Source organism: Prunus mume, linkage group LG5, assembly GCF_029339155.1.
Source record: "Prunus mume cultivar Tortuosa linkage group LG5, ASM2933915v1, whole genome shotgun sequence".
In the NCBI taxonomy this organism is placed as follows: Eukaryota; Viridiplantae; Streptophyta; class Magnoliopsida; order Rosales; family Rosaceae; genus Prunus; species Prunus mume.
In genome coordinates, this window is record NC_142702.1 from 5569624 (window position 1) to 5829604 (window position 259981).

The following is a 259981-nucleotide window of genomic DNA, read 5'->3' on the forward strand; positions in this document are numbered from 1 at the left end:
CAGACTTCCTCCCACTTCTCCTATCTTGGGCACATCCGACGTGGTGGTGGCACCTCTCCGCCACTTCCAGAAGCCGCCTCACGCTGAAACTATTGATGACAAACCACAAGGATGGTGATGCTTTTATCGCAGTACCTCCGGGGGGCATTTATCCGACAAAAGCATGTCTTGGTAGGATTGGGAGAATTCTTATACGACATTCAAAGCCCTTTTTGACGACAGTGCCACGATTCTTCGATCCATCGACGAGCTTCTTCCACTTTGCCACAAATTCAATGATTATGTGGCATTCCAAGGCGCACTTGTGTATCCAGAGACGGTTGCAATCTTGAGAAAATTCATTGACAAATACGGGAGTTTTATGGAAGCTTCCGACATCACCTCCTCTTTCTCAAGGTGTGCTGCCTTTTGAGCCCTTGGCTTAGTGCTTCACGAGATAGACACCATGCAGCTTCTTGATATCACTGATCACAGGCTATTTTGCTGGTGGGATGCGATATGTGAGGCCATGACTTTGGGCTTTCATGTGGATTTCCTTCTTAATCTCGTGAAGGACCTAGCACGTGCCGTCTTCGGGGCGCTGGCCATTCACAACATGGCATTATCACATGGTTCTGATGAGATAAGGGCTGCTGCCAACCCCTTGAATATTAAACAACGAGAATTACATGCCCTTCTTATTGCTAAAGGCGTTTCACGACAAGGTCGAATGTGTGGAGGCAAGAACAGAGTGTCTCCTATGGCTTCCTCCATCTTCTTCGGGCATTCCCCATAGCTTCAAGGTATTTAACTCATTCCTTATTTATTTATTATTATTATTTTTTTATCATGCTACCTCTTTCAGCATCAGCTATCTTTAATATATACCTCCCTTCTTTAACATGCGTAGTTTTATTTCTTCCTGTCGCGACTGTGTATTTTCTTTTGAACATTCTAGCAACTATGACTTTGTGATGTAATATTGAACCGTTAGAATTTGTATTATTTTCTAGATGCTTTGAGACACATTGCAATCTGCGTTTCTTATATATATATATATATATATATATGTTGCTTGGTTGGATATAAGTCTGTTTCTGTGAATTGCTTGAGATTCTCTGATAGGTTGGGTATCTTTGAAAACAAGGTACATGCTGTCGAAATTTCGACAGGAGCAGAATTTCTAAAGTTTCTTTTGCATGGTTTATCTAACATCTGAATTGAAAAACAGCCGTGTTTTTCTTGAAAAAGGGCAAGCTGGTACGTGCATGATTCTTACCAAGGTTTTTATAAAACTCCTAGGTGTTATGCGTATCATGTTGTTCCAACACCAAAAGGTTGCATGTTTTTTTTTTTGTTTTTTTTTTTTGGTAATAGCTTGACTTTGCATTCTTTATATTATTTTGCTTGGGCCTGGTATTTTTCGCCCGTTCGGGACCCCATTGAAGTAGCTTTGCTTGGCATGCCCTACTGCTAAGTGCATGCTCTTTTTTTTGTTTTTGCTTTTTGTTTTTAGTTTTTTGGTTTTTTTAAAGGATATTTGGAAACATGTAAGTAACAGTAAAACTTCAAGAACATGACACCCCTTTTTTTTTTTTTTTTTTTTTCAAAATATTCGTTCATTTTCACTACAAAGCCCTTGCTACCATGACGGTGCATCATACAAAAGTGTCTTTTTTTCAAAATATGAAGGTAAGACAGAAGGAATTCATATTTAAACAAAGGGAAATACGATAATAAAAGGTGCTGGGCATAAAATTAACTTAGCAGTAGTAAGACTTGAGCCACTTCCCGTTGATAGGATTCGTCAGATGCCTTCTTTGACAGAGACCAAGCGATAATAACCGCTGCTGTAGACTTCTTTGACTGCAAATGGGCCTTCCCATTGCGGAGCAAACTTGGAAGGTCCCGACACTTGTCTTCTCACATGCTCCACGACTTTTAGCATGAGGTCTCCTTGTTTGAAGGCTCGGGGCTTGACTGTCTTGTTATAGGCTTGGGCTACAGCTTTGTGGTATAGCACTGTCCTTCTTTTGGCTTCCGCTCTTTTTTCATCTAATGCTTCGAGATCCAGCAGGCACCACTCCAAGCACGACTTTGTATCCCATTCGAGGTTGTTAATAGCTGCTACTCTGGCAGTGGGGATGGTAATCTCTACCGGTGAAATGGCATCGGACCCATACACAAGTGAATAAGACGAGAACCTGTGGCTCTTCTTGGAGAGGTGCGGTAAGCCCATAAAGCATCCGGCAGGTGAACACTCCAACCTCCTTCATACTCATAGACCACTTTGCTTAGGATCCTCAATAAAATTTTGTTTGTGGCCTCTGCTGGACCATTTTCTTGTGGGTAATAGGGCGTGGAGCGACGATGCTTGACATCATAGCCACTAAGCGTCGAGCTCACTTGCTTATTGACAAACAGGGTGCCATTGTCGGTGACAATCTTATACGGGATCCCAAATCTGCATACGATATATTCACGGATGAAATTTGCGACGGCAGCCCCCGTGGCCTTTCGAAGAGGAATCGCCTCCACCCACTTTGTGAAGTACTCAGTGGCTGTGAGGATCCATATGTAGCCGTCAGATGGTGGATGGATAGTCCCAATCAAGTCAAGCCCCCAAGTGTGGAAGGGCCAAGGAGTGCTCATGTCCTACAGCAGCGTGGGGGGTTTGTGACTTAAATTGGCGTGGACTTGGCATGTGTGGCACTTCTTCACAAAGTTGTATGCGTCATTCTTCATTTTAGGCCAATAATACCTAACACTCAGCAGCTGCCGGTGAAGCCTCTTCATTACTTGGTGCTCACCACATTCTCCAGCATGAATTTCTTGCATGGCTCACCATTAAACCCTTTGTGGTAGAGAGTTGACCCATCTATGAAGTACCTTTTCATTGTCCTTTTGAGCTTGCGTGCATCCTTGGGATTGGTTGGCAGGACTCCGTTGATGAAGGATGCCAAGTACGGAGCCCTCCAATCCTCCGTAAATAAGATGGTGAATGATTCTTCGGTGGAGGGTATCATTGCACACTTGGGACAATTGGCTTGAATTTTAGCTGCTTGTTTCCTCATTTCTGGCCAGTAATAACCCTTACATTACAAACGCAGATACAAGCTGATCATTGGCTCCAAATTGCAAGTGACCTCATGTACCTCTTGGAGCTTCACTCGTGCTTCTGTTGTCCCTATGCAGCGGGTCAAAATACCTCATGGAAGGCGTCTGTATAGTTCCCCAAAGATGATCGCATAATCTTTCAATTCTTTGATGTCGCTTCCTTTACCTATTTTTTCTTTCACAGGCTTCCTCCAGTCATCCTCTTCCAGCTACTCCTCTTGAGCCATTGCTTCGATCAATGACATGTCTTTCTTGATCACGGCAATATTGGGTTGTTCTTCAACAAATGAGAGCTTCGATCCCAAAGTGGCCAACGCATCAGCATATCTATTAGTAACCCCAGGAATATGTTCTAACACTTCTTGTTTGAAAGAACGAACAAGCCTTTCAGCAACGATATGGCGTCAATGTTGGCTCTTTCATAGCGAAATTCCCTTGTAATTGACTCAGCACTAGGTTTGAGTCTCCAATAATTTTAATTCTTTCGACACCCATCTCCCTTGCTGTGGACATCCCTGTGATGAAAGCCTCGTACTCTGCCATATTGTTTGTACATGGGAAATTTAGCTTGAATGAGAGAGATGTGGCCTGCCCCTCGGGATTAACAAGCACCGCACCTGCTCCTCCACCTTTCGATGTAGAAGACCCATCAAAGTAGAGGGTCCACGGTTCCTCTTCGGTAACAACATCAACTATTTTCGACAGCTCCCCCAGACTTCTTTAGAAAGCATTGATTCTTCTACTTCGGGAAATAGAGCCAGCATGTCAATCACAGCTTGTCCCTTGATGGCTTTTAGGGTGGTGCATGTTTTATCAAATTCGGATAGCTGTAGCAACCAACGGGCAAGACGTCTAGATAACACCGGCCTTATGAGCAAGTATCTTACGGGGTCAGACTTCACTATGAGTTGCAACTTGTGAGCAAGGAAATAATGTCGCAAGCGCTGCGCGGCATAAATAAGAGCAAGACACAAGAGTTCGGTTTTCGGGTGCTCTCATAGTGGGCAGCTTGGTGATCATTTGTTGCACTTGCTGATAGGCCTCTTGGCATTCCTTACTTCATTTGTACGGCTTGCCCTTCTTGAGTAAGGGGGTAAAAACACTCATAGTGGCAGCAAGACCTTGGATGAAGCGTCGAATATACGACAATCTTCCCATGAAGCTTTTCAGTTCCTTTAGGTTTCTAGGCGGTGCGAGAGAATTTATGGCTCTAGTCTTTTCGGGGTCCACATCTATGCCATGCTGGTGTACTTGAAACCCCAAGAATTTATCGGATGAAACCCCGAACGCACATTTCTTTGGATTCATCTTTAATCCATACAGCCGACACCTTTCTAGCACCCGCCTCAAAACTTCCTGATGGCTTTCTCTGGTTTTGGACTTCACCACAAGGTCATCCACATAGTGCTCGACTTCTTTTCCCATCATGTCGTGAAACACCGCTGTCATGGCTCTTTGGTAGGTAGCGCCAGCATTCTTGAGACCGAATGGCATGACCGTGTAATAAAAATTCCCATATGGTGTTCGAAAGGTTGTCTTCTTAGCATTCTTGGGTGACATCTTGATCTGATTGTAGCCACTAAACCCATCCATGAATGACAGCAAGCCTTGACCCGAGGTTGAATCAATCAGGATATCCATGTTGGGCAGTGGGAATTCATTCTTTGGGCAAGCTCGGTTGAGGTCTCGATAGTCCGTGCATACTCTAATTACTCCGTTCTTCTTCTTCACAGGAACAATATTTGCTAACCATGTTGGATGCTTGATTGGCTTAATGAACCCAGCGGCCAGCAGCTTTTCGATCTCCACTTTGATATGCTTTTCAATTTCGGGATGAAAATTCCTCCTTGGCTGCACAATGGGCTTTGTACCGAGCTCAATATTCAAAGTGTGACTTACTAAGTTTGGGTTTAAGCCAGGCATTTCCTCGTAGCTCCAAGCGAACACATCTTGGAATTCCTTTAGCAAAGATACCATGGCCTCCTTCTCTTCATTTGTCAAATGAACGCTGATGGAGATGGGCCTTGGGGCAGAGGGATCCTCACTCAAATCAATTGTTTCTAGCTGCTCAGCTACCGCTGTCGATCCATCTTGAATGTGTCTAGGTGCTGTCATCGGCTCTTGGAAAACACAAGGCATGGGTGCCTTGTCATCGGGACCGTTACGGCTGTTTGCTTGCACTACTTATCCTCCATACTCGGGGCTTTCCCATAAGACACGGTCAAGCCCCCAACCCCGTCATAAGCGGTACACGGTACGCCCATCGGGCAGCGTCACTTTCGAGCATTGGGGATGATCATAGGCATGGTTGTTGACCTTCGAGTGCCTCTTCCTCTCTCGATTGACAATGGTGATGAGCTCCTCATTGCTTAGATCACGAATTTCAATCCATGAAGGAAGGTAGGTCCCGAAATCCTTGGATGGGTTGCTTCCAAAGACTGTGCATTCATGCAGAATTCTGCCTCGAGTTGTGAGCTTCATCTTTGTTGAACAGTGCTTGATTTCCAGGTATGCGTAATGGCCTCAGCCCAATCCTTCCCTTCACACATTGATGATAAGTAGAGACCACAAGTTTATGCAAAGCATGGTAAGCCACATCCACATCTATGACATAGAACTTGGTATGTGACCGAATCGGCCCAACCTTCAAATTTACTTGCACGTGTCCGACTGTGACTTCACTCTTATTCCCGAAACCGCTGATGCGTGTTTGTGATTGGACAATTTTGGATAATGGGATACCAGCTGCCGTAAGCACAGACAGAGGTAATATGTTGATAGAGGAACTCAAGTCTACCAAAGCTCTTCTTATAAACACATCGTTGATTTGTCCCTCACTACTACATTTTACTATTTGCGCAACAAACCAAATTTCGTCGCACAAGAGACATTTGCGCGACGAAAAATGTATACGGTAGGGCAAAATCTTATAATGTTTGCGCGACGAAACATTTCACACGCAAAATCAATTTGCACGACAAAAAAATAAATCATCGCGCAAACCAGGCAGAAAAAACGCGGGCCAAGTTTTATTGGTGCGAAACAATTGCGCGACGAGAACTATTGTCGCGAAACAAACTTTGTGAGACGAAAAACAGATACGTCGCGCAATGTAAAAAGGCAATTTTGTGGGGCCAAAATCTTGCGCGACGAAACTATTCTTGCACAACACAAGAGTTTTTCCGTCGCGCAAAAAGCGGAAGTAGTTTTTGGCTCCAAAATCGTGTGACCAGGCACCATTCGTCGCGTAGAAATTAGATGTCGGCTGCTTGTTGCGGGATGAGATTGTGATTTTGCACGACGCATTTTGTCGCTTTGCGCGACGCAAACTTATGCGACGAAAAAGTTGTCGCAGTGGCGCTAAAATTGATGTCGGATCGCACTTGCGCGACGAAAATTTGAATTTGCGCGATTTAATCTGAAGTTTTGCGTGAGGAAATATGATCTTTGCACGACGAATTCTTGCGTGACGAATAATGCTTTCGCGCAGAAAGGTTAGTCTTCTTCAAATTTGAGTTTTGCCATGGCAGAGGCGAGTCGAGAATTTCTGCCATCATGCCGCTTCCTCTGCTTCCTCTGCTGCTCCTTCTCCTAGGAATTCACTACAATTAGTAGGTGAGTATATTTTGTTGTTAGTTTGAGTGTATTCATGTGAAATCAAACTAATGCTATTAATTTCGTTCTCTGTAGAGATATTTGGTGTGATTAGCAATTGGTGGAGAACAATTGAGAAGGTATTTTATTTGTTTAATATTTGAATAATTTAAATTAATTACATTGTGTTAAACTTAGGTTGTTATGTTATTTTTTGTGGTTACATTGTGTGTGATGGAACATGATATATTCATATTTTGCATATATAATCTGTCTTTATTTGCATTGTTTTCATGTGAAATTGGTTAGTTTAATGTGCTTGGTGAAGATTTTGTAGGAAATCATACCTAGCAAGGCTTTGGAGCAAAAACTATAATTTTGGAAGCTTAAGGGATCAAAATGGGTGGAGTTATCATCTCAACAAAATCTCAAGAAGTCACTCTGTCATTTCATCAAACACCTGGGGTGCATCTGTGCAAGTGTCAATTTATATCCTCAACTGGTCTCAGTGACCAGCGCCAGAGAGATTGAGTTAGAGAAGCTTACCATCACATTAATGCCTCTCTCATGAAGAAGAACCCAACGTAAATTGCTGATACTGTAGGAATGGTGGGTTGCATCATCTGAGCAATTGCAAGAGATGCTAGATGACAAAATAATGAGATGGTCAATATGAATGAATTGCACTATTGTCATCATTAAAAGCTGATTGGCTTAACAATTGTTCACAATTGTTGGTTACCTTTTTGATTGAGCCACCATGGTCACTACTTTTGGAGCAAAGCGTGGGTATCACTGGACCCTTGAGCATACTTTCCTATTTTTCCTTTAAAACCCCAAAGCCAATTCCCTCTTTGACTTGAAGCCGCATGTAACTTCCTTTTGAGAATAGGTATTGGTTTTTCTCATACATTCCTGTTTTTCCTTTCCTTCCTAAATAAATATTATCTTCCTTATTTTTGGAGGAGTCCCTTGGCCTATAAATACAAAGCTTTAACCTAATAGCCAAAGAATCTTTTTCCACCATCGTTTTCTCTACCATATTTTTCCACCAACTTTCATACAACCAGAGAAATATCAGAGGAAGCCAAGAATTTGCTGCTGCATTATTTGAGGAGCTTTTGAAGGTGTTCCTGTGAAGATTCTGAAGATCAAGTCCATTGGCCAAATTGGCTTTATGACAATAATTCTCTTGTTTATATTTTCTTCTGTCATGAACTAATTTCCCTTGCTAGGGCTACGATGTAGCCTAACCATGAATACTCAATTTTTATAGTTATATTAATTCCTTATTATTATCCCATGTTGATTATTTGTTACTGTTTTAATGATTTAAATATCTAGCTAATATTTAATTGATGATCCAAGCGGAGACCGAGAGGAGATGTTTGGTGTTTGCTTCTTGTAACAAATACCATGACTTGAATGAGTACCCGAGAGGGACTAACATGACTCATGCAGTTTTCTTGTAGGTTCTCATAAAACTTAATGGGTTCTTAGTTTTCTAAATCCGTTGCTCGAGAGAGAATGGGTTGTTAATTGAGAATACTTTTGGTTGAGCCCGAGAGGGGATATCGAATGAATTAGGAGAAACCAACTGTCAACAGGGATAGTAATTAGGGTTAATTGGCTATAAGAATTAAGTAGAATTGGTTATGGTGAAATCGGATGCTCTAGTGTCTCATCATCTTAATTTTCTATCGTTAATTAAATTGTTATTTTCATAATTGTTTTAGTTTTCTTGAATCAATCAATCTTCTTAATTAACTGTTCAAATAAACTTCTAAATTAATCATAGTTGGTAGTTAATAGGAAATTACAGTCTTCGTGGGAACGACACTTTACTTATTTCTATATTACTTGTACGAATTGTGCGCTTGCAATAATTTCACAACAAGTTTTTGGCGCCGCTGCCGGGGACTGTTTTATTTTCTATTAATATCAATATATTTTAATTCTGAGTTTGATTTGAATTTCTTCTTTTTGTTTCAGGTACTTTGATCCGTGTATGCACCGTTCTCGTACCCTAGAACTCATACCACTTGACCTAGAAATCGAACGTACGTTTCATAAGCGGAACAAAGGAAACGAAAAGCACACTTTGGTGGAACCACCATCCACACCTATGGCGGAGGAAGCAGAAAGAGCCGTGGGGGAATTTGGCCCCCAGTGGCAACTCCTTCAGCGATCCGACGTCCTGCTATTGCAACCAACAATTTTGAGATCAAACCAGCCATGATCACCATGCTGCAGAATTCATCTGTATTTTGTGGTCTACCGAATGAAGATCCCAACATCCATCTTGCGATATTTTTGGAGATTTGTGATACGTCCAAGTTCAATGGAGTAATTGACGATGCGATCCGTTTAAGGCTATTCCCCTTTTCCTTGAAAGATAAAGCCAAGCTTTGGTTACTGTCACAGCCACAAGACTCCATCCGTACTTGGGATGATTTATCTAAGAAATTCCTTGCTAAATTTTTCCCACCAGCCAAAACTGCAAAATTCCGACAAGATATCATGTCATTCGCTCAATATGATAAGGAACCTCTATATGAAGCCTGGGAATGATTCAAAGACTTATTGCGCAAGTGTCCTCACCATGAGCTCCCAACCTGGATTCAAGTTCAGACTTTCTACAATGGGTTGAGTCAAACAAGCAGGACACTAGTTGATGCAGCTGCTGGAGGGGCTTTAATGGCAAAAACGACTATCGAAGCATTTGAATTATTGGAGACCATGGCATCCAACAACTACCAATGGCCAAGTGAGAGAATGAATCTGAAGCCAGCTGGGGTCTTGGAAGTCGATGCTATGGCTTTGCTAACAGCACAAATTTCTAACCTTACTAAAAAAGTTGATTCTTTAAGTGTTAATTCTATAAACACTAGTACTAATTTTGGTTGTGAACTTTGTGCAGGCCCTCATCCAAGTTCAGAGTGTACCACAGGGAACCCATTTGCGTCTGCTGAGCAAGTCAATCAGGTTGGAGAATTGAATCGACAAAGGAATAATCCTTATTCCAATACATACAACCCCGGTTGGCGAAACCATCCAAATTTTTCATGGAGCAATACTCAGAATGTGCAAAGACCACCACCTGGCTTTCCGGCTCAAGAGAAGAAAATAAATTTGGAAGATGCTATTACTCAGTTGACTATGTCTACCACCCAATTCATGACTGAAACAAAAACTCAATTTCAGAATCAGCAAGCTTCTATTCAGAATTTGGAGGTGCAAGTTGGCCAATTAGCGAATGTCATAAGTGGAAGAAACCAAGGAGTATTTCCAAGCCAACCTGAAGTTAACCCGAAAAATCAAGAACAAGCAAAGGCAATCACTCTTCGCAAATGGAAGCAAGTAAATACAGCGATCGACTTGGAAAAAGAAGCATTAGAGTAAGAAAAAGAAGCTAAGAAGTCTGCGGCAGAAATGGGGCATGCATTTTCACCACCAATCACCACCACAGAAAAATCCCAAGAAGAAGAAAATTCTATACCAATTCCTTCTCTTCAATTGAAGCCATATGTCCCACAAATCCCTTTTCCACAGAGGTTGAGAAAAAATAAAGTTGATGGGCAGTTTGCAAAATTCTTGGAGATGTTCAGAAAGTTACAGATCAACATTCCTTTTGCTGAAGCTTTGAAACAAATGCCAAGTTATGCAAAATTCATGAAAGACATTCTCTCCAAGAAGAGGAAATTTGGAGAGCACGAGAAAATCCAACTAACAGAAGAGTGCAGTGCCATCTTACAACGGAAGCTTCCACCAAAACAAAAAGATAGAGGGAGTTTTAAAATTCCATGTACTATTGGAAATAATTTCTTTGAAAGAGCTTTATGTGATTTGGGTTCTAGCATTAACTTACTACCTTTATCTGTTGCTAAAAAGATTGGTATTGGTGAAATTAAACCCACTACTATTTCTTTGCAGATGGCGGACAGGTCAATCACATACCCAGATGGAATTATAGAAGATGTTCTAGTAAAGGTTGATACACTCATATTTCCGGCGGATTTTCTAGTTTTGGATATGGAAGAAGATTCTGACACGCAGCTAATTTTGGGCCGCCCATTCCTGATTACTTCACGACTCTGATTGACGTGGAAGAAGGCTTACTAACTTTGAGAGTTGGGAATGAACAAGCGACATTCAAAGTTTTTGAAGCAATTAAATTTCCAAGAGAAGCGGAGGATTGTTTTCACATGGAATTAATAGATGAAATTGCTTCAGACACATTTAAAAAGGAGAATCCGAGCCATCCATTGGAATCTACATTGGTCCATGCTGCTACCTCCCAAGATGACAACCCCATGGTTGCTGAATATGCCTTATATTTGGATGCATCACAACCATACCATCCAAGGCAAAGGAATCAGTTTGAACCACTAGGAGCAGCACCTCCTAAGGCTGCACCTTCTGTGATTGCTGCACCTACACTCACTCTGAAGCCATTGCCAACACATTTGAGGTATGCTTATTTGGGAACTTCTGAAACTTTACCAGTTATTATTGCTGCAAATTTGAGTGAAACTGAAGAAGAAAAAGTATTACGGGTTTTGAGAAAACATAAAACTGCAATTGGGTGGACAATCGCTGACATCAAGGGTATTAGCCCTTCTATGTGTATGCACCGAATACTAATGGAAGAGGAGCATAAGCCATCCGTGGAGCATCAACGCCGATTGAACCCCAACATGAAAGAAGTGGTTCGTGCAGAGGTATTAAAATTGCTTGATGCAGGTATTATTTACCCTATATCTGATAGTAGTTGGGTAAGTCCTACACAGGTTGTGCCAAAGAAAGGAGGGATGACTGTTGTAAAAAATGAAAATAATGAGTTAGTCCCAACAAGAACTGTTACAGGATGGAGAGTCTGCATAGATTACAGGAAATTGATTTCTGCAACCAGAAAAGATCACTTCCCACTGCCTTTTATTGATTAGATGCTAGAAAGACTTGCTGGGCATGCCTATTACTATTTCCTAGACGGATACTCAGGATATAATCAAATCCCTATCGCGCCTGAAGACCAAGAAAAAACGACCTTCACATGTCCATTTGGCACTTTTGCCTATCGTCGTATGCCTTTTGGGTTATGTAACGCTCGTGCCACTTTTCAGCGTTGCATGATAAGCATTTTCTCTGACATGGTGGAGCGATTTATTGAGGTATTTATAGATGACTTCTCTGATTTCGGTTCATCTTTTGATTCTTGTTTGGATAATTTGGCATTGGTGTTGGCAAGATGTGAAGAAACCAATTTAGTTCTCAATTGGGAAAAATGCCATTTTATGGTACAAGAAGGAATTGTGTTGGGGCATAAAATTTCAGCAAGAGGTATTGAGGTTGACCGTGCAAAAATTGAGACCATAGAAAAGCTACCACCCCCTTCTACAGTGAAAGTAATTCGAAGCTTCTTGGGACATGCTAGGTTTTATCGTCGATTTATTAAGGATTTCTCAAAAATTACAAAGCCTCTTTGCAAGTTGTTATTGAAGGATTCTGAATTCAACTTCGATTCAGACTGTTTGGAGGCATTTAATTTATTGAAGAAAAAGCTCACCACAGCACCACTCATTATGGCACCTGATTGGGAATTACCATTCGAGATTATGTGTGATGCCAGTGATTATGCTATTGGAGCTGTCTTGGGTCAAAGGAAGAATAAATTACTACATGTAATTCACTATGCAAGTCGTACATAAATGATGCTCAACTGAACTACGCCACTACGGAAAAGGAATTGTTAGCAGTGGTATTTGCATTCGATAAATTTCGTTCTTACCTATTGGGTGCGAAGGTAATTGTGTATACGGATCATGCAGCTTTAAAATTTTTGCTCGCCAAGAAGGAAGCAAAACCAAGACTAATTCGATGGGTTTTATTACTTCAAGAGTTTGATATTGAAATTCGAGATAAAAAAGGGTCTGAGAATGTGGTGGCCGACCACCTCTCTCGGCTAGTCCGTGAGGATGAAGTTATAGAAGATGTTGGGCCTATCCTAGAGACATTCCCGGATGAGCAATTATTTTCCATCAACTCTGAGAAAGAATTCATCACTCCCTGGTATGCAGATTTTGTAAATTACCTAGCTTGTGGTATTCTTCCCCCTCATATGTCTTTTTATCAGAAAAAGAAATTCCTATCATTTATTAAACATTATTATTGGGATGATCCATATTTGTGGAAGCACGGTCCTGACCAAATTATACAAAGATGTGTACCTGAGACAGATGGCTGGCATATTATTGCATTGTCATACTTTGGCATGTGGAGGCCATTATGGTGCTTCCAAGACTACGGCCAAGGTTCTACAATCTGGATTTTTCTGGCCTACTTTGTTTAAAGATGCTCAAGACTTTGTTGCAAGGTGTGATCCTTGCCAACGTACAGGAAATATCTCTAGTCGAAACCAAATGCCCTTGAATAATATTTTGGAGGTGGAATTGTTTGATGTTTGGGGTATTGACTTCATGGGTCCGTTTCCGGCATCATATGGGAATTTGTATATTTTGGTTGCAGTGGATTATGTATCCAAATGGGTCGAAGCAACTGCCCTACCCACGAATGACGCCAAGGTTGTGGTCAGATTTCTACGAAAGAATATTTTTACAAGATTTGGGGTCCCTCGTGCAATTATTAGTGATGGAGGTACGCATTTTTGCAATCGTCAATTTAATTCCCTTCTTGCAAAATATGGCATCACCTATAAAGTGTCTACTCCCTACCATCCGCAAACTAGTGGGCAAGTTGAAGTTTCGAATAGGGAATTGAAGAAAATCTTGGAAAAGACGGTGAGTGCCTCTAGGAAAGATTGGTCATTAAAATTGGATGATGCACTATGGGCTTATAGAACGGCGTTCAAAGCGCCAATTGGGATGTCACCATATAGACTTGTTTTTGGGAAAGCATGCCACCTTCCGGTGGAATTGGAGCATAAAGCGTTTTGGGCTATTAAAACACTCAATTTTGACATGAGTTCAGCAGGGGAGAAGAGGAAGTTACAATTGAATGAGCTAGAGGAACTTCGAAATGAATCGTATGAGAATGCGAAAATTTACAAGGACCGTACAAAGAAGTGGCATGACAAGCACATCTTGAAGAAGGAATTTTATGTGGGTCAAAGCGTTCTCCTCTACAACTCACGGTTGAAACTTTTTCCTGGGAAACTTCGCTCTCGTTGGTCTGGGCCATTCACGGTGTTAACAGTGTATCCTTATGGGACAATTGAAATCAAGAACGATCGTGACAGTACAACTTTCAAAGTTAATGGCCATCAACTCAAACCTTATGTGACAGCCGCATTTCTTGAGGAGGAGAGCACCGTCCTACTCGATGATCCCAAGTAAACGCATCCAAAAGTCGGGCTATTGACTCTAAACTAAGCGCTTGTTGGAAGGCAACCCAACTAGGTACCTTCGTTCCTTATCTTTTTAATTTTTATTTGTGTGTTTCCCTCGTTCATTTATTTTACTATTCTTTGTCCTTGCTCTTATTTTCTATTTAAACATTGAGGACAATGTTTCATTTAGGTTTGAGGTGGGTAACATTCATTTTAATTTTTAATTTTTTCGTTTTTAGTCTTTTTCGAGTCATGCAAAGCATTGGTGTTTATGTTTCGATAATACTGTTTTAATCTGTGGTAGAATTGAAGATTTGGCCCCGTTGCCTTCTTCAGTTTTTCGTGCTGAATCCAGCCATATAAGGCTCGTAATTTTCTGACTTTTCGTTTGGAAGTTATAGCTGTTTTTCTGAACAGGGGTCTGGAACTGGAATATTTCTGCGATTCTGTACTGTGTTCTGTATTTAAGATCAGTTTTCATGCAGTTCTAGTCTATTTTCTGGTATTTGGTCTAAAGAAAATTTATGCGTTTCTTTGTCTATTTTGTGAGCATATAAGGCTTGTCAAAATCCATGCAGTACTTTAAGAGATAATTGTTGAAAACTGATCTGAGGTCAAAATTGAAAAGAAGCAGTTTTTGTGAAACATAAATTCTAGTTAAAGTTGTCACTTTTCCTTGCTAATAGAGATGTATATGCCATGTTTTGATCATGAATGCTTTACTAACGTGTTGCCATGAAGGGTGATTGCATTATAATCTTTGCACTTCACAATACCATACTCGTAATGTTTTGGTGGACAAGGTTGCTATGCTCGAATGACTATGGAATATTAGTGGAGACTACCTTTGTGAGATAATTGAGCCAAAAGCCATTCTTTGAGAGGGGTTTCATTGTTTCTACTCTTAAACACTCTTCGATTTTATTCTTAATTAGATTGCTCTCATTAGGTTTGTATTGGATACTAAAGAATTTTCTTATTTTTGTAGGTATGTTGCTTCCAAGTTGGATGGACCATAAGAGATGATGTTAGGCTATGCATGTTTTCACCCTCTAAAAGACTTTTCATCCTACCCCTTTGTGTGCGTCATTAACCCCTTTGCAACCAAACACTTAGCCCTTCCTTCATCACCCCTACTATCTTTTAACCTATATAACCCGTTTCTAAGCCATACCTTATAGCTTAGGATGTGCCAAAGTGATGAAAATAAGAAGATTGAGCTCTACACCAAAGAATTGGCGTGTACCGAGGTGTTTGTGCAAAAATTGCAAGAAAAGAAATATAAGAAAAGAAAAGAAAATATTTTGCAAATCAAAAGAATAAAAGTTCAAAATCACTCCAAACGGAGTAGAAAATATGCACAATCCCTGGATGCTGAGTGGTACAAAAAGTCAAAAGGAGCTGGCCGTATATGTGATTGTGAATAATGCTTTGGTATGTCCTAAGTTTTTTTTATTCCTTTCCTTTCTTTCTTAACCCGAACCTAGCCTTTCATTACAACCAAAGTAAAAGACCTAACTGATCTTTTGGGAAATCTTGCTTGGAGGAGAGGTATGTACTCTAGTTCTTAGTATTCAATTCTTTTCATGAGACATTATTTTCAGAAATTGCTATTCTTCAAGCTAAGCATATGTGTTAATATTTGATTTCCATTACATATCTTCATACACATATGTGACATTTGAGTGTAAGCCTAGGATTCTGAGAGAAAAATTATAGAGTGATATCCGGTGAGGATTAGAGTCAAGGCGAAATAATTCCATGGTATTCGAGTGTGGTTGTCTTTAAGCTTTGATGTTATGAGTTTTGGTATTACACATTACACTATGATGCCATTTACTCAAAGTGGCATATCTTTAGTGATGCAAATGTGATTGGCATGCATTGATTTTTATTAGCCTGTTAAAGTGGTGTCTTTAACGACTTTGTTTTGTAGTAAACGTTTGTGGGTATCGTGACTGGTAAACCCTCGGAGACACAACTCCTCCTACTGGGGACACCTAGAGGTTTAACTCGCTTGTGGCACACGCTAAGTGCCATCGAGTTTACCTGCGAAAGTGGTTTAGTTAGTTTTTCGTTTTGTTTTGTTTTTGTTTTTATTTCTAATTTTGCTCGAGGACTAGCAAAAGATAGGTTTGAGGTAGTTTGATATATTCATATTTTGCATATATAATCTGTCTTTATTTGCATTGTTTTCATGTGAAATTGGTTAGTTTAATGTGCTTGGTGAAGATTTTGTAGGAAATCATACCTAGCAAGGCTTTGGAGCAAAAACTATAATTTTGGAAGCTTAAGGGATCAAAATGGGTGGAATTATCATCTCAACAAAATCTCAAGAAGTCACTCTGTCATTTCATCAAACACCTGGGGTGCATCTGTGCAAGTGTCAATTTATATCCACAACTGGTCTCAGTGACCAGCGCCAGAGAGATTGAGTTAGAGAAGCTTACCATCACATTAATGCCTCTCTCATGAAGAAGAACCCAACGTAAATTGCTGATATTGTAGAAATGGTGGGTTGCATCATCTGAGCAATTGCAAGAGATGCTAGATGACAAAATAATGAGATGGTCAATATGAATGAATTGCACTATTGTCATCATTAAAAGCTGATTGGCTTAACAATTGTTCACAATTGTTGGTTACCTTTTTGATTGAGCCACCATGGTCAGCTACTTTTGGAGCAAAGCGTGGGTATCGGCTGGACCCTTGAGCATACTTTCCTATTTTTCCTTTAAAACCCCAAAGCCAATTCCCTCTTTGACTTGAAGCCGCATGTAACTTCCTTTTGAGAATAGGTATTGGTTTTTCTCATACATTCCTGTTTTTCCTTTCCTTCCTAAATAAATATTATCTTCCTTATTTTTGGAGGAGTCCCTTGGCCTATAAATACAAAGCTTTAACCTAATAGCCAAAGAATCTTTTTCCACCATCGTTTTCTCTACCATATTTTTCCACCAACTTTCATACAACCAGAGAAATATCAGAGGAAGCCAAGAATTTGCTGCTGCATTATTTGAGGAGCTTTTGAAGGTGTTCCTGTGAAGATTCTGAAGATCAAGTCCATCGGCCAAATTGGTTTTATGACAATAATTCTCTTGTTTATATTTTCTTCTGTCATGAACTAATTTCCCTTGCTAGGGCTACGATGTAGCCTAACCATGAATACTCAATTTTTATAGTTATATTAATTCCTTATTATTATCCCATGTTGAGTATTTGTTACTGTTCTTAATGATTTAAATATCTAGCTAATATTTAATTGATGATCCAAGCGGAGACCGAGAGGAGATGTTTGGTGTTTGCTTCTTGTAACAAATATCATGACTTGAATGAGTGCCCGAGAGGGACTAACATGACTCATGCAGTTTTCTTGTAGGTTCTCATAGAACTTAATGGGTTCTTAGTTTTCTAAATCCGTTGCTCGAGAGAGAATGGGTTGTTAATTGAGAATACTTTTGGTTGAGCCCGAGAGGGGATATCGAATGAATTAGGAGAAACCAACTGTCAACAGGGATAGTAATTAGGGTTAATTGGCTATAAGAATTAAGTAGAATTGGTTATGGTGAAATCGGATGCTCTAGTGTCTCATCATCTTAATTTTCTATCGTTAATTAAATTGTTATTTTTCATAATTGTTTTAGTTTTCTTGAATCAATCAATCTTCTTAATTAACTGTTCAAATAAACTTCTAAATTAATCATAATTGGTAGTTAATAGGAAATTACAGTCTTCGTGGGAACGACACTCTACTTATTTCTATATTACTTGTACGAATTGTGCGCTTGCAATAATTTCACAACAGAACACAATGTGTTGTAATGTACGAAGTTAATTGAAATTAACTTCGTACATATTTTTTTAATTTTTAATTAAACTTAGTTCCCGTTTGAGGGTAGTTGGATTTCGTGCATGGATGCGTAATGCATGATTGCGGTCCAATTATTTCTTGAATTGTCCCATTATTTAGACAGTTTGGGAATGCATAGGCATGTCACGTAATTTACGGCTATAGGATTAGGTTTCGGTTGTGGTGATTTCGGTGTCATCTCTATACGTTTTTCGGGTGGTACGTAGGTATTTTGTACTTACGGTGTCATCTCTATAAGAACTGTATTGAGATGCTACCGGAATTTATCCACATCGAAATCTAATCTCATGTAGCTATAAATTACGTGACATGACTATGCATTCCCGAATAGGATAGAACCCTTACCAGAGACATAAGGAGAGGCATTATGATTGCGTATGAAGTGGTTGTGATTGTTGTATTTTGATTGTGCTTCCAGGAATTATGAACAAGAGGTGGATACAGAATCCGAATAGATGCGCAGAGGAATACTTGGATGGCATCGATGATTTTATTGACTTTGCACGTACACATAACCCGAGTGTAGCTAGAATTCGATGTCCGTGTAGGAGGTGTAACAACACATTGTGGGAGACAATTGAAAATGTCCGATTTCATTTAGTAAGAAGTGGAATGATCGAGACATATAACACTTGGAACCATCACAGGGAACAATTAGACAAAGCTTCCTCTTCAAGGGCCACAATGTTGAACCTGTTTTGGATCCTAATAAAGAAGTCATGGATATTATAAACGATGCTTTTCCATTTGCATAGACCAACATCAATCAAGAAGAGGAAGATGACATGCCTACACCAATAGACAATGCGGAGTTCGAACAGTATGAAAAACTGTTAAAAAATGCCAACCAAGAGTTATACCCGGGGGCCGATAGTTTTTCCGTTCTTACGGCCATTGTGGAGCTAATGCAGGGAAAAATAAAGTATCGTATGTCGAATCAGTGTTTCGATTACTTTTTGGGCCTTTTCAAGAGAATGCTTCCGACGGACAATTGTTTGCCGAAAGACCATAGACACGCGCAGAAGGTCTTGAATGGCCTTGGATTGGGTTATGAAAAAATTCACGCATCCAAAAACAATTGCATGTTATTCTACAAAGAGTACGAAACATTGGATACATGCCCTCTATGCAATGAGTCAAGGTTCAAAATGACTTCTCAGAATAGAATGACTAAGATCCCACAAAAACTTATGCGTTATTTGCCCCTGAAACCTAGGCTGCAGCGATTGTATATGTCGACGCATACTGCCACAGACATGAGATGACTATTTTGATAATTGAGGATCCTGGCAGGTCAATCGATGTGTACTTAAGGCCGTTGGTTGATGAGCTGAAGGATTTATGGACAAACGGTGTGTGCACGTTCGATAAATCGACTGGGAAGATGTTCACTTTGCGGGCATCTGTTATGTGGACTGTGAATGATTTTCCCGCATATGCAATGGTTTCTGGATTGAGCACAAAGGGTTATATGGCATGCCCTGTATGCAAGGAATATGTAACTTCTGGTTGGCATGCTGGAAAAGTTTGTTATCTTGGTCATCGGAGACGGTTGTCATGGGACTATGAGTGGCGGACAAAGGATAAAGAGTTCGACGGGAACACAGAGCGTCGCCTCAGACCGAGGGAATGGTCCGGTGATGAGATCTTGGAACAACTTAACCGTTTGGATTTTGCTCCATACGAAAAAACAGTTAGTCGGCTCAGACCTTCTACACATTCAGACGTTATGCATGTTGAGAAAAATGTGTTTGACACATTGATGGGCACGATTCTAGATATCAAGGGCAAGACAAAGGACACGATCAAAGCGCGTCTTGATTTGGAAAGAATGGGCATACGAAGGGGTTTATGGATGAACAGGGACAACGATCAAGCTACAAGGGATTTTGCATTTTTTCCATCAAACCGAGTGAAAAAAAAGATTTTCTAAAGTTTGTATCGTCTGTAAAGTTTCCTGATGGGTATGCTTCTAATATTGTGTGTTGCATAAATGTTGACGGGGGTAAATTTACTGGACTAAAGTGCCATGACTGTCATGTGTTTATGCAATGCCTACTTCCTGTGGGTATTCGACACTTATTGCCAGAAGATGTAGTGAAACCAATGATGTTGTTGTCAAGATTTTTTTCACAGCTGACGGCAAAAACATTGCGAAAGGTAGACATTATTCAGTTCCGGCATGACATTGTCCAAGTCCTATGCAAGTTTAAGATGATATTCCCTCCAGCTTTCTTTACAAGTATGATCCACGTGATAGTTCACTTGCCAGATGAGGCATTGCTTGCTGGTTCTGTCAACTATCGTTGGATGTATCCAATAGAAAGGTACGCTTGTTCCTCATCATTTGTTTATGTATCATTATCCCACGCTTGCTAATTTGAATCGAATCGTTTTGTTTTTGCAGGTTTCTCGGCGAGCTGAAAAAAACTGTACGCAACAGGGTGAAGCCCGAATGATCAATTATAGAGGCATGGGTTCAATATGAGTTGCTTACTTTTTGTGGAATGTATTAAAAAGATATCGAGACGGATTTCAATCGTTCTCAGCGCACTAATGACGGAGGTGTGAGAAATGAGAAACTTTCTGTTTTTGCCCAAAGCACACGACCCTTTGGAGATCCTGCACGAGGAGAGTCGTTTTCCAGAAATGACATGGAGGTAGTGCATTGGTTCGTACTCAACAATTGTGATGAGATAATGGCATACTTAGATGAGCATGAGGAGATGATAAAGCGAGAACATCCATCACATTTGTATGCCAAGAAACACCGTGAATTGTTTCCACAATGGTTTTTAAACTATGTAAGTTATAATTGTTTTTCACATATATATTCTACTATTTAGTATTCTCAAACTAAAAAACTCTGTTTTTTACAATATTAGGTGAATAAGTTGAAATCATCGAATTCCCCTACTTACAGTGAAGAGTTATATAACTTGGCGTTCGGGCCCATTCGGGCAGAATTATTCTCAGGTTGTCATGTTAATGGCATTAAGTTTTTGGGAACTGCACGAGATGACAAGTTGTGTATGCAAAACAGCGGTGTTCATGTCCCAGGGGGAGGCAAAAGTACGGACATTGATATCTATGGCAAACTCACAACTGTTGTGCAATTGCTTTACAAAGACCGATACCAAGTGATCATGTTTAAGTGTCGATGGTTTGATACAAACCCAAGTAGGTAGGGAAGTGTTAAAATTGATCATGGCTTACTATCTGTGAACATTAATAGAACTTGGTATGATGATGACCCTTACATTTTGGCAAACATGGCTACACAGATTGTGTATCTAGATGACCCTAAAGCAGGGAGCGGTTAGAAAGTTGTTCAGAAGATGGATCAGAGGAACGTGTATGCTATACCAGAAATAGACCCAACCGACAACGTCGCTGCCCAACCCGCAGAATCTTCAATGGAAAATGACGTAGAAGTGTTATACAAGAACCGTTTCAGATACAAGGAGTCTCTTCAATTGAAATACCGATTGAGTCAATTAGAATTGACCTCGGTGATCTTCCACGCTACGATGTTGCAGTGGGGAACCACATTTTCGATGATGTAGTTATAAAGGAGGAGGATTGGGAGACCACAAGTGAAGATAGCGACGATAACAAAAGTTATTATACTTCTGATGATGATTAGTATAATTTATTTGCGACTTCCCATGTAAAACATAATCAATGCAATTTTTTGTAAGTTAATTATGTTTATGTAAAGCTTTTGCCAAATATGAGTATTTCAATATATATGTACTGCAGAACCTTGAAAAGAAAATGAGAAATTAAAATAAATTGGGCTACAAAAGAAATTGAGAAATTTAAACAAACTTTAACATTTCCTTAGCAAAATAGAAGAACCAAAATATGAAAATGAGAAACATGTAAAACATAGTCAATGTAATTATTCTCCATTATAATTGAAACAAAAATAAACAAATCTAATGCCATATTTTAAATTGTATAATCACTATTTTTCCAAGTTCAACTTCAAAAAATTTCTAAATGTATGAATTGGATTATTTGTTTATTTTTAAGCCAAAAAAATAAGTTATTTATTATAACTTTTTTCATAAAAAAATAAAAAAAATATTTTTTGCAAAATAAAATTAAAATAATAATAAATTAATATATTTGCGCGACGAAAGAAGCGAACTATCGCGCATTTTTTGCGCGACAAATAACCACCATTGACCACCATTCGTCGCGCAAGGGATCTTTACGCGACCAATGACCACCATTCGTCGCGCAAGATGTTCTACGCGACCACTGAATTTGCACTGTCGCTCAAGGAACCTTCGCGCGACAAACAATACCATTCGTTGCGCAAGAGATGTTTACGCGACGAATATCTCCGTCGTCACGCAAAGATATATACATAAATATATGAATATAGACAATGTATAAAATACATTATACTAAGTTATAATATACAATGTATATCTATATATATATATATATTTTTTCGTGTGTATACCAATAATGACATATTTAAGGGAATTTATTAATATGATTTTATAAATTTATATGTTGTACAATAATATAAATATATAATGTATATATAAATATGAAGGTTTTTTTATATATAAATATACATCTATGTGCATGCCATCTATATAATGTATGTGTGTACAAGGAGGAAATATATGTATATGTATGTATATAAACATTATGCCTCATTGACATTGTGGTGAGTTTGTACAAGTCAATGTATTCTAACTTCGATGAGTAATTACGTATTTGTTAAATCGAAATTGGTCAATCCTAATTCAAATCAGACCTTATGATCCACATTGTAATCATTTTTTCAAAATAATGGCAAGGAACATCCACTTTTTTTTTTCCATTTAAAGGGGAATTTAGAAACATGATTTTAAACAATTTTCCGCGACGAAACGAGCAAACTGTCCGCAAATTTTTGTGGTACGGAGGTAGCTGTCGCGCATATAACCTTTGCGCGACGAAAATAATGATGCGTCGTGCATAGTATCTTGTGTGACGCAGGATGCATCGTCGCATTATGGTATGCTATGGCTTTAGGGTTAGGGTTTAGGGTTCACGGAGGGTTTCGGTTTTGCACGACGGATACCTTGTCGTCGCGCAAGAGTCAGAAATGTGGAACGTTTTTCGTCCGTGCTTGCTGAACTGTCGCGCAAGGGGCTGCTTGCATTTTTGGCGGCTTGACATTTTTGCGCGATGGTTTTTGGATTTTCGTCGCGCAAGGGTCTGAAATTTTTAGGGTTTAGTGTCCTTGCACGACGGTTTTTATTTTTTGTTGCACAAGAGGCTGAAAATATGGGCGGGGTTACGTTTTTGCGCAACGGATTCAGAATTACCGTCGCACAAGGGGCCGAAATTTTCATCCTCGTGATGTTTTTGCGCGACGGTTGTTAGTTTATCGTCACGCAAAAGTCAAATTATATTTTGCGCAACGGTTTTGTCCATTCGTCGCGCAAAGACTCAAAATTTCTGAAAAACACGATGCACTCGGTTTGGTCTATCTCCTCCTCGTCTCCCTCTCTCCCGATATCCCTGCCGCCAGTAACCCACCTCCTGCCACTTAAAAACCCACACCTAGCCATTCCGCTTAGTTCCGTCGAAGCCTCCTTCCGCCGCGCAACACTGCGGAATTGGCCCGATTTTCGCCGGTTGATTTCTCTCTCCTCCGGCCACGAAACCCGACGATTGAGGTATGCATTCCCAACTAAATTTCATGCTCTAGCTGATGGTTGGATAGGATTGTATGAATTTATTAGTTTTGGTATGTGAATTTGTAGAAAATAAATCGGCCGGTTATTGATTTCAATTTCCGGCCACTTCCGGCCATTTTTTGGGGTAGGCCCAAGAACCAAAGTGGCTCCAATTGTTGTTTTGAACCTAGGGTAGGAAGCTTGGCCATAAATGTTGTGAATTGTCTGGCGATCTTTATCGCCTTGGACTCCATGCCCTGACGGCGCGTGGGTACTGTAGTAGAGAGACATTGTGTCCCACTGTGATCCTCTAGTTGTCACAAGCACGTCGGTCTTTTTGGATTTGAAATTGGTTACCGTTTCAATGTCGAACGGATTTCGCCTATTGTGCGATTTTCGAGTTTAATGTGTTCAGACCGTTGGATCAAATTGAAAATCACATATGTTGTTCCGTGTATTTCTAGGATTGTATAGGATTCGATTGATTTTCGATCAGAGTCCCGGATACTCTGGAATCGCTATGTTAATAATTCTGATATGTTTTATTTTATTTTATTAATTGTTGAAATTATTATTTTTATTTCATTACACATTAACCCAATTACATTAACTATGTTACATGCTTTACCAAAAAAAATTATTAAATGTTACATGTTTTTCCTTGGCCAAGATGTCGGACCTTATTCGGCCGTATACGGTGAGCACGATGAGTTCGCCTCCTCCGGCCTCTGCTATCATCGCCCAGATGATGGAGCAGGTTGTCTCGTGATCCCCGACCACATGCCCCGGCGTCATCAGCGTCATCTGTGGCGCAACCTCTTAGTGCCGACGTCACCGCCCCAAAGATAAGTGACACTACTTCGAACGATGGTACTGGTGCGTCGGGATCACAGCTAGGTAAAGATTGCCTTGATCTCCATCTGTTGTTGTCCAACATTTTTGTATGATTACTATTAACAATATAATTTCTATTTCTTTACAGCCAAGAAGAACACTCGGGGACCTTGTCGGCAATTGAAGAAGGTGAAGGTCACCCGAGTGACCAACAGTCGTATTAGCATTGGATACGACACGCGGCATCGGGCTGCACCAACGGCTGAATTGCATAGCTCTTTGGCCCACGACGTTGGTCACGTCGTTCTGACCTATTGCCTTATGCAATGGAAGTCTTGGAAGGTCATGCCTGAGGAGATGCGGACGGAGGTGCTTGGACAGCTGTCGGTATGTATCCTACCATTTAAATGTTTTTCTTTCAAACTTTCAATATTTCTATTACTTAATGTATGTAATTAATAAATTGCAGACGAACTACAATTTAGAGGACCTCGATGACGAGTTAGTGGCGTACATCAACAGACTCTTTGCTGAGAGGTACAAGCAATGGAAGAGCGACCTGCACCACCATTTCCAATCATTTGATGATCTGCAGGTCGCTCTTCAGGAGGGTTGCCCAAAGGAGCTGGAGGGGCGGGAAGATAGCTAGGCATGGCTCTGCGATCATTTCCAGGAGTCTGATTATGTGGTAAATTTTTTTTTTAAAATTCATTTCAATATTATTACACGTTTTTTTAATCATATTTATTTATTTATTTATTTATATTTCATTTCAATTTCAACTAACACGTTTATTTTTTGTATAACAGAAGGTGGCGAAAGCAAATAAGGGCAATAGGAATAAGAAGATGCTTCTCCACCATTCGGGTTCCAGGCCATTCTCATATAGGATGGAGGCACGGCTGCGGGTAATAAAGTTGTTTATATTAAATTTTTAATGTCATTAATATATATTTTTTTTCGTACTAACACTTTTCTTCTCTTGTTCAATTTAGGGGGGATCCAAATTCTAGGAAATCGACGTCTTTGGCGACGTTTATGTTCGAGCTGGCAATGAGTTAGTAGAGTCTCTTCATGTAAGTATTATTATATTTTAATTTTTATCTTATGCATTCAAGTTTCATAATTACTATATGAATGTTGTAATTATATTTTATATTATGTCAAAAAGGCGACGATGGTGGAGAGGAGCCAGATGGTTCTTCATGAGTCCGCCTCTTAGCTTCCTCCTGAGACTCCACTCGAGTCCGTGGATCCTCCACAGGATGCGGGGTTTCAGATCCTGACCGAGACCTTGGATCAAACTCTCAGGAGGAGGCCAGGGACATATTGCCACGGGATGGAGAATGCCAGCAGCGGGAACTCAGAGGCCCTTCATCGTCGCAGATCAAACCAAGTGACTGCTTTGATCGCAGAGGTGGCCGAGCCAAGACCTAACTCGCCTCGTATAGTACCCACGATGGCACAGATGTCACGAGTTCTAGCGTCAATCGCTCGTCCGCGCCCAGCTCCGATCGTTGGTTCCTCGTCCCACCTCCGACTCTATCCACCCGAGCATGGCCACCAAACCTCTGCCTATCGACCATGTCCGACTTGGACCCGCATTTCCAAAACGACAACATAGATTTTGGAACATTATTTTGATTATTTTGTACTTTTTTAATTATATTTGAAACATTTTTATTGTATTCTATACGTTTATATATTTTTTTTTCATGACATTTGGTTTTCTATATATATATATTTTTATTGCAATTTAATTTTATTAAAAAAAATCTTACCAACAAACTATTAAAAAATATATATTTAATTAAATAATATATATCATTTTGCACGACGAAAAGGTGTCGTCGCGCAAATTGCAACACGAAAATTTGTTTTGCGCGACGAATGCAATCTTCGTCGCGCATTCGTCGTCCCAAATGTTTGCGCACAGAGATGTCTCCGTCCCTACAAAACGCGAGACAAAACATCTGTTGTCACACAAAGCTTCGTGCGATCACAAAATCTTCGTCGCGCAGACATTTGCCACACGAAGGATTCTGTCGTCCCGAAATTTTTGCGTGACAATTTTGTCCATCGCGCAAGGATTTACGCAACGAAAAATTTATTGTCGCGCAAGAGTTTGCAAGACGTAAGTTATGTGCGACAAATATTTCTTTCGTCGCGCAATGGTTGGCGCGACGAAAATATTATTGTCGCGCAAGGATTGGCGAGACGTACGGTATGTGCGACAAATGTTTCCTATCTTTATTTTTGCGCGACCAATAAACAGTATTTGTTGCGCAAACCCTTTCTTCACGACCTTTGCGCAACGAATGCGCGGCAAGATTTTTGTCGCTCAGCTTTTTGTGCGGCCAGATTGCTTTTTGCGACACAAAAAATATTTCGTCGCGCAATCTGTAAAATGTAGTAGTGCCTCCAAATAAAGTGGCCTTCTATGGTTCGGGTATGGAACTTCCATGTCCTCATCCGTGAAGACAATAGCATTGTCATTTCCCAAAAATGACCTTTGTGGTTAAGCGGTAAAGCAATGAGGGTTAGACTCCGCAGAGATATTCATAAGAGCTACGGTAGTTGCTTATCTTGCTTGAGGCCTGAAGCCAAGTTAGTCAAAGAGCGATTTGAACTTCGAGTTTCTTTGAAGGACTGCAAGCCAGTGGGCCCTCGCTTTCAGACTTAAATAACGCTCCATCACACTTGTTTCTCGCTTCTGTAAGATTATAAAATGTTACAGAGATATTTCCTACGCCCGATGAAGCCCCGAGTAGCATTCATCCGGCATGTCTAAAACAAAAACTTCGTTGCGAGTCGTTAACCCATCCATCAGTGAGCGGCCATGGCGTGTTGTAACTTGAAGGCCTCGAATATTTACACCAATATGCCTTCTCCATGTTTCCGCAAGGTTCCCACATAGCTTCCGACGGCTTTGGGTCATTCCTCCATGGGTGGCACAATTCATCATCATCGAGCAAATCATCAGAACATGTAATGACAGCAGCTACCTCTTTTCCCCTTCGTTTTGACAAGGGATCTTCATCAATTGTTTGCTTCCTAGAGGGAAGTTCAAGGACTCCCTCATGTATTTTGGCATGTAAATTCCTCCTCAGACTCTGACAGGCAGTAGTTGGATGCCCTATAAATTGATGGTAACGGCAGTATCTAGGATCATTCTTCTTATCTCTAGTAGGAATTCTTCATCTTTGCACGGTAGTGGTGGATATGTCTCCCTATCCTTCTGTTTGTGCGAATTGTAGTCGTTGGATGGCTTGTCATCTATAGCTAATGACAAAAAGCTAATGACAAAAAATCTACAATATTGGGCTTTAGAAAAACTCGATTTGGGCTTAAAAAAATATTGGGCCTAAGCCATAACTGACAAAAAATCCAGAACCAAACCAAATATGTTAGGGTCTTCTCAACTTCAGGTTTCATTTCTGAACCAACCCGATCCGAGAACCGTTGACTTGGTCGGTTTGATCCGCGAATCATCCAAATTTAGACCCGACCCGAACCATGCCCAGGCCTAGTATCAATGCCAGGAAACTACAACAAAGAAATGAAATGCGGCAGACCAAAAGCAACAGTGAAGAAATAACAATATATAAAAGTGGGAGACATTCGCATGCTCCTGTCTCCACCATGGCATGAGTGCTGTTTGTGCAAATAATCTCACGGGAGAATATTCGCCTTGTGATTCTTCAACCTTCGATCTTCCTTCTTTCTCTTCCTCGATTCCTGTAAAAAATACTGGAGTAAATACACCATACCCGGGGGGTGTTGGCCAAAGGCCCTCCGATTCCTAAGTTAGTTCGAGTGTTTGTAGGAAAACAATAGCTAAGCAAAGGGTACGGAGTTTATGTATTTATGGTGTGAACCGAGCTACTGGAGCCGTGTGTGGTGGCCGGAGCCGTGTCGAGAAAATATGGAGTGGAAAGGGAGAGAGAGCTTTGGGTATTTTTCTTGGGTTCTGGAGAAGGTTTAGATGTACCTTGAATGAGAATGAAGTAGTCTATTTATATGAGCCTCGGGACTAGGGTTTCGTAGAGAATATGTTGAGTTTATTCTCTACCCAAATTCGTAAGGATCAAGTCAAACTTAGATAATATCTGATTTAATGATATTATCTTCTCTTTATTGAAGATAATATCTGAATTAAATGATATTATCCCTTTTTATGAAGATAATATCTGAATTTAATGATATTATCTTCTTTTTATTAGGATAATATCTTAATTAATGGTATTATCTCATTAAATAAAGATAATATCCCATTAATTAAGATATTTATCCCAATTAATTAATTGGCCAGATAAACTAGTTCAATTAATTAATTTAAGAGATAATCTTCTTTTCCACGTGGCGTACCCTGATTGAAGACGAAAATATATGCTCCCACAAATGCCCCCCAGCTTCTTCATGGCGCTTGTGTGGCATGTAGGAGATGAAATTATTATTATTATTATTTTCGAGCTCTCCAATTGTATCTGGGCTTTATTCTGTTAGTTGGACTCCTTTGCAGATCAGATTTTCGATTGGTGTAGGCTTCTGACTGTTGTTGGAGTTGGATTCCCAGTAGGAATGAGCTTGTGATTCCTCCTTGATTCGGGATGTCCAACCTGTATAAATACAGGGCTTCACCTCACTCTTTCTCACATCGCAAACTTAACTTCTCTACTTTCTAGCTTGAGAAAGATCTTGGAGAATTTGTACTGCTTGTTAAAGAGAGGAGTTGCTGTGCATCCAAAGTAAGTCAAGCTCGTAAAAATATATATGCACATATATATTTTTTTTTCCAATTTTTGGCAGCACAGAGGTGGTCCAGGCATGGGTTGCAAGTTTGTGGATATGGTGACAAAAGGAGAATTCGTGCTTTGGAATCAAATGGAGCATGAGGCGCATCTTTGGTCTTTGGAGCTGCCTGGCCTAGGCTGGAGTAGACAAGCACTGGGCCTAAGGGAGATCATGGAAGAGCCAAGCCCAAGGCAAAAGGAGGTCTTGGGCTTGAGCCGAGGCAAAAGGCGTTGGGCCTTGCGCGTCGTGGGCTTGCGCTGCACAAGCAGTGTCGTCTTTGGGCTGGAGTCGCGTCGAGCTTGGACCTAGGCTGGATCTTGTATTTGGCGAGATGGGCTCGAGTGGAGGATGCGCTGTCTGCTCGTGTTGGGCTGCTATGAGTGGGCCACCCTTTTTTTTTCTTTTTGTTTGCTGCCAGCTTTTGTTTTCTTTTTATACAAATTTATAAATAAACCCAGTCCTAGACATGTATTTATAAAAAAACCCAAGCACTATTTAAACATAGAAACACACCCAAAATCAACCCCAAAGTCAACTTTTTGGGTGTGTTTATAAATGGGTTTTGAGTGTGTGTAATGATGGGTTTTGGGTGTGTTTATATGTTTAAATAGTGCTTGGGTTTTTTTAATAATTTCAACCTCCATTTTGGGTGTTTTAGTGAAACTCCCTTCTTTTTATGCTAGCCCCTTTTTTCTGTTTTTTTTTTGTTTTTTGTTGTTATTGCCTCTTTTTTTTTCTTTTAGGATTCTAACTTGTGGAATTTTCTTCTTTTCTTGCAGTTATTCGTTGACTAACCATGTCTTCCAGAGACAGTAGCAAGGCTCCACGCTCTCATGTGCCTTTGTACTTGTGGGGAGGTTCCGAAGTGTACAAGAAGAGGTTTGTGGCCAACCTGCACCGTGTTATGAATGAAGGTCAATTCCAAAGGTGGCGGGCTGCTTATGCTTCTGCGATTCCTGACGACATGCATATTAAGTTTGCAAAGCCTTTGACCGACGCCGTGCCCTATGTGGATGCGAATGATCCAAATGCCAGAATCATCACTTTTCGTCCCTTTTACTTCTCATTGGGCTTCAAATTCCCGATGTCAAAGCTCTATAAGGAGGTGTTTTGTGCCATGGGGTGTGCTCCGACTCGGTGTACTTGAACGCCCACCGGGCGATCATGTGCTTTGAACACCGAGCCGTTTCTTTACTGTTAGGAACCGATGGTGCGATAGTTCTTCTATTTTTCGAAGTGAGGCACTTCGAAGAGTATGCCCAAGTTCGCATCTACAAGGTCAAGCTGTTTGACATTCTTAGTCAAGGAGATCACGCTTGGCATGACGATGTGTTGGAAGTCAGCGGACGGTGGGAGGGCGACTTTGGTGACGGCCCACTCGTTCCCATCAACTACTGCGACGGTATGTCTTTTTGCGGTTTTTTTTTTATCTGCTCCGTTTTATTTGAACTTTTTAAGGTGTGGTTGACTAACTTTTGTCTTCTGCTTGTAGTGAACGACATCAGCAAGCAATTGGAGCTTGGGCCTGACATGGTTAAGGTCCACCATGCTTTAAACATCCTGAAAGTTTCGTGAGTGGCGCTGGCTGTTGAGTGAGTATCGGGAGGAAGGCGGTGGTCTGCCCCCTGTCGAGGATGTCGAGAGATGGAAGCAGAATGGTCCGGACCTTGATGATCTATCTGCCGAACAAGAGGAGTGCTCTATTGAACCCCCATAAAAAAAGAAGGCTGATGTCAAGTCTTCAAGAACTTAAGCTACTTCTTCACGGGCGAGGAATGTGTCTTCATTAAGAAAGAAGCCAAAGTTCCCTTCTGCTGAGAAGACCCAAGTAGGAGTCGTTCCCGCATCATCTACCAGGGTCAAGCATCTTATTGGTGTAGATAGCAAGAAAATTGGCGGTATACGCAACATAAGGGATGTTCCCTTTAAGCCTCTTGCTGATGAGTTTGAAGATCATGATTTGCTTCGCGAAATGGTCCGTGCGTGGTCTAGCTCACCTGTTGAGAGGCAAAGAGATGCAGATTTTCCTCTCCGAGGTCGATGTGGGAGGTCTGCTCACTCAACCAACCACCATGATCCAATTGTTGAGTCACGTGCAGTCAAGCATGGAGTTGATTCGTCGCCGCAAATGCCTTTGGAAGTGAGGTTGGCAAAGGCTACGAAAGCAAGAGAGTTATCTGCCCGAGTGAAAGGTTCTTTTGCAACGTCAACGGCTGATCCAAATGTGGACAAGTCTAGCCCTGTAAGGGATGCGGGCGTGTCTGATTTGCTCAAGACACACTTTCTATCAAGTTCATCCTCTTGTGCTGAGCTGGTTGATCAAATCCGTCAGTCTGGCGATCTTGGTACTTTTTCAAGTCTTTCCCTAGAAAAACAAAGGGAAGCAACACTTCATCTGCTTCAAAAAGGAGTAGTTTTTGCTCTTTGAGACCATTCGAAACTCGTCTATTGTTGCCCCCTCTTTTGCTCGACTTAGTGAGTCGTAGAAGAAGAATGTCGAGCTAGTTAGCAAACCTTCGCCGAGCAGACCCGTTATGAGAATAAGGCGTCTAATTTACGGGAGATGATATTTGAGTGAAGTGCTCCCTTCTTTGAGAAGGATTCTAAGCTTAACTCTTCTGTTGCTGACTTGGCAAGTCAAAAAGATGCTTACTTCTACCTTGTGCGCAAGAATGCTGACATCTCTCATAGGTATGACAAGTTTAGCTAGATTTCATGCCTATCATGAGTCTGCTGAGGAATCCAAGTTTGAAGTTGCCATGGACACGTACAAGTTGGGCTACTTGGATTGCACAAATGGACATGATCCCTTCTATGCCATTGGAGATGAAGACGTCAAGATGTTCTACCCTGACTTGCCCCCAGTGCAAAGTGAGGAGGCTAATCTGTGAACTCCGAAGGAGAAGAGTAGATGGTGAAAAGGCGGTGGTGAAGAGGATGGAGCGAGAGGAGGATGTAGGAGATGGTGGCGGACATCATAGATCGAGCATCGGAGCTGTTGAGGCGCAATTGACCGGTGGGCCAAGAGGCTGCATATCGGGGATCTCCTACAGTGCTTGGAGTAGATGAAGACTCATTTATTTATTTTTTAGCTTTTGTAGTATGCTTCTGTTTAGAATAATTGGTCTTGTTTGACCATCTTCTTTTTGTTTGAACTTGGCCGGTTGGTCACTTCACTTCAACTTGCATATTGATTTGTGAATTGCTTGAGTAACCAGCCTGTGTCTTGATTGCACATCTCCCTTTGGAGATTCGTGAGTGCCAGGGTCCCTCTTGAAGGACTCCGGGCGTGTTTTACATATCCCTTAGGATGACTTGGTCGTCGCCTGTGTCTCCAAAAGGACGCCGCTTATGGACAAGCTGTGTGACTATCTTGCCTCCCTTAGGAAACGAATAGAAACTTAGATACTTCCCGCAGAAGGCATGAAGACCTCCTTTTAAGAAATTCTGGCGCACCTGCGTCTCCCTTAGGACGCTTTCGGGCTGCATCTCCCGAATGACGCTTTGGTCGTGCCTTGCGTCTCCTTAGGGCGCTATTTATGGGCAAGCTGTATGACTATCCTGCCTCCCTTAGGAAATGGATAGGAACACGGATATTTCCGCATGGAGCATGGAGACCCCTTTTAAGAAACTCTGGCACACCTGCATCTCCTTAGGATGCTTTTTAGCAAGTGCGTCTCTAAGCGGGCGCTTTTAGTCGCCGCCTGCGTCTCCCTTAGGGCGCTCCTTATGGACGCATGTATGACTATCCTGCCCCTTAGTTAACGGATAGGAACACGGATACCTCCCTTAGGAAATTCCTAGCACACCTGCATCTCACTTAGGGCGCTTTTTGTGGGTTGCGTCTCGGAGGACGCTTAACGCGTTGCCTGCGTCTCGAAGACGCTGCTTATGGGCAACAATTGTGTTTTGTGGATAGATGAGACGTTTTGAATTGAGAAACTGAACTTATATTGATATTCATAAGATTACAGTCCGTTATTCGAAAATGGAAATAACTGAGTACAAAAACTTGGAACTTCTTGCAGTCAAGAGGAAGTATTATGGATAATACTTTCGGAGATGGTGAGCATTCCATTGCCGTGGTATTTCCTTCCCATCCATGGTGTTCAGCGTGTAGCTTCCTCTGCCCTCGGACCGGCTAATCACATAAGGGCCCTCCCAGTTAGGATTCATCTTTTTTGACCCTTGTCTTGGTGCAGTAATGAAAGCCTTTCTTAGCACGAGGTCGCCTAGTTGACATTCTCTGACCTTGGCTCTTTTGTTGTAGTAAGACTTCAACTGCTGCTGGTAAGAGGTGATCCGAATAATGGCCTTCTGGCGTTTGGCATCAAGTAAGTCAAGGTTGAGCCCATAGTACTCTAGGGAGTTCGTCCACCCATTTCCCTTCGACGCCTTCTAGTCTTTTCTTCAAGCAGTCTAATATGACTTTGTTGGATGCCTTGGCCTATCCATTTCCTTGTGGATACCTCGGAGTGGACAGGTGTTGCTTGATCTTGTATTTCGCAAAGAAGGAAGTGATCTGTTTGCCAATGAACTGTGAGCCATTGTCGTGACCAGCGATTGTGGGCAGCCAAACCGGCAAATGATATTTCTCTAGATGAATTGCTCCACATCGGCTTCTTTAATAGAGGATAGAGCTTCGGCCTCGATCCATTTAGTAAAGTAGTCGGTGGCGACGATCATCATTTCTTTCTTGGCGAGCGCCGGTGGCAAGGGACCCATTAAGTCGATGGCCCATTGCATGAATGGCCATGGACTGTTTTGCGGATGGTAAACTTCGACAGGCAAATTAGGGATAGGCTTGTATCGTTGGCAACGATCACACCTTTGACATATTCAGCCGAGTCGTGGCGCATGGCAGGCCGAGTAGCCTATGTTTAGAGCCTTCTGGGCGAGTGATTTGCCCCTAGAGTGGTTGCCACACTTGCCGTCGTGAATTTTGCAGAGGACCTCAAGTGTTGAGGGTATTTTATGCAAGTGAGATGAGAGCCGGAGTATGATCTGCGAATGAGCTTGTCGCCTTGCATGTAATATCTCGTAACTTTCTGTTGGACCTTCCTAGCTTCGGACTTATCCGTTGGTAGATTTCCATTCACTAAGTAGTCGATGATGGCGTCTTGCTAGTTGGGGTCCTCATCAATCCACATTGAGTCGATTGGCTCTACTTCTTCGATGCTTGGCCGGTCAAAGTGTTCAACTGGAATGGAGCGTTTGAACTGGGTGTTCAGTGCTGATCCTAGGCTCGCCAACGCATCTGCATGAGTGTTCTCTGCCCGTGGAACTTGTTGGATGGTGAAAGTAGGGAATTCTTGCAAAAGTCCTTGGACTTGGTCGAGGTACTGGACCATTCTTCGATGCTCTGCCATGTACTCGCCTCAGGTTTGATTCGTGATTAGCTGGGAGTCTGAGTAGATGGCCAATTTCTTGATCGACAGTTCTTTCGCTAGGCGCAGTCCTGCAAGCAATGCCTCATATTCTACCTCGTTGTTTGAAGCAAAAAAGCCTAGTGTGATAACTTGTTTCAACAAGGTTCCGTCTGGGGTGATTATGACGACTCCTACTTCTACTCCTTTGTGATTTGATGCTCCGTCTACATGCAACTGCCACATGTAGGTTCAAATCGGTGGGGGAGGTGTCGTCCTCTTTTTCCTTGACTAAGTTTGATAGCCCTTTTCATGAGTCACTGCGAAGCGTCGGGGCTGTGAAGGATCGATCTCAAAGGAAATTCTGTTATGACAATAATCCGGTGAGCTTGATAGTAGGGCCTTAGCTTTCTCGCAAAAACCACAAGCGACAAAATGAGCTTCTCTATTTTCGGATAGCGAGTCTCTGCATCGAGGAGAGCTTTGAAGTGTAGAATACCGGATGTTGTGCCCCTAGCTTTTCTCGAATGAGTGAGCACAATGAGTCGACACCGCCAGGTAGGTGTGCAAGTCTTCGCCTGGTATCGGTTTTGAGAGTAATAGAGGTGAAGTGAGGTAAGTTTTCAAGTTTTGAAAAGCTACTTCACACTCTCCACAAGCCTTTATCTTTCTTCGCTACTAGAACAACGTACGCAAGCCATTCTGCGTAGGAGACTTCTTCAATATAACCGCAGCTAGAAGCTTGTCGATCTCGGCTTCAATGATGGCAAACTGCTCGGGGATGAAGTTGCGTCTCTTCTATGCTACAGTGCTTGATAGCTAGGTTGATGTGTAGGGGATGACAGATGATCCGGGATCAATGCCGGACATATTGGATGGTGACCATGCAAATACGTGTTTGTTATTTCGGAGGAAGGCTACAAGCTCTCCCTTTTCCTCTGGCTTAGGCGCGAGCCGATCCGCGCTATTCTCTCGGCTTGTCGGGATCAAGGGGTACTAGCTCAACGTCCTCCTCGGGCTTACATCCTTCTTCGGATAAACCTCTAGACGGATTCCCTCGACTTAGTCCTGATTCTTTGATTGTTATTGGGGAGTAGTTATTCCCTTTCCTTTCTGGTCTGCTCGGCCGTCAGGAATGAGATCTGCTTTTCTCCTCTACTTGTTCTACTCCCTTTAGATCTGCTTGATTCATAGGGAGGAACTGTGTTTGCTTGCCTTTCTTCAGCCCTTGAGCCGAGCATTTCCTCACCATCGCCGATCATTGTTGATTTGACCGATACCGCCCGTGATTAGGTGCAAATCTTCGATGTGTGGCGGAGGTGACGGCGTTGATCTTGATCCATGGTCGCCTGAATGTCATGGTATGGTGAGGCTTCATCAACGACCGTGAATGTTTGCAAGCTAATTACTGGTCGGGAGTAGATGTCTAGATCTATTGTGCCCACGGTAACCGTTGTTGCGCCATTGAAGCCCGTTAGCGACTTGGCTGATTTATTGACCTTTGTCTCTAAGCCCATTTGTTGGATGACCACCAATTGTAGGATGTTGGCTGCACTGCCCTCGTCTGTATGGATTCAATCGACCATGGCACTGAGCAATTTGAATGCCGATGACAAGGCGTCGTTATGTGCACGCGTCGAGGTCGATCGATCTTTCTTTTGGAAGCCGATTACAGGATCGTCTTCTGCTAGCGGAAGGTCAATCGAGACTTGGGAGATCATAGTGGCCTGTTTTATCTTCCTCTTCTTCTCCTTGCTAGTCAGACAAATTCCTCGAGTCGACTAGGATTCTGTTAATTCTTATGACCTTTTGGGGTGGCTCCTTGGCGATGTCACGATCTTTAATCCGGATGGCTCGCTTCGCAATGAATTATGTGCAGTGACCTTCTCTCACGAGTTCTTCAAGGTGTGCTTTCCAAGCGAAGCAGTTATTCGTAGTGTGTCCATCCGTCCCATGAAAGGCACAATATTTTCTAGTATCCCTTTTATCCGAATCTCCTTTCAAGGATGGCGGTCTTCTTGCCCAATGTTTGTTCTTCACTTGGGCTACGATTTGATGTATAGGGATGGTGAACTTGGTGTAGTTCTCTCCTGCCTTAGCGTCCCCTTGTGGGTGTGACCTGCGCTTGTCCTTATTCTTGTTGCTAAATCCATCTCTTCTTTGGCCTGCCAGTTTAGTCAACTGATCTTCCTGCTTTGTAGACTTTTTTGCGGCAATTCGATCATCATCCCAGAGCACGACCTCGCCAGTCCGGCCGGGAGTGATAGTCAACTCACGGTACAAGTCGTGTTCAGCTGGAAAACCTTTCTTGAAGGTAGATGATGCGATCCGGTCATCACATCCTACAATGTTGTCCTTTTCTGCTTTGAATCTCTTGATGTAATCTCGAGGGATTCGTTGGACTTCTTGTACAAGTTATACAAGTGGTCAGGGTTCTTATTGATCGTCCGGTAAGAGGTGTACTCTTTGGTGAAGACATAAGCCAACTCCTTGAAGCTGCTGATCGACCCGGATGGTAGGGTGTGGAACCAGTCTTGAGCATCTCCTCGCAAGGTCATTGCAAACACCTTGCACATCAGTGCATCGTCGGCCTTGTGGAGGATCATGACACTTTTGAAGTGTTTTAGGTGGCTCTCAGGATCGGAATCCCCTTTGAAATGTGTAAATGAATGTGTTAAGAATCGCTTTGGGGCGAGCAGCTTGCTCAATTTCAGGGGTGAAAGGAGTAGAGATCGCCTGGTCCATCTCCTTACGTAGTGCATCCTCGAGGTTCCCACCAGTCTTCAAGTCTTGAAGTCGGTCATTCACAAGCTTCTCAACGTCTTCCGCATACATTGCTAGTCGATCACATTGGCGACCTTCGCTATTCGAGTGACACTGATTGACTGCTTGACCTCCTCATTAGTCTGCGAGGGTCGACCCTCTCGTCTACGCTGCCTAGGAGGCGTGTTGGTGGATGCGCTGCGAGGGATTTTCTGTAGCTTGGCGACGAGAATTGGTTCTTCGAGAGCAGGCAGTGAAGTGCCTTTCTTCACGGTCCTCATTGTGAGGGTTACCAGGTTGACCTCCCTAGGGGCCTAACCTTTTGTGAATATTTCTCTGTGAGCGGTAGCAGAGCGCCTCTCTTCACGATCCTCATTGCGGTGATTGTCGGTTTGACCTCCCTAGGAGCCTAGCCTTTCATGAACATTTCCCTGCGGGCCCAGCCGAGCGCGGATGTCAAGTTGTAAGCAAGCCTTTCTCGCACGTTGCTTTGTGTGTAGCTTGCAAATGCTTGTGACACGCCGGCAAGCTGATCACGTTGTTGTCCATCTCCTTGTCGCTTACTCTACCTCGACCTGCTTGGTACCCATCGAGCCGCCGATCGGCCTGTTCATCCATCCTTCTCTCTTCGCTCGGCTGTCCAAGGCCAAGGTTTTGAACCAAGTTTATTTGGTTGAGGAGCTGCCTCGTCAGATTGGTTTGGTCGTCCATCCTCTAAGCTAGCTGGTCAACTCTCAATTTAAGATCTACTTGACTTCATGGATCGGAAGGAGAGAAGTGTGTGGAGCCCAATTGCACACGGGCTAGGGTTTCATTGGAGGTGTATGCAGGAGCATGCTTCGAGCGTGGAGGCAATGGAGGGAATGCATGAAGTTGCTCCAAGACCGGGCCTAAGTCAGTGGTGGTAACGAGCCCACCTTGATGGGAGGTTCCACCGTGCTCGGTGGCGGTGCCACGGAGGTTGCTAGATCCGGCCGTGGGTCCGGTAGGTGGCACGGTGGTGAGAGGTGGTGGTGCCACCATGTCGATCGCGTGATCGTCGGTGGAGTGGCTTTGGGCCGTCACAGATTGATCAATCATGGCAGTTTTGCTCCTAAGGCATTTGCTTCCAAACATGGTTGTTTGGAAGGCTTCGGTGGATTGGAAAATAGGAGAGCACACGTTGAGTATAACTCGTGCTCTCAATGAAAGCACCAAATGTTTGTGCAAATAATCTCGCGGGAGAATATTCGCCTTGTGATTCTTCAACCTTCAATCTTCCTTCCCTCTCTTTCTCGATTCCTGTAAAAAAGATTAGAGTAAATAGACCACACTCGTGGGGTGTTGGCCAAAGGCCCTCTGATGCCTAAGTTAGTTCAAGTGTTTGTAGGAAAACAATAGCTAAGCAAAGGGTACGGAGTTTATGTATTTATGGTGTGAACCGAGCTGCTAGAGTCGTGTGGAGAAAATATGGAGAGTGGAGAGGGAGAGAGAGCTTTGGGTATTTTTCTCGGGTTCTGGAGAAGATGTACCTTGAATGATGAATGAAGTAGTATTTATAGGAGTCTCGGGGCTAAGGTTTCGTAGAGAATGTGCTGAGTTTACTTTCTACCCAAATTCGTAGGGATCAAGTCGGACTTAAATAATATATGATTTAATGATATTATCTTCTCTTTATTGAAGATAATATCTTAATTAAGTGATATTATCCCTTTTTATGAAGATAATATATGAATTTAATGATATTATCTTCTTTTTATTATGATAATATCTTAATTAATGGTATTATCTCATTAAATAAAGATAATATCCCATTAATTAAGATTTTTATCCCAATTAATTAATTGGCCAGATAAACTGGTTCAATTAATTAATTTAAGAGATAATCTTCTTTTCCACGTGGCTTGCCCTGATTGAAGACGAAAATATATGCTTCCACAAGTGCTAATAATGGAAGCGATGCAAAAGATAAGATAAGATATTTCTTCCTTTAATGATTTCATTGCAAAATATTATATGTTGTCATGCCAAATATGCAATTAGGTCAGAAAGTTTATCAAGTGGTGTTTTTGATAGTATCCATCACGTGAAGTGATAATTACACCAAACTGTATTGGGGCCAACGAGCGATCGGTCTGCCCATGGCACTCCTCGTCTCCGGTGGCCAAACCACTTGTCCCAATAGACTCGGGGACGTTTGAAAAGCACAACAACGAATTGTTTTGATGAGACCAACTTGACCGGCTGGTTCTCGGTTGAGATATAAAAACAAGAAGGAAGGTCACCCCATGTGAAGGGGAGAAGCAACGGCTACAATTACAAAGCAAGCCATCAATGAAAAAGTAAAAAAGCAAAAGGAAGCATCCAATGCAAATAAAAAATAAATAAAAAACCATGCGAATGTCAGACTTCATAAGAGGCCAAGCAGCAAAATAAATAAATAATATGCCAAGCAAAAGGGTTAATGACCTAAATGGTCCCTCAACTATCCCGCGATTATCATTTTGGTCCACCAACTAAAATTTTCAATTCAAACGTCCTTAAACTTTTTTTAATGTACCAAAATCATCCTTTCGTCAAAGTCTGTGTATTATTCCTTTAAATCAAGGGACAAAACCGTATTTTTAGGTGACTATCCTCTTCTAAAACTACTTGGACACTGTAGCATCCCAATCCCTCCCATTTCTATTAGAAGGCTCGATGTTTGTCCCCAAATTAAATGTCGAAGATTTCAACGTCAGAGATGTCAACGACATCAAGTGGGACGAGTCGATCTGCACCTGTGAGACGAAGATAATTCGTCGGACTTCGTGGACAAATTTGAACCCAGGAAGAAGGTTCGATGCTTGTGATAAAAATTGGGTAAGTTATTATTTGGGTTGCAAAAGTTGTTCTTTTCCATTTGTAATTGGTTGATAAGGTCTGAAATTGGGTAATATTTGATTTGCCAGAATAGTTGAAGAGGTATGCATTATTTCGAGTGGGTGGATAATAAAACTTGTCCAAGAGGAAAACAAGTGGTCCCTGGTTTGCTTAGAAGACTTAGAGCAATGGAGGAGGAAGGTAGAGCAAAGGAAGAACAATTGAGAGCTGTGGAAGCAAAAAAGAAAGAAATGCAGCATAAATTGAAAGAAATGGTTCAGGAAAAAAAAGGTTTTAGAATGGGGTCATAGGCAAAGACAATTGATAATATGGGTCTCCTTGATTTTGTCTTGGGGTTTGTTTATAACATTTCTGATGAGTGGGAAGTTGTAATTGTTATGGGGTTTGTTTCTTTTGAATGTATGGGTTATGAAATGTGCATTAGTGTCCATTGAATGTGCATTAGTGTTCTGAAATGTTCTTGAATTGAGGTTATTTGAATATCTGGGAGATGCTATTCCATTGAGTACAACAAAGTAAAAGCCATTCTATTGTTGACCACATAGGCAATTTACAAAATGGACATCCATATAAACATTCAAATTCCAATTACAGAGTTTGAGCACATGAAACTGAAGACCAGTTAGACCAATTACAGAATTCCAAATACAAAATTCACTTGCCTAGCAAAGTACATAAGCCAAAACAGACAACCAATTACGCAGTTTGAGCAGTTCTAGCTCAAAACCAATTACACAAACTTCACAAAATCCTCATGCCCAAAAAAGTAGCTAACCTAAAATAGCCAAGCAATTACAGAGTTTTAGCCCTTCAAACAAGAAACCAATTACACAGTCAAAAGTCAGAATTAGTCCCTTTTGTCACAAAAGCCCTCCGGCCAGAAAATTACATATCCCAAAATACACAAAATAGGACAACCTTAGCAATAATTTCCCCTATATTGAGGCCATGTTATTATCATGGGAAATGTTGTTCAAAGGTGGTCCTCCTTGTCCCCTTCCTCTTGCCACCTAAACAATGTAGTAATGTCAGGTGTATAACAGTTGAAAAACTGGCAATTAGTGAAATGAGTAAGAAATGAACCAAATGACAAAAACCTACAGTTGATCGTGAAGATAGTAAGCCTCTTCTTAAACCTCTTCCAGCCCCCATGCCTCTTCCTAAGCCTCTACCTCTAATTGCACTTAGCTTTGAAGATGGTAAATCTCTTCCTAAGCCAATATGTGAAGATGGTAAGACTCCTTGTCCATTACCTCCAGTCACCTGGAAAAGTTACTGATGTTTATTGTTTTCCAATGACATAAGCAATAAAAATTTGAAAAAAATGAGAAAATAAAGCTTACACTTTCTTGTGAATTTGGGTAAACAGGGGCTTGAGCAACATTGCCTCTTCCTCTACTTATGCCTCTGCCTCCTTCTCTATTACCTCTTGCCATCTAAAAAAAAAAAATGATTTCAGCTTCATAATGACTTTTGTAATTTAAAACCACAACAACAACCAAAGCTTACACTTTGTAGAGAATTAGGGTCAGCAGTAGCTTGAGCAACATAGCCTCTTCCTCTACTTATGCCTCTACCTCCTTCTCTATTACCTCTTGCCATCTAAAAAAAAATTTGATTTCAGCTTCATAATGACTTTTGCAATTTAAAACCACAACAACAACCAAAGCTTACACTTTGTAGAGAATTAGGGTCAGCAGTAGCTTGAGCAACATTTCCTCTTCCTCTACTTATGCCTCTCCCTCTGCTTATGCCTCTCCCTCTTACTGTGTTAGAAGAAGAACCTTGCTCCATTTGGGTTGAAGATGCATGAACCTGCAAATGTATAACAAAATTATTAATGTTCCAACAAATCATCAACTTGAACTAAACAAGGTGTCTAACAGTCATACCTGTTGGGTTTCTTTGTTTTGTCTGTCACATGTTGCCCTATTATGGCCTTTTTGACCGCATCCATGACATCTTATTTCAATGAAAACCTTTCTAAGCTTGGCCGGTGGGGCAATATAATTTGGAGGCATAAGGTTTGGTGGGATGGGGGCTGGTATTTCAACCTCACCAGGCTCTTTCGTCCTAACTCTTTTAGGCCTACCCGGTTGTTGCTTAAAAAGTGGAGGTTTAATTGGAGGAAGGCCACATTTACTCCATTGGTCCATTGAAGGGATTGGGTGAATCACTGGTTCATAAGCCTTCATATAAGTCTCCAGCTTATAACAAGTATCCACATAGGCAATTGGGTTTTCACATCTTTGAAATATTGCTGAGATTGCATGGGGACATGGTATTCCACATAAATTCCACCTCCTACAAGAGCATGTCTTTGCTCTAAGGTCTACAACAAATACTCCACCATAAATGTGGCTCACTTGATACAAATTGCTCACCAGCCAATCTAGGAATGCATTGTGATGAACCTAGCTTGTTCTTCTCAATTATCTTGAAGATCCTAGGCCCAACAGAGTGTCTCCAATTCTGACATGCAGACCTCCTACTAGCCATCCTAAGCATCACATACACCCTTATCCTCTCCAAGCAACTAAAAATTGTCTTATCCATTGCATCTAGTATGGCTGCATTGAAACTTTCACATAGATTATTCAACAAAAGATCACATTTAAAATGTGATCCGAAGTGAGGTCTGCTCCAATTTCTTGCAGGTCTCTTCTTCAACCACTTCCATGCTTCCTCATCCTCATTTTTCATCTTCTCCATTTCTGCCTCCTACCAAGGCACAGTTGTAGCTCTTGCTGCAGCCCATAATATATGTTTCAGAGCAAGACCAATATGTGATGCCCTAAAGTTAATGTACAAGTGTCTCACACACATCCTGTGCTCTTCAGTTGGAAGTACTCTCTCGATGGCAGGTACAAGTCCCTTTTGTTTGTCACTAATCACTACCCAAGCTTGTCCATTTGTAATCCCAAAATCTTCAATAAGAGGATTGAAAAACCAAATCCAAGAGTCTTTACTCTCAATATCAACCACTGCATAAGCTACTGGGAAATAATCATTATTCCCATCCACCCCAACAGCCATCAAGATCTGTCCAGGATAAGGCCCTTTCAAATGGCAGCCATCAACACCAATAACAGGTCTGCAACCTTGTAAAAATCTCTTCTTACAGGCAGCCAAGCACACATATATTCTTTGAAACACTGTCTCACCCTTCACAATCTGAGTTTTAATCTTTACTGCACTACCCTGGTTTGCAGTTTTCAATTCTTCTGCATAATCCCACAATCTAGCATATTGTTCTTTGGAAGTACCTTCATTTAAATCTCTGGCTAGCCTCATTGCCCTATAAACTTGAAGTTTGGTGACATTTATTTTGTAATCTGCCAACACATCTTGTTGAAATGATTTCATATCAAAGTCTGAGTTACGCCTCAGCATGTTTGCATATCTATCACAAAGCCATTTTGATGTAGTATGCCTAAGCTTGTCCACTCTTCTACACTGATGTTCTAGGCTCAAAGTTTTTATAGCAAATGTCCCTTCCTCTCTATTAATCCTTGATCCATATACCTGGAAAGAACACCCTTTCACACATTTAGCCTGAACTCGTTTGTTGTCGTTTTTTTTCAATTTCACTTCCCTACCCTCTATAATTGCAAGCTCCTTGATAGCCTCTATCAGAAGTTTTTTGTTTGCAAACTTCATTCCTAATCTAAACTCAGGATTTTTCAAATCCACATCTCTTCTATACTGCTTAAATTTTGGCAGTTTTATCTTTTTTCTACCATTACTCTCAGAATCAGTCTCACTTCCACTATCAAATTCTGACGTGTCAGCACCATCTGATGACACCTCTCCTTGACCATCATGACTAGTCCCCTCATCTGCTACATTCTTTCCAACAGTTGGCCTATCCTCTGCCTCATTGTCACTGAACTCATAATCACTGTCTTTAATTTCTGAATCTGCATCTTCATCTTCATCTTCATTTGGCAATTCTGCCCCTTCATTATCAATTGTCACATGTGCCCCTATATCTTCATTTGGCAATTTTGCTCCTTCGTTATCAATAGTGAAATGTGCCCCTATATCTTCATTTGGTAATTCTGCCCCTGCATCTTCATTTGGTAATTCTGCCCCTACATCTTCATTTGCCACTTTTGTCCCAACATTCTCAAAAGTCTCCTCAGCTTCAACTTCAATATAATCCACCCTATTCACTTGGTAATTCTGAGTCAAATCCCCATCACAATTCTCTGCATCTGCATCATACTCATAGTCTTCAATCTCACTATAGTACAACACAATAACCTTATTGGATGGTATGTGACCAACCATTTCAACCACTGTAGCATCCGATGTAACAAGCTCTAGTCCACCCTCAGGATTTTTACACCTAATTTCCAAACGTTGCTCAACTTGAGAAATGTCAACCTCATACCCAAGACCTCTCCTAATTTTCAGTAAATCTAATAAGGACAGAAAATCCTCTATAATATTGTCCAAATAACAGACCATACCCATCTTATAAACCCCATTTTCAAACCAGCCCCCATGATGTAATTCTAGAGTGCACATTCCATTGTCAGCTGCAAAATTGAAACAACAATATGTTATTCTAAAATTATAGTTTTGTTGTTAATGCTAACGACAACAAGGCAACAATTACTAAGTTGGGTGTGAACCAGACAACCAAGGGACCACAGCCTTTGAAAAAAAACACCATAAACCCTAAACATGCAGGAACCACAACCAAGGGACCACAGACATAAAGCTTACACTCTACAGTCAATGTAGCAAAAGCCAAATCCACATCCACATACAAGAAAACGATTCCTTTACCCTTACTTTAAACATAAAACAAACAAAAAGCCAAACACAAACACAGAAAAAGGAATCTTTATAAAGAAACCACAGTTCCAGACAAGGACAACTCATCCATTTCATCCATTTCCAAATAAAAACAACATAAAATGCATTATAGAAGCCCTTACCGTATTTGGGAGTCTGTCCACCCGAACGGAATTCGAACTCCATTATCAGCAACAAGTGAATTTCCCAAAATCTCCAAAAATCCCCAAAATCAAACCCTAACCCAAACTCCCAAATTCGAACTCCAAAACTAACACTGAATTTACACACTAACTTCACCAATTCAACGACTCGCACACTACTACAGCATCGACCAATTCAGCAACTCGCGTTAGAATCCCTTTCACTCGATGGTTTTCGCGGGAAATGAGAGGCCTTCTCAAAATGTTGACGTATTTTTGAGGGATGTTCGTTCTGAGTGATAGGGCTTCTCTAAAAGTCGCACATACCCTTCAAAACTCAGTCACGTGGCCATCACGTGATCGAAAGTGACGGACTCTGTCACGGAAGGACGATTTTGGTACATTAAAAAAATTTAAGGACGTTTGAATTGAAAATTTTAGTTGGTGGACCAAAATAATAATTGCAGGATAGTTGGGGGACCATTTAGATCATTAACCCCAAGCAAAATTATTTCTTTATCTCATCTGACAACTTTCAAATGCATTTACTAAACTAATATGACAATACTTCAAGCTTTTCAACTTTAAGCATCTTTTGATTGGTTATTATATATTAAAGGTTATATTTTCACCCCCTGCGTCATGTTTATTACTCTATTCCTATATTATCATACACTAGGCACTGCATCATATCTGATTTAATACCCGTTCATCATTATTTTATGCTATTCACTAGAAGAAGAAAAAAAAGGCTGTAGACGACGGTGGTCTATGGTCGACTGCTATCTATTGTGACATTATAGACGACGATGATTTATCGTTATTTATTGACCATTTAGACGACAATTTTACAAAATTACTATTGTCTATTTATCAATTCAAACAATAGTGGATCACCGTCCTCTATTTGTTATGTTTTGTCGTCCTAATGGTAATTAGACGACAATATAATTTCGTTACCGTTGTCTAAGTGGTGATATTTTGTAATGGTATTGTAGGTTTATATCCTCTTTTTTTAGGTTGTTTCATTTGCAAAGACTTTTTCAATTCTCAAAACATGTTTCAAAATATTTCAATTAAAAAATGTAATCAAATGTGATCTCATACGCTCCAAAATATAAAAGAATTCATCACAAGCATCTGTTGAGCATAAATTTTTGTCCTCAAGTTAACCAAAATACAAAAGAATTCTTCTAAGTTACCCATAAAACTCACCCCAAGGTCTATGTATAACCCCCTAGAAATTCTGCTCCTTCACCACACACTTCATCAATCTCCTTTTACGGATAACTTTGATCAATTATCTTCTCCCACTAAAACATAATAAATAAAAAAGGAAAACTAGTCAATAAGTTCAACATCATGGTAACATATTTCTCAAGTCCTTCATATGACTCATATTAAAAACTTAACAATAGCAACCCCTATTTTTGTCCGCAAGTTTGACACCATTGAGCTCTCTCACATTTACTGGGAAAAGAATGTTGCTACAGACTCTTTAACTAATTGGAGCCATAATCTGGATCTAGGGGTCTGGTTCTTTGTTGATGCTTCTGAATGGTTTAGTTCATGTCTTGCTGATGATTTGCTAGTGGTTGTTAAGCCTCAGATGATCTTTGCTCCTTCACCAAAAAGAAAAAAGCACAACACTTACTTTGATAAAAAAATAAAAAAAAAAATGACAACACTTACCTCTTTAACCACAAGGAGGAACTCCTCATTACCTTCTATTGTGGCTCAACCACAAAGTGACATGTGTGATCTATTTTTTAATTGTCAAAACATCTTTTTTTTTTTTTTTTACTTTTACTGAACCCCTAGCTTTTTACCAAAATAGAAAGAAAAAAACAACACAAAACAAAATTCCCATTGTTTTTCACTTTGATTTTCTCAACCTTTTAAAAATTAATAATTTTCCTTGCTCAATGAAGACTTTAAGTCTTGGTGGCCCTTTCCAACTGTAACTTTAATAATTTCTACAACCAAAGTTGCCACTTTTCTTCATGGTAGTACTTCAAACAGAATCATAACCAAGTGAAAAAAAAAACAATGAGATTTTTTATTTTTTTATTTTATGTTTTGATAAAAAGTTAGAAGTTCAGGAAAAGTGAAAAGAAAAAAAAATTGTTTTGACAATCCAAAAAGAGAGGACACATCTCACTTTATGATTAAGCCACAATAGAAGATGCAGGGGACTTTTTCCTCCATGCAAATGGGCTCTGTAAAAGAGAAGACTGATGAAATTGTCCCCTTTGCCTGAATTCGAAAATTAAGCCCCAAAATACCTCGAAAGGGCAGTAGAGCCTTAGGAAGTATTTTGGTTACCTTCACCAACCAAAATAATGGCAGCTTACAGATAATTTCTTCATGCTTACAGATAAACTCTCAAGCTCAGCGTGAGTGGCCTGTGGCATGGGAGTAAAATCAATATGAGTTTAGCACTAAGAGAAAATTTAGGCTTGCTTTGAGGGAAAAGGAAGTGTTAGAGTAAGGAATGAGAAGTTTTGTAAGAGATTTGGCTAGGAAAGGGAAAATGAAGAGCAGAGTTCTTCCGGCAGCTGCCAGAAGAGCAAAATAGAGAAGAAGATGAACAGTGCACGAGATTGCTGGGTTTTTCTAAGTTAGAGAGAAAGCTTGCTCTCTGGGTCTGAGTTGTGGCTAATAGTGAAATATTTGGTTGTTTGGGTAAGTTTCCAGCAGCCTGACAAAAGCTATGTCAGACTCTAGAATGGCATGGCAGAATGAGAAATGGGAGGAGATGGAGGAATATGGCATGAAATTGCAGAGATTTCATGGTAAGAGATGAAGCTTACTCTCTAGATATGGGTTGCCTCCGTTGGGTAGAAAAGGCCTCAATTTATAGCCGTTGGAAGCTGACATTTTCCAAGAAACCCTAATGGTTTCCATCCCATTTTGTCAAGTATTTCCCTTCCTTTCTCCCTTCACCCTTCAATCATCCTTTTTTGGTGAAATCTTCTCTGCCCATTTGCACAAAATCAGGGATTTTTTTTGGAGCTCAAGGCCCCCTTTCCCACGGCTATTTTAGACTCTTATTTTCAGCCATCTTTCTTCCTTCTTTTCTCTCCTCTTCCAAGGCTAGGTCTGATGAGGGAAGGAATTGAATATACATGCTGGTTCAAAGGGTGCTTCTAGCAGCTCGCAGGCTAATATTCTTTGGTACTTTGAATGTTTCTTGCTTGGAATCTGCTCCCTCCATGTGTTGGAACCTCCAACAACATTGTTTAATGAACCTCCAGACCTCCCCTTCGTGGCTTTTGTTCCTCCAACTAGGTGCTGGTGCCTTTGTAGCTTATTATGGTAGTTGTATGGGCTAAAATGGTTTATCAAGCAAGTGGGCTATCTAAAACGTTTGGGCTTTTTGGTTGAGTCAATAGGCTATTTTGATTGGGCTTATTTTTGGTTGGGTTATTTTTGGTTAGGTTATTTTGCTTGGGCTATTGGGCTACTTTTCTCTCTTGTGCTCACCCACATGTTTGGGCCTAAGAAATGAGCTTGAGTCTCGAGGCTCCCAAGCAACCGAGACTTTCCATTTCTCGGCCCATCAATGGGCCTCATGTTGATTTATTACCATTCATACCACAACCCACTCAAGTAAGCCCCGGGCATTCGAGTGGCTTGGGCCCACTTATGCTTGTAACGTGGTTGGGTGTGTAATAATGATTTCCTACTTGGCATGGCATGTCGCTTGACATGGCATATCGCTTCCAGCCGCTGGGAAAACATCGCCTCCGCCGGAAAAAGAGCCCAAGTCGATTTCGACCCCTTCACCCTTCACCAAGCCCTTCGCCGTTGCTGGAAGGGACCTTTTTGTGCGGGTTTTCCTCTATGATTCTCAATTTCGCTCCCTTCTTGGTATATTCAAAGTCACCCGTTGGGATTTTAGCAAGGTATGTCCCTTCTCTAGCTTTCTCTTGGATTTATTGAGGAATTTGCTGGGTTCCTTTCATCCATGAATATTGCCCTTTGTTTTGGTAGTCAAGCACCAAACCCTCTTTTGACCTATTTTGTTATTGCAGCAACGTGAGTGCTTACAATGTGGGTGCTAGCAAGGAAGGGCTCACACTAATCTTCTGGGATTCCCTTTTCTTTGATTTGCTCGAGTTGCTGGAAGGGTGCCAATTCCTGTGAGAACAAAACTGTTGGTATGGGTTTCTCCCTTTTCCTCTTCTTACTTTTATCTTGCTCTGACCTCTTTTTTGATATATGAAAAGGCTGAACTTGGCTTGATGTGCTTTATTTTCTGATTTTCTCTCATTCTCTTCTTTCTTCTTCTTCTTCAAGACCCAAACCCGTAGGTATTGTGCATCAGTACATAAGTCATATTTCAGAAGCTCGGATCAGAAAACTTCCTTGATCAAAGTTGTTCATCTGCTCGAGTACTATAGCCAGTAAAATTTGCAGAATTTTTTGAATTTTTCTGATACCTCAAAGCTGGTTTGCAACTTCTGCATTCATCCATGACTGGTGAGTTTTTGCAGATTTTTCTTCTGCATGTGTCTTTAACTTATGATGCTCGTATGATTGTGCTTGCTTCACAAAATTTGCTTGAAATTATGTTGTTTATAACATATCCAAAATTGAGGATCATCCACCCATTCTAGTGCTCTCTGCCTCCATTTTTCTAAAGCATGTTCATGAGTTGATGTTGATGCCTTTGTTGTATGCTTCTATGCTTGAATGCTTGAGTTCCTCTGTATTTCCCAGAATTTGTGAACTAGAAATCGAATTCTAAGGTTGAGCTTTTGATTTAGGATTCTATCTTGGTGATAAACAAGAGTTATACAAGCTCACTTGGGTATGCATGCCAAGTGTTTGTCAAAATATCTCAAAGTAGCTTGCTGGCTGTTTTTTGAACTTTTGAAATGTTTCTTTTCAAATATGAGTTGGAGCTTTTGAGACATAAAAATGGACTTCTCAATGGTTATGTTGGAATTGGTCTTGCATCACTTGAAGAAAAAATGAATTTTCGGTGGAATTTCAAAGTAAGGGTTAAGGTGCTGGAGCTGTACAGTTTCTGCTGCATGGACTGTTTTAGAAATCTGTTTGACATGCTTCCCTAGCTCGAAATGCAACGAAATTTTGGGAAAGTAAAGCTTGATATGTCTAGTTCTAATCTGGAAAGTCTGGGATTTGTTGGTTGTAAGCTTGATTTATAGTGATTTTCTAAAGGTGGGATATTCTAGCTAGGATGGTTGGAAAGCTTGTGTATAAGTTTTGCTTGGCATGTTGCTTTTGCTTGGGAATTTAGCATGTCCTTTCTGTTGGCATTGAGTGCTGATCTGAGTATTGCTAGAGCATGTTCTTGAGCAATATTGTCATGAAGTGGAATGGTATTGTCGTAAGAGCATGAGTTCTTCAATTTGCTTGAAATGCCCAAATTGCTTGGAATGCTTGAATGAAATGAAATTTCTTGGTATGTGGATTGGTATCACACCCTGTGAATTTTTTCTAATGCTTGATAGATGAGTTTGCTTGCACTTTGAGAAATTTATGCTTCCAGCGCCTTCCTTTGTGTATAAGTACCTTTCCGGCGTATGATTTTGGCTAACGTAGTCTCTTGTTTAGAAGCTCCAAAGCATGATAAAGCATGAGAAGTCTAATTTTCTAGGATTTTGATAACATAAAATTGAGTCTTGGCTGCTTGCAACTTGTCTTTGGAAAAATTAATGCTTCAATAGTGATTATGCTTCCGGCACCCCCTTTTCATTTACGAGTTCCCTTCCAAAGTGCCTAATCTGGTCAACGTACTCCCTTATTTCTTTTTCAGGCTTGATTGAGAGGTTCCAAAGCATGAGGAATGTCATTTTCTTACTGATTTGCTGGGAACTTGATAGAATAAAGGTGAGTTTTTGGTTACTTTCACGGATGTAATGAGTTTGTTGAATTGTTGCAAGGATAAATTGAGCTTTGGGGGTTAATGAGCATATACACTAGCATGATGTTTGAAATAGGACAGGGGCTAAGAAGATTTGAAATAAGGCAAGTGCCAGAAATTCTTTGCTTGTAGAGTAGGAGCTGGAAGAATGGAAGAAAATATGCTTCTGGCACCTCTGTTTGTGTGTGTGTGTGTGTGTGTGTGTGTGTGTGTGTGTGTGCACACGTCTCAGGCATAGGTGGGGCAAGTGCTAGAAACCTTGACGTTTCTGCTGCTGGAACCTTCAAATCCTCCAGCCTTCTAACTTGGATATTTGGGGCTTCTGCTTTAATCTTTTGGTAAGTAACTCCGCCAATTTGAATATTCCAGGAATAAGCATAGACTGGTGCATGGCCTAGGCTTACTCCCCTTGTGAACATATGCTTGATTAATTGTAGACTTTGTTCTCGGTTGCGAGAAGTAGGAATGCATGTCTTGCAATGCTTGATTTTTGTTCCGAAAGAGAATTTGCTTGTCATGCTTATTGACTCACAGGATGAGAACATTGTTTGTCACGAACTTAGGTCAGAAATTGCATATTCGTTTTAACTCCTTCTTTTCTTTTAGATCAAGAGCATCTCACAAGGGGCGAAGGGTACGCTTCCTTCCTCCCCTTGGGACACTGATCTGATTGCCGACACCTTTTCACGGCTTCCCACAGCTACCTCCAACTTCTCCTTGCACAGGCACACCGACATAGCTGCCGGCATCTCCCCTTTCCAACAGTGCCTCTAACTTCTCCTTACAGGCACACGACACACTGCTGCACCTCTTCACACTTCCCCTCGTGGTGAGATTATTGATGACATCCATAAGGACGGTGATGCTTCCACCTCTGTGGGGCATTTATCGGAGAGAAACATGTCTTGGCAAGATTGGGAGAATTCCTTCGTGGCGTTCAAAGCCTTCTTTGATGACGGTGTTACTCATAGCATGAAATCATCGCATGGTCCTGTTTCCTTTGAGACTATAGGATGCATGGATCTTTAGCATGTATAGTTTTATCGTGCTTTGACTGTAGTTTTTTTTTTCTTTTGACATTCTAACGACTACGTTGTTATGACTTTGTAATTTGGCATTGAACCACTGAAGCTTGTATTAATTTTTTGAATGTTGAAGGCAGGTTGTAATTCGCATGTCTCATATATATATATATATATAGCTTGGTTGGCAAAATTCGTCTTTGTGAACTGCTTGAGATTTTCTGACAGGTTGGATATCCTTAAAAACAAGGTATATGCTGCCAAAATTTCGACAGGAGCGAAATTTCTCAAGTTTCTTTTGCATGGTTTATCTAGCCTCTGGGTTTGAAAAGCAGCTTCTTGCCTTCCTTAAAAAGGGCCAAACTAGCGCGTGCATGATTCTTACCAAGGTTTTATAAAACTCCCAGATGTTGTTCCAGCACCTCAAGATTGCGTGCTTCTTTGGAATAGATCAGTTTCTCGTGCCTTATGCTATTTTTTGCTTAAGCGTGATGCTTGTTGATGGTTCGGGATCCGATTCAAGTGACTTTGCTTGGCATGGTTACTGCTGAGAGGCTTAGCTTTTTAAAAGGAAGTTTGTTTGTCTATTTTCTATTTTCTTTTCAAAGAACATGTTTTGCAAAACAGAAGAAGATAAAAGTAAGTAAAGAATTCTAGAGGTTTTTTCTTTTTCTTTTTCCAAAATATTCCATTCTCATTGCAAATATCATTTTACACCTTAGCATGCAATAATGGTGGTGCATTCTACCAAAGTTGTGAAAGCATATGGTGAAAACACAAAAGGAGTTCATCTTTGAAATAAATTTGAAAAGTCAAAAACAAAAGGATAGGTGCAAAAGCAACTCAGTAGTAAGGCTTTGAGCCATTTTGCATTGATAAATACCCCCATCAAATTAAGCCCCCAAGTATGAAAGGGCCAAGGAGCGTGCATGACTTGCAATAGCATGAAAGCTTGTGGCTTATGTTGGCATGTATTTGGCATGTGTTGTACTAGGCTGCCATGCTCTGTAGAATTATTTAACAGAGCCACATCTGCTGATCTACTTGCATGCGACTCATGACCCCACTAATCAAAGAGTGATTTGCGGCTCTTAGGAGAGGTTACGGCAGCAGTCTCTCGATAATATTGCTAATCAAATGAAGCCCCCGAGTGGCGTTCTTCCTCTTCACCCTTCCAAGCTTTCTGCCCATTTAGTTTAACTGAAATGCTTGTTTTCCTCGTGCTTTCAGCAGAGAAAATTGGGTTATGCCAATATTTTCCGAATAAACCTGTAATCGCCACGATGTTGCTGATGCAAATTTTGACGAGCGCTTCTTCATCCTTTTCATCATAGCAATCCAGAGACAGGTCCTGGAACCTACGCACGAAGTCCACAGGATCTTCCCCCTGTTTTTGGCGAATGTTGTTGAGTTGAATGGTAGTAACTCTTTCTTCATATTGGAAATATTTCTTAGAGAACATGCTTGCCAAATCTTCCCAAGAACAAATAGAGCCTGGTGCCAACCTCATGTACCACGTACAAGCATGATCGGTAAGGCTTTTCAAAAAATTTCGAAGCCGAAGATTATAATCACCAACATGTGGTCCCAAGGCATCAATGAAATGGTTGAAGTGCTCATTCGGGCTCCCTTTCCTTTTGTCGAAAAGGACAAAGCTTGGTGTTTCATAGCCATTAGGATATGGCTGCTGGAATAGGCATGATGGATATGGCGGCTGAGGGACATACTTCCAATCTTCCTGATTATGGCTTAGTTTATTTTCCAGCATGGCGATGACATCTTCATGGGCGACAAAAGATGGCCTATTTTGTTCAGACCCCCTTCCGGCAGCAGCAGATTCCTCTTGGAGTGGTCTTTCGTTTTCTTTGCTTGGCTTGGAGACTGAACTTTTAGCTCTTTGATTGTGTCCACCATCCCCCTCTAGGTTTCCCCATGGCATGGATGGCTGCAACAAGGTCTATGAGGGTGAAAGCTCCCTCACTTGCATGTTCTTCTTTTCTATGTGAGACATTTTGCCTTGACTCCTAGTCACCGTGGTCCAGCTCGTCTTGGGAAGTCATGTTGTCGCTTCTGGTCTTCTTTGAAGGCATCGATGAAGATAATGGCCTAATCCACAACAGAGTTGCCAATTTATGTAAGGGACTTTTTCCTCCAGCAGCTGCAAATGGTGGGCTGCTATAAAAGGGTAGACTGATGAATTGTCCCCTTTGCCTGAGTTCGAAAATTAAGCCCCAAAATACCTCGAAAGGGCAGTAGAGCCTTAGGAAGTATTTTGGTTACCTTCACCAACCAAAATAATGGCAGCTTACATGTAATTTCTTCAAGCTTACAAATAAACTCTCAAGCTCAGCGTGAGTGGCCTGTGGCATGGGAGTAAAATCAATATGAGTTTAGCACTAAGAGAAAATTTAGGCTTGCTTTGAGGGAAAAGGAAGTGTTAGGGTAAGGAAGGAGAAGTTTTGTAAGAGATTTGGCTAGGAAATGGAAAATGAAGAGCAGAGTTCTTCCGGCAGCTGCTAGAAGAGCAAAATAGAGAAGAAGATGAACAGTGCACGAGATTGCTGGGTTTTTGTAAGTTAGAGAGAAAGCTTGCTCTCTGGGTGCGAGTTGTGGCTAATGGTGAAATATTTGGTGGTTTGGGTAAGTTTCCAGCAGCCTGACAAAAGCTATGTCAGACTCTAGAATGGCATGGTAGAATGGGAAGTGGGAGGAGATGGAGGAATAGGGCACGAAATTGCAGGGATTTCATGGTGAGAGATGAAGCTTGCTCTCTAGATATGGGTTGCTTCCGTTGGGTAGAAAATGCCTCAATTTATAGCCGCTGGAAGTTGACATTTTCCAAGAAACCCTAATGGTTTCCATCCCATTTTGTCAAGTCTTTCCCTTCCTTTCTCCCTTCATCCCTTCAATCATCCTTTTTTGATGAAATCTTCTCTGCCCATTTGCACAAAATCAGGGATTTTTTGGAGCTCAAGGCCCCCTTTCATGGCTATTTCAGACTCCTATTTTCAGCCATCTTTCTTCCTTCTTTTCTCTCCTCTTCCAAGGCTAGGTCTGATGAGGGAAGGAATTGAATATACATGCTGGTTCAAAGGGTGCTTCTGGCAGCTCGCAGGCTAATATTCTTTGGTACTTTGAATGTTTCTTGCTTGGAATCTGCTCCCTCCATGTGCTGGAACCTCCAGCAGCATTGTTTAATGAACCTCTAGACCTCCCCTTCGTGGCTTTTGTGCCTCTAGCTAGGTGCTGGTGCCTTTGTAGCTTATTATGGTAGTTGTATGGGCTAAAATGGTTTATCAAGCAAGTGGGCTATGTAACACCCCGACTCCAAAGTTATCCCCTGTTTTAATTTATTTGAGTGGAATTATGAATTTACCTTGGGGATAGGGGTAATTCGGTTATTTCTTATTCGAAAGGAATTTGAGAATTCGGCTGTAACGCTATGAGAGAGCCGTGAGATGAGTCCGTAGACGCGTAGTGGGCTTGAATCGGAGCTGTAACGAGAGAGATACGATCCAAATACCCTCAGTGGCAAAATCGTAAATATTTTGAAAAGGAGTTTTGGTTAAAAGACAGAATTGCCTCATTTCTCTCTCTCCTCCGCATCTCTCTCTCTCAAACACCGCCACGCTTTTGCCCGGCCGTTCGCTCATCCGCCACCAAAGTTAACGGGCCGGTACCAAAATGACCGGCCGCCATCCTCTTCCTACCCCAACTAGGTCCCGCCGCGATCGCCGTGATTTCGCCGGAAAACGAGGAGAAAAGCTCGGTTTTGATGAAACCGTCGGCCGTTCTCCGTCATCCGGCCACCGATTCCGGCAAGTGAGGTATGGTTTCTCACCTATTTTCCGAGCTCTAGCTGCCTGTTGGGTAGGAATTGATCAATTTGTAGCGTAAGTAGCTCGATCTACGAATTGAAATTTGGCCATTGTTGGATCGCATTTCGCCACTTCCGCCATTTTTGGGGTATGTCCAGAACAAAAGTGGCTCAGAATAGGGTTTTACATCTAGGATAGGAAGCTTGGCGGCGGTTTGGAGTTTTTCGCCGCGAAATTACTCAAGGCACCCATGCGGCCGGCATGTGTGGCGGCGTGGGCTAGGAAAATGGACCGCTCAAGGTTCTAAAATGATCTCCTGGTTCTCACGAGCGTGCGAACAGATATCGCATAGGATTCGACAGATAAGCTTGAGCCGGTCCTGAGTTTGTAATATGTTAATCTAGACATCCTTAGGATCGTGTAGGATTCGACAGATAGTAAAACGGAGTCCTGGATACTCCGGAAATGCCAACCCTAGGGCGAGGGTTTTAATAACCGTCCGATAGTGCGATCGTGAGCGATCCGACCTTCTGATATGGACCAAACTTGCATGACATATGTCCTAAACCATGTAGCACTCATTGAAATTGTCAAATCAGAATTTGGAGGTCGTGGGCCTCCTGGGCCCGTTTGACCAAGGGTGAGTAGTTGGACCCCGGGATTGACCGTGAGACTTCCTAGGTAGTGTTACCTTCTCAGGAAGATTAAAATGACCGTAGTGACGGGTTTTGTTTGTATATTGGTTATGTGGGATTAGGATATTAGTTACGGTTCAAAATTGGGGGATTATTGGATGCTATTCCAAGGTTGAGGTTTATGAAATAGAGGTTTATATTTATATATGATCATGTGTGTATACAAAGGTATAAAAGAGTTTAGATGTCAGTTTGAAGTGCTATACACACCACCCTATGTACCTCCCCCGGATTTTGATTACACTGTAAGTATCGTCCTGTGATTGTGTTGAGGCCTTTAAACCCGTGCGGGCTGGTGAGAATGTAGCCAGCCCAAAGCGAATCAGATGATGGTGGTGAGAATGTAGCCAGGCCCAAAGCGAACGGTATGATGGCTAGTGAGAATGTAGTCAGCCCAAAGCGAACGGTATGATGGCTGGTGAGAATGTAGCCAGCCCAAAGCGAACGATATGATGGTGGTGAAAATGTAACCAAGCCCAAAGCGAACAATTAGATGGCTGGTGAGAATGTAGCCAGGCCCAATGCGGACAGTGAGATATGCTTGTGAGGTCGCACGTGTCGTAGGAGTAGCCGGCGTGTTGACAGACCCCATACGAGGCCGGGTGCATCTCGTCGTATGAGGGGAGCTATGTGATTGTGTTTGGTGTGTTGTGATGGATAAATCCTAGAATGTATGAATTTGTATGGCTGTAATAGTTTATTTGATATTATGAGCCAGGATTGATACGAAAGAACTACGTGTGGCTTGATCCCTTAGTAGGGTACGTAGGCAGCCTGGAGTTACTAGGTGCAGCCACAGATTAGACTCCACTTAGGTGGTCTTATTGAATTGAGGCTTGTCCTGTGGACTAAGTGAGTGAAGGTGTGCATAAATAAATTTTAAATCTGTTATATGCATGTTTGATGCATTAAGTTATTTTAAAAACAGTGTGGGCAGTTCTGCTAGAATCATTTGAAGGCCGGAGGCCATTTATGTAAATTGCATGAGATTATATTGTGCGTATTGCCTGTTGGGTTATAAAATGTGTTTTATGCAGGTGAAAATTTTGGGAAATGTTCAATTTACAAGGGAGACTCACAAATTTTGGCAGAAAGTCTCGTGCCCTTAACCCTTTTTGGTAAAAAAGGACATAGTTTTAAGGAGTGAACCCGGCATGGGTGTGATGCCGAGGTCTCCGCAGGATTCGTCTCGGGTTCCGGGAAATTCGGGTCGGGTCTTGTCAGGCTATCTAAAACGTTTGGGCTTTTTGGTTGAGTCAATAAGCTATTTTGATTAGGCTTACTTTTGGTTGGGTTATTTTTGGTTAGGTTATTTTGTTTGGGCTATTGGGCTACTTTTCTCTCTTGTGCTCACCCACATGTTTGGGCCTAAGAAATGGGCTTGAATCTCGAGGCTCCCAAGCAACCCGAGACTTTCCATTTCTCGGCCCATCAATGGGCCTCATGTTGATTTATTACCATCCATACCACAACCCACTCAAGCAAGCCCCCGGCATTCTAATGGCTTGGGTCCACTTAGGCTTGTAGCGTGGTTGGGTGTGTAATAATGATTTCCTACTTGGCATGGCATGTCGCTTGACATGGCATATCGCTTGACATGCTTTCAATTATTATGCCTGACGAGATAATTAGCATGGATTTGCAAAGATAATGCATTTTATAATCTTAATCTCGATTCCTAACATGACGAATTATTTATTTGGCATGGCGCGTGTGGTGTGACTCGCATATGACGAGCCTTTGTGTATTCAGATATGTGACTTTTCTTAATATAGTAGCGTATTGGACAGAAAACTTATTTGGGCCCAATCGTGGACTCTTTTGGGCCTCAACAGAAGATAAGAATGAGATCTTTTGGGTAAGGAGGAGAAATTATAGAATAGTAGTGTGCTAATACCTTAGCTTGTGATGCTTCCATGCCGGTGATTTGCCCCCTAAATTGACCCCTTATATTTTTTATAAAAAAAAAAGAAAAAAAGAAAATTAAGGACCCGATCTTTTTTTTGCCAATGTGCCCTCGACGTGACCGCACTTTCCATCAATTCTGCCGTCAAGATAGATGTTACTTTTGTCATTTCGCGTGTCCACGCAAGTCAACCCAGTGTAAGTCGAAGGAGGTTAGGTAAGGACCTTCTCATCTTGTAATATTGGGTTTCTCCTTAGCCCTAGATCCCCTTTCGGTTTTGGATACGAAAATGGAGGTTGCAAGAGTGGGGGAAATTCATTTGGGGAAAAAACGAGCCAAAAAGAAAGAACTAATAGCTGAAGCATGGGTTCAGTTCAGTGGAGACGAGAAATGACAAAATTAACCTCCAACTTCACGGCAGAATGGATGGGAAGTGCCAGATTTTGACGTCGGGGGGCACATTTGTAAAAAAAAATAATTTGGTTCCTTAATTTTCTAAAAAGAAAAAAATAGAGAACTAATTGAAAGTTAGGTACAAGTTCAGAGGGCAATCACTAGTATACCCTTAAAAATATGTCATGTGTCATAGTTTTATAAAAATTTGAACTTTTTTTACAGCTGGATTTAAAAAATTTATACCATTTAGAATAAACTTAAAAAGAAAAAAAAAACTAAAAGAAAAAAAAAGAAGACAGAATCCACCTCCCACCCTAACCCAATCTCCTAAGCCGCCACCGCACTGCCTCCCCTTTCTGCCCCTCCCTATCTTCTTCTTCCTCATCCTCCTCTCTCTCTCTCTCTCTCTCTCTCTCTCTCTCTCTCTCTCTCTCTCTAAAACTGCAAGATCTCTTGAACCCGTGAATGAACCTGCAATATCTCATTAGCATTGAAAAGGGTCCAATATCATTCAATTGCTACTAACAGACACCTCCCACCCCAAATTTCTTCACATCTGATGTCAATTTGAAAATTAGAAATTAACAAATTAGTGAGAAAAAGGAGAACGAAAAAAGCTAGTCTTAGCCTTAGGGTAGCCACCGAAAGGGTAAAGAGGGAAGTATAGTTGATTTCCAAATCCGTTAAGAGCCGTAGATTTACAAAGAGGTCAATGGCACTGGAGTGCATCGTTACTACCACTTACGGCCAGTAGAATTGTTGTCGTTGTCTTGTCATCCTCCAACAGTCCGAACCAGGCCGATTGGGTCCCACCCATTGACACAAGTTGAAGTCTCTCATTGATGGCCAACTTTGCATGTACAGATTGGTGATGAGGACCCCATCCCCCATGTGACGCCACAGAAAAGTTTGAAAACTTTGTACCCAAAAGAGAATAGTCCTTCAGACCAAAAAAAAAAAAAGAGAATAGTCCTTGAAAGTGAGGGAGATTTTTAAAAAGTTAATATTACAGGCTAATTAGAAGTTAATTATGATCACTTAGGCTAATTAGAAGTTAATTATGTTTACAGGCTATTGTGTAAACATTATTGAAGTTGAAGGAACAAGTGCTTTCCTTCCAATTGTTGGAAGTATATGATACTCTATTTTTTAATTTTATTTTTATTTTATCTTGTTTCTCGAACTTCAAATATGAATCGATTTCTTTATAAATTAGTGAATTTCTTATCTGAATTTTTCTATTTTTGTTTTTACTTTTTCGAAGAAGAAAATGAGACATCACTGCTTTTCACATTTGAAAGCATCAGTCATTATCCACGTCGATGGCCAACTTTGCATGTACAGATTGGTGGTGACGAGGACGACCCCATCCCCATGTGAGGCCACAGAAAAGTTTTAAAAGTTTGTCCCCCCAGAGAATAAAGTGAGAGATTTTTTAAAAGTTAATATTACACGCTAATTAGAAGTTAATTATGATCACTTAGGCTAACAAACTCACTCACTCACTCACAGCCACCGAACGGAACTTAGATAAATACATAAAAAGCTTTCATACTGCCTTACCTGTATTTCCAAGTTACTTTCATCCAATTCCCTTGCAAAGAAAAGAAGAGAAAAATGGCTGGAGCTTTGATCGGAGAGGCCTTCATTTCTGCTTCCATCCAGGTGATTTGTGACAGAATTGTCTCACCCGAGTTCATCGACTTATTTCGGCACAAGAAACTGGATCAACCTCTCCTCATGAAACTGAAGAGGACGCTGTTGACCTTGAACGCAGTGCTTGATGATGCAGAGGAGAAGCAAATTGAGAAACCAGCTGTGAGAGAGTGGCTTGACGACCTCAAACATGCAGTCTTTGATGCGGAGGACTTGCTGGATGAGATCAACTATGAAGCTTTGCGATGCAAGCTGGAAGGTGAATCTCAAACAGCCGACAAATTTACCAACAAGGTGTGGAACTTCCTCCCTACTTCTCGTAATAAGTTTTATCAAAGCATGAATGTTAAGATACAGGAGTTGTTACGAAAACTAGAAGACTTTGTACAACTGAAAGGTGCTCTTGGTTTGACAGAAGTTGTTGGGAGGAAGGTTTCACAAAGAACTCCAACAACTTCCTTGGTTCATGAACCCTTTGTATATGGTAGAGATGAAGTCAAAGAAAATTTATCAAAAGTGTTGTTCTCCGAAGATGCAAGCGAGGAAAATGTGTCTGTCATCCCCATTGTTGGAATGGGTGGGGTTGGCAAGACAACCCTTGCTCGAATGCTTTACAATGACGATAAGGTGAAAGAGCATTTTACATTTAAAGCTTGGGCTTGTGTTTCAGAAGACTACGATGCTGTCAGGGTAACTAAAACGCTTCTTGAGTCAGTCACTTCAAAAACTTGCAATACAACAGATCTGAATTTGCTTCAAGTTGAACTAAGAGAACAACTTAGGGGGAAGAAATTTTTATTTGTGTTGGATGACCTTTGGAATGAGAAATATACTGATTGGACCTGCCTCCAAACTCCTTTTACTTCAGGGGCAAGGGGAAGTAAAGTCATCATAACAACACGGAACAAAAATGTAGCATCTTTCATGCAAAATGTTCCCACTCAACCCTTGGAACCATTATCGCATGAAGATTGTTGGTCATTACTTGCAAAACATGCGTATGGAAATGTAAGTTGTAGTGCATATCCAAGCTTGGAAGAAATCGGAAAGAAAATTGCAAGAAAGTGCAATGGGTTGCCTTTAGCTGCACAAACACTTGGCGGTTTGTTACGTTCCAGGCTAGACTCTGAGGTATGGAACAGAGTACTAAACAACAACATTTGGGAGTTACCTTCCGAGAAAAGTGACATTCTTCCTGCTCTAGGATTGAGTTATCATTATCTTCCAGCTAAGTTAAAGCGATGCTTTATTTATTGTTCAATTTTTCCAAAAGACTATGAATTCAAGGTAGAAGACGTTGTTTTTCTTTGGATGGCAGAAGGTTTAATTTTGCAAGCGGAGAATGGGGACAACATAGAAAAAGTGGCTAAGGAATATTTTGATGAACTGTTATCTCGATCATTGTTTCAAATGTCGGGGAAATCAAGTTTTATTATGCATGATCTCATAAATGACTTGGCTGTGTTCATGTCTAAAGGATTTTGTTCAAGGTTGGAAGGTTGTAGGGAATCACATGAAGTAGAAAGAGTTCGCCATTTGTCATATGCTAGGGAAGATTTTGATGGTGCTCTGAAATTTGAGCCATTTAAGGGGGCTAAGTGTTTGCGTACCTTTCTACCTACCTCTTTAAATACTTATCAAGAGTATTATCTAAGTAAAAAGGTTGTACAAGATTTGATGTTGTCACACAGATGTTTACGGGTGTTATCATTGTCACGTTATATGAATGTCACTCAGCTACCTGATTCTATTAAAAATCTTATTCACTTGCGCTATTTGGATCTCTCTGGTACTGCAATTGAAAGGTTACCTGGTGTACTTTGCAGTTTGTACAATTTGCAGACGTTACTATTGTCAAATTGTTTCTCTCTCGTTGAATTACCTGCAGACTTGAGAAAATTGATAAATTTACAGAAATTAATGCTGGGAGGTTGTTGGTCTCTTGCTAAATTGCCTGTAGACCTGTGGGAATTAAGTAGTTTGCATCATCTTGATGTGCGTGGAACTAAAATTGCAGAGATGCCAGCACAAATGAGTAGACTAAAAAGTTTGAGAACGTTGACTGCTTTTGTTGTGGGGAAATCTACTGGGTCGACCATTGGGGAATTGGGGGAGCTTCCACATCTTCGAGGAAAACTTTCAATTCTAAAACTGCAAAATGTAGTTGATGCTAAGGATGCCGTGCAAGCCAATTTGAAGAATAAGAAGGATCTGAAGGAGTTAGAGTTGGCATGGGGCGATGAAGACTCGAATGATTCCGAAAAAGTGAGAGATGTACTTGACAAGCTCCAGCCTTCAATTAGTTTGGAGAAACTGACCATCGAATTTTACGGTGGAACCAACTTCCCTAATTGGTTAGGAAACTCATGCTTCTCAAACATACAAGTCATGCGTCTCAGCAATTGTAAATATTGTTGGTCGCTGCCACCAGTTGGGGGGCTACCTGCTCTCAAAGAGCTCTATATAGAAAAGATGGAATTTGTTAAGACAATTGGTGTTGAGTTCTATGGCAGAAATGGAGCGTATCTAATTCAGCCATTTCAATCACTGGAGAAGCTGGAGTTTAAGGAGATGGCAGAGTGGGAGGAATGGGTACCAAGTGGAAGTGGAGGTCCAGACTTTCCTCGTCTCCAGGAGCTGATTCTATATAAGTGTCCGAAGCTAAGAGGAAGCTTGCCTTGTGATCTGCCTTGCTTGAAGATGCTTAGGGTGAATGAGTGTGGGGTTTTGCATGATCAAAGGGCCACTGCTACTACTAGTAGTAGTACTAGTCTCACCTACAATTCTCTTGAAGAATTGAAAATAGAAGATGGATGCCAAACAGGTCTGTTATCATTACTAGAGACAAAGCTCCTATCCCGACTTTACATTCGAGAATTTAATGACATACAGTGCTTGCCCAACATCAATCGTCTTCAAAGATTGACTCTCTGGAATTGTCCAACGCTGACGTCGTTCCCTGAAGATGGCCTACCCACTTCGTTGACAGCACTTACAATATTCTATTGTAGGAGATTAGAATTCCTACCTCAAGAGATGTTGGCCAAATTAACATCACTCGACTATTTGTTGATACATAATAGCTGTGATTCAATGAGGTCCTTGGGCATTTTTCCCAAATTGACGACACTTGGAATTAGTCATTGTGACAATCTGGAATCGCTTTGCTTGATTGAAGAAGGAGTGGTTCTCAGTCATCTAAATAGCCTGCGTGTCTATAATTGTCCAAATCTGGTGTGTTTTCCCCAGGGAGGATTGCCCATTCCCAACCTGACTGAATTGGAATTCTTAAAATGCGAGAAGTTGAAGTCATTACCTGAACGCATTCACACCCTCACAGCCCTTCGATATTTGGAAATAAGGAATCTTCCAAATCTGGAGTCAATTGCAGAAGATGGGGGTTTGCCTCCCAACCTCCGAGATTTTAGCATTGATAATTGTGAGAGACTGAGGGCTGCATCTTCATCAGTGGGAGACTACTGTAACTGGGGTTTGCAAGCACTTGTCTCCCTCGAACAATTTACAATTTGTGGCAGGGGAAGTGATGAAATCTTGGAGACGTTGCTCAAGCAACAGCTGCTCCCTACCACTCTTCGCACTCTCTACATCAACGAACTTTCAACTCTGGAATTCCTGCCAGGAGAGGCACTTCAACACCTCACTTCTCTTCAAGAGCTATATATTTATGACTGTCCGAGTCTCCAAGTCCTGCCAGAAGAGGGTCTGCCGCCATCTCTTTCTAATCTGAGCATCCACAATTGTTCTGCCCTGGAGAAAAGGTATCAGAATAAGACGGGACAAGATCATTGGGCCAGCATATCTCACATTCCATGCATCCAGATAAATGATGAAGTCATCTTAAGAGAATAAAACAAACAAGGTATGTACTTCAAAAACTGAAATTCACTGTCCAAATAATCGAAACATTTCAAGCTCAATTTCTAATTTTACTCTCAGCTTTTTGTGAATTACATTGTCACTGCTTCTTACTGGTCTCATGCTACTTTCTTATCAAAATCATTTTCCAGAAAAACACACAAAAACTCAATCTGATTTCTATTATTATTTTGCCCCTTCGAAACTTATATCCTATAGTAAGTCTCAAATGCTGAATAATTAATACTCTTTTTGCAGGACAGCACCTTCTCTTGGAAAACTATTGTCACAACGAGGGGAGACGGAAAGGTTCACCTGGAAACATTCCTACAGACAGGCATCAAATGTCCCACACTTTTAGGTACACTTTCATAATAAAAGCGGCAGTATATTATTGTTTTCATCTTTTTGAAGATGTGAGCATGATATTTACCATTAATATTGTTCCAGTGCCTGAGGGGCACATTCATTGGGAATTTTAATAGGTTCATGCCATTAATCTTGTGTCATTTGCAGAAGGGGTTTTTTTCCCAACGCATTCACACCCTCACAGCACTGGAGATGACTGAACTTCCAAATCTAGTGCCATTTGCAGAAGGCTGTTTGCCTCCTAACTCCGATATTTCTGCATTCTTAATTGTGACAGACTGAGGGCTTCAGTGGGAGAGTACTGGGGTTTGCAAGGCCTCATCTCCCTTGAACACTTTTCAATTGGTGGCAGGGGAAGTGACGATATCTTGGAGACATTGCTCAAGGAACAGCTGCTTCCTTCCACTCTCCACACTCTTCGCATCTGGGGACTTTCAAGTCTGAAATCTTTGGACGGAAAGGGACTTGGACACCTCACTTCTCTTCCAAGAGCTATATATTAGTGAGTGTGACAGTATCTATTATTATTTTGCACAGTAAATTCTCTCCTTCTATTTACCCAATTTCTTTCGAAACTTATATCCTATAGTAAGTATCAAATACTGAATAATTAATACTCGGTTTGCAGGACAGCACCTTCTCTTGAAAAACTTTTCATTTGCAAGGTTTCTGAACGTGTCATTTCCGGGCCATTGTTTATAGACTTTTGTTTTTCTACAAAAAACTATTGTCACAACGAGGGGAGACGGAAAGGTTCACCTGGAAACATTCCTACAGACAGGCATCAAATGTCCCACACTTTTAGGTACTCTTTCATAATAAAAGTGGCAGTATATTATTGTTTTCATCTTTTTGAAGATGTGAGTATGATATTTACCATTCATATTGTTCCAGTACCCGAGGGGCACATTCATTGGTACTGCATGTACGTATAAACGCTGTGTCCTTACTAATGTATATTGTCTTAGTATCAACCGGTGGTCTTTGGTTGAGGAGAGAGATCATTCAGCAATTACAAAATTTTCTTAGAGAATTAACCTTGTTTAAGCTTTGTTCTTTTCTTTGTTATTTCTTGGTTTTTCAAAGTTATGCCTTATCCTTATCCCCCACATCACCCATATTTTTTCGCAGGAACTGACAATTTTTTTTAATGACTTTAGAGTCAGGGGATACAAGAATTTGAAGTCATTACCACAACGTATGCACATCCTCACTGCCCTTCAACGTTTGCGGATACTTGGTCTTCCAAATCTTGTGTCATTTGCAGCAAAGGTTTGCCTCCCAACCTCCAATATCTTCACATTCATAATTGCCAGAGACTGAGACCTTCAGTGGGGTTTGTCTCCCTTCAAAAATTTACAATTGGTGGGCAGGGAAAGTGGCGATATCTTGGAGGCGTTGAGGAACAGTATCTGGGAACTTTCAAGTCTGAATTCTTTGGACGAAAAGGGACTCGGACACCTCACTTCTCTTCAAGTGCTGAATATTCTCCAGTGTGACAGTTTGGAATGCCTGCAAGGAGAGGGACTCGGACACCACACTTCTCTTCAAGTGCTGCATATTCTCCAGTGTAGCAGTTTGGAATGCCTGCAAGGAGAGGGACTTCGACACCTCACTTCTCTTCAACAGATGCATATTTATGGCTGTCTGAGTCTCCAATTCCTGCCAGAAGACTCTTTCTTTTCTGAGATATCTCCATTTGTTTGCCTTGGAGTAAAGGTATGAAAATAAGATGGGAGAAGATTGGGCCAAGATATCTCACCTTCCTTTCGTCCAGATAAATGATGAAGTCATCATATGATATGAGTTCTCTCTCACACCAAATTTTTGCTTTTCGGCATTTCACTCTGTCTGAAAATTTGAAGTCATTGTCCGAACGCATTCACACCCTCGCAGCCCTTCAACATTTGTCAATATGTGATCTTCCAAATCTGGAGTCATTTGCGGAAGATGGGGGTTTGCCTCCCAACCTCCTATATTTTACCATTGAAAATTGCAATAGACTGAGGGCTTCAGTGGGAGAGCACTGGGATTTGCAAGGACTTGTCTCCCTTGAAGAATTTACAATTGGTGGCAGGGGAAGTGATGATATCTTGGAGATGTTGCTCCCTTCCACTCTTTACATTCTCCACATCAATAGACTATCAAGTCTGAAATCTCTGGACAGAAAGGGGCTTAAAAACATCACTTCTCTTTCTTTTCTGAGTATCTCCAAGTGTTTTTCCCAGGAGAAAAGGTATAAGAGAAGACAGGAAAAGATTGGGCCAACATATCTCACATTCCTTGTATCAAGATAGGCCATGAAGTGACCATATGAGATGAGCTCTCTCTCTCTCTTTCTCTCTCTCACATTCCTTGAAGTCATCATATGGTATGTACATCAAGATAGGCCAAATTTTATTTTATTTTATTTTTCCAACAATGGGATGTTTGAAGAATACATGCATTATTTTTGTCATGTTTTGGACGTTTGTAAGACTATTTGTTGGTACTTTCTAAATATAAAACTCAGTAGTAACAAAGCAAATTTCTTACCAAGAGGTTTTGTTCAACTGAAAAGATTGACATAGGAAATTTATTCACATGGTATAAGGAACAGATTCATGAATGGAAAATGCGATCCAAAGCATATTGGTTACTTTTATGACTCTTTAGATTAATAGTACTTGGGCATATCAGCTGAGGCTTTATGACTCTATTATTAATTGCTTAATCTCTTCTTCTTTTTTTCTACTAAAAGGAGTCAGCCTCTCAGAATAAAAAACTACATATTTCAAAAGTGTATCTCCCTGGTCCAGCTGACCTAGTAGCTTTATCTATATAGTTGCAGCTAGTAAGGAGGTAAGATTGAGCTGAGTTAACCCTGCTTCATGTAATGCATTGTTGTGTAAAGCTTAAATTTTTTGGTGGAAAGAAGAGGGCTGGTTTTGGGGATCTGTGATGAATGACAACTGGGCTGTTTGGTTGGATAGGGATAGGAGGTTCTTTGATGATTTGAAGGGTGAGGGGATGTGGATCACTTGTGGGAGAGGGTTCATTTCTTCGGCACCTCATTGGACTCTAGGGATTTTTCTTTCTTCGTCGTCTATTCAAATAGGCAAGCTGCTGTAGTTTAGATCTTCTTTATGCGATGTTTCTGTTTTGTTCATTTGGTGTTTGAGTTGTTCTGTAATTGTTTTTGTTTTGACCTGCTAAGGGTGTATACCTTGCTGGCTGTTGCTATACTCCTTTATTTTTCATGAAAGTTGGATTTCGTAATTGAAAAAAAAGAAGAAGAATTTTTGTACATGTAAAACGATACAGAAATAGGACTTTATAAGTTGAAGGCATATTACATAACTAGAAGGAAAATATCATTTAAGAATCAGTTAACATATTTTTATTGCCTAATTCTTGATATCCGGGAGTATTGACTTCCAACATGATTGAGGTCTTATGCTAATTGGCATATTTATTGCATTTATAATATCTTATGTGCAAATGATTTTCTTTTTTGTTTTTACCGTCCCACAAATCATTCCTTCAGCTGCAAAGTTCTATTTGATGACACTTGAAATGTTGTATGTATACTTGCAGACTTGAGAAACTTTCCCATGTTTGGAGGTCAAAGCAACTTGTGTAGGCAACCATGCATGATTTCAGAGTCGAAGCTGCTTCACTGGCCTTTCTGTGCTCGCTTCTGTAAGGGTATATCAGATTAGTTTCTCAGCAAGATTTAATATGGTTCACTTTTTTGTTGCTTTCCTATTACCATCAATTTTCTTATTCCAAATTGGATTGGTAGGATCAAACCAAGCAGGTTCATACATTAAATGTATCACGTCATCAGCATTTCAGACAGAAAATGGGCCTCGAATTGTGTTCTGAGCCAATGGATTTTTCTAGAATCTAAAAGTGCAATGGAAAATTACTGAAGTGATCTACACAAAGAGTAAACATTTTTTCTGTTGGATCCTGGAGGTGCCTCTTATAAGTGGCTAAGTTGCAATATGTGGTGTCATCAAATGCTCTGCAAAAAGGTAAGTCATCAAGTAACTACCCTTTTAATTATTTGATGGGTATATCATCTCAGTTCTTGTAATATGGAGTCGTCACCAACAGGTCCGCCACATTACATTAGTCATATATGGGATTTGAATCATACACTTTGTGCTATTGAACACTCAAATGGAGATAGATTTTTTTGTCTGTGGATGCCACTGGTTAATATTGTCATATCACTGGTTATTTATTGTATTTGAACAGTCAATTGAGATAGATTGTTTTGTCTGTGTTATTTGTTGTCATGTCCTTTGCTTCATTTCTGATGGTTGCTTACTTAAATATGTTCTTCCGCAGTTCAAGTTGAGACCGGAGATGAACAAGGATTAGGTCAGCTGTATATTTCGTGGTAAACACCTCTTTCTATACACATTTCCTACTGTCTACATAGATTAATTTATCAGCATGATTCTATAGTGCATTTAGAACCTAAACATAAAGAATAAATTCCTGTTGTCATTAATTTGTTGATTCGAATTTGGACTTCTAGGAACAGACCCAGCATGTTCATACATGGCTTGGCTCACTTCATCATCTTTTGAGACAGAAAATCAGCCTTCACCGTCTGCTGATTCAATAGACTTTTCTATATATCTCAAGTGCAATGGAAAATTGAAGACTTACATAAAGATTCGCAAAGATTTCTGTTTGAAATTTTCTACTGGAGGCTGGAAATGCTTCTTATAAGTGGCTAAGTTGCAAAAATTTGTAGGATTGAAGGCTCTGCAGACTGCACAGAGGTAAGAAAGTCATCGTCAAGTAACTCCTAAATGGCTGCATCTTAGAAGAATGACACTGAATCTGTATAGCTAATCTTCAATCTAATGATTAGAAGTCACATGAAAAAGTGTTGTATTCTTTTGTCCTCTATTGTTGTTTATTTGGTGCTCTTTTGACTTTCAGAGGTGTTTTCAAATTTGAGAATCCAGTAAATGCATGCGTACATATATTGAAAGTATTCGACATGATTTCTTCTCGAAGAATTTTCGCAATAATATTTTCTTTTCAAATTTGCTGATGATTGCAAAACCTTCTATTTCTTTTTCTTAGCATTTAGAAGTATCTTGCTGAGCTGAGGTATGGAAACGGAAAGCACTTTGGTTAACATCCACATTGAATAGCGGTGAAAAGAAACAGGATTTCACAATCGGATGCTGAACCTGAACACCAGGTTTTGAATAACTGGTGTCTTTTTCCCACCGCATTCACACCCTCACAGCACTTCGACATTTGGAGATGACTGAACTTCCAAATTTAGTGTCATTTGCAGAAGGCTGTTGTCTCCAAACACTACAATTGGTGGCAGGGGAAGTGACGATATCTTGGAGACATTGCTCAAGGAACAGCTGCTCCCTTCTGCTCTTCACACTCTTCGCATCTGGGGACTTTCAAGTCTGAAATCTTTGGACGGAAAGGGACTTGGACACCTCACTTCAGGACAACATGCCTTTTCGTCGAGTGCTTTTCATTTGCAAGGCTTCTTTGTGTGTCGTTTCCAGAGGAGGGTTTACCATCGAGAGCTTTTCATTTGCAAGGACCAACATATCTCACATTCCTTGCCTCGACATAAATGATCGAGTCATCATATGATATGACTCATGAGAGACAAACAAAGTATTGCCTTTCAATAGTTCACTCTCACTCTCAACCTATTTAAGTTGAAAATGCCGAATAATTAGTGGCCTTTTTTCAGGACAACATGCCTTTTCGTCGAGAGCTTTTCATTTGCAAGGCTTGTTTGTGTGTCGTTTCCAGAGGAGGGTTTACCTTGTCCCCTGTTTCTACAAAAACAATCGACACATTCCTACATACAGGCACGAAGTGTACAGCATTTTTGGTCTAGCTTAACTTGTCCCCTGTTTTGTGAAATGTAATGTTTTTTATTTCCTAATTACTTGATCCAAATTAGTCGATGATGGTTGATGGAGAGACCAATCCACAGTAGCTTACGGAGCACACAATATGCACGTGTTGACCAATTGTCTTAATTAGGAATGTCAATGGCCAAATCACATTTATTAATTTGGTGATTTTTTTTTTTTTTTTTGTTCGAAATTAATTTTGTGATTAAGCTAAGGATGATATTCCTCCTCATCATATTACAATGACGCTACAAGCACCAACTTGTTTACCAATCTTTGGATACCAACACATGTGTGACACATGACATGGCAACCCAGGTCTTCTGTCATCGTGGCTGTGTAGAATGGTGTGATGAGAGCTTCAATTCTTCAATGGAAGGACTGCTGAATTTCTAGGATTTTTCAGAGAGGAAGAAGGAGGTTTAACGGTAAACCACAAAGGCTCGGTGCTTTGAGCTGACAAACATAGAATTGGATAGAGAAATACCATGGTTGCGAAGTTGAGCTGACGACTAGAGGAAGAGACGGCGGCAAACAAAGAAGGTCGAGGTCTCTCTCGCACTAGAGGAAGAAAATAAAAGAGAGAAACTCGTTATCTTCCAATACAGAAGATCCACATCCAATAGATGCAAGTTTTGAGCCGAAAAAAGCTTCGGAAAATCCATGAGAATATAAACAACAATGAAGGCAAATATTATACAAAAAACAGTAAAGGCAATTCTTTTACCTGTGTTAGAGAACCCTAAACAATGAATATAACATGTTGAACCACAGAGAACAAATGCAAATAGAATTTAAATACGGAAAAAACTGAAAAACTAGAAAGAAGGAACATCAAATAGCAAATGGAGAGGGCATCAACAATTATCAAAATGGAAATATATAAAATTTTACCTTACTTTTACCCACAAACCAAATAAACAACAATGAGTCGAGATAAGAAGAGAAAGATGAGAAAAAATTATGACTCAGATACAGACGAAAGATGAGATATACCTGATACTGTGATGAGAGAGCAAAGCAAGTACCGAAAAACACAACAATGAGTCGAGATAAGAAGAGAAGACGATAGAACAGTGAGGAGGAGGCGGCTGGAAAGAAGAAGAGCTCAATTAGGTTTTACGAAGTTATCGGGCCGGGCTTAGGGCCTTTTCAGCCTTAAAGAGTTATCGGGCCGGGTCGGGGCAGTCCTATGAAATGGGCCATTATTTCGGCTTTATTAAACTCCATTCGTTTTTTCCGTTTAAAAACTCAATTCCTTCAAATTTTGAAATAATGTTGAAACAAAATTGAAGTAGACTACAAAACAATCAAAAAAGAAAATATTTATTCTGCATCTTGGACAAACCACTCTGGCCATTCTTGTTCATCTTGTACACTCATTTTCTTCTTGTTTAATCTAATTACTTCCACAAATACACGCTTCAACACTATTTGGAGTCAAACTTGCTCGATGGTCACTTATAACACGCCTACCTTTGCTAAAAGCTGATTCATAAGCAACCGAAGACACTGGAATGGTTAGTATATCACGGACCATGGTGGAAAGCATAGGGTAATTTTTTTGCTGTGATTTCCACCATGCCAAAATATTTAAAGGATTATTTTCATCATGATCCATTTCTGTGTGTGAATCAAGATAGCATGATAGTTCATTAGATGAAAAATTGCTTGTGTTTAACCTTTTAGAATCACAAAGGTCATCCACACGACTTCCTTTTTAACTAAATGTTGAAGTGCAAGATGTAGATGATGTGGGTACTGCTTGTTCATGTTGTGATCTATCATGCAAAGACAAATATAATTTATACTCTTCATATAACTCTTTTAATGTTGTGAGCACTTTTTCCAAAATTGTATTTGAATTTTCTTCATAAAGAATTTCACAAAACACTTCTTAAATTTTTTGTTTTGTTTTATTCCTTGGATCTAAAATTACACCCAAACCACAAATCAAGGGCAAATCCCCAAAGTACTTTGCAAATTTTGACTTCATATCACATACATTAAGCTGTTTGTAAAGATCATTGTTTTCAATTTCAAGACAAATGTCTTTTATTTTAGTTATTTCTTTTAGTACTAAAGGAATAGTTGGATAGTTAGAGCCAGAAATTATTTCAGTGGATTCATAAAATTGAACTAAATTTTCTCTCCAAAGTGACGCAATATCCCTTGGTTATTTCTCCGAAGGGTGCTTCTCTTCCTAGCAGCTTGCACGTTAATATCCCTTGGTTCTTTGGGTGTTTTGTGCTTGGAAATTGTTCCTTCCCATGTGCTGGAGCCTTCCAGCAGCTCTGCATATGTGGACATCTTGCTCCCTACGTGGCTTCTATGTTTTCAGCAAGGAGCTGATGCTTTGGCTTCTTCTCTTTTCTAATTGTATGGGCCTTGTCAAAATAAATGGGCTAACCTCAACAAGTGTTGGACTATTTTTGTTGAGGTGTTGGGCTAATTTGGTTAAGCTAATGGGCTATTTCCTCCTTTGTGCCACCCCATGTTTGGGCCTAAAAATGGGCCAGCCTCGAGCCCAAGAACCCGAGACTTCCATTTCTCGCCCATCAATGGGCCTCATGTCGATTTATTACCATCCATACCACAACCCACTCAAGCAAGCCCCGGGCATTTGAGTGGCTTGGGCCCACTTAGGCTTGAAGCGTGGTTGGGTGTGAAATAATGATTTCATTGGCATGGCATGTCGCTTGACATGTTTTTCAATTATGATGCTTGATGGGATAACTAGCATGGGCTTGCAAAGTTGGTGCCTTTTATAGGCCAATTTCAATTCTTAGTGTGCCAAATGACATATTTATTTGGTGTGGCATGTGGTCGTGGCAAGCGTGTATGACAAACTTTACGTGCCCAAATTGGGTTTCTTATTGGTCATGTATCGCATTGGGCCAAGAATATATTTGGGCCTCAACAATATTATATCAATATAAAAAAGAAAAAAAAAAGAAAATGGAGGGCTTTGAATAGAAAGCACTCCAGCCACATATTTGCTGGGACTCCTAGGCTTCGGCCGCATGTGTGATATTTACTCACATATATATATATATTATATATAACAATTAGATTTTTGACCTGTGAATCCTTCAACCAATTCGCAGACCACCAAAAAGGCCCTAGCCGCATTTGGTCCTTTCATCCACCTATTATATATATATATATATATATATGCATATACATATAATAAAACAAAGACTTTTCAGCCTAATTTGCAAAGGGTTCCCAAGCTTCGACCGCACACTAAAATAATCCAAAGACCTCCAGCCGCAATGTCCCAATAGCTTCCGTCTGCAATATTCCAACAACTCCAAATCTCAGTCGTGACACTCCTTCAAACCGTGCTTTCGGCCGCCAAGCTCCTTCGAAATCGGGCTCCAAATCTTGGCCGCCATATTTTGTCAATTAGTGCCCAGCCGTATTTCTCTACCCATTTTTCCTAGCTCTATCCGATCGTAGTACTCTAGCTTCTGGCAGCAATCTCTAGCCAAAGCCCGGTCACAATCACTTCTACCACATTCGAACTTGTCTGGATGTATCCTCCAGCAGATTCAGCCGGACCATCTCAGCAGCCCAGCCAATTCTTGTGCCTGGATTAGGTGGATTTCTACCACCCCTAAACACGTTCTTATCGTTCTTATCACTTTTATTTCGTTCTTGCTTTATTTATCGCTTTGATTTATTTTATCGCACCTCAACTCTTGTCTTTACGTTTATACGCATATTTAGTTTAATTGCATTATTATTACTTAAAACCCTAAAAAATAAAATCACAAAAAACATCCGTACGAAACCTAACCATCCTCGAGCCCGAGGAAGTGAAAGAATCTAGGCCAATAGGAGGTTCCTTGCTTGGCCGATCAATCGTTTGGTCAGAAGTTAGAAGCGCAACACATCCATCTATTCACATTTCATTCAAGCCCAAATTCAAGGCTTGGTGGTGGCACGCCCCGTACTCAAAAAAAGGAGGACCAAAAATTCCTTCCGTCGGCCGCCTCGGCCGAAAAGAGGGAAACATCTTGTCGGGCCACTAAGTGGACCACCCATGCCACTGAGGTGCCGGAGACACCAAAGCAAACTCCACAATCATCCCTAAATTCAAATGACTTGGGGGGATTCATGCCAAGCAAATCTAAATCTAAATCAAAGATAACAAAAAATTAAGCACATAAGAAGATTGAGCTCAACATCCATTATTCACCGATAAACTGACTGCTGGCTTCAGCCAACATGCAAAGCCGTTGACCACCGCCATCAACTGTTGAGGCTAGCTCTGCCGTTCACCTCCATCTCCACTATGAAACACCATTAGCAAGCCTAGTCATCATCATAAATCACCTTCGTAGCAACCCTAACCTCTCTATAGTTATCGAGATGTGGTGGGAGATGTGGAAGCATATATTTCACCAGCCAATAAGAAGACAACACGTGGAAAAGGAATACTCCTTAGATCAAACTAATTACCCTAATTAATTTCTTTTTAATTCGGGAAATTATCTTTGATTTAAGATAGGAATATCTCCATAAATCAAGGAACCAATCTCCACCAAATCTCTTGGAGTAATTCCTATTTTTTTTTTTTTTTGGAAGAATAATCCTAACCAAATAAGGATTATTCTCCCAAAACCCTTGCACACAAGGAAGCTATAAATACATATACATGACATTCAAGGTAATCCTAAACCTAGTTCTAAAACCTGAGAGAAACACCTCTCTCTCTCTCTCTCTCTCTCTCTCTCTCTTGCCGCTCCTCTCTCCCTCTCCTCATAATGCTAAGCACCACCACCACACACGGCTCTGGCCACCTGACTCTCCTCGTGAGAGAAAACTCCATCCTTTTTATTTATTGCCGCATCTTTTCTAAAAGACCGAATTGAACTAACTTAGGTATCGGAGGGTCTTTAGACAACATCCTCCGAGTGTGGTCTTTTACTCCTATTTATTTCGCAAGAACTTAAAAAAGAGAAAGAAGAAAACTCAAAGGATGAAGAATCTACACGTGAATATTCTCCCGTAAGAAATTTTCACAATCAAAACGGAACACTTGCTCATCCCCGTATCTCTTAAATGACTTCACCATAAGTATCAATGTCAGGAAACTACAACAAAGAAATGGACCGCGGCAGACCAAAGGCAACAGTGGAGAAATAAAAAAATATATATTAAAAAAAAAGTGGGAGACGTGCGCATGCTCCTGTCTCCACCATGGCATGAGTGCCAATAATGGAAGTGATGCAAAAGATAAGATAAGATATTTCTTCCTTTAATGATTTCATTATAAAATATTATATGTTGTCATGCCAAATATGCAATCAGGTCAAAAAGTTTATCAAGTGGTGTTTTTGATAGTATCCATCATCACGTGAAGTGATAATTACACCAAACTGTACTGGGGCCAACGAGCTATCGGTCTGCCTATGGCGCTCCTCGATCTCCTGTGGCCAAACCACTTGTCCCAATAGACTCGGGGACGTTTGAAAAGCACAACGACGAATTGTTTTGACGAGACCAGCTTGACCGGCTGGTTCTCGGTTGAGATATAAAAACAAGAAGGAAGATCACCCCATGTGGAAGGGAGAAGCAACGGCTACAATTACAAAGCAAGCCATCAATAAAAAAGGAAAAAAGCAAAAAGAAGCATCCAACGCAAATATAAAAAAGAGATTTTCTATTTAAACCCCGCACTTCTCTTTGTTCACCCCAATACTTAAATAATTAAGCTGTAAGTTTTATTATTGTATAAAAAGACAAAAAAGGTCATCCAACTTAATAATTAACCCTAGTACATCTATACACACACCCCCACACACCCCACCACTCTTTATATTAAGTTTTAAAAACCTCCTTCCAACTTCATGTTTACAAACTCTCTCTCTCTCTCTCTCTCTCAACTCAAAAATACCAAAGTATTAGAATTCCAGTTACAGTTCTTGGAGAGAGGTAAAGTTGTTCTCTTTCTCTAGAAAATATTAAATTTCTGATTTGTGGTTTCATTTGTTTGTGTTTTTTTTTTGCTGAGAACAAAGAAAATTGTGGGATTTAAATAAAAAATCTCTTTTAGTTTTTATTTTTTTAGTTTGGGGTGTATTTAAGGGTAGTTTGGGAAGATAGTGGGGTTTTCTTAGAAATTGTGAAAATTTAAATTAAAAGTTGGGGTGAACTTAGAACATGGGGTGAACTAAGAGAAGTGTGGGGTTTAAATAGAAAATCTCTATAAAAAATATAAAAAAACCATGCGAATGTCAGACTTCATAACAGCAAAATAAATAAATAACATGCCAAGCAAAATTCGAAAATTCTGTGGTACATCGGCTGTACCGGTGCAGCCAGTTATCCAAGGGCCAGTATTGCATTTTAAAAATGAAGGGCTAAGATTAAATGACCTGAAGACTTGTTGTGCCCTTTGTTATTAAATATCACGTGACATACGTGACTAAGAAAACAAGTAAAAAGCTTCAACGAAAGCGCGGAAGCCCTCGCGTGCACTGGAGCTGCTTATCTCTGCGATCGATCTCTCTCTCTTGGAAATCCAATCCTCATCTATGTCCCCAAATCAGAATCTGGGAGTCTCACCTCTGCCGACGCCGAGATGCAACAGTCATCGGACATCCACGCAAGGTTTGCCTGCTTAGTTGTCTTCTTTTTCCATCGGTTCAATTCAGAAGATTACTCGGTTTTTGTCTTTGAAGAATCTTTATCAAGAAGCTTGGAAGCAATTGGGTTTTGGGGTTGATACATCTGGCAGATCACCACATGCTCTCCATTTGTTTGCTGAAATGTCACACTCATGTTGGGTATGCAATGGCGGTACTGCACTTCTTGATTTTGATCTTGGCTGCCATATGGGCATTCGAGCCAATGGTGGTGGTGAGTTTCTCACGAGTTGCTTCATTGGAGAGTTGATGACAGAGAGCTTCGCCAGGACTTGTACTTGCTTCGTTTTGTTCCTGTTCAAGAAGCCTCTACGCCAACTCTAAAATTGCTCAAGGTTATGGTGATACAGGGCTTTATCAAGAATTGTTCAGTTGTCATTTTCCTTGATTCTGGTAGTTCACGAAATTTCATTGGTTTGGCACTATTCAAGTGGTTAGGGTCCAGGATTATGATTGTGTCCACACTGTTTTTACTCTTCCGTTGGGTAATTGCATTCTTGATTTTGACCTTGGCTACCGTCTGGGCATACGTGACCAAGGTGGTGGATTGGAAGTTGATAATGGGCATACTGGAAAAGAAGAAAATTTCTGCAAGGTTTATGGCTATGAGCTTGAGTCGCTGAGAGCTTTACTTCTTTCTCCCAGGGCTCATTCCAAAGGACTTGGAGCCATTGATGTGTTAGTGAGCTTTCCAATAATTGGGGAGTTTTATGTGGGTGGGCTGCCAATCCAGCAGCAGTGAGACCATGAGTATTGTTTGGTTCAGCATCTTTGTAATTGCATGCTCTGATGGTGGCCTTGTTCAAGCCAACCAGTTGATATATTGCTACAACAATATGAGTTCAATGGCACACATCCATCACTGAAATGGCAGCAACTTGTTGGTTCGAATTCCAGAATTTCATCCTTGAGGACAAGGATTGTTTTTGTGGGGAGGGTAGATAGGAATCTCTATATAAGCTGGAACTAGGGTTAGTTGTTAACCATTAGTTAGGCTATGTTTAGTTGACAGTTGGTTAGGTTAACTCTATATTAACTAAGTGAGTCTGTATTTGAGGGAGTTAGTTGAGAAATTGTATCTTGTTCTTTGTGAAAGAAATAATATCATTGTTCTTGAGATATTGAGTTAAGGTAGAAGGCAGGTACTATCAATTTATACAAGAACTGCTAAAACTCTAAACCTAAGATCGAAGTGGAGGATAACGCAGAGCCCAACGCACAACGATGGCTTCCTGCACACTAGGCTTCACTTTCTCACCTGCTTCCCGTGTAATCTCTCTCTCTCTCTGAAATAATTGGGCAAAAATAAAACTAAATGCATACGAAACTCCAATTCTCAATTTGTGCATTGATCCTTCTTATCTTTTTGGCTGCAGAGGGTGCAACTTGAGAGTGGAAAATTCACTGTTTTCCAACTCCTCCTTTAGGCCACAGGTTACAAATTGTTGTCATTTCTCAGTGTGTTTTTTTAGCTTTCTTCCCAATTTGGTTTTAATTATAAACATTTTGCAGGTAACTTCCGGAATACAAAAAATGGCAGTAGTTGGCGAATGTAGTGCCGAAGGAAATTGGTATGAAAGAGAAAACTCCAATTGACTGCTTGCGTAATCTTTCTTGTTAATAGTGTGAATTATATGACAAAACAAAGAAATTTAATTTGGGAACCCAATGTTAAAGTTTTCACATGTCTAAATTGAAGTGTTTTTGTAAGTGAAAGCTCATCATGAAAAAGGTATAGAGTTATGTAAGTTATCGTAAACTCATGTTTTCATACTCTCTCTCCCTAAACCCAGCCTTTGGATGCACAGTTCTGTTTCTAATTGAAGCTTAATATGCTTTGGAAATTAGATTCTTTAAAGTGGGTTTTTCTTCAGGGTATTCTGAAAGCAAAACCCAACGATCTCAGCTACATTTTTTTGAAAGAATTACATAAATTGGTGTTATGTTTCTGCTATTGAGTCAAATTTTGTTTTTGGTTTTTCCTAGTAGGTAGTAGTTTCTATGACGTGGCTCTTTTGCTATGCAATCATCACGCTTCTGGTTTGTAATCTTGAATACTCCATGATTTTAATTAACATTGGCAATTGGAAAAACTGGCTATGGTTTTCTTGTGCAATCGTTTTTAGGAAGGTGAATTCCCAATGTGGTTTTTTCAAGGGCTTTCAAGAGACCAACTCAATCACTTGAAAAGCTAATGGATGTTATGAGGGAAGAGCTTCCTAACACAATGGCTGCTGTTCGTATATCCGGGATGGAGCTGAGTGTCTTGGGTTGACATTACCATTTCAAAGATTGTATTGCTAAATCTGTAAGTGTATGGTTCAAATGTGATTGGTATTGGTTGCTATGATTGCCATAACTGCTATATATTGGTTGCTCTGGCTAAGGATTCAGGAAAAGAGCAATTAAGAAAAGTGCATTTTTGTTACACTGAAATATGTGTTTTGAGATACTATCACAGTGTTTAAATAATCTCTCTCTACCTCCCTTGCATTTGCAGGAAGGGGTATGCTCACTTGTACTTTTCATGCATACTTGGTGAGATTCTCACCTTCTTCTGAGAGCCTAATATTTAGGGGCTAACATTTGTGTACTCCACAAGTTAAAATTGAGCTAAACGTATTACAAAATATTTTAGGTAAAGTGTTTTCTTTGCTTATGTTTCTTTTTTGAGATATTATTTCTTATTTATGTGACATGTAGTCTTGGTTAGAGAAAATAGATGATATGACATTTAATTTTCTATAGCTTTTAGGTACTAGTAGATTATCAGTATTGTCATGCAAATGAACACACACACAAAAGAGGCCCTCTAGCCAAAAAGAGGAAATTTGGTGATCTTTGCATACATTATAAGAGTGTGAGCCAATGAGCCTTCTAGTAAAAACAACAAAGTTAAAAACCAAAAGAAGGACGGAATGCAATTGCATATTGTAAACTAAGAATTGCAAACAGACATTACGAAATTGCATACATATATATGCAATTGCATATTGTAAAATGAGAATTGCACATAGATACTACAAAATTGCATACAAGTATATGCATATGCATATTATAAACTGAGAATTGCACACATGTGCTATCAAATATGCGATATATGCCCAAAAACCATTAAACATGGCTAAATTGTTGATTTAGTCCTTGAACTTGTACCCAATTTTCAATTTATCTCATGACATTTTTTTATAAAATTAAGGATATGAATTTGTCTTTATCGCCAATATCTTCCCTGCCGTTTAATTACCTAATATTTTGTCCAATCTGTCATTAAATATGATGGCAAATTGGTCATTTCATACGTTAAACATAATTGAATTATGTAAAATAAAATAATATGAAAGGATGTTAAATATATGCCCTAAAGCCAAACATGTGATGTTGCTTTCTTTTCTGGATATTTCACCATCATTTATGGGTAAAATCGTTGTTTTCAACTATGATATTTAGTCTAAAATCATAATAGCACAACAATCATTGGAATATGGTTCGTATTAGGGCTATGCAATGAGACTCGATATAAGAAGACTTCTCATACTTCCACTTCATGTCATAAACATTCATGATCATATATTATCAATTAGGCATTGATCATAATCGAAAAAGTCCAATTTTCTTTTTCGTCAATTCAATGTGGCTTAATCAATCGACCATTAAGTAATAATTTTTGTTGAAATTTTTTAAATTTATATTTGTATCAACAATCATATGTTTGATATTATTGATTTTTTTTCAATTAACAATATAGTAATAATTGGAGACAATCAACGAAGTTCAATTTTATTCCCAATAGTTCATTGGGTTAAATTAGTAGTAAATCACGAAAGTTATATTGAGTAATTTATGCCAACAAACCTACCTAACGAAAGCTAAGCAACTCGTTCGTTGGGTAAATGATGTTGCCCGTTGACCACATTACCCGACGAACTCCATGGTTTACTCAACAAACATGGTATTTTACTTTGAGGAAGTAAGGGTGCGTTCGTTGAATAAAATTGGCCATTCCTCATGAAATTGGACCCAACTAACTTACTTTTTCAAACAAATGGGCTATTTGTTCACACGAACGCAAGGGTTGCGTTCATTGAGTAAAGTTGACCGTTCTCTAGAAAAATGAGTCTAACTAACTTACTTTTTAAACAAACGGGCTATTTGTTCTTGTGTTTGTTGACTAAAGTTGCCCGTTCTTCGAAAAAATGGGCCCCACTAACTTACTTTTTCAAACAAACGGGCTATATGTTCACGCAAACGCAGAGATTGTGTTCGTTGAGTAAAGTTGCTCGTTCCCTGAAAAAATAGGCCAAACTAACTTACTTTTTCAAACAAACGGGCTATTTGTTTACGTGAATGCAATGGGCTTCGTTTGTTGAGTAAAGTTGCCTATTCTCCGGAAAAATGGGCCCAACTAACTTACTTTTTCAAACAAACGGGCTATTTGTTCATACAAACGCATGAGTTGTGTTTGTTGAGTAAAGTTGCCCGTTCTTTGGAAAAAAGAGCCCAACTAACTTACTTTTTCAAACAAACGGACTATTTATTCATGCCAACGCAGAGGTTATGTTCGTTGAGTAAAGTTGCATGTTCCCTGAAAAAATAGTCCCAACTAACTTACTTTTTCAAACAAACGGGCAATTTGTTCACGCGAATGCAAGGATTGCGTTCGTTGAGTAAAATTTCCTGTTCTTCAGAAAAATGGGCCCAACTAACTTACTTTTTCAAACAAACGAGCTATTTGTTCATGCAAATGCAGAGACTGCGTTCGTTGAGTAAAGTTGCCCGTTCCACGGAAAAATAGACCCAACTAACTTACTTTTTCAAACAAACGGGCTATTTGTTCACGCGAATGCACAGGTTGCGTCCATTGAGTAAAGTTGTCCGTTTCCCTAAAAACGGGCCAACTAACTTACTTTTTCAAACAAACGGGCTATTTGTTCACGTGAACGCAATAGGTTTCGCTTATTAAGTAAAGTTGCCTATTCCCCGGAAAAATGGGCCCAACTAACTTACTTTTTCAAACAAACGAGCTATTTGTTCATGCAAATGCGGAGACTGCGTTCATTGAGTAAAGTTGCCTGTTCCATGGAAAAATAGACCCAACTAACTTACTTTTTCCAACAAACGGGCTATTTGTTCACGCGAATGCACAGGTTGCGTTCGTTGAGTAAAGTTGTTTATTTCCCTAAAAAAGGGGCCAACTAACATTCTTTTTCAAATAAACGGGCTATTTGTTAACGTGAACGTAATGAGTTTTGTTCGTTGAGTAAAGTTGCCTCTTCCCCTGAAAAATGGGCCCAATTAACTTACTTTTTTTCAAACGAACGAGGTATTTGTTCACACAAACGCAGGGGTTACGTTTGTTGAGTAAAGTCACCTGGTCCTCGGAAAAATGGACCCAACTAACTTACTTTTTCAAAAAAAATGACTATTTGTTCAGGCAAACGCAGGGGTTGCGTTTGTTGAGTAAAGTTGGCCGTTCCCAGGAAAATAGACCAAACTAACTTACTTTTTCAAACAAATGGGATATTTATTCACGCGAACGTAAGGGGTGTGTTCGTTGAGTAAAGTTGCCCATTCCCTGAGAAAATGGACCTCCCTAACTTACTTTTTCAAACAAACGGGCTATTTTTTCTGGCGAATGCAAGGAGTGCGTTCATTGAGTAAAGTTTGCCGTTCCTCAAGAAATTGGACCAAGTAAAATACTTTATCAAACAAACGCACTATTTTTTCACACGAACGCAGGGGTTGCTTTCGTTGTGTATGTTGTGTTCATTTGATAAATTTAAATGTTTGTATTGACAGGACCTGCCCCGAATTTCCCCTTAAACCGGGGCGGACCCGTCTTGGTGCCGACATCACACCGATGCCGGGCCCACTTACTAAAAACCCAAGACATCCTACCAAAATTTTGGCAGAGTCTCCCCTGTAAAATGCTCAAGCCCAACAACATTCAGCCTGCATAATTTACATAACATAAATCCCAACTGCCAGCATGCTTTCAACATACAACAATTCAAAATAAAGTAGCCTCCGGCCTCAAGTAACAACCTAACATGGGCGATAACAGAGCATCTAACAGAATTTGTTTACAACAACAGTAGAGTAGAAGGAATTTACACGAATCCTATCTACAGATGAAATGTTTGGAGCTCGCAACTTGCTTGAGCGCTTCCAAAGCCACTACTGCACAGGCGCAAAACAGAAATATGTGAGTGGACAAAAATAAAGTTTGCATTTAAAACAACATAGTAACCCCACCGTGTAAAAATAATGCTCAAGCATGCAGTTTCCACATCCATAAATCAAATACTCAAACATAAAATCTCAAAGTCCAATAACTCTCAAAAATCTCAAACCACAACTCCATTCCCACAAGTATGCAACTCTCACCAACCCATACATATGTATACATATATAAGTATATATATATATATCTATAATATAACGTATACTTCTCTCCATACTAATGTACCGGGGAAGACAATCCAACCGGGGGATTGTTGGGTGACGCAGGATTTTCGAACATGAACCCGCGTCCGGGATGAGTAGTCCAACCGGGGGACGGAACTCCATAGCTCACATGCCGGCACTGCCAACGACACGTGTAGCTCACAAATCTCATATCAAGTCCTACGCGCGCAGACAGTATCATCACCCCACCGGCACTGCCAACGCCATGTGTGATGATACTAAGCAATATACATACTCTTCCCATACACCGCACTGCCAACGCCATGTATGAGACCAGCAATCTCATGGCTTCCCACCCCACCGGCACTGCCAACGCCATGTGTGGGAAGCCTAGTAACCAGGGAATGGTACTCACCTAACATACTCATACATCTCACAACCATCCCTCAAACTCATATCTTTCCACAATCTCATAACAACAACTCCTCATACTCCATACATAGGCAATATAGATAGACATCCCACAATCCATATAAACATATCCATAATGCTCAAACATAGCCATACTCAAAATATATTGCCAATACGTATATGAATATCCAAAGTCATCAACCAAATACTTAATAAATCACATTTCCATTTAAAACATATGCACAAATCTTTTATCAATAAAACCATGCAAATGCTTGAAAACAAAGTCCACTCACAGGTAATCCCACAAACTTCGAATTATTGAATCGGAACATCCGGGGCTCCGATTCACGATCCACGAATTCCTATAGGATTCTAAGAGTACCTAAATCAACATACTTCAATTTGGAAACGATCCAACGGTTAGAACTTATCGAACCCGAATAACGCTCAATATGCGAAATCCGTTCGATAGTCAAACGACATCCAAATTGAGATCCGTAAAATCCTATGCACTCGTGACAACCTAATGATCTCATCAGGATAAAAAGCAACTTCAACAGCCTTGCCCACGCGCCGCCACACGCGCCGGTAGCGCGTGGGTGTGTAGAGAAATTTCCGGCGACGGAAAATCTCCACACCAACGCTCACCCTTCCTACCCTAGCTTCTTCTCAAGGTCAGGATCACTTTATTCAACTACCACGAGGTCCAATTCGCACGGGAACTGGCCGAAATCTCAAATTGAAAACCGGCGAAAACCTAGGTTTCCAATTCGGTTCCAAAACTCAAAATCGATCCAAACCTACCCCAAAAACAGCTAGAGCATACGGAGAGGGTTCGAAAACATACCAAACTCGACGGAAAAATCGGCCGGAATCGCTGCCGTGGTGAAAACCGGAGAAAAACCGGTCGATATCGTGGCGGATTTCGAGCTTTCGGTCGGGATAACAGTGGGTTTTGATCGAACTTCACGACGAGTCGAATGGATCGGTCTCGAGGGTGAGGTGACCGAGCGTGACGATCGTGAGGGTTTTCGATTCGGTGAACAGTGAAACACGGGGAGAAATCGCAGAGGGAGGAGACGCGGAGAGAGAGAGAAAGTGAGGGGTAAATGTGAAAAATCTGATTTTACCCCAAACTCACTTTGAAATAATTACGGTTCCGCCATCGAGCTTAATTTGCTCGCCAAAACTTCGTTACAACTCCGATTCAAGGCTACTGCTACGTTTCGTCTCAGTACCACCTACGCAACCAAACCACTCGTGGTCCCGAAATCCTTCCGGATAAGAAAATGACCAAAATTACCCTTAACCCAAGAGTAAATTAATAATTCTCTTAATTTAATTAAAATATGAATAAATTTGGAGTCGGGGTGTTACATGTATATTCGGTAAGAAAAACTAAGAGTTCACGAGAAAAAAGAAGACATAATTTTTTTATTTTTTTTATTTTTTGGTTTTGAGTAGAAGAAATTATTATTGTACTAAGGGATATGCACTATAAACCAACTCTACTAAATACATTTTTTGTGTCAATGTGCTGCATGTTGGAGTATATATATATATATATATATATATATATATATAGTTTTTATAATATTAAGGGATATTTGTTGAAATGTCACCTGAACTTATACCTTAGTTTCAATTTGTCACTTGAAAAAATAATTTAAGTGAAATGTCACCTGAATTTTTCAAAATCCATGATTTGTCACCTGAGTTTAACATCATCTGATTTTCCATCTATTTTCAAGGGTATTTTAGTCTTTTCATTTTCAAGGATATTTTAAAAATGGAAAAAATTATTATTAAAAAAATAAAGCTTAAATGTAAAAATGGATGCGGATTAAATGTGAAAAGATATATAATTTTTATAATTTTCAAGGGTCTTTTCATAATTTTTTATATAATTATTTTTCCATTTTTAAAATACTCTTGAAAATAAAAAGACTAAAATACCCTTGAAAATTGTTGGAAAATTGGATGATGTTAAAGGGAGGTGACAAATCATGGATTTTGAAAAATTCAAATGACATTTCACTTAAAAAAAATTTTAAGGTGACAAATTGAAACTAAGGTATAAGTTCAGGTGACATTTCAATGAATATCTCTAATATTAATATATATTATATAAAGTAAAAAAATTTAGGGGGTCCTCAAAAATCAGGGGCCCTGTGTAGTGAAACAACCCGAACGGTAGGACTATCAAACCCACCTTGCTTTCTAACCCATTTAATCATTTTCCACACCGATTTATTGTCCCATGACACAATGGGATCCAAAGACTTATCAACATATACTCCACCATGGAGAATTGAATCGAAATAGAATAGTTGGAGAAAAAGCAGTGACCCATTTACATATGAAACTTTCTTCGCTTGGAACGACCTAACACCTTCACATAAGAAGTTGAATCCATGGTCGGCCTAGTTCTTGGTCTCTATCTTCTCTGGGATCGTCAAGAAAGTTAAATAGTTCCCGATCACTGATGGTGAAGATGTGGGGCAAAGTACAGTGCCAAGTGCAAACATCACGAATCAAACTTTAAAGTCCTCATCCACATGTTCGCACTTTTCCAATTGTTCTACTAAACCCTTTACTAATACTCTCTTGCCATTTCCACCGAAACTCTTCACTAACTATTTCACCTTTTCATCTTCTACAGCACAGTCCAGTTGAACATCCTCGCCGGTGTTCTTAAACCCCATAACACGCCCAAACTCAATGGCACCTATTCCAAACACATTGCCGTGTAGTTCTATAGAGGACGTATCAGGATTGAACTTTTGAATAAAAAATTGGCATAGTTGGCGGTGTAAACGAGTGCAGGACAATGATGCCATATTACCGAACCCAATAGCATTAATTGCTAACCGCTTCTCATTCGACAATTTTTCCACTGTACGATGGAATCGGTCCGGGCTGCATCTAGTGATAAAACCCATCTCATTCACTGAGTCGTCTACTTGCCCAGTCGAACCTTGTACTTTCCCACTCGAACCTTCCAAGGTAGCACCATATGTTGCCTTCTCTGTAGGGTTCAATTTCCTCCACTTGTTAGCAATCTCTTCTTGTACCTGAAAAACAAAATTCTCATTAAAAGAGCCTTTTTAATACAATAAATAATAAATTGACCCAATCAATAGCCATCTCTCACCTTACTGTCCAACTTTGCATTGGCCCCTTTCCCCATTTCAAGTCGTTCTTTTTTCCTGTAAATCATTTATTTTTAATCAAAAAACCATCATAATATTAAGCAACCACATTTCCAATTTTTAGATGTACATGTAACTTACATGAAATTAAAAAATGCATCTTGGCCAACTCTTGATTGTTGCACATTACTCTCGGCCTTGCGCTTTCCTTTCGTTGATCCCCTTTTTTGAGCTTCCATAACTTGCACAAATCAAGTACAAAACACTGTCATGCAATTGTCTCTAGCGCCGAGATTTTGAATACTAAATACACCCTAAACCCCGTAAACACCACAACATCACACATTGCTTAATTATAAAAATACGGGGACCTGGATTTGCACACAGTTGCTTAGTAATTGCATATACTGATATGCAATTGCACGACACTACTTGCAAGTGCATCAGCCCTCGATTATAACATTGCACAGATAACACACACAACCCACCCATGCATTTCTCTATTGGGCCGGGATTCTTACTCTTTTCAAATCCCAATCCAAATCTTAACCAATCCTAACATTACACTTTCGGAACACTTTACTCCCCATAACAAAATATTCAAAAACACAGTCAAACCTACCTACCATGAAATCACCTCACTTGCATAATTTGAAAACTAAACTAGATACTGTAATTGCATTCAATGACTTGGATTTGCATACAGGAGATTAGTAATTGCATATACAGATATGCAATTGCATGAACATTACAACCATGAATGTGAGATACCCACTTCACCTCACGACACTTTCAAAATGAGAAACCCACTTCATCTCATCAATGTGAGAAACCTACTTCCCCTCTTGCCCCAAGTCATCACCACAGAATTTCAATTAACAATAAAATAAAACATAGTGTTGACTTACCTTCACAAGGAACTATTACCAAATGCTTTCAGAAGGGCTCGATTGTAGATGAGAGGAGTGCCAACGCAGTGACTGGAAAAACTGATTTCTAATTCCTATTATCAACCCGAAATACTAACCCTAAAATTTTCCCCAAAATCCAAACCCTAGAATAGGGGGTTTTTGACAATGATGACAAAGAAGAGAGAGAGGTTGCAGAGAGGAGGAAGAAACTTTCTGCAGGAGGAGTTGAAGAAAAGATTATCAGTTTGAAGTTTGAAGTTGCAGAAAAGATTATCAGTTTGAGGAAGAAGAACGTTGAGTGAGCGTGAACGTGAAATCGTTCCCCTGTTCACATCAGCAGCGTCAAATTTTTACCTTGACCAGGTCAGCAGGTTTCCTTGTTTTTAAAAAACCTCACGTGATGGGCTGTACCAGTGCACCCGATGCACCACAGAAGGACTTCTTTCTCTCATCTGACAACTTTCAAATGCCTTTACTAAACTAATATGACAATACTTCAAGCTTTTCAACTTTAAGCATCTTTTTATTGGTAGGTTATATTTTCACCCTATGCATCATGTTCATTACTCTATTCTTATACTATCATACATTAGCCACTGCATCATATCTGATTTAAAACCCCACCACCATCATTTTATGCTCTTCACTAGAAAAAAAGGATGTGGACCACCGTCGTCTAATGTGCTATCAGACTATCGTATAGGTGACTATTGTCTATTGTGATACTTTAGACGACAGTAATTTATCATTATCTGTTAACCACTTAGACGACGGTTTTACAAGATTACCGTTGTCTATTTATCAATTCAGACGACAATGGATCACCGTCCTTTATTTGTTATTTTTTGTCGTCCTAATGGTAATTAGACGACAATAAAATTTCGTTACCGTCGTCTAAGTGGTCGGGGTGGCCCCGAGGGTGTGCAAGTGGTGCCACGCACCCTGATTTTTGAGGGGCCCCGATTTTTTTTATGTGTATAATATATGTTTAACAAATGTTATATATAACTGAGTGAGCAAATTGTTGACACAAATACGTTCCTAGTTGTGTTGGTTTGCAGGGCCTCAACTTTTATTCAGGGTGCGAGTTCAAAACCTGCTTGTGTTAAAGGCTTGTCCGATTTCAACACCAACAAAATAATGCATCCAACTAACTCAACCAAAATAATTGCATCGAATTAATGATGTTCCTAGAATATTTATGCATCCAACTAACTCAACCAAAATAATTGCATCGAATTAATGATGATATTGATACAAAATAAGTTAGGTGTTAAAAAATATTTAATATCTGAATATGATCTATGATGACAAAGACTCATCATCACAATCATGGTGATTATTCAAAAGGTGTAACATCCCTGACCCAATTTAATCAATTTAATCCAATTTAATTCTTTTGTGAAATTTCAATTTTGTCCTTGGGAGTAGGGGTACTTTGGTCACTTTAAGAAAAAAAAAATTATTGTATGGCATTACGTAATAGTGTAAGTTTGTGTTAGCTTATGTGAGGCCCCAATTTAAGGATCGCACAGGGCCTTCAAAATCTCAAGAATGGCCCTGTAAGTGGTGATATTTTGTAATGGTATTGTAGGTTTATATCCTTTTTTTTTTAGGTTGTTTCATTTGCAATTAATAGACTTTTACAATTCTCAAAACATGTTTCAAAATATTTCAATTAAAAAATGAAATCAAATGTGATCTCATACGACAAAATATGCTCCAAAATATAAAAGAATTCATCACAAGCATCTGTTGAGCATAAATTTTTGTCCTCAAGTTAACCAAAATAGAAAAGAATTCTTCTAAGTTACCCATAAAACTCACTCCCAAGGTCTATGTATAACCCCCCAGAAATTCTGCTCCTTCACCACACACTTCCATCAATTTCCTTTTACGGGTAACTTTGATCAATTATCTTCTCCCACTAAAACATAATAAATAAAAAAGGAAAATTAGTCAATAAGTTCAACATCATGGTAAAGTCCTTCATATGACTCATATTAAAAACTTAACAATAGCAACCCCTCTTTTTAGCCCATCAAAGGGCATGTATAAATTGATATATTTTCCATCACGATGAGCATAACCATTTTACTAACCACCAAATTTCACCAAATTCCAGCAAGTTTCACCAACTAACTTTTACCTTTGATGTAGCTTCCTAATGAAATGAAAGACATACATGTTTACCTTTCAGCACATGATACACTAATTTTTATTTTTATTTATCTTGTTTCTCGAACTTCAAATATGAATCGATTTCTTTATCATATGAATTTCTTATCTGAATTTTTATATTTTTGTTTTTACTTTGTTGATGAAGAAAATGAAACATGACTGCTCGGAAAATATATAGTCACAAAAAGCTTTCATGCAGCCTTACCTTTTGAAATCTGTTTAAGAGCCGTAGATTCACAAAGAGATCAACGGCATTCGAGTCTGGTCCACTTGAGGACCGTTGAATGGTCGTTCTTGTCTTGTCATCCTCCAGTCATCAACAACAGTCCAAACCAGAGTATTATTCCTTAGGCCATGTGCGTACACCAACCCACCTACCCAATTTGAATTAATTAATGGTAATGACCCATCCCCCATGTGAGGCCAAAGAAGAGTTTAAAAAACTTGTCACCGCAGAAAGAGACATTTTTAAAAATTAATTGACATCACTTGCGCTAAAACCCTCGAACACTGACAAGACAGCCAACCAACGGCACTTGTATCATTACAATCACAAAAGCTTTCATACTGCCTTACCTGTATTTCCAAGTTGTGTTAGCTGAGAAAAGAATTGCTTCATCCAATTCCCTTGCAAAGAAAAGAAGAGAAAAATGGCTGGAGCTTTGATCGGAGAGGCCTTTATTTCTGCTTCCATCCAGGTGATTTGTGATAGAATTGCTTCACGCGAGTTCAGGGACTTATTTCGGCACAAGAAACTGGATCAACCTCTCCTCATGAAACTGGAGACGACGCTGTTGACCTTGAACGCAGTGCTCGATGATGCAGAGGAGAAGCAAATTGAGAAACCAAATGTGAGAAAGTGGCTTGACGAGCTCAAACATGCCGTCTTTGATGCGGAGGACTTGCTGGATGAGATCCACTATGAAGGTTTGCGATGCAAGCTAGAAGGTGAAGCTCAAACAGCGGACAAATTAACCAAGAAGGTTCGGAACCTCCTCTCTACTTCTCGTAATAAGTTTTATCAAAGCATGAATGCTAAGATACAAGAGTTGTTGCAAAGATTAGAAGATTTTGTACAACAGAAAGGTGCTCTTGGTCTGAGAGAAGATGTTGGGAGAAAGGTTTCACAAAGAACTCCAACAACTTCCTTGGTTCATGAACCTTCCGTATATGGGAGAGATGAAGCCAAACAAAATTTATTACAAGTGTTATTCGATGATGCAAGCGAGGAAAATGTGTCTGTCATCCCCATTGTTGGAATGGGTGGGGTTGGCAAGACAACCCTTGCTCGAATGCTTTACAATGACAATAAGGTGAAAGAGCATTTTACCCTTAAAGCTTGGGCTTGTGTTTCAGAAGATTATGATGCTATCAGGGTAACTAAAACTCTTCTCGAGTCAGTGACTTCAAAACCTTGTAATAAGACAGATCTGAATTTGCTTCAAGTTGAGCTAAGTGAAGAACTGAGGGGGAAGAAATTTTTGTTTGTATTGGATGACCTTTGGAATGAGAAATATACTGATTGGAACTACCTCCAAACTCCTTTTACTTCAGGGGCAAGGGGAAGTAAAGTCATCGTAACAACACGGAACAAAAATGTAGCATCTTTCATGCAAAATGTTCCCACTCAACACTTGGAACCATTGTCGCATGAAGATTGTTGGTCATTACTTGCAAAACATGCGTTTGGAAATGTAAGTTGTAGTGCATATCCAAGCTTGGAAGAAATCGGCAAGAAAATTGCACGAAAGTGCAATGGGTTGCCTTTAGCTGCACAAACACTTGGCGGTTTATTACGTTCCAGGTTAGACTCCGAGGTATGGAATAGAGTACTAAACAACAGCATTTGGGATTTACCTTCAGAGAAAAGTGACATTCTTCCTGCTCTAGGATTGAGTTATCATTATCTTCCAGCTAAGTTAAAGCGATGCTTTATTTATTGTTCAATTTTTCCAAAAGACTATGAATTCAAGGTAGAAGACGTTGTTTTTCTTTGGATGGCGGAAGGTTTAATTTCGCAAGCGGAGAATGGGGACAACATGGAAGAGGTGGCTAAGGAATATTTTGATGAACTGTTATCTCGATCATTGTTTCAAACGTCAAGGAAATCAAGTTTCGTTATGCATGATCTCATCAATGACTTGGCTGTGTTAATGTCTAAAGGATTTTGTTCAAGGCTGGAAGGTGGTGGGGAATCACATGAAGTAGAAAGAGTTCGCCATTTGTCATATGCTAGGGAAGATTTTGATGGTGCTCCGAAATGTGAGGCATTTAAGGGGGCTAAGTGTTTACGGACCTTCCTACCTACCTCTTTACATACTTATCAAGTGTTTTATCTAGGTAAAAAGGTTGTACAAGATTTGATGTCGTCACACAGATGTTTACGGGTGTTATCATTGTCACATTATTGGAATCTCACTCAGCTACCTGATTCTATTAAAAATCTTATTCACTTGCGCTATTTGGATCTCTCTAGTACTGCAATTGAAAGGTTACCTGGTGTACTTTGCAGTTTGTACAATTTGCAGACGTTACTATTGTCAAATTGTTCCTCTCTCGTTGAATTACCTGCAGACTTGAGAAAATTGATAAATTTACAGAAATTAATGCTGGGAGGTTGTTCGTCTCTTGCTAAATTGCCTGTAGACCTGTGGGAATTAAGTAGTTTGCATCATCTTGATGTGCGTGGAACTAAAATTGCAGAGATGCCAGCACAAATGAGTAGACTAAAAAGTTTGAGAACGTTGACTGCTTTTGTTGTGGGGAAATCTACTGGGTCGACCATTGGGGAATTGGGGGAGCTTCCACATCTTCGAGGAAAACTTTCAATTCTAAAATTGCAAAATGTAGTTGATGCTGAGGATGCCGAGCAAGCCAATTTGAAGAATAAGAAGGATCTGAAGGAGTTAGAGTTGGCATGGGGCGATGAAGACTCGAATGATTCCGAAAAAGTGAGAGAAGTACTTGACAAGCTCCAGCCTTCAATTAGTTTGGAGAAACTGACCATCGAATTTTACGGTGGAACCAACTTCCCTAATTGGTTAGGAGACTCACGCTTCTCTAACATACAAGTCATGCGCCTTAGCGATTGTAAATATTGTTGGTCGCTGCCACCAGTTGGGGGGCTACCTGCTCTCAAAGAGCTCTATATAGAAAGGATGAACTTTGTTAAGACAATTGATGTTGAGTTCTATGGCAGAAATGGAGCGTATCTAATTCAGCCATTTCAATCACTGGAGAAGCTGGAGTTTGAGGAGATGGCAGAGTGGGAGGAATGGGTACCAAGTGGAAGTGGAGGTCCAGACTTTCCTCGTCTCCAGGAGCTGATTCTAAAAAGGTGTCCGAAGCTAAGAGGAAGCTTGCCTTGTGATCTGCCTTGCTTGAAGAAGCTTCGCGTGGATGAGTGTGGGGTTTTGCATGATCAAAGGGCCACTACTACTACTAGTAGTAGTACTAGTCTCAACTACACTTCTCTTGAAGAATTGGAAATAGATGGATGCCAAACAGGTCTGTTATCATTACTAGAGACAAAGCTCCTGTCCAAACTTAGCATTTCAAATTTTGATGACATACAGTGCTTGCCCAGCATCAATCGTCTTCAAAGTTTGGATCTCTGGAATTGTCCAACGCTGTCGTCGTTCCCTGAAGATGGCCTACCCACTTCGTTGACATCACTTACAATAGTCTATTGTAGGATATTAGAATTCCTACCTCAAGAGATGTTGGCCAAATTAACATCACTCGACCATTTGGGGATACATAATAGCTGTGATTCAATGAGGTCCTTACCCTTGGGCATTTTTCCCAAATTGACGACACTTCAAATCGCTTCCCTTGACAATCTGGAATCGCTTTCCTTGATTGAAGAAGGAGCGGTTCTCAGTCATCTAAATAGCCTACTGGTCTATAATTGTCCAAATCTGGTGTGTTTTCCCCAGGGAGGATTGCCCACTCCAAACCTGGAATCGTTGAATTTCTCTGGATGCGAGAAGTTGAAGTCATTACCTGAACGCATTCACACCCTCACAGCCCTTCGATCTTTGGAAATAAGGGATCTTCCAAATCTGGAGTCAATTGCAGAGGATGGGGGTTTGCAAGCACTTGTCTCCCTCGAACAATTTACAATTGGTGGCAGGGGAAGTGATGAAATCTTGGAGACGTTGCTCAAGCAACAGCTGCTCCCTACCACTCTTCGCACTCTCTGGATCCAGGAACTTTCAACTCTGAAATCTTTGGATGGAAAGGGACTCGCACACCTTACTTTTCTTCGAAGTCTATATATTATTAGTTGTAAAAGTCTGGAATTCCTGCCAGGAGAGGCACTTCAACACCTCACTTCTCTTCAACGGCTATACATTAATGACTGTCCGAGTCTCCAATTCCTGCCAGAAGAGGGTCTGCCGCCATCTCTTTCTTATCTGACCATCTCCAGATGTTCTGCCCTGGAGAAAAGGTATCAGAATAAGACGGGACAAGATCATTGGGCCAGCATATCTCACATTCCATTCATCGAGATAAATGGTGAAGTCATCTTAAGAGAATAAAACAAACAAGGTATGTACTTCAAAAACTGAAATTCACTGTCCAAATAATCGAAACATTTCAAGCTCAATTTCTAATTTTACTCTCAGCTTTTTGTGAATTACATTGTCACTGCTTCTTACTGGTCTCATGCTACTTTCTTATCAAAATCATTTTCCAGAAAAACACACAAAAACTCAATCTGATTTCTATTATTATTTTGCTCAGTAAATTCTCTCCTTCTATTTACCCAATTTCTTCGAAACTTATATCCTATAGTAAGTATCAAATACTGAATAATTAATACTTGGTTTGCAGGACAGCACCTTCTTTTGAAAAGCTTTTCATTTGCAAGGTTTCTGAACGTGTCATTTCCGGGCCATTGTTTATAGACTTCTGTTTTTCTACAAAAAACTATTGTCACAACGAGGGGAGAAACATTCCTACAGACAGGCATCAAATGTCCCACACGTTTGGTACTCTTTCATAATAAAAGTGGCAGTATATTATTGTTTTCATCTTTTTGAAGATGTGAGGGGCACATTCATTGGTATTGCATGTATGTATAAACGCTGTGTCTTTACTAATGTATATTGTTTTAGTATCAACCGGTGGTCTTTGGTTGAGGAGAGAGATCATTCAGCAATTACAAAATTTTCTTAGAGAATTAACCTTGTTTAAGCTTTGTTCTTTTCTTTGTTATGTCTTGGTTTTTCAAAGTTATGCCTTATCCTTATCCCCCACATCACCCATATTATTTCGCAGCAACTGACAATTTTTTTAATGACTTTAATGACTTTAGAGTCAGGGGATACAAGAATTTGAAATCATTACCACAACGTATGCACATCCTCACTGCCCTTCAACGTTTGCGGATACTTGGTCTTCCAAATCTTGTGTCATTTGCAGAAAAGGTTTGCCTCCCAACCTCCAATATCTTCACATTCATAATTGCCAGAGACTGAGGCCTTCATTGGGGTTTGTCTCCCTTCAAAAATTTACAATTGGTGGCAGGGCAAGTGGCGATATCTTGGAGGCGTTGAGGAACAGCATCTGGGAACTTTCAAGTCTGAATTCTTTGGACGAAAAGGGACTCGGACACATCACTTCTCTTCAAGTGCTGAATATTCTCCAGTGTGACAGTTTGGAATGCCTGCAAGGAGAGGGACTCGGACACCACACTTCTCTTCAAGTGCTGCATATTCTCCAGTGTAGCAGTTTGGAATGCCTGCAAGGAGAGGGACTTCGACACCTCACTTCTCTTCAACAGATACATATTTATGGCTGTCTGAGTCTCCAATTCCTGCCAGAAGACTCTTTCTTTTCTGAGATATCTCCATTTGTTTGCCTTGGAGTAAAGGTATGAAAATAAGATGGGAGAAGATTGGGCCAAGATATCTCACCTTCCTTTCGTCCAGATAAATGATGAAGTCATCATATGATATGAGTTCTCTCTCACACCAAATTTTTGCTTTTCGGCATTTCACTCTGTCTGAAAATTTGAAGTCATTGTCCGAACGCATTCACACCCTCGCAGCCCTTCAACATTTGTCTATATGTGATCTTCCAAATCTGGAGTCATTTGCAGAAGATGGGGGTTTGCCTCCCAACCTCCTATATTTTACCATTGAAAATTGCAACAGACTGAGGGCTTCAGTGGGAGAGCACTGGGATTTGCAAGGACTTGTCTCCCTTGAAGAATTTACAATTGGTGGCAGGGGAAGTGATGATATCTTGGAGATGTTGCTCAAGCAACAGTTGCTCCCTTCCACTCTTTACATTCCCCACATCAATAGACTATCAAGTCTGAAATATTTGGACAGAAAGGGACTTAAAAACATCCCTTCTCTTTCTTTTCTGAGTATCTCCAAGTGTTTTTCCAGGGAGAAAAGGTATAAGAGAAGACAGGAAAAGATTGGGCCAACATATCTCACATTCCTTGCATCAAGATAGGCCTTGAAGTGACCATATGAGATGAGCTCTCTCTCTCTCTCTCTCTCTCTCTCACATTCCTTGAAGTCATCATATGGTATGTACATCAAGATAGGCCAAATTTTATTTTATTTTATTTTTCCAACAATGGGATGTTTGAAGAATACATGCATTATTTTTGTCATGTTTTGGACGTTTGTAAGATAATTTTTTCTATTTGTTGGTACTTTCTAAATATAAAACTCAGTAGTAACAAAATAAATTTCTTACCAAAAGGTTTTGTTCAACTGAAAAGATTGACATAGGAAATTTATTCACATGGTATAAGGAACAGATTCATGAATGGAAAATGCGATCCAAAGCATATTGGTTACTTTTATGACTCTTTAAATTAATAGTACTTGGCATATCAGCTGAGGCTTTATGACTCTATTATTAATTGATTAATCTCTTCTTCTTTTTTTCTACAAAAGGAGTCAGCCTCTCAGAATAAAAAACTACATATTTCAAAAGTGTATCTCCCTGGTCCAGCTGACCTAGTAGCTTTATCTATATAGTTGCAGCTAGTATGGAGATAAGATTGAGCTGAGTTAACCCTGCTTCATGTAATGCATTGTTGTGTAAAGCTTAAATTTTTTGGGGGAAAGAAGAGGGCTGGTTTTGGGGATCTGTGATGAATGACAACTGGGCTGTTTGGTTGGATAGGGATAGGAGGTTCTTTGATGATTTGAAGGGTGAGGGGATGTGGATCACTTGTGGGAGAAGGTTCATTTCTTCAGCACCTCATTGGACTCTGTATCCTTGGACTCTAGGGATTTTTCTTTCTTCGTCGTCTATTCAAATAGGCAAGCTGCTGTAGTTTAGATCTTCTTTATGCGATGTTTCTGTTTTGTTCATTTGGTGTTTGAGTTGTTCTGTAATTGTTTTTGTTTTGACCTGCTAAGGGTGTATACCTTGCTGGCTGTTGCTATACTCCTTTATTTTTCATGAAAGTTTGATTTCATAATTGAAAAAAAAGAAGAAGAATTTTTGTACATGTAAAACGATACAGAAATAGGACTTATATAAGTTGAAGGCATATTACATAACTAGAAGGAAAATATCATTTAAGAATCAGTTAACATATTTTTATTGCCTAATTCTTGATATCCGGGAGTATTGACTTCCAACATGATTGAGGTCTTATGCTAATTGGCATATTTATTGCATTTATAATATCTTATGTGCAAATGATTTTCTTTTTTGTTTTTACCGTCCCACAAATCATTCCTTCAGCTGCAAAGTTCTATTTGATGACACTTGAAATGTTGTATGTATACTTGCAGACTTGAGAAACTTTCCCATGTTTGGAGGTCAAAGCAACTTGTGTAGGCAACCATGCATGATTTCAGAGTCGAAGCTGCTTCACTGGCCTTTCTGTGCTCGCTTCTGTAAGGGTATATCAGATTAGTTTCTCAGCAAGATTTAATATGGTTCACTTTTTTGTTGCTTTCCTATTACCATCAATTTTCTTATTCCAAATTGGATTGGTAGGATCAAACCAAGCAGGTTCATACATTAAATGTATCACGTAATCAGCATTTCAGACAGAAAATGGGCCTCGAATTGTGTTCTGAGCCAATGGAGTTTTCTAGAATCTAAAAGTGCAATGGAAAATTACTGAAGTGATCTACACAAAGAGTAAACATTTTTTCTGTTGGATCCTGGAGGTGCCTCTTATAAGTGGCTAAGTTGCAATATGTGGTGTCATCAAATGCTCTGCGAAAAGGTAAGTCATCCAGTAACTACCCTTTTAATTATTTGATGGGTATATCATCTCAGTTCTTGTAATATGGAGTCGTCACCAACAGGTCCGTCACATTACATTAGTCATATATGGGATTTGAATCATACACTTTGTGCTATTGAACACTCAAATGGAGATAGATTTTTTTGTCTGTGGATGCCACTGGTTAATATTGTCATATCACTGGTTATTTATTGTATGTGAACAGTCAATTGAGATAGATTGTTTTGTCTGTGTTATTTGTTGTCATGTCCTTTGCTTCATTTCTGATGGTTGCTTACTTAAATCTGATCTTCAGCAGTTCAAGTTGAGACCGGAGCTGAACAAGGATTAGGTCAGCTGTATATTTCGTGGTAAACACCTCTTTCTATACACATTTCCTACTGTCTACATAGATTAATTTATCAGCATGATTCTATAGTGCATTTAAAACCTAAACATAAAGAATAAATTCCTGTTGTCATTAATTTGTTGATGCAGGACGCGTAGGACCTAAATTTATTAGTTTCCTAATATATTTGTTAGTTTCCTATATTCTCTAGTTTTCCAAATTCTAGTAGGATTTCTACTTTTCCAGATTTCTAGATTTCTAGTTTTAAGTTTCCTATTTTATTTGGGTTAGGATTTCTGTTTAAGCAAGGGATTTTTATCCTATTATGTCTAGGTTTTAGTTTGCTATAAATACCCCCATGTAGTTCTTTAAAATTCAGATTTGAATGTTGAGTAAACCTTTTCCTAGAACTCTCTGATTTCGTCCCTTCGATCTATATTTTTTCTCCTCGATCTCCGATATTCTTCTTTGTTCTACTGTTTCTGTCATTTATCTCGTCTTTTCGATCTCTATTTCTTCTCCTCGGTCTCTTATATTCTTCTATGTTCTATTGTTTGAGTGCTTAATCTAATACCTACGTACGGGCTGTTCTACATCATTTTTTGATTCGAATTTGGACTTCTAGGAACAGACCCAGCATGTTCATACATGGCTTGGCTCACTTCATCATCTTTTGAGACAGAAAATCAGCCTTCAACCGTATGCTGATTCAATAGACTTTTCTATATATCTCAAGTGCAATGTCAAATTGAAGACTTACATAAAGATTCGCAAAGATTTCTGTCTGAAATTTTCTACTGGAGGCTGGAAATGCTTCTTATAAGTGGCTAAGTTGCAAAATTTTGTAGGATTGAAGGCTCTGCAGACTGCACAGAGGTAAGAAAGTCATCGTCAAGTAATTCCTAAATGGCTGCATCTTAGAAGAATGACACTGAATCTGTATAGCTAATCTTCAATCTAATGATTAGAAGTCACATGAAAAAGTGTTGTATTCTTTTGTCCTCTATTGTTGTTTATTTGGTGCTCTTTTGACTTTCAGAGGTGTTTTCAAATTTGAGAATCCAGTAAATGCATGCGTACATATATTGAAAGTATTCGACATGATTTCTTCTCGAAGAATTTTCGCAATAATATTTTCTTTTCAAATTTGCTGATGATTGCAAAACCTTCTATTTCTTTTTCTTAGCATTTAGAAGTATCTTGCTGAGCTGAGGTATGGAAACGGAAAGCACTTTGGTTAACATCCACATTGAATAGCGGTGAAAAGAAACAGGATTTCACAATCGGATGCTGAACCTGAACACCAGGTTTTGAATAACTGGTGTCTTTTTCCCACCGCATTCACACCCTCACAGCACTTCGACATTTGGATATGACTGAACTTCCAAATTTAGTGTCATTTGCAGAAGGCGGTTGTCTCCCTTAAACACTACAATTGGTGGCGGGGGAAGTGACGATATCTTGGAGACATTGCTCAAGGAACAGCTGCTCCCTTCCGCTCTTCACACTCTTCGCATCTGGGGACTTTCAAGTCTGAAATCTTTGGACGGAAAGGGACTTGGACACCTCACTTCTCTTCAAGAGCTATATATTAGTGAGTGTGACAGTATCCAATTCACTTCTCTCCAACCGTTATGGCCTGGAGAAGCGGTATGAGAATAAGATGGGACAAGATTGGGCCAACATATCTCACATTCCTTGCCTCAACATAAATGATCGAGTCAACATATGATATGACTCATGAGAGACAAACAAAGTATTGCTTTTCAATAGTTCACTCTCAGAGACTCTGCAAGTAACTTTATTTGGGGGTTTGCCGATCAAGGCCCAGCAGGTTTGGATGTTTTGGCTACTGAATGTGCTGCTATACACATGGGATTATTGAAGGCTGCTGAGTTGGGAATCTCTGATTTTTTGGTAGCATCAGACTCGCAGGAAGTTGTGGCTTTACTGAAGGGAAATGGAGAGCTATGGAGTAATTTGGGTAATATTGTGGATGACATTAGAAGGTTGCTAGTAGAACTGTGTGTTAGTGATGTTATTTTTCAGCCGCGTTTGGGTAATCGGGTAGCTCACTCTTTGGCGCAGTTTGGGTTGCGAGAACAGCATCATTCTTTCTGGGCTGGTCTTCCTCCTGACTGGCTTGTATCACTGTTAGTAACAGACATGGAGGGTGGGTAGTTGTTTTGGTTTTCGGTTTCGGATGCTGTGGTACTCTTTTTCCTTGACCGGATTTCCTCCATTGGAGGTTTTTATGGCAAGGTTTTAATGAGGCCACCTCTTGTTGCATCTATGTTTTGATTGCAAATTGTATGGTTGATGGTTGGAATGAAAGTTTCTTACTCTTTGATAAAAAATAAAAATAAAAATAAAAATAAAAAAGTCTCAAATCAAACAAAGGTATGTACATCAAATAACTGCTTTAATTGGTTTTCTTCTAATTGAATACATATTATATTTCTGTTTAAAAAAAAAAAAAAAAAACCAAATTAAATGTCCAAGTAAACCAAAATACACATTTTTAACTATTTTTATGTCCCCACATTTATTTAGTTGGCCCAAATTGTATTTTATGTCCCCACATTTGGAAAGGGATTTGCCATTGATTTTGATTTAATGCTGCTTCCCAGATTTATATTCTTCATTTCTAGCTTATAATTACATTCTGACTGTCAATTTCAGTTTCATTTTCAAGAAAAACACTCAATCTGATTTCCATTATGATTTTTCTCTATAAAGTGTCGTTCTATTTACTTTATTTCTCATTGAGGTTGTTAAGCCTATTTAAGTTGAAAATGCCGAATAATTAGTGGTCTCGTCGAGAGCTTTTCATTTGCAAGGCTTCTTTGTGTGTCGTTTTCAAAGGAGGGTTTACCATTGTATATAGCCTTTTGTTTTTCTACAAAAACAATTGACACATTCCTACATACAGGCACGGAGTGTACAGCATTTTTGGTCTAGCTTATCCAGTAGATAACTTGTCCCCTGTTTTGTGAAATGTAATGTTTTTTATTTCCTAATTACTTGATCCAAATTGGTCGATGATGGTTGATGGAGAGACCAATCCACAGTAGCTTACGTAGCACACAATATGCACGCGTGTTGACCCAATTGTCTTAATTAGGAATGTCAATGGCCAAATCACATTTATTAATTTGGCATGGTGATTTTTTTTTTGTCCGAAATTAATTTGGTGATTAAGCTAAGGATGATATTCCTCCTCATCATAACGGAGGTAATAACAGCATGACAACGATGATGATGACGATGACAACGCTGTTTTCGGGTTTAAGGATAATGAAGTCGAGGGAACCAGGGCAAAGTGAAAGGATTTAACGAAATTGGCAACCAGTACAAATGAGCAGGAAGAAGAGTGCCTGCGTGTGAACCAAACTAATGGCAATCTCTGGCTGCATGCATGCATACAATTGAATGTGTACTTACTAAAATATCTACACTAAAATAAGAGCTGTAAAAAATAAAACGACAACGTCATAGTTCATAATTCATGTACCAACTCCTTAAAATTATGTTCCAATATTAGACATAAAATAAAACACTAGTTCATAGGGAAAATTTTAAAAACATGTAAAACTTAGAATTAGGATGAGTTCTTGATGAGATGACCCTCTTCATTTTTCTATTAATGCCACATTAAGGTACTGACAAAACAAAAGTGGACCAACGTAATTGTGATTATTGACCATTGAAGCAATTGTTTTTGTACAATTTGTTATTAAACTTGCAATATCAAAAATCGATGAGACTAAAATAATAAATATGTCCACTGAGCAAAAATGGTGGTTTAGTTTATACCAAGAGGGACTTCGATACCAAGAATATTGACCTCAAAAAGCTCAATTCCATATCAAAATCCTCAAATTCTGCCAAGCCCACTTCAATTTTTAGTCTCACTTCTAACTAGGACAAGAACAAAATAACTAAACCCACCACCACAAAACTGTTAGCAAGATCCTAGCTTAATTAGGATATTTATTTCCTAGTTTATTACAATTATATTTCTTTCCTTTTGTATAGATATTGTGTAATTAGGATTTTATTTTGTTTTCTAATTTGACCATACTAGGGTTACATCCTTATACTATAAATACATTCTTTTGGAGAATGAAATACAACCTGAAAAATATTCTACCCATATTGTTTGACTTGGCATCAAAGCCAACTTTTCTGGTGACCTGTGTGTTGTGCTCACCCGTGTTCTATCCTTATATTTTTTTTCTCTACCTGTGCCGTGTGTGCCCTCCTGGGTTTGTGTGTTGTGTTGTAGTGTTCGTGCCTCTACTGTGTTCGTGCAATTCCTGTCTTCGTGCATCTGCCGTATTTGTGCCTTTGCTGTGTTCCGCTGTGTACTCTGCTGTGTTCGTGCGTCTGCCGTATTTGTGCCTCTATTGTGTTTTGTTGTATACTCTGCCGTGATCTGTTAAGTTTCTGCTGCAATCATGGGTGATAACTCCATTGTTGGTGCTGCCTTAGCAAATTTGTGTGTTTTTTATTCTATTCCAGGTACTGTCTCCAATACTTGGATAATTGACACTGGTGCTTCTAATCATATGACTTATGATGCTAAATTTTTTGATGATTTGTCTAGTAACACCCGTGACCCATACATAACTAGTGCTAATGGCTTGCCTTCTCCAATTACTATTGATGGCACAATCTCTCTCACTCCTACTACGTCCTTGTCTCATGCGTTACTAGTTCCCAATATCCATTGTAACTTGTTATCTGTTGGTCGATTATTTGATACACTTAATGCTTTTGCTACTTTCCATCCTACGCATTGCTCTTTTCAGGATCTCAAGACTCACGAGTCGATTGGGCATGGTAAACGGATAGGGGAGTTATATTATTTGACATTGCCTTCTGCACCAGTTCTTGATCGTGTCGTTAATACTATTCAAAGTTGCAGTGTCAAAGACAAACAACAAATTTGGTTATGGCATCGTCGCTTGAGACACCCGTCATTTGGCTACCTTAAACATATGTTTTCATCTTTATTCCGCTCTTGTGATGAGTTTAGTTTTAAGTGTGACACATGTATTTTGGCCAAGAGTCATTGCACTATGTTTCCTTTAAGTGGCAGTAAAACTGTAAAGCCTTTTGATTTAGTGCATTCTGATGTGTGGGGTCAGGTTCGCGTTACTTCGAACGGATTTCATTGGTTCATCACATTTATTGATGATTGTACTCGACTTACTTGGGTTTTCTTGCTGAAAAATAAATATGATGTTGCTTCCATCGTTCCAAAGTTCTGTAATATGGTGTATACTCAGTTTCATGCTCGGGTCAAAATATTCCGAACTGATAACAGAGGCGAATATGTGAATAACACTTTGACATCTTTCTTCCTTGCTCAAGGTATTATTCACCAATCGACAACCCCATTTACTCATCAGCAGAATGGTGTGTCTGAACGCAAGAATCGTCAGTTACTTGAAGTTGCCCGCTCCCTTATGTTGGACATGTATATTCCCAATCATATTTGGGAGCATGCTATTTTACCTGCTCACTATTCAATTAATCGTACTCCTAGCCGGGTTTTTGATTTCAATACTCCACATGATGTGTTTGGTGACCATGTTTCCCCTGTCTTAATCTCCAAGTTGCCCCTTAAATTTTTTGGGTATATTGCCTATGTTCATGTCTACTCTTATCAACGAAGTAAACTTAATCCTTGTGTTCTGTGATATGTCTTCATTGGTTACTCTTTTACTCAGAAGGGTTATAAGTGCTATCATCCACCTACCCAGAAGGTGCATGTTACTTTGGACGTGACTTTCCATGAAGAAATGCCCTATTATGTCTCTCCCTCCTCTCTAATTTAGGTGGAGCGGGAGAGTGAATTGGAGAGTCTTGGATTGGAGAATCTTAGACTTGAATTGGAGAATGATGTGTTTGAAGATATTGCTCTCGGGAAGGAAACGACCTGTCTCACTAAAGCAAGTGACCAGTCGCCCATATATGAAGATGAAACTTGTGGTCTCTGTGAAGAAATGACTGATCGCCTTTTGGAACTCTACCGGTCGCCCATATCTGGAGATGAAGCAGGTGCTCTCGGTGTTGAAATGACCGGTTACACTGAAGCAAGTGACCAGTCACCTATATCTGAAAATGATGACAGTAATTCTTGTATGGATGAGTTCGATGCAATACCCATCTACGCTGCCAGTGCCCCAATCTACTCGTGATAGTGAATCAAGTGAGGTAATTTCTAATGATCTATCTGTATTAACTTATCAATTACCCACATGAACCACTAGTGAGAAACCTAAAGTACAATATTCTCCTGATATACATACAAAGTCTAAATATCCCATTAGCCATTGTGTATTAACTCATCGTTTGTCTAAGTCATATGCATCATATTTGTGTCAATTATCTAGTGTATGTGCCAAGTAAGCTACATGATGCTTTATCTAACCCCAAATGGATGGATGCCATGAATGTTGAAATGGATGCCTTGAACAAGAATAAAACATGGGATTTAGTTCCTTTGCCCCGAGAGAAGAAAGCTGTTGGATGCAGATGAGTGTTTACTTTGAAGCATAAAGCTTATGGTTCCATTAACCGTTACAAGGCTAGATTGGTAGCAAAGGGTTATACTTAGATCTATGGAGTGGATTATTTGGAGACCTTTGCTCCAGTGGCAAAACTCAATACTGTGCGTGTACTATTGTCCCTGGCTGCTAACCACTACTGGCCCTTATTACAATTTGATGTCAAAAATGTGTTTCTACTTGGTGAACTCAAAGAGGAGATTTACATGGATCTCCCTCCTAGTATTCATGTAATCTCTAAGAAAGGTGTTTTGTGTAAGCTGCGGAAGCCTTTATATGGATTGAAGTGGTCTCCAAGAGCGTGGTTTTGGAGATTTGCATCATCTATGAAGAAATTTGAGTATGTGTAGAATAACTCATACCATACTTTGTTTCTAAAGTGTCATGAAGGTAAATTGATAGCTTTAATTATTTATGTTGATGATATGATTGTGACTGAAGATGATTAGGCAGAAATGCAAAATCTTCATAAGTAAGTTTCTGGCTTCCGAGTTTGAGATGAAGTCATTAGGTGATTTGAAGTACATTCTTGGGATTGAAGTTGCTAGATCTAAACATGGTATCTTTCTGTCTCAAAGAAAGTATATTTTGAATTTACTTGCAAAGACTGGAATGTTGGATTGTAAACTGATTGATACCCCTAGTGAACAAAATCATAAGTTAGGGTTGTATCCTGATCAAGTCCCTACATATAAAGAGCGTTATCAACGACTTATGGGGAAATTGATTTATTTATCTCATACACGTCCTGATATTGCATATGCAGTGAGTGTAGTGAGTAAGTTTATGCATTCTCCTAGTGAATATCATATGGGTGTTGTGATGCGCATTTTAAGGTATCTGAAAGTAACTCTTGGAAGGGGTTAATGTTTTGCAAGTATGGTCATACAAATATGGAAGGGTATACAAATGCTGATTGGGCTGGTTCAGTCATTGATAGACGTTCTACGTCTGGGTATTTCACATTTGTTGGTGGTAATCTTGTTACTTGGAGGAGTAAAAAGCAAAAAGTGGTATCTATGTCTAGTGCCGAGGCCGAGTACCGTGGGATGGCTCAAGGTGTGTGCGAGTTACTATGGTTGAGAAGATTGTTGAGAGATCTTGGGTTTGGACCCCAGAAACCCATAGATTTGTATTGTGATAATAAAGTTGCAATTTCAATTGTGCTAACCCTATGCAACATGATCGTACAAAGCACGTGGAGGTTGATTGACATTTTGTTAAAGAGAAGTTGGATGCTAAAATTATTTCTTTTCCGTTTATATCATCCGAGTATCAACTGGCAGATGTTCTTACGAAAACTGTGTCTACTGCGGTCTTTCTCAACTCACTTGACAAGTTGGGCATATGTGACATCTTTACTCCAACTTGAGGGGGAGTATTAGCTAGATCCTAGCTTAATTAAGATATTTATTTCCTAGTTTATTAGGGTTATATTTATTTCCTTTTGTACACATATTGTGTAATTAAGATTTTATCTTGTTTCCTAGTTTGACTCTATTAGGGTTATATCCTTGTACTATAAATACCTTCTTTTGGAGAATGAAATATAACCTGAAAGATATTCTACCCATATTGTTTGACTAAAACAATCCTAAAACCTTGTGGACTCTACCCAAAAATAGAGAAAAAACCCCCCAACAAAAACCAAAAATCCAATTGTACTAGCTGCATTAGCTGCTGTCCCTATTCCTTTTTTTTTTTTTTCTCCTTTTGCAAAGCCAAAACGACATATTTTGGTCTTTTTAAAATAAAAAGGTTTAAGTAGGACGACGACGTTTTGATGTCATGCAAAAGGAAAAAAAACAATAAGATGCGCTGAGTGCAAGTAAGTGAAAGCTATGCGCCCTTAGGGGCCTTTTCTCCAACAGATGATGGGCATGAATTGCCCATCCATTCAGCTGTTGCAGGGGTCACAATTCTTTCCTCAAATGGCAGATTACAGCATTGTGGGGGCCACTTGACCACTCTTACTCATTTATGATCCGGGTTGAATACTTGGAAAAAAAAAAAAAAAAGGAGATGAATAATAAATTAATACTCGGAATTGAAAAGCTTACCTGAAATCAATAATAAAATTAATTTTAAAGTGAGGTTGAAATCAATATCAGGCTGCAGAGTATAGTAGATGAAAAACAGATGGAGCAAATAGAGTACAAAGCATTTTTGGTTTTTCCTGGTGGAACGAATATGTATGAATTAATATTCAAACATTAGGAATTAAGATGCTAGCGTATCCAAACAATACATATAGGATATTTTAGTATTTGCATAAGTCAGTTTTTGGTAGGGCTGGGCATTTCAAGCCGAAATACCAAAACCGAACACTAATACCTTAACAAACCGATTTCGTATCGTTTCGTTTGGGATTAGGCAGTATTCGCTACGATACCGTTCTGCATCATGGGTGTATGGTACGATAACGGTACCATGTATTGGTACCGGTCAGTACAGTACCGTACCGAATACCTTAAGTTGTATAATTTTTTCCATTCTCTCGACTCAAACCTTGATCTCTATTCGAAGAACTTCTATCCTCCATGCCCAGCTCTCTGTCTCTCTCTCAATTTCACTCAATTCAAGCTCTCTCCAAGCCAAATCCTTCTCTCTCATCTCGATCTCACTCGATTCAAGCTCTCTCTCACTCTCTCGATCTCTGTCTCACTCTCACTCTCTCGATTTCTTGATCTCTCTCTGTCTCACTCTCTTAAACTCTCGATCTCTCGCTCTCTCTATGAACTCAATCTCGTTCTATCTCACTCTATCTGATCAGTCACACTCTCTCCATCTTTCTCACTCTCTCTCATCTGTCCCAGGCTCCAAGCCCTCTCTCAGCTCTCTGGAATAACGATCAACCCAAAATCACTAGTATGAGTTTTAAGCCATAAGGCATTTGGGTTTGTAAGCCATAAGGCATGAGTTTTAAGCCATATGATGAATCTGTTGAATTGGTTTATTTTTTTAGTTGAATTGGTGAATCAGTTGAATTGGTTGATTATAAGGCATTAGTTATTTGGTGAATGAACTGTTGAATATGTTGAATTGGTTGATTTGGTTGATTTTTCAGTTGAATTGATGAATATGTTGAATTGGCTTATTATAAGGCATCACTTATTTGGTGAATGAATATGTTAAATATTGAATTGGTTGATTTTTGAGTTGTGTTAGTTTGGTACTGAAATGGTACCGTTTCACACCGATATCGAGTTGGCATGGTATGGTACACTACCAACTTTGGCAAACGATAATCACATACCGTACCATACCGATTCCAATTTTCGGTATCGATAGCAGTATGAGCTCAATATCGTACCGTACCATACCATGTCCAACCCTAGTTTTTGTTGTTTTATGGATTTTATATAACAATTTTGAAACGGTGTGAGTAATTTTTGGGACCTCACCTTAAAAACCTTAGGGGTGCTAAAATATGAATATGATTTGAATACTTCAGGTTAGTTGTATTTTTCTCCGCAAGGAGGAATATATAGGAGTTTACAAGTGTGTGTTATAAGGAAATATATACATGAACTCCTAATTATACAAGGATTGTCAACTATATGAAAAAGAGGAAGTAAATCACCTAATTAACTTGGGAAATAAATCTCCTTGATTTGTTAGGTTAATTCACGTCAACGCTCCTCCTCAAGCTGGTGAATACATGTCACCAATGCCCAACTTGGTTAGTGAGTTATAAAACACTCGTCCAGAGACAGCCTTGGTCAAGACATCCGCTAACTAATCTTCTGATTTTACAAATGGTAGGCAGATTGTTTGGGATTTTTCTTGTTCCAAAAGGATTCAAATGTGAGTACAGCTACTATGTGGTGGATATTTTTCAGTCGAACATGTGGTGGATGATAATAGAAATGTTGTGAGATGGGAGATGGGGAGAGAAGCATAAAGTGTTATTGCCTGAGGGGATCATGGAGAGGTAGGTTTGGTGGTTTGATAGTGTTCGGCAACCAGCTCTCGCATAGGTTTAGTCTTGTGTGATAGAGTGTATTAGGGTGTATCAAGGGTATTTTTGGTAATTAAATAGGGTGTACTTAGTTAAGTTTACATTTTGATTTAAATATTAAGGTGTACTTAGATCATAGGGTGTACTCAGTTAATTTTAGGATTCGTTTAGCAACACTATTACTTAAATTGAAGACCACAAGGGCAAAAATGATTAAATTGAAACCACAAGGACCTTAGTGGTAAAACTGGTAAACTACATGGACCAAAGTGACTTTTTGGCCTAGAATTAATAAAATCAAAATAAACTTTCAAATTCTTTATTGAAAAATTTGTACTTGAAAAAAAAAAGGCACTAAAAGAAATAGTGTATTTATTGCTTGTTTGTTACAAAATTTTCGAAAAAATGTATACAATATGTAAACAAAATAAAAAGTTTATTAGTTTATTATACATATTACATTATTTTAATCAAGTATAAAATGAGATTATGGAGTGCATAAATTAAATATTTATTTTTTTTAAAAGGGCATACACGGGCCGCCCTAGGCGAGGCTGAGGGTTTCAAATCCTAAGCTCAAGCCCCACTCAACCTTAAAGCAGGTCAGGCTGAACGGTCCTAACCATAAGATTAGGCCGAATTTTGACCTATTGGATCTCAAGTCTGTCCACTTCGGCCCACAGGCCGCGTGCCAAATGATCTTCCCTAAATAGGAGCAATAGGAGCGAAACTAACTTTACCTATCACGATTGTATATTATTTTTGTGTCTATCTATTTATTTGTGTAACTAAATTTGGTGATAAAAAGAGATAGAGACGCTCTTTGAGTTTGAATGAGAAAAGTTAGATGATGGTGCCAAAACTTGACTTGGTAAATATAAATGAAATCATATGTAATTTTATATTTTGGCACAAAAATCCAAAATATATAAATCAGTGCTGCACCAAGCATGCTTACTAGGAAAGCAAAATAATTTGTACATACATACAAATTATTAATACAAATTTATAAATAAACCCAAACCTAAACATGTATTTATAAAAAAACTCAAGCACTATTTAAACATAGAAACACACTCAAAATCAACCCCAAAGTCAACTTTTTGGGTGTGTTTATAAATGAGTTTTGAGTGTGTGTAATGATGGGTTTTGGGTGTGTTTATAAAGTGTTTTGGGTGTTGGATTTTTTTATAATTTCAACCTCCATTTTGGGTGTTTTAGTGAAATTCCCAATTATTAATTAGGAACATAATTTAATTATTACACTCCACTAGCAAAACAATCGATAACATTGCTAAGGTTTGCAAATCTTATAGTGCAGAGGCAGTCCAAAGGCAGAACAAATAAATCTTTTGTTGACCAAAATAAAAACCCTCAAACTCTCGCAATACAACAACTTCAGCACCTATGAAATAGGACACTGCTTTTCACCAAAAATAAATAAATAAAAGAGACTGCTTCTTGCTTGAAACCTGCAACCTCCATTGTTGTGGCCTAGAAGTTGGCGGTTCGAAACACGAAGGAGCGCCTCTCATCACTTCGTTTGAAGCCTCAAAGTGAATGCCTGCAAGGCCAAAAGAATTTCCTTCAGCCTCTCTTTGTCCTGTTCATCCACCAAGTTGCCACTGTCAAACTTTTCAGGAGACTTGAGTCCATCCAAGAAAAACTAGGGCTTGTTGATGAAATGAAGGTCGAGAGACACTCCTACTTGCCGAAGATGATATTGGGATCGGCCGCCACCAAAGTCTCCTGAGGCACTTACGACTGCGGCAGCCTTATGGGGGGGTGGTGGTTAAAGGATAGTAACCATTTTTTTAGTGAAATAAAAAATGAAAAATAATACCTGAGATGGAGTAATTGTACTCGGAAGAAGCAAAGAGGATGCTATCAGCTTCTAAAATCTTCCGACGAAATGCTTCCACGGCAGGTGGAAAACTCCCATCCTTACCCTCCAGATCCACGTTCAGAAACGGCAGCGCTGTGATGTCCACGTACTCTTATCTCCAAGCCGTCGGTCGACGCCTTGCTTATCTCAATTGCCACCACCCCAAAACGCCACCGTTTCATATCATCCATTAAAAAACATTTTTTTTAAAAAAATAATAAAAACTTGTAAGCTAATTTACTAACCAGAACGAATGAGGCAGCGGTTGTATGAAGCTCCACGAAGCGACCCACAAACTGCCGCAACTTTTATGACCGAGTTTTTATTTATATTTTTAGTTTTGGTCATTATCGGGGCAGCCCGATGCCCGAACAAACAAAAACAACGGCACAATGGCCCCAGACCTACTTCGACTTTTACAACCGATTTTGCTGCGACCGAAGAATCCTCCACCTCCATTTCTGATTTCTTGGGTTCTTCGCAAGAAGAAGAGATATTATAAGGAGTTTTGATGTGCAGATGATGAATTATTTTGTGCATTTATGAACGTTGTGATAAGAACCATTATTAGATTTATAGAATCATTTTAAATGGAAGGTTTCAGAAGTAATGGATCTTACCTACTGGTTCAGAAATAATGAATGGATGCATGTGAAAGATATAGTTTTCAAATGGGTTTTTTTGTTTGTGAGTGAATGAGTTAATGTTTGTGAACAGCTAAATGAGTTCCTGTTTTTAAATTATATTTTATTCTTTTTTTATTTTGTTGATGTACAATTAAAGCATCTCGAATGATATCAGGAGGAGTCTCATGCCATAAAGATGCAACACTTAAAGCATAACGAGATAATCTACGAGCAACTAAATTGGCTTATCTAGAACCATAACTAAAGAATAAACATTCAACTTGTATAACAACACTCTGCTCTGTCAAGCAACCCCACACAGGCTTTTCCTCAGTCAAACAAAAATAGCTTGGATCAAATTCTTGACATCCCTTTCCACTCCACCAATTTTATAACACTTGTCCTTTATTTGATGGCACGAAGTAAACCATAACTATACTGTCTGGAAAGATTAGTTTGAGATATTCATGGATCTATATGTAATGTGCACTTAAAAACCTTAGTCATAATGTTATCAATCAATTGGTGTCAGAGCACTAGCTATTAATGTTATTATTTGAAAGGCTTTTAAAATTTTAACGTTTTATTTTCTGTTTTAATATTTTGGCTGTTTTCTTTTATTTATTCTATGAATTACAAATTGTTTAATTTTCAGTTTTTATTTTCTATTCATTGCCTTAATTTTCTAGTTTAATGTGTGTCTGGATGTTATGAGTGTTGGACGCCTATAAAAGTCCACTCCTCCTTCATTTTTGAACACACCACAATCAAATTTCTCTATTCTCGTACTTTCATATATTCCCTACTTTCCATATTATTTTTGGGCAACGGTTCTGTGACTTTGAGATTTCTATCCGACTGTGAACGTGCTCATATCGGACCTTAAGCCTGCGTATTGGGATCGCATCTTGGAGTCCTGTAGACCGTCATTACCTGCACATAGGGAGGTTACAAAGGCTTTAGGACAGCGTCTTTGACGTGCTTTCACTATTGTTGAGGCCCAAAAAAGTCCACGGTTGGGCTCAAATAAGTTTTCGGTCCAGTATGCTACTGTATTAAGAAAAATCACATATCTGAGTACACGAAGGCTAGTCATATACGAGTCACACCACACGTGCCATGCCAAATAAATTATTCATCATGTTAGGAATCGAGATTAAGATTATAAAATGCATTATCTTTGCAAATCCATGCTAATTATCCCGTCAAGCATAATAATTGAAAGCATGCCAAGCGATATGCCATGCCAAGCGACATGCCATGCCAAGTAGGAAATCATTATTACACACCCAACCATGCTACAAGCCTAACTGGGCCCAAGCCACTCAAATGCCCGAGGCTTGCTTGACTGGGTTGTGGCATGGATGGTAATAAATCAACATGAGACCCATTGATGGGCCGAGAAATGGAAAGTCTCGGGTTGCTTGGGAGCCTCAAGACTTGTTGGTAATTTTTAACAACAATATTTAAACATTGCAAATGCACAAATCAAATGATAGTATAGTAAGCAAGCAAGGGTCATTCCCACAGAGATTGTAATCTAGAGAGATGTTTATCAATGTCACGCAACGAAAACACAAGGACTTCCACACACACGCCAACACCAAGGGGGTTTTTGATTTGATTTTGTGAATAAAACAAAATAAGGAAAACAAAACAAAATAGAATTTAAATAGAGTTTAAGAGAAATTGGTTTATAATCAATCAAGAACAATAGCTAGGACTCACTATCCACCTCTAACCAATCAATCAATCCATAAACAACAATAGATAATCAATTTCTAGCAAGCGTATGATGACGACACTCACAACAAGATCATGGCACTTGACTCGAGTTGTATGATTCTCTCTTAAGTGCATGTAAAGTGTATGACATTTACATCAATATGTGTATTCTTAATTGAAATCTAGTATGGCATTTACTCAACTTAACAATCAAGAATCCATTAAGATCAAAGAGAATATGAGTGTCACAAAAACCCTAAAACATGGCATTTGTTATTAGGAATTCAAGAATCGATTTCTCATAACTAGTTCTTAACCCAATTATTCGTTGCAAACAAGAACACATTCAATATGGCAATTGACCTATGTTCTACAACAATTTAATTCCAATACATGCTTCAAAGTTAGCTACTCAAAGAAACAAAATATCAGAATTCACATAACATAGAGAAACCGAAATCATCACGCTTGTAGAAACAGAAAATCCATTCAAACTTGTTTATAGAATTGAAATCATGTTTAGGGCTTCAAGATTAAGCCCTAACTAACAAGAAATTAGTTACTCATGCTCTTGGATGAACTCAAAAATAAATACATAAGAACTGAAACTTAAAAGAAGAAAGGAAAAGAAAGAACTCGCTGACAGCTTTCTCCTCTTACGCGGTTGATCCCTTTTGGACGTGAATCCTCTGTATCGGGGCCTTGGCTGGCCTTTTATATCACTTATATCAAAGTTATAAACCCTAAAATTGACTGAGAGTCGTCCAAGAAGTCTTGGTAAACAAGGAATCCAAATAGGAAAGTAAAAATCACAATTCCTAACTTCACAGGGAAATACAGCTCAGCCCAATTGTCACACGATTTGGGGATCTTTGGCCTTGTAGAAAAATCATTAAAAATATATTTTAGAAAGATAAATGTCTTATCTTTCCAACCATATATAGCGCGTAACTTGGAAAATTCGGGAAGGATTCCGTTTCTTCACATTCACGTAACATATATGAAACTGTCTTGTCTGCACTTGGGCTAACTTTACTTGTATTACTGTACCAATTGGCTTGGTAGAAAATTCTAGAAAAATCACATATTGAACTTCAAGATGTTAGCTTTCATCTCTAATTGGCCTTGCGCTAAAATTCCTCCAAAAAGTTAATTTTTCCATAAAAACCTTCTAAGAGCGCAGAAAAGCTGAAAAATCAGAAAAGTAAAGTAGTAAGCCCTTTCTAAATCTAATTCTCCTACAAAACCTAAGTAAAAAGAGTACATAAATGAGTATATTTATGGACTTATCAAGACTCAAGCCCATTTCTTAGGCCCAAACATGTGGGTAAGCACAAGAGAGAAAAGTAGCCTAATAGCCCAAGCAAAATAACCTAACCAAAAATAACCCAACCAAAAAATAAGCCCAGTCAAGAGGCCCAATGTTTAACAAAAAGCTCATTTGCTTAGGAAACCACCTTGGCCCATATAAAATCCCAAAATAATCCACAAAAGCCTCAGCTCTTTTGAAAAAATAGAAAACACGTGAAAGAGGTTGGCAGACTCATTGAGCAAAGCTGCTGGGAGCAAGTTCCAAGCCAGAGACGCTCAAAGAACCAAGGAATATCTGCCGCATGTCGAAGCACCCTTAGACCAGCATATACTTTCACTTCCTTTCCTTCATCAGATTTAGCGAAAGCAGGGGAAGGAAAGAAGAAAAACAGTAGCCAAGAATGGAAGTTCCCACTACACAGCTGTGGGAAAGGGGGACGTTGAGCTCCCAAATCTCTTGAATTCATGCAAATAGATAGAGGCAATTTTTGCCAGGATAGGGAAGTCAGAGAAGAGGAGGAGAAAGGAGGAAAAAGCTTAGCCAAAATGAGTAGAAGCCATTAGGGTTTCTTGAAAAAATGGTGATTTCCAGCAGCTATAAATTGAGGCTTCCCCTACCCAACAGAGGCAACTCAAATTCAGGGAGCAAGCTTTCTCTCTAACTTGCAAAAACCTAACAACCTCGTGCACTGTTCACCTTCTTCTCCAATTTGTTTTTCTGGCAGTTGCCAGAAGAACTCTGCCTTTCATTTTCCCTTTCCTAGCCAAATCTCTTACAAAACTTCTCCTTCCTTACCCTAACACTTCCTTTTCCCTCAAAGCAAGCCTAAATTTTCTCTTAATGCTAAACTCATGTTGATTTTGCTCCCATGCCACATGCCACTCACGCTGAGCTTGAGAGTTTATCTGTAAGCATGAAGAAATTACCTATAAGCTGCCATTATTTTGGTTGGTGAAGGTAACCAAAATACTTCCTAAGGCTCTACTGCCCTTTCGAGGTATTTTGGGGCTTAATTTTCGAACTCAGGCAAAGGGGACAATTTCATCAGTCTACCCTTTTACAGCAGCCTAGCCCATTTGCATGCTGGAGGAAAATGTCCCCTACAGCTATACCAGGCTTGTTTTCTTACTCTTGACTTATTTTATTTATTTATTTGTTTCTTTATTTTACTTTACTGTTTAAGCTTTATTTTACATATTATTTATATCCAAAGGTTTGAGTAAGAGTTTTACAGAAAAGGAAAATACAATTTTTAATTACAAAGAGTTTTACATAAAAGAAAAAACACAATTTTTAATAACAATTAATACAAATAGAGAGATCCTAGGGTAGTTTTTGGTTTCAGGTGTGTCAAAACCATGGAAAGACAGCGAGTTGCAAGATCTTTAACACTTCTCCTTTATTTGACGGCATCAACTATACCCTAACTATACTGTCTAGAAAGAGAAGTGCACTTTTGAATATAGATGCATATGAGGAATGCACTTTTGAATATCTGACTATTGAATGGAGATCCCTTGTGAAAATTATTTACAATGAATTACTGCCTAAACCAAGAGCTAAGGGAGCAATAGCTGAACTAATTTCTTCTAGTTCAAACAAAAAGGCTAGGTATAGTCATTGCCTTTTTCTAGTAACGTAGTTCTCTCACATCCAACATTGTCTTACTGCTAAGCAAACATGTGATTAGTTTGGGATTGTGCATGAAGGTGATAACAAGGGAGGTCACTCAAACTTCAATTGGTTCTAGCTAAATTTGAAGAATTGAGAATGACATAAGTGAAATCCCCATGATGTAGGATATATGAATTGAAGAACAAGGTAGATTAGCGAAAGCGAAAACAAAGAAAAACAAAAAGACTTATTTACTATTTCACCCCCTGGGACTCGAGCTCGTTCTCACTTAACCACCCAAAACTCAAATTTCCCCACCGTACCGCCTATTCTCCCACTCCGTCACAAATATTACCCCATCCCCTCCACGTCGTCTCATTTTCCCGTTAAATGACCTCTCTCTCTCTCTCTCTCTCTCTCTCTCCCTCCCTCCTCCCCAACCCAAACCCCATCGCACCTACCCCATCCCCCTCTTCTCTCTTCTATCTTCTCTCTGCCTCTCTCTTCACTCCCATTCCCTCCCCAGATCTAATCCCCAATGCACCTCCATTGCACCTGACCTCTTCCCTCCCTCTACCTCTCTCTATCTCTCTCACTCTCACTCTCTTTGCCTCTCTCTTCTCTCTTATCCCCTCCCCATACCCAACCCCCACCACAGACCTAACCATCCATGAAATTACTCAACACACCCAAATTACCACCACTCAAAAGTTATTAAAAGAAATGTATCATCGACAACCATTCCCCATCTTCTCTCTTGGCAGAGAGTGGGAGAAAGAGGCACATAGAAGAAAGAATATGGGAGGGGTGGGGTGCGATGGAGGAGCGCTGGGGGGTAAGGTCTGAGGATGGGATGGGAGAGAAAATATAGGCAGAGTGAGTGAGCGAGAGAAAGGCAAAGGAAAGAAAAAGGGTAGGGTGTGCTGGGGGTTGGGGTTTGGGTTTAAGGAGGGAATGGGAGATAATAGTGAGTCATAGAGAGAGAGAGAGAGAGAGAGAGAGAGAGAGAGACATGTAGAAGAAAGAATATGGGAAGGGGTGGGGTGCGATGGAGATGCGATAGGGGTTTGGGAGGGGAGAGAAGATAGAGGCAGAAAGAGATGAGGGGTAGAGTGTGATGGAAGAGCGTAGGGAGTAAGGTCTGAGAATGGGACAGAAGAGAAAATAGAGAAAGAGAGAGTGAGCAAGAGAGAGGGAAGAGGGTAGGGTGCGCGAGGGGTTGTGTCTAAGAAGGGGATGAGAGAGAGAGAGAGAGAGAGAGAGAGAGAGAGAGAGAGAGAGAGCAAAGGGAGGGAATGAGTGAGGTGCGATGCGGGTTGGGTATGTGGAGGGGATGGAAGAAAAGAGAGAGGCAAAGAGAGTGAGTGTGTGTATATGTGTGTGTGTGTGTGTGTGTGTGTGTGTATATGTGTGTGTGTGTGTGTGTGTGTGTGTGAGGCAAAGAGAAGAGAGAAGATAGAAGGGCTAAAATTACTAGAATGCCCAAGCCACCTTAACACACTCAATGGTTTTGTGGATAGAAATAGACGGAAGTAGTATAGTGGGAAAATTTCAGCAATTTTTAGAGATTTAGGGGGTAGAGTGAAGAAATTTAAGTTTCGGGTGGTTAACTAAGAGCAAGCTTGAGTTCTAGGGGGTGAAACAGTAAATAAGCCAAACAGAAAATAGATGAATAAAGATTTTATCCTTGCTAAAAGCAAAGTCCTAACCCAAATAAATTTGGAAACTAGAAATTTGGAAAAAAGAAAAAAAAAATAGAAACCATGCTAAAATATGGAATATTAAAATTTTACTGAAATATGGAAAACTAGCACTCTGTTTGGATGAAGGAATTGAAAATTAGATAGAATTCTAAAATGAAAGAATTTAGATTTCCATCATTTCAATTTCTGGCGATGGAAGATTTCAATGTTTGGATTTATGTATGTCAAATTTTTTAAATGACAGAATTTTGTAAACAGCACTATGGAAATTGTGAAATTATGCCTATTTTGGTGGAAATTAAACTTAGAAATTTGATACTCCAATTTCCTCGATTTTTTCCACGCACCATTTAATAAATTCCGTGCTTAAGTTGCCAAATAAAGGAATTGTCAATTTCTCCTCTTAAATTCCCAACTTTTAGCTAAATTTCGAGTTATTTTCCCTCATCCAAATGGAGGGTAGAGAACCTAGGAAACTAAAAATATATATTTGGAAACTAATAAATGATGTATGCATCAATTCCCCTTGGCTGAGAAGAGCTCGACTACAACAAGATAAATTTGTAATAAAGTTCCAAAATGTCGAGATCAATGCGCTGCAGGTTCTTCTTCGGAACCCATGTACTATAAGAATCAGATCTAACTTCCACTTGAGTAGGAACTTCTTCATCTTCCCTAAATTAATTAAGAGTAATTATATGAGGAGCTTTGGATTTACCTACTTTGTCATGCACGTCCGTATTTGGTGTGGATTGATTCACGAGCTTCGATTGCAGTAGTTTCAGGGTGACAACATATATTTTCTCGACCAAAGATGGTAACATTGTGATCTTCAATCCATTGTCTTCACAAGAGAATATGACCCACATCCCTTGCCACCACATCACACCAAACATGGTCCTTGTAGGAGGAAAACTCAATAGGAACTTGGCATCTTTATTTCTTGGACTTAAAAATTCACAAATGACCCAATTTCATGTAAAGAGAGATGATTGAGCCTAGAAAATAGAGGTGTTTTGAAGTTAGGCTTGGGGAAATATTAGTTATGGGATTAGAAATTTAGTATTGGACTTAAATAATTTATACAGCTGGTCTGGTTTGGTCCGGTCTGATTTTGTAAGGTGTGAAACTGACATTGAAAACTATTTGAACCGGTCTAATCCGGTTCGGTGCTGACTTATTGACTTTTTAGTGAACACGGTCGTTTTTTTGGGTATGATACGGCTTCGTGTTCCGATTTTTTGGTCTCGGTGCCCACCCCTATTAGAGAACCAAGGAAACTAACAAAGACATTCTAAAACTAATCAATGGTGTCTGCATTACCTCTGACTTTTATGAGAGACTTGAATGTTTAACAAATGATGCCATGAGTTTGGGTAAACCTATTGCAAAAATTGCCGTTGTATAGAAAGTTCTCTCGGTCTTACCAAAGAGGTTTCAAGCAAGGAAATTGTTGGCTGCGAATAACATTTTCCTAAAATAATAATTAGTTATGTATAAAAACATAATTTTACAACTGCATTTCATTAGCAAAACAATTTCATAACTTTGCAAGAGTATGCCAATCCTGGATAGCACACTTTGCTGGGCGATGGATACATTTTATTAGCATATGTTATGCCAAATCAAAGGTCTAAATTCCAATTCCAGTGGCAGAAAGAAATAAATCATAGCATAAACTATAAAGCATCAAACTCCTGCAATGCTAACATGGTAGAGCCAGAATCATACAGCACCTATAAGTCTGAGAGAATCACATACAACTTCAGCACCATGAAATTAAAGGGCAGCCAGTGCGAGGCTGCTGCCATTGCGAGGTCTAAGGATAGGCAGATGTACACACAGCCCTGTGAAGAGACTGTTTCTTGTTTCAAACCTGCATCCTCCATTGAGACTTAGAAGTCAGGTGGTTCGAAACACGAAACAGCTCCTCTCAGTGCTTTCGATGAAGTTTCAAGCTAAATGCCTGCAAGGAGAGAAGAACTTCTTTTAACCTCTCCTTGGCCTGTTCATCAATCAAGTTGCCATCACTGTCAAACTTGGCAGGAGGCTGGAATGCGTTCAAGAAAAACTCGGGCTTGTTAATGAAATGAAGGTCAAGATAAACTCCAACTTGGCGAAGATGATATTGCGATCGCCCACCTCCAAAGTCGCCTCCGGCACTTACAATTGCGGCAGCCTTATCAGCCCAAACATTTGGTGGTCTTGACGCCCAGTCAATTGCATTTTTTAGAGGTGCTGGTATATACAGTGGAGGTTAAAAAATGTTTAGGCAGTTGATGCAGAAACTTGCCAATAAACCAAATTAAGATAGTGATCAAACTCCATATACTGCGAATTTGAATTTCAATAACATAAAAGTCACAAAAGCATTTCTGTTCAGTGGATTACAAAAGCACTTCTGTTTAGCGGATAACAAAAGCATTTATGTTTTTTAGTGGATCACAAAAGCATCTCTGTTTTTTTTAATGAAAGTTTTTTCTTTTTGATAACATGCTAACAAGTATGTTGTATTTATTAACATATTTTAACAAAACAGCATGACCCATCAAGTAGTTGTGGTATGCGTTTATTAATATTGATATTTTATTGTATATATATATAAAGGCAAAGAATGGTCAAACTTTTTTTTTTTGTTGAGCAATGAAGAGAGTTTTATTAAAGACGAATAGAAAGGTTTACATCACTAGCTAAAATATCTAAAATCCACTCAGGCCACACTTGGTCCCAAAGGTGGTTACCACCTACTTTAGATACAAAGAATGGTCAAACATTCAAATACGATAAAATGCACTTGGTTAATAAAAATATTAAGAAATGAAATATTTATTAAATAAGGATAATATAGTAAATTAACAATTTCCATATTAAAAATAATAAAAACAAAATAAGAACATGAGTCCTAATTTCATGAGACACACCTAGACCCATTTTCTCTTTCTTATAAACAAACAAACAAACAAACAAAAAAAACCAATTGGAATTAAAGAACTAAGATTTAAAAAAAACCAATTGGCACATTAAGGAACTAATTATTATCATGTCCATACTATATATAAGAAAATGAATTTGGCCCCATTAAAGATTTTATGTTAAGAATTGGTTAAAGACTTCATATCTCAACTATTGTTTGCATGTATGATATATATAAAGGACATAAAGTAATTTTTGGTTCCTTAGGTTTGCTGGTTTTTTCACTTTGGTCACCGTAGTTTCGTTTTGTCAATCTTATGCCTGTAATTTTATATTCATATCAATTTAAGGACACGTACAAGCCCGGTCAAATTTCCAATTCTGTTACAGTTGACCATAACATGGAGAGGTATTTTTGTCCATTCGAGCCAAATTCATCCCACTTCACCAAAATTTGAATTCAGTTAACATATCTAATGAATGCTTGAGATTAAAACTTTTTAACTATTTCTCCCATTAGTCATATCATGTATCAACCAAGGGCGGTCTTGGCACGATGCAAGTGGTGCCACCGCACAAGGCCCATGAAATTTTTTTACTTTATATTATATATATTAATATTATAAACACTCTATATATACTCCAGCGTGCTACAGTTTGACACAAGAGTGTATTTTGTGGAGCTGATTTCTAGCGCACATCCCTTGGTAGAAGGCCTAGGTTGAAGTCTTAGTGAGGTCATTCTATTTGAATTTTTCTTCTTTTTTCATTAAAAAAACATAAGCACGTGAAAAAATAAATAAATAAAACAAGGGGAAAGATCCAACTAAACATATTTGAATTTTTCTTCTTTTTTCATTATAACAAACAAATTTAAAATAGGTTTTTTTTTTTTAAACAAAAGCACGTGAAAAGGGGAGGGGGGGGGGAAGAAAGATCCAACTAAACTAACAACATTATAACATTATATATCACACCCATTCGCTTTCTCCTACCAAAAAAAAAAAAGTACTTTCTTCCACTCAAAACAAAACCAAAACAGAAATTCATGTCATTCTTCTTTCTCTTGAACTCTTATTTTTTTTACCGAACATACTAATATTTAACTTTATCAAATGAAAACATTAAAAAAATTATGAATTTGATTTGTGATTGTTGTTCTATGCTAATTAATGAATTAGCATAATAGCCAAATAGTTTTTTTTTTTTTTTAAATAAGCACGTGAAAAAAAAAACACACGGGGAAAGATCCAATTAAATTAACAACATTATATATCACACTCATACGCTTTCTCCTAAAAACAAAAAACAAAAAAGTACTTTCTACCACTCAAAACAAAACCAAAACAGAAATTCATGTCATTCTTCTTTGGGAATTTCACTAAAACACCCAAAATGGGGGCTGAAATTATAAAAAAACCCAACACCCAAAACACTTTATAAACACACCCAAAACCCATCATTACACACACTCAAAACTCATTTATAAATACACCCAAAAAATATACAATTGTTGATTTTGGGTGTGTTTCTATGTTTAAATAGTGCTTGGGTTTTTTTATAAATACATGTCTAGGATTGGGTTTATTTATAAATTTGTATTCTTCTTTCTCTTGAACTCTTATTTTTTTACTGAACATACTAATATTCAACTTTATCAAATGAAAACATTAAAAAAATTTATGAATTTGATTTGTGATTGTTATTACATGCTAATTGATGAATTTTAGTTATAAAAAAATTATTTTATGATATTAACAAAAAAAAAATTTAGCATTTTTATATTATATTATATGAAGGCTCTAGTTTAAATTTCGCACAGGATCCTCAAAATCTCAAACCGACCTTGGTATCAACACACACAAGTAGTCGCCATCAAAACAAAATAAAAAACACACGAGTAGTGTGTGGGTGTGTCATCTACTGAAAAGTAAACGAATGTGGCAATATCCATCATTATTACAACATTAATTAAATAATTATCTAATTTCCAAACGCTTTTGTGACTTTGATCATCAAAGGTTAGGCAGTAAGGGCATGCATTGTCCAATTGCAAATTAATTATAAATAAATAAATAAATAAAAATTGTACCCGTGAAGGAGTAATTGTACTCGGGAGAAGCAAAGAGGATGCTATCAGCTTCCAGAATCTTCTGACGAAACGCTTCGATGGCAGGTGGAAAACTCCCCTCGCCTTCCAGATCTGTATTCAGCAGTGGCAACGGTGAGATGTCTATGTACTCTATCTGCAGGCCGTTGATCGACGTCTTGCTTATCTCAATCGCTACAAACCCAAAAACGACGCCGTTCAATTGGAAGAAAAAAAGGAAAAAAGAAAATGGCGGTAAAGTAACTGACCAGAACGAATTAGACCACGGTTGTAGGAAGCTTTACGAAGAGACCCAGAAAGGCCTGCAACTCTTATGAGCGATAATGCGGAAACGGAAACTGCCTCCATTTCCTTTTCTGGTTTATCTCTATTCTTCTTCTTCTTCTTCTTCACTAGTCTCTAAGTGGAAGAAAAGAGCCAAAACTAAAGACTTATTACTTTTTCAACGTGAATGTATTTTATTATTGATTTAAAGATTATCTATGCAAAATAAATTCAAATTTAGTCCACCACTAAATTAAGGGTTGTCATTGTTGTGTTCTTAAAGAAGCTTCGTACATGTAGACGAATTTAGCTATTGGGCTATATGGGCCACAGCCCATGCCGATTGTTCCTTTTTAATTGCTTGTCTCAATCGCTGCAAAGAAAATTGTGGGGTGAGAATAACATTTTCCTAAAAGTAAAAAAGATTAAATAAGCGAAAGCTTTTTATCGATAAAGAAACAAAAGTACAAAGCACTGATGTGCCAAATATAGGTAAATGTTCTCCAGTGACCAAAACGCAGCACATATTGAATTGATTTGGAGAGAATTACGCACAACCCAAAGAACTAAAATTCCCGATTCAAGAACTAGAAGCACATATACTCAAACCTACAATACAGATTTGTCGCGCAACAGTAAAAATGACAAATCTGTATCCAAAGCCAAAGCTAAATAGAAATGAAACATCCTAAAGATAAGACAAACCACAAAAAAACTCCTGAGAATTACTAGACTTAAACAAAATAAAAAGCACGTCAACCACTCCACATCCTTCCGAGCAATCCGAAGAGAGCCATATAGGCTAAACCCATAGTGCCGCACCGACTAGACCTAAACCCGAAGTATTATGAAAACATAATTTTACAATTGCATTTCATTAGCAAAACAATTTGATAACATTGGAAGTGTATGCCAATCCTGGATAGCGCATACTTTGCTGCGATGGATACATTTTATTAGCACACGTTATGCCCAGAGAAACATAAACACAAATCAAAGGTCTAAATTCCAATTCCAGAGGCAGAAAGAAATAAATCATAGCATAAACTAAAAAGCGTCAAACTCCTGCAATGCTAACATGGCAGAGCCTGAATCACACAGCACCTGTAAGTCTGAGAATCACATACAATTTCAACACCATAAAATAAAAGGGCAGCCGGTGCGAGGCTACGGCCATTGCGAGGTCTAAGGATAGGCAGATGTACACAGAGCCCTGTGAAGAGACTGTTTCTTGTTTCAAACCTGCAACCTCCATTGAGACTTAGAAGTCAGGCAGTTCGAAACACGAAACAGCTCCTCTCATTGCTTTCGATGAAGCTTCAAGCTCAATGCCTTCAAAGAGAGAAGAACTTCTTTTATCCTCTCCTTGGCCTGTTCATCAATCAAGTTGCCATCACTGTCAAACTTGGCAGGAGGCTGGAATGCGTTCAAGAAAAACTCGGGCTTGTTAATGAAATGAAGGTCAAGAAAAACTCCAACTTGGCGAAGATGATATTGCGATCGTCCACCGCCAAAGCCTCCTCCGGCACTTACAATTGCAGCAGCCTTATCAGCCCAAACATTTGGTGGTCTTGACGCCCAGTCAATTGCATTCTTTAGAGGTGCTGGTATATATTGTGGAGGTTAAAAAACATTGAGGCAGTTGATGCAGAAACTTGCCAATAAACCAAATTAAGATAGTGATCAAACTCCATATACAGTGAATTTGAATTTCAAATTATGAAACTTGATTAGTGCAATGGAAATTAGCAATGTTTTTCTATTGGAGTGGTCCATTCATCATAATTAAATTCTGGCCAAGTTCATGCATTAGCAATTAGCCTTGCTTAACTAATTCTTTTATTAAAAACAAATTCAATCAATATGTATGTAAGGTAATGAAATGCGTCACAAAAGTCCCAAAAGCACTTCTGTTTAATGGATCACGAAAGCATTTATGTTTTTTTGTGGATCACAAAAGAATCTCTGTTTTTTTTAATGAATTTTTTTCCTTTTTGATAACATGCTAACAAGTATATTGTATTTATTAACATATTTTAGTAAAGCAGCATGACTCATCAAGTAGTGGTGGTATGCGTTTATTAATATTGATATTATTGCTACAACTATATATAAAAGCAGAGAATAATCAAACATTCAAATACGACAAAATGAGCTTAGTTAATAAAAATACTAGTCCATTAGCACATGCGTATATTTAATATTTTATTTTTAGAAATAAGAAAAGATAACACGGGTAGTTATGTTCCATAAAAGTATGACCTATTATCTGATTTTATTTTTTATTTTTTTAATATGAAAAAAATGTGAATTTATCATATTATCCTCATTTAATTAATAATTTCAATTCTTAATGTTTGAATTAACTAAGAATATTTTCTAGTATTTTGAATGTTTCATCATTCTCTACCTTTTGCTTTATATATATAGATTAAGAAATGAAATATTCATTAAATAAGGATAATAGAGTAAATTAATAATTTACATACTAAAAACTAAATAAGGATAATATAGTAAATTAATAATTTACATATTAAAAATAAAAAACAAAATAAGAACATGAGTCCTAATTTCATGAGACACACCTAGACCCATTTTCTCTTTCTTTAAAAATTAAAAAAAAAAAACAATTAGAATTAAAGAACTACGATTTAAAAAAAAAAAAACAAACAAACAAACAATTGACACGTTAAGGAACTAATTATTATCATGTCAATACTATATATAAGAAAATGAGTTTGGGCCATTAAAGATTTTATGTCAACAATTAGTTAAAAGACTTCATATCTCAACTATTATTTGCATGTATGATATATAAAGGTTAAATTTTTGGTTCCTTTAGTTTGCCGGTTTTATCATAGTTTCGTTGTGTCAATCTTATGCATGTAATTTTTTATTCAGATTAATTTAAGGATACGTTACAAACTCTTGTCAAATTTTCAATTCCGTAACATAGAGGGCTATTTTTGTCCATTCAAGCCAAATTCCTCCCACTTCACCAAAATTTGAATTCACAAACATATCTAATGAATGCTGGAGATCAAAACTCTTTAACTATTCCTCCCATTAGTCATATCATGTATTATCATCACACACAAGTAGTCGCCATCAAAACAAAATAAAAAAACACACGAGTAGTGTGTGGGTGTGTCATCTACTGAAAAGTAAACGAAAGTGGCAATATCCATCATTTTTACAACATTGATTAAATAATTATCTAATTTCCATTAAAATGCAAAAAACAGAAAGAAATGCTTTTGTGACTTTGATCATCAAATTCAAAATCATTATAAATAAATAAATAGAAGAGAATAATAATAATTAATTAATTAATTATACCGGAGATGGAGTAATTGTACTCAGGAGAAGCAAAGAGGATGCTATCAGCTTCCAGAATCTTCTGACGAAACGCTTCGACGGCAGGTGGAAAACTCCCCTCGCCTTCCAGATCCGTGTTCAGCAGTGGCAACGGTGAGATGTCTATGTACTCTATCTGCAGGCCGTTGATCGACGTATTGCTTATCTCAATCGCTACAAAACCCAAAACGACGCCGTTCAATTGGAAGAACAAAACAAATAAAAAATAAAATAAAAAACATTGCAGCAAAGTAACTGACCAGAACGAATTAGACCACGGTTATAGGAAGATTTACGAAGAGACCCAGAAAGAGCTGCAACTCTTATGAGCGATGATGCGGTAACGGAAGCAGGCTCCATTTTCTTTTCTGGTTTATCTCTATTCTTCTTCTTCTTCTTCTTCACAAGTCTCTGAGTGGAAGGAACTCAAATATATAAATAAAAGAGAGAGAAGAGCCAAAGCTAAAGACTTATTTTAGTGTTTTTTGACGCATCGTTCAGGGAAGAATCCAGCTATTGGGCTGCCATGCCGATTCTTCTTTTTTAATTGTCAGTATGTAGTCTCTCTCTAACCCATGCATTTGTTTTTTATAAAAAAAAATTTGCAATACCTATGTTCTCTTTCTCTCTCTTCTTTTCCTCCTTTCTCTCTTTTTCTTCCTATTTCTTTTTTTCGTCGGCTTTTCTCTTCTTCTTTTATCCTTCATTTCTCTTTTTTTTTTTTTTTTTTTGGCGTCTATCTTTTTTCTCTCACTATTGAAATTTCTTACGTCCGTAAAGTAAATTTAACTCAAGCAGGTTTCAAATCCTGGATTCATCCCTGTAGATATCTTAATGACATTTAAGTTGTTTAATTTTTTGCAAGCATGATCAATAAATGAAGACTTGAAAAATAAAATATTCATATTATTGAAATAAAATGTGTCCCTTATATAATATTATTCAAAGAATCCCAATATAATAGGACTATATATATATATATATCAAAATTTGTTATGCACGACGTCACCTTATCTGGTGACCTAGCTTGGATTGGGTTGGATTTGAATCCGAGCCAGTTGTTATCAGTTTTACTCCTCTAGATTGGAGTTGTAAGACACAATATGGTCAGTTTATTTTCATTAAAATAGTCCAATGCAGTCCCACCCACTAAACGTAACTTTAAAATTCAATTCTACTAAAATTTATTACCTATTTTACCTAAATTTTTTGAATGTTGATCTTGTAGAGTTTCGATTGTAATATTTTAAGTATCAAAGTCAGAACATATATTAGTTTCTATTTTTTATTTTTTTAAAAAAGAGATTTATCAAATAGATAATGCGCACATTGTCCCAAAAACATTGGGGCCACAAATAATATATGTTACACTTGCACCCCCGTCTCAATTACGTTGCATTACTTTAATTAATCAAAGTTTTTACATTATTAAACACAAATCTCCTTATTATAAACACACACACACATATATATATATCAAACCAGTGGACAATCCAATTCCCGAGTCTTGATTTAGGGTCGACAATGCTTGATAAATTTGGGATACCATCACGGTAGCATTCCCGTTACATGTAAATTCTTCTTCAATATTAGATATTTAATTGTAAGTCAAGTTTTACGATGTAATTTAAAATATGATTGGATTACATGAAATTGTAAAGATGAGAGTAATTTTTACATGAAGTTGTAAAAATTTGGTGGGAATTTGTTGTTGGTGTTGGGCATTGAAAAGATTAGGAAAACAAATTTGCAAAGGTAAAAAGAAGTCGCCAGACTAGAGGGCTTTTGATACCACAAAAGATTTCAAAACACAAGCAAATATGTTTGGCCAAAATTCACATTGAAGTTGTGTGTTTTCTCATGCATATTTGTAGGACCTTATATATACAAATAGTTCCTAGACATATCAACTATTATCATGGTAATTCAAATACATTGAGCCACTCATATATAGTAAACAGTTTCTGATTGAGGTCCGTTTGAGATTGTTTTTTTGGGTAAAAAACTTACTTTATTTTAAAGTTAAGCCGTTTAAGATGTTTGGTAATAATAAAATATCTCGATTATTTTAAAAGAAGTGGTCTTTTGACAACAACTTTTAAAAGTAAGCTCTGGGTAACTTTTTAAAGCTGCTTTCAAAAGAAGCATAAATGAACTTTTAATGAATTTTTTTAATTCCCAAAATACCACCATTAATTTTTAATAATGACACCACCACCTTCATCACCTCCGCCACCACCATCACCATCACCGCCACTGCCACCACCACATCCTCCTCCTCCACCACCAACACCAACACCACACTGCCACCACCACCCCCTCCCAATCTTCACCACCTCCACCTCTACAACTGCCATCCCACCACCACCACTATCACAACCACCATCTCCACCTTCATCACCACCACCACCACCACCTTCACCTTCATCTCCTTTACCACCACTACCATCACATAACTAGCGCATAACACTTTCAATATTATGTCTATTTTAGTTATTATTCACAGTTACAACATTTTTATATTAAAATTTACCAAATGGTTTTGACACTGCTTTTTGTACTACCAACACTTTAAAAATATTGTTTACCAAACATGGAGCTGCTTTACTTTACAGCTAATTATTTTCAAAGCACAATAAAAGCAACTTAAAAAAAAAAAAAAAAAGCAATTCCAAACTGGCCTGAGTGAAAAGAATTCAAATTCAAATCACATATCCATGAGGACATTGAAATTCAAGCCATTAACTTATTCAACCGTAGCGTTTATATATATATATATATATATATATATATATATATATATGTGAGAGAGAGAGAGAGAGAGAGAGAGAGAGAGAGAGAGAGAGAGAGAGAGAGAGAGAGAGGAAGGGGTAAGCTTGTTTTAAATCCGGTTAGGCGTATCTTGTAATTACACTTTTTTCTTAAATTTTTTGTGGTACCGTAGTCATAGCTGAGGGTGTAACCACTTTTTTTTTTAATTAAAAAAAAATGATTTAAATATAAAAACTATATATGGTTTGATTAAGTGGTTATGCAATGTTGGTTTCATTAAAACGAACACCTGCCTTGGTCGTATAACTAACTGAAAAACTGTACAGTGTAACGATAAGTTTGCTACTGTCGTTCTTTCTTACATGCCAAAAATAACCTAATACAGATACGTACAGAAATGGGATGCCTCAGTTCCTAACTGTTGCAACAAATTATATATGCCTGGCGTATATATATGTATATACGAATTACATGCATAAAAATTTCATTGTCTCTCTCTCTCTTGCTATCGCTCTCGCTCTTAGCTTCTTTGTATAAGGCTTCCGGATGCAAATGTAATTCGGAAGTCAGGCAGAGGAAGAGGAGAACGACGGCGCTGCTATACATATAAACATAATGGGTAGTGTAACTGGTACAAGGTCATACGCAGGGGAATCTTATACCGTATTCGCCGACTCAAAAGATGAACTAAGGGCATGTTATAACAAAACAATATCCCCAACTGGGCTATGGCGTGTGGAGAATCCGTTGATGCAAGCTCTCCCAGTCACTGTTATAAAACTCGTCATGGCCATGGTCAGCACTCGTCTTGCTATGCTCCTACTCAAACCCTTCTACCAACCGCGTATTGTTGCCGACATTCTTGTGAGTACTGCATGCATCCATATCCTTAGTAATTAACAATGGCTTTTCTTTTGATAAAAAATAGATGTTAGGTAGAAGGCCCGTGTACTTCTAAAAGAGATGGTACAGTAAAAAATTACGTTTCGTAATAGAAGTAATAGGTGCATTATTTTTTCAACATAAAATTGTATGTAGACTATTATAATTATAAAACAATAATATAATAGATCATTAATCACGTATATTTCTTAAACAAAATATTTTTTTGTTAAATAAACTGATTAGGTATGTTAAATATGAATTTATTGTTAAATTTAGAAAAAGTTTCCAAATTAATTCCTACATCCATTTGGAGATCTTTCCAAATTCACTTGTGTCATTATTTACACTCCAAAAAAATTATTTCTATATTAGTTCCTACATATACAAGCAATAAGGCTTAATTGAGGGTATTTTAGGAATCGAAAAAGTACAATAATTTCAATTTTACGCTTGATCAGGTAACTTACCAAGTTGGATCCTAGTTATCGGGTTTTATTTAGAAAAAAATAAAGAGATAGGTTGTAGTTGGGGAAAAATGACTTTCAAGAAGTTAATAAGCTAAATTTACTATAAAAGGAATATTTGTTGTTAACTTATGGATTAATAGTTGGAATTAATTTTCAGGGTGGCTTTTTAATGAGTCGGAATATGAGGGGTGATCTGTACCCACAACTATTTCCCATAAGTAACACGGTGGTTGCCGAGACCTTAGCAAACTTGGCACTCGTTTACCACATGTTCCTGGTGGGTTTAGAGCTTGACTTCAAACCAATACTACGTGCTCGTAGGAAGGCTGTCAGCATTGCCCTTACTGGCATGGTCTTTTCCTTCCTTACTGGTTGGGTCTTGTATCGTTATATACTCCTCAAAGACTTTGCTAAACAAACAAAAAACTTGGGCACTAAGGACGGCTCATTCTTTTGGGGAATTACTCTTGCCACAACCAACTTCCTGGACCTCGCCAAAATCCTTGCAGATCTCAAACTTCTCTATTCTGATGTTGGAGGACTCGCCTTGTCTGCCTCCGTTATCTCCGATTTGTGTTCATGGATTCTTCTTTTGCTTGGAATGGCAGTAGTGAAAAGTAGACCATTGCTTACGGTAGGCTCCACCTTGGCTTTTGTAGGACTCTGTGTTTTTGTAGTACGACCAGCTCTCGTGCGGATCATTAATCGCAGGAGGGGAGCCCAGGAGAATGGCAACGATAATGAGCTTGCATGTTATGTTATGGCCGGGGTGGTGCTTTGCGGGTTAATTACCGATGCGTGCGGGTCCCACTCCATCGTAGGGCCTTTTGTATTGGGAATCATCATACCTAAGGGAGAGTTCTCAAGCATGCTTATAGAGAACATGGGAAATTTCGTGCGTGGGATTCTGATGCCCTTCTTCTACTTGATCAATTCCAGAAGACTGAGTTTCCAAGATATTCTGAATACGAAAGATCCAGAGGAGGCAAAAACAGGGACTAACATATATCGTGTAGTGTTAATAAACCTGGTTGCCTACGCAGCAAAAATCGTGAGCACTTTCGTTGCCTGCTTGTTGAACAAAATGTCACCTCGAGATAGTCTGACTGTTGGAGTGCTCATGAACACCAAAGGCTTATTGGCACTCATCATACTTAACTCTGCTCGAGACTTAAAGGTACGTACGGTGCATGCATATTCATATGATATTTTGCAAGGTTTGTATGGTTTATAATGAACGAATGACAATTGTGTAGATCTTGAACAAACAATCATTCACACTAATGATGGTGGTGATTTGGATTACGACATTCTTCGTGGGGCCGTTTCTAGCCCTTTTTTACAAGTCAAGTGCTAGGCCTTTGGTGCAATACAAACAGAGGAACGTGCGAAGCGTTGGACCTAATACCGAGCTTCGAATCCTTGCATGCACCCACACCTCACGGAAAATGTCTGGCATTATCGACCTCATTGATAGTTCTAACCCAACCGAAAAATCCCCTATTCATGTCATTGTCACACACCTCGTGGAGCTAACTGGTCATGCTTCAGCCATGTTGGTTGTGCACAACACTTGCAAACCGAGTAGCACAAACACAACAACCAGTGATACGCACTCAACGGACTACGACTCCTCAAATGGCTTTCAACTCTATGCCCAACAAAGAGAAGGAATCGTCACGGTGCAAACAATCACCGCCGTGTCCCCTTATGCCACGATGCATGAGGACATATGCAACCTGGCTGAGGAGAATCGTGTTTCCCTCATAATCATCCCCTTCCACAAACAATCTGCCATATCGGATGGAGGAGCAGCGATACAAGATTCAAACTACTCGCATTTAAAGAGCCTCAACAACAACTTGATTGCACATGCGCGCTGCTCTGTGGGTGTTTTTGTGGATCATGGTCTCGGTACGTCAAACTCGGGCCACCACTTTGCCATTCTCTTCATCGGAGGGGAAGATGACCGTGAGGCTTTAGCATACGCAGGGAGGATGGTCGGGCATCCTAAGGTTATGATAACAGTTATACGATTTAACTTTAACTCAAATAAAGGGGCACCGAAAGTTTACTCCAATGATAATGGTGGTGATGGTGACAGTGATAGTGATAGCGATGGTGATGGTGATGGTGATGACGAAATTTTGGAGGCAATGACCAGTACTGGAAAGCAAAAAAAACTTGATGACTTGTTCATAGATGAGTTTAGGTTGAGGTCAATGAGCGATGACTCCCTAGAATATTTAGAGAAGTCAGTAACAAGTTGGGAGCAAACTCTCACACTAATAAGTGCAATGGAAGGTGACTATGATATGTTCATAGTTGGAAGAAGCCATGGGAGCAACTCAAACGAAACCTCCACAATGTTACTAGAATGTAGCGACTCTAATGAGATGGGAGTTCTTGGAGATGCATTGGTATCTTCGACCTTTTCGGGTAGTACATCCATTCTTGTAGTGCAACATGGTGAGGATTTAGATATTGTTTGAGGGTTTGAGAAAATGGGATCCACTCACATTTGGGTAAATCATATCATTACTTGGCAACCTCTTGTAAAAACAAATTAACAAAATAATAAACAAAAGAAAAGAATTAAATAAACAAAAGCTTTTTAAAAAATATAATAAAATTTTATGTCCCTTCCCTATTTCCCCTACTTCTCTATAGAAGCATGTTGTTATACCTTGAGAACAATATGCTTGAGGCTTAATAAACACTGCGGACCTAGCGAAGGAAAACCATGGGATGTTTTCCTGACTAGAAAAGAATATAGGCGATTATTCATATAAACAATATTGTAAATTATGGTTATTTTTGTTGATATATTAAAACAAAAATCCCCCACAATGGGAACCAATTAGTACCACATCAAGGTTTCAACCATAATAATGTAATAGTAGACCTGTGTCGACGATCTATCATAAGGAGAGGTTTTTTTCTAAAAAAAAAATTAAAAATATAAAATTAGTTTCTTTACTTTTGTTTTTTGGCCTACTTCTTTAATTTAATATATGTAATTAAGTAATATCTTAGCCTTTTTGAATTACTTTAATTATTATTTAATATATAAAAAATTAAAGAAAAAGCCCACAAAATAATTAATTTCTATTTATTAAGTCTTTTGTGAATTCGTTTGTGTGTCTCAATTAAATTTCTCCATAGCCCAAGAGCCTTATCAATTACTATGAGGCCATTATTCGAGTATCTATTGTTCCTTTTTGATTTTTCACTTTTCCAGAGTTATTGCCCGTATAAAGATTTTAGCACTTTCATGTTTAATAATGTATTATCCTCTGCCTCGCCACCACTAATACTGATAGAGAAACTCAGAGAATTTAAAGAGAAAGCAAAGAGGAAACAAAAGAAAGAAAGAAAACCACCATGGCTAGCCTACAAGATCTTGAAATCGCGAGTCTTCTTGGGGTTCCAGATTTATTCCGACTAGATCCATGTCGTGCAATCTCAAAATGGTAGGAACCATTGTTCGATAATGGCATAGGTTGTACGATGTCAAAGTGGGTACATTTTAGAAATTTGGGTCGTTGATTTGTAAACGAACATCATAGCTGGACCCGATGCAGTCTGGAAATGTGTGGGGTGGAGAAAATAAATAAAAGTTATCTAGGGAAGAGGAGCCATAGAAGTGTACCTACAGCAGAATCGAAGCCACGAATCTTTCAACAGGGAAGGGAGAGGAGAGAAAGGAGACGCCAAATGTAACACCTCAACTCCGATTATTTTTCTATTTTAATTTAATTAAGAGAAAATATGAATTTACTCTTGGGTTAAAGGTAATTTTGGTCATTTTCTGATCCGGGAAGATTTTGGGACCACGAGTGGTTTGGTTGCGTAGGTGGTACTGAGACGAAACCATAGACGGGCGGTAGGCTTGAATCGGAGATTTAATGAAGTTTTGGCGATCAAAATAAATTCGATGGCGGAACCGTAATTATTTCGAAGAGTTTGGTAAAAATCAGATTTTTTTTCATTTTTACCTCACTCTCTCTCTCTCCTGCGTATGCTATCTCTCTCCTCCGTTTCTCTGTCCCTGACTCTCTCTTTCTCTCTCTTCGATTCTCTCAACTCCGGCCACGGAAAGGGCCGGCACCATCCCATTAGGTTTGTCTCGACGTCCCGATCACGACCCACCCCATTTCCCGCCGGAAACCTCGAATCCCGACGTCAGTTCCGACTAGTTCGAAAGATGCCAAGTATTTCTCTAAGATTGATCTGAGGTCAGGATACCATTAGTTGAGGATTAGAGAATAGGATGTCCCCAAGACCGCATTCAGAACGCGGTATGGTCATTATGAATTTCTGGTGATGCCGTTAGGACTGACGAATGCTCCAGCAACATTTATGGATCTCATGAACAGAGTGTTCCGACCATACTTGGATCACTTTGTGATTGTGTTCATAGATGATATCTTGGTTTACTCTAAGACTTTGGAAGGGCATAAGAAACATCTAAGGTTGGTATTGAGGACTTTAAGGAGGAAGCAACTTTATGCCAAATTTAGCAAGTGTCAGTTTTGGCTGGATAGAGTGGTGTTCCTTGGACATGTAATCTCAACGGAAGGGATTTATGTGGACCCACAGAAAGTTGAGGCTATTGTAAATTGGGTACAACTCACAAGTGTGACGGAAGTACGGAGTTTTCTGGGGTTAGCAGGTTACTATCGTCTATTTGTGGAAGGGTTCTCTTCGATAGCAACACCTCTCACGCGGTTGACAAGGAAAGATGTTGCATTTGAGTGGACGAAAGAGTGCGAACAGAGTTTTCAGGAGTTGAAGAAGCGGTTGACCACCGCACCTGTTTTGGCTCTTCCTGATAACTCGGGGGGCTTCGTGATCTATAGTGATGCATCTTTGCAAGGATTGGGATGTGTTCTGATGCAACATGATCGGGTGATTGCTTATGCCTCAAGGCAACTCAAAAAGCATGAGCGAAATTATCCAGTCCATGATTTGGAACTTGCTGTAGCAGTGTTTGCTTTGAAGATTTGACGGCATTACTTGTATGGTGAGACATGTCAGATTTTTACAGATCACAAGAGCCTCAAGTATTTCTTTACCCAGAAGGAGCTGAATATGAGACAACGGCGTTGGTTGGAATTGATCAAGGACTATGACTGTACGATTGAGTATCACCCAGGCCGAGCTAATGTGGTTGCAGATGCATTGAGTAGGAAGACTACTGCGAACTTAGCCCATATTAGGACGGCATATCTTCCGTTGTTGGTGGAACTACGGAAGGATGGAGTAGAAATGGAGATGACTCAACAAAGTAGAATCCTTGCTAGCTTGCATGTGAGACCCATTATGGTGGAGTGGGTAATTGCAGGCCAGTTGGAAGATCCTACACTCTGTAGGATAAGGGGAGAAGTAGAAAATGGAACATGGAAGTATTATGCCATAAGGGGAGACGGAGCCTTGGTAAAAGGAGCTCGTCTATATGTACCTAGTAAGAATGCTGAGTTGAAAAGAGAAATCATGGAGGAAGCTCATTGTTCCACTTACACTATGCATCCGGGTAGCACGAAGATGTATCGGACGCTACGGGCATATTATTCATGGCCGCATATGAAGGGAGACATTGCCAAGTATGTGAGCAGATGCTTGATATGTCAACAAGTGAAGGCGGAGCGACAGAAGCCATCGGGACTCATGCAACCACTTCAGATTCCTGAATGGAAGTGGGAGCGTATTGCCATGGATTTTGTTTTCAAGCTTCCACGTACTTCAAAGGGTCATGATGGAATTTGGGTGGTAGTGGATAGACTCACCAAGTCTGCTCATTTCCTACCCATCAAGGAGACCTATCCTTTGACAAGGTTGGCAAAACTTTTTGTGGATGAGATTGTCAGATTGCATGGAGCACCTGTGTCCATTGTATCGGACAGGGATCCTAGGTTCACTTCTCGATTCTGGAGGTGTTTACAAGAAGCTATGGGTACTAGATTGCAGTTCAGTACCGCTTTTCACCCACAAATCGATGGACAATCGGAAAGAACTATCCAGACTCTGAAGGACATGTTGAGGTCCTGTGTGTTACAGTTTAAGGATGCATGGGATGTTCACCATGCCTTGGTGGAGTTTGCTTATAATAACAGTTATCATTCGAGTATTGGGATGGCTCCTTATGAGGCATTGTATGGGAGGCAGTGCAGGACTCCTATTTGTTGGAATGAAATGGGTGATAAGAAACTGGAAAAAGTGGATAGTATCCGGGTAACAAATGAAAAGGTGAAGATGATAAAAGAGAAGTTAAAAACTGCACAAGACCGACAGAAGAGTTATGCAGATAACAGGTCTAAGGATCTTGAGTTTGCAGTTGGGGATTGAGTGTTCCTGAAGTTATCTCATTGGAAGGGTGTGATGAGATTTGGGAAACGTGGGAAGTTAAGCCCTCGTTACATTGGACCCTATGAGATTACGAAGCGAATTGGACCTGTTGCTTATAGACTTGCTTTACCCTCAGAACTATCTCGAGTTCATGATGTGTTCCATGTATCCATGCTCCGGAAATACATGTCAGACGCTTCTCATGTATTAAAATATCAACCTGTGGAGTTAGAAGAAGATTTGTCGTATGAGGAACAACCAGTACAGATCTTGGATAGGAAAGAACAAAGGTTACGTTCTAGATCCATCTCGGTAGTGAAAGTTTTGTGGAGAAGTCAAACTGTTGAAGAAGCTATTTGGGAACCCGAAGAGCAGATGCGGGCCAAGTACCCTTATCTCTTCCATTGACAGGTACGTGAATTTCAGGGACGAAATTTTTTTCAAAGGAGGTAGAATGTAACACCCCGACTCCGATTATTTTCCTATTTTAATTTAATTAAGAGAAAATATGAATTTACTCTTGGGTTAAGGGTAATTTTGGTCATTTTCCGATCCGGGAAGATTTTGGGACCACGAGTGGTTTGGTTGCGTAGGTGGTACTGAGACGAAACCATAGACGGGCGGTAGGCTTGAATCGGAGATTTAATGAAGTTTTGGCGATCAAAATAAGTTCGATGGTGGAACTGTAATTATTTCGAAGAGTTTTGTAAAAATCAGATTTTTTTCATTTTTACCTCACTCTTTCTCTCTCTCCCGCGTACGCTCTCTCTCTCCTCCGTTTCTCTCTCCCCGACTCTCTCTTTCTCTCTCTTCGATTCTCTCAACTCCGGCCACGGAAAGGGCCTGCACCGGTCCCGTTAGGTTCGTCTCGACGTCCCGATCACGACCTACCCCATTTCCCCATCGGAAACCTCGAATCCCGACGTCGTTCCCGACCGGTTCGAATCGGAGGTTTTTGTGCTATCGCACCGCTGTCTCCGCCGTCCCAATTCTGGTGAACCAGGTGAGGTTTCTTCTCCTTTTTACGTGCTCTAGCTGATTTTGGGGTAGGTTTGGATCGATTTTGAAGTTTGGAAGTTGATTTTGGAAGCTAGGTTTTGGCCGGTTTTCAATGTGAAATTCCGGCCACTTGCCGTCCGAATTGGACGTTGCCGTAGTTGAAAAAGATGCTCCATTCGTCGAGTAGTATCTAGGATTGGAAGGGTGGCTTGTGATTTGGAGATTTTCCGTCGTCGGAAATTTCTCTACACACCCACGCGCTGCCGGCGCGTGTGGCGGCACGTGGGTAAGGCTGGTGAAGTTTCTCTTTATCTTGATAAGATCCTTAGGTTGCCACGAGTGCGTAGGATTTTGCGGATCTCAATTTGGATGTCGTTTGACTATCGAACGGATTTCGCATATTGTGAGTTATCCGGGTTCGATAAGTTCTAACCGTTGGATCGTTTCCAAATTGAAGTATGTTGATCTAGGTACTCCTAGAAACGTATAGGAATTCGCGGATCGTTAATCGGAGCCCCGGATGTTCCGATTCAATAATTTGAAGTTTGGGGAATCGCGATAACCGTATGATTGGAAGCGATTCCCAAACCTGTAACAGGACCTTAGGATATTCCTTTGGACTTCCACGCACCGGGAACTTGGGGATTTAAGTATTTCCTTTTTGTGAATTTCCATTTTTGAAGTGCGTTATATTAATCAAGAGTTCATATCTCGAAATAGGTACTTCGGTCGATCATTCGCAGCAGGCAGGACCTTCTCGGGGCCCGGCAGCTTGGGATTATTTGTGAGTGGACTTTGTTTTAAGCATATACATGGTTTTATTGATAAACGACTTGTGCATATATTTTAAATGGTGATTTTGATTTAATAATTATTTGGTTGATGGATTTGAATCTTCTTATGCGTATTGGCAACATATTTTGAGTATGGATATATTTGAGTATGATGAATATGTTTATATGGATTTTGGGATGTCTATCTATATTTCCTATGTATAGAGTATGAGAGGTTGTTGTTGTGAGATTGTGGAAAGATATGAGTTTGAGGGATGGTTGTGAGATGTATGAGTATGCTAGGTGAGTACCATTCTCTAGTTACTAGGCTTCCCACACACGTCGTTGGCAGTGCCTGTGGGGTGGGAAGGCCATGAGATTGTGGGTCTCACACATGTCGTTGGCAGTGTCGGTGTGTGAGACACTTCCCATACGTGTCGTTGGCAGTGCCGACGTATGGGAAGAGTATGTATATTGCTTAGTATTATGACACACGTCGTTGGCAGTGCCGGTGGGGTGATGATACTGTCTGCGCGCGTAGGACTTGTTATGAGATTTGTGAGCTACACGTGTCGTTGGCAGTGCCGGCGTGTGAGCTATGGAGTTCCGTCCCCCGGTTAGACTACTCATCCCTGGACGCGGGTTAGTGTTCGAAATCCTGCGTACCAGCTAACAATCCCCCGGTTGGATTGTTTCCCCAGTACATTAGTATGGAGAGAAGTATATATTATATTATAGTTATAGTTATATACATATATATATGTGTGTGTGTTTACGGGTTGAGGAGAGTTGCATATCTTTGGGAATGGACTTGTGATTTGAGATTTAGAGATTTATTGGACTTTGGGATAATGTGTTTTAAGTATTTGGTTTATAAATTGTGAAACTGCATGCTAAAGCATTATTTTTACATGGTGGGGTTATTATGTTGATTTAAAATGCAAACTTTATTTTAGTCCACTCACATATTTCTGTATTGCGCCCCCCAGGCAGTAGTTGCTTTTGGAAGCGTTCGAGCAGGTTGCAAGCTCCAAACATTTCATCCGTAGATAGGACTTGTGTAAATTCATTCTACTCAACTGTTTGTTATAAACAAATTCTGTTAGATGCTCTGTTATCGCCCATGTTAGGTTGTTACTTGAGGCCAGAGGCCACTTTATTTTGGATTGTTGTATGTTAAAAGCATGCTGGCAGTTGGGATTTATTTTATGTAAATTATGCAGGTTAAATATTGTTGGGTTTGAGCATTTTACAGGGGAGACTCTGCCAAAATTTTGGTAGGATGTCTTGGGTTTTTAGTAAGTGGGCCCGGCATCGGCGTGATGTCGGCACCAAGACGAGGTCCGCCCCGGTTTCAGAGGAAATTCTGGACGGGTCCTGTCACCAAAATCAAAACTAAGTACAAGAAGACACTCACGAGTGTCAATGAGTGGAGTGGATTTCGAAAATAGAAGCAGATTTCAAAAGCTATTTGCAAACCTCATTTCCAGAAGCCATGAATACTTTGAGACAAACCAAAGAGAAAATTAAGTTTTCCAAAATGGTGCAAATGAAATAGATGAGGTATTAAATCTTTGATATGCAAAGCTATGGACAAATTTTTTAAAAAAGAAGTAGCTTTCAAAATGAAATCTTGAAAACCCATTTCTATGTCATGAACACTCTCGGACAAACCAAAGAGAAAACAAAGTTTTCAAAATGGTGCAAATGAAAGAGATGAGAGATTAAAACTTTGATATGCAAAGCTATGGTCAGATTTTCTCAAAAAGAAGTAGCTTTTAAAGTGAAATTTTGAAAACTCATTTCTATGTCATGAACACTCTCAGACAAACCAAAGAGAAAAACCAAGTTTTCTAAAATGGTGAAAATGAAAGAGATGAGAGATGAAAACTTTGTATTACTAACAAAAGTTTGAGAAATGAAATTTCAATGAAAGACCAAAAGGAATTCAAGAACCCATGAACTCTTCTCTCCAAAAGTAAAACCTAATTTATGCACAATGTCTCACTAGAACTCTCTCTCTCTCTCTCTCTCTCTCTCTCTCTCTCTCTCTCTCTCTCTCTAAAAACCCATATGAAAAATGTAAAATGAGAGAGTTAGTGAGTCCATACCAGCCCTGGCCTTTTTGGTAGGTCAAAAGGACACTTGGGAGCTAAAGATTGGACCTATAATAAGCAAAATCACGTGTCTTGGTTAAAAATCTCGTGCTGGAAATATTGGCCTATATGACTGGTCATCTAGGCAAATTATTGTGATGCAGATGTTGATTTTCCTAATGATGCCCATTATAAATGAGTGCACAAATTATCTTGTCCCGACGAAACTTCAAAGCAAGCATACTCAAACCTTGAAGAAAGAACATGTTTCGGCAGCATCAGGAAGTTCAAATGCCTCAACGAAATTAGCTGGACAAACCTTGCCGAATGGCAGATACTTCAACCCTACAATCCCCATTTAGGTCTTACATGTGGACGACTCGACCAATCAACAAGAATGCGGCGCCGGTCTCGTCCTAACTGCGCCTGATGAGGTCGAGATTGAATATGCCCTCCATTTCAACTTCAGAACTTCCAATAATGAGGCCGAATATGAGGCCGTCCCAGCTGTCCTTCTGCTAGCAGAGGATATGGGTGCTAGGCAGATCAGCATACACAGTGATTCCCAACTCGTTGTCAACTAGGTGACAATTGACTTTGTCGCCAAAGACACATCCATGACGGCCTACGTATCAGCAACACATTAGCAACTTCGAAGATTCTTTGTCTACGAGATTCGACAAATACTAAGGGCTGAGAATAGTCATGTCGATGCCTTGGCAAGACTAGCTCTTGCCATAGACTATAAAATTAGGCTGCAGGTTCCCGCAGAAATCTTGACACAACCAAGCACATCTGATTCCACAGTATGTGTTGTACGGTATGTTGCCCACCTACTCTTACTTGGCGAACAACATCCTACCAAATGACAAAGCCCATGCATGGAAGATACGATACTGATCGGAAAGGTATATAGTCATCAATGATGTCCTCTACAAACATGGCTACACTACCCCTTATCTCAAGTGCATCACTTCCGAACAGGGGTACTACGTCCTTCGGGAAATCCATGGGGGCGTCTACAGTGATCACTCTAGCTCCCATTTCGGGCTAATAATGCATCGCGACTCAATCGCTCTGGTAAATGCCAGAGATTCGGTAACATACCCCATGTACCTGCCGAACCTTTAACACCAATTATAAGCCCATGGCCTTTTGCCTAATGGGGACTTGATCTCATCGGCCCAATGCCGCAAGGAAAAGGGCAAGTCAGGTACGCAGTGGTGGCTGTAGACTATTTCACAAAGTGGGTAGAAGCCGAGGCACTAGCGGCTATCACTGCAGCAAGGATAGAAGATTTCTTCTAGACTCACATCTACTGCCGATTTCACATCACATATGCAATCATCACTGATAACAGCAAGCAATTTGATTTCGACCTCTTTCGGCAATTTTGCAATCGCCCAAAGATCAATCTCATCTTCGCCTTACCAGCTCATCCTCAGTCAAACGGCCAGGTCAAAGCCATAAATAAAATATTAAGAAATTCAAGAAACGACAACTAGACAACGCCATACATAAAATATAAAAATTATAAATATATATATATTTTTTTTAAAAGGACCTCTGTACAGAACGGCTAGACAATTCGTAATAAAAATTCTTTTGAAAAAACAAACTCCAGTAAAGCCGTTCGGCTATACACCTTTTAAATAAAATACCGTGTATAGCCGATCGGCTATACTATTTTTGAAAACCACAGTAAAGCCGACCGGCTCTACATGTTTTTTCCAAAAAATACCGCGTATAGCTGCCGGCTATACTATTTATCTAACTTTTTTAACAAAAAGAGGACCCACCAAGCGCCCGAACCCAAAGACTCAAAGACTCAAAGACTCAAAGACCAACTCTGGTTGGAACCCATGTGTCAAATTATAGTATAGCCGCATGGCTATACTCGTTAAGGAATATACCATTTATTCAAACAAAATTATAAACAAGGACCCATCCATTTGCATTTGTTTATACTTTATAGATATTAATTTGCTAGTTTCGATATATGTACTTTATAGATTTAATTTTTTTAAAAGAAATTATTTTTCTTTAATATTATGAGAAAATTATGTGTATAATATGTGAATTTTGTGTGTATGATTGAAATTTTTTTAAAAAACTAAGTGTGTTAAACATGAAAATTACATACGTACGTGTACAATACGAGCATTAAACATGAAAAATACTAATTTCTTTATACGGGTAATAACTCTGGAAAAGTAAAAATTTAAAAGTTGACAATAGAGACACGAGTAATAGCCTAATAGTAATGAATAATGCTCTAAACTACCGATAAACAAAAATCAAGGAAAAACACTTTTTAAAAAAAGATCATAGTATCTTTGTAAAGAGTATAGCCGCACGGCTATAGTATTCATACAAAAAAGTTGTAAAATAATAATAATAATAATAATAAAGGAACCCCATACAACCGCCCGGCTATACATTTTTTATAAAAAAGATCTGGAGTATAGCCGCATGGCTATACTATTTATTATAAAATAAAAATAAAATAAAAAAAGACTCGCCAAGCGCCCAGCACCCAACTAAAGCCCTAGAGGCCACGTGTCAAAAAGAGTATAGCAGCGGCTATACATTTATAAAAAGAGGACCCTTCCATTTGCATTAGTTTATACTTTATAGATATTGATTTGCTAGTTTTGTACAAACTCAAGTGTATTAAACATGAAAATTATGTGCGTACGTGTACAATACGAGTATTAAACATGAAAAATACTAAATTCTTCATATGGGTAATAACTCTGAAAAAATAAAAATTCAAAAGGGAACAATAGAGACACGAGTAATGGCCTAACAGTAATAGATGATGCTCTAACTACCTATAAACAAAAATCAAGGAAAACAATTTTTTTAAAAAGATCATAGTATATTTCTAAAGAGTATAGCCATTCATAAAAAAATAAAAATAAAAATAATTGAAAAAAAAGACCCTATTAGAGCCGCACGGCTATACGCTTTATATATATATATATATATCCCGTATATAGTCGACCGGCTATACTATTTATTTATAAATAAATTATTTAAATAAATAAAAAAGAGGACCCCCCAAGCACCCAACACCAGTTTAATATCTTTAATTTAATAAAATATTTAAATACTAATTATTCACTAAGTAAATAATAATTAAAACATAACTACTAAATAAAGTAATTAGAAAAGAGATATCAAGATTATGGTATTTAAAGAGTAGGGCCTTAGGAAATGGGTTGGGCTGCCATAAGAAGCGAATTGATGAAAATATCCCCTGTACTTGAGTTCAGAAATCAAACCCCAAGAATTCCTTGAAAGGAAGTAGGGTCTTAGGAAATACCTTGATTATCTTCACCAACAAAAATAACAACAGCTTACAGATGAATTATTAGTGCTTACAGGTAGAATCTTAGCTTGGCATGAGAGGCTTGTGGCATGGGAGCAAAGTTATCATGAGTTTAGCCTTAAAAGGAAAGAGCTGTGAGTTTCTATGAAAAACAAGGGTTCTAAGGAAAATGAGGAAAGGATTATCAGAGGTTTTGGCTGAGAAGAGGAGAGAGGCTAGGCAATGAGTGGCTTAAGTGTTTTTCGGCAGCTCGACAGAGGTTCTCAAGTATCAGAATGATCTGCCAAGAGGAAAAACAAGGGTTAGATGGATGAACTGAGCACGAAATTGCTGGGTTTTGGAGGTAAGAGAGGAAGCTTGGTATCTGGATGTGGTTATTCCTTTATTGGGTATAAGAGACCTTATTTATAGCCGTTGGAAGCTATTCTTTTCCAAGAATAATGGTTTCTATCCAATTTGGTCAAGCTTTTCCCTTTCTTTCTTCTCTCCTCCCTTGACTTTCCTCATCTTGGTGAAATTCTCTCTGCCCATTTGCACAAAATCAGGGATTTTTGGGTGCTCAAGGCCCTTTCCCGCAATTGTCTCAGTGGGAGACTCTCATTCTCAGCTATTTCCATTTTTCTTTCTTTCCTCCTTCCATGGCTAGATCTGATGAAGGAAAGATAATAGATATACATGCTGGTTCGAAGGGTGCCTCTCCTCTTGGCAGCCTGCATGCTAAAATCCTTTGATCTTTCGGATGTTTTTTGCTTTAAACTTGTTCTTTCCCATGTGCTGGAACCTCCCAGCAGCTCTGCGCACATGGACCTCCAAGCTCCCTTTGTGGCTTTTGTTTTTCAGCCAAGTGCTGAGGCTTTTGCAAGTCTTCATTTTAGTTACATGGGCCTTCTAAGATAATGGGTTGGTTTATCAAATAAATGGGCCAACCTCACCAAGTGTTGGCCTATTTTGTTGAGGTTTTGGGCTAATTTGGTTAAGTTAATGGGCTATTTTAGCTAAGGTAATAGACTATTTTCTCTTTTATGCTTACCCACATGTTTGGGCCTAAGAAATGGGCTTAAGTTTCGAGGCTCCCAAGCAACCCGGAACCTCCATTTCTAGGCCCATCAATGGGCCTCATGACAACTTATTACCATCCATACCACAACCCACTCAAGTCAGCCCCGACATTCGAGTGGCTTAGACCCACTTAGGCTTGTAGTGTGGTTGGGTGTGCAATAATGATTTCCTGTTTGGCATGTAGCTTGGCATGCTTTTAATTATGATGCTTGACAGAATAATTAGCATGGATTTGCATAGCTAATCCATTGAGGGATCCCTCAAATAAGATTATTTGAGGGACACCCCTTGTAGGGCCCACTCCGGATTGTATTTCACTAATCCAAATCGTCTATTTTGTAGATACACATTCAAAGATCATCTCTACAAAAAATCACTTGAATCCGATATCATTTGACCATTCAATTGAGTTATTGAAATTTTAGTACTTTCTTAAAGCACCGTGTTCATTGATTTTGTATGACACAATTGCATGTCGAAACGGTTTCCAATTTATCTTATTTTTTGTAAGGATGATCTATGAATGAAGACCTAAAAAATAGATGGTTTGGATCATTAATTTTTTTTTTATAGGATACCTTAAAAGGCGTCCCTCAAATAAAATTATTTGAGGGATCTCACAATAGAAGGGGACTGCGTGGTTGGGTGTGCAATAATGATTTCCTGTTTGGCATGGCATGTAGCTTGGCATGCTTTTAATTATGATGCTTGACAGGATAATTAGCATGGATTTGCAGAGCTAATGCATTTTATAATCTTAATCTCGATTCCTAGCATGACGGATTATTTATTTGGTATGGCACGTGGAGTGTGACTCGTGCATAGCGGACTTTTGTGTTTCCTCAGTAATGTGTCGTTTTGGGCCGGGAATTTATTCGGGCCCAACCATGGATTTTTTGGGCCTCAACATATATATTTCAATAAACATCCTGGAAATTTTGTTTTGGTACCCAAGTATTTTAGTTTTCCAAAAATGGATTTTAGGCATGAAACTTAAATTCAAGTCACAACATGATTCGATAATATCAATTAGTTGTTTGCATTTGCTTTGATTTACCCGAACTAACTTTGTACAAAAATAAAATAAAAACATAGTCCACAAAATAATTTAAAATAATTAATTACTATTTATTAAGTAATTTATGAAATGAATAAAATATTTAAATATTCACTAATTAAATAATAACTAAAACATAATTACTACTTAAAGTAATTTAAAAAGACTAAGATATTACTTAACTACATATATATTAAATTAAAGATGTTGGCAAAAAATAAAAGTAAAGAAACTAATTTGAGATGTTTAAAATTTATAAATAACATATATTTTTTGAAAGTAAGAAAATCTCTCCCAATGAAATGTTGTTGGCATGCCGGCAATATTTGCCGGATTCGACCTCTCCAGACAAAACTCACCTTTGTCGACGAACAATCGTCGGGAGAGGTCTAGTCCGTGAAAAGTTCTCCAGGATAGATATGTGCGTTGCTTTCGGTATGGATGATGCCTTGGTAGCCATTTTGTATGCCCAATGTAACAATTTTTACGCCCATCTTTCAGCCTATAAGTTGGTGTCTCATCGCCGCATATTAGACAAGCTTTATATCCTTTAACAACACAACCGGATAAATTTCCATATGCTGGAAAATCATTCATTGTCCACAATAATACAACTTTTAGTATAAAGTATTCTCCTTTATGTGCATCATAGGTACGAATTCCATTCCATAAATACTTTACATGAATCAAAGGATCTAAGTAGACGTCTATGTCATTGTCGGGTTGTTTAGAGCCCGAAATCAATAAGGTTAACATCATGAACTTTTGTTTCATGCACAACCATGAGGGAAGATTATAAGTAACTAGAATAACAAGCCAACAACTGTATCTACTGCTTAGAACGCTATGAGGATTGAAGCCATTAGCTAAGAGGGCTAATCTCAAGTTTCTTGGCTCTTTACCGAATTTGACCCACTTATCATCAATGAGTTTTCAAGATGGGGAATCTGTTGAGTGACACATATGGCCATTAATTGACTCTTTTTTCAGCATGCCAAGTCAAATTCTTCGTTGTCCTACAAGAGAAGAACATCCTTTTAAACTTTGGGATAGGGGGGAAAATACCACAAGACCTTTGCATGCATGTCATCTTTCACTATATCATCTTTGCCCATCTTCCACCTTGAGATACCACAAGTAGGACAATTACTAGAAGTATCCTTTCTGTACAAGATGCAATTATTAAGGCAAGCATGAACTTTCTCATAATCAATCCTAAAGCACACAAAGTGTTTTTTGCTTCATACATAGAGGAAGGTATTTTGTTTCCTTCTGGAAGCAAATCTCCTTCGAGTATTAACAACTCTATAAAACATGCATCATTCGTACCATATTTTGCTTTCAAATTGTATACTTTGATTAAAGCCGATAACTTGGTATACTTACTACAACCTGGGTCTAATGGTTGATCGCCAACCCCAATTACATTGGAAAACTCATAAGGATCAGATCCAATGTCTTCCAAATCATTTTCCTTCATACCTATTTCTTCAAAAACAAAACTATATCTTCCTTCAGGACTAGCTTCCATATCTCTACTAGCATTTGTAATTGTTTGGTTACTTTCCTCGTGCATTACCCAAATATGATAACTTTGATTTACTCCATTAAAATATAGGTGGTCCTTTATAATTCCAACTCCAAATTGCAAAATATTCCCACATTTAGCACAAGGACAATGAAACTGTTCACGATTTTCAACATTTTCAAGGGCAAACCTTAAAAATCCTTCAACCCCTAACTCATATGCTTTCGATCTTCTATCAACATACATCCATGACTTATCCATCTTCCAAATACATTTTCAAAAGATAAAGAATTTATTCAATAATAAGCCAGTGTTCAAAAGTAAAATAAAAAAGAAGAAGAAATTATTCAATAATTAATCCCATCAGTCCCCATCCATATATTACTTTTAAAATTTTAGAAGGATGCACTTTGAATGTGTATTTTAATTTAATAATATGTCCTTGTAAAATAAGATTTGTGGGGCTGATTATCATATTATTCTATTGACTATATTTAATTCCTCATGCTTATGTAATTGTCTTGAATGAAAACTGAACACAGCAGCCCAATATTTCATATTATCCAAACAAGTTTACACAACATATGTATATTGATACAGGGATGGATCCAGGAATTTTCCTTGCAGGGATCAATGTCTAAAAGGGTAAAAACTTTCTATACAAAAATAAACCCATAAAAATGAAACGATAATTTATAATTCACAATTAATAGAAAAAACCATATTACAATTGTTCACGACGAGTTTTAATATTCTGAAAACGTCCCATTATAGTTTCATTATCAATACAAACAAACACATCTTTCTCAATATAAACAAGTAAGCTATCACTCAACCATTGATCTCCCATTCGGTTGCGAAGTGGACCTTTGACAACATTCATAGCAGAAAATGCTCTCTCCACCGAAGTAGTTGCAACTGGAAAAGTTAAGGCTAATGTCAGAAGCAAATAGACATAATTAAATGTTCTATGCAACCCTTTCTCCACCATTTTTCTTGCAAGGGCACCAATCCCTTTCAATTGAGAAAAATTGCTTCTTGTACGCATATGATGAATATAAATCCCAAGTTGATCTTCAAGTGCCAAGAGATCTCAGGGAGTAAATTCTCAAGGATAAAATTCAGCAAAACGAAGAAGCTTTTGTTTGTCAAAAGCTATGAATGAATCATTTGGACTCAAACATGCCAAACAAAGAAGCAACTCAGTATTTACCTCACTAAAGCGATGATTTAATTCCGCAAGTTGCCACTCACTGATTTGAATAAAGATGTCCAGATGATAATGATGGATTTGTGTTATTCTAAGAGCTCTGCGATGTGATCTCCACTAAGCTACATATTCATCATCCATGTTTGGAACCTCAATATCATGTTTGCCACAAAAGGAAAATACTTGATCAAGCAAGGCTTCAAATCCATTATCTCTCATATCTTGTAATGTGTCCTTGCAATATTTGACTAAAGACATTGCATTCCCAATATCTTGGTCTTTACTTTGTAATGCTTGTGACAAATCATTTGTGGCTCCCAATAAAGATCTCATAAAAAAGAGGTGAAATGCAAACTCAAAAGATTGTATTTCTCTCAATGACCTATTTGCTTCACATATATTATCAGTGCAGCCTGTAAGATAGTTTACTATCTTAAACTCACGAAAGTGGTCTTCTAATCTATGTCGGATTGCAAGAACTCCAGATTAATCTAGGACTTAAATCTGTCTTATCCAGCAGTCCTTCTATCAGTGTTCTAAATGGATTACAAGGCTAAAGGGGTTTCTAGTTCTATTAGAATTAGGAGTCACTGTTCTATTGCAATAAGGAAAACTCAAGGAGTCTCTTGATGGGCAAGACTCCTTGAGTGATGCATATAAATAGGGCATCTCCCTCTAAGAGTCGACATACACAACTCATCAGGATATTCACCCCGTCTAGAATTCCAAAGCTAAGGCAATCGGTTATCTTAGAGAAGAGCTGCTCCCCAGGTGTTCGACAGAAGACTTCAATGGCAGAACAAGGTTAGTGTTCAAGTTATAATAGCTTAGAAGACTTACATGTGGTATCAGAGCTTAAGTTATTCTATCTTCTACCTAACCAATTTTGTTGCAGCATTTAGAACTTGAAAACTAAAGGATAATTAAGTTTTCAAGGTTAAAGAAACTTGACACAGCAAGAGTTAACACCTTGCTGTGACAAACAAAAATTGATCAAAGTTTGTGTGGTTCCTGCCGTGCTCTGAGCAAGCCAAAGCAACTTAGACACAGCAAGATCTGTACATTCAAGGTTTTATGATTAAATTTGTGTTGGAAATAAAGGCATAATGAATGATTCACTGTCCAAAGATGTGAATGATTTATCGTGCAATTATTTTCAGTAGAACAACATAAGAGATGAAATACGTAGGCTATCAAGGTTGTTCTTCTATCCAAAGATGTGGAACTTTTCTTGTACAGGAAACTTATGTGATTTTCATGTCTTAATGTTGATAAACATGTTTTGATTTCTTCACCTAAAGGTGAGAATCGATCATGTTTTAAGGATATGGGGTTTTTCAGTTTTTAAATATATTCATACTATGTGTTTTTCAGTTAATCACAACTCGATTGAAACTCTCATTGGCTCCAACTACTCCAAATGGAGGGAAGATGTGGAAATTGCTCTAGGATTGCTGGACTATGAGATAGCTATTGAAGAAGATGCTCCTGCAGAACCTGATGCAGACGCATCTGCTGGAACAAAAGCAAAATATGCCAAGTGGATTAAGGCAAACAAAATGGCTATTTTGATCATGAGGAGGTCAATTTCACCATCTGTCAGGGGAAACATTACATCATGTGACAATGCCAAGAAGTTTATTGATTCCATTGGGGAAAAGTTTCGGGAATCAGAAAAGGCTGAGATTGGAACTCTAATGGGACAGCGTACTGATACAAAATACAATGGGGAGAGATGTGTGAGAACACACATACTGAACATGCTGGAAATTGGGAACAAACTGAAGGCACTCAAAGTCAATGTGGATAAAACTATGATGGTACACTTTGCTATAAATTCTCTGCCTAGTACTTTCAAGCATCTTAGAAGCACGTATATGGCTCAAAAGGAGAAGTGGACAACGACTGACCTCATAAGCATCTGTGTGCAGGAAGAACAGAATATGAAGAAGGATAAGGCTGAAGAAAAGATTAATATGGTTCAGAACAGTTTCAAAAGGGATTTTGGAAAAGGAAAAGATTTTGGGAAGAAAAACAAAGGAGAAAAGGAAACTAAAGGTCTGAAACCAGAAGGACTCAAATGCTATTTCTGCAAGAAGTTTGGACATATGAAGAGGAATTGTGATGATACAAACGCTGGCTAGATAAACAGAAGGCTAAAGGTAAGTCTGATCAAATAAATGTTTGTTTTGAGTCCAATGCAATTGAGATTTCTTCAGATTCATGGTGGTTGGATAGTGGTGCAACAGTTCATGTGGCTAATTGTTTGCAGGGGTTCAAAACAAAGAGGCTGCCAAGCAAGGCTGAGATGAAGGTGTTCGTGGGAAATGGAGAAAGAGTCAAGGAATTGGATTAGCTAGGATTTAGTTAGAATCTGGTTTTGTTTTGGAATTAGTATATGTAGTTTATATTCCTTCCATGAAAAGGAATCTTATTTCAGTTAGCAAGCTTGTAAAGTCAAACTTACAGTTTGAGTTTGATGTTTTTGGATTCTCCATTTTCAGAAATAAAGTTATGATTGGTAATGGTTTTCTAAATGATGGAATGTTTCGATTAAATTGCAAGAAACCAAATCCCAACACTGGAAATCTAAGCATCAATGTGATAAGCACTAAAAGAAAAGCAGAAAAGGAAGAATCTTATAAACTTTGGCACAATAGACTAGGACATGTCTCGGCTAAAAGAATGAATTTGCTTAACAAAGAAAATCTGTTGCCACCACTTAACCACCATGACAAAGACAGTGTTTGCATAGAATGTGTTAAAGGGAAATTGACAAATTTGAGAAAGAAAGGTGCTACAAGAAGTGAAAAGGTGCTGGAAATCATACATACAGATATTTGTGGTCCTTTTCCCACTCAAACACATGATGGTTTTAAGTACTTCACAACCTTCATAGATGATTACTCTAGATATGGTTATGTATACTTAATATCTAAAAAATCCAATGCACTGGACATGTTCAAAGTTTATAAAGCAGAAGTGGAAAACCAGTTGGATTCAAGAATCAAAGTAGTAAGGTCAGATAGAAGAGGAGAATTTTATGGTAAATTTGATGAGAGAGGAAGGAACCTTGGACCCTTTGCCAAATTTCTACAAGAAGAAGGTATAGTGGCTCAATATACTAACCCAGGCACACCACAACAAAACAGAGTGGCAGAGAGACGAAATATGACCTTGATTGAGATGATTAGGAGCCAAATGTGCCGCAAAAAGCTTCCAAAATTTCTCTGGGGAGAGGCTTTAAAAATTGCAAATTATTTGCTAAACCGAATTCCTACCAAAAGTGCAGACAAAATTCCTTATGAAACATGGTGCAATAGAAAGCCCAGTCTCTCACATCTTAAAGTCTGGGGAAGTAAGGCAGAAGCAAAGTTCTATAATCCATCAAAAAAGAAGCTGGATTCCAAGACAGTAACATGCTATTTTGTGGGATATCCAGATAGAACAAAAGGGTATAGGTTCTACTGTCCCAACCACACCACAAGATTCATGGAAACTCAAAGAGCTATTTTTATTGAAGATGAAAATGATTCAGACACTGAGGAAAATTTTGATTTTGATGAAATTTTGGAAAACAAGGAACCTGCTGAAAAGGAAAATATGCTGAGAGATACAACTATCTTACCATTCACTGACTTGAATGACAAGCCAGTCTCACCAAATCATGATCCAACAACTGAAGCTCCACAAATTGCACCAGAAAATATGCAGACAGATCAACAAGAACAGCAGCCTTCCAACCCAGAACTGAGAAGGTCACAAAGAACTAAGAGACCTGCTCTATCAAACAATTATTATGTCTACCTGCAAGAATCAGAACATGACATCAATATCATAGAAGATCCTCCGTCTTATAAGCAGGCTATTCAAAGTGACAACTGTGATAAGTGGATAGAAGCAATGGAGTCTGAACTCCAGTCAATGAGCAAGAATGGTGTATGGAAGCTTGTTGATTTACCTCAAGGATGTAAACCAATAGGATGCAAATGGGTTTACAAGACTAAAAGAAACTCAAAGGGACAAATAGACAGATACAAGGCATGACTAGTAGCAAAAGGGTTCACACAACAAGAATGAGTGGATTACAATGAAACTTTCTCACATGTGTCAACAAAAGATTCCCTAAGAGTTATAATGGCATTAGTGGCACATTTTGATCTTCACCTTCATCAAATGGATGTTCAAACTGCATTTTTGAATGAAACCTTATTGAAGAAATCTACATGAAACAACCGGATGGTTTCATTCAAAAAGGGGAAGAAGATTTGGTTTGCAAGTTACAAAAATCAATATACGGATTAAAACAGGCTTCTAGGCAGTGGTACTTGAAGTTTGATGAAGTAGTGAAGTCTTAAGGTTTCATTGACAATCCTTTAGATGAGTGCATTTACCAAAAATTTCAAGGGAGACATTATATTTTTATGCTGCTGTATGTTGATGATATTCTCTTAGCAACCAGCAATCTGTCACTACTACATGACACTAAGAGAATGCTATCAAATCATTTTCAGATGACTGATTTGGGAGAGGCAAACTATTATGTGCTAGGAATTGAAATAAGCCGAGACAGAGAAAGGGGGCTACTTAGTCTATCACAAAAGGGATATATAGAAAGGATACTGAAAAGGTTCAACATGGAAAACTGCACAGGTTGTGATGTTCCATTCTCGAAGGGTGATAAATTAAGCAATGAACAATCTCCCAAAACCGAGCAAGAGAAGTTGGAGATGCAGGACAAGCCCTACGCCTCACTTGTTGGAAGCTTAATGTATGCTCAAGTTTGCACAAGGCCAGACCTTGCTTTCAGCATTAGTGTTCTTGGAAGGTTTCAATCCAATCCAGGCCAAGCACATTGGGTAGCAGGCAAGAAGGTCTTGAGGTATTTGCAGAGAACTAAAGAATACAAGCTATCGAAGAGTTGAAGAATTGAAACTCGAAGGATATGCAGATGCAGACTTTGCTGGCTGTTTGGATACACAAAAGAGTACATCAGGTGTTGTGTTTTTGTTTGCAGGAGGAGCAGTGGCTTGGAGAAGTGTCAAACAACAATACATATCAACCTCAACCATGCAGGCTGAGTTTCTAGCAATTTATGAAGCAACTTCAATGGCTATGTGGCTCAAAAATTTTATGTCAATGTTAAAGGTCGTTGATTCCATACAAAGGCCAATCCAATTATGGAATGACAACAGTGCTGCAGTTTATTTTGCAAAAGGAAATAAGAAGTCAGGAGGATTAAGACACCTGCAGTTAAAGTTTTTATCAGCTAAAGAAAAGATCCGAGATGGTCATACAGCTTTAGATCATATTGGAACAGATTTTAATATTGCAGATCCACTGAACAAAGGCTTGCCTAATCATGTTTTTCATAGACATGTTAAAAGCATGGGTTTGCAGATCAGTTTTGATAAGTCAGTGGGAGTCAGTGGGAGCCAGAGTTAAGTCTGTTTTCATTTAATTAGTTTCAATCGAAGTTGTTCTTACAGTTTACATTTTGATAATGTTATTCAAAGTTTTCTTAAATTGTGTTTTTCCAATTTATAAATGTTTTGGCATATAGATGAAGGAAGAATCTGCAAAATTTGCTAGCACCTATGTTTTGCATTTTCGTATCCATGAAGGAGCCATGATAGTTTTGCTAAGACCTTGGTAGTCTTGTAAGGATGAGCTAAGAATTGTTTTGATCATCAAACACATCCTAAGGCAGATCTCAACAATTATTTGATCCTAATTCAGTTGGCAGCCTCATATGTTGTTATAGACTTATATGTGTGGTTGCAAATGACTTGAATGTTATTTATTCAATGTGCTTTGACAGTTCCGTATGAGTTCATACCAATGACAGTGGCTTGATAAGAAACTGAGAAATTTTAAAGTCCTAAATTGACCATTAAGTGATTAATCTTGAGTCACAATGATTATTTGACCAAGTGGGAGAATGTAAGATAGTTTACTATCTTAAACTCACGAAAGTGGTCTTCTAATCTATGTCGGATTGCAAGAACTCCAGATTAATCTAGGACTTAAATCTGTCTCATCCAGCAGCCCTTCTATCAGTGTTCTAAATGGATTACAAGGCTAAAGGGGTTTCTAGTTCTATTAGAATTAGGAGTCACTGTTCTATTGCAATAAGGAAAACTCAAGGAGTCTCTTGATGGGCAAGACTCCTTGAGTGATGCATATAAATAGGGCAGCTCCCTCTAAGAGCCGACATACACAACTCATCAGGATATTCACCCCGTCTAGAATTCCAGAGCTAAGGCAATCGGTTATCTTAGAGAAGAGCTGCTCCCCATGTGTTCGACAGAAGACTTCAATGGCAGAACAAGGTTAGTGTTCAAGTTATAATAGCTTAGAAGACTTACACAGACATCCTCAATAATCAATTTAAGCACTTTCACCATAGATTTGAACATGGAAATGATACTAGGTAATGTACTATAATGTGAGTTCCAACTTGTATCACCGGCAAGCTTAAGAGAAGTTTCTTGATTTAAGCCTCGCCCTATTGGAAGATTACCATTTTCAAGAGCTTCTGTAATATCCTTTTGTAGTTGATCTCTAAGCATGTCATGTCGCCTACACGATACTCCAACAATATTAACCAAGCTATTGCAAGATGTGAAGAAAGTCGCAAACTTGAGGGAGATCAGTGACCTCCGATGGCATATGCAATACAAGGAAGCCCAAGGAACGACAAATCGACAGTAGCCAAGGGCAGCGAACATGAATGTCGACGGCAACACAACTCGAAATCGACGACACCAACAACAGTGAACTCGAAGACTTCAGAGATGTGATAGAGAGGGAGAGAGGAAATAGACTTTTCGTCGAGAGGGAAGTTAGAAGATTGAGTGGGCGTGAAACATTAGGTCTGAAAGAGTGAGTTTAGCGTGTTTTTGGATCCAGGGCGTTGTTTCATAAAACTGTTATGCTTTTAAAATGTATTTTATTTGACCATGGCATTAGACACTCTACTATGGCGCTTGTCTAACAACCGACGTGGTTTGTAGCATATTTTACAACCACGTCACTTGGATGAAAATCATACGTCTTTTAGGTGGCTCGGTTTTACAATATTGGCATAGTGGAGGTGTTGATGATGGAGAGTTAATAGAAATGAATTTGTGAGGTAGTGGATATGAATGACATAGAAGAGGCTCTTTTGGCATCAACGATTTTGTCTTCTTTAATTATAAATAATTCCAAAATTAATTCTTCAATATAATTCACCAGCAATTTTTTTTTACATTTGGCTTGAATTTCGACAAATCAATATCTCAATCTTTTAGCATTCCAGCTTCAAATAGGCCTCCTACAAAACCTAAAATCATATAATTAATAAGTTCACCAAATTAAGTATAGAAAGTTCAAAATTCTAAATGATTTGAGAATAAAAATGTAACTTAAAGTGAAATTATCATTATTAAATCAAATTTGTACCAAAAAAGCCTATAAAAGAATATTAAAAACTTGTATTTTGAGAGTCTCATCGAGTGAATAGGTGTATTTTACAGTTTATCTCTAAGCTTAAAACCATCCACAAAGATAACAATGCAATTATGTGTGAATCAAACACATGCATATGACAACCTATAATCAAAAGGATTAGTAATCCCCACTCTAGCAACACCTTCATGCCATTCACACATAACGAAGTTATCAAATTGCGAGCACAAAGGTAAGGGTGAAATCTTTCCTGCAAGCCTCAATCGTTAAATTTGTTAGTAGTTCTTCCAATTTGTGTTTGTTGTTTTACATTAATTTCATGTAAGTTTAATATCGTATTTGGTTGTTACATTTTTAATGAGAATTATTATCTTTAAAGGTGATCGAGACAAGGGAGGTCAGAGCAGCTGAAAATCATCCCGTCTCATCAGAAAATGGGGTGGAATATGAGCTAGGGCCGAAATAAGGGATATGAGAAGAAAAATGCACCAACCCAAAAGGTGACTGACTTCTATTGCGCAGCCCGAACAAGTACCGACCAGTCGTTTTGCGAATTTCTAAATTAACTGATCTCTGCTAAAACTGACCAGTCGCCCAATAATTCGTTGAATTCTAAGTTCTCCAAGCATTTTCAACCGGTCACCCTATCTTTTCCGACCAGTCAGCCAAGGTATGTACTATAATTCTAAGTGTTTAAACAAGCAATCTCCTAAATGCAAATGAAGATTATCTTAAAAGCCAAATTTCTAGGATCCCTGTTATGAACATGTAATGCATGAAACGAACATACGCATACTGGACATCCGGGATATCCTTTCCTTTGTTTAGTCATAGTTAAAAACAGAAAACACAATAAGTAAAATAAAAATTAAAGATAGGATGTCAAAAAGATGAGGACATCTCTCTATTTTGTCATAGTTAATTTATCTTCGAAAGATGAGGACATCTCTCTATTTTGTCACTTTAATAGCCTCGCATTCTCTGATAACAATTGAAATAGCATGAGAAATGAATCACACATAACTTGAGCAACTATCTTCCTTGGAGTCTCAAAGTAAAAGCCTGCAAGGACAGAAGAACTTGCTTCAGATTCTCCCTGGACTGTGCATCAATTAAGTTGCCATTTTTGTCAAACTTTGCAGGAGGCTCAAGTGCCTTTAAGAAAAACTCTGGCTTGTTGATGAAATGGAGGTCAAGAAACACTCCAATTTGGCGAAGATGATATTGGGATCGTGCACCACCAGAGCCTCCGAAAGCACTTATAATTGCAGCAGCCTTATCACCCCAAACATTTGGGGTTCTTGATGCCCAGTCAAGTGCATTCTTTAGAGGTGCTGCATTAGAGGGGCTGAAATTGGTCAGCAAATAACAGAAACTACAAGTCAACAAGTTCTCTGGTCCATGGAAAATGGAAACAAGCATGCGAAGAAACCTTTTTTTTTTTCTTTTTTTTGTCCTCAACACTATAAGAATTGAGTTTGTGCCAAAGAAAATAAAAACCATGATGGTGTAACTTTAGCTAAAGCTATGGGGAATAAACCATGCTGATGTTGCTTTAGCTAAAGCTATGGGGAATAAACCATGATTTGGAGAACCCGAACTAATGTGGTGAAACTTAATACAAACTATATTATAGGTCAACAACCTCCAGCAATCGGAAAGTTAAAAAAATTGTGGTGGATTCGTTGGTTAATCTTAAATTCTCTATTAAAATTCCAAACTTTTTTTTTTTTTTTTTTCAAAAAATCCCAAACGTGATTAGGAGTGGGCATCTGTGCCGAAGAAAACTGAAAACCAATGGCAAACCAACCGGTTTAATTTGGTGAGCCAATTATTTATTTATTGTATTCTGTGCCATCCAAATCACAACCGAAAACTCTTATGCATCACTTAAAATAATCACTTTCAAGCATATGGGAGATACTTCTTTTCAGAAGTGATTGTGCCCATCGAGAATCACTCCCGGACGAGCTCTTATAAGAAGAAAATTCGAATTAAGGTGAAAAAGGCGAGAACAGTCCGACCGCACAATTGCATTTACATAGCCTTTTTAGAGCAGTCATCTCTAATCCTTTACTAATGAGAGCAAAAACTTTAGAAATTAACATTGAAAGAAAATTTTGGATTTTGATATTAATTGAAAAGCTCTAGAATTAGACGTAAAGTGACCAGATAGAATGGAAAACAATCAAACTTCAACCTCAAGTTGAAAATATAATTGTAAAATACCTGAGACAGAGTACTTGTATTCAGGGGAGGCAAAGAGAATGCTATCAGCTGCTAGAATCTTCTGACGAAATGCTTCAACGACCGGCGGAAAGTTCCCCTCGCCCTCCAGATCTGTGTTCAGCATTGGCAGCTCTCCGATCTCCACGTGCTCTATTTCCACGCCGGGGATTGACGACTTGCTTATCTCAATCGCTACAATCGGCACCGCCCAATCACAACCCAAAACTCACATTCAAAAATTAAAAAGCAAAACCAGATGCCAGATCAGATGCAACTAACCAGAACGAATGAGACCGCGGGTACATGAATCTTCAAGCAGGGACCCACAAATAGCCGCTATTTTAATCCATGGTTTTGCTCCCGCTCCAACTGCCGCCGCCATGTTCTGTTACTTTTCTGTTACTTGTTGAGTTTTTTCTAGTGGGGAAAAAAATTGGGAGGAGTATTCAAACTCAGGGCTAGAGTGGGGAGTAAATTCGCTCTATTTATACCTGAATTTTTCCCCTTAGACCTACAAAAAGAAACAACGTGGCAATAACCTAGTGAAGTCTAGTGTTGGGCCCTAAGAGCAACTCCACCCATTTGCTTAAGCGAGGGAGAGCGTGCACTATTCACGTGAATAGTGGTTCTTAAAATCCAATTTTGTGTTTCACCTTGCCTTCTTGCTAAGGCATTACTATTCATTTTTTGTTTTATTCACAACTTTTTTTACCTCAATAATTAATTTTGATAATATTTTCAGATAAGATTTTCGGGTTTCTACGTGTCAATACTATTCATATCTCATAATCGGATAAAATTTTCAATTTCAAATTTCAGATAAATTATAAAAAAAAAAAAAGGCTGGTATTTATAGAAAAAAATTCATTAATTTTTGGGTATTTTTAAAAAAATTTGAATTTTTCCAGATTTTATTGCAAAAAATTGGCTTCCGTTGGATTGGAGGAAAAATCATATCGGAGAGCTCGACGACGCCACGCGGCAACAGGAAAAAAATCAAATCGTAGTCAGTAGCGATCATCAGAAGTGTAGCATTATCAGAGCGTATCGTAGCGCTTCTGAACCCCTCGCTTTGGACCTGTAAGACTTGCCTTGGGCCACCCCGAGGAGGTGGGTCCCACACCGGGCTGCTCCATTGAACGCCATTTTTTTCCCTAGCCTTGGTGGGCTGCAGCGGTGGAACCGCTCTAAAGGATGAAATGTCCAAATTCAAAACAAAATCGATATCAAAATACTTGATCAAGCAAGGCTTCAAATCCATTATCTCTCATATCTTATAACGTGTCCTTGCAATCTTTGACTAAAGACATTCCCAATATCTAGGTCTTTCCTTTGTAATGCTTATGACAAATCATTTGTGGCTTCCAATGAAGATCTCATAAAAAATAGGTGAAATACAAACTCAAAAGATTGTATTTCTCTCAATAACCTATTTGCTTCACTTATATTATTGGTATAGCCATCCTCAATAATCAATTTAAGCACTTTCACCAAAGATTTGAACATGAAAATAATACTAAGTAATGTATCATAATGTGAGTTCCAACGTGTGTCACCAGCAAGCTTAAGAGAAGTTTCTTTATTTAAGCCTCCCCCTATTGGAAGATTATCATTTTCAAGAACTTCTGTAATATCCTTTTGTAGTTGATCTTTAAGAGCATCCACAATGAGCTCCCTAAACCACCTCCTTAGACAAATTTTAGGGAGGAATTATAAAAATGCAACTCCAACCATGCTCCCTATCCACCTCCTAAAATAGGGAGTCCTCTAGGAGCTCCTAAATCTGAGGAGAGAGAAAGGACTCCTAGTGGCTCCCTATAATTTAATGCTGCTTTATTTAATGAGTATTTCAAACCTTTATTTAATGCTAACTATTTTTTATTTTATTTTTTAATAGAGATTGACCAATAAAAAAAAGTTATAGCATTTATGACTCTCCAAATTATGGAGTATGGTTGGAGTTGAAATTTTTTAGAGAGCTCCTAAAATAGTTTTCTTATATTTTTAGCTAAATTTTAGCTAAGAAATAGAGAACATCATTGTGGATGCTCTAAGCATGTCACATCGCCTACAAGATGCTCCAATAATATTAACCAAGCTATTGCAAGATGTGAAGAAAGTCGCAAACTTGAGGGAGATCAGTGACCTCCGATGGCATATGCAATACAAGGAAGCCCAAGGAATGAGAAATCGATGGTAGCCAAGGGCAGCAAACAAGAGTGAACTCGAAGACTTCAGAGATGTGATAGAGAGAGAGAGAGAGAGAGAGAGAGAGAGAGAGAGGAAATATGACTTTTCATCGAGAGGGAAGTTAGAAGATTGAGTGGGCGTGAAACATTAGGTCTGAAAGAGTGACTTAAGTTTAGCATGTTTTTGGATCCAGGGTGTTGTTTCTTAAAACCGTTATGCTTTTAAAATGTATTTTATTTGACTATCGCATTAGACACTCTACTACGGCACTTGTCTAACAACTGACGTGGTTTAGGTGCCTTGTTTCACGGCCCACATGTTCAAGGCCCAACCCGTTGTCTTAGCCCACATGTCTAGATTCGTTGTACAGTAGTTGGTAGACTACGGTTGGTGACAGTAGTTGGTAGATGTCGGTAGGTGATATTGTATCTTAACCACCTACTGTGGTGGTAGGTGGGATAGGAACAGTATATAAGGGGAATGTCACATTTTGTATCCTCACCTCACAACTTGTAAAGCATTTGAGTGGCAATACAAGCAGATATTCTCCCAAACTTTCTTTAGCATTCTTTTGCGTTCTTGCTCTTGCGATTGTTCTTTGCTTGGTTCGATCTTGTATTGTAGGAAGGAGGCTAACTTAGCTTGTTCGAGAGGCGATCAAGTCTAAGGCCGCACGGAAGAAAGACTCCAAAAAATTCATCCTGTGACAGTTGGTATCAGAGCGAAAGCTCGAATCATTCGAAGAAGCGTGTCGAAGAGCGGATCCGATGTGAAGACTAATCTGTCCAAGGTCAATATGGATCGTGGGGGCAAATCAAAGAGGGAACGATCTAGAGATGTTGTAGCCATGATGGAGAAGCGGCTTTCTAAGATGGAGAATGTCGTGGTCGAGTTCGATTAGCGACTCAAGGAGGACGTCCTTACGAAGAGTGATTTCGAAGCTGCGGTGGATGAGCTTCAAGGCCAATTCCAAGGAGCCCTCAACTCCACTCTAGACAACATACGGCTAGATGTCCAAATCAAGTTGGATCACTTCTTAGCGGAGCTTACTTCGCTTCGTGAGAAGGTGAAGGATGTGAAGGTAGATTGGGCTTTATGCAAGGAAGCTATCTTGAACAAGACCCGGATTCCAAAGGAACCCAAGGTGTTAGATTCTTTCAAGCCCAAATCCTATAATAGGAAGAGGGAGGCGAAGGAGCTAGACACGTTTTTTGTGGAATATCGAGAGGTATTTCAAGTATCTGAAGCTCGAGGATGATGAGCCCAAGATCAACACGGCAACGTTGTTTCTCACCGACAATGCTCTCATGTGGTGGCGTCGTCGATCCATGGAGATCGAACAAGGTACGTTTACATTTGAGACTTGGGATGAATTTAAGAAGTATATTATGTTGCATTTCTATCCAGAGAATGCCAAGTATGAGGCAAATGAGATGCTGAGATGGCTAAAGCAAACGGGGAGCGTGAAGGACTACGTCGCCACATTCACCAACTTATTGTTTGAGGTGCCTAGCATAACAGAAGAAGACAAGCTCATGTACTTCATGAGTGGCCTACACAATTGGGCCAAGCTGGAGTTACAAAGGAGACACATCCAAACCTTGTCAGAGGCAATTGCTGCAGCTGAGTCTCTTGTTGAGTTCAAGAGGAATGATCAAGGCGACTCCAAGTTCAAAGGAAAGAAAGATAGCAGTGGATCCGGTGGGGGAGACAACAAGCCAAAAGAGGGTAGCAAGTCAGGAGACAAGTCTGACGGTCACAAGTCATTCAGGAGGAAGAATGACAAAAGTGACAAGGGAAAAGACAAGTCGAAGCTAGCTTGGTACTTGTGCGATGGAGCACACATGATGCGGGATTGTCCGCAAAAGAAAGCTCTGAATGCTATGAACCAAGAGAAGGAAGAGGAGGCCGACAGGGAAGCAAGAATGGGGGTCATTAACCGCTTCAATGTCGTATAGGCCAAAGTCGCTCAACCATAGGTTCAAGCTAAAGGAGTGATGTTCGTCGACGCCATGGTGAATGGCAAGACAACCCGTTGCCTGGTGGATACAGGTGCCTCGCACAACTTTATGTCTGTGCAGGAAGCAAAGAGACTTAGGTGTCGAGTCTCGAAGGAAGCAGGCAGTATGAAGATGGTAAATTCAACTGCCAAACCAATTGATAGGGTAGCTCGTGGTGTGAAACTACACATTGCTACTTGGAAGGGAGTAGCTGACTTCTCCGTGATCCCAATGGATGACTACGATGTCGTGCAAGGAATGGAGTTCATGGACGAGGTAAAAGCATTTCTCATTCCATTCTACAATACTACGTGATTGCACAAGGTGGAGCAATGCCATGCATGGTGCCAGTGGTGAGGCAACAAGGCGAGTCGAAGCTCTTTTCAGCCATGCAATTTTCCAAGTCTTGGAAGAAGGGCAAACCGACGTTCCTTGAAACTATGAAGATGGATATAGTTCAGAAGGAAGTCCAACCCATCCCGAAAGCTATGAAGGCAATCCTTAAGGCGTTTGCAGAGGTCATGCCCAAGGAGTTGCCCAAAACCTTACCACCTAGAAGGAAGGTGGATCATGTCTTTGATGAGTTGAAGAGGGCACCTATGGAGGAACCAATGCTGAGACTACTCGATCTTAGCAAACCTTTTGAGGTACACACTGATGCATCAGATTCTGTTATTGGTGGTGTACTCATGCAGGATGGACACCCATTGGCTTTCAAGAGTCGGAAGCTCAATAACAAGGAGCAGAGGATATGAGAGGGCTTGTTGCATGATCCCCAAGAAAAAGTCTGTTGGAGCTTGTCAAAGATGGGAAGACAATAAGATTTTGGCCCGATGATGGTGTTCTTTATGCAACAAGGAAGAGGATCTATGTTCCAAGGTGGGACAATCTGAGGCACTATGTGAGTGCCAACCAGCGAGATTGGGCAAAGTTATTAGATGTTGCTCAGTTCTCATGCAACTTGCAACGGTCGGAATCAACAAGGTCAAGTCCTTTTGAGTTGGCAATGGGACAACAACCTATGACACTGAACACAGTGGTGTCAGGCTACATTGGAGTAGCCCAGCTGCATACAAGACAGCCAAGGAGTGGCAGGTGACTAATGAGCTGGCTCGGGCTCAATTAAAGAAGGCAACTCGGAAGATGAAGAAATGGGCAGACAAGCATAGGCGAGATGTTGTGTTCCAACCAGGTGATGTGGTCTTTGTGAAGCTCAACCCCTCTCAACACAAGTTCACTAGAAAGTTACACAAGGCGTTGTTGAGGAGATATGAGGGCCTATTTCCTATCATCCAATCAGTGGGAAGAGCTGCTTACTGTGTGGAACTACCACCCCGATTGAAGATTCATCCGGTGTTCCACGTGAGCAATCTCAAGCCCTACCATGCCGACCCCGAGGAGCCAAGTCATGGAGAGTCTCAATGAGCTCCACCTTTGATGGTGACTTCATTTGACAAGGAGGTTGAGTGCATCATGGCCAAGCGAGAGGTGTGACGCAAGGGTGTACCGAGGAACTTTGAGTACTTTGTCAAATGGAAGGGCCTGCCAGAGTTCGAAGGCAACTGGGAGAAATAAAAGTCTTTGTGGAAGTACAAAGACATCATCGAAGCATTCGAACGAGAAGGATCTACCGCGGCGACGAGGACGTCACCGGATTAGGTGGGGGAGAATGTCACTGCCCGCATGTTCAAGGCCCAACCTGTTAGATTGATCATGCTAGACCTCTTAGCCCACATGTCTAGATTCGTTGTATAGTAGTTGGTAGACTACAGTTGGTGACAGTAGTTGGTAATGCCGGTAGGTGACATTGTATCTTAGCCACCTACTGTGGTGGTAGGTGGGATAGGAATAGTATATAAGGGGGATGTCACATTGTGTATCCTCACCTCACAACTTGTAAAGCATTTGAGTAGCAATACAAGCAGATATTCTCCCAAACTTTCTTTAGCATTCTTTTGCATTCTTGCTCTTGCGATTGTTCTTTGCTTGGTTCGATCTTGTGTTGTAGGAAGGAGGCTGACTTAGCTTGTTTGAGAGACGATCAACTCTAAGGCCGCACGGAAGGAAGACTCCGAAAAAGTCATCCCGTGACACTTGGTTTTACAATAGTGGCATGGTGGAGGTGTTGATGATGGAGAGTTAATAGAAATGAATTTGTGAGGTAGTGGATATGAATGACATAGAAGAGGCTCTTTTAGCATCAACGATTTTGTCTTCTTTTTCTCCCTCTCTACTTGTCTCCTCTAATTATAAATAATCCCAAAATTAATTCTTCAATATAATTCACCAACAATTTTCTTTACATTTGGCTTGAATTTGGACAAATCAATATCTCAATCTTTTAGCATTCCAGCTTCAAATAGACCTCCTACAAAACCTAAAATCATATAATTAATAAGTTCACCAAATTAAGTATAGAAAGTTCAAAATTCTAAATGATTTGAGAATAAAAATGTAACTTAAAGTGAAATTATCATTATTAAGTCAAATTTATACCCAAAAAAGCCTATAAAAGAATATTAAAAAAATTTGAACAAAAAATCAAGAATATTAAAACTTGTATTTTGAGTCTCATCGAGTGAATAGGTGTATTTTACAGTTTATCTCTAAGCTTAAAACCATCCACAAAGATAACAATGCAATTATGTGTGAATCAAACACATGTATATGACAACCTAGAATCAAAAGGATTAGTGATCCCCACTCTAGCAACACCTACATGTCATTCACACATAACTAAGTTATCAAACTGCGAGCACAAAGGTAGGGGTGAAATCTTTCTTGCAAGTCTCAATCGTTAAATTTGTTAGTAGTTCTTCCAATTTGTGTTTGTTGTTTTACATTAATTTCATGTAAGTTCAATATCGTATTTGGTTGTTACATTTTTAATGAGAATTATTATCTTTAAATTCATATTTTCTATTGTTCCGTCAATAATGTATTAAAGGTGATCGAGACCATGGAGGTTGGAGTAGCTGAAAATCATCCCTTCTCATTAGAAAATGGGGCAGAATATGAGCTAGATCCGAAATAAGGGATATGAGAAGAAAAATGCACCAGCCAAAAAGGTGACTTTGACTTCTGCTGCGCAGTCTGAACAAGTACTGACCAGTCGTTTTGTGAATTTCTGAATTAACTGCTCTCTGCCAAAACTGACCAGTCGCCCAATAATTTGTTGAATTCTAAGTTCTCCAAGCATTTTCAACCGGTCACCCTATCTTTTCCGACCAGTCAGCCAAGGTATGTGCTGTAATTCAAAGTGTTTAAACAAGCAATCACCTAAATGCAAATGAAGGTTATCCTGAAAGCCAAATTTCTAGGATGCCTGTTATGAACATGTAATGCATGAAACGAACATACACATACTGGACATCCGGGATATCCTTTCCTTTGTTTAGTCATAGTTAAAAACAGGAAACACAATAAGAAAAGTAAAAATTAAAGATAGGATGTCAAAAGGAAAAAGGAAAAAAGGAAAAAACTGAACAATCCATTTTAATTTATCTTCGAAAGAGGACATCTCTCTCTTTATTTTGTCACTTTAATAGCCTCGCATTCTCTGATAACAATTGAAATAGCATGAGAAATGAATCTCACACACACACACATAACTTCTATCTTCCTTGGAGTCTCAAAGTAAAAGCCTGCAAGGACAGAAGAACTTGCTTCAGATTCTCCCTGGTCTTTGCATCAATCAAGTTGCTATTTTTGTCAAACTTTGCAGGAGGCTGAAATGCATTTAAGAAAAACTCTGGCTTGTTGATGAAATGGAGGTCAAGAAACACTCCAATTTGGCGAAGATGGTATTGGGATCGTGAACCACCAGAGCCTCCGGAAGCACTTATAATTGCAGCAGCCTTATCACCCCAAACATTTGGGGGTCTTGATGCCCAGTCAAGTGCATTCTTTAGAGGTGCTGCATTAGATGGGGTCAAATTGGTCAGCAAATAGCAGAAACTACAAGTCAACAAGTTTTCTAGTCCATGGAAAATGGAAACAAGCATGCGAAGAAACTCTTTTTTTTTTTTTTTTTTTTGCTTTAGCTAAAGCTATGGGGAATAAACCATGCTGATGTTGCTTTAGCTAAAGCTATGGGGAATAAACTATGATTGGAGAACCCAAAGTAATGTGGTGAAACTTAATAAACCAATGGCGAACTAACCGATTTAATTTGGTACGCCAATTATTTATTTATTGTATTTTGTGGCAACCCAATCTCAACCGAATACTCCGGTAAAAAATTGGTTGATAATGCCCAAGTTATGAGGAGAAACACCTCTTATGTGCTCAACCCATAATCACTTAAAATCACTTTCAAGCATACGGGAGATGACTCTTTCTAAAAGTGATTATGACTGGTCGCATATACATAGCCTTTTTAGAAAGCAGTCATTGCTCTAATCCTTTACTAATGAGAGCAAAAACTCTAGTAGTTAACATTAAAAGAAAATTTTGGATTTTGATATTATCTAGAAATAGACGTAAAGTGACCAGATACAATAGAAAACAATCAAACTTGAACCTCAAGTTGAAAATATAATTGTAAAATAAAAAAAGAAATTCAGAAAAATACCTGAGACAGAGTAATTGTATTCAGGGGAGGCAAAGAGAATGCTATCAGCTTCTAGAATCTTCTGACGAAATGCTTCAACGACCGGTGGAAAGCTCCCCTCGCCCTCCAGATCTGTGTTCAGCAATGGCAGCTCTGCGATCTCCACGTGCTCTATTTCCACGCCGGGGATTGACGACTTGCTTATCTCAATCGCTACAATCGGCACCACACATCACAACCCAAACTCACATTGAAAAATAAAAAAGCAAAAACAGATGCCAGATCAGATGCAACTAACCAGAACGAATGAGACCGCGGTTATATGAACCTTCACGCAGGGACCCACAAATAGCCGCAACTTTAATCAATGGTTTTGCTTCGGCTCCAACTGCCGCCGCCATGTTCTGTTACTTTTCCGTTACTTGTTGAGTTTTTTTTTTTTTTTTTTTTTTTGCGTGGGAAAAAAGGGAAATCAGAAACTCCGTCTCTCAACAAGAACAGGCCAAGTGGATATATATATATAGCGTTGGAAATGGGCGTAGTTTGAGTACGATCATAAAACGAAGCTACGAGAAATTGTGGGGTCGAGATCTGACGGTGGCGAATTGATCTTGGAGGATCAACGGTCTAAGTTGGTGATGTGTGCCTGTGGTGGTCGTCGGATATGCGTAAAATGTGGAGATGTTTCACTTTTTACGTCAGCAGTGAGGTGGTGAGATGGATGTGGTACGTGTGCAATGAGGTAGCAGGGGAAAAAGCAATTTTGAATTTTTAAATTTGTTGCTCCCAATGCCTTGGAACTTGTCTGTGTTCATTCACCGTGGACAAATACGTCCTTCTCACATATAAATACTCTGTTCTTTTTAGTGCAGGATTTTTTTTAAAAAAAAATACAAGCATAATTTAAACTAATCTAAACGTTGGAAGGAGGATTCGAACTCAGGCGTAGAGTGAGGGGCAAATCCGCTCCGTTTAACCTTAATTTTTTCCAATTGGATCTACAAAAAGAAACGATATGGCAATAACCTAGTAAAGTCTAGTGTTAAGCCCAAAAGGATGAAATGTCCAAATTCAAAACAAAACTGAAGGATCGAGATAAAGCCCACGGTTGTGACACAATGGGCCCAGCCAAATATTAAAAGCTAGGTCCAAATTGCCAAGACTAATATTATGTCCGTGATCCAAAAACTTATAGGCCTCGATCTCGACCCAAGAATCACGATGTTCGCGCTAAATCTGAACAGATAAGAGTTTAGGCTAACTTACAAGTGTGCTGATGGTGAAGGATCGGAGTGACCTTCTTCCGTGACGTCAGAAGGTTCGAGCGGGGTGGATCTGAGCGAGGAGGATACTGGTGTGGTACCGCCGAAGGTACTCGATGCCAAAGTTAGTAACTAAGAGCAATTCTATTGACAGTGGAAGCACTAGTCAAGTCGAAAATCTTACCACTTGGCTGGGCCAAGGGGCTCTATTTATAGAGAGCATTTGTGATGCTCTTAGCACTTAGTTTCGATGTGGGACTCGTGGGAGTGTCTTTGGAGGTCGACACGTGTTCGGCTGAGTTCGGCGAAGTTACAGGGCAATTTGTCGAATCAGATTGACATGATGGCTCGTCGCTCGGCAGACCATGCCGAAGATTGGCGTAGGGACCGATGATGCGTAATCTACCCCATGAATCGGTTCATAGTGCCGAAAGAACATTCGGTATGGTCCGGTTGAGCTGGTCTCTGCTCTAAGGGTGTTCCACGTGTCACGACATGAGTGGGTGGTCAGATATAGTACAAACACACGATAATGACTAAAACCCTTGGCCAGACCATATTTCACGATGAAGCTCGGCCAAAGTCAAAGCTTGGAGATTTGTTCCTTGGCCGAGTAAAATTGCGAGTACCGAGTTAGAAAAAGGTATCATATTACTTACCTCGAACAGAACGCCACACAAAGAGCAAAAGAAATGATGTGGTCGTTAGCTACTTTTTGAAACTTAAAGCAACTTAGATTGGAAGCTTGAAGACTCACAAGGAAGACGTGTACAAAGGGATTAACCTTGGAACCAATGATAATCCTCCAGTACCACTAAAACCAGTAGCATTGATTCTACTTTCATCTGTGTTAACTTTGCACGCACCAGGTCTGGGAGTTTTCCATTGGAGCTAAACCACAGTGTACTCTAGAGTGCCTATAATTGGTTTACAAGCATTGTATTGTATCAATCTAACGCATGGTAAACTAGGTGCAAAGGCTCATAAGGCATAATAAAAATTTGGTAAAAAATCAGATTACATCTCTATTTTCATATATACCATAGATAAATTGAAAAGACTAAGTACCAAGGCAGGCCATGATATACAATCTTTTTTTATTGAAGATTCAGAAGAAGCCAGTCATCAAATTCCATGAGGGGATGACAGGGAGTATGTCAATATGAAATTGTATTGACATTTCCTTGAACTTAGTATAGGTTTGGAAGTGTCATTTAGCTTCAGAATTGTGACTTAACACATATGATACATTTGATCTTAAGGGTAAGACATGTAATTTTTCATGCACTCATAATAGGAACATTTTTCTAGAGTCAGATATGATTTTATTTCTTTGATCTTCCTTTATTTTAATCAATTAGAATCCATTTAAGAGTGCATCTCATTTAGGCATATTTTGCAATATCTTTTTACTTATTCTTTCTTTCTCTCATCCATGATTTGTTACTTATCTTTTAAGTAATTTACTTGGAAATTAAGTTTTAATCAGATCACATTATTAAAGGTGTTGAGATATTCTCGGTAGTTGACCTAAGAATATTAGGACTTCTTTAATGGCGGGATTATCATAAATTTCCTTTGTTGGGTTTTTATTTTCCTATTGATTGGACTATACATTCCTTAACTTTAGAATAGGACAAAAATCTTTGGTGATTGAATTTATTTGTCCCTCATCTTTTTTAACGTGGTTTTATTTTTTTGGTGGAGCAAAAACCATATAAAAGAAGACCGTTGTCTTCTTCATCTTGTACAGCTTTTTAACAATAATTTTGAGTGCTTAAACGTCTAAGAAAGCTGCGTTTTTATTTGAGATAAATCATCAAGTGTTCCATGTTTATTTGGTGATTTATCAAACACTTTATCATTCATATTGCATTCATTTGCAGAGTTCGGTGACTCATATGATTAAGGGCACCAAGACCGTGGTGGCAGTTTTTCTCCGGTGAGTTTGAATCGATCCCGACCAATATCAGGTTCCACATAAGGAGAGTTGGAAGGTCATTCCGTGATAGAAGTTGAGTTACGAAGAAGTCGGTAAACATTATCTAGAATGTGCCTAGGATAATTATGTGAGTACTTCTTGTAATCATCGTTCTATAGTGGATTTGTTTTGGACTGAGAAGTCCCAAGAGGTGGGGTTTTACCATGTAAATTACCTCTCTTCGTGTTCCTTTATTTTATGTTATGCCCGTTTTAGGATTGATAAGTCATATCAATCATGCCACCGAAGTTTATTTTTATTTGTTGATTATAATTTTCAATTGGCCTATTCACCCCTCTTTAGGCACTATTAGTCATCCTACAAGTAATTTCAGAGTAGGACCGCCACCACCAATCCTATTCCAAAGGGAGAGGGTAACTTGACAGTACTTTGTGCATGCATTCATTGTCATAGCCTTTTTTTATTAATTGATGTGATATTGGAGAAAAACTTAGTTGCAACGGGGATAACACTACTTTGCTATCCCCGACCAATAATGCTATGCCACATAGAAGTGTTATCACATGTGTTATAGTATTATTGGTCGGGGATAACAAAATAGTGTTATCCCCTTTTCATGGAAGTCTTTCTTGTGATATTATTATCTGCAGATCATATTCCCACTAGAATCCAATAAGTTGTAAATAGACCTCTCCAAACATATGAGAACATTAAGAAATTTGGTATTATTATCTGGTCATGCCATCAAGAACAAGGTTGAATGATGATACCTATGAAAAATAGTTGGTAGTTAATATGAGAGGTTCTTATCAACTTCAAAGATTTGAATGGAAAATCAAGAGGAAGGCATATATATATATATATATATATATTCTTTTTCTTTTTCTTTTTTGGCACATTTGGCTTCCTTGTGGTGTTGAGGATATGGGAACAAATATTTCGGCTTCAAATCACAAAGCGCTACGTGGACAAGAAGAATATCTCCTAAGTCAATTAATTGAGCTCATTTATTTGGCAAATTAATTGATACTAAAAATGGGGATATTATCTTTATTTAAAAAAGATAATATCACCAATTATGATATTATCCTAATTTGGAGATATCATCATCAAATTAGGAGTTCGAATCTCAATCAAATCCCTAATGGACTCAATATCTACAATTTGGGGATAGAATAAATTCCTTCCGTATAGAAATTATTCTTTGAAAAACCCTAGATGCCTAGAGCCTTATAAATACATGGCTTCATTCAACACACAAGATAATCTGAAACTCAATTTGAAACCTAGCTCTAAAATACCTGAAATTCTCCACTCTCTCTGTCCTAGCCGACCACTCTACCGTTGCCTCTGGCCATGCCTCCCTTATCTCTCTGTATTTTCATACACAGCTCCGACAACCACACATTGTTATGGCCACCCGATTCTTATCCTAGAGAAAATTCCATACCCTTTTTTAGCTATTGTTTCACCTAGATTTAATTGAACTAACTTAGGCATTGGAGGGTCTTTGGTCAACCCCTCGGGTGTGGTCTATTTACTCTGGTCTTTTTCATAGGAATCGAGGAAGAGAGAGAAGGAAGTTCTAGACACGAAGGATCTTCAAGCGGATATTCTCCTGTAAGAATATTTGCACAAACATTTGGTGCTTTCATTGAGAGCACGAGTTATATTCAATGTGTGCTCTTGAATCAAAGGAATTTGTTTCCTCCATTTTTCGCTCAACAAGCCTTCTGAACAACCATGGCCGAAAGCAAGCACAAAAGGAGCAAGACTGACGCAATGGCACAATCCACGAAGGGCTCAGGCCACCACGATGTTGCAGCTTCGAGACGGTCCCATGTTGCGGTGCAGCCGAAGCCATGGCAGCCCTCACGATGCCGCAGCTGCCACCTCGGCCCCTGCTACTATCACAACTCCTCCTTTAGGTTCTGTGACCGAGATGATTAGCTTTGCACGCACCGCCGAGCTATCTCATGACTTCACAATGGAAGGAACACCACAGCCACTAGGCTTTGCTGCTAAAGCCACCACGCCATTGCACGGCCCCGCGGTCGAAACTAGTACACCCTTCCGTAGTGACATCGTTGCGACCTCGCTGCCGTGCCACCACGAGCTTGGCCCGAGCAATCCTTCACCACTCGACCTTGCCGCAGGATTCAATGCTCTCCATCACCACATCGCCCCCTGCAACCAACTTGGCATCATCACCAATTTTGGCCCAATCTGGGAGAAACTTCACTCATTCCCTCATTTGTCGCCACACTCGACATATGCTCACGCGTACAGTTTCAATAAAACCCTAGCCTGTGTACAATTGGGCTCCACACAATTCTCTCATCTCATTCCACAAAGTCAAGTAGACCTCAGTCTTTTAGTCGACCAGCTGACCTAGAGAATAGATGACCAAAACGACTTGGTGAGGCAAATCCTTAACCAAATATACTTGGTCTAAAACCTTGTCCTTAGACCGCATGTCGAAGAGAGAAGGATGGAAAAATGCACCGGCAGGCAATTCGAGAGGTCACATGTAGGTCGAGCATGAGCAAGCAAACAAGGAGAAGGACAAGAACGTGACCAAAATGATGGCATGTCACAAGCATCTGCGAGCCAAGCTCAAAGCAAGTGAAGTCTCTAATCTGGATTGAGTTCAAGAACCAATGTGCCTGAAAGGTTAGGCTCGTGACCTGACATTCATTCCCGCCTAAGCCCACAAGGAAATGTTCATGAGAGGCTAGACCCTTAGGGGGGTGAACCTAATGACCCTCAAAATGAGATTCGTGAAGAAAGGCGCTTCGCAGCCCATTCTAGAAGAACCAATTCCCGTCGACAAGCCATAAGGAATCCCTCGCAAGTGCATTCCACCAATACGCCACATAGGCAGGACAACTGAGAAGGTTGGCCCTTATAAGCCGACAAGGAAGTCAATCAATGCCGCCCAACTCATGAAGGTCACTAGTGTGATCTGCAGGCCATGGGCGCAAAAGACGTCAAGAAGCTTGTGAATAACCGACTTCAAGACCTGAAGATTGGAGGAGATTTCAAAGATGCTCTGTGCAGGGAGGTGGACCAAGCAAACTCCGCACCATTCACTGCCAAAATCGAGCAGGCTACTCCCCTAAAGCGATTTTCAACGCCTTCTTTCACACACTTCAAAGGGGATTCCGATATTGAGAGCCATCTAAAACACTTCAAAAGTGTTATGATTCTCTACAAGGCCAAATATGCTCTGATGTGCAAAGTGTTTGTCATGACTTTATGAGGGGCAGCTTTAAGGAGCTAGCTTTTGTCTTCACCAAAGAATACATTTCTTACTAAACGATCAAGAAGAACCCTGACCACATGTTCAATCTGCACAAGAAGATTGATGAATCACTCTGAGATTACATTAAGAGATTCAAAGCAGGAAAGGCAAACATTGTAGGGTGCAATGACCAAATCAAGTCCTATGCCTTCAAGAAAGACTTGTCAGCTGAGCATGACTTATACCGAGAGCTGACTATTACTCTCAGCCAGACTCTGGCAGAGGTCTTCCCGACCGCAAAACACTACGCACTCTGGAATAACTATCGAATCGTCGCGAAAAAGTGTACCAAGTAGGCTAATCAACCAACCAAACAGGTAGGTCAGAAGAGTGATAGGTTCAATAACATGAATAATGGCAAGCGCAAGTAGCGCCACCGAGAAAACGCTCTGGCATAAGAGAACTACACCAAGTTCTTCATCCCCATACATCATATCTTAGCCCAAGTGAAGGATAAGCCTTGGGTAAGGAGACCACCACCCTTGAAAAGAGACCCGGATAAGAGGGATGCCAGAAGATATTGTGCCTTCTATGGGGACATAATAAAATCCATAATGGACTCAATATCTACAATTTGGGGACAGAATAAACCCTTCTAAATAGGAATTATTCTTTGAAAAACCCTAAATGCATAGAGCACTATAAATACATGGCTTCATTCAAAACACAAGGTAATCTGAATCTCAATCCGAAACCTAGCTCTAAAACACCCAAAATTCTCTACTCTCTCTCTCTCTCTCTCTCTCTCTCTCTCTCTCTCTCTCTCTCTCTCTAGCCAACGACACTACCATTGCCCCAGGCCACGCCTCCCTAATCTTTCCATATTTTCATACACGGCTCCGACCACCACACATGGCTACGGTCACCCGGTTCTCACCCTACAGAAGACTTCGTATCCTTTTTTAGCTATTGTTTCACTTAGATTCAATTGAACTATCTTAAGCATCGAAGGCCTTTTGGCCAACACCCCCAGGTGTGGTCTATTTACTCCGATCTTTTTCATAAGAATTGAGGAAGAAAGATAAGGAAGTTCTAGAGATGAAGGATCTTCAAACGAATATTCTCTCGTGAAAATATTTGCACAAACATAAAAGTCTATGATTAGTATTAGGGAGTACATGATTAAGTGAAAATCAATCTTTATCCGATACCCCTACCACATGCTCTGGCTACTTTACTCGACACCGATGTTGAACCCACCTGTTTCACATAAGCTGCTTTATCTTTTGAGTGGAGACAAGCCATGCACGGTGAATTCAACGCCCTTATCAAATAGGGCATCTGGTCCTTGGTTCCTCCTTCTTCCACACATAACATTGTTGGGTGAAAATGGGTATTCAAGGTAAAACGGCGATCCGATGATACTGTCGAGTGTTACAAAGCTCGACTTGTGGCTAAAGGTTTTCATCAACAGTATAGGGTAGACTATTTTGATACGTTTAGCTTGGTTTTTAAACCCACAACAATTCGAAATGTGCTCAGTATTACAGTTGTTCTAGGTGGCCTATTCAACAGCTCAACGTCAAGAACACCTTCCTCTTTGGCCCTCTATCTGAAGAGGTATATATGTAGCAACCCTATGGGTTTATGGATCCTAGCCGGCCTCAACATGTCTACAAACTTCACAAGGCTATCTACGGCCTTAAACAAACACCACACGCTTGGTTCCAATGTTTTAGTTCATTCTTGCTCCATGTTGGTTTTACTCAAAGTCACTCTGATGATTATATGTTTGTTTATCAGGATCAATCTCATAATATGATTTTACTTGTCTACGTTGACAACATCATACTCACGGGGAGCAGTCAGTCACATTTACATGCCTTTATTGATATGTTAGGTGCCGAATTTGACGTTAAAGACCTTGGCAAGTTACATTATTTCCTTGGCATCGCAGTCACCTATCACTCTGATTCTGTTCATCTCAATCCAACCAAATATGCCCTTGATATTCTCAAAAGAAGCAATATGCAGGATTGTAAACCGATCTTTACACTAATGGCTTCTAAAGGCAACCTTTCTCGCACTAATGGCACGGCTTTGCCCGAACCCACTGTGTATAGACAACTTTTCGGTGTTCTATAGTACCTAACCATGACTCTTCTTAACATTTTCTATGTCGTATAACATGTTTTCCAGTTCTTTGGTTCCCCCACTGATGTTCATCATGAAGTAGTGAAACGCATTATGCGTTATCTCAAAAGCACCCTCGATATTGGCCTTCCTATTCATCATTCTACGGACTCCTCATTCCTTGTTGCCTATTCAAATGCCGATTAGGCAGCTAGCCCGGATACTCGTCGGTCCACCACTGGATACTGTGTCTTTTTATGACCAAACCTAATTTCCTAGAGTGCAAAGAAATAATTCACAATTTCTTTTTCAAGCGTCAAAGCTGAGTATCGCGCCTTAGCTTGTGCTTATGCAGACACTATATGGATTCTAAGTCTATTACATGAACTTTGGCATCCTATTCCACATCTTGTTATTCTCAATTATGATAATCTTTCAACCACATATCTTGTGGCCAATCCGGTGTTTCATGCCCAGACCAAACACATAGCTATCAATTATCACTTTGTTGGGAATGTGTTGCCTCAGGAAGTCAACGGGTTCGTTTCATACCTTTTACTTATTAACTTGTAGATGTCTTCACTAAAGGATTGCCTACAGATCGTTTTGCCCGACATATTTCCAAACTTGTCTCCTCAGCAATGTCAAGTTTTTGGGGGAGTATTAGGGAGTTAGAATAGTATTTCAGTTACAATAGTTAATCATACTAATGATAGAAAATGGTCAGTTATCAATTACATTGTTATTAGGCCATAACTCCATATTTATGTTTATGATAATGGCTTATTGTAACTGTGGGTTGTTCTATATAGATTTGTATATATATCTTGTATAATGGTCTTGTGAATGATTAAGTGAAAATCAGTTTCTACAATTAGCAATCACTTAGCCTCCACCCACATCACACTCAAAGGATATTGTGGGAATTCCTTCAGTCTTTGTCAATGTCTTTGCCATTGTAGGAGAAATCCTCATCGTTCGCCATCTTCAAACATCTCTTAAAAATCGGTGTAGATATTCGCCATCGTTGTAGATCTCCTACCTATCATCGTAGATTTGCACCCAATGTCAAAGATCTCCTCCTGCTCATCGATGTGGAGGAAACCAACTGCAACCCAACTGCAAATGGTGGACAAAATTGTTTTGTCATGCCTCATATCAGGTCGACATGTGACCAACGATTCTTCGCACCAACATGGTCAACACTGAACCCTCCCACGTTGTTATGCCCATCTACAGTTGCGCTTTTATAAATAGGCCTAAACTGAATCAACCATGGTTTGATGAAATTTGAAGTTATTGATTTTTGGGTTGTAATCAACTTTGAAAATTTGATGGCATATTAGATTTTAATGTGTTAAATGAAAAATGTATGGCATGTTATGGACATTTTAGTTGTAATTGGGCTAACAAAGTTGAAAAATGTAAAAGAAAAACATATTAACTTGGACCTAAATTGCCTGAAATAATTTTTATTAAAACCAAATCGAACCAAACCAGTTTATTGCATTTGATCTTACTGTATTTTTGAATGCGAACCGTATAATACTTACTGATTGATTCCATAGTTTTGAACTAACCCTACCACATTATGTACATTATGTTCTATTTGTGCAAACTTTTAGACTTCTCCTTATTCCATATTTTTGTTTTCATTATCACAATTGTCGATCCGTCATAGGAATAAACCGAGTTTGGGTATGCAATTCCTCGATTTCGAGATTTTCTGTTGATTTCCTTTTAAATGTCAAATAGATTGATGTCATAGGAATAAACTGTAAAACAAAAGCAAGGAAACAAGAACCTGCCAATAAGACAAAAAAAGAAAAGAAAGAAAAAAGGTAAGTAGGACTGATTATTGTATTTTTTTATTTTTTATTTTTATCTTCTGACAGAAATGTGTTCTAATGATTTTCTTACATCAATTAGCATTTTTTATTTAATTTTTTTTGGGAGTTTCACTAAAACACCCAAAATGGGGGTTGAAATTATAAAAAAATCCAAGCACTATTTAAACATATAAACACACCCAAAACCCATCATTACACACACTCAAAACCCATTTATAAACACACCCAAAAAGTTGACTTTGGGGTTGATTTTGGGTGTGTTTCTATGTTTAAATAGTGCTTGGGTTTTTTTATAAATACATGTCTAGGATTGGGTTTATTTATAAATTTGTAATTTTTTTTTGGGAAGAGATGCTTTACATCAAAGCATTTGACGTCCGACCAAAAAGAAAAGAAAAAAATAATTTAGCATTGGACACATTGGTGTATACTATAATCTATGTAATAATTATTTTTTTTAAACCCTAGGACTTGAAAATTAATCCAATAATAGTTTGACATGATGTTATAAAAAGGTTGCTCAAACACCAACCGAAAAAGACAGACAAGGAGGAGTCGGAATCTCCATAACCCGCACTTTTGTCAAATCGACAAAATCCTTACTTTATTATTTCTCTGATCCGAATACCCGTTTTCCAATCTCTATCCTTCCCCCCCTGCGCGCAGGTCAAGGTCCCCTCTCTCTCTCTCTCTCTCTCTCTCTCTCTCTCTCTCTGTATGTCTGTATGTATCTGATCTCCAAAACCCATATTGTTTGAGCTTTATACCTTAATAACTGAGACGACTTCTACATTTTCTTACTTCCTTTAATCTTTCATTTTGCTTTTGGGTTTTTTCTGGGTTCTGGGTTGGTTTCTAAAGGTATGAACTTGTAGTTGGTTTCTCAGTTCTTTGTACATTGAATATCTAAATTCTTATGTTCTGGTTTTACTGATTAGAGTATGTTAACTGTTCTTATAATATGAATTTGGAAAAGTTTGAAAAAATTTGAAGCTTTGAGTGTGTCTGATCTATATGCTTATGATAAGCGTAATGGCATCCAATTCACATTGGCATGCAAGAGTTAAATTTTGGGAATTCTATTGACAGCCCCCCAAATGAGCAGGTGTAGAGAGCATTTGGAAGGGTGACAACTGAGTTCCCCTTGAATTTTTGTTTGTATGTCTTGAATTGTGGATGCTGCTTTTCCCACCCTCCTTTTCTTAAGGACGTTGTGGGTTAAAGATACTCCGGAGTCCGAATTAGTGGAAAGCAGAGGAATTTGAAATTGATTATATGAGTTTACTGGTTCACTTATTCTTAATGGCATTTGTCATCATACTTGTTTAAAATTTGATCCAAAGTGGTCCCCATTTCCATACTTTAGTAATCTTAAGATTGATATGTTGTCCTCAATTTGATATAAACTGCTCATTAGTGCTCAGAATTTGTGGGTTATCTCCTGAAAGTTCTCTTGAAATTCTATGATAACAGCTGTTAAACACTGATTGCTACTCTATCACGTAAACAACCTATGAATTATTAATTGGAATGGGTTTGGTAGAGTGGGTTATTTCAATTCATAAAAGTGTTTGGGTCAAATTCATTGAAAAGTTCTTGCATAATTTTTAAAAAAAATTCTATTTACTGGTGATCTCTTGTGAACCAGTGGCCTTAATTTGGTCATCATATCAATTCTTTTGGGCTAATTATTTGGAGTTGCTTAATGTAGGTATCTCCAGAAACTTTTTCGGAAGTTGTACAAGATAAAAGAAGGGTTTAATGCTGCTGCTAAATTATGTTCTGAACAGCTGAATTTGAAAATTCTCATTCTATGCTGTGATGGAATAGGAAAATTACTGTGTTATTCATTTGGGAAAGCTGAGATTTTTATCCATTTGTAATAAACAATGATTGGGAGGAAGAACATGGGACGAGCTTCACCATTACTTCTGGTTCTTTTGGCTCTTGGGTTTTTCTTTGCCACTTATAATTTTTTAACTATGATAATCCACTATAGATCTGTTGGGAAGTGGGTAGGTGATAATTCGCATGGTGGGTTACTGTCTGACCCCATTATTGGGATGCCTAAGAATGTGAAGAAATTCAAGAATTCCAAGTCACCATTCCATGTTGCCTTAACAGCCACCGATGCTCCTTACAGCAAATGGCAGTGTCGCATTATGTACTATTGGTATAAGAAGAATAAGGACTTGCCTGGATCGGAGATGGGAGGTTTTACCAGAATTTTGCATTCAGGAAATCCTGACAACTTGATGGATGAGATCCCAACTATGGTCGTTGATCCTCTTCCTGCAGGTCTTGATCGGGTTAGGCTTCTTGCACTATAACCTTTTGGTGACTATATTCCATGTCTTTGTATGTTTCATTCATTTGTTCTTTCTTTTCAACCTTTTAGTTGTGAATTCTTACTTCTTCCCTCAGGGAGTAACTTCATTATATCAATTGGACGTGATTATGTCTGTTTGCACAATTCTATGTCTAATCTAAAGTCAAAATAAGGGGCTTGGCAATATTAGATATGTTTTAGAATTTGCTGAAAATAAAGGAGAGTAAAGGAAAAGAGCCATAAAGAAAAAGCTAAGATTATGCCTTTTTTATTCTTTTTTGGAGCTGAAGCTAAGACTGATGTTGAGTGCGGGAAAAGCAATGAATCATTAGAAGAATAGCATGTATTTTGATTTTCACGGTTCAAGCTGATCCAGGTTATTGATATTTCAACGATTTGCTACTCACTGGAAGATATGTGAAACTTATTAATTTAAGTTCCGCGTCTAATTATTATATCCTTTAAGCAAAGATATTTAGGTTACTGTCATGAAATACTTGCAGAAATGCAGCCATTTTAACTTCTTGGATCTTTCCTTAATGATGACGTATATGGTATTTCTTATGAATAAATGGGTTTAACTGTAACTTGATTGATGTGTAAATCGTAGACCTTGTAACTCTATAGTTGAAGATTATTGCTAATCCTGTGTAAACTGTTTTGATTGAAGCCTTTTTCAGAGTCAGAGTATATATCTCTACCTATCTCCTATCACAATCTGTCCATATGATGTTGTTGATTGGGTTCTGTTTCCTTATCTATCAATCAAATATGTTTAAGAGTAGCAACACCCCCTCCTTTTCTCTCTCTCTAGGTGATTTTCACTAACTTTTATATGATTATCAAATAAGTTTAATAAATTTTATGCAATTATAAAAGAAGTTTAAGTAGTTATTATCATTCTGATAATTTATACTATGTACATTTTATCAATATATATATTTCCTGACATAATTGCAAATTTTTTATACAGGGATATATTGTCTTAAACAGACCATGGGCTTTTGTTCAATGGCTGGAAAAAGCTACAATTGAGGAAGAGTGAGCGTCTGCATATTTGATGATCTTACGTTTTCTTATGTTTAACCTTATACTTGAGTATTAAATCCTTCTACTTTCGTTGTTGCAGATATATTTTGATGGCAGAGCCTGATCACATTTTTATAAATCCTCTTCCTAATTTGGCTCATGGAGGATATCCAGCTGGCTTCCCATTTTTCTACATTAAACCTTCGCAGAATGAGAAGATCATAAGAAAGTTTTATCCTGAGGAGAATGGCCCAGTCACAAATGTTGATCCAATTGGCAATTCTCCTGTAATTATCAGAAAGGTAGTATCTTTTGGTAAACTGTACTTTGTTTGGCCTTATTTAGTATTTGTGATGGCCCTTATTATGTTTGAGACATTTAAAAATGTTGATGTGCCAATTTATTTTGAGTTTCTGAACTGTAATGGTGTTTCTAGTTTTCCGTAATTTTGTCCTCTTAAAATTACTCATTGTCATCATATATAACTCCTGGAACTACTATTGCTGATCTATATCAAACTATCTTCTTTTGTTGGGTAAAGTGAACCATGTGATGACCGAATAAATGTAATCATTCAGGATTTGCTGGAACCACTATTGCTGATTTTTATTGATTTAGTTTTGTAGGGCAAAATTGAGCCATGTGATGAATGAATAAATGTAACTATTCAGGATTTGATAAAAATAATATTTCTGATTTATATCAATTGATCTTGTTTTGTTGGGAAAATTTGAGCAATGTGATGAATGAATCAATATAATTATTCAGGATTTACTGGAAAAGATTGCTCCGACATGGATGAATGTTTCTTTGAGAATGAAAGAAGACGCAGAGACAGATAAAGCTTTCGGATGGGTGCTAGAAATGTAAGTTTGACTGACTTTAGTTTTAACTATATTGAGTTCTAGCAATTAGAGGTACCAGCTTTGACGTGTCTCTCTGCTTCTGATTTTCTTTGATGAACTAAGGTATGCATATGCTGTAGCATCTGCTTTGCATGGAGTGCAGCATGTTCTTCGGAAGGACTTCATGCTGCAGGTTTGGAATCATACTTAGAGAAGCTCTTCATATCAAAGTTGATTTGCATTTTTATTTTATGTATACATTGTGGTTAATAATGTCCTTGTGTCTTTAAATTTTCAGCCCCCATGGGATTTGGAAATTGGTAAAAAGTTTATTATTCATTATACTTATGGGTGTGACTACAACTTAAAGGTATGCGTGGCCCTTCCCCTATTTGTCGATTCCTGTTATGAATTTGCGCTTATAAGTACAATGTTAAAGTTTGGACGTGCTTTCGGGTTAGCCATTACTGAGAGCCACCTTCTTCTTCCTCTTTGTTTCTTGTTTTGCACTAAACGGATGGAATATAGATAATATATATCCCGTTGTTAGTTCCCTAGTTATCTGAAGTTTCCAACTTTTTAGGGTGAGCTAACATACGGCAAAATCGGGGAGTGGAGATTCGACAAGAGATCATATCTACGTGGACCTCCACCGAGAAACCTTCCCTTACCCCCTCCCGGTGTTCCTGAGAGTGTGGTATGTCTAAGGAATGTTATTGTTACAAATTACAATTTGCATCTTCTGTTTTAGATGATTTGGTGTACCTTGTATTTTTATTTATTTGTGTGCCCTAGTTCTCTTCATTTATACAAGAAAGTTGGTAGCATTATGTTTCTTTGAATGTTGCACGCAGAGAAGTTATTTCCCCTTAACACAAAGGGCTGCCTTGTCTTTACATTTTTGTTTTAAATATTTGTCATCTGGGTATGCCATCATGGATGTAGTCTGAAAGGCAGAAATCCAAACCATACATTCTTAAATGAAGAATGAAGAGTAACCTGCCTCAGAAATCCCCTGCTCCGATGAAAATAAAATTAGTAAACTAGCAGAAAACCCCTTGTATGCCTAGTGATCATAAACCTTATAAGATTGGGTACTTTCTTAACCATGAGAAGCTGTAATTTACTCAGCCCATGTAGGGAGTGGAAAGCCAACAGTTGTAGTTGATGGGTAAAGGGAAAGTCACAGTAAGGTGAACTGAAGACGAGGGAGGGGGAGGGCCGGGGTTTGTGACAGACTCATGCTGAGGTGATATGTTCACGTCGTGGCTTGTGTTGGTGCTGGGAATAGCTTTAAGATTTTTTCTGCAACCAGTTAACTTTCTGGACTGACTGACTGACTGACTTACAAAATACTTGTAATTTCCTCACTTACAAATTTGGATTCCTTTTGTGGGAGAAATGTTTAGAAATGCGGAGGTGTAGTGTACTAGTGAACTGTAAACTGTTGGCAACCATTTTTTAACCGATTTTTGGATTGAAGTTTTCATAGTATATGACATGTTTTATGAGTATTTTTTTAATCTCTCTCTCTCTCTCTCTCTCTCTCTCTCTCTCTCTCTCTCTCTCTCATGCTCATGCTCATGCTCATTTTGTCTGCAGGTCACCCTTGTAAAGATGGTGAATGAAGCTACTGCTAACATACCTAATTGGGACACACAATAGATATCAGCTGCATTCCATTCAAGATAGATTATGATACACCGATGTTTAGAGAAGGAAAATCGTGATTCAAGTGTAGCCTCTTAGAAATAGGAATATACACAAATCCCAGATCGTAAATTGAAAATAAGAAGGTTCTGATGTCTCAAATGTATGTCTGGGTTACACTTGGATTTTAGGGGAAACTCAGGGTGTTTGAAGGGTAAAGGTTAAGCTACTGAGCAGCATAGTTTAGGATTTTGTGATTGCTGCAATGTGGATTATTTCGAGTTGATTTTATGCAATCATTCATTGTAATCCCTGAGCCAACAGGATCCAGCCTTAGAGGGGGAACTGGCTTTAATTTTGGATCAACACATCCCCTCGTTGAGATTCTGTTTAATTTCCTCGGAAGGAGAGGAGCTTTGTTTTCTTTTAATCTCGTTTCAAAGCATTTGAACATTGGTACTTCAAATTGTGGATGATATAGCGACAATGTTTCAGTTCCTTTTGTTATTCACTTTGACAAAATGTGTGTGACACAGCCAAAACTATATTAATGTACCTAATTTGGTACAGTAACTGGTCTAAGAGATCATTGGTATTAAAGTAATAGTTGAACTACCACGTATTTCGTGCATTGGATGAACCATTCTGTTTGGACTTTATTCTATCTTGGCTGTGTTTCGATGTGTGTAACGTGTTATTTAGGATGAACATGTGTTTGGCAGATGCATCAACTCCAGCCATGATCCAAAAATAATTGCAGTAAAAGATATTTTAGCTGAATTACTTGATGATTGCAATCAGCATATGTCGAAATTGTTCTTGTTAGTTATTGTTTTGTTTTAATATACATCACTCGTGACTGCTACGTTATGAGTCTTTTAATACGAATAGAAACAGAACTAATACTGATTTAAAAAAAATATAAAAAACATAACTAGTCCGATATTCTCCCAACCAAGGTATTAAATATCTAAGGTTTTGGAAATATTAGTGGTCCAAAAACATAGAAATATCGATGAAAATACTTACAAAATGTCGATATCGGTAAAAATTGAATAAAAACGACAGAAATTGTGGGAAAAACATGGAAATTTTCAATAAAACTTTAGAAGATGTTCATTTAGTCAATTTTTTATTGTTTTGACACACAAAAATTGAAGAAAATACGTTGTATGATGGTTTTTATGATTTAAATTGAGTATAGTGCGAGCTAACAAACGCAATAACTTAAAAAATGAATAATATGCAAGTAATAAAAGGGGTTTATATACTATTATGTATGTTAAGAATAACACAAATGTAGAGTAACAAATTTTTTTATAAAAAAAAACATATGATAATTTCTTTGATCGAGTAATTAAATCTATATGTTTTTCTCTTTAAATCAAAAAAGCAAGGGCATTACTGTAGCGCAGGTGGAGAGTAAAGAATTGCTGTCATGTCAAGTATGTGTGTGTAAATAGCAACCAGCAAATGTCAAATATGTGTGTATAAATATTAAGAGAAATTTGCATAAATACTACCTGAACTAATAAGGGTGTGTGTATTTACCACCCAAAGAATAAAATTTGACTGATTACCGCCTGGACTTTAACTTTAGTGCAAATCTACCACCTCGGTTAGATTTAACAGAAAATCTCTGTTAAATGAAGTTATGTAAGGGCAATTCTGTCAATTACTATGCACTTAAAAAAATAAAATAAATTTAAAACAAAAACAACCCCACACTCATGTCCCATGGTAGCCCGCCCCACTCACTGCTCAACAAACACCCTCTCTTCTCTCCCTCTTCTTCCCTTCTGTCAATTAATTTCAACAGAAATTAAAGAGGAGTAGAACATAAAAATAAAGATAAATTATTAAATTAATAAAATAATTTTGGGTCTGTGAATTTATAGGTGGGTAGGCAACAGCGGTTTGAGAAGGTGAGTGGTGGGGAGGAGGGGGAGGGGGAGGGGGAGGGGCTGGGTTAGGCAAGAGAGAGAGAGGTAAAAGTGTGTGATTGGGGAGGGGTTACTTGCTAAGCAGTGGGTGAGGAAGGAGGGAGGGAGGGGGGTCTGGGAGTTTTTTGAATATGGGAGAGGAGAGCGGGGCTGTTGTAGGTCGGGGAAGGGCTGCAATGGTAATATGTTTTTTAATGTTTTTATTTATGAATTCTAGGGATAAAATGGGAATACTGACCCAAAATTTTAGTGAATTGGTGAACAGAGAAAATTTTGGGGTGTATTTGGAACTTTATGACGGAAAATTAGACGGAAGTTAATAGAGGTGGCACATTAACACCAAAACTGAAGTTTGGGTGGTAAATAATTCAATTTATTGTTTGGGTGATAAATACGCACACCCCTAATAGTTTAGGTAGTGGTTATGCAAATTTTCCAAATATTAAATACAACCAAAAAGGAAGAATATAACAAGTTAACATATAGCTCAGTTGGTAAAGGCGCCAGAATTTGCCAAAATATCCCCAGTCCAAAAAAACCAAATTATCTGTGATAGCCCAAATAGATGGTAAACTTGGCCAAACAAGCCGCATACAATACTTCTGCGGTGAATCCAACCGTAAAAGTTGCCTTAAATTATCCAATCGTATTTCCTTTAGCCGTGAACTTGAGAATCTTCATAGCTAGCAAGTACTCTTCTTGAACACATCATATTTGCACCTAGTAAAAAACAAACGTGTTAATCACTTGCTATTCAATTTGGTTTTCTCCAATATCCCACCTCAAATAGCCATTAAACACATGACATCTTTTTTCTCCCTCCGAACTTATCAAATTCTCACATTTCTCTCTTGACCTGTCAAGAGAACTCATTCTCAATTATAACGAACCACACCCATACTTTGCGATTTGCCATTGAAAACGAATATTTTCATGCCAAATGGTCATGAGAGAAGAATGACAAATAAATTCACTCATTTTCCATGCACATGATTCAATCTATAATCAATGCATCGCATGCCTAATTGTTGAAGTACATATTGATTTGATTACCAAACGTAGTCTGGGGTTAGCTTATGTGCCCACAAAAACTACGACCCAAATCCAAAAAAAAAAAATTTCTTTTTTCTTTTTGGTCCGATGACCCAAATCTCACATATGTATCTTTCCCATTCTCATTTTTATTTCCATTTCCCTTCCGTTCCCATTTCTCCATGGTAAACACAGAGACATGGCAACCAACACCTAAGATGGTAAACCACACATACATGGCAACCACAAGCCTGAATCATTCATATCCAGCTAGCCCCTAGAGGGGAATGAAAGGCTTAATTCCAGATCTATTAAATAAACAGATTAATTTCAGAAACTCGTATTATCTCATTTCTATCAGGCTCAGACCACCAATCTGTGAAAAAATAACGGTCTGCGGGTTACAAAATGGGGCCAATGGGTGCTTCAATTTTACAAGAATAATGGGAAAATATAAGTGAATAAATAAAGAAAATGTACATCGTTCCCCCACCAACTGAACTATCACAATTCTTCTAATTTTACCTAGGACCGTCCTGTCGAAAACGGACATGGTCTTGATTTGGGCGTCACAGCAAACTCTCACCCGCTTTTGCAGAAAATTGAAGTTCTATTGAGAATTAGTGAGGAAGAATGGCTCATTTTTTCTCATTTTGACCATCACTGAAAGCCAAATCAAATATCTGATTGTAGTCATCTACAAAATGAACGTCAAGACCTTCTTTTACATTGGGGGCAAGCTCATCGAAATCCCTTTTGTTAGCTAAAGGGAATATGATGGTCTTCACATCGCTCCTCCTTGCTGCTATTGTTTTCTCCTTAACCTATATTGTTGACAAAAATGTAATTTTTATAAGTTTGAGATGCAACACGATGTACTCAAACACAAAGATAACGAGATATAGAAATAGAAACCAGGCATCAATCGAAACCTACAGGACCATGCGTGTCAATTGGAAATCATTTTTACAAAGCTTTCATGAAGTCAAAATCACAAACACCAAAAATACGCAAACATGGAGCTTGAAAATTCATTGTAAGGAAACCAAAAGTACACCCTGAAGCATAACATCAGATGTACTGAAGTTTCCTAAATATAGAAAATAAAAGTAAATCGCGTAATTTAAGTCATAAGATATATATAACACTTATACTAGCAATACATGGAAACATCCTCTTGCCAGACACTGGCTACATAAGATGCTTAGGTTTCCAGAGCATTTACGTCAATTTTGCTTGAATGTGTGGCCTAGATGACAGTCTAACAACATATGCACTTCACGTTGTTAGACTGCCTTGCATGAGAACATACCCTGGCATATGCCATCAAATCAATACTTCATTGGCCACCTCTGATTTTTAGTTTGTTGGACAAGACTTTGTAATACAGTCTGTTACTATATGTATACATATACATACAAATACATACATACCTACATACATATATATACACAGAGAGAGAGAGAGAGAGAGAGTCAATTAACATACCCCACCAATTGGAAGGATCCTCCCAGTTAGTGTTACTTCCCCTGTCATTGCTAAATCCCTCTTGATAGGCTTCTTCATAGCAACGGACAACATGGATGTGATCATGGTGCAACCAGCACTAGGCCCATCCTTCGGCGTGGCCCCTGCAGGAACATGGAGATGAAGCTTGGAATTGGCAAAGAAAGTGTGGTTATCTGGATCTTTATCGAGCAATATTGCTCTGGCAACAGTGTGAGCAATTTGGGCACTTTCTTTCATAACATCTCCAAGTTGACCAGTGACATGAAGGGCTCCTTTCCCCTCTGCTTCCTCAATCTGAGTGGTTTCTATATATAAGGTGGAGCCACCCATGGCAGTCCAAGCAAGACCCATAACAACTCCAACTGGAGTCTGATCATAGATGCGTTCAGCATGGAACACAGGTTTGCCAACAAAATCAGCCAAGTTTGATGAGTCAACCAAAACTTTCTCAACTGTTTTTGTTGCTTCACCCTCTTGAATTTTCTCAGTTTCTTTTGCATCCTTTAAATATAGCTACAACAAATTTTTAGTGGGTGAACACATAAATTCAGACATCAATACAGATGGCATGAAAACATTGAAGGGAAAGAATGTCACAAGGAAAAAGATGAGCACCAAAAAGGCAAATTTAACAAGCTTTAATATTATGTGGAACTTGCATATCATCCATGGTGTCTATATAGTTTCCTTTACCACAACAAAAAAAAGGGGGAGGGGGGGGAATATATTATTTTCCAAAAAAAAATGTGGCCAAAAATCATATAAGTCTTTTCCTTCATTTTACATATGTAAAATGAACTAAAAGAATCTTTCTAAACTCTCTCATCTTGGAGATCCATAAAGAATGTTAATTACCTCTCAATAAATACCTAGCTGCATAGTAAGTTTACAAAAGAGAATTATACCAACTGCATTCAAGAAATTTCTGATGCAGAGTAAATCAGTACCCAGACTTTATAGTTTGTTACATACCTTTGAATCCACGGGTTCATCAGTATCTGCAACCTGAACTTCAACAACTGCAGGTTCATCAGGGAGAGCCATCTGAATAGTGACTTCTTCTGCAGAGGTTTCAGAACTATGGTCATGATCATTGTTCTCCAATGATTCAGCTGCAGTCTGGTTCTTGCTAGAAACCACTTTTTGATCTAACTTATCATCTTCTACTTGGGTTTCATCAGTATCCACAAGCTGAACTTCAACAGCAGCGGGCCTATCTGGGAGAGATTCTATTTGATCAGCAACTGCTGCTTCATCTGATGCTCCTTGTCTAACAAGTTGCAGAGCTATCTGCCACAGCATAAAACGTAGGTTAAAGCATATTACTGTTCAAGGACCCATATCATTGTTTAACAAAGTCGTAAATTTGTTCAGCATTTCAGAAGTAGCTCCTTGGACCTAAGAAAACCATGGGGAAACTTTTAAATCATGTGGAAAAAATGTTTTCAAGTTTATGATGATGATCAAGATTTAGATATTTTTACAAACCTTGCGGTAGATCTTCTCTATGTGCTTTTGGAGGTTCCTAACACCTGCTTCTCGGCAATAATTTTCAATGAGAGCAAGAAGAGCTGCATCGGTCACTTCAACCTGAAAAGATAGTAATTTTAACACACTAAAGCTAACTGAAATATAGCATACAAACAAGCGTGCATGTCCACACACCTACACACACAGACAGATACCAGTACCTGTTCAGGTTTAATTCCACAAGCTTCACGTGTGGTCTTCTCCAAATAGTCCCTAGCAATGTGCATTTTCTCATCAGTGATATATCCAGCGATTGAAATCACCTCCATTCTATCCAAGAGGGGATTAGGTATCATCTCCACAACATTCGCTGTACAAACAAAGAGAACCTACAATAAAAATTTCAAAGTATGATTCCTCAACTTAGTAATAAGGATTCAAAATAAACCATCCTTGATTCTTATTACATTTCATCCATGCTACAACTTACATGGACACTTCTCAGATGCATCATGTAAAAACTGAATGTGTGAGGAAAGAACATCAGCCCTATGGTGTTGACTACAACCAGACATCTATCACACGAAAAAATAATGTTCCAAATACAACCAATTTCTTCAACTACTTCATGATCAATTCCATGTTACAATGTTTAAACTTTAAAGTACTAGAGATATGATGCATACATTTATCTGCACTAGGTAGACAGAGTAAAAGAATTGGGAACCCAAAACATCCCGTTTCCTTTCCGTATTGTAAAGTTAAGATTATACCAATTTAACAATCATACACACATACACCAGATGGCATGGATATGGCAACCTAATTTTTTTTAAGAAACAAAATTTATTGCATATAACAATAAAATAGCATTTTGCTCTGCAAAAAGTAGAATTAGCATTTTGTTAACCTTTGACAGGTCGATTGGAACATCAAGATAATGGTCTAGAAAATTAGCATTTTGCTCCGGATCAAGAAGCTCTAACAAAGCACTTGCTGGATCACCAGCATGTCCCCTTCCCAACTGAAACAAAACAACACAAATTTCAGATTAAACTATCAATAATCTATGTAAATAAGTATTTTATAAAACTACTCACTCTGGACTATAAAAAAAAAACCAACAAATAGGATGTGTTTCAAATACAATATGAAGAAAGCCAACCCGCCATATATATACCTTGTCAATCTCATCAATCAGAACTAAAGGGTTGGCTGTTCCCACATTTTTAAGGCATTGTACCATCTTCCCTGGCATAGCACCAATATAGGTTCGGCGATGCCCCTGTATGTAATTTTCGAAGTTAATTGTATAAGATATAGCTGCATGATACACAGATGTTTATCAATATTTCAGAGTAAAAAGGTTTCCAAATACCTTAATTTCAGCAACATCAGACAAGCCTCCTACAGAAAACCGAAAGAAGTTACGGTTCAAGGCACGTGCAATTGAACGACCAATGCTGGTTTTGCCCACTCCAGGTGGGCCAGAGAGACAGATGATTTTCCCTGTGATATATAATCAAAACATCAATAATTCGGGTGTAATGAGAACTAGCAGTCTGCGGCATTGGTTAAAACCAAAGAGAAACAAACGTAAGATAAGAGCCAAGATCGGTGTCTGAAAAACAGGGCCAACCCATGGCATGCAGTGAGCAATGCCCATGAATCAAGACACACAATTACGAAAGTATAAAACTATAATGACCTTGTGAGATTCCTCTGAGTTTTCCAACTGCAATAAATTCCAATATCCTTTCCTTTACATCATTTAATCCATAATGATCTTCATCAAGAATTTTTTGCGCCCGAAGAACATCAAAGTTCTCATCACTGCATTACGATTGAGATAAGAAATATTATTATATTGAAAATTGTATAGAAATGTAAAATTGCAATAATGGGGCACATTTCTTCAATAAAATAATGCACTAACTCAACAAAATAGTACACCCCATTTTAGATTATATACTAGATATCTACTTATTACCAAGGTTTTAAAAGACGTTGCGTAGGCATGCCTTGAGGCAAGGCATTATGAATCGCTTTGACACACACTTTGTTTACCATTAGGGGTACAAGAAACTGTTGTGCCGTTATGAGGCCAATGTCGACCGAGGTGTAAAAAGGGAAGAGAGAGATAACTTCATGCCCTATTTTCCTTAATGTTTTGATGCTAACCCCGTTGTTTCGTCCTAGTAGCCCAAGATATTTTAAAGTGAAATAGCAAGTTTCACTTGAAATGGAAGAAAATAAATAAAGAACTAAAAAAACCCCTCCAAACGCTGTGTTTTGTTCCCTCTTCCATCTCAACGCCAAACCTACCCCATACTACAGCCCCAAAATAAAGTCCTAGCCCTATATTTCCTCCAGCAAAACCGTAGCTTCTCCTCCCAAGTCCTACCGATCCATGTCAACTCCCAAAACCAAATATGATAAGCCCGTAGGATTGATTATTGTATGAATGTTGTGTGCAAAAAAAAAAACATGAATATTTTCTGTGCTGTGATTGATATTATGCTTACATTACAATTAGTAGTTAATATATATATATATATACACATTTTCAAAAGCCTCAACGCCTCTCCTTTTGAAACATTGCTTGTTACACATTCCTCTTTGACCCTGGAATTCATAGTCATGCTAGTACCATGGTCCTCCAAAATCGTTTGCACCACATCAGTTTCTTACTACCCATATTATCCTACCCTAAAATATATAAAACTAAGGGCACATTGACAAGATGAAATCCTAAAGCATTATGAAAAATAAAAATAAAAATCACGTGTGGCAACAGTATTAATAAATGGTCATCTATTCTAGCCAAACAATACTTATAGTATAGCCTCAACAAATTATTAAAATCTTTCAGCAACTCAGTCACAGATAGGAGTTCAATATATTTGAATCTCAAAGATTGCCCCAAAATAAGATTTGAAGTATTGCAAAGACCTGTAGTTTCCCCAAGGGAATTGAAGTCAACCAATCTAGGTAATTGCGTGTCACATTAAATTCACTTGAACTGGCCTCCAACAGCTGCAGTTTTGTAAGTTCTTCTTCTATAACTTGCAAAACATGAGGTGGGCAGTTTTCCCTGTTTGGTTCAAGCCTCTCCCTAAACTTTTCTGCAGAAGATCAGAAAAGTGATGCAACAATTACCTTTATGTACATGAACAATCAATATTCAGAATAATTAATGTTTGCCACATAAATGCTTAAGTCATACTTAGAACTAATGGACAGAAAACACCAAGAACATACAACCATGATGGACGCAGATTGCAACCAAGCTACTTACAAAATTTAGACACTTTGCATACATACATACAAGTGTACATAGACACACACACACACTCACACACACAAAACAAATAAAAACTAACCAGAAAGTGCCGTTTTGTCATCTGTCTCTAATCCCAGTTCCTGCATTATATCAAGCGAAATAAATTCCATAAAGGCCCAGGGTTGAAATAAAGAAACTGATACAAAGCCACCACAAAGCGAAGATTATTTAATAAACTACTGTCAGTGAAGAAGCAGTAATTCATGATATACAATAATGTCTCTCGACGGTGGAGGCGAATACCTTCTTTATGGCTTTAAGCTGTTCATTCAACAAGTATCGACGCTGTTCACCACTTATCTTCTCTTCAATTGCTTTTGCAATAGACTCCTAAGTATGATCCATAAGGAAAGTTCAAAAGACAATTAAATTGTAATGGAGAACACATGCCAAGTACAAAAACAATGGCATATTGGCATTTCATACCTGAATCTTGCTGATTTCTATCTCTTTCTTTACTAATTCCAGAGTGAGCTCTAAACGTTTATACACCTGAGGAATAATGGAAGAGTTAAAAAACATTTTTCGACATAAGAAACTTGAATATAAAGGCTTGACAAAGTTCTATTTTTAAAAATAAGCAACATAACAATTGAGCTCTCTAATTATAAGCCACTCTACTGTAATCAAGATAGAGTGATACTCACATCTAACTCTTCAAGCACTTTCTGGCATTGCAATTTGTTTGCACCAGATATTGCAGCTCCAAAATCTGCTAACCTTGGAAAATTAAAATCACCTATATGCTGCAAAAATGGAATAAAATGAAAAATTTATCATGAACAAAATTATATATCCAAGTGATTTCAATACACAGAGATGTATGTAAAACACTTTTTTTCTCACTAGGCCAACTGTTATCATAAAGCTATGCATCACATACTATAACTTCATCAACTCATTTAAAAATAGGGAAAACCAATTAGAATGGACAGAAAGTTTCACAGAAGTTGCAAGGAAAGAGATTGGTGATGAAGCAAATAAGCACACAAACAGAACAAACCTGAGTGTATGTTTGAACATGATCTCTCCAAAGGGAACTAGTCTTGAGGACATCTCTTAAGGTTGATATAACCTCAAATGATGTTGCCTTTATGACATCATCATCTTTGTTATATGGTTTATCCTGCAATATAAGTATATGGCCCAAAAATAAGAAAGAAAAATATATGTGGAACCTTCGAAAATTAATATTTTATATGGGATAAGATAAAATAAACATGCCTTCAGATGGTCAACTTTTACAGTCAGGGGATCCTCATCAACCTGTAGAGGAACCATAACTTTTCTCAGTTTAACAATCTTTATCCCAAAAAGTTTATACTAATTTGTATTAATATACATGTAATTGAGTGTACATAAATCTTGAGGCATTCAATTCTAAAATGTCCACAAGAGCCAACCGTTTTAATCAGTTCAGGAAAAAATCTGTAAATGAATATGAGGAAGGTCATGGAAAATGGTGCCTTAAGATGGATTTTCAAGATTACTGATTATTTCCACGCACCATCTCTGTAATTCGAAGTCTTCTATGACCAATAAGGACTACTTGGTCTCCTTGGATGCTTGAAATCTGATACACGAAGATACAAGTAACTACAACATAAAAAATTGAAAGGAAATTCTAACAGATGCATATCAAGTTAAACCACAAAACTAAAGATGCATGAAACATGAAAGCAAAGTTAGATACCTGGGCAAGCGTGCCAACTTCATGCAGACGATTGAACAACTCTTTTCCTTTCAAGTCATGTATGTTTTTATCTGTTTCAGAACCTGACACCAAACTAGGATCAGTCCCCGGTTCATCCTTGAGAAGAAATGCACCTGCATAAGGAGCTTGTCGCTTTCGACTTTCTTGTAAAGCTGCTAACAATTTAGGATCCTACATGAAAAGCAATTCACTATTTTACATTATTTAGTTTCAATCCCCTTCATATTACCTCAGAGTTATTTCTACGAGTGCATGGTCAAAGGTGGTTATTGATATGCTTAAGTAATTTAAAATTGCATAAACCTTGAAGTAACAGTAGGTAAAAAGTTGACCCAACAATGAGATAACCAAAAGAACAATCTGATTTTCACTTTACTCGAGAATCTCATGTACCTTCACATAAATTGGCATGTAGAACCCAGGAAAGAGTGGTCTATGCGGCAATGGCAAAGCTAAAACCTGCCACATATAACAATACCAACAAACAAACATGTTAGCACGATGGCTATGGAAGAAACCCTCACGCAATTTATACATGGAGAATTAACAAAAAGCCAAGACATTTTCTTATGTTTTCTCGGAATCCGAACAGACCACTTAGCAAAACCAGATTCCAAAGCCAACCAACCGTAAGATAATCTTCGGGTCTAGGATTGGTGGACACAATGGCTGACGAAGACTTGGACTCTGCTTCGGCCTCGGCCCCGGCCCCCTTGAACTCAATTTCCACCACCTGATCAGACCCGTCGCCGCCGTCCGAGCAAAAAAAGGCTCGGCGAGCCGAGTTAGGGCTCGGCCGAGTCAACCCAGTGAGCGAGCCGAGAACACGGAGAACCGGCGAGGCCAGCTCGGTGGGCCCGGGGCGCAGGCTGTGGAGCCGGCCATGAAGGCATGACGACGAGGAAGACGAGAGAAGCTTCAGCATTTGCTTAAGGCAGCAAATGGATTGAGACTGTCGTTAAAAATCGGAACTTCAATTTAACGAAACCGCCATTTTTGTGTCTCAAAGCCCCTCATAAACCCTTGTTTTGCTTTCAGACGAACAAAGAAGAAAGAAGGAAAAGTTAATTTTTTTTAAATTGACGGAATCAACCCTACTGTTTGGAGGTAATTACTTGACGAACCAAACGTAAGTATAAAAGGGCGCTGTCGGCAAACGTGTGGCTCCAGTTGTCCAGACTCCAGTGGACTTACAGTAAATACAGTCTGTCAATCAACTCCAAGACGACCAGACAAGAGAAGAGATCAGGTACGCTAACATTTCGTTCTATTATGCTCTGTTTGGTTTCTCGGAAAATTGAAGTAAGTTTGTTTATTTCTTTAAAGAAAATGGGAATGGAACTTTGATCTTCATGTACCGTTATGTTTCTCTTGAAAGTTGTTTTCTTTGTGTGCATTGATTAAATTCTGAATGCCGATTATGTTCTTGAATTTGGGTAGATTGTTATTGTAGAATTGGATTTGGATTAGATCTCTTTGCATCATTATAGCTCGGAATAAGCATATCGCAGCTCAGTTTGTTGAATTTGTTACTTATTGTAGAACATCCTGGCTTTTTGCAGATGGATGCGGTGTTTTCTAATAACGTGGGGAGTGAGCAACGGTCTGAGGGGGATGGGTCGGAGCACAGCTCCTCCAGAAGTGGAGTTGGAGGAGGGATGTTTGAGTATTTTGGGTGGGTGTATCATCTGGGTTTGAATAAGTTAGGGCATGAGTATTGTCACCTCCGGTTTCTCTTCATCCGGGGCAAGTATGTGGAGATGTACAAGCGTGATCCTCACGAGAACCCCGGCATCAGACCCATCCGGCGGGGTGCTGTTGGGCCTACACTGATGGTAGAGGAGCTCGGGCGCCGAAAGGTCCAGCATGGAGGCAAGGGTGGGGATATTTATGTTCTACGGTTTTACAATCGATTGGATGAAACAAAAAAGGGAGAAATTGCTTGTGCTACGGCTGGAGAAGCCCAAAAATGGATGGAGGCATTTGATCAGGCCAAGCAACAGGCTGAGTATGAGCTTGCAAGAGGAGCTAGTGCCAGAAGCAAACTGAACATGGAAGAGGAGATTGATCTTGAAGGGCATCGACCTAGAGTAAGGCACTATGCACATGGATTGAAAAGGCTTATAAAAATTGGGCAAGGCCCGGAGACGCTCTTGCGCCAATCCTCAAGCTTGGGCCCAAATAGCTCAGAGGCGTACTTTCAAACGGACTTTGGAGATGCAGTTGAGGCATATGAGTGGAAATGCGTGAGAACAGTTAATGGTGTTAGAATATTTCAAGATGTTGCTAACACTGAGAGTGGTAAAGGTGTTATCGTCAAGGCTGTTGGTGTTATTGAAGCAACTGCAGATACTGCTTTTGAAGTGATTTTAAACACTGCTCGACATCAGAGATATGAGTGGGATACGCTGACAGGTGACTTAGAGCTGATAGATTCTTATGATGGATACTTTGATGTTGTCTATGGGACATTTGATCCTATGTATCTTTCTCGGTGGCATTCCAAGAAAGATTTTCTGTTTTCTAGGCAATGGTTCCGAGGACAAGATGGAACATATACAATCTTGCAATTCCCAGCAATTCATAAGAAGAAGCCTAAGAGGTCTGGATATCATCGTACAAAAATAAATCCATCTAGTTGGGAGATTAGAAATTTGAACGCATCCATGGGTTCAAATACTCCACGATGTCTTGTCACACAAATGGTGGAGATACCTTCTAAGGGCTGCTGGGGATGGAAGAAAAATCACTTCTCAAACTTTGAAAAGAGTGTACCTTATGCATTGTTGTGCCAAGTGGCAGGTCTGAAGGATTATATTGGAGCAAATCCTGCACTCAAATTCAAATCCGCTGCTTCCGTTATCAAATCGAAAGTACCTGACGGTCACGTTTCCAATGCTGAATATGAGGCTGAGGCAGTGCAGGATGAGTTTTATGATGCAATTTCAGCGGGCTCTTCATCTTCTGATGAAGAAAGTGAGAGTGATGAGCTTGACCAGAAGGATGCAAAAGTGAAACTGAAGAATGTTGCATGGGCCATCTCGAGCTTAGCTCTGAAGCGAGCTTCAATTGCAAATGCTAATAAAGAACTGGATCCCAAAGCAGCTCCTATCACAATTGACACAAAGCAGTTCCATGGTTCCTTCTGCCAAGGGAAGGATGAGGCCGACACAAACTGTTGGACATCTCCAAGTGGTGTGGGATTTATGATCAGAGGAAAGACCTACCTAGAGGACAATTCGAAGGTAAAGGGAGGAGATCCACTTCTCAAGCTCATAGCAGTAGATTGGTTCAAAGTTGATAAAAGCATAGATAGGTTTGCACTGCATCCCAGGTGCCTTGTTCAGTCAGAAGCTGGAAAGAAGCTTCCTTTTGTGCTAATCTTTAATCTCCAGGTTCCAGCAAAACCAAACTATAGTTTGGTACTTTACTATGCTGCTGACAGACCTCCCAATCCAAATTCTTTGTTTGCTAAGTTTGTGGATGGGAGTGACATGTTTCGCGATGCAAGATTAAAATTAATTCCAAGTATTGCTGAAGGATATTGGATGGTCAAGCGTGCTGTTGGAACAAAAGCCTGCCTACTGGGGAAAGCTGTATCCTGCAAATATCTCAGACAAGATAATTTTCTAGAAATTGATGTGGATATTGGATCGTCATCCGTGGCGAGGAGCATCATCGGACTTGTCCTTGGATATGTCACGAACATAGTGGTTGACCTTGCAATTTTGATAGAGGCAAAGGAGGAAGAAGAGCTGCCTGAGTATATTCTTGGGACTGTTCGACTCAACCGTGTGAAGCTTGAGTCTGCTGTTCATTTGGAGGTTTGAGGTTGGATTGGCATTCTTCAATCACGTTATCCACATTTGTCAGAGTTATTACTGCAACAATATTTTTCGTCCAATTTACAGCATACTGTAGAATAATAAATTGTAGACTCTCATACATTTTCTGTTATATGTTTATAAAATGTACTGTACAATTTTCAAATTCAGGTGTGTTAATGTAGACGTATGGACAGCATAGGCATTCTGCATATGATCATCTATTGGTTGGAAAGATTGATGAAGGCTACATCACAGGGTTGTGTACATTATTTACAGTGTCAGTATGTAGTTAAATACGGAATGATTTTGTAAATGATGTAGAAGATACTTTGCCACTCAGTGGCTAATACTATGTGTTACAGAACATATTAAAATTCCCATGTTCGGAATTTCACACTTTGCACTACAATATATAATATCTTGGGCCATTTAAACCCTGTTAAAGTTTGAGCACCATTAGCTGCTAAATAAACCCTAAAATTAACTGAGGACACTCTATAATTTAAGTACACTCAAATATTGTAATCAAAATATAAAATTAACCAAGCACACCCTATCTAACTACCAAAAATACTCCTGGAACACTCTAATACAAACTCTATCGCACAACACCCTAATGCCAATCTTAAACCAGGTTTTTCTTTTAACATGAATTCGTGCCCTCTTTTTATATTTTAGGTTTGTATCAAAATCTTTAATTTTGTAAGCTGGTGTGGAGTAGATTTGCTAGCTCCTTCAATTTAAAGCTTGATTCTTATAAATCCTTGTGATTTTCTTTATTTATTTCTTATTTTTTGGATTGAAGTTGTTGCCCTCCAAATATGTTCTATCATCTTATGAAAGTTTTATGAGTTCCTTTTCTTTTTTCCGGGTAAAATGAAAGTGTTTCGCACTTCTTTTACAGAGCAAGAAATCATTCATTGATTGTTTGTAAAGCTTTGTGGTCAAAACTCCCAAAGAATATTTGTCTTTACATATTGAAATCTTAGATGACTGTTTCATCATCCCATGAGTAAACAGATTAATCAGATTATTACTATTATTGAAGATATTATAACTAATAAAACTTAAAACTACAAGAATCTCAAAGCATAGGAATCGGAAGTCAACCTTAGCGGGTTTTGTTCATTTTGTGGCCTTGAAATGAGTGTTGATATTACAACCCACCTCCTTGAACCTTCGAACATTCAACGACACCTCATTGCGTTTCCATCAGTGCTAGCTGCGTTGTTCGTGGGCACCAAGCAATACGAAAACTTCTCTACATTTGATTAGAGTTGAATATGATGAGTAGGGTGTACTTATTATATGTGTTTCACAATTCAATATATCATTTTTGGTCATTTTATATTAGAGTAAATTAGTAATTCAATAAATAGTTTGGTAGTATGGTGTACTCAGTTAATTTTTGAGTTCGTTTAGTAGCACTCTTTTTATTTTGTATACAAGTGATATTAACGGGAGGAATCAAACCTAGAGCCTAGAGTGCAGAGTGAATACTCTTAACCACTTAAACTACAAGCTCCTTGCTTAGTTTGGGTTTGGACAAAGTGCAAAAAAATTTGGAAGGACTTTCATGGAGATTTTGGAATTGTAGCGTGTGGGATTTAGGATTTATAGAAAATCAAAATTTAGTCATCCTATTAAATACACAATTTAATGCATAAAATCATCAAAATGAAATTGAAAGAAAAGTTTAGAAAAACCAAAACACAGTCTAGTCTAGAACTTCGTTCTATCTCCTTAAGAAGAAATTGCTTCTCACTCATGCTTCAAGGTTCCAATGGCAAATGTCTCCCATGATACAACAGCCTCCTTATGGTAGTAGCACTCTAAACCACAAGAATAACGAACGTGTGTTTGAACTCTCTCTTAAATCACTCTTAAAATTCTAAGAAACTAATGTATAAAATGCTTTAGAAAACTAGATATCCATAAATTGATTGAATCTAAACTAATGTAGTGGACTTCTCTATTTATAGATGATGAAGAGCCATTTCCCAAAGTATGTGACTTAATCTGAAGAGGCAAGTAATGCATCTCTTCACTTAAAAGATGCATTGTTTCAAACTTGGATAGTCACACCTTTTCGATTTTAATTTCTATTTAATAACAGAAAACAAGATGGTTAACCCAATCATAACTCATCTTTTATAATTTGGGCTCAAGTTTGAGTTCGGGTTTCATCGGAAAAAAATGTTAATCCAATCAAATTCATTTTGAATTCGGGTTAACTCAAACTAGGTCTAGGCTGCCCAATTTTATGGGGTTGAGCTAACTCCATATTGACATATTTTACAATATTTACCATGGCTTGTTCTGCAAATATTTTTGTTTTAAAAAATTGATAATAATCTACTACAATGACAAATGAAATTATGTATACAAAACTTAAGGGCTCGTTCGGTTAAGTTTTAAGGGGTTGTTTTCATTTTCATAGAACAAAAACACGGCAAGAACCTATTCCGCTGGCCACAAGAAGAAAACATTGAGTACTTGTAGAAAACAAACAAAAGATGTTTTCATTCTCACGAGAAACGCTCAAAACAGGGGAGTTTGAAAAAGAACAATTGTCGTTGCTCACTGTTGTCAATCTCTCACTCAATCTTCTCTCCCCATCAGACCAAAAAATAAAAATCTTCCCCCTTGCTCACCATTCTCTTCTCTCCCCTTTACTCGACCCAACAGCCACCACCCAATAGCCACTACATGTCAATCAAACCACAATCACCACAACAGACTGGCCACCTGCTAATTGCACCACAACCCAATCGACCCTACCATCAATACCACCACTCACTCAGCAAACTGTCAGGGGAGGGGGGGGGGGAGAGAGAGAAATCAGGCATTGGATGGGAAGGAAGAAGAAAATAGAACGGAGAGAAAAGGAGAAAAAAGTAAAAGAAAGGGACGATGTCGACTTAAAAAATAGAAAAAATAAAAAATAAAAGAGATAAATATAGTTTTAACTTTTAAAAAAACCATATTATTTTTTATTTTTTAAATTATACATTGTTAAAATATCTTTTTAGAACATAAATTCGCAAAAATAAACTAAAATAACTCACATATTATTATTATCAAATTGTTATACCAGACACATTTTCATTGTTTTTGTTTTCTGAATCTGTTTTTTAATTAATCTACCAGACGCATTTTCAAATCCTAAAATGCAAATTCGTTTTCTTGTTTTCATTCTCTAAAAATATTCTAAGGAAACATTTTTCGAAAACATTACCGAACGGACCCTAAAAGTCCAATTCAAAAACATTGAAAACACAATTGGACAACCACTTAAAACAACATTGCTAGTAGCAATAACCCAATACACGTTCACAAATTCTTATTTCTTCTATAAAGTGAATTAAATATGTGTAGAATGTGCATATATCCATATAAATATAATATATTAGAAATTGGGGAGAATTGAACCTAAAACCTTGAATGCAAAGATAAATTCTCTTAACCACTTGAACTACAAGCTTCTTGTGGATTGAAATCGGATTGAATTCGAGTGAGTTTTTACCTAATTTTAATCCGCTCAATCGGGGTTAAAGTTGGGTTGACCCTACCTAGTTCCACCCTCAGTGTCGGCAAAAGAAGGAAGGCCCGTGACAATGTGACATACTCAAAAGGAAAGAAGAAAAAGAGGGGCCCCTGCAATTCCTGCAGAAGTTGGTGGTATTTATTTTCTTATGATTTTGGCTTTTACCTTAATTTACTACAGTGCTGTGCTGTTTACCTTACACTCTCACACCACCACCACCCACCCCCCCAAAAAAGAAAAAAACACCACCACTTTGGCATTTACCTTCAGTTTCAGAGCTAGGGAATTCTGTATTGCTTTTTTTTTTCTTGTTTAAATTTCTGCACACACTTTTCCCAATTCTCCTGGAAATTGTTGCTCTAGGTAGTCTTTGTCCTTCTTTCTGGAAATAAGGAACAAGTTTAAACAAAATATATATTAAAAACAAAATAGCTGCAAAAGAAAATAAGGAAAAAGGTGAGTTTTTGTCCTTTTTTTTGTTTGGTTATTGTTTGTTTTAGGGGATTTTATATGTTTTGTAAATTCTTCTCCCTCATTGAGAAAATGGTTGTTTCTTATACTTGAAAAAAAAAGACAGAAAATAGAGGAAAGAACATGTAATTATAATAAGTTTGGCCTCAATATGCTAACTTTCTTTCAAAACATCACATGTTGTTAGTCACTTACTGATAGTGCATTACAGAAAGGAAAGAAGTAACCATAGTTTGATGGTCAGTCGTGATTGGATCAAACTATCTCTTTACCATTTAATTAATAATCAATTATTTTTAAAAGAGTTCATAATTTTTCCTTTGCCAAGTGATAGAATCATGAATTAGTCCACAAGCAGAAAAACTTGTATAAAATGGGATATCATTGTTTTGTTATCTTCAATCAATCACAAACTGACACGTGAAAAAGTTATTATGCGTGGTATGTCGTGATTAGAATAGAAAATAGTATTATTCCTGTTTCACACAAGTGTTTCACAATTCACGAAAACTAAAACCATACATAATGATTTCTAGACAATCCGAGAAAAGGATTTGGATAAGCAATACAAGGACCCTTTATCTCTGAAAGAGAGTCCAATGTGTTTAAAATTAACCCATATCACATCCACTTTTTCCTTAAACATAGATGACATCTTTAGAGCATCTTCAAAGGAAGATGTCAAATACCAACCCTTTTTAAAAGACTTATAAATTAATTATAAAATGTACACACATAAAAATATTTTTTTTTTTTTAAACAAACCATCTCCACGTTGGTTAGACTTATGATGAAATTTTTTTTTTTAGGAATTTTGTTCGAGCACAATTTTTTTATTTAAGGAAGTAAAATTAGAGAGATATATGTATAAACAAAAATTGAATGTGAATAGAAGGAAAAAAGGCTGAAAAGGATCATAAAAAAAATCACCAAAATGAAGTGAAGTGACATGAAGAAAGAAGAAGAAAAGAGAAAAACAACAAATGAAACCAAATGAAGTGAAGTGACATGAAGAAAAAAAAAAAAAATAGAGAAAAGGATTAAACAAAAAGAAAAAGCAAAAACATGATCTGCAAAGAAATAATAAAATAATCACACGCCGTATCAAAAATCAAAAAATCAATTGATATCTTCAACATCTTACGTTAAATTTGACAGCAGAGGTTTCAGATGCTTTTTCACATAAATGTAGCATTTTCGGTTGTAGTAAATTTCAGCTAGGTTTTTCACCCGTTAAATGTGCCACATAACATTTAGCATCTTCTTTTATCTTTATCTTTATCTTTTTTTGATTTACGGGAAATGGGGTCTCGAATTTGTGATATCCTTCTTATTAGCAAAATGCTCTTATGCTTTTAAGAATATTTGTTCTTACACTCGAAGTCCTAAATGTCTTTTTTGAATGCGATAGCAAAATGCATTATTCAAAGAGTTATTTTGGCGCTTGAGCACGAGGACAAGTCTAGTCAATAAGAAACCTCGGCCACAAGTTAGAATTTGGAATCATAGAGATAAAAACAGGATGAACCCACACCCCAAGTTAGAATTTGGATTGGGTTTGATAAGGAAATAGACAAAAAATCACATGCAATTGCCTTACATGAATGTTATATATGAGCAAATAGACAAAAATCAAACATTTCTTGGTTGACTCTTATCATAGCTGAGCTTGAGCTTGAGCTTGACTACACATTAATGTGAAATGTTTTTATTTGATTTTTTTTATAATTTTGTTTTAATATCCCTGGCAAGTCTGAGAATTTAATGTGAATGGGGAGAAAGGGAAATCAGCAATGTGACAGAAACTCCCGTCACCCAAACATGCCATAAAGCTTTTTTGCTTTTCACCTTTCCCATTATAGAATGGGAAAATTCTGACCAAAAAAAAAAAATACCATAATGGGAAACTAGGATAAACGGCTATTTTTCCTGTAAATTATACAAAACTGACGAATCTATCATTCATTCTCATATTCCTAACAATTCGATCTAAGACACCGTTACATAAAGTCAAGTGTTCTTGACTCGCTTATGAGGATCTCCTCATCATTTCACGTCATATTCTTTATAAAAAGTGACTCAAAACGTCAACAAAAAAGCATGAGATGAGCTTTTAAACTCAAATATTTTTTTATGTTTGAACACTCACAAGCATGAAAATATCCGAATTTATTATATATGTTTTCTTTTATTAATGCAAAGGCGGGTTCGAAAACTATGTTTCAACATTAATAATAATATTTTTCTTTTTTCTTTTTTCTTTTATTTTTAGAATTAAGAAAAGATAATATGAGTAGTTATGTTCCATAAAAGTATGACCTATTATCTGATTTTGTTTTTAATTTTAATTTTTTTAATATGAAAAAAATGTGAATTTACCATATTATTCTCATTTAATTAATAATTTTAATTCTTAATATTTGAATTAACCAAAGGCATTTTCTAGTATTTTGAATATTTCACAATTCTCTGCTTTTTGCTTTATATATATATATATATACCACTAGACGAAAAACTAGTAAATTAGCTAAATGTATGCACGAGTAAATTCTCGTTCTAAGTTTTTTCTTCTAGAGAAAATTTGGCATCCCATGCTAACATGCATTTACATTTGCCAATATAAAGTGGGTTACTTAGAAAATCTATATTTGAATTAAAATAATATGGCCCTACATTATTTTACCCTTTGTCAACATCATGGAATTTTACACAGCATAAAGCTGACAGATCTTAATCTGGCTTAGCAACTTCGGCATTACAGTAAACTAGTATTTATTCACACTTACTGGGGGATGGGGTAGATTCCTTTAGATTCCACAGCATGTTCCTAGTGGAAGCTTTGCTACACTAGTTAATATAATAATACTAGTATTATTGGAAAGGACCCTCTGATCTGCACCAATAATATATATACACGTGGTTGTAATTCCGATCGTCCGGATACCTTGCTTTTTTTTTTGGGTCAGAAAATACTTAGTTATGACCTCCTTATAAATACTCTGCATTTCTACAAATCACAATTTGACATATGTATAAAAATAATTTATCGAAAACAAAAAAAAGAAAAATTTATACATACATATACTGACATTTTGCAGAAATATAGAAGTTCGTACTTACAAGGCAAGGAGGAAAGTATTTTTGTTTGCGATATTTGTGTTTCAATTCAAGAAAGTCTTATGGTACATATGAACCCAAAAATAATATTTGTCATGTTGAAGAAGCACATCTTGTGTGTGCCAGAGGACATCCAGATTTGCGTGCTCATTCTTCAAATCTTCAGATCACGAGTGATGTTATTTTAAGAGACAACATGTGACTGAAGACATAATAATATACTAAGAAAACATTTTTCATCAAATGACAAAGTAATTTATTTACCATTCTGTCGGTGTGTTTTTGTTTTTGTGACCCACTCCATTTTGTAGCTCATGATCAAAACCATTTAGTTTGTAAGCATCAACTCGATGATATCTTCGGATTTGAACATTTGATGTCTTCCAACAATGTAAAGTAGACGGTTCGAATTGTTGAACTATAATACGGAGTACATGCGAGTACAACTAATTATCCATATCTCTAAGTTGTGTTTAACAAAGGCATGACGCTCATGAGAGTGTAATAGTCAACCCTCCACTACACCTAAAGCTTACCATCCTTCCCTATCAATTTTAGTAATTCAAATTATAATAATTAACCCCCTTAGTGCATGAGAAAGACTTTCCCGACCAATAACGCTATAACATGCATTATACGACATAACATTATCGACATAATATAGTAAAATAATGTTATCCTCATTGCAATTCAATTTTTCTCCTAATGCACACCGTACCCAAATATCACCTACAAATGTGCAGTGTTTTTATTACTTACTATAAAAAGCCATATGTCGGGCTCCAAAGCACGTGGGGGTCAGAATTCAGCTCATCACACTAGACATAATGAAAGTGACTCTTTGTGGCGTGCACCAAAATGTAATGTGGTTGCGGCCATGCCACGAAAGTGAAATAAATAATTATGCAATGTATAGTATGGTCATTGGCATTGGAAAAGATAGCATCAAGATACATTATAACCGTGAGTGTCAAATAGCATGAGGAAGGCTTCCTATATAAGCAGAGGTAGGACAACTCTGGTAGGCAGGCTTTGTGTCGACTCAGCAATTTACACTTGTATTTGTCCGATCGTTATAAAATACTAACTTAGACATCGAAGACTCTTTGGTACTATATTCTCAAGAGTTCTTCAGCTCGTGTACTTTCTTTTTTATCTCAAGCTGGGTGGTTCGTGGGCAATCTTTTGTAAACATTAATGTAAATTTGGGGCTATTAGGGTAGGAAAGGGTCACTGTTTTGGGGCCGTGGCATTGACATGACATCCGTGACTTTTGGTCTTTTTTGGTAGTGCAATCATCCAAAATGGTCCTTATACTTATTTGGGAACAATTGCCCACTTTCATTATACTTATTAATCTGTAGGATTTTCTGAATGGGTTGGGAGAGATTGGTATCTAACCACTTCCTTGAACATCACACAAATTCCTCGAAATTTAACAACTTCCTTGGGTTAACCACACCTAAGGTATAATTCTCTCAGTCTCTCTAATCAAATGGGGTAAAATTAGAGCAGGGAGAAGTGAGAGCAGAGTAAAAGATTTGAATATCAGAACAAAGACATAAGAGGAGGGCCAGGCTACAAAAGAAAATGGAGTACAGTCTGTTTCTGTTTTACCAAACTACTCCACTAACCCAATCTACATTACAATATATGTATGCCATCCACTAGACATACCATGACTTATCTCCCCTTTCCTCCATCCTAGCAACTCAAAACTCTCTCTCTCTCTCTCTCTCTCTCTCTCTCTCTCTCTCTCTCTCTCTCTCCTTCCAAGGAAAAAATATCCTTTCCTATAAAATAAAATTTTAAAATGAAATAGAAAAAGGAAAACCCACAAAAGAACTGTGCCAAACTATATTTATATATACTCTCTCCTACACACTAAATCATCACACACTTCTACTCTCACAGCCATGGCGACCCTATCCTTTGTTGCCTTCTCAGTATGCCTCCTCTTCTTCTCCTTAGCCCAAGGCCTCAGCAACAACCCCCAATGTAGTGAGGCCAAAGACCAGGGCTCTAACCTCCAAGTCTTCCATGTCTACAGCCCATGCTCTCCTTTCAGACCCACCAAGCCAATGTCATGGGAGGAGAGTGTGCTCCAAATGCAGGCCAAGGACCAGGCCAGGCTCCAGTTCTTGTCCGGCCTCGTGGCCCGGAAATCGGTTGTTCCGATTGCCTCCGGCAGGCAGATCATTCAGAGTCCTACGTACATTGTGAGGGCCAAGATTGGCACCCCACCTCAGACCTTGCTCTTGGCTGTCGATACTAGCAATGATGCTGCTTGGGTCCCATGTAACGGCTGCGTTGGCTGCGGTTCCAGTGTCTTTAATTCTGCCAAATCCACAACCTACAAGACCCTCGGTTGCCAAACTGCTCAGTGCAAGCAGGTAAATCATATTTTGTTCTTTTCTAATTTCTTCTAATTAAACAACCCTTCTCTTTATACTGCAAGTAGACACTTTGACATGTTATTTTCGACAATTAAAATGAAAATCTGGACACTTCATTAAGTGACAATTTACTTAAATATGTGACTTATAGTGACAGCTAGACAACGTAACATCTCAAGTATGTGTCAAGTTTTCCTTTTTAGGTATGGTTCAGCTAAGCCTAAGCATATCTAGTATCTATTTTAATTATGCTTCACAAAAACTAGATCTATCACATGGTTTAATAATGAATCAGATCTCTTAAAGTAGATCCTCTTTTATAAACTCTATTTTTTTCTGGGTTAATAATATGTGTACTTCATCAAAATGGGGCAAAATGATACACTAACATGCATGTGAACCCTTCAGGTACCCAACCCCACCTGCTTAGGCAGCACCTGCAGCTTCAACACCAGCTACGGCAGCTCCACCCTAGCCGCAAACCTCTCACAAGAAACCTTCACCCTAGCCACCGACGCCGTCCCCGGGTACACCTTTGGTTGCCTCCAGAAGACCACGGGCAGCTCCGTACCGCCGCAGGGTCTTCTGGGCCTGGGCAGGGGCCCATTGTCCCTTCTATCTCAGACTCAAAACCTCTACCAATCTACATTCTCATACTGCCTACCTAGCTTCAAGTCCCTAAACTTTTCTGGGTCATTGAGGCTTGGACCTGTTGGGCAACCCAAGAGGATCAAGTTCACCCCACTGCTCAAGAACCCTAGAAGATCATCACTCTACTATGTGAACTTAAATGCAATTAGGGTTGGTAGGAGGATTGTGGATATCCCTCCTGCTGCCTTGGCTTTTAATCCTACCACCGGTGCAGGGACGATCATTGATTCAGGTAACACCTTAAAATTTTGTTCTTATAAGAATTTTGGTCATGAATGCTATTTGGGACCATAGCTGAGAATGTGGTCTAGTCACAGAGTTGATATTTAAATGTACATTTTCTGTGAACATGTGACTAGCCCACATGTCTAAAGGACCCCTCTTGGACTTTTAATTGGTTTTAACCCTAGAGACAAAACTTCCCTTGCTCAAATTATAATTGTCCTATTGTTATGCCGTGTCTCGGTTGGTTTCATTTTTGTGAAAATTTGATTGGCCTAGTTAGTGTATTTTAATTTCATAAGATAAATATGTTTAACTTTTTAAAGTGGCCATACTTGATTAGCAACACTTTTAAGTCAAAAAGCTTGTGACTTAATCATGCATTTGCCACTGATTAGTTATAATAGTATAGACCCAAATTTCGAGATCCCTATGTGAACATGATCTTTTCTTTATAGTTGAGTGGTAAAGCATTTATCTCACTTTTGTAATACAAATTTTTTAAACTAAAGTTTCTTTTTTCTCTCTAATCAGGAACCGTATTCACCCGGCTAGTGGAACCGGCCTATGTGGCAGTACGGAACGAGTTCCGCAGACGGGTCGGTATATACCCGTTTCAAACCCTAGGTGGGTTCGACACCTGCTACTCAGTGCCCTTTGTCGTACCCACCATAACGTTCATGTTCTCAGGCATGAACGTGACACTGCCTGAAGACAACATTGTAATCCACAGCACAGCTGGGAGCATCACATGTCTAGCCATGGCAGCGGCACCAGACAACGTGAACTCTGTGCTCAATGTGATAGCTAATATGCAGCAGCAGAACCACAGGGTGCTCATTGATGTGCCCAATTCAAGGCTTGGGGTGGCCCGTGAGCGCTGCACTTAAATCCTTTGTTTGGTTCCCAAGTCCCATGACTACGTTTGGTAAACTAGGGTTAGCTTAGTACTTGTACTATTTTGTTGTTTTTACTTTGGATTGGGGTTGTGGCTTTGTTGGGGTATTTTGGCCTGCATGTCAGAGTTTTAAATTAATTGCTGACTGACTGTGAAGGTCTTTTCTAAAGGTGATCTGTAGCAAAAGTCCAGATTTCAAGTGATTTGTAGCTTTGTACCGACATATATCACGAGAAAGGGATCTATAGCTTTGTGCCCTTTCTCATGTGTGATTGAGATTTGTTAGATAGGTGGTCGTACAATGTCACGGGTTATTTTGCAAAAGGCTTGCAAGAACCCTGTATCAAAGGGTTTTGAGTAATAATTTATCTGTTGTTTGAGCTTTGATTAAATAGTTCAGATTTGCTTATAAGAAAACTATTTTGCTTCACTTTTTTTTAAATAAAAATCTTACATGGAAAAGGAGTCCAATCATTAACATATCTAATCCGATTCATGACTCATTTCACTACAGATGTGCTCTCACTTAAGCTGACTACAAAGGACTTAATTGTTTTTGCATCACTCTACATTTTACATGTTTCAATTGCTATATGCATAGATAGGGCAGGTCTGGTCACCAAAAAACAAGTAATTAAGTAAGGCGTTGACTAACCACTCTTAGAGACAAGTTGGTTCGAGCTGATGCATTCTTTAGGTTGGAAAAAGCCCTTAATTAAGTAGGGCGTTGACTAATCACTCTCAGTGACAAGTTGGTTCGAGCTGACCTATTCCTCATGCTAAAAAAAACCTGTAATTAAGTAGGGCGTTGACTAACCACTCTCAAAGACAAGTTAGTCTGAGCTGACCCATTTTACAGGCTTAAGAGCATCCACAATGATGCTCTCTGTTTCTTAGCTAAAATTTGGCTAAAAATATAATAAAGCTATTTTAGGAGCTCTCTAAAAAATTCCACACTTCCTAATTTGGAAAGTCATAAATGCTATAACTCTTTTTTGATTGGTCAATCTTTATTAAAAAAATAAAATAAAAAATAGTTAGCATTAAATAAAGGTTTGAAATACTTCTTAAATAAAGCAACATTAAATTATAGAGAGCCACTAGGAGTCTTTTCTCTCTCCTCAGATTTAGGAGCTCCTAGAGGACTCTCTATTTTAGGAGGTAGATAGAGAGCGTGGTTGGAGTTGTATTTTTACGATTCCTCTCTAAAATTTGTCTAAGGAGGTGATTTAGGGAGCCTATTGTGGATGCTCTAACAATGAGTAATCTCCTTAGCTAGGTAAGTTGATACATCAGAGATTACGCCAAGCTTTAGCCCATTGGAGTTTCCAATAGGGTTTCCACCTAGGGATCTAGGCTAGCGTAGGTCAATGCTATAAACTAACAGAGTGCGTAGGAGATGATATAACACAAGAGATTTAACGTCGTTCGACCGTTATATTAAATTTGTAAAGAATGATTTGAAGGAGATGGATGACATGTTGTTACAAAAAAGAAGACATAATAATATTTTTTTCTGAAATTTTATGCCACAAAGTACATAGATAAGTGCCTGGGTCACATTTAAACTTCTACGCTTCAAAGAAAGCATGTTTCTCTCTAGCTCCGGCCCAGATGCATTGTTTTGTCTTGTTTTGCTACTTCACTCCTGGAAGCCTGAAACCTCAACTCAACTTCTAACAACGTCAGCCCATTTCATTACCCAAGAGAGTAGGGGGCCCGTCGGCCCATTTCTTACATAAGTCGCTGTCCCGCGTTTCGTGATATCAGCTCCTTAAAAACACTTCCAAACATAGGTGGTTGAAATAACAAACCTCCATCCAAATACATACATAATAAGGAAAATTTATAGGAAATGAGCTATTTCTCTCGTCAATTAAACTATTGAACAACCGTTGTGGATACTCAAAAGATCCAAACCAAAATCATTTTAAATCTTTAACAATACAAAAGTCCATATTTTTAAATTATTAATTTACTTCGGAACAACAAATATGCAATTAATCAAGCACTTCCTTCAAGAAAATGTTTAATTATTCTAGTTTGATGGTTGTTTGGTTGTCAACTATATGACATTTCAAAGAAAATATGTGTAGATTTTTTTTTTCTTGTTAAATTATGATTACATGCAAAGGCAAATTAAGAACCTCAGTTTAATTTTTGGCCTTGAACTACTCAAAAGTCAGACGAGAGGAGAAAGGACTGTAACTCTTAATTTTACCATCATAGACTATCACGCGGAAAAGTTTTTATATTAATCATGATTGTTACTATCATATGACATCAAAATAGTAAGAGCAGTGTGCAAAAGTAGTCTGGCGTGGGAGCACTTGTAAATAGAGTAGTCCGGCGTAACATACGGGTTACGCGGTGGTCCCGAGTGGCTCCCGACTGCATACCTGATCAGGAATATTTCAGAGAGTATCTATCTATAAAGAGCAAACACTGACGTAATACTCATATCACGCACACCACCCCCTTCGTTTGACCCAATCCCCTCCAAACATTAAACATAAACTCCTCATCTTATCCTTGAGAGACAACACAACACAACACAATATTTTATTCCTTCACGCGCCAACCTACATTTCTACGTTCGCATTTATACAGGTGGGTGCCTTGTCATCATCACCATTAAATAAAATAAATTATTTCTCCTAAACCTACACATGTTTTCAGGATTCATTTATAGCCGTTCGATTCCAATCTTATGGTTGATATCTACCAAACCAAACCAACAGCAATCTACTCAATTGGCCGGCTGTCCCCGGATCTTTTACGGAAATCATGGATCCATTGGTGAATGCCGATTGAAACCAGCCATTCCCATTCCCGATTCCGCACTATCATTAAATTTATATATTAGGTCATCTTCTTTTGACAATTTGTATGATAAAATACATTTCCCCACTATGTAAACACTTAATATTCCTTCTATCACAGAGTTCAACATTTCTTTAGTGGTTAGATTGTTTGTTGGTAGGGACATCTAATATGAGAGAGAGACTTTCATGTAATGAGAATAACTTTTTTTGTTATTTCTAACTAATAACGTAATGACACGTATGATATCTGACATTTATTACATTAATTCTCTCAAATTTCTATACATTATATTTTCAAAGAAACAAAAACAATAATGTCATATTTCATAAAAACAAATAGAATAACTGATACTTTAACTAATCGAGGACATAACTGTCAACAACCTTTGTATGTAGTTTTGTAATTTCCTTGAGGAGTGATAGCTATCTTCCCTCTCTTGCCCTCCTCATTCATTTTTTGTCATGTGTATTCCACTTATGCATAAATCTATATTTTGGTTTGCTTGGAAGGGATCCTCGTGGAAAAGGTTTGACGTCTCTTGTTTCTCACTCCTCATGTACTGTTCTTTATGTTCCCTGTAAAACTAATGGAGTTGTGGATCGCATTGCTTGATTTAGTCTTCGGCAATAAGGGCTTTCGTTTTCGTTGGATGATGGCCCCCCTTGGCATCTAGATTGACTTAGAGATGATTGTCCTGATTTGTGTATTTGATTTAACTCTTCTATTAGTCTGCAATATGTGTGGTACTTTTTCTTATCTCGGAATTTTATCCATGTGGTTTTCGCGAGGAAGGTTTTAAAGATGCAACTATTGACATGTCAGTTACTTTATATTGATTTCGTGATATTAATGAAATCTCTCCCTCTAAAAAAAATCTATATATTCAATGTAAAGTACTAATATTTTGTTTGTAAATACAATAAAGAATTTGTAAACACATTAAATACATAAATTTATGTGCGATTAAAATACACGTGACACGAAATAAATGAGAAAAAGGAAAAAAAGGAGAAGGCAAGAGGGGAAGCTAGCATTTCTTAATTTTATATCATTCTGATTGTACGGACATATCTTTGTAATTTCCTTATTTGTTAAAAAATAAAAATTGTTGGAAATATTTTATTGTATTTGTGGGAGAGAAGTGTATAAATACAAGTTTTTAATTTTTGGTCTCGAAAGTGTATAAATACGAGTTGGACATGCGATATTCTAGTTTTTCAGCTGCCACTTGGTTTTCAAACTCAACAAACCCACCGCCACCTTCCCCATCCATTTTCTTCAACTTGATAGCTATTAACATCAATCAACTCAAATCTTCTTCTTATCCCTTCCCTATTCGAACCCAAAATTCCCAAATTCCCAAAATTTCCAACAAATCCAGACGCACAACAAATGGAAGTGAAGCTGCGAACGTCTCGCTCCTTGGTCTCCAAGCTCAGCTCAGTCTCGTCCCAAACCCGTGCCGACGCCTTGAAAGAGCTTCGGCTCATCACCAAGCTCGACCCCGACAGCCGCCCCCTCGTAGCTGAAGCCGGAGCCATCCCCTACCTCTCCGAAACCCTCTTCGACTCTTCCCCTTCCCTCCAAGACGACGCCGCTGCGACCCTCCTAAACCTCTCCATCTCCTGCCGCCACGCTCTCATCTCCACGCGCGGCCTCCTTGACGCGCTCTCCCACGTCCTCCGCCACCACTCCTCCCCCTCCTCCTCCGCCTTCGCCGTCCAGTCCTCCGCCGCCACCCTCCACAGCCTCCTCGTCGTCGACGACTACCGCCCCATCATCGGCGCCAAGCGCGACATCGCCTACTCTCTCATCGACATCGTCAAGAGCCTCAACTCGCCTCCGCGGTCGGTGAAGGACGCGCTGAAGGCGCTCTTCGGGATCTCCCTCTACGCGCTCAACCGAGGCGCGTTGGTGGAGCTCGGGGCGGTTCCCGCGCTTTTCACGCTGGTGGTGAAGGACGGGCGCGTGGGGATCGTGGAGGACTCGACGGCCGTGATCGCGCAGGTGGCGGGATGCGAGGAGAGCGAGGAGGAGTTCCGGAGGGTTTCGGGGGTTAGGGTCCTAGCGGACCTGCTGGATCCGTCGACCGGGACGAGCCTGAGGAGCAGGGAGAACGCGGTGGCGGCGCTGCTGAATCTGGCGAGGTGCTGCAGCGAGAGGGCGGTGGGGGAGGTGAGAGAGGAGGGGATGGGGGTGGTCGATGGGGTTGCTGACGTGGCGGAGAATGCTGGGCCCAAGGGAAAGAGCAAGGCGGTGGCGCTGCTGAAGGTGATTGATGGCGGGAGTGGAAACATTGCTAGCGTTTTCAGAGATAAACGGTTTGATTGTTTGCTAAATCAATCGTCGTGAATTGGGTTTTGTTTAGATTAGATGATGATTATGTAGATATCGTTGTTTTACGAGCTTAATGTTACATAGGAAATGATTGAATTAACAGTTTCACGCAATGCTTTTGCATTCATTTTTGGTCTGAGAATTCTTATTCATTTTTGCCAATCCATTTTTCTTTTTGCAACAAATTTCAAGATTGTGATAAGGGAGAGAGAGAAGAAATGGGCCTCGAGTTTTATATGTTGGAAACTTGAATTTTCAACCAAATTCTATCGTAATTTTGGAAGCAAGCAAAGAAGCAAGATCATCAATAAAGAATTTCTCAGGGGACTTTGGAAAAACATAAAGGAGAGAGAAATTTTGTAAAATTGACAAAATTGCCCTTATTTATTTTTGAATTTTCTAAGGAATCTTTTACATTTGTATATCTTTGATTTAAAAGTTAAGAGGTTTTTCTGTCTTTTTTGAAAAAACTTTGGCTTTTTTCAAAAGTTTTTTTTTTTTTTTTGGTTAAAACCTAAATTTACTGAATTTCTTTTGATGATTCTGATTGTTATGATTGGCGCTAATTAAGGATTCTCATGCACATTAAAAAGAAATTAACAGGGGCTTGTATAACTCAAGTAGTTAAGAGCATTTATCATATGTTTGAAGTCCTAGATTAGAATTCCCCTCCCCACTTACGCCTAAAATGCAATTTTCTTCTTCTGCATATTAAAATGTGAATGTTCAATCCAAAACAAAGTGACAAGTGAGAAATGCCTAATATCTTTTAAGCACTATTGGAAGGTTTTCATCTTCTATGTAGGATACTCTCAACATATTATGAGTTCTTTGGGAATTTGAGATCAATATATAGATATTCAGATCAATAAGTTAAGGATTGGTTACATACTTCTAATCTCGGCTGTTGGATTGCATTCATTAGATGTGCTGGTAGATTTAGTATGCAACATATTTGTAATCGAATGACCGAAATTGAGATATTTAGTTATATACCCATTTTTAGCACTAGTGATATAGATAAACTCTACACCATTTAATTTCTATAAACAAACCAAAAAAAAAAAAAAACTCAAAAAATGACAGCTGACCCTATTGAATTTAATTTTGATTATTAAATTACTTTGATGCCCTATAGAAGGTTTTAGGCTTTTTTTAATGAGGTTTTGAGATTGGATTTGTTTTAAGAATCGATGGCAGTTTTGTAATTTATAGGAATTTCAAAGTTTCTTTGTTATGTTGTAAATGGGTTTTGAGTGTGTTTCTAAGGTTAGAATTTTTTATTTATTATTATTTGGGCACATATATTGGGTATAATAGTGAATCTCCCTTAAAAATATATAACCAATCCTTAATATAAAATACTTATAAAAGAGAATACCCATATAGATATTACCTTGAGATGGGTTTGGTGTTTTTGAGTAAATTGTAGTATTGTAATAAGGGGGCCTCTCATTGAAGACCCAAAAACATTTAAAGAAATGCTTCGAGGGGAAGTGGGCTGCACTTCAAATTAGGGTCATGCATGAAGTCGATGCCATTGAGGATAGGCTTTTTTTTTCCCCTCATGTTCATGATTTATATGCATTGACTTCAGGACAGAGGTTTTCATTAACATAAATTTATAAGCTGTCGAGGTTGGTGAAAGTTATAGATTGAATTAGTGTATTTCAACTTCAATTCTGGTCTAATTAATTCGTATTTCCATGGACTAAGTTATGTAAAACGTTTAAATATTGCAATTGCATCATGTTCGTGACAGAAACAAGCATTTTAAAATCACTTTTGTATAGCACTTTGGTGAGAAGCGTCTTCTAGCTTCTTAAATGACGCCAGAGAAGAGTTTATCTCGTTGACAAAAAAAGCAGTTCACGTGTGAAATGAGGGCAAAGAAAAGTTTATGCCCAAATAAACGAAAATGACGGAAAATGGATGCTAAAAATCTTATCAAATGTAAGATTAATTCAAAATTGTACAAATACAATGCACTAAGAGGAATCTCAAGCATTAGTCCATCTTCGTCATCAACACAGTCACTTCGTTGACCATGATGATCGACCCATTAATTGTTATTTCTTGTAGGAAAAAAAGTAGAAGGGGTGGGCGGGAGGTGGGCAATATATAGGAATAAAATCTTTTCAGGTTGCTTTCTAGGAGGACCAACAAGATGGTCAAACATTTAATTGATTTTAAAGAAAATGTTTTTTTTACTAATGATCAAACTTTTAAAAATGCTGCTTTGTTTGTGTATCAAATTCGTTTTTTAAATGCGAAGGATTTATAGCTTAAGTGGTTAAAAGCATTTACCTATACATTTGAAGTTCTAGTTTTGATTTTCCTCTCTTCCAATATTGTTTATGTTGGTGTGACATATGACTTTCCTTGCACACCAAGGATTCCCATATTAATTGTAATTGGTTTCCCTTTGATTTCTGATTTCCTATTATAAATAAAATTAGGAGTTATTACTTTTCTTCACTTTCAAGGTTTTATTGTATTATAAATATGACCTCTTATGAGGAGAAAAATATACAAAAAAAATTACCACAAATAATATTATCTCATAGTTTCTCATATTTTAGCATGGTATAAAGCGGCGATCTTGTGATTTTTGCTAAACCTTAGCCAAACACAAGCCGACGCTGCCATGGGGGATCACGATGTGATCATCCCCATGGAGGTAGCACCACTGATTCCTTTACCACCCATACTAAGAAATTAGAAGAATTGAAGACCCGGATGACCCAATTTTTGAAGATCCAAAATCAGACCCTTAACCGAGAACCTTGAATAATTTAGACCCAGATACTAACCAAGACTCAAATCCTAACCCAGACTCAAATCCCGACCCCAATCCTAACTCAGATCCAAACCCAAATATCAACCCATACTATACCATATGAATTTTTCGATGCACATGTTACGACTTCTCGCATAGAGCCCAGACAAATGGAATAGATTGCACATATTGTTCCACCTAGATATACCAATTATACTCAGACTGGAACAATATGCAAGTTGAGAAATGCTTTGTATGGATTGAAATAGTCACCTCATGAATGGTTTGAATGGTTCACCATGGCAATGAAGAAAAATGGTTTTCGGCAGAATAACTCATATCATACTTTGTTCTTGAAAATGGAAGGTAACAACTTTAATAATTTATGTTGACGATATGATTATTACTTGGAATGATGAACATGAAATATCTTAGTTACAAGACTATTTGGCTACTGAATTTGAGATGAAGAATCTAGGTGGACTGAAATATTTCTTGGGGATTGAGGTGGCTTGATCAAAGTAAGGCATATCTCTCTCTCAAGAAAAATGTCTTGGACTTGTCGATAGACACTGGAATGTTAGATTGCAAATCTGCAGACATTCCTATTATTCAGAATCATCATCTTGGAGAATAGTCGGATCAAGTTCCATCTAACAAAGAAAGATACTAAAAGCTAGTAGGAAAACTAAACTATTTGTCACATACTTGACCAGACATTGCTTATTTTGTGAGCGTAGTTAGTCAGTTTATGCATTCTCCAAGTGAAGACCACATGAGTGCAATTCTTCAAAAACTTAGATATTTGAAGTCTGCACTCGGAAAAAGACTTATGTTCTCAAAACATGATCATCTGAATATTAATGGTTATATAGATGTAGATTGGGCAGGTAGTGTAACAGATAGAAGATCCACATTTGGTTACTTCACATTCGTGGGAGGTAATTTGGTGACATGGAGGAGCAAGAAACATAAGGTAGTAGTTTTAACTAGTGCAGAAGCCGAGTTCAGAGGTATGACTAAAGGAATTTGTGAGCTCATTTGGTTAAGGAAGTTGCTTATTGAACTTGGGTATGAACCTACATCCATAATGAATTTCTTTTATGACAACAAAGCTGCAATAACCATTGCACAAAATACAGTTCAACATGATCGCAACAAACATGTTAAGGTGGATCAACACTTCATCTTACAGAAGTTTGAGGCTAAAGTGATTCAGCTCCCTTTCGTGGAGTTCGAGGATCAATTAGCAAATATTTTGACAAAGGCGATTTCCGGTAAAGCATTCTATACATCACTAGATAAGTTGGGCATTGTCGATATCTATGCGCCAACTTGAAGGGGTGTGATGGTGTGATTGTGACTTTCCTTGCACACCAAAGATTCCCATATTAATTGTAATTGATTTCCCTTTTATTTCTGATTTCCTACCATAAATAGAATTAAGAATTATTACTTTCCTTGGCCTTCAAGATTTTATTGTACTATAAATATGGCCTCTTATAAGGAAAAGAAAACACACAAAAATTTCACAAACAATATTACCTCATAGTTTCTCATATTTTAGCAGTTTATATATCAACTAACCAACCAAAAAAAAACCATTTAAAAAAAGGCAGGCTACTAGCTACAGATTGTTGGCAAGGTGTATTTGATCCGGCATGGGCAAAGATTGTGTTGTTTTTCATACTTATAAAACTCATGTCTTACTTGAAAATCCTAGTTTATCCAGAGTTGCCTGGAACTGGATTCGACGGATAGCAAACAAAGCGTCCAATGCTCTTTGGATTTGTTCTTGAAAATTGGGATTATAATAAGTCATTGGAGGTCTAAGTCCAGGGTCTGTAGGAAGATTAGCCAATATTTCATCCAACTCAATGACCTCCGACTGTTTTGGACTATTTGAATTATTCAAGGGAGGATGTGAATTAGCCGGATTATTTGAAGGAGAATTTGAACTAGCCGGATTATGTGAAGGAGGGTTGGAACTAGCCAGATTATTTGAAAGAGGATTTGAACTACCCGGATTATTTGAAGGAGGATTTAAACTCTTTCTCTTAAAGTACCGTTCCATAACTGTATAACTAAAACAAAATAAGGGTTTTCTATCTATAACTATGACTAATTGAGTATAGTTTATCAATTAAATAAACAAATAAACAATAATTATACTTCGAATCGTGTGTCACGCAGCCTCTTCCTCCTCGAATTTGCTACTGATATTACTAATAGAGAAAGAGCTAAATAAGAAAAAAATTATTAATAAAAATGAATAAACAAATTGGCGTTTGCTCAAGAAGAAAAAAAATATGCATCCAACTTACTTTGGATTAGTGTACTCAAGAAGGAAAAAAACAAAAGTAAAAAAACCATAGGATTCTTGTGATGCATGCACACTTTGATAAAATTGGGTGATATTAAATTTGTCCTTTATAAAGAGAATTCTCAATCCCACTTAATAAGGAATTGTGCAAGCCTTATTAAAGCCCAATTAAATAAAAAGAACTCCCAATCCTATTCAAATAAGGAATTATAGAGGCTCTATTAAAAGCCCACGAAATGGCAGCATTTTACTTTTTTTTTCTTTTTTTTTCCTTTTTTTTTTTTGTTTGTTTTAAAGCTTGGTCCAAAATGATGTCGTTTTGGCCAGAATTTTTTTTTAAAAATGAAGGAAGCGAACTGTAATTATAAAGTTTTATAGCATTATATTTCAACTGATATTACAGCAAATGTTTAAGAGTTATTACAGACCTGTATGTATGTGACTCTACCCCTGTGTATATATTTCTTCCCTTTTGTTGTACTTTCAGTTTCTTCACCAATGTCGTATTTGGTCTTTCCTGGTTAGACTAGACTTTTCCCTCTGTTGTGTGCTCTTGGGGTTCTCCCTGTTTAATGGAGTTGCACTTTTAGGAAAAAACAAAAACAAAAAGAGTGCATAAGCATATGTTTCTATGGCACTGTGGTGGCAGTGAGTGGCTTGTTGACTGATAATTACAATGCGCTATTATTAGCTCAGTGCCCGAGCACACTGGAATTGTAGTCAACTTGACACTGAATTAGTGGGGCACTCGTATTTGAAACGAAAGCGGTTCTACACATTAAATCGATAAGTTCCCAATTTTTCTATCAGGTATAGATTAATCACAGTCCAATACAACGCATTTCCTGTACGAATTTGCTGGCATTGAAGATGCACCCCAACGCCTTCATCTTTTGTAGCCCTCTTTCCTTGAGGCTGTTAGGTGGCTGTCAAAACCAAACTATGGATGTAGCAGACGGTACGATCTTAGACAAAGTCCATGTTATATAGTCAAGAGGTAGTTGTTGGTAGGTAGGGAGTTGAAGCATCACATATATATGATCAAGGCAGAGACGAAATGCTTATACATAAAATTTTGGAAGCTCACTGGTGACAACCCTAGGGATAGAGCTTTGATTCATCAATGCAAAATTCAGAAGTCTTTGGCCAATTGGTCAATTTTAACTGGCATATAAGAGGTGTTGTGGAAGCAGCTTAACTGCAGCTTGATTTAGCCAACGGTCCATAATTTAGTTGGCTCAAGTTCGAACCCTAATAACACCTCTCCTGCCCTTCAAAACTTTGACCAAAAAAAAAAACAGCAGCCTGATATAGACGCTGACTGCTTGAACATTTTAATTTTGACCCTGAAGATATAATGCTTTTGAAAAGTCTGCTGGAGGTTGATGTTATTTGGCTCCCCAACTAATCATAATTTCATCATTAAAAACTATATGACAAAAAAGATTTATCAGATTTTTAGTTATTTTAGTAATTGGTTCTGAAATACCTTGTGGAAATGTCTAGATTGAGGAGGGTCAAAAGAAAAGATTCATTCCCACCCTTCAGCTTAAGACCTGCAGCTTTATCTAACATTACTTTTCCAAAGGCCAAAGCCACAGGCCTAAGAACAATCCGTGATTCGTAAGTCTAGTAGTTAAGAACATTTACCATTATACAAAGGTTCCGAGTTAAATCTCCCAAACTGTTTTAGTTTTTACAACTATCATTGTCACAGTGTGTACTAAACAAAGTCCATTTAGGTGATGCTTAAGTGCTTTTCACCAATCAAATCCAATCGCCGAAAGCTTATATGCTTTAGGAACTGAATGTGAATCGGTACCATCCGTGGTTTCAATGTTAAGCTGTCTATTAAAATTGGACCAGAAGCCATACTGTTAGTTGACTGGTTAGGTTCTTTTTAGCTGGAGCCACAATCTTCTGCTAGAATGCTTCTCCTTTTAGAGGTGCTTGGTCAAGTTGTTGGCTTTCGTGTCTGCATTTTCAGAGCACATGGCTTTTGGCTTTTGCATTAAGTGGATTTTTCAAAAAGAAGTGGTGGATCCAGTATATGAGAAGAAAGGATTGGGCTAATGGGAAGATTCCACATATCATCAGTTACCTTCAAGAGGGGGAGAATGATTCTCATGGATGGTTCAGATTATTAGATTAAATTATGGGTTTTCAACAATGATGTTCACAAATAAGCCTAATGATTTTAGGGTTCAAGGCCATGAGGAAATTTTTACTTCAAAATTTTACTATAGTGACTTATGTTCTACTTTGAAAAGTGACTTTTTGTTAGTGAGTATATGACTGACTCTTTAAAGGTGACTATTTTCTTTTTCTGCTTTTATTTTTGCAGCTTTTGGGTTTTTCCTCCTTTTCACTTGTATTATGTGGTTCGGTTTGGTTAATAAATGAAATTCGGCTACCTCAATTATAAAAAAACAACTAATCAGTGGTAAAGTTCTATAGTTTTTACATAATTAAGTTCAAAAGATAATGAGCCAATGTTGCACGGCATTTCTAACAAGTGGAGAGGAGCTCTCTAGTTTGGTAGTTGTTCTATAGAAAATGATTAATGCTACACGCACTAGTTCTTTTAATTTTTTCACATAGAATACACCGTATATAGATTATTGATTTTATAATCTCACATCATGTAAGAAAGTTGTAATAAGAGTGGGGATAATGTTATTATAGAGACAACTTATTCCATATGACTCAACAAAAAACAATCAACAATTAGTGGCGAAGCCAGAATTTCATGTGTCTGGGGGCCTCTCACAAAATCTAAATAATAAAACCATCAACACGATAATGATGGGCTGAGCTTTACGTTTTGGTCTCCCTCCACTGGAAAAAATATCATCCATTTTAGGAATTTCAATATGATACTTACCACAAAAGAAAAAACTTGATCAAGTAAAGAATTCCAACCATTATCTATCATACTTTTGCAAACAATGTGTTTGCTAGCCTGTTTTGGAAGTGTTCTTACCAACGGTTATGGAGGCACCAAGTGAGTTCTTCGTGGTGCCTACTTCATCATTTTTAAAAGGGGTAGTTCCAATTCAATTAATGGGAGGAGAATATTTATTGAGACTTATAGTGCTATGCAACCATTTGACAGGGACAGAAAAAATAAAAATGATGCTAAATATATTGGAATTATGTGGATTGCAAAACAGAAAGATTATGTAAGACAAATATCTGACATAGGTAACCTAAAAAAAATCCCATTAGATCCGGGCAGGTTATTCTCCACTTAACTTTTTCTAACACATTTTCTGTTCTGTTAATCTCAAATCCATCCAAAAAAAGAGCTTCCTAATCGACTTCTAAGATTAGGGATTAGGCGTACATTCCCAAAGTTTTTTCGATGTTGTATTTAGGTTAGTCTGAATTTGAGAAGATCACTGAAATCCGGGAACCCTTTCGTAAACTCCAAGCTTTGTAAAGACTAAGCTAAAAGGTTCTTAATCATTGCTTCGTCAATTTTGTTCCATGCTGACCCAACTTTGGTATCATATTATCATTAATTAATCTAATCTTTGTCAGCAACATTGTCCTAATAAGTCTACTGAAATCCAAATTACTTTGTCCAAAGTCTACTCGAATTCAATCAGACTATCGGTCCACTCAATCACTTGAAAGTTCACCACTTTCTCCTCTTCTTTCATTATTATTATTATTATTTTTTTTAAATCTTTTTTTCTTTCTCCACAATGATGTAGGCTTCTCACTTTCGGTTATTTTGGTTCTATTTGTTTCACTTTTCTTCAAAAAGAAACTTAAGAAAGGGGGAGAAAAGTGGTATCAGATTGATCAGTGCCCAATGGTACCCCAAAGCTATTTCCTTTTGGTCATGTTTGGGATCTCCATTCAGTCATTGAAATGGAGACGTCTACTTGGTAATTGGTACATCTTCGCTGTGTCGATTATGATCTGCAATCTTAAATTTAACATAAAAAGTTGGCCATTTCTATATTATTTTGTTGTTGTCTCTTCTGTTTATGAGCTAGTTTATTGTCCAAAATTGTTAAGAGCCGTTGGATAGAGCGAAATCGGCTCGTGAAGGAAAAATGGTCAAGAGCTAATATGAGTAATATTGATAACGTACAAATAGTATTTGTGAGATAGCACCGATCAAAAGCTGGAATAGCTCAGTTGGTTAGAGCGTGTGGCTGTTAACCACAAGGTCGGAGGTTCAAGCCCTCCTTCTAGCGCAACAAGTGTCAGTTTTTTTAATCTTTACACGTTCCGAGATACAATAAGATGTTTCCTTCTTTTTTTAAAATTTTTATTTATTTATAGAAGATGTTTGTAATTATAAATATTTGTATGAAATTCGTTCCAGCTTAAAATCGTATGAAGAAGACATCTGCCAATATGAACACCGCTCTTGAACCAATGGGTGTTATTTAGATTGGCTCAGATTTTTGGTGTGCTTTCAAGTGATCTTGGGTTCAAATCATCATAGTACTCGTGTATGTGAGTGTTTTCCACTTCCTAAGGCTGACAATGAGTCGTGTCGTGTCAGTATCATATACGTGTCAAGAATACTCAATCTAAACACGACCCGTTTAATAAACGTATCGTGTTGGATTGACTAGTTAATTTTCCGTGCAGGATTTCGAGTCGGGTATTAGGTTGAGTCGCTAAGTGGTAGCAACTAAAATTACTAAAAACAATTAGAAAAATTAAGAATAAACAAAGAAACAGGTTAGCGGGTTGACGGGTTACACGAGTATTTTAACGGGTTGGCGGGTTGACTCGTTTAATAAAAGGATTACATAGTTATTTTAGCGGATTGGCGAGTCGACTAGAAACTCACATGTTTATTAAACGGATCATGACAGGTTGGCCCAAAAATGACCCAAAAATTTAATCGTGTGGGTTGACCTGCTAATTTTCCTCACGGGTTTTGAGTCGTGAACCAGACAACAACAAAAAAATGAATGGTTCAGATCATGGAATAAACTAAAAGAACTATATGATTGTTTTCACCCATTCCACACTATCATCTCATGATCCGAACAATTTATTTTTAGGTCATTATACAAAATTCACTCCTGCAGCCAATAAAAAAAATAAAAAAAATCCTAAATTAGACAACATTTAGTCATCTAACTTCAGTCAAATAAATAGACGACTCACAATACTATTCATAAACAATGAAAATATTCACGACAGTAATCAAATAGTTCAACGATTTACGAATCGATTATTATTAACTAAATATTCACGATAATAATTAAAAGGTTTTTTTTAGGTGATAATTAAAAGGTTAAAATTACATAAACTTCAATTGTATTTTGAAAAAAAATAATTTGTTTTAATCCAACCATGGTGGTCACCCACCATGAAACTTTGTTCTTTCAACTTGATTTACTTCTTCAATATTTTCTTATGCATAGTACTACTAAAGGCACATTTGCTATGTGCTTGGTATTGTACTTTTGAGTATGATGATCAAAAGTATCTCGATCCCTTTTTTGAGTACGCGAAAGTAGGCCCAAAGTGTCTCGAAGAAGAAGTAAGTCCTAGGAACTATTTGGTTCCTATGGCTCTTGGGTCTCTTAGGTGGCTTTTGAGATGCTTGAAGGTGATTTGGCCGCTGCAAGTGCTTTCCGATCACTCAAAATGATTCACACCGCTCTTCAAAATGATCGGGTGGCTCTTGAAATGCTTACAGCCACTCCTTAATTGAAAACAACAATGATGATCTTGAAGAACAATAGAAGATTGTAATGTGAGACATAGCTAGAGAGTGTGTGGCGAGTCAACATTATACCAACGGTGGATGATTCCCAAAAATCTTATCTGAGTGATGTTGCTGATGATGTTACTTATCTAATTATATTATAATTAATATCGTACAAGTATAAACTCTGTTGAAGAATATGAGTCGCACATCAAAAATTTGACTAAATAAAATACAAAATATAATGAATGGTTCTACTACTAATAATACGAGGTTTTTTGTGATAAAACCCCGCACTTACTGGGCATTGTAGGTGGTTAAGTTGGGGACAATATCGATGTTGTTAGTAATAGTCTGCTCGTCCATCTCTTTGAATTTAACAAACTCGTCGATGACATTATAACATGTGATAATATTACGATTACAAACAAAACATTTCCACTCGAATTAGTTTGAAGAGGTTTCAAATTAAATTTTTTGTAGCAGAATAAAAAAAACCGCTTTTGAGCAATCTTTCTTTAATTATAAAATCAACTAACAAATGAAGTTTCATGCCTAGATGTGCCAGTGGCACCACCAACAATGAGCAGGCGGAATCAGTAGTTGGTGCCAATTGGATGAAGGTGGTTGGTTATATTACAAGCCGTTGCTCGCTAAAAAGGCCTTACAACTTACTCTCTCATCTCAAGTGGTGATGAATCCACCAAAAGTTCTCAAAAGGGCATAAAGTAAAGCTAACAAAAAAAGGGAGGACCCAAAAGGGAAGCTAAGTTTGAATGGCGATATAGCATATTGGATGGTGGTGGTGGAGGAGATGGAGAGATGAAGAGAGATGGTGATCGTGGTGAATTGGTGATTGGGATGGAGAGTGGGTGACAGACCCACGTGACTGACCCACCACCACCACTAATAGGAAGAAAACCTCTCCCTCTCTCTCACCTCTCTCTCTCTCTCTCTCTAATATGAAGAAGGAATAGGAGGAGGAGGGCCAGTGGATGTCTTGGTTGGCTTCATATCAACGCTAACAGCCAAAATAACCCAACCACAGCAATAAAACCAATATACCCACAATCACATAACACCACCACCCCAAAAAGTGAAAAAGAAAAGTTAACAGGTTCACATCATTAACTCATTTGACAAAAGTGATCCCATTTTCCTTGGTTGCCTTGCCCACTAACATTAAGCCTGCCTTTCCCTTCTCCTTTCTCCTCCCCCTCATGCTATAGTCAGCAGCTAGTGGGTACTCTCTCTCTTCCCCCTCCCCCTCTCTCTCTCTCTCTCTCTCTCTCTCTTTGATCTTTTATTTTTGGTTGGTCATTTCTACTTACTACCCATTATTCTTTTTCTCTCTAAAATGCTAGTGGTTCTCCTCCCTCTTCACAATTTCTTGTGCTTAAACTTGTTTGGTGGCTTCAAGATGTTAGCAGCTTAAGCCCACAAAAGGGTAAAACTTATTGAAGCATTAGGAGAGAGAGGGAGAGAGAGAGAGAGAGATGGACAACGAAACTAACCAAGAAAACCCATCTCTCCCCCCAAACAATTACACCTCCACAACCAAGGAATTAGAGTCTCCAAGATCAAAACCCCAACAACCTCTTGGTGTTGGTGGCAGCAGTGACAGGCTAAAAAGAGATGAGTGGAGTGAAGGAGCAGTTTCTAGCCTCCTTGAGGCCTATGAGACCAAATGGGTTCTCAGAAACAGAGCAAAACTCAAAGGCCATGATTGGGAAGATGTTGCAAAACATGTCTCGTCTCGTGCCAATTGTACCAAGTCCCCCAAAACTCAAACCCAGTGCAAGAACAAGATTGAGTCCATGAAGAAACGATACCGTTCTGAGTCTGCCACTGCTGATGGTTCATCATGGCCTCTCTATCCACGGCTTGATCTTCTGCTACGTGGCAGTGGGCCATCCCCAACAGCAGCATCAGCAGCAGCAACTGTAACAGCTGCAGCTATACCACCACCACCACTACCACCACCACTGCCAGTACAACTGCATCCTCCGCCGCCTCAGAACAATCATCCTTTGATGCTACTGGAGCCATCAGCGTCGCTGCCGCCACAGCCACCACCTACTGCTCCTCCTCAACCTATAGGAACTGCCCAAAATTCATATGGATCCAATGGTGTTGATCATAGGGTGGCCAAGGTCAGTCTACATGACCCCCCCACCTCTGTTTTGTTTTTTCACACCTATTTCCTTTTGTTTTTTGAATTTTCAATTGAAATTAACCAGATAAACACTTCTTGTTACCTGAAGATTGTTGTCTTTTAGCCCTCACAATTGTTTTCTGGAGATAATTGGGTATTAAATTGTTTCCCTACCCTAGTCATATTATGTTCTTGGAACCCAATATGTCCTACATGAATGCCTTGGTGGTCTCACAGATAAACATTTTTCAAGCTTAACATTGTTATTTCTGATCATATTGTGACATTGAATTCATCATAGTTCAATATGAATGAAGATTTCAGATGCTTTGTCCAAATGCTGTGAAATTACTGAATCATGTGCAGAAGCCCTTCATAAAATCAAAATTGAACAGACAGAGGAAATTACTATCTCTGTTTTGGAATATAAATTAAGAAGGGTTAGTTGGCATTAATTTAGATATTAATTTCACTTCACCTAACATAAGGATGCATCATGTTTGGCATCTGAATTTCAATGAAGGTACAAGCTTTGCAGTAATTGTACAGGAAAAATTGTAGTACAAACACTTGAGGTTAAAGTTCCAATTATTGTAGTGCAATTGTACACACATTTGAGGTAAACAATTGAAGTTACAATGCACTCTAGAAGGCCCAAGTAAACCAATTGTACTCCCCAAGATGTTCTTAAAAAAATTATTAATGTGTATGTGATTGTTTGTAAATCTTACTAAGTTAATTTAACCTGCAGTCATGTTAACATGCAGGAAGATGGAATGGGGATGAAATTGTCAGACCATGCATCAGACAAGAACCCTTTGGAGATAGACAGTAGCACCCCAGCTCTTTACAGTGACAAGGAAAAATTAAGGTCCAAGAGAATGAAGAGGAAGATAGAGAAAAAGAAGCGGCGAAGACGGGAGGAAGTAGAGATAGCAGAGAGCATAAGATGGTTAGCAGAGGTTGTGGTGAGATCAGAGCAAGCAAGAATGGACACAATGAGGGAGATAGAGAGGATGAGAGTTGAGGCAGAGGCTAAGAGAGGAGAAATGGATCTCAAGCGCACCGAAATTATTGCCAATACACAGTTGGAGATTGCAAGGCTCTTTGCGGCTGGTGTTGGCAAGGGGGTTGATTCTTCTTTAAGAATTGGAAGAAGTTGAGGAACAATAATGGTCAGGTTTGTGAGTAAGTATGATATATAATGTATAGAATTTATGTAGTATGTAACACTGAGAGAAAAGAAAGGAGAACCTTTTGGAAGCAAAGGTGAGGAAGAGTCAACTAATTAACATGTAATATATAATGCGAATTAAGTAGTTATTGTAGGTACAATAACATATCTACCTCATTGTAATGTACATGTTCTCTCTTTCAGCAAGCAATATCAGTGTTTAGACCTAGAAAAACTTGCCTATCCCATGTTTCACGTGATGAGAGATATAGAGAAAAGTGTATGAAAGATGTTAAATGGAAGTTTTACGAGAGGAAAAGGACAGCCTTTGAGTCCACCTAACTTCTAAGTGTTGAGGAATCTAGATACTTGCTCCATGATGATTTCGTACTGTAAGTTTTCCAATATGTAGATGGGAGTGTATGTATGCCAAGCAAGTTTTTTTAATTTACACATAGTTTTTTTCTATTATTTGATCATGGTTCCTAGTTAATCTATATCATCAGTCTGCTCAAGCTTCCCATGAGATGCTCTAGCGTCTAAAGAGTTAGGTTTCCAAAATGGATAAAGTACCTAATCGCCTAAATATGCATGAATTAGTCTATTAATCTTCGCTTATTTTACATCGGGGGAAAAGTGTGTGACTTAGTTATCTAAATGAAGTTGTATCTTCAAATTCAAAATTCAATCTTTAAATCGTGTGGGGAATGAATCTTTCCAATAGTATGTAAAGACCTCGGTACTCTGAAATTGAGATAAAAAAGGCAAGGTTAGTCCTTAGACACATTAGTGTGATTTGAGCCAAAGAGCCTCCGATGTCGAAGTAAGACGTAAGCTTTAAGAAAAATAAGGTTTTTCAATTCAAGGAACATTTCCCTTCTCCAGGAGATGGTGGTGGTTTAAATATGACTCTTTGTTGGGTGGTTTATCACCGTGAGAAGATGCATGTTCAACGTTGATTGGGGGTGTTAAGTCTCATTGATTGGAACGTCAATTCGATTAGCCGTTTGACTTGGACGTGGGAGATTTTTACTCAAAGTGCGTGACTGTAGTCCCCTTAGTTCTTGTTGCTGTAATTGATAAGCAGATCTTTAGGATTTGCGCTGATTTTGCCAGAGGCGTGCTGTCCTTGCAAAGCACTTGTGCCTGTGCTGGGATGACTTCTTCGTAAGCCTTGCTCGGTCAGAGGCATTGCTAGGCCTTCTTGTATCATGTGGGCTCAAGCGGAGCCCACACTTCTTATTACCCCGGCAGAGAATAGGAGGTTTAGTAAGGCTAGGCAGTAGAAAAATCTCCCTAGCCGCCACCCACCTTTTGGGGTGGGTGGCTTCCTCCCCTCCCTCCTCTCTCAATCCTTCCCCTCTCTCCACTCTTCCCATTGCTTTGCTTCCCCTTTGGCTTCTTGTTGATGTTTTTCCCTTTTGGTTAGTTTGTTGGATGTGTTTGGTTGTTTTTGTTTGTTTTCTTTTTGCAGATTTGGAGCTCCTGCTTTAGATCTACTCCAGATCTTTGTGGTTCGTTTCAACTTGTGATTCGAGATAGACAAGGGTTTTGGGTGGCTAGTGGTAGTGTTCTCTATCTCGGCGGAGGCAGCGAACGTCAGTAATAATGCTTACTGCTCTTAATTAATGCATGATACGATGCATTCCACTTTCTCCTGTCCCTAATCAGGAGAAATTTAGTTCATGTGGTCATCTTGATGACCATGTGATGTCGTGTTATTGACACGTAAATTTTTGCTTCCACAATTAATTCTTGGGCTTCACTTGAAATTGAATCAACACGTAAACTTCACACTTCAAAGACTAGGTACCCAAGTTTAACCTACAGAAACCCTAACTCCTAAAATTATTATTATTCTTCTTCCTCAAGTCAACATCGTTCAATTTTTAGCCTAAAAGTGGGGCACCCTAACTCCGGTCTAACTCTACTTTACTTATGGAAGAAAAAAGGTGCTCTTTACTTGAAACAGAAGAAGAAGAACAAAAAAAAAAAGAGGTGCATAAACAACTTTTTTAAGTACATACATAGCATCCCATTCTGATAGTAGTACGAAGCATAGATGGCATCAAAATGTCTCCTAATCTTTGAGACCATCTCTGTTAGTGGAACGAATATTTTCTGAAAGCAGCACGTTCTCATGTTATTCATCGAACAAGTTGATGTAAGGGCAACACAGCATGAGGTCAAATTCATAAGTGGACAGGTTGTAGTTATGCTAAATGTGCCATAACTATATCAGTGAAATGATACGATGTGTCTAAGTCATGAAGTAGGCAAGGATTCTTTGTTTTATATATTTATTTAAGTTTTGAACTGATGTAGGCTAAGGACCATAAATATGAAAGTTGGTAATGTGTATTGGAAACAACTCCAAACACGTCATTTTTGTTCCTATTTCTTCAATTCTATTTATGTCCCCGTTATTATGCCATACATCAATGTCATACTCGATATCAAATTCGTTGAATTTTCTGTTATCAAAAGCAGGTGACCAACTTTTAAAGGGCAAATTTGTCTTAACACTTCCACCTACGAGTATTGATGTTGGTCACATACCTCACACTCAGAAGCGAAGTTAGAATTTTATATTATTAGGGGCCAAATGATAACGATAATTAATTACATACTCGTTTTGGCCTAATAAAGAACTATTGCAGTATTATATATTCATGTCACCTTGTAATTTTACACTAGATATACATGTCAAAATGTGACTTTGTAAAATATATTTTGCTGGCTAGGAGGGCATAAGCTTAAGAATGGTAATTTTGCACTATATTCATGAAAAGAAATCCGAGCTAGTCCGTGTCACTTATAGCATGTACTTAGCTCTATCCTTATTCTCACATGATTAATTGACATCAAGAATGACATTGATGCATGGCATAAGAAGATATAGATGACATTAATGGACTTAGAACAGGGGCAAAAATAATATATTTCAAGTGACACAGAGACTACCCGCGATTTAAAATAAATAAATAAAAGAATGTACAAATAGGCTTTTATGTGGGCTTGCTTCTCAACTTACAGTCCACAGGAATCAAACCCAAAAGAAATTTTATGCGCTTTGGCGATGGATTTTGAAGCTTCAAAAGCCCAGTCACTATATCCACAACCAGATTGCCTTTTTTGTTTATCTGGGATTTACGAGAAGATTACTTCGATTGCTTTGGCTCTGTAAAAGGATGGCTCTCTTCCAAACCCAAACAGCTCCTCCTACCCATAGCTATGGCTTTAGCTCGAAAACCCGTAGTCACTCTCCCATGGTCTTATCATTTCATTCCCCTCCACCTTCTCAACTTGTTACTCACTCCTCCGTGAAAACCCAGCAGCGAAATTCACTATTTTCTTTCCAGAACACACCGCTTTCACTCTCAACAGTTACAAGGAAGTTGCTTTGCAGACCCCCTCAAGGGAAACATGTCAGAGAAGACTATCTTGTGGTAAGTTCTCCCTAGAAATGCTTATTTACTTTAGCATTGGAATTACCCATTATTTGTTGGTTTTTTTCTTTAATTCATATGTTTTTCCTCCTTGATATGGTAATGATTTTATGGGTCAGTTTGTATATTCAAATTCTTTATCTGGTTGGTGAGAAAATGTAGGAAACGTAAAAGGATTACAGTTTATTGAATTGATATTCTGGGATTTACCTCTGTATGGGAAATGGGAAAGCATGGAACTTTTCTTTTGATTTGGCTTAGTTTGAAAGCCAACTTGGCATATAGAGTTTTAGTTTATTATTTTCCTTTTATCAGTTATGGAGGCATCTGATAGAAGCAAGCAAGCATAGTTATTAGTTAGTGAGATTGAAACAAAACAATTATTGGTTTTAGGAATTCTCTGATCTTTCTTTATTTTTAAATTATAAATTTGAGCTTATTTATTTCTTTTTTTGGGAAGCGCAGAAGAAGGTGTCGGCCCAGGAGGTCCAGGAACTGGTAAAAGGAGAAAGAAATGTACCCCTTGTCGTTGATTTCTTTGCAACATGGTGTGGACCTTGTATATTGATGGCTCAAGAACTTGAAATGGTATGCTTTACACATATGCATACTACTTTAGCGACGCTACTTTGTATTCATATCTGGCTTTTTTTTTTCTTTTTTTTTTCTTTTGAAGTTTTGATGGTTCATCTGTGCAATTTGATAAAATACTAGTATTTAGTACTTTGATATGGATTTCAAACTGGTTGTTAGAGAAATTCCTTTCTAGACCTTCCTAATCTTTTGTGTGTGGAGAGATCTTTTAAGGGGGAAATTTGAAAATTTGAACTGCACACAGTATGCATGCCCACTATGTTTTAAACCATTGTCACTTGTATGTTTTAGTATTGTAGAAAGAAAACCACTCTCACTTGTATGTCTTAATCGTGTCTGTAGAAAGAAAACCACTCTCACTTGTATGTTTTAGTATTGACTGTAGAATGAGAACCACTCTCACTTGTAAGTTTTACTCTTGACTAACAACAACCCAATATCACTTCTCGTAGATTAGGACTTTCATATGCTGCCCAAGTGTAGGGGTCCTTTTCTTGTATGGTGGCTGTTTGATCATGATTGGATGATTTTGAGTGTTTCTGAAAAGCAAGAAATATTATTAAAGGTACCCCACCTTTTTTTAAAACATTCATGGCTGGCTGTAAAAATGATGTTGATTATATGAATGAGATTTTAGAAGTGTTCCTCTTCAAGTGGGTGGTAAATGGAGAAAATCCGGATCCAACATGTTTTAATTGATGACAACATCTTCAAGACGAGTGTACCTTAGTTAGCGTTTTAATCTCATCTGAAATGCTGTGATATGACTGAATGAAGTGTGAACCACAAGTGTATTTCCTGGATAGCAGTTTCTAAAAAGCTGAAAGTGAAATATAATACGTGAGAAATGTGGTGTCTTTAGATGTGTGAGGTACATTATTTGCACAAGCTATTTCTGAACATTAGCTAGTATATGTCTTTAACATGTGATTAACATTTACTTTTAAGATGCTCACTGAGTGCTAGTTACAATGGTGATTAGATTAAGACTCTTTCCATGCTGCCAAATGTGGATGCCCATTTCGTGTAAAACATTAAATATAATAAAAGTTGGCCAAACTTTTTGTGAAACATTTCTTGCCTGTCCAGTTGTTCATATGCATTTTGTGATCTGTGATTCTGCATGTTTTACTTGATTACAAAATCTTCAGAAGGAGAGAACCATTGTTGTTGGTTACTGGAGGGGATCTATGTTCTTATGGTCGTGATGCTAGCTTTTTATTCTATCAAATGCTAGAATATGAGATGAATGAAGTGTGAGATGCAAGTCTATGCACCATGATTGCATTTGCAAACGTAGCTTTATATTTTCTTGTACCATTCCCATACTGTAGAACTGCTGCATAGTTTGGCATTTGGGGAAAGTGCATCTTGTAAAGTAGAAAAGGTATTGAAATATGTCGGATAATGTTGTGCTTGCATTATGAAATCCTATTTACTTGGTAATAGACATCAACAAAAGTGAAACAAATAACGTGGTTCTCTTTTTTCTAATTATTGTCTGCCATTTCAAGGAAATAAACTGGAGGCATTAAATTTATTCAGCTCATGTTGTATGAATCCTCAAAAGGGTATTTGAGCATGACATTTTCACTTGTTTCACCAAAAGCTTTGATAAACTTGTGTTCTCATTGTCCTGGTTCATATTTTTATGTAAGCCAAAAGATATATGAATAACTAAGTCAATTGACCAGTTTGAGAGTAAACCCAAGGTTCCACTTGTTATAAGATTTGGAAACCCAGGTAACTCAAAGCCATATCCATGATGCAGTCTTACAGTAGTTTGCTTAATTGAAAACTAAGCTAAGGGTTATTTTAGAACTTTTCAGAGCAAACTTCTGATCTATAAACGATGGGCTATCAATCAGACAGGCAAAAATCAAATATGAGTATTTATCCTACTATCTTTACCAATCCAAAATAAAAATACCCATGTATGCAGATTTCTTTTGAAAGTGAATGTAATGGTAAAAGTCTTTATATTCCAAGTGTTAGTTAACATATAAATTATATTCCGTATTAGGATTCTAATGTTAATCAAATTGAATCTACCCGATTCAGAATTTGATTAAAAAAAACTTGGTTTGTAAGTATATGAGTAACGTTGAAATTTGAATTTTCGTAACAGCTTGCTGTGGAGTATGAGAGCAATGTTAAAATTATTAAGGTTGATACAGATGATGAGTACGAGTTTGCACGTGACATGCAGGTATTTGCATTTCTTTTTTACCTTTTATTTTTATAGTTTTATTTTGTCTCTATTCTCTCAGTTTCTTCCATTCTCTCAAGCCCTACTTGTTGCACTGAAATTTCTTTATGGAATTTATGGCATTTAGTACTCTACGTTTTATGCCTCTTACGAATTTATGTGTTTTTAGTTAGATATTTTTCATAGAAAATCACAGATTTTATATTAGTCTCAGTGATAAATATTCTGGATAAACATAAACTGGGTGGATATTTTGCTTTGACTAATATCACTGGTTGAAGAGATCTAGATTTATTGGCATACAATGTCACTATTGGAAAAGTTTTATGCAACAGATGAAGCATTGTAAACTCTTATTGCTATTATCTTGGAGTTTGAATGGCAATTAACTAGGAAAATAATACCTCCTAAACTCTTTCAAATCAGGTTCGAGGATTGCCGACATTGCTCTTTGTCAGTCCAGATCCAAGTAAAGATGCCATCCGGACTGAAGGGCTCATCCCATTACAGATGATGCGGGATATCATTGATAACGAAATGTGAAGGAGTTCGGGAAAATGATTCGGTTATTGCTCCATACATTTGGGGGGCCATGGTTCTGTTTGGTGATGGTACAAGCATTATCATTGCTTGTTGAGGTTTGTAATGTCCTAATTTACTAACTGGAATATTTCCTTGGAGTCAACAATTTTGTAGCCATATGATATCTAATAGATGCGGTTTGTAGGTGTGTTTAGATGTATGATGTGTGTCTATCATACATCCTTGCACGATTATGAGTCCTATTACTGTTTAAATGATAAGGATGTTTGGTGATGCTACAAGCCTTTGGGCATGGAAAATATATTAACCAGGTCTGATTGTGGAGCTTCTATGGCTGACATTTGGTATCATGCTTCCCTACAACTTGCACAATTAGGGTTGCATTTGGAAATGAATGAATACAAGGAGGCGCTGGTGATCTGGATGTACTACTTCATTTATATCTGCACTAGAGACCCCCACCTTTTCTTTTTCCGTTTTAAAGTAAAAAGAATAAGATAGAGTAAAACATGATGACGCAGTGGAAACAGAATCGTGTAGATGCTTGATATTATAGTTCTTTTAGAAATACAAAAGTCCATATATAAATTTACTAAAAGCATAGCTACAAAATTATGGTAAAGACTTCAATTATGTCCGACTTTACTTCTTAAAAGCTTATGTGATCTGGAAGTCCCTTGGATTTAACAGATCAACCAACCACTTGTTTTTTTTACTAATTTCTATTGAATTATGAGTGCCTTGCTGGATTTCTCACCTTTTATTTTATTTATCATAGTTTCTCGCATTTTATTTATCTCATTCTTAGTCAAAAGACCGACTGGTGTAATGGTTTAAAGCAATTTGACATATCGGAGATATCACACAAATTTACAGTGACGGTGACTAGTTCTATACTGTTGTGCCTGTGTCTAATATTAAAATGACAAGTACCAAAGTGAAACATGAACCAAACCACATGGACCAAAAATGTGGTTCGGCATATAATTTGTTTGTACATTCCAAAAATGGGGAAGATATTTGAGATGTACAAGAGTCAACCACCTGGAAAATGTTAACAAAAAAGTTTGCTAGTTTGCATATGAGAGAGTTTACAACTCCATTGACGGTCCTCCGCTTCTGATAAAGGGAAAGAGGCAGAAGTTTACATGTGAACCACCACTACATTAGAAAGTTATTTAAAATGAAGCTAATATTAGATAACGGGGTCTAGTCTAGTACAAAAGAGCATTGACTCGTAGATCAGTGGTCTCAGTTTCTAACCCCCATGACACATTGATAGTGTATGGGTGAGAAAACCACCATCCCTAAATATCGCTTGTATCACCAAAAAAACAAAAAAAAAACAACTAATATTAAATATATACGCTTATTTTCACAAATAGTCCCTAAGGACTAACTTGATGTACCAAGAGTAACCTTAAGGACCAACTATGTCACATAAAAAACCTAAAAGACCAATATGACAATTTCGTGAACCTCAAGAACCATTTGTAAAAATAAGCCAAATATATATTAAACCCACAAAAAAAATATCAAATCCAAATTTTACATTCTCATATTATAGGAAAAAATTACGTTTACATCTTCCGAAAATATAAATTGGGATGCAAAAGTAGTTTTACGTCTCCAAATTTTCATTTTTTTTAACACCTAAAGCTCCCCTCCAAGTCTTCCATTCCCTTTCTATGGTACCAAAATTTCTTGGTTCGAAGCTTCTATAAATCCTTTTCCATTTCTTTCTCACCTCACTTCCCTTTCTCCTATATTTTCCCTTCAACCTTTCTTTTTCTTCCCGAGTATTCTTTGAACTTAGGCGAGAGGTCACAACACAACATTAATTGAACATGATCACCTATACAGCAAAAGTAGAATAAGCCACAATTCTTCTTCGTATTCACACATCCCTTTCATTATCTTTCTTTCCTTTCAGTTCACCTTTTTTCCCATCCACGGAAATAATCAGACTTCTACGCCAACCAAATGTGTTAAATGTTATTTTCGTGAAACTTCTTTTCTTTCTCACTAGGGACAAAATTTAAATGACTTGCCACCACCCTACACGTATCTTTTTGGTTTACATTGGAGTTCGTATGGGTTCCAACTAGGGTGCTATAGGGGGTAGAAAAACTTGTATTAAACAGAGATAGCACTGTTTTGTTATTCACATCAATCATATATTGCTATAAAAAAATTATCACACGTGGCATACCATAATTGATACCCCCTTTTCATGTAAGTGTTTCTCCATAGGGAAAGGGTATGGTGGGAGCCATCGGCACTCCCTACACATATTTCATTTGACTAAAACATGATGAATAGTGAGTTTGCAACTCAAGTAGTTAAAAACAGTTACTCTTATGCTTAAAGTTCCATACTTGAATCTCCCCTCCCTCAATATTACTGGTGTCAAAAGCTTATGTATAGTTCTATCAATTGGCCCCAAGTGAAAAATCATAATAATAAATTGAATCGTATTTGAGACTCATGTAAGGTTCATTTTATTTGAGATTGAGAAAGAAAATGTTGGGTTTTATAACATCGTCTTCCGACAACTCAACATTTATGTTCATAAAAGCTTTTTTCAGAAGCGCTTTTATTAAAACCGCGTTCGGATTTTTATTAGAAATCCAAGTGCCATCTAGAAAAACACCTCTATAACCTAGAAAAACTTTTGAATGTAACTTTAAAACCTAATAAAAAAAAGTTTTTGATTGTCAGAAAACCATTCTGAAAGCAGTACCAATGGCAATGTGTGTCTTCAATGACTAGAAAGATAAAATATAAACTCTCATTGCATTCAAGAATCTACTAAAAATACTCAAAGCACAGCACTTACAAATGTATCCACTACATTAAATACGTGCCCAATTGGCAAGAAGCACAGCTCATAGCTAGCGAGATGGATCTAATCTATTAGCCAAGCAATAATCTTTAGACAGAATAATGAACGACGCCGTTTCCGGCTGTCTCGGCGGGTGAGAATGCGAGAAACATGAGAGCGACCATTATGCCAACGGGAAAGAACAAGAGCATCAACGGCGGAGGAGGCAGCGGAGGCAGCAACAACGGCAGAACCACCATGAACAACGCTAGACCCGCCAGTACCAGAACAGACCCCAAGCTCATACACTGCACCATGACCACCTACGACCTCCGACGAACATTTCTCTCCCTCCCCAAACGACAATGCCACGTCAGCAAACGACAACAGCGAGCAGCAGCGAGAATGGCAACGAATTTATGAAAAGGCTTTGACAGTGGTTTAACGGCTTGTATTGGTTGGTATATATATAGGGATGGCGTTATGATCTGGTGGGTGAGGGTGTAGGGAGATGTGATGTGGCTGGTGTGATCGGGACCGTTGATTTGGAGATTTTAAAATGGTGTGTGGGGACCAGGGAGTGCATTTTTGTTTGGTTTTTATTGGGAGGAAATCCAGTTTGGGGTGATGGTCCGAATCGGCCAGAATCGGAGCGCCAGATCCCGAGATATTCGGCTGATACGTTCAGCAACTTCTACTGTAAATTTGATTTAGTTCATTTTTAATTCTTGGGTTAGGTGTGGTCTTTATTTATTTTGTTTTAAAGTAAGTTATTCCACATGTCCTCTTGGTATTATGAATATATTAAAATTATGACTCGTAAGAATTATTAATATTATCATAAATCCAACATGATACATCAACAATTACATATGTTATTCCCCAAAAAAAAAAAAAAAAAAAGGGTTATACATACTACTTGCCTCATTATCTGCGAATCACAGTTTGATACATATGCAAAAATAATTCATAAAAAAACACACATCATACAGTTATTGGCATGAATATAGGAACTCCTACTTACCTGGTAAGAAGGGAAGTATTTTCCATATTATAATATAATTGTATGTTTATTTACCTAGAATGAGCATTTGAATTATTTTGATTCTTCAGTTTTCTTAAATTTACTAATGCGCATGTATTTGAATTTTGCGTAATATGCAAAAAAGAATAAAAAATTATGTGGCATTTGCATTAAAAGTATAATACCTGAAAAATTAAAATTTATTTTGAATAAAGAGAGTAATTAATCTCATAATTATTCATTCTCGCTTATATTCCTAATTTCCCCAAATTCATGATAGTTTTAAGTAAGTAAATTGTAACTCATCAAGTACCAAATTGTGCAAGACTGCAAAGTGTCCCCCTCATGACATTTTTGAAAATGAATTTGAAGCCGACTACACACTAGTTGGTCTAAATTATGGGCTTATGGTAGGTCACATGTGACTAAATAAAGTAATGTCAGTCAGTTGGGGGGCACCTTAATGCACATGTCAAAAGTTTACACTCTTTTGAAACTTCATTCATGTTTCACCATGTATTTGGATTGGATGGTAACTAATTTAACCATTGGTTTTGACCATGCCCAATGGGGTCTAATCATATTAATTACAATATTACACAGTCGTTAGTCCAATATCTTACAATAATTTCTCGTCAATTACACTTTTCACTCAAGTAGTTTGAGGCCTATTAAAGTTGTTTTTATAAAACTCTTAAAATATATGGATCAAATTCCAAATAAAAGAGGTGCAAAATCTAATTTATAATTTATAAGTTAACATCCTTTAATAATAGATTTTTATATTTGATGTATGTTAAGATTTTAGAGAAACTAAACCAATTATTAATAACGATACTCCGACGAGTATGGAGTTGTATAGAAAATATTTTGATATGATCAGAAGTAGAATTATTTATTATATATTTTGTATTTTATTTGATCAAATTTCGGATGCATGGTTTGATTCGATGAGTGTAAACATTTCCAACCCAGTTACCCATGCACGAGAAGATATGATGATAACCTTGAACAGATTGACGATAAAGAAAAAAAAAGATTCAAAGATGCCTCCCGAAATCCAAGAATGCTGTTGTTGCAACGCAAATCATTATAGAGTCAAACAATGGCCGTGTGGGACTCTGAAATTCGCATTTGCCCATTTTGGCACACACACAGTTATGTCTCAGTTCAATGCATCAACATCAACCAAACGTCAATACCACTATCTTCTTCCCAAAAATTATTTGATTAGTTGCATGAGTAGTTTATGTCATAAGTATTTTATATTAAGGATTAGTTATATATTTTTAATATCGATTGTTGAATAGCATATATGTTACATATTAAATTTATTTATATCAACATATCTAACGAATGCAATCAAATGTCTATATTAATTAGAAATATGTAATCAATCTTTAACTGAAATATTTATCGGTGAATTCCTTGTAATGAAGGAAAACTCAATATTGACCGTCAAGTTCGTGTTAAAAAATCACTGATCTTTTTGCATGCATACCATATTAATATATAAATAAATAATGTCACTGATTATTTTAATTTAATTTTACAGCTTGAAGGAACATCTTGGGATAATGGTCCACGAAGTACACAAGAAACCATATAATAAAAAATATTTATATATCTTGTTACTATAGAGAACTTTAACAAAAAAATTTGTTATTATATGATAAAAAATTAAAAAAAATTGCCCTGTTTTCATTTTCAGAAGAAAAATCTCATTTTCAGTTCATACTTTCACTTCCTTTCCTCGTATCAATGAATCCATTTTTATCTCATTCTCATAGCTCATATATTGCCTTCCCTTATATTTTGGGTAACTGAGATCATATTACACATAACATATAGATTCTTCTGTGCTCTTCTATGCAATCCTCTGCTCTGTGTACGTAAGAAATATGTTCCTTATAAAAAGAAACGAATATGGATGCTGGTTGATCAACTAGTACCGAGATTAGTATAAATTTGTTCAAACCAATCAAAACCGGCACCAATCAAATGTACACCTACTATGAGTTTCATTATTTCTATAAGATACGTGATTGACGCATAATTTGATTGAAATGAAGAAAGAAGATAAGTGTGTTGTTAGATTTCTATATAAGTGTCCATGATCTTTCACACAACTTGAAATACATAGAAAACATATCTAGCACCATCTTCCTTAAGTACACGATCTCTGAACTCATTCAATTGCAGCAATATCAACACGAGCAAAAGGAACAAACAGCTTAAGACTTCTTCTCTCTCTCATAAACTGTTTTAGCTCTCTTTTTATTATGAGATTATGGTTAGAGAACATGACTGATGAGAGCAGGGTTTTAAGCTTATATAGAGCTAGGTTAAGTCGTCTCTATTCATCACCAAGAGTCAATTTGACTAACACTCTAAGCCCATCAAGCAACAATTCACGCAAAAAGAAATAAATAAAATCCCTTTAATTAGCTTCAAAACTTTTCTTATTTCACAAGAGTTTGAGCCTAAAAATATAACTTAATTTAAATTTTTATAAAACTTTATATAACTTAACATCTAATGCACCAATTTAGATAGAAATATAACATGTGCGGCATTATTGATATCACGAAGGAATGTCCATTTCAGAAAAGTGCCCATACACAGATATACAATGCATTGTACGTGATGTTCTCTTAGCCTAGCTAGTTGATATAAAATTATGAATATTCATGGCTTTGAATCCAAAATGCAGGCGCGTCAGAAGAAAGAGGATTGGACATGATGATGATGATACTGATGGGGATGGATGGATATGCTGTTGCTGTGCAAATGTGCATGAGAAATGAAATTAAAAAATATGTGCAAGTTGGTGCATTCCCACTTTCACTTTTGGTAATGTGCAATGTATCTGACTGAGCTAACCCTATGACACGCACGCGCCTACCATTCCTTTTCCAACACGCAATAATCTACAAATCCAATTAATACTCTACCACTCCACCTATTCTTTGCCTTTGCCCAATCACCTGTTTTCTTCCAATTTTGCACTTGAAAAGGAAATGTTTTGAATCACCCAGCCATCTTGATTAAAATGCTAGTTGCAATCCGTCTCTGTACCGGTAAGTTAGCAGGTGTGGGGTTTTGTACAAAAATAATATTGATGCGATTACTAGTAGAATTACTCATTATATATTGTATTTATATTTTGTTAAGTTTCCGATATGAAACTTTATGTTCGTTAACAATATTCATATTACAAACATCAAACTACTATTGAAAAAAGGTCACTGGCAAAATAATACAAGTTGTTGAACTAAGTGGCACATTGTAACATCATTTTAATTGAGCTTTTAAATCAACACAATTTTTTCTACAAAGTACATATTGCAAACAATCTCTAAAATTTAAAGTGGAATTAGTCTAAGAGATTTTCCTTTTACCTTCGTTCAAATTCTTTTTGTAATAGGTGATGCTTACGTGGTTCCTTTATCTTGATTCTGATAGTTGTAAAGTTGAAAGAACAAGGAGATTGTGGTAAAAGGCTGCAAACCCAATCAAGATCGAGATCAAGATCTCGGGTTTGGTTTTCTTTTCGATTTCGTTCTCACACTTCCATCTCCCTTGCAATTCCAGGACAACGTAACATGCATTTTCTGTTTGTGTTGGACTTTGGGCTCTCTTTGACTGGAACAGCACAGGCCTACTATCTGAACATAGCATAGTGTTAGAACACTTCCATCTATACGCGATAACAACCAGTAAAGGCAAGTAAGAGGTGGTTATTGTTCACGTGAATAGTATCTGTCATAGCAATTTTTATTGTAACTTTTTTCACCTATTGACATGACAACCCAATAGCAATTACTATTCACATGAGATTAATTTCATTTATATGTATGAGATTAATTACAAAAAATTGCTAGGTATCTATAATATATATTTTTAATTTTGTGGTAATTTTTCAGAATTTTTGTCAATTTTTTTCCAATTGATTTCTTTCATTGACGTCAGTATCTTTAGGCACCATCTTGGGCTGCCTTTGGGCCTGCCCAATCTTGGTGGAGCTCACGTCATACCTGTGCCAGAATTCATTGGTTGAGGGGTTTATTAAGCCCAGGGGGCCTTCTGTCATGGCAAAACCCCATGGGTGGACATACTCTAAGAACCCATGGATAGAACTTTCCCTTAAAAATCGGCTTGTAAGGAAAAGGTGCCCATGAGCTCTTAAACCACTCTATGATATGCTATATATCCAATGTGGGATCTTGAGTCATAACATTCAACCAGTCTTCCGTACCCAACGTCCTTGTTGGCCCATTCTATAGACACTGGCCTTCACTCAACTACCAATATTCAATGACTTGATATCTTCTTAATCTAGCCTATAGGTCTTCCCTTCTGTGGAATTAGGCCTAGTTGCATGGTGAAACTAGACTCCGATACCAAATGTTAAGAACCCTAAGGTAGAAATTTCTCCTGAAAACTAGTCAGTAAGGGAAGAGTGCCCATGAACATTTAAATCACTCTATGATATGATATTTTTCCAATATGAGATCTTAAGTCATTACACATACTTTAAAGAAATTAGGAGAATAATTAGTATTAAGTTCAGAATATAACTTTTATTTATTTATTAATATCCTAGCAACAACATGAGCAAGATAAAAGAAAATGTAATACACTACTCGTCTCTACAAATTATCAACAATGAAATTCAAATTCCGAGGAGCATTAAATGAATTATTCATGATATCTGACATATGCTATAACAAGTCTCTTTGGGGGCGTGTGGTACATAGGATTGGATTGGACAAGACTAAATTCAAGTATTTGCTTTGGCTTGAACTTAGTCTTCTTCTCCTATGTTTGGTGTGTGTTTGGACCTATATTTGGTGCAATTATAAATTGGACTAAATATTAATTTCAAGATTATTTAATAACTTTTTATTTATCTTATAAGAACTTAAAAACAATTATTTTAGTAAATCAATTAGCATCCAATATATCAAGTGTAAGCAATAATTTTAAGAGAGCTTCACTATTAGGCCCAATATAAGTGGCTCAAATTATAACAAAAACCCTATATGAAATGGAGTTTAGAAATACACCCAAAGTTCATATACAACATAACAAAAAGTTTTCGAAGTTACGAGACACATAAAGAGATACACCATATCGACTACAACCCTCCCAGTGCTGCATCAGCCAAGGGAGAAGGAGGTCATTGCCCCTCCTCCCCTCTCCCCCTTATTCCCTCTTCCTTTCTCACTTTTTCACTCCTTTCTCTTTCTAGATTTTTTGGTGGTAACTTGTTTGAGTTGCTGCTTCCGCACATTTAAGGCTAAATGCCTCCTTTAATTTTCGTTAGCAGAGATCTACAAAATCTTATCTCTATATGTGTAGCCCTTACAAAATCTCTCTCCTTCTATGATCCACTCTCACCCTTTGGATACATCAAACAATCTTATACGCGAGTTTTCGCGTACCACTGGGAAGATATATAGAGCTCTTGCTCAAGTGCTTGCACCACCTCCTTTCTTTCTCAGGTTGCTTATTCGTTTGGCTATGAGTTGTGTTTTCCCATGGCTGTTTTTCGATTGCTTGCTACATTTGTATGGGTGCTTAGGTGGTTTTGACTCTGCTAGAGGTGATGAATTTGGATTGTTGGCTTTTGTGTATTGTTGTGAATTTTAGACAACCTGAAAAAGGGAGATTATAAAGATTAGTCTAAACACAAATTATATTTGCAAGTGCACAAGGTCAATCGTAATTTAGTATGGCAAATACAAGGTCATTCCCACGAGGATTGAGTTCAACTTCCAATTAGTCTAACCTAATTTACTTCACAAAATACTTTTAACTACTATAATTATATAAACAAGAAATTAAACATGTAGCATGCTCACATAAACACAAAAGGGTTTTTTTGAAAGAATGATTTAATTAACAACGAAATTAAAAGACAAAACAAGTAGAAAATCACGAAATACAAGGATGAGAAATTCAAATTGATAGAAGCACTAGGACAATGAATTTACCATTAGTAATCCGATCTAACCTCTTATTCACTTACCTATTAGCTAACCATTTGATGTCGCCACTTAGTTTTCCTTTCATGAATCACCTATGGTATTTAGGCTAACTCGTATATTCCTACATTCAATTCACCTATGGTATTTAGGTCAAATATTAACACATAGAAACTCATTAAGATCAGTGAAAACTGCCAATAAGCATGTGAACCCTAAGAGTATGGTATTTACCCTAGACGAATTACAAATCCTAATCACAAAGCCTCAAATTAAGTATGGTATTTACTATAATTTGCATCTAATTAACTCAATTAAAAGTCTAGATGGTGATCAAGCATCAAGATAATCAACCAAGTTATTAAGCACAATGATTAAGAATCCAACATCAAACGACAATCAATAGATAGGTAAAATAAGAAAACTAGATTATCATACTAGGGCTACATCATGCCCTAGCAACAGAAAATTAGTTACACCTAATCATAGAATTCGGCATAAGCAAAAACATAAGGAAGAAAAAATAAAACGTAGCCAATTGCGTTACTCTTCTGGCGTCTCCAATTTCTCCTAGTCTTTGCGTGCATCCAAAGGAGTTGTTTTTCATATTTAAGTAAAATACCACACGTCTATTCCTATCCTAGCTAGGCTTTTACAACAGCCCAAAAATAAAGAAAAACCTAATTAAAACATAAATCCAAAATGGGTAAGTAATTGACTCATCTTCCTACTTGGACTGGGATAACACGTCAGTTCCTTTGCATGGACGTTTGGGATTGTTCCTCTTTTAAGAAATTTTGGAAAAAAATATGTAAATTGTAGATCTTTGTCTTATCTTTCTAGCCGTATATTATACGCCTTGAGAAAAAAAATCAAGAAAGTATTCAAATAATTATTATTCCACAGCAGCACAGTTTTGACGGGATTGCACCTTATGCTGACTTAGGTTCAAAGATTGCTCTCATTGGCTACTCTGAAAATTCTAGAAAAATTCCACAATCATCTTCAAGATCTTAGCTTTCATTTCCAATTGGTCTTGTACTAGAACTCGATCAAAAAGTCGTATTTTTGTTGAAAACCAATTACTTGCTCTGGAAAGCTGAAAAATTAGAAAATAAAGTAATAAGTCCTTTTTAAATCAAATTCTCCTACAAAAATTGAGTATAAAGAGTACATAAATGGGTAAATTTATGGACTTCTCATGTATATTTATGTATGTTTTTGAGTGATGGTAGTTCCTACACTCAACCTTGCCCAAGATGGTGATGTCCCTCTCTTTACACTGGCGGCAACATTGGCACCAGCGAGTGGACTTTATGTCTGGAATGGGCTTTATGCCTGGATTGGGCTTTATGACTTGTTTGGCCTATGGTTGGTTGTTGGTTGGGTCTATGACTTTTTTGTTTTTGATGAGCTCACCATTTGTGATTGGGTCATGCTAGGGAAATTATCTTTAGATACCAACTTATGTACCATCTCTCTAATAGAGAGGTAGAGCGCACCAATACATTAGGTTCCACCTCTATTAGAGAGATGATAACAAGTTAGTATCTAAAGTTGGTCTCCCTAGTTGGTATCTAATTAGACTGAACTGCAACCACCCATAATTGGAAGGAGTGTTGCTAGATTTTGTGTTGGCATGTGTGCCAAATTGTTCTTTTTATTTACCTTAATTATATATTATATCCATATATTTATTATAATAATATTATGTTTATTATTTTGGAATACCACCAATTTGGTTTGGTTAAACCGATGATTCTCAACATCAAGGACCGAAACCAAATTATAGACAAATGGTTTGGTTTGGTTTCAAATCGGTGACAAAAAATAAAAAATAAAAACCAAACCAAACCAGATCAACGATTTTGTTTGGGCTGTTTGATCGGGTTTTCGATTCATATGCCCACCCCTAAAAGCATCACTAGTTTTTTTTGGCCCGAATGAGAAGTGTTGTGAGGTGTTGTATAAAGCTATGTGTATGCTAAATATACACACTTTGTTGCCAAAATCACCTACAATGGACAAGTAAAAATGGTTGTAAAAATGCATAGTCGTGGAGATGAAAAATTCGATGCACATGTGCATCTTTTTTTACATTCTTTGCAGGTTGTACCCACAGAAGAAAAAGGGAGAGAGAATGTGGGAATCATTCTTCAGCCACCATACAAAATGATGTAGATGACGTGAGCACATCAAGTGGTGCATGACAATCCTCTACAGCTCTATGATGAACGACTGAGATGGATTGGAATTCAAAATGGAAGACCTAGATTTCATGCAATTTGCATTGCACTTCCAATGGTTGAAAATATTAGGAAAAAAAAACCTTAAAATGTTTAAAATATATTATAATTTTCTACATATATATCGTTATGTTAGTTTGTAAGTAAAATCACGTGTTCTCCAAATTAAAATTTTTTTAAGTCCATTTGTTTGGAAAAATAAAATAAACCAAATACACACAAAATTAATTTTAAAAAGTTAAAACATAAAAAAAAAAAATTTATCACAAACAAATCGAATGTACATCTTCGGATTTATATCTTTCCCCATTAATTGGAGCAAAAAATTCATTACCCCCTTTGGAAGTGTAAATGGAATATAAAAGTGACTTTACACTCCTAAAAATACACCACTCATTGATGATGCTCTAACTTAAGTAAATTGCGTTTGCAGATGGAACGAGGGAGAGAGAGTATATATGCTATAGAAGAAGACACAGTTATAGATTTGTAAGTGTTTAAACTAAAAGGAAAAAAAGAGGGCGAATAAACTAGCCACTCCACTTTTTGGTCCAATCCAATGAAACTAAACTACGTATTTCTTGGTTACAAAGAAACTAGGTTTTTCGAATAACAACACTTCAACTAAGCAGTCACTTCGATTACGTACTGATGAATGACCTAGTGACACATCTTCTCAGCCTCGGGTGTCCTTGACATATTGGATTTGATGCCCAGCTGGAGGATTTGATTGTGGGATGTGGAGGTTATCTTATGACGAAAAGGGTTTAATGATGGATACATTTACTTGTCGATAATTAGAGCGTTAGGTGCAATCAATTTTCCAGGAAAAAAAAAAAAGTTAAGGGGCTTTACACGTAAGCGTAACCGTATATTTTTTTTATATAAGCGATATTTGGAGTGGTAGATTCAAACATAGGAGTTCAAATGAAAGATAGATGCTCTTAATTATTTGAGTTACAAATTTATTCATCATGTAACCATAAGAGTTTGTTGATGATTTAGTGTGTATGATGAGTTTGTTGATGATTTAGTATGCATCATACACGTAATGTTTTTGGTACATGAGTTATGTAGTTTCAATGTGTGAATCAATGCTCCAGTAAGCACCTTATCTTGAATTTCATGACTTGAGTTCGTATTAATTTTGAGCAAGATTAGGAACATTAATTACTTTGTGGATATCCAAGCACCTATTTTGAGCAAGATTAGGAACATCTATTTTGTCATTTATTATCGAAGTGAATTGACTGCTTCTTTCACTTCAGTTTGATAAATGCTTCAAGAAAAAAAGCTACGCTTCTGCCCAGACGCTTGTCTTTGGACTTCAGTGTGGTGTGCTTATATATATTACCTCTATCTCTTCCTCTCTCTCAATTCCTGTTTATGCTAGCTATAATCAGAAATGGGAGGAAAGAAAAAAAACAAATCAAGCGCCACCACTGCCAATACATCAGAAACCGGAGGAGGAATGCAAACAAAAGCTGATCCTAAAAGCAAATTATCCACCACCACCATTTTAGAAGATGAAGGCTTGTCCGCAGCACTAGTTGTTGAAGCCGAACATGCTGTACCTCTCAATGTTGCTGTGGATGCACCCATTGTGTCATCTTACAACGAAAAATTTCGTCCTCTGCTTGATGCAGTTGACAAGCTCCGTAGCCTCATGGTTATGGAGGAAGGCATTCAGCTCCCCACAATTGTTGTTGTCGGAGACCAGTCATCTGGTAAATCTAGCGTTCTTGAATCCCTTGCTGGAATCAGTCTGCCACGTGAACAAGGCATCTGCACCAGGGTACCCCTCATAATGAGGCTTCAACACCATGCACGTGCAGAACCAGAGCTTTCACTGGAGTACAATGGCAGAGTTAAACAGACTGATGAGCTCAACATTTCAAAAGATATTATCAATGCCACTAATGTCATTGCTGGTGGAGGTAAGGGAATTTCTAAAACCTTATTGACTTTGTTGGTGAAAAAGAATGGTGTGCCTGATTTGACCATGGTTGATCTCCCTGGAATCACTAGGGGTTCCTGTTCATGGCCAGCCTGAGAATATTTATGATCAAATTAAGGATATGATCATGGAGTATATAAAACCTGAACAGAGCATCATTTTAAATGTGTTGTCTGCGACTGTGGATTTTATTACTTGTGAATCGATTAGGATGTCACAGAGTGTGGATAAAACTGGTGAGAGGACTCTGGCTGTGGTTACAATGGTTGATAAAGCACCAGAGGGACTGCTAGAGAAGGTTACAGCTGATGAAGTCAATATTGCTCTTGGTTATGTCTGCGTAAGGAACCGGATTGGAGGTGAGACGTACGAGGAAGCTCTAGCTATTTCTGACCAACTATTTCAAACTCATCCTCTGCTTTCCAGGATTGACAAATCTACAGTTGGAATTCATGTTTTGGCCCAAAAGTTGGTTCAAATTCAAGCCACTAGCATAGCTAGAAATTTGCCGGATATTGTTAAGAAGATTAATGACAAGCTGAGTTCCTGCCTTTCAGAGCTCGACAAAATGCCAAAGAAATTGTCATCTGTTGCTGATGCCATGACAGTTTTCATCAACATCATTGGAGTGTCCAAAGAATCGCTTAGGAAAATTCTTATTAGAGGAGAATTTGACGAGTACCAAAATGAAAAGCACATGCATTGCACGGCTAGGCTTGTAGAAATGCTCAATCAGTATGCTGATGAACTTCATAAGGCCAATGAAAGTGATCCCAAAAGTAACTTCTTAACGGAGGAGATTAAGGTTTTGGAAGAAGCGAAAGGTATTAGTCTTCCCAATTTTCTTCCCCACAATGTCTTTCTTTCTATTTTGCAGGGAAAAGTGAGGGGAATTTCAAGTATACCAATTAGGTTTGTTGAGCAGGTGTGGAGTTATATTGGGGATGTGGTGATTTCTGTGTTAATGCATGACACACAAGGCTATTATCATCTTCATATGGCTACCAGAAGAGCTGGCCATAATCTTATATCCAAGATGAAAGAAAGGTCAATCAACTGGATCTTGGAGATTGTGGACATGGAGAAACATACAGATTACACATGTAATCCTGAATATGTATCTGAATGGAATAGGCTCATGACCAAACAGAATGCATTCATAGATGGAATCTTGAAGGATGAGCAACGGCCCTCTAAGATGGACGTAGAGGGTATTGGGGAGATTGAATTTGAAGGTCTAAGGAAGTACACTCATGTTGATCTATCTCAAGCTTTTGACTTGAAAATGCGGATGACTGCGTATTGGAAGGTTGTTCTGAGAAGGCTGGTTGATTGCATGGCCTTGCATTTGCAGCTGACTGTTGCAAACCTTGTGAACAAAGAAATGGAGATGGAGATTGGTTGTGAGCTAATGGGAGAAAATCACGGCGTTGGGATTGAGAGGATGCTGGAGGAAGCTCCATCAGTTGCAGTCAAGCGCGAGAAGCTCAACAAGAGCATCAAAAAGCTCAAGGATTCTAAGGAGGTGGTTGGTAAGATCATGGATACTTATGCTGGTTAACTTGTGGGATAGCTATAATGATCAATGTTCTGTTAATTTCTAGTTATTAGGTATGTAGTTAAATGATGGCCACTTTCTAGTTACAGCAGACATTTTGTGAGTCCTGTGTGGATGATCTGTTTCTGCTTAATTAAGGGCACATTTTGTTTAACAATGTACCTGGTTGCTCATCCTGTGTGTAACATATCTGTTTCTACGTAATTAAGATCACGTTTTGCTTATAATCTTGTGGATGCTGATTTTGTTTCTACTCAGTTAAGAACACATTTTGTTTTTAAGTGGCTTCTAACCAGCTAGCATGTTTAATCCATGTAAACGATTTTGTTACCATCTTCATCTAGTTAGCTGTGGGTGGCTAAATCGAGCACCATCAGTGTCAAAGTTCTTGCAGTCTCAAGTAGAAAGACCTCTCTTAAAACAAAAATGTGTGTGTAGCAGAACAGTTTGGAAAGTCTCTTGAAACAAAGACAATGAAAATGTATTTGGTATTCTCTAAAAAGAAAAAAAAAACTGTCTCCAATACTAATATGTGAATTGTATTATGCAGTAGTATTGTGAGAAATGATATGAACCTCGCATGCAGCTGTAACTGCTCTTAACTACCTGAGTTAAGAGCTCCTTTTTATTTTGTTTTTTAAGAACCAAACTTATTATTGTGAAAAAACATTACAAGTTATATTAATTAAATTTGATTAAAAAGATGGTGCAATTGTTAAATTGATTTATCCAATTGTTTGTACTCAATTTTGCATCGTGTTCTACTTTTGCCCAAAATATGTGGTCTAGAATATTGTATGTATTAAAAAAAAAGTCTTTGTCCTGAACAACCAAGTAACAACATGAACCAAAAAAAAAAAAAAACATTTTTTTTTGCAAGATTAATTTGAAGACCAAGGATGGTCAGACAACTGCATAGATTCCTAATAGATAATAGAGATTACTTAATACACAACTTCTCAGCAGATTTCAACAGAGTCCAGAAACATATCCCAACCAGATATCTTCAAAGAACACTACACCTGTCCTACATTATAGTTTTTAGCATGAATGAACTGATTTCTTTGCATGCAATATTGGTTACTGGTTTGTTAACGGCTTTTTCCTATACTGATTGCGTCAATTTCAAGGACATGTCTTTGTTATTGTGATCTTGGCAGAAAAACTTATATGAAAAGGAAATAACACTATTTTGTTATTTTCGGCTAATTATGCTATGCTAAGTAGAAAAATTATCACGCGTAGAAGAGACTGATTGATCAGGAATAGTAAAACAGTGCTATTCTTGTTATACACAAATGTTTCTCGATCTTAGGGGTGTATTTAATTAAGATTTTAATGGATTTTAAATAAGTTTGGAGTGTCATTTAATTGATTTATTTTTCGTATCAGTTTTGATGAAATTTGTTAGAATCTTGATCTTGTCATAGAGTTTGATAGATTTTTATAAACTTCTATAAATTTTAAATAATAGTGGGTCATCCTGCTTGATGTTAGTGGTGGTGGTAGAAATGATAGAGGCATTAATGGTGGTAATGATCGTGTCAAGACTCAAAAGTAAATAGGGTTTAAACTGATATGTGTATTCTTCTCTCAAGGAAGGATATATATACTACATACAGAGTTGGTACAAATAGGAAATATGTACAAAATCTCCTAATTCTACTCAAATGAGATAATTACAATAAAATACAAATTCTTTTCCTAATAGGAATTTTTTTTTATTCCTAATAGGAACATTAACTTTGACTCACGCCAACACTCCCAACAAGTTGGTGCATAGATATCGGTAATGCCCAACTTGTCAAGTGAGTCTTCAAATCGGATTTTTAATGAAATGCCAATCAACTTCTACATGCATAGTTCGATCATGTTGCACCGGATTTTTAGCAATTTCAAATGCAGACTGACTATGAAAGTGGAGCTTTGTAGCAGCCATCCAGTCTCAACCCAATTTCAGCAAGTAACCACATTAACCACAGTATTTCACAAACCCCTTGGACAATCCCTCCGTACTCAGACTCTGTAGAGGACTGAGACACAACATTTTTCTTCTTAATTGCTACGCCACGTAACTAGGTTAATGCCAACAAATGTGAAGTAACATGATGTAGAATGTCAATCTGTAATATTCCATGCATAATTTGCGTCAATGTAACCTTCTAGATCCAAGTGGCCATTTTTCTTAAATAATAAACCTCTCCGAGGAGCAGACTTTAAGTAACTTAAAATACGCATCACAACAGCCATATGATCCTTACTAGGTGAATGCATAAATTGACTAGCAACGCTTACTGCATAGGCAATATTAGGGCGTGTCAGTGATAAATAGATCAATTTTCCAACCAATCTTTGGTGTCTTTCTTTATTAATTGGGACCTAATCCACATAAATCCCAAGTTTATGATTCTCAACAATAGGTGTATTAGCTGGTTTATAGTCAAGCATTCCAATATCTGCTAGCAGGTCATATTTTCTTTGTGAAAGAAATAAGCTATGTTTAGATCGAGTGACTTCCACTCCTACAAAATATTTCAGCCTACCCAAATTTTTAGACGCTAAATGCTTCTGCAGTTCCTCGATTTCTACAGTAACATCACTAGTCACAATCATATCATTAACATAAATAATCAACGAAGTCACCTTATTAGCCCCGTGTTTAATGAATAGAATAGGATCAGTATTGGCCTGTTGGTAACCAAATTTCTTTATAGCTGCAGTAATTATGCCAAACCATGCCAGAGGAGACTGCTTTAACCCATGCAACGTCTTTTTTAAGCTGCACACGTTCACCGTGTCACCAGTATCGCTATACCTTGATGGAAGACTCATGTACACTTCTTCTTCTAATTCACCATGTAAGAATACAATTTGTTTTTAGATCAAATTGCCTCAGGGTCCAATCTAAGTTTACTGCTAAGGATAGCAAAACTCTGACAATATTCATCTTAGCCATAGGTGCAAAAGTATCATGATAATACACTTCATATGTCTGAGTGAACCTTTTAACTACTAATCTTGCATTGTACCTCTCGACAATACCATATGCATTACATTTAACTGTGAACACCCATCTGCATCCTACAGGCTCCCTTTGGTTGATCACCAATGCCCCATGTATTATTTTTCTGTAACGCCTCCATTTCAATATTCATGGTTTCAACCCACTTTGGATCCTTAAATGTCTCATCAACACGAGTTGGAATTTTAATACTATCCATTATGGTAAAAAACTCTTTGCACTTTGGAGATAACCTGTGATCATACACATAATGGGCAATAACATATCTTACTTTGCGTTCTGGTGAGTAACGATTAGGTGGAACCTCACGGTTCCCTCTAATCGGTAGAACATAGGAATTATCAGCAGTATGAATAGAAGTATTTACCTTAGGAATATCCATGAGAGTTTGATTGGGTATTATTAGAGAAGCTTTAGGGGGAGGGGCAATAAGTTTAGTGACAGCAGCGGCATCAATTAAAATAATAGGTTCAACTGGTGTAGCATGTTCAGTAGGTTCAGCCGGGTCTCCCCTTGTATCAAACCATCCAATACCAGTCCCCCTTGTAAATCTAGTCAGTTATGTCCTTCACTACTAGTCTTCCCTTGAAGATGTATCAGGGAAGAACATCTCATCCTTAATGAAGGTAACATCCATAGAAAATATAGAAATCAGGTAGCAGGATGATAACACCGGTAGCCTTTCTGATCAAGAGAGAACCCTATAAAGACACAACGAAGAGCACAAGTGTCTAGCTTACTCCTTTGATTTTGATGGAGGTGAACATAAACGAACACAACCAAACACCTTTGGAGACAAAGTCAATATAAAAGAGACAGAGATATGATAAGTCAATATCTGTATAAGAGTTCAGAAATTTAGAACTCATGAAGATAGACAATTCAAGAGATAGACTGCATATGTAATAGCATCAATCTAGAACCGCTTTAGAACTGACGCACCAAGCAACAGAGCATGGGTAGCAGGAATGATCTCCCCATTTTTACGTTCAGCGACCCCATTCTATTATGGTGTTTGAGGGCAAGTAGTCTCATAGAGTACACCCTTAGTGTGAAAAACGGGATAACTCCAAATTAACAAATTCTCCACCATTATCATATTGAAAAACCTTGATAAGGAGCATAAATTATGTCTGAATCATTCGATAGAAATGCTGAAAGATGTCAACCACATCACTTTTAGTTTTCATCTCATATAACCACATTATACCAGTGCAATCATCCACATATAACACAAACTAGTGAATTCCCAAGGCTGTAGAAATAGGGGAAGGTCCCCAAACATCATAATGAACTATATCAAATGGCATAAGCCGTTTATTACAACTCGGAGGGTAGGATACCAGAGGACTCTTAGCGAAAATACAAGTCTGACATTGGAAAGCAGAGTCGTTGACACCATTAAATAATGCAAGGAATAAATGTTGTAAATATCCAAAGGATGCATGATCAAATCGGCAATGTAGCAACCAACTCCGGTGATGCTGAGAAGTTTTGGTGCTACTAGCACGAAGAACTCGACTAGTTGCCACATCATCTATATATAAAGCCCCCCATTTTTAGTACCAAGACCAAAGATTCCCGAATCTTGATATTTTGTAGTAATACAAAAGACGGATACATCAGTACAATGTAGTTTAGCTACCTAGTAACTTGCGGCATAGATAATAAATCACTAGACAAAGATGGAACCAGTAACACTTTGTCCAATGGTAAAGTAGGTGTCAAGAGTACAGAACTAGCTCCCGTGACATGAGTAGCATCATTATTAGCAGTTAGAACATGATCATGATGAGGCGGAAGTAGATGTGTCAAACAAGACGGGCTGACCCAACACGACCCGAGCCCATCCCGTTTAAATGAGACAAAGCACGACACGAGCACAAATATTAGTGGGACGTGCTTGGCATAGCATGAAGCCTTGGGATGGGCATCTATTGCATTTTTTTCACTACCAAGTTGGAACGGCAATTAAAAACTTGAGTAATTAAAGTAAAATAAAAAAGTGATGCAATGACCAATGACGTACCGATCTCGTCGTACATTCCAGCCTTAAGTGACTTAACGAACATACTTAAAGTTGGAGAGTTGGACTCAAACTCAAAGCAGTAAAGCCTACAATTTGAAATAGTGAGTCGTGCAAATGAAAGAATTTGAATAAATATGTACACTCGATGCATAAGTGTGGAAGAGTCATGGGACTGTGCCAATATTAAATGTTCATTTCCCATATATTTTTCTTATTATTTGTGATTGTATTTGATTTGATTATAAATTCTTTTACATTTCAATTCGTTTTCCCTGTATTAAACAATGGATCATCCAATTCATTTAAATCAAAATGTTAAAATCATCAACATGATTGGACTGGATTTTAGCCTTAGCTTTATCAACTTGGATTGTAAAATTTAAAACTTAAACTACATTGGATCATATGTCAAATTTTGAAAATGTTGGGCTAGTTCTTAGGCCCGAGTACTGCCTGAGCAAGAGCACGGGCACAATCTTAGTCTGGCCCGTTTCAATGTGGAATTGGACTTTGGGCCGGTCTGGGATTAATGGTTTTACTAAATGGGCAAGCACAACATGACCCAATAAATTAAATGGGCCGGTCCAGCTTGGCACGAATAGGTTAAAGGGATGAGTTTAAATAGGGCGACCCAGCCCCGCCCGTTTGACATCTTTAGGCGGAAGAGTAGTAGAGGTGGCATAGGTGCAAGAGGTGTTAGAGTGCTTGAGACCGCTATCACGGCCGAAGCAGGAGTAGTGGTAAGGTGGCCGTGCCTAGTGGTGACGTCAATCACAGAAGTGGTGGCAACATGTACATGAGCTTTGCCACTTACGCCATAATCAACCGAGCTTGCCTAGCCTTAGAGGACCAACAAGCAAACAGAACCCATGGCCTACCAAAGGTAGAAGCACTTCTTAGAGAACTCAGGCACCAATGACCTCATATCCTCAGCTACCATAAACACCCTCTATTGGTGCAGCAATTGCCTGCCGAAGGCAATTACCGAGAACCATGGACACGTATCGTTACTGCAGCAACTTGTACAAAGTCTCACATTGAAACTTTGGACAAACTCCCACTTTCACTTTCCTATAAAACAGGAATAGTGCCTAGGTGAAAGGGTAAACTACTTTTTACCTATACTGTTACACTACCAAAATTACTACACATCCCACATTCGTTGAGTTAGCATCAGAGAGCCTTCGGCAGGTACCATACCAGTGTCTAAAGCTTGATGATTGCTTCTTCTTCATTATCTTCAAAAGGGTCCTTTCATCCCAAAGATTTGTACTCCGCCTGCCATGTTGAGGATCCCACACTTCTCCATCTAAGTTGACTCTCCGAGAAGGAGTATCAACAATTGCAATAGATGCAATTGCAATAGAGGGTGCTATATGATGAACCCTTTATTACACTTGCAATAGACGGTTTCAGCTTCTCTCCATTTGGTAAAGTACTTAACAAGATGTAATTGCAATAGAGATTTGGTTTGAACTGGTTTCAGTTCGGTTTCAAGTGTTTTTGGTTTTGGACTGGATTATTATTATTATTTCAAATTATTTTTTTAAAAATTCAAATCTTGACTAAAATTTTATTTTTTGGGCTTGAAAATTTATAAATGATCAAATTTCATGCAAAGACAGATATTAGGCCTAGAAAAGAGTGATGTTTTGAAGTTGGCTTTTGGGAAATATTAGTTATAAGATTAAGAAGGTAGTATTGGATTTAAATAATTTTGTAAAAAAAAAAAATTTATAGAACTGGTTTGGTCGGTTTGGTTAGGTGTGAAACCAAAACCGAAACTAGTTTGAATTGGTCCGATCTAGTTCGATGCCAGTTTGTTGACTTTTTAGTCAACCGATTATTTTATTTTATTTTTCCCATCCGGTATGGCTAGGTGTACAGTTTTCCGGTCTCGATACCCACCCCTAGATATAACTATTGATATGAAGTTATTGAACTATACCATTGCAAGTAAAAGTAAAGAAAATCAAATTCTTATCTTTGTAGGATTGTGGGTTTATTTTTATTTTTAATTAAAGAGAAACTTCATTAGATAAAATTCAACAATACAACCAAAGACACTAATATGACATCAAAAGCATCAATCCTTTGAGGGAAGCTGTATTGTTTTGAAGAAATAAATAAATAAATAAATATATATTAATGTTATAAGTAAATACGTTTTCTTAACTAGAATAATCCATGATAGCCCAATGATAGACTAGGCAACAAAGAAAATTAATCTAATGTTAATACACATGAGAGCAGTTTTTCAAATTCGCATCATAACATAGCCCTAGAGCAAGCCTTTATTATTATTATTATTATTATTATTATTATTATTATTATTTTTCTTTTACAAATGGTTTTTTGTTTGTTTGTTTTGTTTTGTTAAGATAATTTTAATTTTAATTTTAAATTTAATACGATGTCAATTTTGTATTCCTTATCTATAAGGGTTCTCCTTCGTTAATTGAATCCTAAAAATGTAAAAGTGTGTAATATTAAGGAAGTAAAATTATTCCTTATTCTTGTAAAAACAAGGATTTACAAGATTAGGGACAGAGGGTACCATAACGTTGTAAAGAGAATCATTAAACCCGTAACTTATAAGTTTTGGGTAGCAGTTCACAAGGTTTTGCACTTGGATTACAATGTTAGGGTTCACCCAATCCATAATGTTGTAAATCATATGTTTACAAAGATATGGATCCATATTACAAGGAATTGGTAATGGTGGACCTTAGGGATGTAATTTGGGTCCTTATTCTAATAAACAATGGTGTACTAGATTAAGGACCAATGGTACCATAACATCGTAAAGAGAATCCCTAAACTTGTAACTTACAAGT

At 38.3% G+C, this 259981-nt stretch overlaps 14 protein-coding genes, 7 long non-coding RNA genes, 2 other non-coding genes and 9 pseudogenes across 36 annotated transcripts; 20 read left to right on the plus strand and 12 right to left on the minus strand.

Moving 5' to 3' along the window:
* Positions 1 to 1786: 1786 nt before the first annotated feature.
* Positions 1787 to 2631, minus strand: LOC148916716 (uncharacterized). Its single transcript, XM_089052266.1, has 2 exons — positions 2184 to 2631; positions 1787 to 2133 (listed from the first exon to the last, which is right to left on the minus strand). The coding sequence occupies exons 1-2, from the start codon at positions 2629 to 2631 to the stop codon at positions 1787 to 1789; spliced, it is 795 nt and encodes a 264-aa protein (XP_088908392.1).
* Positions 2632 to 8138: 5507 nt separating this feature from the next.
* On the plus strand, positions 8139 to 14042 carry LOC103328423 (uncharacterized; annotated as a pseudogene).
* Positions 9193 to 9299, minus strand: LOC148916717 (small nucleolar RNA R71). The gene has a single exon (XR_016127548.1). It is a non-coding gene; the product is annotated as a small nucleolar RNA R71 (small nucleolar RNA).
* Positions 14043 to 19167: 5125 nt separating the features above from the next.
* LOC148916718 (uncharacterized) lies at positions 19168 to 26054 on the plus strand (annotated as a pseudogene).
* Positions 26055 to 48922: 22868 nt separating this feature from the next.
* LOC107880459 (uncharacterized) lies at positions 48923 to 51721 on the plus strand. Its single transcript, XR_016127211.1, has 5 exons — positions 48923 to 49072; positions 49202 to 49327; positions 49467 to 49649; positions 50953 to 51398; positions 51667 to 51721. It is a non-coding gene; the product is annotated as an uncharacterized LOC107880459 (long non-coding RNA).
* Positions 51722 to 60440: 8719 nt separating this feature from the next.
* LOC148916719 (putative disease resistance RPP13-like protein 1 pseudogene) lies at positions 60441 to 66196 on the plus strand (annotated as a pseudogene). Of its 8 annotated transcripts, XR_016127221.1 has the most exons (4): positions 60441 to 64433; positions 65427 to 65603; positions 65959 to 66070; positions 66172 to 66193. The product of XR_016127221.1 is annotated as a putative disease resistance RPP13-like protein 1 pseudogene, transcript variant X4 (transcript). The 8 variants fall into 8 exon arrangements; XR_016127223.1 differs by lacking the exon at positions 65427 to 65603 and having other exon boundaries at positions 66172 to 66196; XR_016127220.1 differs by lacking the exon at positions 66172 to 66193 and having other exon boundaries at positions 65959 to 66095.
* A 2299-nt stretch (positions 66197 to 68495) lies between these two features.
* On the plus strand, positions 68496 to 70730 carry LOC103330845 (uncharacterized). 2 transcript variants are annotated; one of them, XR_016127228.1, is made up of 4 exons: positions 68496 to 68817; positions 69137 to 69188; positions 69330 to 69579; positions 69890 to 70730. It is a non-coding gene; the product is annotated as an uncharacterized LOC103330845 (long non-coding RNA). The 2 variants fall into 2 exon arrangements; XR_514014.3 differs by having other exon boundaries at positions 69897 to 70730.
* An 88-nt stretch (positions 70731 to 70818) lies between these two features.
* Positions 70819 to 71820, minus strand: LOC148916720 (uncharacterized). The gene is made up of 2 exons (XR_016127229.1): positions 71698 to 71820; positions 70819 to 71262 (listed from the first exon to the last, which is right to left on the minus strand). It is a non-coding gene; the product is annotated as an uncharacterized LOC148916720 (long non-coding RNA).
* A 5329-nt stretch (positions 71821 to 77149) lies between these two features.
* On the plus strand, positions 77150 to 80000 carry LOC148916721 (uncharacterized). 2 transcript variants are annotated; one of them, XR_016127415.1, is made up of 4 exons: positions 77150 to 78626; positions 78734 to 78791; positions 78870 to 79665; positions 79858 to 80000. It is a non-coding gene; the product is annotated as an uncharacterized LOC148916721 (long non-coding RNA). The 2 variants fall into 2 exon arrangements; XR_016127414.1 differs by having other exon boundaries at positions 77153 to 78626; positions 78870 to 80000.
* A 6407-nt stretch (positions 80001 to 86407) lies between these two features.
* On the minus strand, positions 86408 to 87632 carry LOC148916722 (uncharacterized). The gene is made up of 2 exons (XR_016127303.1): positions 87473 to 87632; positions 86408 to 87388 (listed from the first exon to the last, which is right to left on the minus strand). It is a non-coding gene; the product is annotated as an uncharacterized LOC148916722 (long non-coding RNA).
* A 2270-nt stretch (positions 87633 to 89902) lies between these two features.
* LOC148916723 (uncharacterized) lies at positions 89903 to 91006 on the minus strand. The gene is made up of 2 exons (XR_016127231.1): positions 90629 to 91006; positions 89903 to 90169 (listed from the first exon to the last, which is right to left on the minus strand). It is a non-coding gene; the product is annotated as an uncharacterized LOC148916723 (long non-coding RNA).
* Positions 91007 to 91073: 67 nt separating this feature from the next.
* LOC148916724 (putative disease resistance RPP13-like protein 1) lies at positions 91074 to 102050 on the plus strand (annotated as a pseudogene). The gene is made up of 3 exons (XR_016127227.1): positions 91074 to 94512; positions 96536 to 96653; positions 100436 to 102050. The product of XR_016127227.1 is annotated as a putative disease resistance RPP13-like protein 1 (transcript).
* Positions 102051 to 110567: 8517 nt separating this feature from the next.
* Positions 110568 to 111608, minus strand: LOC148916725 (NADPH:quinone oxidoreductase pseudogene; annotated as a pseudogene).
* Positions 111609 to 120189: 8581 nt separating this feature from the next.
* On the minus strand, positions 120190 to 123851 carry LOC103330846 (NADPH:quinone oxidoreductase-like). The gene is made up of 3 exons (XM_008233455.2): positions 123669 to 123851; positions 123403 to 123594; positions 120190 to 120635 (listed from the first exon to the last, which is right to left on the minus strand). Exons 1-3 carry the CDS (start codon positions 123766 to 123768, stop codon positions 120331 to 120333), a joined length of 597 nt encoding a protein of 198 aa, XP_008231677.2. The 5' UTR covers positions 123769 to 123851; the 3' UTR covers positions 120190 to 120330.
* Positions 123852 to 124614: 763 nt separating this feature from the next.
* On the minus strand, positions 124615 to 127584 carry LOC103330847 (NADPH:quinone oxidoreductase-like). Its single transcript, XM_008233456.3, has 3 exons — positions 127302 to 127584; positions 127024 to 127215; positions 124615 to 125288 (listed from the first exon to the last, which is right to left on the minus strand). The coding sequence occupies exons 1-3, from the start codon at positions 127399 to 127401 to the stop codon at positions 124984 to 124986; spliced, it is 597 nt and encodes a 198-aa protein (XP_008231678.2). The 5' UTR covers positions 127402 to 127584; the 3' UTR covers positions 124615 to 124983.
* A 2844-nt stretch (positions 127585 to 130428) lies between these two features.
* LOC103330872 (cation/H(+) antiporter 15 pseudogene) lies at positions 130429 to 133657 on the plus strand (annotated as a pseudogene).
* Positions 133658 to 137546: 3889 nt separating this feature from the next.
* Positions 137547 to 137921, plus strand: LOC148916726 (uncharacterized). Its single transcript, XM_089052267.1, has one exon. The coding sequence runs from the start codon at positions 137547 to 137549 to the stop codon at positions 137919 to 137921; it is 375 nt and encodes a 124-aa protein (XP_088908393.1).
* A 12439-nt stretch (positions 137922 to 150360) lies between these two features.
* On the plus strand, positions 150361 to 151713 carry LOC148916727 (uncharacterized). Its single transcript, XM_089052268.1, has 2 exons — positions 150361 to 150373; positions 150944 to 151713. Exons 1-2 carry the CDS (start codon positions 150361 to 150363, stop codon positions 151711 to 151713), a joined length of 783 nt encoding a protein of 260 aa, XP_088908394.1.
* A 6142-nt stretch (positions 151714 to 157855) lies between these two features.
* Positions 157856 to 159717, minus strand: LOC103330848 (NADPH:quinone oxidoreductase-like). The gene is made up of 3 exons (XM_008233457.2): positions 159530 to 159717; positions 159251 to 159442; positions 157856 to 158355 (listed from the first exon to the last, which is right to left on the minus strand). The coding sequence occupies exons 1-3, from the start codon at positions 159630 to 159632 to the stop codon at positions 158054 to 158056; spliced, it is 597 nt and encodes a 198-aa protein (XP_008231679.1). The 5' UTR covers positions 159633 to 159717; the 3' UTR covers positions 157856 to 158053.
* A 2519-nt stretch (positions 159718 to 162236) lies between these two features.
* LOC148916728 (uncharacterized) lies at positions 162237 to 165099 on the plus strand (annotated as a pseudogene).
* A 1814-nt stretch (positions 165100 to 166913) lies between these two features.
* On the minus strand, positions 166914 to 168484 carry LOC103330849 (NADPH:quinone oxidoreductase-like). The gene is made up of 3 exons (XM_008233458.3): positions 168291 to 168484; positions 168014 to 168205; positions 166914 to 167356 (listed from the first exon to the last, which is right to left on the minus strand). Exons 1-3 carry the CDS (start codon positions 168391 to 168393, stop codon positions 167055 to 167057), a joined length of 597 nt encoding a protein of 198 aa, XP_008231680.1. The 5' UTR covers positions 168394 to 168484; the 3' UTR covers positions 166914 to 167054.
* Positions 168485 to 178955: 10471 nt separating this feature from the next.
* LOC103330850 (Hyp O-arabinosyltransferase-like protein) lies at positions 178956 to 184706 on the plus strand. Of its 2 annotated transcripts, none has more exons than XM_008233459.2 (9): positions 178956 to 179095; positions 180135 to 180732; positions 181726 to 181793; positions 181882 to 182083; positions 182550 to 182647; positions 182750 to 182819; positions 182925 to 182996; positions 183210 to 183323; positions 184229 to 184706. In XM_008233459.2, the coding sequence occupies exons 2-9, from the start codon at positions 180313 to 180315 to the stop codon at positions 184289 to 184291; spliced, it is 1107 nt and encodes a 368-aa protein (XP_008231681.1). In that variant the 5' UTR covers positions 178956 to 179095; positions 180135 to 180312; the 3' UTR covers positions 184292 to 184706. The 2 variants fall into 2 exon arrangements, with proteins under 2 accessions (XP_008231681.1, XP_008231682.1); XM_008233460.2 differs by having other exon boundaries at positions 178959 to 179089.
* Positions 184707 to 187579: 2873 nt separating this feature from the next.
* LOC103330851 (lon protease homolog 1, mitochondrial-like) lies at positions 187580 to 196329 on the minus strand. Its single transcript, XM_008233463.3, is given in 21 exon segments — positions 187580 to 188075; positions 188740 to 189273; positions 189733 to 190050; positions 190249 to 190350; positions 190452 to 190619; positions 191141 to 191254; positions 191411 to 191515; positions 191609 to 191739; positions 191939 to 192063; positions 193183 to 193199; positions 193201 to 193355; positions 193614 to 193653; positions 193817 to 193903; positions 194000 to 194065; positions 194221 to 194319; positions 194577 to 194699; positions 194798 to 194839; positions 195081 to 195146; positions 195267 to 195458; positions 195681 to 195746; positions 195916 to 196329. Coding segments are annotated over 21 exon segments (3033 nt in total). The 5' UTR covers positions 196213 to 196329; the 3' UTR covers positions 187580 to 187889.
* A 131-nt stretch (positions 196330 to 196460) lies between these two features.
* Positions 196461 to 199558, plus strand: LOC103330852 (protein ENHANCED DISEASE RESISTANCE 2-like). Of its 2 annotated transcripts, XM_008233465.3 has the most exons (3): positions 196506 to 196589; positions 196850 to 199118; positions 199283 to 199488. In XM_008233465.3, exons 1-2 carry the CDS (start codon positions 196560 to 196562, stop codon positions 199115 to 199117), a joined length of 2298 nt encoding a protein of 765 aa, XP_008231687.2. In that variant the 5' UTR covers positions 196506 to 196559; the 3' UTR covers position 199118; positions 199283 to 199488. The 2 variants fall into 2 exon arrangements, with proteins under 2 accessions (XP_008231688.2, XP_008231687.2); XM_008233466.3 differs by having other exon boundaries at positions 196461 to 196536; positions 196850 to 199558.
* Positions 199559 to 208145: 8587 nt separating this feature from the next.
* Positions 208146 to 210808, plus strand: LOC103330853 (aspartyl protease AED3). Its single transcript, XM_008233467.2, has 3 exons — positions 208146 to 208642; positions 209054 to 209528; positions 210053 to 210808. The coding sequence occupies exons 1-3, from the start codon at positions 208166 to 208168 to the stop codon at positions 210406 to 210408; spliced, it is 1308 nt and encodes a 435-aa protein (XP_008231689.2). The 5' UTR covers positions 208146 to 208165; the 3' UTR covers positions 210409 to 210808.
* Positions 210809 to 214424: 3616 nt separating this feature from the next.
* LOC103330874 (ARM repeat superfamily protein) lies at positions 214425 to 215721 on the plus strand. Its single transcript, XM_008233485.3, has one exon. It carries the CDS (start codon positions 214635 to 214637, stop codon positions 215592 to 215594), a length of 960 nt encoding a protein of 319 aa, XP_008231707.2. The 5' UTR covers positions 214425 to 214634; the 3' UTR covers positions 215595 to 215721.
* A 9097-nt stretch (positions 215722 to 224818) lies between these two features.
* TRNAN-GUU (transfer RNA asparagine (anticodon GUU)) lies at positions 224819 to 224892 on the plus strand. The gene has a single exon. It is a non-coding gene; the product is annotated as a tRNA-Asn (tRNA).
* A 2651-nt stretch (positions 224893 to 227543) lies between these two features.
* LOC103330854 (sequence-specific DNA binding transcription factor) lies at positions 227544 to 230170 on the plus strand. Its single transcript, XM_008233468.3, has 2 exons — positions 227544 to 228523; positions 229293 to 230170. The coding sequence occupies exons 1-2, from the start codon at positions 227867 to 227869 to the stop codon at positions 229686 to 229688; spliced, it is 1053 nt and encodes a 350-aa protein (XP_008231690.1). The 5' UTR covers positions 227544 to 227866; the 3' UTR covers positions 229689 to 230170.
* Positions 230171 to 232797: 2627 nt separating this feature from the next.
* Positions 232798 to 236829, plus strand: LOC103330855 (Thioredoxin z). The gene is made up of 4 exons (XM_008233469.2): positions 232798 to 233148; positions 233614 to 233736; positions 235871 to 235951; positions 236378 to 236829. Exons 1-4 carry the CDS (start codon positions 232891 to 232893, stop codon positions 236492 to 236494), a joined length of 579 nt encoding a protein of 192 aa, XP_008231691.2. The 5' UTR covers positions 232798 to 232890; the 3' UTR covers positions 236495 to 236829.
* Positions 236830 to 245313: 8484 nt separating this feature from the next.
* LOC148916729 (uncharacterized) lies at positions 245314 to 246692 on the minus strand. The gene is made up of 2 exons (XR_016127250.1): positions 246377 to 246692; positions 245314 to 246002 (listed from the first exon to the last, which is right to left on the minus strand). It is a non-coding gene; the product is annotated as an uncharacterized LOC148916729 (long non-coding RNA).
* A 3038-nt stretch (positions 246693 to 249730) lies between these two features.
* LOC148916730 (putative dynamin-related protein 4A pseudogene) lies at positions 249731 to 250643 on the plus strand (annotated as a pseudogene).
* LOC103330858 (dynamin-related protein 4C pseudogene) lies at positions 250619 to 252320 on the plus strand (annotated as a pseudogene).
* Positions 252321 to 259981: the final 7661 nt, after the last annotated feature.

Bases quoted from the DNA above. Each gene is read 5' to 3' on its own strand.
- LOC103330847 (XM_008233456.3), bottom strand. From the start codon at position 127,401: ATGGAGCCTGCTTCCGTTACCGCATCATCGCTCATAAGAGTTGCAGCT. The intron at 127,216-127,301 runs GTCAGTTACTTT...TGGGTTTTGTAG, and splicing joins CCGTGGTCTAATTCGTTCTG to CGATTGAGATAAGCAATACG. The intron at 125,289-127,023 runs GTATAATTAATT...AATATATACCAG, and splicing joins GTACAATTACTCCATCTCCG to CACCTCTAAAGAATGCAATT.
- LOC103330855 (XM_008233469.2), top strand. From the start codon at position 232,891: ATGGCTCTCTTCCAAACCCAAACAGCTCCTCCTACCCATAGCTATGGC. The intron at 233,149-233,613 runs GTAAGTTCTCCC...TGGGAAGCGCAG, and splicing joins TCAGAGAAGACTATCTTGTG to AAGAAGGTGTCGGCCCAGGA. The intron at 235,952-236,377 runs GTATTTGCATTT...CTTTCAAATCAG, and splicing joins AGTTTGCACGTGACATGCAG to GTTCGAGGATTGCCGACATT.
- LOC103330874 (XM_008233485.3), top strand. From the start codon at position 214,635: ATGGAAGTGAAGCTGCGAACGTCTCGCTCCTTGGTCTCCAAGCTCAGC.
- LOC103330850 (XM_008233459.2), top strand. From the start codon at position 180,313: ATGATTGGGAGGAAGAACATGGGACGAGCTTCACCATTACTTCTGGTT. The intron at 181,794-181,881 runs GTGAGCGTCTGC...TCGTTGTTGCAG, and splicing joins AAAGCTACAATTGAGGAAGA to ATATATTTTGATGGCAGAGC. The intron at 183,324-184,228 runs GTATGTCTAAGG...TTTTGTCTGCAG, and splicing joins CCGGTGTTCCTGAGAGTGTG to GTCACCCTTGTAAAGATGGT.
- LOC103330846 (XM_008233455.2), bottom strand. From the start codon at position 123,768: ATGGAGGCAGTTTCCGTTTCCGCATTATCGCTCATAAGAGTTGCAGGC. The intron at 123,595-123,668 runs GTCAGTTACTTT...TTGGGTTTGTAG, and splicing joins CCGTGGTCTAATTCGTTCTG to CGATTGAGATAAGCAAGACG. The intron at 120,636-123,402 runs GTACAATTTTTA...TGTATATACCAG, and splicing joins GTACAATTACTCCTTCACGG to CACCTCTAAAAAATGCAATT.
- LOC148916726 (XM_089052267.1), top strand. From the start codon at position 137,547: ATGAGATTTGGGAAACGTGGGAAGTTAAGCCCTCGTTACATTGGACCC.
- LOC103330854 (XM_008233468.3), top strand. From the start codon at position 227,867: ATGGACAACGAAACTAACCAAGAAAACCCATCTCTCCCCCCAAACAAT. The intron at 228,524-229,292 runs GTCAGTCTACAT...GTTAACATGCAG, and splicing joins TTGATCATAGGGTGGCCAAG to GAAGATGGAATGGGGATGAA.
- LOC103330853 (XM_008233467.2), top strand. From the start codon at position 208,166: ATGGCGACCCTATCCTTTGTTGCCTTCTCAGTATGCCTCCTCTTCTTC. The intron at 208,643-209,053 runs GTAAATCATATT...TGAACCCTTCAG, and splicing joins AAACTGCTCAGTGCAAGCAG to GTACCCAACCCCACCTGCTT. The intron at 209,529-210,052 runs GTAACACCTTAA...CTCTCTAATCAG, and splicing joins AGGGACGATCATTGATTCAG to GAACCGTATTCACCCGGCTA.
- LOC103330849 (XM_008233458.3), bottom strand. From the start codon at position 168,393: ATGGCGGCGGCAGTTGGAGCCGAAGCAAAACCATTGATTAAAGTTGCG. The intron at 168,206-168,290 runs GTTAGTTGCATC...TGCCGATTGTAG, and splicing joins CCGCGGTCTCATTCGTTCTG to CGATTGAGATAAGCAAGTCG. The intron at 167,357-168,013 runs GTATTTTTCTGA...CATCTAATGCAG, and splicing joins ATACAATTACTCTGTCTCAG to CACCTCTAAAGAATGCACTT.
- LOC103330852 (XM_008233465.3), top strand. From the start codon at position 196,560: ATGCTCTGTTTGGTTTCTCGGAAAATTGAA. The intron at 196,590-196,849 runs GTAAGTTTGTTT...GGCTTTTTGCAG, and splicing joins TGGTTTCTCGGAAAATTGAA to ATGGATGCGGTGTTTTCTAA.
- LOC103330848 (XM_008233457.2), bottom strand. From the start codon at position 159,632: ATGGCGGCGGCAGTTGGAGCGGGAGCAAAACCATGGATTAAAATAGCG. The intron at 159,443-159,529 runs GTTAGTTGCATC...TGCCGATTGTAG, and splicing joins CCGCGGTCTCATTCGTTCTG to CGATTGAGATAAGCAAGTCG. The intron at 158,356-159,250 runs GTATTTTACAAT...CCTCTAATGCAG, and splicing joins ATACAAGTACTCTGTCTCAG to CACCTCTAAAGAATGCACTT.
- LOC148916716 (XM_089052266.1), bottom strand. From the start codon at position 2,631: ATGAGCACTCCTTGGCCCTTCCACACTTGGGGGCTTGACTTGATTGGG. The intron at 2,134-2,183 runs GTTCTCGTCTTA...TTTCACCGGTAG, and splicing joins CTCTCCAAGAAGAGCCACAG to AGATTACCATCCCCACTGCC.